This window comes from Triturus cristatus, chromosome 6 (assembly GCF_964204655.1).
Source record: "Triturus cristatus chromosome 6, aTriCri1.1, whole genome shotgun sequence".
Classification (NCBI taxonomy): domain Eukaryota; kingdom Metazoa; phylum Chordata; class Amphibia; order Caudata; family Salamandridae; genus Triturus; species Triturus cristatus.
The window spans coordinates 1,874,423,705-1,874,712,062 of record NC_140589.1 but is presented as its reverse complement, the minus strand read 5'-3'; the positions used below and the strand labels follow the sequence as shown (position 1 = coordinate 1,874,712,062).

At 45.3% G+C, this 288,358-nt stretch overlaps 2 protein-coding genes across 2 annotated transcripts; both read left to right on the top strand.

Moving 5' to 3' along the window:
* The first annotated feature begins 139,360 nt into the window (after positions 1-139,360).
* LOC146822256 (olfactory receptor 2D2-like) lies at positions 139,361-145,698 on the top strand. Its single transcript, XM_085609996.1, has 2 exons — positions 139,361-140,277; positions 145,599-145,698. The coding sequence occupies exons 1-2, from the start codon at positions 139,361-139,363 to the stop codon at positions 145,696-145,698; spliced, it is 1,017 nt and encodes a 338-aa protein (XP_085466122.1).
* Positions 145,699-264,719: 119,021 nt separating this feature from the next.
* LOC146822255 (olfactory receptor 2D3-like) lies at positions 264,720-265,709 on the top strand. Its single transcript, XM_085609995.1, has one exon. It carries the CDS (start codon positions 264,720-264,722, stop codon positions 265,707-265,709), a length of 990 nt encoding a protein of 329 aa, XP_085466121.1.
* Positions 265,710-288,358: the final 22,649 nt, after the last annotated feature.

The following is a 288,358-nucleotide window of genomic DNA, read 5'->3' as shown; positions in this document are numbered from 1 at the left end:
CTTCTATTGAGTATTACTGTTGTTGTCAACCTTTTTAAGTATTCGCCTGGCTGCCCATCTAGGATTCGACACCAGGTAAGTGTTCTGCTCATCCATTCCCATTCCCTATAATTCCATGGCAGTACTGCACAAATATAACCTCTCTATCTACCTCCTTTGGAAATGTAGTTAGGGTGATATATGTCTGCTGCATCTTGTCAACCTGCAGCCCAATCAGATCCCTCTCAAGCACAAATAATGCATTTCTTATAGTTCTCAGGAACCAGTCTGATTGGAAATACAAAGGCTGTAATATAGACCTTAAATTTTGACACTGAGTACTGCTCCAATGTGAAATTGAAAAACTCTTGAATCCCCTGTATAATTTCTTTCCAGAACAATTTATCAACCAGGGCCTCAGAGGGGAATATACAGCCTCCTTGTATATGCTGCTGGCAGGAGTGAGAGAGTGAAGATTACTGGAGAGTGGTCAGAGAGAGAGAACATAGGAGAATAACAAACTTACATGTATGTGACAATGACTCTGGTGGTCAACTAGTAATCTATTTGAAAATAGGCGTCATGAACATACATTCTCTTAGAGTAGGGTAAAGTAGAACTAACCCACATGTCGATCAAACTATTAGTTTCCATACTGTTTCTCTAGTCCTTTGCCACATGTAAAAGGTCTGTGTATACCAGGGGATTAAACCTTTTGTTAAAATCCCCTTCCACAATATTATGCTACATGTTACTACTAGATTATTTCTTTAGCAACACATTGTCAAAAACATAGTGGACTCAGTATTGACTCCATGTGTATTTTTAAGAACTATATCATACACCCCAACATCCCCTCAAATAGAAACGTTCCCATTAAATTAAGATGAACTGCTCAATTTGATGTGGTAAAACTGCATATCTGACCAGTACAAGGAATATCCATGTCAACCCCATAATCCTAATAAGCATGTCTTACCCCATCTTTGAAGCAAAATATAATGTGTACTTGGAACAGACCTTGTCTAAGGTCAGATGCATTACCCACACCACCTCTCCTGTCATTTGGTAGTAATCTGTAAGAGAGCAGTCAGCTCTATCAATTCCTGTGGAGAGATATCCCATACATTTATATTGAGTAGCATACCGAGGCATTAATTTGAGTTCATAAGTTATATTCTTCCTTATTCGTTGCCATCAATCACTTCAGGTTGCGTCATTGATGATCTGGGATTTCCCACTTCCTTCAACAACAATTGTTTATACTCATTTTGAAGAAAGTCTTTTTTGTTTTAGGGTTGGTAAAGAAGATAGGCTTGCTGTTATGAGGACCCTTTTTGCTGGCTACAATATTGCATATAACAAGCCACACTGTTTTTAGACTTTTTTTAACTCAAGTGAATGACATTTGGGCCTCCTGAACAGCAGTCGCAAAGTCAGGGTAGATTAATATTGAGGATCTCCCAACTTTCAGAACTCTTTTCTCACAGGATAACCTCAGACTTGTATCTTTGTCCCTGTAATTTAGAAGCTTTACAAATAGGTCTAGAAGGTGCCTCAAATGGTGGTCTAGGCTCCAAAGATGACTGTGCTTGTTCTACTATAAAGAGCAGTGTAAAGTTTGTATATCAATGTTATGCTAATATTCGTAAATGAGAAGGAGTCTATAAGGAACCACTTGCCTTTATTCAATGCTGACAAAATAGTTTTTTAGGAGTAGCCAGTGGGTTATGGGAGTACTGCCAACTCCTAAAACTCTTTGTGTACCTTTTCATTTCTATAAATGCAACACGTTTCCCTTTAAAAGAAATAATCTTCTTTATTTAAAAGCAGGCTCAGACATGGTGGCCTGCTGACCAGCTGCTGCCCGTGGAGGGGGTTCCGTGGGGCAGAAAGGCGGGGCGGGGGAGGGGCAGGGTAGGGGGTACTAAACACCGGAATATGGATAATTGGAGATTTTGCGATGCAGCGCGCGCTACGAAATTCATTTAATTTATTTAATTGTTCCATATTACGATGTTTAGTACCCCCCGCCCTACCTTTCTGCCCCACGGACCTCCCTCCAGGGACTGCGGCTGCTGCTGGCTCCAGCTGGCCATTCATGGTGGGTCACAATTTGTAACCTACCTCAAGAATATTAGTGAGGCAGGTTGAATTGAGAACCACTGTGATTCCATATTTTGATAATTTACCTATTAGTACACGGCATTAGTATAATGTCAGTGTGCTAACTGCAATCACGTTCACAAAATCCATTTTAATTCATTCTAAATGAAAAAATCTCACATTGCGAATCCATACTAGTCGCAATGTATGAATTCCTATTTTGAATCTTTGTACATGAGGCCTAGAGTTCTTAACATGTTTTTTTGTGACATAGTGTTCAATTCCTGATATCCGTCCCTCTGCGATATCAAGGCACTTGTGCTTATCTATTTTTTCTTTCAATTTTTCCATTTCCAATCTTCTAATTATTTTCAGGGGAACCTTACACCTAACGGGACACTTCTTTTGAAGTAGCTGTTTGTGATTTACATAAGGGGTCAATTATTTACTCAATCAATCAATCAAGCATTTGTTAGATCTGCTTCTTTTCCAGGAGGAGTATTTTGACATTGGTGTCATCCATATCTCGATCCCCAGCTCTGAGTCCACTGAGGATTTATCTATTCCCTAGAAGAGCTTTCTGGAAGCGTCTCCCCTCAAAGGATAACTTTGTTTTTGATCTCCTTTGTCCATTATGGAACCTGGGCCACTGAGCGAGGCCTTTCAAAATTCATGATTGTTTGAACACTCTGCTATACCTGCATGCAACTTAACTGAGTTAGTGGGGCCTGCTTGCTTGTGTTGAAATCATCTCTTGCTACATTGGTGACAAACTTTAAATAACATCTTGCTGGTGGGTAGCAATCAAGATTTCCATACGCTGTGTAGTGAGATAGGCAAAGGGGGTCCATGTCTGCTCCAGTCTCCCATTACCATGTGATAAATTGAGTGTTATGTGCTGCGTATTCTGATTCCCTGTTAGTATTAAATGCACCAATTCAGCACAGGGAATATTCGCTGGTCATCTCTGCTTCCTCCATGTTGGGACTATGTCACTTCTCCTGAACTCTTCCACTGCGACATGTAAGGGCCACAGAGCCCAGATGCGACACCACTGCACTGCCACACCACGTGTGCACCACAATAAAGTCAGGCCTTGCTTGTATCAGCATGTTCTGATGTCCAAGACACCCCCCATCCCTGTCATATCCTGTGATGCACACCTCAGGCACCTCTTGACTCAGCTGAACTCATTGAACTTGTGCAGCCCTGGTCTCTGTGTCAATGGGTGGTGATTGTGGTGCACCTGTGCAGCCTGGCTGAAGACTCTAAATGTGGCCTTTCACTCATAGGCCCAAAGCATTCCTACAGGCCTCAGCCCTCTGTAAAGTTGCTTGTTGGAGTGCCAAAAGCAGAATTCTCTCAGCCTGGATCCATATGTGAGTAGGGTCGCCTGATGATGTCTTTCACTCCCGCTTAGGGGTATAAAGCATATTTATTGTTGGACTGGTGCTCTTCTGGGTCAGAGCTACTATTTCAAGTGGCCCTCCTGGTTAACAGATCTGCCTCCCTCTATTTCAAACATGATTGTTCGGTGTAAGTACTATTTCTTGATGCCAGGTATTCACTCTAATACCAAGGAATGCATCTACAAACTGAAGTACTTGAAAATGAGGACAGAAGGGAAACACAGACAGATGGTGCTGTAGGTTCATTGTGCAGCAGAAAAAATCTAAGCTGTATATCTACCTTTTTCTGTATCCTCTCATACACTCAGCTCGAGGAAAGAAAACAGCGTAGAAAGAAGTGCAAGAATCTACTTGGAGAGGCAAAAGACCCTATATGCTTAGCAGGAAGAAAAGTTTGGTGGGCCTGGAGAACAGATTTTCAGAGGTAGGACTGCACACTAGAATGGAAGCGTGTAGAGAGAGGAGGGTGGGAGTCAAGTAAAGAGATGCATTGAGGTTTTGCCTGGTGTCATTAGCGTTATAGCACTAGAAAGCTTAGATATCCTCTGAAAACAATGAACCGGCTCCAGTACTGGCTGGTACAGGGCTTCCACTCCAGACTTACAATGTTTATATTATATAGCCCTAAGTCAGAAAGTAAAATATTTGAATACAATAAACCTGCCTAGTGTATTGAACACACACGCCATTGTGACAGGCCTGAAATCGCGAAACACAAACAGAAACCACTATTTGGAGCTTTATTTTTTCTTTGAGCCTTAGTTCATTAAAAAAGAATAGCTCCAGTTTGCCTTGTTGAATTTGTGTTGACTTGGGTCATTTTTTGACAGTTTTACTGGGATTTGAAACTGTGTTGTATTTTACAATTGTTAACTGTTTTGGTACTTCTATATGCTTTACACGTTTAACCTAATGGAAACCTAGCAGATCTGTGCTACCAGGGGTTGTGCTCATGTATACATTTATAAAACCTTTGTCTGGAGCTAACTGGTCAGTGACTAAGACCCTTATTGTGAGTATGGCGGTCCTGGGACCGCTGTACTCATGTTGGCGGACTGAAGCACCACCACCTTGGCGGTCCACCCCCTACAATATCAGTGTGACGGTGAGACTGACAGCCTCCACCAGGATCCAGGATCCCGCTGCAGCGGTGGTCTCACAAGGTGCTGAATATATTGCCAGTGCCGGCACTGCCAGGCATATTACGACCCGCATGTTAGCCGCGCTTTTCATGGTGGGGACCCCGCCATGAAAGGGGTGGCAGACTTGAAAGTTCAGCCTAATCTGGGCATGGGAGTGCCTCAGAAGATGCCACTCTATTCCAAAAGGCATACATCAAATGGGACCCAGATATCACTCCAATTTGGGAGTCGGTGGGTTGAAACTGGAATTACAAAGGCAAACCCTAATAGCTCTTCCAAATGACAGTTTTTAAACCCTGTTTTTGATTTGGAAAATTTGTTTTTGTATTGCAAAATTAGGTTAGTGCATATGTGAAAGGGTTTTTGTGGTCACAAATCCAGTCTTTCACCAAATCAGATGGTTTGTGACTACAAAACCTCTTTGTACATTTGGCCCTCAGGCTGCAAATTTCATGGAAAAGTCAGTGACAGTTCCCTTCAGTGGGCAAAATGACGGCCTAAGGTTTGCACTGCAGACTTCACTGGCTATTAAAAGAGCCGCAACTCTTACAGCAGCTCTTGCCTAGCATATTTTCTCATTTTCACTAGCAATTTGTTTTGTTGAACATTTATCAAGAAACACTTTAACATGTATGTTCCAATGTTTGGAATAATGTTATAAACCCAAGAGGGCTCATTGTAAAATATTTAGCACATACTGTTCTGAGCTACAGGCAGCCAGTTCTATCACACCCACAGCCCTCAAAAGAAAATCCCAAGAAATGTATTCCCTGCAGGCTTTCCTCAATGTATCACATACCCTGTATCTGAGCTTTATGCAGCCTACCTTCTATACAACATACACTAAACTGCTTGGACTCCACATATACTATACTAAGAGTATAATTCTCCCAGCACTGTCTAAGCATTTCGTGGTATTCCTTAAACATTCACAGATTGTATTATCACCTTACAGATTCCCTTAAGAGCAACACACATCCACTATCTGAGGTCTCTACAGGTTGGTGTTCTGAACATAAGAAAGCTTCTTCCTGACCATAAACTCTTTGCAAATTGCCCCATGGCCTCCTGCAATATGCATTCAGAGCATGACATGTAACAAGTGTCTGAGTTCTCTGTGCCTTCCACAATACCACCTCTGCCCACCTCCCTGGATAAGTAGCCTTACCCAACTCTTTATTTCATCCCAGTACTTCAGTCCAGGCAAACTCTTCCGTGCTCACCCTCGTCTCTCCTCCATTTCACTGCACTTCTGCCTTCCAAGGTTCTCACTTGCTTTCTCTACTGCCATTTGTATTTTGCTTAGGTCTGGAACTCATAGTGGTAAGCAGAAAGCCTGCTGCACACTCCAGTAATGGTGTACTCACTCACTCATCCACTCACTCACTCATTTACTTAGCATAGAGTGACAAGCTAAGAGCTGTGCATCTCATGAGGATGGATAACTTTGTCACATAGCTCAGTACTTTTTGAGCTGATGAATTGACAGGCTCCAGTGCTCAGCTTCCTTGCTGTTTGATCTCCTAATTTAACTATCACCCAACTCATTACAGGGTGGGGTGGAGCCAGTGAGGGTTGCTGACCCATTTTTGATGGCTCCAGTACCATTATTGATGCACAGAACCAGGCACTGCAGAGCTGGAGACAAAAAGACATGGGCTGCATTTGCTAGGGACACTGCTTGGGGAGGCCAGAGCTTTGCCAGGCTGATAACTTCACAGGCTTCAGGGCTTTCAGATCATGATCCCTGCAGATGTCGAGTCATGGCTTAGCTGGCTGTGAGTGCATCAGCTCATGAAAAATGACTGGATTCAGTCTGCTGCTGGAACCCTCATCCTTTAAAAAAGAACAACTCATGGCACAATCCTCCTCGTGTACCATAGCCAGAAATTGAAACTGATTAACTGCCAACTTTTAAAAAGGACCTGAAAGCCGTTTTTTCTCCAACTATATTTTGACTAAGACATTGCAATTAATCTTGGCCTAGACATCTACACTAACTTCTCATCAGGTGCTTATGCCCTTTACTCTACTCTATATATCTCTTGCACATGCTGTTGACTGCTGTAACATGTTTCTGTAGCATTTTGTTAGTTTAAAATCAGCTGAAATTTGCATGCAATTAAATATTTCTACAGTAAAGAGCTCCAGCACCTTTGGGTTCTCTCCATGCTATATAAATTGAAATAAATAATTAATTAAATAAACAAATATATCCTCTCAGCATGACACAGGCACAAGCAGCAAAGTAATCCAGGATTACACACCTTTCATTTATGTTGTTTTTTATTGGTTCCTGAAAAAAAGGAATATGTGGCAGAAAATATATGGAGGGTCGGGACCTTGTATCCACATTTATGAGTAGTTGAAATGAAAATGTCCTTCATATGGTAAAGATGTGTACCTTTGCCCAGAATGCCAAGCTTTACTGTTATCTCGACCCCTAAAGCTAATTTTTTTTGTCATTGGATTGCAGTTTTGTTGGAACAGGAGGGGTGCCGAAAAGGCTACCACTTTCACCGGGAGATAAGCAGCACACGTGTGGTGGTTGCAGCATACTGTGTCGTGACCAGTGATAGTGAACATGATCTGTTTACCCTTTGCCACTGGAGTGAGACCTACAGGCTCACTCAATGTTTTTAAAGTTCTGATGCTGCGTGCTTAGCTCACCCTTGGCCTACATAGGGGAAGTCGTAGAGTGCTGCATAGCGTGCAGGAGAAGTGACTCTACCTAGATATATGTGTGCCTGGTAAGGGTACAGTACAAGGATGGAACAGTGCAGTACAGTGCATTTCCGTTTAGTACATGTACTGTGTGTACGTATGCTGAGAAGAATATATTATATGACGATGTAGTGCTGTGCAGTAAATTCGTGAATAAAACATTTGCTAAGTGTATGTCTCCTATAGAGCCTACCTTAAGGGTGACTTATAAGCATTAAAAAAGAAGGTTTAGGCCGGGAAAAAGGTCAATTTTATCAGGATGAAATGGCGGTTTAAAACTATGCAACTGGTGCAGTGGCAGGCCTGAGACTTGTTTTCAAAGGCTACTAAAGCGGTTGTTACAAACTATCAGCATCTATGAATTTCAGGCCCTGGGCACACCTAGTACCATTTACATTGGACTTATAAGTACATTAAATATCTGTTAGGTATAGATCAATTTAACCATGCTTAATGTAAAAAGCACAGGTATTTTACCTCTGATTAGCAGGGTGAATGTATATGGATAACTATAAGGCAACAAAGATGAGCTCAGCAAAGGAAGTCAGAGGAAGGTTAGTATCTGGAGTGACCCTGCATAGAGGGCCAGATCCAACTGAAGATTAGGGTCTAGATGGCAATGGCAGAAAAAGATAAAGTTATTGGACCAGAGTCATATGAGTGAAAGGAGTTGGGGGTGGAGTTATGATATGATGTACCCATTGATGATGGAATTGTAGAAAACTAGAGCTGTATGGGTAAGGCAGTACACAGGGGCCAGAGTCAGAAGCGGGAGTGGAGAATTGACGGGATATGTGAAGGATAGTTTCTCAAACGTAGCTGGAAAATAACTCCATCTCTGAACATAAAAGCCTTTCAAGCTTGCGTACCTTTTCCAGCAAATGTCTCTAAATGCATGAGATGAACTTTCTCTCTATGAATTTTGCATTCTTGAAGCATCCTAGTTGAAGAGCCTCTCTCTTTTATGGACTCTCTTGTAGCACTCACACACGTGAACAAACTGAGAGACCCTGCCCTCTTTACTATGAGATTATCCTGTGTTTCTGCCCTATGTGCCAAAGTATCATTTTCTTAAAACAATCCTCATCCTCCATTATTCTGTATGAACATTCCTCCACTCGGCACTTCTTCAATCAGTTCTGGTAGCATCTCCCCTCCCTCTCCCCCATGCAGACCTCAACAACCCTCACTCCTATCAGATTCCCTCTCTACTAGCACTCTTCCACCCACAAATCTTACCATTCCTACACTGGGCTAAGGACCTGCACTCTTCATTAACTCCCCACACTTCTTCCACTAGGGGACTTCCATCTACATAATGGCAGTCTCTCTTCAGTTGAACTACGTGAAATGCATTTTCTCCTCCTAGTCTCACTTTCCTGGCTCATCTGCTACCAGCATTCAGCATACTGAGTCCATAATTATTAGAAGCAACATTACATGAGCCACCAATTATGATACCTCATTTCAAAGGGCTACAGGACATGCAGGGGTTGCAATGCACAACAGTGGTGGTTGAGGCCTTTTACTCCTGATGTCCTGGGGCCAGACCTAATATGGATTCCACTCCAATGGGCCAAGTACCCCTTTTGTACACAGTGGTGAAGCTGCCAAGTCTTCCTCAAGCAGGATGTAGATATATGTGGGTGAGCAAGACATAACTCAAGATACAAACAGTGCAAAAAATAAATCAGTGCTTAGAGAAATACTTGTTTTTACATGAAAATGTTGTATATTTTTTCTAATGCTACACATACCAAGAGATGCAACATTCAAATGCAACAACACAGTACCCCTAGAGGCTGGGCTGTATTAGCTGTCAAGCAAATCCCTGCCCCATCCCTTTGTTAATTGTTTTCATGGTTATTCCACATTCACTGATGGATTCATTATGAAATGCAAATTATTAGGTAGTACTTAAGAGTTCTCGTTTGACTCTTCAGGATTTCAGTCAAAAATGCTTATGATGTGGAATCATCTTTCCAGCCCCCCCCCACCCCCCCCACAAGGCTCTAGTTCATGTCCTACCCACTCCTGTAGCACAGAAGCATTCAGTGTTGCAGCAGGTGCCCTCAACATGGAAACTTGCGATGGCCAATCCTGCTTGGAGAAGTAAGGCTTCTAGCAGTACATGCGGCAGCATCGGGCAGTGGGAGGCTCACTCTCCAAAGTGGTGCAGATTCTCTCCTCAGAGATCAGAGCAGACTTGAGCACCCAATGATGTGGTAAGTGAAGTTCTCCCCAGCTGGAGAATTCAGTCCTTCAGCCTCTGGATAGAGTCCTGTTAGGACCTATCGTCCTATTAGGCATCCTCCATGAGGGTCAGCCAGAGCAGATCCTTCATTGGGACTCATCCTGCCAGTCACAGCCTCACTTTAGTCTTGGTTGCTAGCCCGAAGTCTTTGATGATTTTGTCCTGGCAACTAAGGGTGGGTGGCGAGTTCCACGCCTCCAGCGGAGTTTGTAGAGTTTTGCCAACTCTGCGCCCTGCTGGGAACAAAGAGTTCAGCACAAACTCTAATTCCGCATCATGGCGGAGTTTGCTCCTGTCGCCAACCCCTAGAAAGAGAAAATAAGGAGTCTTACCTGGATCCGGCATTCTCCATCCCCGTGCTGTCCTCCTCCTGGCTGTCTCCTTGTCCTCTGCGGTGCAAAACCCTTATGCTGCAGAACTTGTGAGGACTACTCATGCTCACATGCGCATGAGCAGTTCTCCCAAGGCGTGTAGCGTACAGGTTTTGCACCACAGAGGACGAGGAGACAGCCATGAGGACAGCCCGAGCATGGAGAACGGCAGATCCACGTAAGACATAAAGCAGGGGATAGTTTGTGGGTCACAAACCCTCCAGGTCTGTTACCTACATGCATAGTGGAATTCCACTGAGTTTTTAGGAAACTACATGGAATTTGGCGTAGGGTTACTCTGCCAACTTTGCCCACCCTTACTGGCAACCCCCCTCAGCATATGGTGTTACTGTGGTACTTTCTGGACTCAACATAGACTCTTCACTTGCCATCGCCCACCACACGCTAGCCTCTCCTGCCATCACTGCTCCTACTTTCACCAGGAGCAAGACCACTGACTCATTGTCAGTGAAATTGCTCTTCCTCCCCCGCAGCTCCACCAAGTGAGGCCTTCCCCCGAGCCCCTGCACTCTTGAGTGTTGGTGTTCGAGGCTCTCCTCCACCCGCATGTTTCACCTGCGCCTCATCCCTGGTGGTCCAGTGGACCTCTGTCTCCATTCTCTCACTCCGCTTTTTCTCTCCTTTTTCACTAGTTTTTGTCCCTCACTTCTATCTCCCCCCTTCACTCTCCTACTGGGTCTTTCCTCTGTTTTTCACTTGTGTTTTTACCCTCATCTGAATCTCCCCCTTTCACTCTCCTTCTATGTCCTCTGTGTCTTTCCTCCACTCTTTCTTGCACTTTTGCTGCCTTATTTGCACTTTTCTCTCTCTTTTTTCCTTTTTCCTTTTGCCTTTTTTAGCCCGTTTTTCCCTGGCGCTGCTGCCCCCGCAGCCCCTCCCCCCCAGCACAACCAGTGTGACCGGCCCAATCCAGCTCCCCTCCCCACTCCCATCTCCCAGCTGTCCAGCCCTCCCCGACCCCTACTTAATGGTGGCCACTGGCCAAAGGCAAGCCCATCTACACCCGTCCACGACCCGACTGCGACCAGCGCCAGGAACCCTGGATCTCCGCACCACCAACGATACGACCCAGTGGCTCTCAACCCAAGCCACAACAACAACTGCAAGCTAGCATCACCAGCCAACATCCACGGACCCTTCAGCTGTCAGCGCTGCCGCCACACCTGCAGCACCGCCAAGACCACAGACCCAGCGCAACCTGCCCGCAAGAACACAACTGAACCGAAGACCCTGCAATGCATCTTCCTCAACATACAATCCCTCCCCAAACATGCCTACGAAATCTGAGACCTCCTCAACAGCACCACCCAGGACGTAGCATTCTTTACCGAAACCTGGACCAACACCACCTCGGGACCGGACATCGCCATCACCATTCCCCAAGGATACAAGATCTCCAGGAATGACCGCCCCACCCTCCTGGGAGGAGGAATCGCCATCGTCCACAGATCCACCCTCTGTCAGGATCTGGGCTCAGAGCGCCTGCCAAGACTATAATTCCCAGAAAGCCAAGTGCCTGAGTGGGAGGTGCCACAGGCATAAAACGCCCTGAACGCATGCACGATGCTGTGCGTAATTGACGAATTTCAAACTCGACGAGCGGCGTCTTGTAACTTTGTTTCCGCATCGGCAATGAGAGGCGCGGGGAGTGCTGTAAGCTGCCGCCGAGATTATCGGCATTCGAGTCTCAAGGACTGAGACCAAGACTCATTGAGGACCGTTCCAGAGTCCTTGGTCCCCACGAGGAGGGACTCGGTGGTTGGAAGCAATCACTGTTTGTTTTGGTTCCGACTCCCGAACAGACCTCTGGAGGAGTCAGACGTACAAGATACGAGGATCATTTATGTAGAGTCCTGTTAAACCGGCAAAAACTGCAAGTATCTGACAAGGGGTGTGCGAAAATAAATGTTTTCCCTTTCCGGGTGGCCTCTTGCAATACCTTTCGTTCTTTAAACTCCCGTACTGGTCTGGGGTAAGACCGTGGTTAATAGGAGCTAGTATCGCGGTGAGAAAACCGCCAATAAAGGCAATTGAGAGATTGGTCACGTGCAGAGGCAGGTGGGGGGCAACGCTCTCTGTTGTATTGAATTCTGTATGGGAGCATCGACCGAGAGTCCGTATAACTCCACAGATACATACCCGAGCCACTCTGACTAACAACAACAGTAGTAACGAAGGCTGCCAATCCTCTCCAGTGCCTCCAGTAATATTCTATTGCTTGGTCAGCGTGTGCACGTTGTGTATGATTACAACATTGAGTGATGGTATGCTTGTTTATGAGGAAATAAGGAAGCTTATTATCAGAACTGTGCCAATTAGCGAGAATTACTGAGAGTAGGTACGCTGTCTTGCATAGTATATTGTTATTGTTTATATGTTATTGTTTGTGTGTTACCTTTTCTTTACAGGTTCTACTCCTCGCTGTTCCCATCCTTCCCTTCCCTCGCTCGATTGCTCCAGTCTTCCGTGCCTTTAGTGCAGGAAGTTGGTGATGTCGAGAGGTGGACCCCATATAGCGTCGCCCGAATCCTGAGGAGTATCGGACCTGGGACTGATTCTTGACACCCTCCGCCTGAGCACACTCCCCGATGAGCCTACAGACCTGATGGAACACCTTCACTTCAAGATACTGGCCAGCCCCACCTCCACCCTCTGAGGAACACTCATCTACCGACCCCCTGGACCCCGCAGACTTTTCGCCAACTCCATCACAGACATCATCTCCCCGCATGCCAACTACACCCTACTGGGAGACCACAACTTCCACCTCGACAATAAACTGGACCCCAGCACCACAACCCTCCTGGACAACCTCCACAACATTGGACTCTGCCAGATCGTGACCGAACCCACGCACTCAGCAGGACACACCCTCGACCCCCTCTTCACAACAGGAAACTCCATCATGTTCAGCCACACCACTAAACTCCCATGGACTGACCATCGATGTGTCCACTTCACCTTCAGAACACCCACCATCCACAGACACCAGCACTTGCTCCCACGAAGAAACTGGACCTGAATCACCGATGGCCAGCTAACCTCATCTCTCAGCAACTCCACCCCAACCATCGCTGAAAATGACAACCCCTACACACCAGCCTGAACCCTGCACAGATAGATCTCCGGCAGCATCAACACCATAGCCCCCTCAAGAAAAACAACAACACCCACGCCAAGAAAGCTAGATGGTTCCCCACCGAACTTCGAGAGTCCAGACGCACTTGCCACCGCCTCGAAAAGGCCTGGAGGAACACCAAATACACAGAAGCCCACAACAACTTCAGAGCTGCCACCAACGCCCACCACCAACTCATCGGAAAAACGAGGGAAAAACCGATTGAAGACAAAATCTCCACTCATGCACACAACAGCAAAGAACTTTTCAACATCATCAAGGAGTTCCCCCAACCCACCATCGAGTCCACCGACATCCCTCCCTCACACGACCTCTGCGACAAACTCAGCAACTTTTTCCACCACAAAATCAAGAGCATCTATGACAACTTCGACGAAGACAGCAAACACACTGAACCCTCGCCAACCACCCCGACACCCTGAAGCCAACGATCGACAACTGGACAGCCCTCACCACTGAAGACACACTGAAGACGATGAAGTCAATCCACTCCGGGGCCCCCACAGACCCATGCCCACCACATTTTCAACAGAGCCGCCGACACCATCGCACCCATGCTCTGCCACACCATCAACCGCTCCTGGCAACCGCCTCGTTCCCCGACGACTGGAAACACGTTGAGATCAACCCCTACTAAAGAAACCCTCAGCATACCCCACCGACCTCAAAAACTACAGACCCATCTCCCTGCTCCCATTCCCAGCTAAAGTCATCGAGAAAGCCATCAACAGCCAACTCGCCACATTCATCGAAGAGCACAACATCCTCGACTCTTCCCAATCTGGCTACAGAAAAAACTACAGTACGGAAACCGCCCTCCTCGCTGCAACAGACGACATCTGCACCTTACTGGACAAAGGAGAAACAGCAGCCCTCATCCTCCTTGACCTCTCAGCGGCGTTCGACACAGTCTCTCACCACACCCTAATGTGCAGACTCCACAACGCAGGGATCCAAGACAATGCGTCCCTCGACTGGATCCGCTCCTTCCTCTCTGGCAGAACGCAGTGGGTCAGACTCCCCCGTTTCCTCTCGGACCCTACACTTACCACCTGCGAAGTCCCCCAGGGGTCCTCCATCAGCCCTATGCTCTTCAACGTCTACAAGGCTCCGCTCACCCCCATTGTCAGAACCTACTGACTCAACATTGTCACACCCAACTCATCCTCTCCCTATCCAATGAACCTAACACCGCCAGACACAACTTTTGAGAAGGCATGACAGCCGTCGCCAAATGGATGAAAACCAGCTGCCTACAACTAACCATCAACAAAACAGAAGTACTCATCATGGGCCCAAACCCCGATGCCTGGAATGACACCTGGTAGCCCCCCCACCCTCGGAAGCCCGCCTACCCCCATGGACCACGCACGCAACCTGGGAATCATCCAGGACTCAGGGCTCAAAATGGACCGCCAGATCAACTCCGTCTCATCCTCCTGCTTTTGCACCTCCGCCTCCTACGTAAGACCTTCAAATGGATTTCCCTTGAACACAGAAAGACTGTCACTTACACCCTGGTCACCAGCAGGCTCGACTACGGCAATGCACTCCATGCCGGAATAAACAAAAACCTCACCCGCAAGCTGCAGAACATCCAAAACGCTGCCGCAAGACTGGTCCTCTACCTGCCAAGACACTGCCACATCTCCCAGCACCTGCGCACACTCCACTAGCTCCCCATCGAAGCTAGAGTCACCTTCAAGATGCTGACCCGCGGTCACTAGGCCCTCCACGACACCGGACCAGCATACCTGAACATCCCACTCAAAACCCCAAAGGACCCTATGATCTGCCCAGCTCTCCTACGCTGTGGTCCCCCGCACCAGAAAGCCCAGATCAGGCGGCCGCTCCTTTTCCTTCCTCGCGGCCAGAGCCTGGAACGCCCTCCCTCTCCACCTCAGACAGACAGTATCTCTCCCCATCTTCACAAGAAACCTCAAAACCTGGCTCTTCGACAGACCTCCTCCTTAATGGACTGGAACCTGCAAAACCCCCCTCCCCCAGCGCCCTGAGACCCTCACGGGTGAGTAGTCGCGCTTAACATAACATTCACCTGATTGATTGATTGATTGATTGATTGACGTGCTGGTTCCACAACCTCTTGACTGTTTGCCCCTTCTGGCATATGGGGTCCCAAGAGGGCGACAAGCAGGTCTTTTGTCACTGTCGTGGTCACAGGCAGCAGTCTTGCACAGCTTCCCCTTCTTACTCAGTCTGTCTGGCTGCTTGGCAGATGACCAATGTTTGAGGACTCAGTCTCCCCTTCTTATAGTCCTTTTCAAGACACCAAATGTGAATTAAGGTCTGGATCTGTCAAGTTCTATGTTAGGCCTCTTCTTCGTTTGAAGTGGGCACTCCTCCTTTTCATCGTCTTTTATGATAGATGTCAAAGCAGGAACAACTCTGAAGCTGATTGGCCACAACACAATTCATGGAAATGACCAGAGTTCACAACTGGATGTCAGCCCCAGTGATATGTTCATCAAAAGCTTCATCATAGACCCACAGTTCACCTCTTTGTGATTCTCATATCAGAACTATCTCCCTTCCTGAGATGTGTCCAGGCTGCTACCTTGGATCTATCACTGATTCAAAGAGCCGTCTTTTAAAATGTAAATTGAGTCTCTACCCTTTCCCTTATGTGTGTCCCTATCCAGCTCACAGGAATGCAGCAATGCACAAATCTGTCTGGGGGCATTCCTTCCCTCCTCATGTTTTTACCAGGCAGGGATGGGTTTCCCAAAATGCAACACAGTGCCCTCTATACAATGTACCATTGCAGGCATACTCACTCAGTGTACTTTCACAGCATACGTTCAGTGCAGCCATGTTCTTCCATGCATTGTACACGTATAAGTACCGAGTCATGCAGCACACACACTCAGTCTGCTCACATTGTTCAGCACTGAAGCTTTACTATATTTAACCAGGGTGTACTCTTTACAAACAGACACACTGCACTCCTAAATGATCATTAGGCAGGGTGTATTGTCACGAGTCACATCACTGAATGGCCCTGCTGTTGTAGTTGGGTATTGCTTCCAAATAGTAAGACCAATGTGTGAATGCAGTAAGTCTCCCTGACAGAGTGGCTGTATATGAGCTATCCCCTGGCATGATAACACTTCAGAGGGCCTTGCTTGCAGCACACAGAGGGGAACCTGACATCAGGCCTGGCATGCCTTTCCCCATCATAGGCGGATTGGAGCAACTGACCAGAATCAGTTTTGGGTACAGGTCAAGGAATTCCCCCACACTGGCACCAGGTATAGCAAGCATTTGCAATGCAATAGGCCTCGCATTTGCAAATTTGAGCTATTGGCATTGTAAATGATAATGCTTTTTATTTGTTTACAAAATCTGCACTTGGTGCGTAAACACAGCGTGCAGGTTTTATAAACACATAAATAAAAGGCTTTCTCATTTACAATGTCAATAGCTCAAATTGCTGTATATGAGAGACCTTTGTAACAATATCCGCCGCCTGATCCGCTTGTTAGGGGATCCGCTGGAGGGAGCCCACGCGCCGCTCGTGCTGTCGGTCGATATAGAAAAGGCCTTTGATAGCCTGGAGTGGGACTACCTGTACAGAGTCATGCGTGGCTTTGGTCTCGGGGAGGGATACATAGGATGGACGAAGATCCTTTATGCCTCGGCGAGGGCGAGAGTACGGATCGGCGCTCTTGTCTCTGACCAGTACCGGGTGGGCCGCGGCACCAGACAGGGGTGCGCGCTTTCCCCATTGCTGTTCGCGTTAGCAATAGAGCCCCTCGCGATAGAGGCCAGGACAGGCCGTTGCTACAGGGGGCTGGTCTACAGGGGGACTCCGCAATTCATTTCCCTCTATGCTGATGACCTGCTTATGTTCTTGGACGACGCGGCTGACGCACTGACTGGCGCGCGGGGGCTTCTATCGAAATTCGGCAAGTTCTCGGGACTGCAGGTCAACTGGTCCAAGACCTGCTTGTTCCCGTTGCGCCCTGGCGGCCCAAAGCCGGACGTCCACCCAGTGCTCAAGTGGGAGCCTCACTGCCTCAAATATTTAGGGGTCCATATATACCACTCCGCTCCCGATATACTGGAGGGTAATGTGGGTCGCTGTATACGAGCGCTGAAGGGCAGTATGGCCTTTTGGGCCACTCTCCCACTCTCGGTGACGGGACGCGTCTCGTTATTGAAAATGGTCGCCTTGCCGCGCCTATTATATTACTTTCGCACGCTTCCGGTGTGGATACCGAGTCCGGTTTTCAGGCAGCTGCGCTCCTTGTTGGTATCGTTCCTTTGGGGTTCGGGTCGACGCAGGATTGCGTTGGCAACTCTGATCAGGCCGAAAGACGAGGGAGGCCTGGCAGTCCCGGACTTCGAATTCTATTACCTGGCGGCGCAGCTTCAGATCTTTACGCAAGAGGTAGCCAGAGTATACCGGGGCCCGGAGCAGGACAGGGAGGGGGGCACTCCCCGCCATGTGCTGGCATATATTACACTGCAGCAGCGTTTGGTCCTTAGGGACTTGTCTATGGAGGAACAGACATTCCGACAATGCTGGAATCGATCGCAGCGTAGGGCGGGGGGGCGGCGTCCATATGCGCCGGAGATCCCGTTGGGTATGGTGACAGCGCTCCCGCACGGGGGAGATTGGTCGAGCCTACAAGTATGGGAGGAGGCGGGTCTCCAAATGCTGGGCGATTTATACGAGGAGGGAGAATTGCTCCCTTATCAAGCGCTGCGGGAGCGGTTCGATCTTCCGAGGGGAGACTACCTGCTGCACGCGGCGGTGACTGGGGCGATGCGAGAGTACTGGGGGAGGGGCTCCGCGAGCCTCCTACGTCTGCGGCGTGCCAATACGCTATGATGTCGGCGGGCACCCGCAAGGCTGTCACCTGTCTCTACTCCAGAATGCTGAGCGAAACATTACAACCGCTGACAGCCCTGAAAGACAAATGGGAAGAAGATCTACAAACAGAGATTCCCGATGCTACGTGGGCGGGCCTGGTTAGAAGGGCCAGAAAGAGTACGAGAAATGCACGCTTCCAACTGATCCACTTCTATGTCCTCCACAGGGCTTACCTTACTCCGGGCAAAATTCGGAAATATTTCGGGGTGGAGGAGGCGGCGTGCCCTAGGTGCGACACGATTGGAGCGGAGCTCGGCCATATGCTGTGGGATTGCCCCCGCCTGAGTGATTATTGGAAGGCTGTGTGCGAGACGCTGACTGAGGTAACAGACAGGGAGTTGCACTGTAGTAAAGCAGTCTGCATTCTGCACTGGTTCCCACACACTCCCAAGAACAAAACCACGAGTAAATTTATAGATATGGGCCTCCTCTTAGCAAAAAGGGAAGTGACGAGACTGTGGAAATCAAAGTTGGGTCGCACGCATAGGAGATGGCTTAAGGAGCTGCAGAGGTGGGCGGCGAGCGAAAGTACACTTAGGTACCAGCTAGCGAGCCGTAGGGAGGATGATAAGGCATTGGAGGCGGCCACAGCGTGGGAGGTGATGGTGCAGGCCCTGTGCAACAGTGAGACTGAAGACGGAGGGGTCCCATCGGACGGGGAGGGCAGCCCCCGGGCTACTCCGGTCGCACACACACAGTAGATAGGTAAACACGACACAAAAGTACCCAAATTCATTTATTCGAGCCTCCGCCAGGCGTCGATGAGAGCACTGTTGGGGTGGGGAGGGAGGGCGAGGGCACTCGGGGTTCGGATTAGGGGATGGGTTTTGTTGGGGAGGAGTAAGCCAACGTCATTAGCCGCTGAGATCGTTCGGGGACGCTGTCCATCCTGTTGACGCTGCCCGGCCTCCGGGATGTGGGCTAATAAGCTGTGTACGAAGATATCCTAGCCTGCCGGAGATCTGGCACAGGGGATTGAGGAGCAGACCCGTAATGTATGTACAGTGATGATCCTGTGATTCTGCAATAAAAACGGTTTTAAAAAAAAAAAAAAAAAAAAATGAGAGACCTTTGTAACACCTGCGCTGTAGCTTACAACATTGTAAACGAAAGTGCGAGCGCTGCGATTGCTTCAAAACTAAAGAAATAGAAACAACTTTTTTTCTGTCTCTTCACTTTTTAAGCAATCACATCACCCACACTTTAGCTTAAGATGTTGAAAGCTAAAGTGCGGGTGCTGCAATTGTAACAAAGGTAAGCAAATAGAAAAAATAATGGCGGCTGCATGCTTTGTTTTCTATGTATTCACTTTTGTTACAATGGTGGCACCCACACTTTAGCTTTGAACATTTAAAGCTAAAGCGCAGGTGCTGCAACTGCTTAAAGTAAACAAATAGGGGAAACATTTGTTTACTTTTAAAGCAATCGCAGGACCTGCACTTTAGCTTAAGAGGTTTAAAGCTAAAGGGCATGTGCCACCATTGTAAAACATTTTTTTTTTTAAAGAAACAGAAAAAGTAAGGCATGCGGGCGCGTTCGGCCAGCAAATACCAAAATCGTGGCTGCCATTATTCTTGCCAAGGCATGCCGCGCTGGATACATTTGAAAAAAGAATAAGCATAGAGGTAGAGCATGTCCTGCGTGCAATAGCAGGCAGGACTAAGCTATTTAACAAAATAGTGCGCTGAGGCTGTAATTAAAGCCTACCGAGTAACAACACATGTAACAGAGGGTGTCTTCAGAGGAGGTTACAAGAAGAGAAAAGGCATTATTAAGGAGAGACTACTAAGCCTATTGACCAAATAAAAGCCACTATTTTATGAATGGTAAGCAATGCACGTGTTGCAAACCCCGTATTGTACACACCAGCGTATCGCAAGGAATCTGACCACCTATGTGCCACAAGGCAAAGTTAGGCTCCTCCAGCGCGAGGAGTATATACAACTCCTCCTTTCATCCTCTCAGAGTTTAACGTCTTCAGCAAAGGATGTGTAATAACAAATGAAAGTATTTGGGGTCACGATTTTCCATCCTATGTAGGGATGTAGACTACCAACCACCAAATTAAATCCACTGTGGCTACCTAACTCTGCACTTGAACTGACAGAGACTCGTCTGCATACTTGAAGCCACATGCTTGTAGAAACCATTCTCCACCTTTCATGGTCAGCAATACCACCTGTGTCCCCGGGTCGCGGATTAGGTGGCACCGATTTTTACACATGTTCAGAAAGAACTCCTCTGTTCCCTCTTAACACGTTGCTTCCTCAAAGTTTTTTTACAACTGTCTGGCTCTGAGGTTGAATACACAGTACATTATTGGCCCAGCCAGCTGCAGTCCACATATTTATTATAGTGCTCCACTTTAAGGAGAAAGCCTGTGAATCCATCTTTGTGCTACACCACCACCAGCCAGGATTTTGAAAGCAAGAATGCTCACTGTTTGGAAGCGAGACGCATATCCAGCTCTTTAATAAAGAAATCCAGACTAGATTCCTGGGCTCAGCATGAGCAAGCTTTTGACAACTTTTGCCCAGTTTGAATTGTGTGCTAGTGCTCCCCTTTGGGTCGTTGCCCCTCCCATGCTGCACCAAGTTTATCAAAGGTGTGTCTCAGGTACTGCCTGCCTACTGGAGAGCCACCAGGACAGAAAGCACCTTCGAAGGAGGAGGAGCCAACCAGAATCCAGAACTGCCTACCTGCTGTGCCACAGTGACATAGAGACACCTTCAAGAACAATGGACACATTAACCAAGAAGGAGCCAATGACAGAACCTCTTTATTTAACATGTAATCAGGAAGGGGGGACAAGAGAGCTGGTTGTTTAAAGAGGTCCTGTTCTAATGCTCCCGGGGGTCTACGTAGGAAAAGACAGGTAAGAGCAGTTCCTCTAAATGGCCAATTTGGAAAATATCGTGATGATTAATCTGATCTGGGAAGGGAAAATTAAATTTCAGATCTTGTTGCCCTCACAAACCTGTTAGGGTGTCATGCTTCATAATTGGGCGTGCTCCTCGTCGGACCGGCGCTGCAATGTCCGACGGGCCTGGTGGCATCTTTAGCGGAGATCTTTTGATCTGAGAACGCCGTTTTGTGTGAAGACCATGTGAATGACTGTGGAGGGTAATAACTCCTAAGAATGTGGGGATTCGAAAAAACTAAAATAGACCCTGGCCCCTCAGTAATTTTAATTAGGTTAGGTAGGGCTGGGACTAGGTAAAACCAGGGAGGCTACTCAGGTGATTCTAGGTATCAGGGTAGCCTATAGTTGACAGGGGTCAACATGTTTCGTGTCATGGATGCTCAAATTCGTGCGACACTTCTTCAGGACCGTGGGACCAATTATAAGTACATATACCACAATTTCTTATAACGGGGTACTTAAGGTCAACCACATGTAAAGCTGAACCTAAGTATGGTACAGAATAGATGGCTCCGCCTAAACAGAGGGAGACAAAAAATAGAGGACAAGCAGAAGCCACCCATTAGCAGCTTAGTCAAAAGACAAGGGTCCAAACGTCATGTTGAGGTGTCAATTATCTCCTTCAAAGGACCAAGATTTCTACTCTCAATAACGAACTAGTTAGAGAGAGGACATTAAAAGTTAGAACTAGTACATATAAAACACAACTAAATTTGCTCAAGCAGTGATAAACGACTAAATTCCCCTTGAATATCACAAGAAAATTTCACAAGAAAATTTCAGGATATCGATCTTACCTCAGAGTGAGGGGGTCAGAGCTTCATAGGTGAGGGAGTAGCAACCGGACCACTGGAACGGTCCCACTGTGACAAAGATATAAGCATCTTTGTCACAGTGGGACCGTTCCAGTGGTCCGGTTGCTACTCCCTCACCTATGAAGCTCTGACCCCCTCACTCTGAGGTAAGATCGATATCCTGAAATTTTCTTGTGATATTCAAGGGGAATTTAGTCGTTTATCACTGCTTGAGCAAATTTAGTTGTGTTTTATATGTACTAGTTCAAACTTTTAATGTCCTCTCTCTAACTAGTTCATTATTGAGAGTAGAAATCTTGGTCCTTTGAAGGAGATAATTGACACCTCAACATGACGTTTGGACCCTTGTCTTTTGACTAAGCTGCTAATGGGTGGCTTCTGCTTGTCTTCTATTTTTTGTCTCCCTCTGTTTAGGCGGAGCCATCTATTCTGTACCATACTTAGGTTCAGCTTTACATGTGGTTGACCTTAAGTACCCCGTTATAAGAAATTGTGGTATATGTACTTATAATTGGTCCCACGGTCCTGAAGAAGTGTCGCTCGAATTTGAGCATCCATGACACGAAACATGTTGACCCCTGTCAACTATAGGCTACCCTGATACCTAGAATCACCTGAGTAGCCTCCCTGGTTTTACCTAGTCCCAGCCCTACCTAACCTAATTAAAATTACTGAGGGGCCAGGGTCTATTTTAGTTTTTTCGAATCCCCACATTCTTAGGAGTTATTACCCTCCACAGTCATTCACATGGTCTTCACACAAAACGGCGTTCTCAGATCAAAAGATCTCCGCTAAAGATGCCACCAGGCCCGTCGGACATTGCAGCGCCGGTCCGACGAGGAGCACGCCCAATGATGAAGCATGACACCCTAACAGGTGTGTGAGGGCAACAAGATCTGAAATTTAATTTTCCCTTCCCAGATCAGATTAATCATCACGATCTTTTCCAAATTGGCCATTTAGAGGAACTGCTCTTACCTGTCTTTTCCTACGTAGACCCCCGGGAGCATTAGAACAGGACCTCTTTAAACAACCAGCTCTCTTGTCCCCCCTTCCTGATTACATGTTTATGCACGGCATCATTGCCGAGGGACCTAACTATTCATACAATTGAATTAATACCACGTCTGACTCTGTACTATCATTCACTCTAAGTCTCAAGCAGAAACATATTCCCGATTCCCAACGTCCCGAAAAAAACCCTCAACACCTCACCATGGATAATCATGGGCTAAGTTTTTCTGACGACATGGTGTCGGAAATCCTACGGGCTCCTTCCCTACTACAAACTGACAGCAGCACGCCTTCTTGCAGCACTACTGAAGATTGGAATTCTATTACAAATCAGAAGAAATTACAGACTAAGATTGCACTTCATGGTGCAATGATGACAGAATACTTGAGGGCAAACATCGCCCCGAACGGCCTACTGGTCACTAACGCTCCTAGAATCTTCCTGGAAGACATTGGGTTCAGAAAAGAATGGTCCCTGGTGGCTTGGAAGTGCACCAGGGAATGGTTGATCCTGATCATTAATACTGCTAAACGTTTGGCTGACAAACTACTTATTGAAATCACCATCGCGGAAAACAACTTAAAAGCCTCCATTAACATCACCGCTTACAAAAGTAGACTATCAGAAATTAATGCTGAAATAGATGACCACAAGAATCATCTTATGCGACAGAAAATCACAAAACTGCAAAAAGATATAAAGAGATTCGACAAGGAGAAAGTGTACCCCTATATTAAGGAGGATTACCAAGCGCCAACTGGCGAAGACTCCTCAGATGGCAGCTCGGTAGAGAGCAGACCACGCTACAACTCCAATAGCAGTACATCAAGCAATGAAAGTCGTTCCAGCTTGAAGAAGAATTGGGGACAACCACCACCACCCATGTATGGATACCCAATGAATCCCTTCTATGGCCAACAACCACCATGGAACCCGATGTACCACATGCCTGCACCCACGTACCATTTCAACCAGAACCAACAGCCTTTTTTAGGAAGAGGCCGGGGCAGGGGAAGAGGCAGAAGACGAGACGGTCAATCGAAACAAGTCCAATGGCAGGACCAACCCATTCCCCAACAACAAGAACGAATGGAATTGAGGAGCAGGAAGAACAACAAAACCTAGTGGTTAATTTATCAGACAAAAATCTAACACCCACTGAAATAAAAGTTCTAAATAGGGGTCTAGGATTTGTACCTACTCCACGTGTGGACCACTTTCTCCAACATAAAGAACTCCACAACTTCTTTAGAAAGATACGCCTAAGGGCCTTCTTTCAAGACAAGACCCCCCAGGAATCCATGGATTCAGGCCTGCGTCCACCGTCAACATTTACACCACATGATGGGATGGTTCCTCCTGAGGTGTTAACCTTTGAACAAGCAGTTTTGAAAGAAATGAATAACATTCCCACAAGGTCACACTACGACAACTTTCCAAAAGCTGAGAGAGAGGCCATAAAGACCCTTAATGAAGACCCTACCATTACAATAAAACCGGCAGACAAGGGTGGTGCCATTGTCCCAATGAACACTACAGATTATGACAATGAGTGCCTACGCCAACTCTCACAAGAGAAGTATTACAAGAGAATAACGGCGGACCCTACAGGGAAGTTGATGACGAGGATAAAATCTATCGTGGAGTCTGCAGAAACTCAGGGCTGGATTTCCAAAAACGAGGCCGCCTTCCTGGTGAACTCACAACCACGCATACCAGCGTTCTACACGCTCCCCAAGATTCACAAAGGTCAAAATCCACCCCCTGGACGCCCTATAGTATCAGGGATCGGCTCAGTCTTAGAACCCCTCAGCAAATTTTGTGATCACTTTCTTCGTCCCCTGGTGAAACGTATACCATCGTACCTACAGGACACCAGGGATGTTTTGAATCTCATATCCGAGTTCAATACCAACAATCAAGTGAATCTCCTTATGACATTGGATGTGGAGGCACTCTATACAAATATTCCTCAAACTGAAACCCTTAGAGTGATTGAAGAACTTCTTCTTAAAGAAGACTGGACCTCTACTACACCAGTGTCGTTCATTATGGAGTGCGCAACAATAGCTATGTGTGAGAGTTACTTCCAATTCAAAGACCAGTTCTTCCACCAAACCCAAGGTACTTGTATGGGCAGTACCTTTGCTCCAAGCCTGGCCTGTCTCTATGTAGCTGATTTCGAACATCTTCACCTGACAGATAATATCTTTCGCGACAACATTGTATTGTGGAAACGCTACATTGACGACATCCTGATCCTATGGAAAGGTGATAGTGAGACGTGTGACAGATTCTTCACATGGGTCAACTCCCTGGACCCATACTTGAGGTTCACCCGTTCTGTTTCATCCACAGAGATCCACTTCCTAGACCTTACCATAACCTTACAAGATGGCGGGTTATCAACCAAGACTTTTAAAAAACCAACAGATCGGAATAGCTTATTACTATATGGAAGCTATCATCCAAAAGCCTTAAGGAATAACCTACCCTTTGGACAGTTCCTCCGTCTTCGAAGAAATTGCAAAAAAACCAGCGACTACAAAAAGGAAGCAGCCATTCTCAGTCACCAATTGAAGACTCGAGACTACCCCACATCTATTGTAAAAAGATCAAACAAACGAGCACTCAACAACAACCGAGAATCCCTGCTGGAACCAAAAACTAAACTCACCGATGAATCACTGACATGCGTGACAACGTTCACACCAGAATCTAACATGATCCAGAAGATCATAAAAAAGAACTGGAAGATCCTGACTACGGGAAAAGTGGCTTTACCCCCTCCAAGATTTGCGAACAAACGCACAAGCAACCTACGTGACATCATAGTACATACCCGTCCTAAGATTGGAAAACAAACAAAACAAAGGACCCTGTGGGATATGGATCCCGTACGTGGACATTATCCCTGCGGACAATGCGGAGTGTGTGACCTTACCAAGGCAACCAAAGAACTTACTCTTGAAACAGGCAAAGTCTGGACTCAGAAAAATCATACTAACTGCAATTCCAACAATTGCGTCTATTTAATTACTTGCCCCTGCAAATTAAGATACGTCGGCATGACAACTCGCCCAGTAAAGACAAGAATTATGGAACACCGCAGCAATATACGGTGTGGAAGATCCACGACAAAACTGAGTACACACTACCTCACTCACCCGCATGGACACAATGACTTACAATGGACCGTGATTGAAAGTAACCCCTCATGGTCTCAGGAGAAACTTTTTGAAACTGAACAGAGATGGATTTTTCGCTTATCCACGCAAGAAAGGGGTCTTAACGACGAAATTCCGTGGACAGAACTAACGTGATAATACACCTACTATACATGGCTCTGTCAGTACCACACCTCCACTAACATGACGGTGGTGTAAGGCCTCTAATGGTATCGTATTATTCCTTAAAAACTCCTGTCTCTATATATACATAGAATTAACGTGTATATAAACATGTTTATACTCCTTGGTTGTTATCACCGAACCATACCCTGTGTTTTTTACACATAAATTACATCTCCTCCCTGGGTAGTGATGTAACATTCTTTATTATACACCTTGCTACCTCTGTAAGGGAGAGCACCATCTGGATTCTACCTGGGTTTATTGATGGCTATACGGCTACTACTAACCCCTAGTAACCTTTATTATTATTGGGTTTGCAACATGCCATATTCAGTATCCAGATCTGTGGAAACCGATAGTTTCTATCCAAATATAACAGTCTATCATGATATAACGTTGTATTTCAACGTCTGTATCTTCCCCGTACCACACCAACCAGCTCGAAATAGGGTTTCGAAATCCAAGGTCAGGCACCACTCCTGGGACAAAATGTCGCCCTCCGTAGTCTCGCGAGACCTCGCAATCGACTTTAGGTTAAATACAGGAAGTGAACCCGGTACCGGTAATATTCAGGTGAGGAGCAGACACGTCCTGTTTTGGCCTGCCCCCCGCAACCTTTGGGTAAGTCTTTAACTACGCTCACTGTATGCGATGTGATCGCCACTGAGTCCCGACCGGAACTCTAGCCATGGGTGAATACGAGCACCACGTACTCTACTTATGGGTCTGTTCTGCCCGCACTTGTTTGGCCACAATACGCAACCCGTTAGGGGCTGGGCAACTACTGGTATTCACAGATTAGGACGTTTTTCCACCAAAAACTACTATGCACTTTATAGTCGGAGGAACACCACTATGTATACCACACCTTTAATTAACCTTGCGTATCGTGTCAGGTTTAATTGACGGAGATCGTACTTGTTGCGATCCAGACACATTTTTTCAACGAGTGTGTGCTACTACATCCCACCGCTGCGGACTCTGTTATATTGTGTTATTCTACACCCATGGATTTCCATGATTATCACCACTTTCTTTCTGGACACCAACCATCACCAGAGTGTACTAGACTACTTAGCCCGTACCACTTTACATTATTCCTGATGTGAGGAGAGAGCAGATTGGCACTAAGTAGCATATTGACCACCCCGAGCAACACATCTCACGCTCTTAATAGAGATAGAGTATTTCATTCACATGTTGTACAGCATGTTATTTTGCGATGCTTATATCTTTGTCACAGTGGGACCGTTCCAGTGGTCCGGTTGCTACTCCCTCACCTATGAAGCTCTGACCCCCTCACTCTGAGGTAAGATCGATATCCTGAAATTTTCTTGTGAAATTTTCTTGTGATATTCAAGGGGAATTTAGTCGTTTATCACTGCTTGAGCAAATTTAGTTGTGTTTTATATGTACTAGTTCAAACTTTTAATGTCCTCTCTCTAACTAGTTCGTTATTGAGAGTAGAAATCTTGGTCCTTTGAAGGAGATAATTGACACCTCAACATGACGTTTGGACCCTTGTCTTTTGACTAAGCTGCTAATGGGTGGCTTCTGCTTGTCCTCTATTTTTTGTCTCCCTCTGTTTAGGCGGAGCCATCTATTCTGTACCATACTTAGGTTCAGCTTTACATGTGGTTGACCTTAAGTACCCCGTTATAAGAAATTGTGGTATATGTACTTATAATTGGTCCCACGGTCCTGAAGAAGTGTCGCTCGAATTTGAGCATCCATGACACAAAACATGTTGACCCCTGTCAACTATAGGCTACCCTGATACCTAGAATCACCTGAGTAGCCTCCCTGGTTTTACCTAGTCCCAGCCCTACCTAACCTAATTAAAATTACTGAGGGGCCAGGGTCTATTTTAGTTTTTTCGAATCCCCACATTCTTAGGAGTTATTACCCTCCACAGTCATTCACATGGTCTTCACACAAAACGGCGTTCTCAGATCAAAAGATCTCCGCTAAAGATGCCACCAGGCCCGTCGGACATTGCAGCGCCGGTCCGACGAGGAGCACGCCCAATGATGAAGCATGACACCCTAACAGGTGTGTGAGGGCAACAAGATCTGAAATTTAATTTTCCCTTCCCAGATCAGATTAATCATCACGATCTTTTCCAAATTGGCCATTTAGAGGAACTGCTCTTACCTGTCTTTTCCTCTTTATTTAACCACAGGGAAGACAGTCCTGTCTTTGCCATAAGCGCCCTTCCTTCCCCTGTCCACTGACGGTTTCCTTAGTTTGAAAGAAGGCGAATGGAGAAATATAGAAATCTGGGTCTCATCTTCGGATTTGACATCTATTGTGATTGCAACAAGTTATTGTGCCTTTGAAGCCTTGAGATGTCCCAAAAGTAACCCACAGCCTGAAGAGTCCTAGAAGGGAAAGAATAATTCTACCGCAACCGATTGTTATGTTTTGTTTACATTGTTTATATATTAAGTTACACTTTAACTATATATTTTGTTACACACGATCTCGCGTGCCTTCTTGTTTTCCTTTGTAAACTCTGCTTCTTGCAATTGAGTGTTCTGCAGATTTCGGTCAGTTGGACTGGAAGGAAGGCCATGCAGGATCTGGCTTGCATTGGTGTTTCTTGAATGATATGCCTTGACGTCTTCACATTAGTCTGTGGGAACTGAAGGTACTCTGGTCTGTAAGCAGGAGTGAAGAAACATTCCAAACAAAGGACAGGAGCCAAGGTTACAAGACGGGGTAGGAAGGCCCGACCAGGGTCAGTAATATCAAAGAACAAGTCTGCACTACCTGTCTATTTTTAAAAAAGCGCAATTAAGTAGTAAAATATGCCACTCCAGCTATACCAGGTGCTCACGCCAAGGAAGAAAAGATGGTTGTTTAATCAAAACATTTTATTTTTGTTATGCTATTATCATCATAAAATATATACAACAAAATAGCATTAGCCCTCAATGATGAAAATTCCCATGGACTACCTTGCATACAATTCATTCATACACACTCGCACATACATAACCCGTTCAGACTGTGAAAACACATTTAACATTCATCAAACAAAATACCCAAAAGTGGTATCAATTCCCTATACAGATGCAACATAGCAAAAACTTTTTTTTATATCTATATATATCCTTTCATCAATCAATTAGATTCCTGGTACATGATCCACCATTAGTAAGAATTGACATCAAAGGTCACAAAATGGCTTGGATAAGTGGGTAAAGAAAAGGTGATCAAATCAATGTGGAATTATAATACTTGATTCAAACAATAAGATGCATAGGGAACAGGGGCTTTTTTTCCAGAGACACGCCGACGCGTGTTTCGGTGTTGCCACCCCCAAAATCGGGGTGTCACCTTCTTCAGGGAGTAACTGTGAAATCAGATCAGGAGTCCATGGGGGTCTATAAAATAGTGAAAAAATATGTTGAAAGGATTTTTTATTTTTCAGATAGGTAATTTTTTTAACAGATATCTCATATATAAGTTACACGTTAGTGTGTATTGACATGGCACATGGTCTAGGTAGTGAGGGAAGAATAATATAGAAACAATAAGGTCTATTAGGATAACTATGCACACATTACAAGAGCACAAAAATACAAAAGAGATACAGAATGTAAATAAAGGGTGAAATGAAAAGTTTTATCCACCACCAGTGCATAATAATAATTCAAATAAGTAGATTAAATAGGATCAACATAAAACAGCACAGATTTCAAAAGCAATCTAAATGGGGGAGAGAACTACAACTCGAATATTATTATCATCAGTTTCTCTTCATCAGAAAGTCTAGTAAAACAATAACTATATCAATTACTTGCCTGAGTATATTCGTCTACTGAAAGAATTCAAGCTGAGTAATAGGTTTGATGGAAAGATCTACAACAGATGGAAAAAGCCAATTTATGTGTTAGCCTGAATAGAAATGATGTCTGATAATGTACAGACGTGGGGCAATGGATGGCCTTTTAGTTGCTTACCTGGATAAAAGTGATTGTAGAGAGCAATCAAAGGCAAACATATTAAAAATAACAATAGCTGAATTAAGATTGGGGACTTATCCACCAGGTGGTGTCGTCAACCTAAGAAAGGAAACGAAAACATAAATAAAGCTCGAATATACTGAAGGCCTAAATAGGTAGTTTTTAATCAATGTTCCCATGGTGGAATAGACGGGAGAACTATTCGGAAGTAATTTCTATATTGTATGTGGGGTCACAACCATGGATTCACACCAGCGACGATTTGAGGAATCCTAGTTCTGGCTGAGCTATCTATAACAAGATTAAAAGCACACAGACGACGTAGCGCCAATACTATGGGCACTTGAAAAAGCTGAACCATGCATCAAAACTCAAAATGAAAAAACTGATTGCTGCATGGATGAAAATGAACAAATGGTGAAGTACTCGAATAGCTATTTAAGGATAGAAAAGAAACATTGCGATCTACCTGGAAATGGGCGAAGAACGGCCATCCAGATAAGGGATCGGCGTGAGTCAGGGCTGTTAGAGAAAAACGTCGAGCCTTCTGACACCTACAAGACATAAGGATCAAAGGCTAAACACTCAAAAAGCGAGCATGACATAGAGCAGCCCATCGGCAACGCTTTTTCCACGTACCAGTGACCGCCAAACTGGATGCCCAAAAGATCCCAGTCATCCGGGTGAACTGGAAGCAGCCGGAGAGCCGACTTTATGTCGCACTTTGCCATCATTGCTGTTGCGCCCGCGGTCACTACCAGTGACATGGCTACGTCAACACAGCGGCCTCCTGCTCATCAATGAAATCGTTCACTGAACCTCCTTCAGACCACGACAAATGTTGAATGAGCCGAAACTGACCTTGCTCTTTTTAGGCACCGCACCAATGGGTGACACAATCAAATTAGGTCAAGGCCAGTCGTGAAAGGGACCCGCCTTGCGGCCCTCACGCACTTCCTTATCAAGCTTGTCTTGCACTACCTGAGAGTGCTCTCTTGCCGATTTTAGATTGTCCGACCACCTCCTCACCCTTGGCCCCTCAAACCCCAGACTGAAAACCTCCTGAAACCCCAGTCGCAACCGCTCCGCAGCTTCCCTCTCCGGATACCCCTGCAAGGCTGCCAACAAATTCTCCACATTAACCGGAGTACGAGCCCTTGGGCCCAGGCCCCTTAGCCCCTCGCCCCCCTCCCATCTGCTGCTGCTGACCCCCTGCCTTAAAACCTCTCGACTGCCACTGCTGTGAGCCCTGCGCCTGCCCCTGGCCACCCCAACAGTTGACCAAAGCATGTCTTCCTCCACACCCGGAGCAATCGTGCCGGAAACGGCAATACTCCCTTGTGCACAACCCTTTGTTATAATCGAAGCAAGCCCCCTTTGCCCCCAGCTGTCCTCTGCCTGCTCCCCCCACAGCCCCACGGGTAGGGCCTCCTCGAAAGGGCCGATACACAAGCGGGAGCCCGCTAGCCGTAAAAATAGTTTTACCAGACCCCGCTAGCCCCATCGTATGTTGCCACAAATCCGAATCAAGCTCTCCCCATTTTGCCTCTGGGTCCCACGCCATGCGTGCCCGGAATTCCTCATCGTACTGCGGCCAGGCGTACCCACCACCCGTAATTTGAGCCTTCCTGATGACTTCCATGTATTTAAACATGGCCACCGACCGATCCGGGAATTTTTCGCAATAGACGCTAGCGTATATGAGAATCGCCGCCGTCCAATTTTCTATCGTCAACGGCACCTTTGGCCTCTTAGCCAACTCGAATTCCTCCTCCTTGGAACCCTCCTTTGCCCTCACCTCCCTATGAAGGAGTTTGAGCATCTCAACATATTCCCCTTTCCAAATCTTTTCTTTGGTGGACAACATCAGATGCGCACCCAAAGGTTTAATAACCCCCATGTATGGCAACCATTTTATTTTCACTTCCTTACTCTCCAACTTGGTTTCCCCATCCCCTGGCTGAATGTCCCCCCGTCACCTTCCTGTCCGTCATGCTCTCCACATCTCTGAACTTCTTACCTGACCCTTCAACCGCACCCTTACCTGCATCCTCGGTTCCTACCCTCACGTCCACCACGTAAGCACCTCTGTTCAACCTACCCCCCCTTCCCTTTCAGTCCCACCCACGCCCACGGACACCATCACAGGACGCCCGAGCAAAGATCGTTTACCTGGTGCCAAGGACTCCGTCCTCCGTTCCACCCTGCGTCCTGGCTGAGGGGCCGGGCCGTCTTCCCATCTCAATGTCCGACCCGTGGGCAGCGCCGGGCGTCGTGACACCTGCAGAATACTAGACACAACATTACTCTGCCCCCCTCTCCCTCCATGTGAACATCTCGCACCTCTCCCTCTTCCATACTATCCTCCTCATAATCTAACTCCTCCTGCCTCACACCCCCAGTGCTCCCCGCTGGTGGCGCAGAATGAACCCTTCGAGAAAAACAAAATTCCTCTCCAACGTTGCTTCGTCGTCCGCGTTTTCCCCCGGGGCGCTGTGACCCCGTGGGTGTTGGGGCTGGCGAGCCCGTTCCAAGCCTACTTATGCCTGCCATGCTGGGATCCCGCGCCGGTACTGGGTACGCCACCCGAAGCTCCACCCTCCCTTCTCCTTGGTGCCCTACCAAGTCTGGCACCCCGCGACGATCTGGGCATTGTTCCACCACCTGCAACAAAAAAGGATGGTCTGGTGTGCTGGGCCTACCTCTCTTCTCTTTCCCATCCCAACCCCTCTTACTTGCCGCCCCCAACGTGCATGCAACCCATGCCTGCCCCACCGTGCTCAAATCTACAACCTACTCTGCTTCGCCAGCATCACCCTCCCCCTCACTCTACTCCAACCCCCCCGCCCCAGACCCCCCCGAAAACTCAGCCCCATACCCCCCTCCTCCAATGCACCCCCACCCACTGCACCGGACAATCACCAACCCCCACTACAACCTCTGGGCGCACCCCAAGCCAGACCCGTCCTGCCACCCCATCCCATGAGCCCCAGCAACCCCCTCCGCCCAAGACGGAAAAATGTCCAAGCCCGCCCAGTCACGTGCGCTCCCCTCTGACTCGATAAGCAACGGGGAAACCCCTCTTACAGCCTCCCCATCCAACCCCCCAGAAGCCCTCACACCTCCCCCAGGCCTGACTGCTCCCCTACCCCCACAACACCCCCCCAGTGAGCCTGTCCCCCAAGACCATACCCCCTACTCTCTCCCCCTGCCGCTGAAAACACTTCCCCCTCCACCTGCTTCTCCCCCCCCAACCTGGCCTACTGCCCATCCTGTGGGTTCTAAAAATAACTGTGGGCTGATCTCACCAAACGGGACCGCTCTCCTAACACGTGAGCGGCCCCTCACGAGCCGGACTCCTCCTCGGATCCCCAAGCTTTGTCTCCTTCAATGGTGCGGAACCCTTTCCCCCTGCCCCGTCTCTCTAAAATCCCCCGGGCAGCGCGCGCCTTCCGCACACTGCCCCGCTATCCCTCTGCCTCTTCCATCAACGGGGCCGCTCCCCCAACCGAGCGGCCCGCTGCCAAGTCTGATCTCGCCTGAGTCCCCGCCGGGGACGCTCTTCTAGCATATGAGCGGCCCCCAGCAACCAGCCTGCCCGGCGGGGAGACGCGCTCCCCGGCCGAGTCACTTCACAGGCAGCCCTACCCATGGCATGAATCTCCTCCCCCGCGACTCCACCCACCACTGACCCCAAATTCGGGGCCGCGCTCCGACCCTAGGCGCGACCCCCACCGTTCACCTTCATTTTTTCGGCTATCTTAGGGGGCGAGCAGGCCGCGACGGCGGCTGCCACCCCAGCAGACGCGCGCCTCACCGGGCGTGGGGGCACGGCAGCAGCGGGGATCAGAAGATCCATCCACCCGCCTCCTGAAGTAACCGCATCGCCTCCCGAACTCGGACATCACCACCATCCATGACTATATGTCAAAATGCCAAGCCTCCAACAACCAAGAAAAATATGAACTAACTGACAAAAAACCTAAGCTATGCCAGCGCTCCCAGCCACCAGGTCACCAAACCTAAAATGTTGGCTGGGGAGGCGCGAAATTACACTATATACCCCTTGGGCTATGATTTCAAATATTGGGCTACAATTGGGCTATTCCCAAATGTAGCCCAAAAAACATACAAAATGGCCGCTCGCCAGCCACTCCCCCCTCCCAATCTGCCCGGGGGCAGACCTCGCCATGCTCGGCTGCCCCCCAAGCCCCCATTCCATCTAACATCACACAGCCGAGGGAGAGCAGGGAAGCATCCATATAGGTGCAGAAGGATGTCACAATACACCCAATGAACCAGAGCTGGGCCCATCACAGCTGGGCACCACCAAAGGCTGGCGTCACACCCCAATCTGTATGCCCCCCTCCCCGTCACAGACACTGCCACCTTCATAGCCGGCTTTATATGCTCCTATCTAAGCCAGATCCTATCAGAGTCCCGTGGTAACAGATCCGGCTAGAAAGTAATCTGTCAAGAGGTGACAGTAACTGCCAGAGAAGAACATTCTTGAGACGCCAGTTGCGACCTATAGCTAGGCTTGTGAAGGCACCTATATTCTAAATATAATGGATCATATAAACCGACATTACACACTGCAGTGTTATCAAAACTTGTTGGCATCACGCTGCACGCAACATGTCATTCAACAGATGCACACATGTGGCCGCTTTCATACAGCGCAATCATTCTACCTGTATATGATGACATATGCATCACAGATTACATTCCACCTGGGGCCTGGACACATTGCAATGCTCTCATCGCCAGCCACAGGCGTGCAGCCAGGCTCTTCTTCCATGTTCAGGCTCAAATTCAACTCTCTCCCCAGCCTGTCCTGGACAAAGGCTGGGAGGCGCGGAAATAGCCAGAGTCAAAGCAGAACCCCTGCAGCACAGCAAAACACATGGAGGAGGTGACTGGCAGCTCCAGGGGTGGGTATGAGCTTTTCGGAAGAAGCCAGAGTCACAGCAGAACCCCTGCAGCATGGCAACACACATGGAGGAGGTGACTGGCAGCTCGAGGGGTGGGTCTGAGCTTTTCGGAAGAAGCCAGAGTCACATTAGAACCCCTGCAGCACAGCAAAACACATGGAGGAGGTGACTGGCAGCTCGAGGGGTGGGTCTGAGCTTTTCGGAAGAAGCCAGAGTCACAGCAGAACCCCTGCAGCATGGCAACACACATGGAGGAGGTAACTGCAGCTCAAGGGATGGGTCTGAGCTTTTCGGAAGAAGCCAGAGTCACATTAGAACCCCTGCAGCACGGCAAAACACATGGAGGAGGTGACTGGCAGCTCGAGGGGTGGGTCTGAGCTTTTCGGAAGAAGCCAGAGTCACAGCAGAACCCCTGCAGCATGGCAACACACATGGAGGAGGTAACTGCAGCTCAAGGGATGGGTCTGAGCTTTTCGGAAGAAGCCAGAGTCACAGCAGAACCCCTGCAGCACGGCAACACACATGGAGGAGGTGACTGCAGCTCGAGGGGTGGGTCTGAGCTTTTCGGAAGAAGCCAGAGTCACAGCAGAACCCCTGCAGCACGGCAACACACATGGAGGAGGTGACTGCAGCTCGAGGGGTGGGTCTGAGCTTTTCGGAAGAAGCCAGAGTCACAGCAGAACCCCTGCAGCACAGCAACACACATGGAGGAGGTGACTGGCAGCGCGAGGGGTGGGTCTGAGCTGTACCGGCTGCACCAGACATGCAGAAAGGAACTGCTCTTAATATTTTGACAAGCCATGACAAATATTGAACCCTTGCCACACACACCCCAGCACTGCTCCGAAACATTACGGATTCATAGAAAGTGAGGTAAGGAAAATTGACCAGGCAGGCCCACACAGTCTGCTCTTTCCCCATTGGACGCCGAGAACACATGACCTCCGAACTTATCCTGGCAGCCGTCCAAGTCTATTATTTATTGCCGTTCTGTGGCCGCACCGGTTTCGATAGGCCTTTCTACAGGAGAAAGCATTCACAAGCAACACTTCCCTGTAAGTTGCGATATGGTTCGAGCGCACGTAGCATGTCAGCTGTGACAGAAGAGCAGCTGGCTCTGAACATAAGCTTTGTTAATTTTTTTATTTTTTTAATAAGTTTTATTGTTTATGAATATACATTAAAGGCCACCCAGTTTGTCGCAGCATTTTGTATCACTATGGAATTACATGGCACATTATAAATGCTACAATCAACCATTAACTTAGGGGTACCGGGTAAGGCATTCTGCAGAGTAGATTGGGGTATGTTGCACATTACATGAAAAGACAAAACACTAAGTAGATCAGCACAACTTGTTAAAAACAAAAGTGAAAGCACGCACGGAGCGTAGAAGCGGCCTCGCTTGTTGCTTTATATTTGCATAGAGAAGTGTACTGTGAAAGAAATAGACCGTACCAGCCTGCGCCCAGGTGAAGCGCTGCTGTTTTTGGGTCCACTGAGTCCACGCGTCCTGCGCCTGTGTGCTGCCGCCATTGCTCAAGGGCAGCATCCTGCGAGTGGTGTGGTGGCAGCGACAGTCATTGTTAAAAGAAAAGTGAAAGCATGCACAGCACGCAGAAGCGACTTCGCTTGTTGCTTTATGTTTGCATAGAGACACCGCGAGCAAAAGAGACGGGCGTGCACATCTCCTGTCCGGGCAGGCGATAGTCATTGTTAATAAGCTCTTAACTGGAGTCGAAGAGGAGCATTGTTCCCTGTAAGGTGAGCACGCACATATGCTACCCCAAGCGTGCAGTGTCTCGAGTGAAGCACAGACACACTTCACTGTACATCACATCCCGCAAGAGACCGATGCTGATGCCGTGAGCGTGCACATCTGCTGTCGGGGCGCAAGCTGAGATCACCAGAGAAGACACGCCGTGAGCGTGCACATCGGCTGTCCGGGCAAGTGCACATCTCCTGTGTCCCTTCGGATGCAAAACCCTCAACAATAGATCTCGCTAGGCGAGACCTAAAAATGGGACTTTCAGAGCCATCAGAGCCACTCTTCAGAACACTTATGGATCTGTGGAAGATTCTGAAGGACTGCCTGCTGCCAGAAGGACTGGCCTCTGCTTGACAGACGTCCTTACTATCTAAAGAGGAAAGGTTGGGCCTGTTTGCATTGATTCAGACTAACCAGAGTGACTCCAATGGTCATTTGGCTGACCTTCCTTTTGAGTTTCTTGGACACAACAAGCTTCAAAAGGCCTGCATTGCAACTGCCCATCTGACCAACACCAAATGGACCTCACTGGCCCTGCCTGAGCCTTGCTGCTGGCCTCTGCTGGAGTGATGCATGGTTGCCAAGAGGAGCCCCCTCCAAGTCCTGGACCCTTGGCTGGAATCAGAGAGCAATTTTCCTTGTCTAACTGAAGTTTCCATCAGATCCAGCACAGGGCCAGCAAAGCTGCAGAGCTCCAAACCAAACCTTTCATCAGATGTGACACAGAGCGACAAGAAGCCACACAGAGCCGTGCGGGGCAGAACATAACCAAAGTCTTCCCTAGACCCAAAAGAGCAGTGCAGCTCTTACTTGACTGCTTCTTCGGATCTGAAGCCAAGTGATGCAGAGCCCACTAAAGCCCTACCACCCTGTCAAAAGCCTCATTGAAACTGATGCTGAGTGCCACAAAAACTTTCCAAGAGAACTCTGGGCAGTCCTTGCATCAAGAACATAAAGTATCTCTCCTCGAGGGCTAACATTGGTCCTGTACCTGGCCTACTACCTCTGACTTTGACCAGATACACAGTTGGCACATTGGACCTTTTGGCGCATTCCACTGAAACCTTAAAAACTCAAATCTCTTGTTCAACTATTTTGATTTTGATTATTTTGATGTCATTTTATTTATTAATAATTTACTCTATTTGTCTAAATTGGTTTCAGATTTTGGAGGTGAATAGCTAATATGCAATGCAAAGAATAATTATTCCTCCATAATTCTTACATTTCTTCAGCTTTTGAACTCAAGACATGATCACTCTTTGTTTGGAACACAACCCTTACCCTTTTATTATCAACTAACTTGAGAGGCAACAAGGATAGCATTTTAGGGAATGTGTGTCATTCTTCCTCTGCCAAATTAGTGACCTCCGGCCTTCTTTTTTAGGTGTGAGTAGTGTGTTTTCATGGCACTGATGTCCATCTTCATAGCAAGGGGTAGGTAAGGAAACAATGGGGGCGTGAAAAGAAGGGAAGTTTACCAGCACAGACTTTATTAAACATCCAACTTTAATCCACTTTACATGAATCCCATCATTTACTCGCTGGATGTAAATGCCTCATTATTCAGTATGAGGAAGGTCTTCTGAGATTTCAGAGTTCCCTCGGGGCATCCTGCCTGGGCCATCAGACATGGATAACGAGGGCTGGAGCCTTTATAAAGGACACTGTTCTCTCTGTAAATTAACCACTAGATACATCTGCATGCTATTCAGTAAATGCTTGTAACGTCCAGGCACTTAGAGTGTAAATCATCCTAGAAAGGGTGTTAATCGAAAATTTGTGAAGAACAAGTGATTAGCCAGAGTGAAATATTTCAAAATAGGAAGCTTATTTTGTACTCTGATTTATCATCTGCTGTCAGTCGTCAAGGAGTCGGATGAAATGGACGTCTTACTGCAAGTAAGTCAACAAACGGTTCTGTGGGTTCTGAAAGTGTCAGAATAGTGTGTTTAGCACAAACAGAATAACTACTTCAAAACAGGATGCAACACAATGTTTTGTTACCTGCCCTTTCGGCTTCACATTGTTTCTGCTTAAAAGTTCACATGATGTATCCTAAACACACTGCTTTCAATGCTTCCATAAACCACCGTAACTTACTCGGTATCACACTTGTTGGTCACAGTCAGGGGAGGTGTTTCTACTGGTTGAGGGAGTCTGTGACTTGATTGTGATGTTTTGAACTGTTCACTTGTGATGGTACAGTTGACCTTTGTACTGGATTCCCCCAAAGGAAGAGGCAGAAGGGCTGCAGGGGTAGGTTATTACTGTGTGTGGGGTTAATTCTGAGTTAATTTCTAGAAGATTTGGTTTTAGATGCAGGTGCCTTCTATGTTTCTTATATGGTAAATATTTGAAAGAGCAGAAACCTAGCTCAAATGAGCAGCAGTTGCTGTTGTAGTCTGTTGTAAGGAAGGGAATCAGAGGCCACAAGAAGGGTAGCCCAGCCTTTCTGGAAAGGCGACTACAAACTCTGCTGACTTATGTCTCTCATCAATGGATTAAGATATGTAAGGGGGGGTTCTGATGATGTCAGAAGCCTCACACAATCTGCTCCTTAATTGGGGTGAGAGACAAAGGATGGGGCTGCTCTGGGGCAGAAATAGTAATGTAGGCTCCAGTATTGAATAGTGTTCAGCACAACTACCCTTTTTATTGGATATACTCCTTTTACAGATGTTAGTGCTGCTTACTACTTTATTGAATTGAATTGAATTTTAATGTCATGGTTTCAGGTAAAGTGTCTGGGGCATATTGAATCATTTTTTCACACAAAGCAGAGCAGTAAGAAAAGTTGCTGTGCTGCGTTATGTGAAGGGGAAACAACAGAAATGCATCCCATCTACTAAGATAGCACCTAGTGCAGGTGCACCCTTGTGCTGCATAGCACCAATGGAGGGACCTTTCACTATGGTGCAAGGGTGACTGCATTACAGCAGAATTGTTACTGTGCAGGTAGAAAGAGGAAGCACCGAGGAGAAATGCAAATATTCCCCTGGTTCAGAGAGCCATAGTTTTTGGCATATTCCCAGGTATACTTAGCTTAGTGACTATGGCAGTGCTATGTGCTTCATTGCGTTACATTATTTTCACTAGTCAACACAAAGCACCTTTGCTTGTCCTAATACATTTTTTAACTAATTCTGCATCGAGGCTGCACCAGAAAAGTGTTGCATCTCCCACACAAAGTCTTAGTAAATCTGCTTCTCTGCACTTGTCTTGTGCCTTTTCGTACTAATAAATTAAGTTGATTGGATTGACTTACTGATTGATTGATTCATTCATTTATTTATTGATTTATTGATTGATTGACTGATTAAAGCCAGGTTCCTTTGGAAGGTTGAGAAGCTCATCGTGGAGCAGCAGTACAGGGTGGGGAAGGAAAGTGGGTGCTGTGTGCTGATGGAAGGACGTGAAGGAGGCACATAAATGGCGGGCTAGCACTATGCTACAGTGGACCTCTTTGTGGGTTAGGTGGTAACTCAAAGAAGAAGGTGAGAGAGGGCAGAAGTGCTGAGGTGAACTAGAGCAGACAACCATTCTTGTATGCTGAGCAGAAGGACATGTGTGGAGTACAGAGGAATAAATGTGCAGTGTTAGGCTGGGTGAACCCATGCATTGATCTTGAAGTGTGTAGGGAGCGGGCTGTGGGCAGTGGGAGGAGTCAAGGAAACATGCTTGGTGGGTAACCGCAGAGAACTACTGGAAGTGGAATGGGACACATGAGGCTTGGCTTCTGCAGTTAGCATTATTGCCCTCAGGTGAGTGCAATAAAGTTTATTAATTGCCCACTTCCTGATTATGCTTTGTGGGCAATAATACAAGTCATTCCTATGGATGATTTGTTTGATGCCAGTGTGTGCTTGCATATTCCTTATAGTTCAAAAATCACAAATGTCACAAAATGGCACCCATAGGTACACATTGACCCAAGCTGAAACAGAAGCAATTAAATTGTTCTCTGCCCACCAAGGCACATTTGATATACACTGGTGTAGATTTACAGGTTTCAAGTTGGAATTATAGTTTGACTTTATTACTATAACACCATTTATACTAAGTCAATTTTTGGTTAAAAAAGATTAAAAGAGAAAATAGGATCCTGGGAATGCAAATGACACTGAGAATTCTTTAGTCACAGGTGGGATTCCTGACTGGCGTGTCGGGATATGGAATTAGTGCATCAACCTCAAATAATACAAAACAAGCCCTGTGCAGCTGAACTAGATTCTTCTATTCTTTCTAATCCTGATGTGTTTGCTTTACATGCTTCCCAAGTACGGCACCCACATGAAATAGTTTCTAATACGAGTGAAAAAGACACATGGCCAGACTTATCAAGCCTGTATTCTAGTGCACAAAAAGTGATGCTACTTGGGCAAAGTTTGACTTAGAATATAATTTCCATTATGAATCCTGCTTTGTTCTGGAATGTAGGCCTAAAGTAACACGAAGCTGGCTGTGCCAAAGGGTTATCTCTTGTGTAGTACATGGGTGTTCCCACACAACTACTCCCAGATCCTGAATTTTGGCCCATCGCTTTATCTGGTAAAAATGGTAAATAGCCATTTGCACCAAAATCCCCATGAGCTAGGCATAACACCAAGAAAAAAACATTTTCTCCAATCACTACCAACTTTGTGGTATAATGAACAGCACACATGTAAACTTTGAAAAGTTGTAAACTATGTTCAAGCATTGCATTGTCTTTTGAATGGAAGGGAGTTCTTCCAATACCACACCTATGCCAGAAATAAGATGCACACACTTAATGCACTGATTATGATATTTTAAGACTCAAATATGTTATATAAATTACATTGATTATGTATATATCTTAAAAGTTTGATCTCCGCAGATGTTTAAATCGATAACAAATTGTTGTTGTTGGTACTAAGACTCCTTTTTCACTGTGTCCAGATTCTAATGCCTGATAATTCCAAGACAATATATATTCTAAAGTTAAGACCCAAACTTGTTTGGTGCAATGCAGCTCAGAAAACAAAGTTGTTGCTGTGTGTTGAGTCAAGGGGAAAATCAAAAACTGCACCATACCTTCAAAGATATGGAGCTGTTTTTCTCTCCCTCAGAGCTGCGGAAATTGTGACTGTCATGCACCAAAGCATTCACCTGTGCACCATGGTTTAAGAGTGTTGTGTTCTGTCAAGAATAGGTTTTTTTCTGGAAAGGCAATTCCTGTAAAAAACTATGCTTGAATACCTTTCACACTTCCCCCTTCACATGTATGCTGTACTGTGTGGTACACATGCAAAGTTTGAAAAGTTTTGAGAAAAGAAAATGTTTCTCAAACCTTACGCCAGCCTCAAGGTGGAACACATTACCTACCAGTGTTAGTAGACAGGAATTTGCATCAAACCTGAAAATTCACGTGGAACACTCATTTGATGCAAAATAAGACTCCTTTGAATTAATGTAGGCAACTTCAATCCCAGCACATCAGTTTCCACTGGGTTTGCATCACTTTTATAGTGCAAATCTAGAGCGAACAGTTGATGAGTTGTCCGCGACATGTCTGTCTTCTTATCCATAAGCCGCTCAAGGGTTGGTGCTATGACTTATTGGTAAATTGGGTCCCATTTAACTCTTTCTCAATGAAACCCTTTCACCCATGCAATATTGTAAAACAGCTCATAATTCTGTTCTCTGGACACAACACAATGACTTATAAAGGCCACATCTTATTATATTCCCTTCACACTGAGATGAGCTGAAACATCTTCAAAGTCCTTTTCGGAAGTATTCATGTTTGCTAGAAAAGGCAAGACATTATGAGCAGCCTCTAGTGTAGGTGCTTCATAGAGGGTCAGTCTGAGTTCACTCAAACAATCTGTCCAAATCTGAGGTGTTGAGAAAGAGGTCATTTCATTATTCTTGCTTGGAAGCATAGGATGGGGTTACATTGCTCAGGGACAACATTTATGGTGTGACTATTGATCTACAATGCAAGCATTATTTTACAGGTTTTTTTGGTTTTAGGGGATATTTTTCTCTCATGTATCTATAAATATAATGAAAGCATTTGGTTTACCCTAGTGCTATATTCAATTGCAGTTGATCTGAGACAGGATTGTAGTTCTCTATTGAAGGAAGTGGAGCTCACACTGGTTTAAAAGCTCTGATTGTCTGCGGGCAGTAGATAGTGTTTGTTGATATGATGGTAACTTGTGTAAGGAGGAGTGGGTGTAGAGAAGTGCTAAGATTTCCCTAAAGGAAACAATGTCCTTGTGTGCTACACAGAAGGGCATGTGTGGTGGGACAAAAGACTATTTCATTTAGGCAGGGTGAAACCAGGCAAAAGACTGGAAAGGGGTAGGAACTGGACAGTGGCATTAAAGGAAATGTGCCACGTGGTATCGGGAAACATTGGAAGAGTATTTGGACACTGAAGATGTGTCCCTGTCCTACTAGCATTATTGTCCTTAGTTGCAGGGAATACAGTTGACTAAGTGTCCACCCTTCTAATTTACAACCTAGGCACTAACTTATTACCTTCACATTGACAACTTGTTCAGTGTCAGTGAGACATGAATAGGTTTATAGTACTTGTTCTGTTGCTTTGCCCAACATTTTGTATTTTGGGGAGCTAGGAACCACACCAAATTTAATTGTACTACTTTCTTATTTTAGTTAGAGGACTCTACAGTGAGTTATTGTTTTAGTTTGGTTTTATTTTTCAAGTTTGCTCTCCTGATTTTTTTTGTCTCTTTGTCCTTCTCTGTTGCTGTGGATTGAAGGGAATCCCCTGCTTATGGCAGGAATAGTGGTTCTGTTCTCTTTTCTTTGCATGCTTTTGATGGTGCCTAACACCACCACACACACTTTTGATGCTCCGCAGCCTACCATGGAGACCTATAAAAGAGGCACAACTGTGCATTTGTAAAATAGGTACACCAGTGTCATGTCAATGGCCAGCCTATCTGTTGCTGTCTGTGACCCAGAGGAGTCCTGCACCAGAACCCCTGTCCATCGTCAATGTTACACCTGGGAGGCACTCTTAAACCTACAAGCATCTCCTACTGTAAGCAATCTGAGTCACTCCTGTGACTCCAGAAACAGTTTTTGAAAGTAGATAAGTATTGCCACATACAGTGAAAACAACTGGGGAAATGTGCAATATCATAATTTGTAGTCCTTATCACCCCCACAGTTGTGTCTATGCTAGTTCAAGCAGGTGACACAATATTAAGCCTCTTTCTTGAGTTTCAGAGTTGGTGCGCATACTTGGGTCAACACAATTTGTTATCTAATTGAAATATCTTGCCAGCTATTTCGAGCATAAGGGCAAGAAGATTGTATCTGTGTGAAAACACAATCCTGGCACCAGTCAGTGAATAAAAATGCTTTGCAGAGTCTAGGAGAGTGTTGCTGGAGACTACTTCAAAATCTGGTGCTGTGCAATTCTGCATCTGGATCTGCTTCCTGGGTGAAGATTCTCTCTTCCATTTGATAGAGATTTCACTGAGATTTTATTGTGTTATCAGCCGATCTTATCTGTCTTGAAGAATGTCTTGACATAGTCGTACGGATCAGATTGATGTACAAATGAGGTACAAAAACATCAATACAGACTACATTGTTGGGTTATGGTTGTTATTTGACCTAGATAAACGTCACACAAGATGTTTTTATCTATGTCATTAATACATGTCTTCAAACTGAAATGAGGAGGTATCTCTGCCCTGGAAGACATGATATTTACAACTGAATACATATGACCTAGAAACGAAATAAAAATAAAAAATAGAAACATAGCCAGAGGAACAGATATCTTCATGATAACAAACATGAATATATTGTAGCCATCAAATGTTACACATACACTCTTAAAGAAGCCCACATTAGCCCCATTTCTCAATGTAGAAGACACACCACACACTCCTTCAAGAATATCCATTGTAATGTAATCCATGTTTGTAAAGCCCAAACATATCACCCTTTAGGGTTTCAAGGCGCTGGTGAGCTATTGCCCAGAGTCACATGGTGCTGAGCTGCCACTGGCACCAGGGATTGAACCACGAGCCCCATGCTCTGGAGTCAGCCACTTTAGCCACTGCGTCACACCTCGACTTCTCTGCCATCTAAAAGTCATATCAGATGAAGGATGGTTTGGTCCTAATCCAAACTGTCTTTTGTCAATATGTGTTTTTTTATTCACAATAGTAACAATTTGAGGCCCAGCATGCCATTCTTGCTTTACGACATCCCTAATAACATTGGCTAAATATGAAAATATATACAGGATAGGGGAGGCTTACAGCTCACTAATACATGAGTCTCCTACATAAGCGAACTCAGCCTGCAGAAAAAAATTGCTAAGTCTTAAACCATGATTTTAGGGAGCACTGTCTGGAAACCTAGAGCTCTTTGTATTAACTTGCCTGCGTCACAACTTTTAATTATCTGGGCATACATTTTGATCATAAAGGTTCCTGGTCTCACTTAATTAAAGTCAGGAATGTCTAGTTGAGGCAAACAACATAGGGCCTACTCTGGCTTGCTGGGTATTTCGGGTGCAAGCCAATGGAAGCCATTAAGAAAAATCTACATGGCTCGATGTTGCTCTGCTATGGTCTATGGGGCTGGGGTGTGGGATTACTGTAACACTGCCCTCCTTTAGATGAATGAATTTTTTTCTGTCAAAAGGCTTTTGTCTGTCCCTAATCCTTGCCCTCATTTGTTTGTCACATGGAACTTAACCTGTTAAACCTAGAAGACCAGATTAAGCTGGCACCACTTAAGCTCTGGCACTGGATGTGGGCAAAAGATGAAATATTCTTAAACCAAGATGTTATAAAAATATTGTCTAAGTTTAGATAATGCCCACTGTATTTCCTGGTTAAGATATGTGAAACAACAATTTCTTGATGTTTTATCTTTCTCTAAACAATAACTAAAGATACTTTTTTTTCTGGCATCAAAAGCAGGCCAGAATGTTGGGGGAGCAAAGAGTGTCTGACTATATCCCACTAGTGACTACGGAACACATGGAACCTTATCTATATTTTCCTTTACAGCCCTCCCAGCGATTTTATTTGGCATGGATCAGTTTTAATATAGTGCACTTCCTAGTCTGGTATCCTAGCAAAGCTTTCATGAATCTGAGCTCATGCCATGCCTTGTGACTCAAGCTCTGCCTAGAACACTTAATGTCTTTTTCAATAGCAAGCTATGTGTTATCGTCAGAGAAAGGTTTTCCACCCACTCTTAAAGTGCCCAATATGTTAGGTTATGTTGGCCCACTCTGCACCAAGTATAGCTGCTATCATTTCAATACACCTCTTTGATGGTTTATAAGATCACCTCTGCCGCATTAAACCGAGAAAAATGGTTTAGAAGTAACAGCATATCATATTTTGGTGTTATAAGTGTGTGAGGTGACGTTGATTGATTATCAGTGGCATTTTATTAAATTTATTAAACCTTTCTGTATATTTATTTTTGTTTTTTAACACTTTTATAAGCATGTTTTCATTAAAATTTCTTTTATGTGGTATATTGAATCATCTTTGGTATTTTAAGCTTGATATATGACTTTATATGTCTTAGATTTTATCCTTATATGGGTTTTATCACCCGGATAAAGATTGTTATGACTGACTGACACTTTCTTGGACACTGAAATTCAATGTAAAATACCAATTGTTACACTATTGTGTATTCCCACCCTTCTCTTAAAAATAACAATTTCCCCTTCGTAAAGTTCTGCCTAGCACCTGCAACACAAAAGTGGAGATTTCAACATTTCCTGTAAAATAAATGACCTCTTCTAGAAGTGGGGTATCTGCAGCATTTGGGGGCAGCTTTGGTTATCTTCCTATAAAACCTGGGAAAGTTAGACATCTAAGAAAATTAGACATGAAGGGGATTCTAGAGTGGTGTTCCTTGCAGGTTTTCACATTGTGTTCTTAAGTATGATGCCTTCTAACCCTGAGAACCTCAGAATATGACTAAAATTATACATTTTACTCACATTTATGTGATGGAAACTTCTGGAATCTGTGAGGATTCACATATTTCCTGTCACCTAGTGATCTCAAACTTCCCCTGATCACAACACCATCCATTTGGGACTCGGGTTAGCACGTGCAACACAATATGCCCATTACAAAATGTGGAGACATCAAAGTTTCCTCTAAAAAAAGTTACCTGTTTTGGTAATGGGCTTAACTGCTGTTTATGGACCCAGACCAAGCCAATGAAACTTTTACCCTTGGAAATCTACCAAACCAAGGCAATTTTTTAAAGTTGATATTTAGAACAGTCCAGTGTGGTAGGCGTCATGTTGATCAAACAAAGTGTTCTTTCCCCAAATCTTGCCTAAAAATCACAAATATTACTCAAATTTCTGTATCAGCATCTTCTGGCATCTGAGATGATTTACAAAATTATTACCACCCAGTGTTCCCACACTTCATAAACACAGGGGCATATCAGAAAGGGCCTGCCATAATTATGGCTCAGCGCTCTTAGCGTGAGGATAATTATCGCCGGCCAACTCTGAATTTTATCGCAGAGATAGCATGCTATTAGCAACGCTTATCTCCAAAGTGATAAAATTCAGAGCGCAAGCTGCCAAATGTGGGATTATCACTGGAAATCCAGCGATAATCACACAACTTTTGGCGATAGCTTGCTGATAAGGCCTCACATACTTAGCCATGATATCCACCTTCCATAGGATATCATGGTCAGTTTCAAAGCAGGCGTAAGGAAAGTAGCAATAACAGAGGTTATCGATACTTTTCTTGTCGCTATGCGGCTTTGCGTGAGGCTTGATAATAGGAGAAATGTCGCTTAGCGACATTTCTCCCGTTATCCTGGGTAGGAACGCCCACTTTGCATCTCATTAGAGATGCAAAGATGGGCGTTAAGGGAAATGGCGATAAGGCAAGGTTTCACGCGATAGCGTGGCCTTGCTAATCAGGCGATAAAATTATCGCCACTTTTCGTCCGAAAACGGACACAAAAGCAGCGATAATTTTTTATTGCCTGCTTGCTAATATGCCCCACAGTATCCCACTTGTGTGGAATCACTGCCTTCATTGGAGAGGTGCTGAATAAAGTAGTGAGGACAGCAATTCTGATGTGAAATATCTGTGCTGGGCAAATGTCGAGAAGGGTGCCAGATTCTATAGTTAAAGCAATTTTCTTCTACCAAGTAGGAATACGAGCAGCCATGAGCATTGCCTTACCAGAGAGGGTGATAATATTGGGGTTGAATGTTAAGCACAAAATGCAGTTTTCAGTATGTTTATAGTATTACAATAGAACAGCCAAAGTAGTCCAAAATGATATTCACAAAACTATGAAAATCACCATCTCTACGTCTCCTATCCTCGCATATGTAAGTTTAATACTTAATAGTGAATGTAAGAGGGACTAGGGAAAGAGACTGGAAAAAGGGACATATATATTGGTCAAAGGTAGAGGGTGTGGAGGAGTAAGGAGGGGTTTAGGGAGGATTAGCGAAGGAAATGCACCCACCAACAAAAGAGTATGCTCATCGCTATTCTGAAACTGCACTTGTGAAGTTACTGCAGCTAAAAATGGGTCAAACTATAGTCTGTTACTCCAGCTTAGACATGGAGTAGGCACAGCACCACTCTTGGCCAACCACTGGAACTACACCACCCCTGCATAGAAAATAATGGTGGTAGGGGCCTAAAATCGAATCCCTTTTGAAATAATGTTAAATTAAGTTAAATTCTTTAAAATAGTTATAAATATAAATACATATCATTTAATCTTAGAAAAAATTAAAATAAAACATATTTGTTATCTAATTATAAAATACTTAACGAGTGTTTTGGAATTTATAAATTAATGTAACACTACTAAAATATTAATTCTTAACTAATCATATATAACTACTTTATTTACGTTAGGTTGGAATTCTTTTTTTAGTTTAAACTTTAGAAACATATTTTTTGTATTTACTTTGGAATGATTGAATTAAGGATGTATTCAAAATATTTTTTTTAAAGTTAATAATTTAACTTAATATTCTCAAAAATTATATGTATTTAAACTGCTATATAATCAAGCCAGGAGAATGAGGCAGAACAAATCACCATGGATAATAAGCAGCTTAACAATAAAATAATTCATACAAAATCTGACACTGGTTCAGTCCTGTATGGCATGCTAAAGAGAGTTTAAATCTGATCCCATATGAGCTGTGCTCCTTCTGTACAATAAGTGTTTACCAGGAGCTTGCACTGCCGATACATGAAACTTTTTGACGCATTAGCAGCACTCTCAGTACTCCATATTTATAAAGTGACGCATCAAGGCTGATGTGTCACTTTTCACCCTGCCCTGTGCTTGAACCGGCTGCATCAATGAGTGTTGGGTGCCATGGATTGCACACATGTGCAACTTGTACCCCCAGCAGCAACATCTCACATCTACAGGAACCAGAAGCACACTTACTCCATTTATATGTAAGCCATTGTCAACCACCGGAGGGAGGTGGTCTTCACCAACGTGCTCGCTGTGAGAGTGTGCATGGCGCATACATATTTAGGCACTCCATCACAAACAAACACTTTCAGAATGGCCAACATGACAATGGCCTAGTTATAGGTAAGCAAAAAGCAAGTAACAGACACACTAACAGACACAAATGGCATCTGTAGGTTACCATGGCCATATGCCTTTGTCAGTAAAAGCCATGTTTGTCATGTCACAATCTACCTAGGAAGGATCAATTAGCCAAGTGTCTGATCTCTAATATGTAGTGGGATCACATAACATACAGTGGCCAGGACCATCCCCAAATAGCCAGCAAAGAAGACCACATGATCACCATGGAACTCGGGATGTAGAAGAGTACAATGTCACAGGCCCTGCTCAGGGTTTTCCATTACACAGAGCAATAGAGGAGACATGGGCGCACCGCTGACCAACTCTATAACAAACACAAATTGGGAAATACTCTATAAATGTGTATGCCCATTTTACATTACACACATCAACCAGAATGTTTTGGTAACAGTAAACAAAAGCATTGACAGTTGTCTTATCTTTCTGACTTCCCACTGGCCAAGGATATGGACCACAGCCATGAGTCATAACGCCTTATGCACGTCCACAGACTGAGCCAGAGAGGAACTTCAACAAGGCCCTTGACAAGACCAGCAATATTGTTGAGACAACTTCGGTCTGCTCAATGCCAGCTTCCAGTGTCTCGACATGTTAGAGGGGGGATCTTTCTGTACTTGCCACCAATGGTGTGCAAGATCATTCATGTGTGTGCCATACCGCAGAATATATGTGCACAAATGTCCTATAAAATGAGGAGCAGCAACTGCACGACCCAATGGATGAAGAGGATGAGGAAGACAAAGATGGTGACATACAAAACACTGCGGCTGGCAATAGGCGACGGACCACATCACTTCACAATTCTTCAACTGATTCACATGCACAGTGATGCATAACAAGCAGATACATTTTTTTATTTGATCATTGTATTGTATTGTATTGTATACAGTAGTTAGAGACCCAATGTTAATCAAGAAGGCAACAGAAGGATTAGACAATACTCAGAGGGTAAAATCAAATTCTAGGAAACAGCCATGTCTTAATTATTTTCCTAAACAGCAGCAGGGAATTACATTGTCTAATACCGAGTGGCAATTCATTCCACCGTCTTTGTTTTCATGTCACAGTCCCAGTAGAAATCTACTTACCCACATCGGGTCAACTAGATTTTTATTTTTATTTTAATTGAGTGTATATAGCACAAACAATAATCCTCCTTGCATCTTGGCACTGATAAGAAGAACCAGGGAAATTGGATCAATTTAAGCTTTAGAAAAGAGTCAAGTTTTTAATAACTTATGAAAGCATTAAAGAGAGAGAGCAGATTTAATCTTCAAGGGAAGACGATTCCAGTTGTTAGTCATGCAGCGCATTCAGCTCCTGCCTCCCCATGAGGACAGCTTGTGAGATGGTACAGTCAGATTCCTGGCTGAGCTGGACCTAAGCATTTTGTTGGGGACGTACCATCTGAATTCTTCTTTTAAAAAGTAGGACTATGTCCCAGTAACGCCTTATATGCAGACGTAGGTCTCAGGTGTTTGCAATCATGTCAACAGACCAGTTAAGCTACATGGAGCCATGCTGCACATCTATCAATTGCACTGACAGAAACGCACACTGCATCAGAGGGACAGGCCAGGCATGCCACAATTACCTGTCCAAGTTTAATGTCAGTTTTCTCTGGCACTTGAACAGTGTTGATCTGCACAGCTAGCAGCCCTACCTTATGGTGTAGCAGCAAACTGACCAACAGATGGCACCCTGTAACCTTCGAAACACAGAAATAATGATCAAGTATGACCATCATCATGTACGACTATCTGTATTATATTTCATTTGCATAGAAGTGCAATACCCATAGTAAAAATATGGCTACTACGCTGACACCCGCGTCAATACTACCATGAGACAAACTGAAAAACATATTGCTAATGTAATGGTATGTACATGGGCCAAACAGTCGATGTATTCAATCCCTAGCATATCTACATGTCTGCGACATGACCACAAGGAGTAACACATATGTACACTAAAATATACATGCAACACATTCCAAGTCTGTAAACATATCTGCCACGATAACTTGTGCATGAATCGTGAGCCCAAAGAGTGTTTCCTTGCATTGCACCTATCAACTCACTGTCCTACAGACATTAGGCTAATTGTGTCAAAAAAGCACACACATTAGGTAGGAACCCACACATGAAGGTCAAAGTTCCAAAAACGATGTCTAAATCATGCCTCGACATTTTCCTTAGCGATGCATCAGGAAAAACGACACTGGTGTTGTAAGAATGACGCTTTAGTTGAAAATGTCCTAAGCATCACCTGGAATTCACGCTTGAACAAGTGTCAAAATCAACTGTGTGTTGTTAGGTGTTGTCTGTAACTGAGGCATCAACACATGAAACGATGCAATGTCTCTGCCATGCTGCAAACAAGGAAGTGTGAAGTAACTTTCACTTTTCATTACAGTCTTCCTGTCTGTGCTGGCTTTTGGCGGTATTTTTGCCGTGCTTGGTAGTTGAATTGTGATTTTGTGGTCTTGGTACCGAGTCTATTTCTGTCTATTGTTTTGTGAGGTGTTTTTCCAGTTGTAGTTTAAGGCGTAGGGTAAAGGGTACGTTTAATTTAGGGAGCGTTTTAGGATTACTATTATATTTAGGGTATTTAGGGTCATGTCAGGGAGCCGCAGATCCCAGAATCTGACCAAGGTGGAGTTTGGTGAGCTGTTGTGGCTAATTGTCCACTACCTGCCAAACATGCTGGGTACTGGAGGTAAGGTAAGAAAGGGTTCATTGGGAGAAGGTGTAGCAGCATCTAAAGCACCTATTTGGAGTTGACCGTACTCTGCACCAACTGAATCCCAGGCGGGCAGAGGTCGAGATCTCATTGATCATCTGGGCCTTTAAGTCAGTGGGCCTGTCTGAAAGTCCTTATATTCAATGAGTCCATAGCTGTGTGCCTTTAGCAAACATGTTTAATTGTTTCTTCAACAGGAAGGGCAGGATGTGCATACCGGATAGGATGGCAAGATACAGTGTAACTCAGTTAAATGATCCAAACCTGCCACAGGAGCCTGGTTAGGTTTTCCTCTTGCCCCAGCTTTAGGCCTAACAGTAAATCTGGAGCTGCATCACAATTCATGGGAATTGCATGGAAACATTCTCTGACATGCACTGCTTTGCGTTACTCCGTATCTACGAGGCCATGGAAAGGCACACGAGTGGCTGTTTCCTGCCTCGTAGATGTGATCAGGGTGCCTGCACTGGCTAAGTGTCATTAAAAGTGAGGCACGGGTGGCGCAGGCCCAGTGTAAATGATGCTCTATGTTTGGTTTGGATAAATCCCATCCAGGTAACTGATAAGGCCGGATTCTTGTCTACCTGATTATCCACAAGAACCCTCTCAGGTCGCCAGGATCTTTTTATCTGCCAGATAGCGTAGAGGGAATAAACACAATTATCAAAATATATCTACCACAATTAGACATCATCTGGAAAGGACCAATGACTCCGAATCTAGAATTTATGAGATTTTATTATAAGCAAAAACATCTGAACATAAAGACACCTCAATTCAAGGCACAAAAGGTAAATAGGCACTAACACAAAAGCCAGCCTACGCAAAATTCTCATTCAGCTAAAAATGAAAAGAATTACAGATTCTAAAAGCATCAAAAAGAGGATTGTTATGCTTATCTCAATTTTGGGAATCATTAGTCTAAGGATAACATTTCTATCCCTACACTAACTCTGAGGTGACATCCCTACTTAGCATTCCCTCCCAGGCAAGAGGATCAAGAAAAAGGTGTCAGAAGTAAAGACCTCCTAAGAAGCTTGATCTAAGATACTCCTTCTAGCTTCCCATCTAAGCCTCAACTGCTCAACCCACGGGGCACTGTCCCTAATACAAAACCCCAATATCGAAGAACACGCCCTTCGGCACACCTTTTCAGCCAGGTCTTCCTTCAGTAAATTTCCATCAGGAGCTGTCTGTCATCCAACGTTCGTTAGCTTGACCTTGGGTCCCAGGCACCTCTCGCTCCGCAACTGTATCTGGTCCACATTCCAGTACACTCCCAGTTGGCTTCTCACAGCATCCTAACTCCTAAAACAGAGAAGAAACTCTTCGCATCTTAAGATTTTACATTTCTCTGCAACCCAAGCCTTTACCAAGAGAATCGTTTTCGGCCTACAACGTTAGCTAACACAAGGAACGGACAGGCCTTCTCTTTTAACATATATGCAGTTAGGCCTCTACAAAATAAACACACTATTAAATCACATTCTAAGCATTAGTTCATTATTCTCAATCAAGTAAATAGACAGCCTACGTATTTAATTCTAACATATCACATGTTTAACCTAATACAGTGCATTATACGGAAACTAATCATTGTACGTGCTACTAATACATTCACGCTAGCTTGCAACGTTGATCCTCACAAAACGTTATTACGTTCTAATCACTTCTATGTTAAACGATTTCAATAATACATTTCTATAGCACTTCTAAACATACATTGGTTAATATGTGGATGCAGACTAACGGTGAATATGATGCACCCCTACAAATCTCAGAACCTCATGACGCTCTATCAGTTCCCCCCTTTGATGACAAAAGTCATCACACCATCACAACCTTGTTCCCTTGGAGAAAGAACCGACCTAAACAGTGCTCGTTGCCATTCTATTCTGTCAGAACCTCTCCATTCGCTTAAGATTCTGGTATTGACTGTCCTGCAGTCTCGCCATTCGCCTCTCATTCGCTCTGAGAGCTCTTTCAACTCTATTTCCTCTGTACCACTTACAAGCTCTGATAAGTCCCCATAAACAAATCACGCAAACCACAACAATAATGAGTGGCTTCAATACAAATCCAAGAAACCCTTTCCCCAAACTCGCAAACAAACTTCCCACATGACCAAATCCTTTACCAATCTTCTCCCACTCACCCACTTCAGTCAGATCTGCAATCTCTTGATAAATCTTGGTAATGTTGTCTATATATTTCTCCAGATCCTTGCTGTTGTCTGGAATATACGTACAACATTCTTGAACTTTCAGCAATTTACAGATTCCGCCCTCTTTTACCAATAATACGTCTAAAGCAAGACGATTTTGCAAAACCATAGTCCTTATCGACAACATCTCTCCATCCACCAACAACAAAGACCTTGCAGTATTCATCGACAATTCATCAACCACAGTTGCCAGCTTTCTTATCTTCACATCATTCAAAACCACGCCCAAACTCGATATCATTGCTCCAAAGATATCACCAATCACTGCTCCTGCACTTGCAGCTCTCCGTACTTTAGAATGATGTCCTGTCTCCAAAAGATTCAAATCTTCCGCATGATAAATCTTCGGGAAAATGATAGCCAAGTAGGATGTACCATACCAATTTGCAGGCAACCTCACATATGCATTCCTTCTGCACACAAAATACGCAGTAGGAATCACTTGTACCGGACCTTGCAGAAAGTTCTTAGCAGAGTCTTTCATAGTAAAGGTATAGTCACACGTACTCTGTCCTACCGAAACCTTTTCATAATAGGTCTGAGGACGTCTCACACACAACTTTCCCTGATCTAGTGCTATGGGTCCATAACTCCCCTTAGATCTGTGTAATCTCTCCTCATCAGTCCAATCCACTGGACTCTCTCCTGTATTTCGTGTCTGTTTTAGTTTTCTATATCTATCCTCTATCTGACCAATAAACTTATTTTCCGTTTCCGACAATAAACACGTTAGATTATGTCTATGTCCGCTTTGTTCGCCATAAGTTGGCAGGGTATGCTCAGACGTGAGTCCCTTGCTCACTTTGCCATGGATTCAAGCAAGCCTGGCTGAAGACGGCTGAAATGCCAGAAACCGGTCCTAGGAAGCTTGTTTCCGGTCCAGGGAAGGCATGGCTTGGCAGTTCGGGCTGGACTGTTCCCATGAGGCACAGGGTCAGACTGATTTTCATATGGCCATGTCTGAACTGGGGTGGCAGAGTGGGCTAAAGAACGGTGATGGATCAAACCCAGATCTGTTGACTGGGTGTGAGTGTTTGATTGGTTCTGATGCTCCGTCCATCACCACCCCCTTTTGTACCGCTTTGTTCGCCATAAGTTGGCAGGGTATGCTCAGACGTGAGTCCCTTGCTCACTTTGCCACTGGATTCAAGCAAGCCTGGCTGAAGACAGCTGAAATGCCAGAAACCGGTCCTAGGAAGCTTGTTTCCGGTCCAGGGAAGGCATGGCTTGGCAGTTCGGGCTGGACTGTTCCCATGAGGCACAGGGTCAGACTGATTTGCATATGGCCATGTCTGAACTGGGGTGGCAGAGTGGGCTAAAGAACGGTGATGGATCAAACCCAGATCTGTTGACTGGGTGTGAGTGTTTGATTGGTTCTGATGCTCCGTCCATCACCACCCCCTTTTGTACCAGATTATGTCGGTGAGCATAAGCTGTATCCAAACTCAGAGTAGGTATGAAATCATTCCGAAGTCTGTCCTCTGACTTATAATAGTCGTACTTATTCAAATGCTTATAAGCCGGAACTTCAGGAAGTACTGCATCATAATTGGAAAAGAAATACTCAAACTGTATCCTCTCATAAAAGATGCTAAGCAATAAGCTGCAAGAAATCCCATAGGTTAAAGGAAGATGGTATCTAATACCCTCATCTACCGAAGAAGGTAGCTGCATGCACACATAATAATCTTTTGCATCTATTGCATCAGCGTACTCATACAACAGCTTTGCATAAGCATTAAGCTTAAAATCACTTCTAGACAGATCTATGTGAAATCTACAACTCTCTTCAAGTATCAAAGCTCTTTGAGCTCCTATAGTAACCCCTTTTTGGCCAGAAGTGGTAGGTGTAGGTGTCCCCTGTACCTTCTCCTCCTGCTCATGTGACACTATATATGAGGCTACAACTATCGCAACTATAGCAGCTATCACTACCCCTAAAAGTGTACCCATCACTAGTTTAGCCCTACGGTGAGTATTTCCAGCCTCTGCCATTTTCGTAAAGTTCTCAGAATTCAGTTCAACAGCAATGGATAAAAGTCTCTTTCTCATCCGAGTATTGCTTGTCAAACCCAGTTCAATGACCACCTTGAAGCTGGAAATCCCCTAGCAATTTCAGTTCCTTATTTACACAGTCCATAAAGACATCCCTAGCCCTCCTTCGTTGCCTCTAGCGGAAAGTCCCTAACTTTATTCTTCTTCCACTCGGGCCTAGGTTATCTTCTCTCGGACTTATGTACAACAAATGTTCACTTTCAGTCCAAAACAATATTCGGTCCCAAAAGTTCCAAAACTCCTTGCAAAATTTCAAGATGAAGGATCACCAACTCCTGAGGTGATGGTATAACAGCAAAAGTCGGGAAAACCAGCGTCTCCAGAATCAACTCACGAACTTCACTCAGAAGCGGTGGATTCTGAATATTGAGGGTCAATATTCCTTTGATTTCCAATCCTAGGACTCTCAATGGCACTTCTATCTTCAAGTTCGGAGAATTGCTGATCAATGTCAAGGATCTTAGCCTCCCCGTGCTCGGTATGCCAGGCATCAGTCATAGCGTATGTCCACTCTGGTGAGGCGTACCTTTGACACAGCACTCTTGCTCTCCTTGACCTTCTCAGATTCACTCGAGCTTGCTCTTCGTCACTCTGCTCAGATTCAGACGTTTCAGAAAGTGGGGCAAGATCTCTTCCAGGTGCCAGTCGCAAATTTACCCGTCTCTGATTCACGGGCCAAACTCTCTGCTTATGTGGCACTTCTGCTCTCCCTTCGACCACCCAGTGCACTACTCCCTTCTTCAGCAAAATTTGACTCTACTCCCCCCACAGCAACACTTTCTTCATTTGAGTCAAATTCGGGGCTTTGATTTGCACATCCCCTTTCAGCTTGATCTAGTGCACAACCAGCTGCATCAGCAACCCTCTCAGCTTGACTTGCCCTCTCAGATGGCTCTGCAACCTCAGCTGGATTTTCATTCACGAGAGGGGCTGTATCTTCCAAGGTGCTGGAACTCTGCGGGTTTGGGAGGCATGCACCCAGTTCGGCAATCCCCCATACTTCGATGCCGTGTTCGTAACCAGTATTACCTGGTACAGACCACGCCAACGAGCATCCAGGCAACTCTTCCTCACGTGTTTACGCACAAGCACCCAATCCCCTGGGCACAGGTCGTGGCACAGGTCACTTGCGGCTGGGACAGCTGCTGCTTGCACCTGCTAAGACACAGAACGGACTACATCAGCCAGACCCTTACAGTAGTCAAGAATCAAGTCATCAGTGATGTTAATCAAGGCAGTGGCAGGTATCGCTGGCAAACGCATTGCTTTCCCCATGAGTATCTCATGGGGCGATAACCCAGTCTTCCTATCGGGAACACTACAGAGGCTCATGAGAATTAAGGGTAGTGCGTCAGGCCATTTCAGAGATGTCGAAGAACACACTTTTGCCATTCTTGCTTTCAAAGTCCCATTGACTTGTTCCACAATCTCAGAAGCCTCTGGTCTGTAACTGCAATGCAATCTTTGATCCACATTTAAGGCAGCACAGAGTAATTTCATGATCTCGCTATGGAAGTGTGTCCCTCTATCTGACTCCAAAGAGGTCGGAAAACCGAACCTCGGGATAAGCTCTCTCAGTAAAAGTTTAGCTACAGTGAGTGTGTCACATCTACGTGTAGGGTAAGCCTCCACCCATCCTGAAAAAACACACCACAACTAAAATGTACCTCAACCCATTGCATTTTGGCATCTCAATGAAATCCAACTGCATTCTATTGAAAGGCCCACCTGACCTCCCAATGTGGCTCAAAGTCACAGCAGTTCTCTTTCCTGCATTCATTTGCTGACACGTAACACACCTCTGGCACACAGCTTCAGCTACTGTATGAAACTTTGGATTGTACCATGTCTGTCGAAACACTCGCATCATCGCGTCTCTGCCAAGGTGTACAGCACCATGTATCAATCTTGCCAGCGGGTTCAGCAGACCTTCTGGCAACACAGCTCGTCCGTCGTTCGAAATCCATACATCCACATCTCCCTTCTCACATCCAGCTCGTATCCAACTATCTTGTTCCTGATCAGAAACTTCATCCTGCAATCGTTTTAGTTCCTCCCATGTATCAGCCATGGTCAACATCATGCTGAGATCGGTTCTTTCTTGGCTCTTTTCTACATGTCATTCAGTAAATATGCATTCATATTCTGCACAAAACCGGGCAACTTCATCCACATAGCTATTGCCTCATGACACAAAATCATTCCCCTTGCTGTGCGCAGAACATTTGACAACTGCAATTTCCTCTGGAAATTGCAATGCTTCCAACAATTGTCTCACATACTCCCCATTTCTGATGGGTGAACCAGAAGATGTCATAAACCCCCCTCTGTGACCATAACTGTCCGAAGTCATGAACGGCACCAAACCCATACTGACTATTGGTATAGATTGTTATCCGAATCTTGTCAGCTGCCAAACAGGCACGGGTCAATGCAATGAGGTCAGCCACCTGTGCGGAGTATACTCCTTCTAAGCAAGCGGCTTCAACCACTCCTGTGATGGTACATACAGCAAACGCTGCTCTTAGTCAACCAGCACTGTCTCTTAAACAAGAACCGTCCACGAAGAAAATTTCATCAGAGTCGGGGAGTGGCTCATCAACAATGTCTGGTCTTGGTCTGGTGCACAATTCAGTCACATCGAAACAATCATACGAACAAAATACCCAAAAGTGGTATCAATTCCCTATACATATGCAACATAGCAAAAACTTTTTTTTTATATCTATATATATCCTTTCATCAATCAATTAGATTCCTGGTACATGATCCACCATTAGTAAGAATTGACATCAAAGGTCACAAAATGGCTTGGATAAGTGGGTAAAGAAAAGGTGATCAAATCAATGTGGAATTATAATACTTGATTCAAACAATAAGATGCATAGGGAACAGGGGCTTTTTTTCCAGAGACACGCCGACGCGTGTTTCGGTGTTGCCACCCCCAAAATCGGGGTGTCACCTTCTTCAGGGCGTAACTGTGAAATCAGATCAGGAGTCCATGGGGGTCTATAAAATAGTGAAAAAATATGTTGAAAGGATTTTTTATTTTTCAGATAGGTAATTTTTTAAACAGATATCTCACATATAAGTTACACGTTAGTGTGTATTGACATGGCACATGGTCTAGCTAGTGAGTGAAGAATAATATAGAAACAATAAGGTCTATTAAGATAACTATGCACACATTACAAGAGTACAAAAATACAAAAGAGATACAGAATGTAAATAAAGGGTGAAATGAAAAGTTTTATCCACCACCAGTGCATAATAATAATTCAAATAAGTAGATTAAATAGGATCAACATAAAACAGCAGAGATTTCAAAAGCAGTCTAAATGAGGGAGAGAACTACAACTCGAATATTATTATCATCAGTTTCTCTTCATCGGAAAGTCTAGTAAAACAATAACTATATCAATTACTTGCCTGAGTATATTCGTCTACTGAAAGAATTCAAGCTGAGTAATAGGTTTGATGGAAAGATCTACAGCAGATGGAAAAAAGCCAATCTATGTGTTAGCCTGAATAGAAATGATGTCTGATAATGTATAGACATGGGCAATGGGTGGCCTTTTAGTTGCTTACCTGTATAAAAGTGATTGTAGAGAGCAATCAAAGGCAAAAATATTAAAAATAACAATAGCTGAATTAAGATTGGGGACTCATCCACCAGGTGGTGTCGTCAACCTAAGAAAGGAAACGAAAACATAAATAAAGCTCGAATATACTGAAGGCCTAAATAGGTAGTTTTTAATCAATGTTCCCATGGTGGAATAGACGGGAGAAGTATTCGGAAGTAATTTCTATATCGTATGTGGGGTCACAACCATGAATTCACACCAGCGACGATTTGAGCAATCCTAGTTCTGGCTGAGCTATCTATAACAAGATTAAAAGCACACAGACGACGTAGCGCCGATACTATGGGCACTTGAAAAAGCTGAACCATGCATCAAAACTCAAAATGAAAAAACTGATTGCTGCATGGATGAAAATGAACAAATGGTGAAGTACTCGAATAGCTATTTAAGGATAGACAAGAAACATTGCGATCTACCTGGAAATGGGCGAAGAACGGCCATCCAGATAAGGGATCGGCGTGAGTCAGGGCTGTTAGAGAAAAACGTCGAGCCTTCTGACACCTACAAGACATAAGGATCAACGGCTAAACACTCAAAAAGCGAGCATGACATAGAGCAGCCCATCGGCAACGCTTTGTCCACGTACCAGTGACCGCCAAACTGGATGCCCAAAAGATCCCAGTCATCCGGGTGAACTGGAAGCAGCCGGAGAGCCGACTTTATGTCGCACTTTGCCATCATTGCTGTTGCGCCCGCGGTCACTACCAGTGAAATGGCTACGTCAACAGATGAATACAACACAGCGGCCTCCTGCTCGTCAATGAAATCGTTCACTGAACCTCCTTCAGACCACGACAAATGTTGAATGAGCCGAAACTGACCTTGCTCTTTTTAGGCACCGCACCAATGGGTGACACAATCAAATTAGGTAAAGGCCAGTCGTGAAAGGGACCCGCCATGCGGCCCTCACACACTTCCTTATCAAGCTTGTCTTGCGCTACCTGAGAGTGCTCTCTTGCCGATTTTAGATTGTCCGACCACCTCCTCACCCTTGGCCCCTCGTACCCCAGACTGAAACCTCCTGAAACCCCAGTCGCAACCGCTCCGCAGCTTCCCTCTCCGGATACCCCTGCAAGGCTTCCAACAAATTCTCCACATTAACCGGAGTGCGAGCCCTTGGGCCCAGGCCCCTTAGCCCCTCGCCCTCCTCCCATCTGCTGCTGCTGCTGCTGCTGCTGACCTCCTGCCTTAAAACCTCCCGACTGCCACTGCTGTGAGCCCTGCGCCTGCCCCTGGCCACCCCAACAGTTGACCAAAGCATGTCTTCGTCCACACCCGGAACAATCGTGCCGGAAACGGCAATACTCCCTTGTGCACAACCCTTTGTTATAATCCCAGCAAGTCCCCTTTGCCCCCAGCTGTCCTCTGCCTGCTCCCCCCACCCCCCCACGGGTGGGGCCTCCTCGAAAGGGCCGATACACAAGCGGGAGCCCGCTAGCCGTAAAAATAGTTTTACCAGACCCCGCTAGCCCCATCGTATGTTGCCACAAATCCGAATCAAGCTCTCCCCATTTTGCCTCTGGGTCCCACGCCATGCGGGCCCGGAATTCCTCATCGTACTGCGGCCAGGCGTACCCACCACCCGTAATTTGAGCCTTCCTGATGACTTCCATGTATTTAAACATGGCCACCGACCGATCCGGGAATTTTTCGCAATAGACGCTAGCGTATATGAGAATCGCCGCCGTCCAATTTTCTATCGTCAGCGGCACCTTTGGCCTCTTAGCCAGCTCGAATTCCTCCTCCTTGGAACCCTCCTTTGCCCTCACCTCCCTATGAAGGAGTTTGAGCATCTCAACATATTCCCCTTTCCAAATCTTTTCTTTGGTGGACAACATCAGATGCGCACCCAAAGGATTAGTAACCCCCATGTATGGCAACCATATTATTTTCACTTCCTTACTCTCCAACTTGGTTTCCCTATCCCCTGGCTGAATGTCCCCCGTCACCTTCCTGTCCGTCATGCTCTCCACATCTCTGACCTTCTTACCTGACCCTTCAACCGCACCCTTACCTGCATCCTCGGTTCCTACCCTCACGTCCACCACGTAAGCACCTCTGTTCAACCTACCCCCCCTTCCCTTTCAGTCCCACCCATGGCCACAGACACCATCACAGGACGCCCAAGCAAAGATCGTTTACCTGGTGCCAAGGACTCCGTCCTCCGTTCCACCCTGCGTCCTGGCTGAGGGGCCGAGCCGTCTTCCCATCTCGATGTCCGACCCGTGGGCAGCGCCGGGCGTCGTGACACCTGCAGAATACTAGACACAACATTACTCTGCCCCCCTCTCCCTCCATGTGAACATCTCGCACCTCTCCCTCTTCCATACTATCCTCCTCATAATCTAACTCCTCCTGCCTCACACCCCCAGCGCTCCCCGCTGGTGGTGCAGAATGAACCCTTCGAGAAAAACAAAATTCCTCTCCGACGTTGCTTCGTCGTCCGCGTTTTCCCCCGGGGCGCTGTGACCCCGTGGGTGTTGGGGCCGGCGAGCCCGTTCCAAGCCTACTTATGCCTGCCACGCCGGGATCCCGCGCCGGTACTGGGTATGCCACCCGAGGCTCCACCCTCCCTTCTCCTTGGTGCCCTACCAATTCTGGCACCCCGCGACGATCTGGGCATTGTTCCACCACCTGCAACAAAAAAGGATGGTCTGGTGTGCTGGGCCTACCTCTCTCCTCTTTCCCATCCCAACCCCTCTTACTTGCCGCCCCCAACGTGCACGCAACCCATGCCTGCCCCACCATGCTCAAATCTGCAACCTCCTCCGCTTCGCCAGCATCCCCCTCCCCCTCACTCTACTCCAACCCCCCCGCCCCAGACCCCCCCGAAAACTCAGCCCCGTACCCCCCTCCTCCAATGCACCCCCACCCACTGCACCGGACAATCACCAACCCCCCCTACAACCTCTGGGCGCACCCCAAGCCAGACCCGTCCTGCCACCCCATCCCATGAGCCCCAGCAACCCCCTCCGCCCAAGACGGAAAAATGTCCAAGCCCGCCTAGTCACGTTCGCGCCCCTCTGACTCGATAAGCAACGGGGAAACCCCTCTTACAGCCTCCCCATCCAACCCCCCAGAAGCCCTCACACCTCCCCCCAGGCCTGACTGCTCCCCTACCCCCACAACACCCCCCCAGTGAGCCTGTCCCCCAAGACCATACCCCCTACTCTCTCCCCCTGCCGCTGAAAACACTTCCCCCTCCACCTACTTCTCCCCCCCAACCTGGCCTACTGCCCATCCTGTGGGTTCTAAAAATAACTGTGGGCTGATCTCACCAAACGGGACCACTCTCCTAACATGTGAGCGGCCCCTCACCTGTCGTGTACGCGGAGGGGAGCCACGCGCCGGACTCCTCCTCGGATCCCCAAGCTTTGTGTCCTTCAATGGTGCGGAACCCTTTCCCCCCCGCCCCGTCTCTCTAAAATCCCCCGGGCAGCGCGCGCCTTCCGCACGCTGCCCCGCTATCCCTCTGCCTCTTCCATCAACGGGGCCGCTCCCCCAACCAAGCGGCCCGCTGCCAAGTCTGATCTCGCCTGAGTCCCCGCCGGGGACGCTCTTCTAGCATATGAGCGGCCCCCAGCAACCAGCCTGCCCGGTGGGGAGACGCGCTCCCCGGCCGAGTCACTTCACAGGCAGCCCTACCCATGGCATGAATCTCCTCCCCCGCGACTCCACCCACCACTGACCCCAAATTCGGGGCCGTGCTGCGACCCAAGGCGCAACCCCCACCATTCACCTTCATTTTTTCGGCTTTCTTAGGGGGCGAGCAGGCTGCGACGGCGGCTGCCACCCCAGCAGACGCGCGCCTCACCGGGCGTGGGGGCACGGCAGCAGCGGGGATCAGAAGATCCATCCACCCGCCTCCTGAAGTAACCGCATCGCCTCCCGAACTCGGACATCACCACCATCCATGACTATATGTCAAAATGCCAAGCCTCCACAACCAAGAAAAATATGAACTAACTGACTAAAAACCTAAGCTATGCCAGCGCTCCCAGCCACCAGGTCACCAAACCTAAAATGGTAGCTGGGGAGGCGCGAAATTACACTATATACCCCTTGGGCTATGATTTCAAATATTGGGCTACAATTGGGCTAGTCCCCAATGTAGCCCAAAAAACATACAAAATGGCCGCTCGCCAGCCACTCCCCCCCTCCCAATCTGCCCGGGGGCAGATCTCGCCATGCTCGGCTGCCCCCCAAGCCCCCATTCCATCTAACATCACACAGCCGAGGGAGAGCAGGGAAGCATCCACATAGGTGCAGAAGGATGTCACAATACACCCAATGAACCAGAGCTGGGCCCATCACAGCTAGGCACCACCAAAGGCTGGCGTCCCACCCCAATCTGTATGCCCCCCTCCCCGTCACTGACTCTGCCACCTTCATAGCCGGCTTTATCTGCTCCTATCTAAGCCAGATCCCATCAGAGTCCCGTGGTAACAGATCCGGCTAGAAAGTAATCTGTCAAGAGGTGACAGTAACTGCCAGAGAAGAACATTCTTGAGACGCCAGTTGCGACCTATAGCTAGGCTTGTGAAGGCACCTATATTCTAAATATAATGGATCATATAAACCGACATTACACACTGCAGTGTTATCAAAACTTGTTGGCATCACGCTGCTTGCAACATGTCATTCAACAGATGCACACATGTGGCTGCTTTCATACAGCGCAATCATTCTACCTGTATATGATGACATATGCATCACAGATTACATTCCACCTGGGGCCAGGACACATTGCAATGCTCTCATCGCCAGCCACAGGCGTGCAGCCAGGCTCTTCTTCCATGTTCAGGCTCGAATTCAACTCTCTCCCCAGCCTGTCCTGGACAAAGGCTGGGAGGCGCGGAAATAGCCAGAGTCAAAGCAGAACCCCTGCAGCACAGCAAAACACATGGAGGAGGTGACTGGCAGATCGAGGGGTGGGTATGAGCTTTTCGGAAGAAGCCAGAGTCACAGCAGAACCCCTGCAGCATGGCAACACACATGGAGGAGGTGACTGCAGCTCGAGGGATGGGTCTGAGCTTTTCGGAAGAAGCCAGAGTCACAGCAGAACCCCTGCAGCATGGCAACACACATGGAGGAGGTGACTGCAGCTCGAGGGGTGGGTCTGAGCTTTTCGGAAGAAGCCAGAGTCACAGCAGAACCCCTGCAGCACGGCAACACACATGGAGGAGGTGACTGCAGCTCGAGGGGTGGGTCTGAGCTTTTCGGAAGAAGCCAGAGTCACAGCAGAACCCCTGCAGCACAGCAACACACATGGAGGAGGTGACTGGCAGCGCGAGGGGTGGGTCTGAGCTGTACCGGCTGCACCAGACATGCAGAAAGGAACTGCTCTTAATATTTTGACAAGCCATGACAAATATTGAACCCTTGCCACACACACCCCAGCACTGCTCCGAAACATTACGGATTCATAGAAAGTGAGGTAAGGAATGTTGACCAGGCAGGCCCACACAGTCTGCTCTTTCCCCATTAGACGCCGAGAACACATGACCTCCGAACTTATCCTGGCAGCCGTCCAAGTCTATTATTTATTGCCGTTCTGTGGCCGCACCGGTTTCGATAGGCCTTTCTACAGGAGAAAGCATTCACAAGCAACACTTCCCTGTAAGTTGTGATATGGTTCGAGCGCACGTAGCATGTCAGCTGTGACAGAAGAGCAGCTGGCTCTGAACATAAGCTTTGTTAATTTTTTTATTTTTTTAATAAGTTTTATTGTTTATGAATATACATTAAAGGCCACCCAGTTTGTCGCAGCATTTTGTATCACTATGGAATTACATGGCACATTATACATGCTACAATCAACCATTAACTTAGGGGTACCGGGTAAGGCATTCTGCAGAGTAGATTGTGGTATGTTGCACATTACATGAAAAGACAAAACACTAAGTAGATCAGCACAACTTGTTAAAAACAAAAGTGAACGCACGCACGGAGCGTAGAAGCGGCTTCGCTTGTTGCTTTATATTTGCATAGAGAAGTGTACTGTGAAAGAAATAGACCATACCAGCCTGCGCCCAGGTGAAGCGCTGCTGTTTTTGGGTCCACTGAGTCCACGCGTCCTGCGCCTGTGTGCTGTCGCCATTGCTCAAGGGCAGCATCCTGCGAGTGGTGTGGTGGCAGCGACAGTCATTCTTAAAAGAAAAGTTAAATGATGCACAGCACGCAAAAGCGACTTCGCTTGTTACTTTATGTTTGCATAGAGACACCGCGAGCAAAAGAGACGGGCGTGCGTATCTCCTGTCCGGGCAGGCGACAGTCATTGTTAATAAGCTCTTAACTGGAGTAGAAGAGGAGCATTGTTCCCTGTAAGGTGAGCACGCACATATGCTACCCCAAGCGTGCAGTATCTCGAGTGAAGCACAGACACACTTCACTGTACATCACATCCCGCAAGAGACCGATGCTGATGCCGTGAGCGTGCACATCTGCTGTTGGGGCGCAAGCTGAGATCACCAGACCTCAGGACACCCCGCGCCGCACGGCCAACAGCTGTAGCGTGTGCGTCCCCTCGCTACTGTCCTCAGCCTCGCTGAGCCCGCCCCGTCGACCCCGCCCCCCGCCGTCATATTTTGCGTGTGTTTTCTTTATTCTGTGCTGCCTGTATCGTTTTGCCCTTCTGTTCTGTGCCCTTTATTTTTCCTTTTTTGTGCCTTGCATTGTTTAGCGCCGCTCTCTGTGCCTCCCCACCCGCTTCCCGCTCCCCGCTTCCCGCCGCCTGCGTGTGGCCACGCCCCCTTACCTTCTGTGCCCTCCCCGCTCCCACCTCCCAGCTGCTCCGCCCTCCCTCCCACTTGGCCATAAATGGCGACCGTGCATACGCGAAGCGTTGACGCGCAGCGTGCTCCGATTGAGCGCCGAAGGTGCGCCAAAGGTAAGCCTGTCTGCGCCCGTCCGCGCCTGGACCGCGCCCAGCGCCAGGACCCCAGGCCCCCGCAGTCCCCTGTCCACCCGCCGGACGTACGACGCCGCCACCCTCAACGCACTCAACACCAGCCGAGTCCCGGGCTGCTACCGAGCCACCCCGAGACGCACCCACGGACCCTTCTGCTGCACCGCCTGCAAGTTCACCTGCATCCGGACCTGCACCACTCCAGCAGCGCCCAAGACCTCGACGAGCAACAGCAGCAGCCACCTGAGATGCATCCTGCTCAACACCCGCTCCGTCCACAGGCACGCCATCGAGATCTGGAACCTGCTCGACTCCACAGCCCCAGACGTCGCCTTCTTCACGGAAACCTGGATGAACGCCTCCTCCGCACCTGACATCGCCATCGCCATCCCAGACGGCTACAAGATCATCCGAAGGGACCGCATCAACCACACCGGAGGAGGCATCGCCATCGTCCACAGGAACACCATCCGCATCACGACCAACACCGATGACACCCTCGCTAACGCCGAGCACCTGCACTTCCAAGTCCACATCAACCCCAAGACCACCCTCAGAGGCACCCTCATCTACAGACCCCCGAGACCACGCACACAATTCAGCGAAGACATCGCCGACTTCATCAGCCCGCACGCCCTCTGCTCCGCTGACTACATCCTCCTCGGGGACCTCAACTTCCACCTGGAGAACAACAACGACCGCAACACCACCACCCTGCTGGACAACCTCGCCAACCTGGGACTCAAGCAGCTGGTGACCTCCCCCACCCACTACGCCGGACACACACTCGACCCCGTCTTCTCATCCAGCAAGGACATCGCCTTCAGCCACGCCACCGGACTCCACTGGACGGACCACAGCTGCGTCCACTTCAGCTTCGCAAGGACCACGATCCACCACCACCAACAACAGGCTGCACGCAGGAACTGGAACAAGATCACAGCCGACCAGCTTGCTTCCTCCCTGAGCACGAACCCCCCCACCAGCACAACGAACCCTAGCCAGGCAGCCACCAACCTCACGAAGTGGATCAGCGACTGCGCAGACGAGCTCGCCCCCCTGAGGACCCCGCCCAGCAGACCCGGCAGCAAGAAAGCCCCATGGTTCACCGACGAACTCAAGAGCTCCAAGAAGAACCGCCGAGCCCACGAGAGAACCTGGCGCAGAGACCCAACGCCGGACAACATGACTGCCCTCAAGCTCGCCACCCGGAAACACCACCAACTCAACCGCGCCACCAAGAAAACTGCATTCAAGGAACGACTGGACAACAACGCACACAACAGCAAAGAACTCTTCAACATCGTCAAAGAGCTCTCCAACCCCAACGCCGGAAACAATGACATCACCCCTTCGCAAGACCTCTGCAACTCCCTCGCCTCCTACTTCCACAACAAGATCGCGGACATACACAACAGCTTCAGCACTCAACCGACGAGCACCACGACCGAACCACCGCCCCCCACCACCACCCTCCGCTCCTGGACTCCGATCAGCACCGAAGACACCGTTCGCACGATGAACTCCATCCACTCCGGATCTCCAACCGACCCCTGCCCTCACCACGTCTTCAACAAGGCCGACGCTATCATCGCACCCCACCTGCGGGACATCATCAACACCTCCTTCGACACCGCTACCTTCCCGGAGAGCTGGAAACACGCCGAACTCAGCGCTCTACTCAAGAAGCCATCGGCTGACCCCACCGACCTCAAGAACAACCGCCCCATCTCGCTGCTCCCGTTTCCTGCAAAAGTCATCGAGAAAACCGTCAACAAGCAGCTGGCCGCCTTCCTCGAGACGAACGGCTCCCTCGACCCCTCGCAGTCTGGCTTCTGGGCCAACCACAGCACCGAGACCGCCCTGATCGCAGTCACCGATGACATCCGAGCGCTGCTCGACAACGGAGAAACAGCGGCCCTCATCCTCCTCGACCTCTCCGCGGCCTTCAACACTGTCTGCCACCGCACCCTAGTACAACGCCTCAGCAATGTCGGAGTCCAGGAGAAGGCACTGGAGTGGATCATCTCCTTCCTCGCTGGAAGGACACCGAGAGTCCGCCTCCCCCCGTTCAGATCCGAAGCCACCAAAGTCATCTGCGGCGTCCCTCAAGGCTCCTCGCTCAGTCCAACCCTCTTCAACATCTACATGAGCCCCCTCGCAGACATGGCACGCCAGCACAACCTCAACATCATCTCCTACGCCGACGACACCCAGCTGATCCTCTCCCTTACCAACGACCCCGCCACCGCCAGAGCCAACCTTCACGAAGGGATGAAAGAGGTAGCCAAATGGATGAAGAACAGCCGCCTGAAACTGAACTCGGACAAGACGGAAGTCCTCATCCTGGGATCCTCACCCTCCGCCTGGGATGACTCCTGGTGGCCCCCCGCCCTAGGCAGCGCACCCAAACCAACAGACCACGCACGCAACCTGGGCTTCATCCTGGACTCCTCCCTCTCCATGACCAGACAAGTCAACGCCGTCTCCTCGTCGTGCTTCAATATCCTGCGCATGCTACGTAAGATCTTCCGGTGGATCCCCACCGAGACCAGGAAGACGGTCACCCAGGCCCTCGTCACCAGCCGTCTGGACTACGGCAACACCCTCTACGCCGGAACCACCGCCAAACTCCAGAAGAGACTCCAGCGGATCCAGAACGCCTCAGCACGACTCATCCTGGACATCCCCCGTCGCAGCCACATCTCCGGACACCTGAGAGATCTGCATTGGCTCCCGGTCAACAAGAGAATCACCTTCCGTCTCCTCACCCACGCACACAAAGCCCTACACAGCCAAGGCCCAGGATACCTCAACGGCTGCCTCAACTTCTACGCTCCCAAACGCCAGCTCCGTTCGACCAGCCACGCCCTCGCCGCCGTCCCCCGCATCCGCAGAGCCACCACAGGGGGGCGGTCCTTCTCCTACCTCGCCGCCAAGACATGGAACTCCCTCCCCACCCACCTCCGCCTGACCCAGGACCACCTCGCCTTCAGGAGGCAACTCAAGACCTGGCTTTTCGAGCAGTAGCGGATCCCGCCCCCCCAGCGCCTTGAGACCCTCTGGGTAAGTAGTGCGCTATATAAATACGATGATTGATTGATTGATTGACACGCCGTGAGCGTGCACATCGGCTGTCCGGGCAAGTGCACATCTCCTGTCCCCCTTCGGATGCAAAACCCACAACAATAGATCTCGCTAGGCGAGACCTAAAAATGGGACTTTCAGAGCCATCAGAGCCAATCTTCAGAACACTTATGGATCTGTGGAAGATTCTGAAGGACTGCCTGCTGCCAGGAGGACTGGCCTATGCTTGACAGACTTCCTTACTATCTAAAGAGGAAAGGTTGGGCCTGTTTGCATTGATTCAGACTAACCAGAGTGACTCCAATGGTCATTTGGCTGACCTTCCTTTTGAGTTTCTTGGACACAACAAGCTTCAAAAGGCCTGCATTGCAACTGCCCATCTGACCAACACCAAATGGACCTCACTGGCCCTGCCTGAGCCTTGCTGCTGGCCTCTGCTGGAGTGATGCATGATTGCCAAGAGGAGCCCCCTCCAAGTCCTGGATCCTTGGCTGGAATCAGAGAGCACCTCTCCTTGTCTAACTGAAGTTTCCATCAGATCCAGCACAGGGCCAGCAAAGCTGCAGAGATCCAAATTAAAGCTTTCATCTGATGTGACACAGAGCAACAAGAAGCCACACAGAGCCGTGCCGGGCAGAACATAACCAAAGTCTTCTCTAGACCCAAAAGAGCAGTGCAGCTCTCACCTGACTGCTTCATCGGATCTGATGCCAAGTGATGCAGAGCCCGCTAAAGCCCTACCACCCTGTCAAAAGCCTCATTGAAACTGATGCTGAGTGCCACAAAGACTTTCCAAGAAAACTCTGGGCAGTCCTTGCATCTCTCCTCGAGGGCTAACATTGGTCCTGCACCTGGCCTACGTACCTTTGACTTTGACCAGATACACAGTTGGCACATTGGACCTTTTGCCGCATTACACTGAAACCTTAAAAACTCAAATCTCTTGTTCAACTATTTTGATTTTGATTATTTTGATGTCATTTTATTTAATAATATTTTACTCTATTTGTCCAAATTGGTTTCAGATTTTGGAGGTGAATAGCTAATATGCAATGCAAAGAATAAGTATTCCTCCATAATTCTTACATTTCTTCAGCTTTTGAACTCAACACATGAATACTCTTTGTTTGGAACACAACCCTTACCCTTTTATTATCAACTAACTTGAGAGGCAACAAGGATAGCATTTTAGGGAATGTGTGTCAATCTTCCTCTGCCAAATTAGTGACTTCAGACATCCTTTTTAGGTGTGAGTAGTGTGTTTTCATGGCACTGATGTCCATCTTCATAGCAAGGGGTAGGTAAGGAAACAATGGGGGCGTGAAAAGAAGGGAAGTTTACCAGCACAGACTTTATTAAACATCCAACTTTAATCCAGTTTACATGAATCCCATCATTTACTCGCTGGATGTAAATGCCTCATTATTCAGTATGACGAAGATCTTCTGAGATTTCAGAGTTCCCTCGGGGCATCCTGCCTGGGCCATCAGACATGGATAACGAGGGCTGGAGCCTTTATAAAGAACACTGTTCTCTCTGTAAATTAACCACTAGATACATCTGCATGCTATTCAGTAAATGCTTGTAACGTCCAGGCACTTAGAGTGTAAATCATCCTAGAAAGGGTGTTAATAGAAAATTTGTGAAGAACAAGTGATTAGCCAGAGTGAAATATTTTAAAATAGGAAGCTTATTTTGTTCTCTGATTTATCATCTGCTGGCAGTCGTCAAGGAGTCGGATGAAATGGACGTCTTACTGCAAGTAAGTCAACAAACGGTTCTGTGGGTTCTGAAAGTGTCAGAATAGTGTGTTTAACACAAACAGAATAACTACTTCAAAACAGGATGCAACACAATGTTTTGTTACCTGCCCTTTCGGCTTCACATTGTTTCTGCTTAAAAGTTCACATGATGTATCCTAAACACACTGCTTTCAATGCTTCCATAAACCACCGTAACTTACTCGGTATCACACTTGTTGGTCACAGTCAGGGGAAGTTTATCTACTGGTTGGGGGTGTCTGTGACTTGATTGTGATGTTTTGAACTGTTCACTTGTGATGGTACAGTTGACCTTTGTACTGGATTCCCCCAAAGGAAGAGGCAGAAGGGCTGCAGGGGTAGGTTATTACTGTGTGTGGGGTTAATTCTGAGTTATTTTCTAGAAGATTTGGTTTTAGATGCAGATGCCTTCTATGTTTTTGATATGGTAAATATTTGAAAGAGCAGAAACCTAGCTCAAATGAGCAGCAGTTGCTGTTGTGGCCTGTTGTAAGTAAGGGAATCAGAGGCCACAAGAAGGGTAGCCCACCCTTTGTAGAGCGGCGACTACAAACTCTGCTGACTTCTGTCTCTCATCAATGGATTAAGATATGTAAGGGGGGATCTGATGATGTCAGAAGCCTCACACAATCTGCTCCTTAATTGGGGTGAGAGACAAAGGATGGGGCTGCTCTGGGGCAGAAATAGTAATGTAGGCTCCAGTATTGAATAGTGTTCAGCACAACTACCCTTTTTATTGGATATACTCCTTTTACAGATGTTAGTGCTGCTTACTACTTTATTGAATTGAATTGAATATTAATGTCATGGTTTCAGGTAAAGTGTCTGGGTCATATTGAATCATTTTTTCACACAACGCAGGGCAACTAGAAAAGTTGCTGTGCTGCGTTATGTGAAGGGGAAACAACAGAAATGCATCCCATCTACTAAGATAGCACCTAGTGCAGGTGCACCCTTGTGCTGCATAGCACCAATGGAGGGACCTTTCACTATGGTGCAAGGGTGACTGCATTACAGCAGAATTGTTACTGTGCAGGTAGAAAGAGGAAGCACCGAGGAGAAATGCAAATATTCCCCTGGTTCAGAGAGCCATAGTTTTTGGCATATTCCCAGGTATACTTAGCTTAGTGACGATGGCAGTGCTATGTGCTTCATTGCGTTACATTATTTTCACTAGTCAACACAAAGCACCTTTGCTTGGCCTAATACATTTTTTAACTAATTCTGTGTTGAGGCTGCACCAGAAAAGTGTAGCATCTCCCACACAAAGTCTTAGTAAATCTGCTTCTCTGCACTTGATTTTAAAACTGTCACCTTAATTGATTTCTGTGTTTTTAAAAATCGAACGAAGCTCACCTGCACTACAGCGCCGGCTTGTTAGCGCTAAGGCTGCCCTCCCAGACCCTCCTGACACAGCGAGCTCACCGCTGATACAGGGGAAACGCCCTCACCGCCAGCGCGGTCACCAGGCGGAGCCACGCCCACTGCGAGGCCACGCCCTTTATACCCACTACAAATGTGCCGGCCATACCAGCGCAGCGGACGAGCGCACGGCCAGGCCTAGGGCCAGAACCCCTGCTTGATAAATCCGCCACAAAGGTAAGATACTCGCGTCGGGACCTCCTCAGTCTCAGACCCCCTAGGGCTTCCTCCTGCAAATATGTTCACGCCCTAAACGGTACATTCAATAGCTGCACTCACTGCCACCCAGTCCAACTTAAACTCCCCATTCGACCCCAAAAACCCTCAGCCCTTAAACTCGCGACGCTGAATTGTCGTTCACTCCCTAAGCACGCAATACGGATTAACCACCTCATAGAAGACCATGATATAGACGTCCTGTTCCTGACGGAAACCTGGCTTTCGCCACACTCGGCGTCAGATTTGGTGCTGGCAACTCCACCTGGTTTCCTCATTCAATCCCTACCGCGTCCCTTAGGCAGGGGTGGTGGTGTCGCCATCATCCACCGGGATCATTTTCTCTGCAAAACCAATGATGCGCAGATTCCCAAGTCTGAAAGCCTGCATTTCACTATTAAGTTAGACCCTACCAACTCACTTACAGGGCTCCTAGTGTACCGCCCCCCGGGCCCCCCAGGCATTTTTGCTAGCGCTCTTCTGGATACGGTTGCCACACAGGCCCACGCCATTACCAACTTCATGATACTGGGAGACCTGAATATCCATTTTAATGACCCTTTAGACTCTGTGGCTGTCGACCTGATCACCGATCTAGAGGCCCTCGACATCCACCTCCTAAGCTCTGGGGCCACTCACAACAAAGGACACCTGTTGGACCCTGTCTTCACGAGCACCCACACTATGCACGCGAGTGAACCCCTCCCCCTCCCTTGGACGGACCACTTTCTAGTTTCCTTCCAACTACCGGGAATGTTTAAGAAACCCCAAAAACCACCTACTTACTCCAGAGACAGGGCATGGCCCAAACTCTCTACCGAAGAATGGGCCAGGACCTTAAAGTCAACCACACCTGCTTACGCAGAAGACCCGGCTATTGCCGATGGTAAATACAGAGAGTGGATTACCACCGCCCTGGACTCTGTCCTCCCACTTAGAAATCGGGAGAACAAAACTGGGAAACCAGGTTCTGCACCTTGGTATACCCCGGAACTCCGCTCACTACGCAAATATTGTAAGAAAGCCGAACGACTTTGGAGGAAAAACTGGCAGCTCTCCAACAAGGAAGCCTACCAAAATGCAGTTAGACTATACAAAACTGCCATTAGGCGCTCTAAAGCTGCACACTACGATACACGGATAAAGGAATCCACTAACTCAGCCAGGGAATCCTTCCTAATCGTAAAAGAGCTTCTGAAAGTCCCATCTACTCCTTCCACCAACTCCCCCCCTGTAGACCGGAGCAATGAATTAGCCACCTACTTCAATGATAAAATTGCCCGCATCCTAGCATCACTTCCACCTCCCCACCCCTCCAGCCACATGGACAATGACCCACCTCTTAGCCAGACTGATAGCAGCTCACGCCCCCAACTTGTCACATTTAGGCCAGTAACCTGCAACGAGGTAAAAGACACCCTAACCAAAATGAAAAGCGGATCTCCTTTGGACCCTGCACCCATCAGAGTCCTCAAAACTGTAGCATCCGTCATCATCCCTACTATCACGGAGCTTATAAATAGTTCACTTGCTCAGGGATCTGTTCCTGCTAGCTGGAAGAGTGCAGTGGTGAAGGCACTCCTCAAAAAACCCCAGCTAGACCCAGCGGATATGGCAAACTACCGGCCAATCTCACTCCTCCCAGGCATTAGTAAGATAGCCGAGAAACTGATCAACGGACAATTGTCTCAGTTTCTGGAGGATAACAACATCCTTCGACAATCCCAAACTGGGTTCCGCCCGGGCCACGGCACAGACACTGCCCTTCTTGCCGTCATCGAGGAGGCAAGGCGCATTCTAGATTCAGGAGGGTCAGTGGCAGTGATCCTCCTGGATCTTAGTGCTGCCTTTGACACAGTCAACCATCGTGTCCTTCTCCATCGGTTGGCGGCAGCAGGGCTCACCGGAACGGCTCTCAGATGGATAGAGTCCTTCCTTGCCGGGCGTACGTTCCAGGTGTGGGACGGCAATCATCGCTCATCTACCCTTCCCCTCACGAGCGGAGTCCCTCAGGGTTCGTCCCTGAGCCCGACGCTCTTTAATGCCTACATGGCCCCCCTTGAAGACGTGGTAATACCATACGGCATAAAAATTGTAAGCTACGCCGATGACACACAGCTGGTCGTCTCCCTATCACAACTAGACGACCACCCAGACAACCTGGCTAACTGCCTCACAGAGATCCACGGTTGGATGTGTGAGTCATCCCTAAAACTTAACGGGTCAAAGACCGAAGTGATGCTCTGGGGAAACAGTGGGCGACCATTCCCTCAACGGTCTGGCCAGAAGTGTTCGGAGAAATTCCCACCCCGAAACGAGAAATTAAGACCTTAGGAGTATGGATAGAACCCGAGCTCTCAATGAAAACACAAGCGGCCAAAACTGCAGGTACTTGCTTTGGGCTCATGCGCACCACACGCAGGATCCTCCCCCTACTCCCCCCTGCATCCAGGAAACTATTAGTCCAAGGGCTTATACTATCACGCCTGGACTATAGCAACATGGTCTACTTGGGGGCCCCCGAGTACACCCTGGCGAAACTGCAACGTACTCAGAATGCAGCAGCCCGTCTAATCATGAATCTCCCCGCCAGAGCATCAGCGAAACCTGCCATCAAGGCCCTGCACTGGCTCCCCGTTCGCCAAAGGGTGGAATTCAAAGCCATGTGCACGGCTTACAAACTGATTAACGGAAGCGGCCCCTCGATCCTCAGCGACCTGGTTACGCCCTATAAAGCTCCCAGATCCCTGCGGTCCGAGAATGAACATCTAGCCAACATCCCCAAATTTAAAAAGACTCGCACTGGAGGTCGACGATTCTCCGTGAAAGCCTCCACGGGTTGGAATTCTCTCCCACGTACCCTCAGACTGGAACCCAACTACTTAGGGTTCAGAAAAAAACTGAAAACACTCCTATTCCCTAAGTAATGCCACCCCCCTCTTTCCTCTCATTTGGATATACAAACCCTCATAGCGCGGGGATACCTTCGGGTCACCAGGCGCTTTATAAATCGCCAAATAAATAAATAAAATAAATAAACTTGTCTTGTGCCTTTTCGCACTAATAAATGAAGTTGATTGGATTGACTTACTGATTGATTGATTGATTCATTTATTTATTGATTTATTGATTGATTGACTGATTAGAGCCAGGTTCCTTTGTAAGGTTGAGAAGCTCATCGTGGAGCAGCAGTACAGGGTGGGGAAGGAAAGTGGGTGCTGTGTGCTGATGGAAGGACATGAAGGAGGCACATAAATGGCCGGCTAGCACTATGCTACAGTGGACCTCTTTGTGTGTTAGGTGGTAACTCAAAGAAGAAGGTGAGAGAGGGCAGAAGTGCTGAGGTGAACTAGAGCAGACAACCATTCTTGTATGCTGAGCAGAAGGACATGTGTGGAGTACAGAGGAATAAATGTGCAGTGTTACGCTGGGTGAACCCATGCATTGATCTTGAAGTGTGTAGGGAGCGGGCTGTGGGCAGTGGGAGGAGTCAAGGAAACATGCTTGGTGGGTAACCGCAGAGAACTACTGGAAGTGGAATGGGACACATGAGGCTTGGCTTCTGCAGTTAGCATTATTGCCCTCAGGTGAGTGCAATAAAGTTTATTAATTGCCCACTTCCTGATTATGCTTTGTGGGCAATAATACAAGTCCTTCCAATGGATGATTTGTTTGATGCCAGTGTGTGCTTGCATATTCCTTATAGTTCAAAAATCACAAATGTCACAAAATGGCACCCATAGGGGCAGTCTGTGTGAAGGTACACATTGACCCAAGCTGAAACAGAAGCAATTAAATTGTTCTCTGCCCACCAAGGCACATTTGATATACACTGGTGTAGATTTACAGGTTTCAAGTTGGAATTATAGTTTGACTTTATTACTATAACACCATTTATACTAAGTCAATTTTTGGTTAAAAAAGATTAAAAGAGAAAATAGGATCCTGGGAATGCAAATGACACTGAGACTTCTTTAGTCACAGGTTGGATTCCTGACTGGCGTGTCTGGATATGGAATAAGTGCATCAACCTCAAATAATACAAAACAAGCCCTGTGCAGCTGAACTAGATTCTTCTATTCTTTCTAATCCTGATGTGTTTGCTTTACATGCTTCCCAAGTACGGCACCCACATGAAATAGTTTCTAATACGAGTGAAAAAGACACATGGCCAGACTTATCAAGCCTGTGTTCTAGTGCACAAAAAGTGATGCTACTTGGGCAAAGTTTGACTTAGAATATAATTTCCAATATGAATCCTGCATTGTTCTGGAATGAAGGCCTAAAGTAACACGAAGCTGGCTGTGTCAAAGGGTTATCTCTTGTGTAGTACATGGGTGTTCCCACACAACTACTCCCAGATCCTGAATTTTGGCCCATCGCTTTATCTGGTAAAAATGGTAAATAGCCATTTGCACCAAAATCCCCATGAGCTAGGCATAACACCAAGAAAAAAATATTTTCTCCAAACACTACCAACTTTGAGGTATAATGAACAGCACACATGTAAACTTTGAAAAGTTGTAAACTATGTTCAAGCATTGTCTTTTGAATGGAAGGGAGTTCTTCCAATACCACACCTATGCCAGATATAAGATGCACACACTTAATGCACTGATTATGATATTTTAAGACTCAAATATTTTATATAAATTACATTGATTATGTATATATCTTAAAAGTTTGATGTCCGCAGATGTTTAAATCGATAACAAATTGTTGTTGTTGGTACTAAGACTCCTCTTTCACTGTGTCCAGATTCTAATGCCTGATAATTCCAAGACAATATATATTCTAAAGTTAAGATTCAAACTTGTTTGGTGCAATGCAGTTCAGAAAACAAAGTTGTTGCTGTGTGTTGAGTCAAGGGGAAAATCAAAAACTGCACCATACCTACAAAGATATGAAGCTATTTTTCTCTCCCTCAGAGCTGGGGAAATTGTGACTGTCATGCACCAAAGCATTCACCTGTGCACCATGGTTTAAGAGTGTTGTGTTCTGTCAAGAATAGGTTTTTTTCTGGAAAGGAAATTCCTGTAAAAAACTATGCTTGAATACCTTTCACACTTCCCCCTTCACATGTATGCTGTACTGTGTGGTACACATGCAAAGTTTGAAAAGTTTTGAGAAAAGAAAATGTTTCTCAAACCTTACGCCAGCCTCAAGGAGAAACACATTACCTACCAGTTTTAGTAGACAGGAATTTCCATCAAACCTGAAAATTCACGTGGAACACACATTTGATGCAAAATAAGACTCCTTTGAATTAATGTAGGCAACTTCAATCCCAGCACATGAGTTTCCACTGGGTTTGCATCACTTTTATAATGCAAATCTAGAGCAAACAGTTGATGAGTTGTCCGCGACATGTCTGTCTTCTTATCCATAAGCCGCTCAAGGGTTGGTGCTATGACTTATTGGTGAATTGGGTCCCATTTAACTCTTTCTCAATGAAACCCTTTCACCCATGGAATATTGTAAAACAGCTCATAATTCTGTTCTCTGGACACAACACAATGACTTATAAAGGCCACATCTTATTATATTCCCTTCACACTGAGATGAGCTGAAACATCTTCAAAGTCCTTTTCGGAAGTATTCATGTTTGCTAGAAAAGGCAAGACATTATGAGCATCCTCTAGTGTAGGTGCTTCATAGAGGGTCAGTCTGAGTTCACTCAAACAATCTGTCCAAATCTGAGGTGTTGAGAAAGAGGTCATTTCATTATTCTTGCTTGGAAGCATAGGATGGGGTTACATTGCTCAGGGGCAACATTTATGGTGTTACTATTGATCTACAATGCAAGCATTATTTTACAGTTTTTTTTGGTTTTAGGGGATATATTTCTCTCATGTTTCTATAAATATAATGAAAGCATTTGGTTTACCCTAGTGCTATATTCAATTGCAGTTGATTTGAGACAGGATTGTAGTTCTCTATTGAAGGAAGTGGAGCTCACAGTGGTTTAAAAGCTCTGATTGTCTGCGGGCAGTAGATAGTGTGCGTTGATATGATGGTAACTTGTGTAAGGAGGTGTGGGAGTAGAGAAGTGCTGAGATTTCCCTAAAGGAAACAATGTCCTTGTGTGCTACACAGAAGGGCATGTGTGGTGGGACAAAAGACTATTTCATTTAGGCAGGGTGAAACCAGGCAAAAGACTGGAAAGGGGTAGGAACTGGACAGTGGCATTAAAGGAAATGTGCCACGTGGTATCGGGAAACATTGGAAGAGTATTTGGACACTGAAGATGTGTCCCTGTCCTACTAGCATTATTGTCCTTAGTTGCAGGGAATACAGTTGACTAAGTGTCCACCCTCCTAATTTACAACCTAGGCACTAACTTATTACCTTGACATTGACAACTTGTTCAGTGTCAGTGAGACATGAATAGGTTTATAGTACTTGTTCTGTTGCTTTGCCCAACATTTTGTATTTTGGGGAGCTAGGAACCACACCAACTTTAATTGTACTACTTTCCTATTTTAGTTAGAGGACTCTACAGTGAGTTATTGTTTTAGTTTGGTTTTATTTTTCAAGTTTGCTCTCCTGATTTTTTTTGTCTCTTTGTCCTTCTCTGTTGCTGTGGATTGAAGGGAATCCCCCGCTCATGGCAGGAATAGTGGTTCTTCTGTTCTCTTTTCTTTGTATGCTTTTAATGTTGCTTAACACCACCACACACACTTTTGATGCTCCGCAGCCTACCATGGAGACCTATAAAAGAGGCACAACTGTGCATTTGTAAAATAGGTACACCAGTGTTATGTCAATGGCCAGCCTATCTGTTGCTGTCTGTGACCCAGAGGAGTCCTGCACCAGAACCCCTGTCCATCGTCAATGTTACACCTGGGAGGCACTCTTAAACCTACAAGCATCTCCTACTGTAAGCAATCTGAGTCACTCCTGTGACTCCAGAAACAGTTTTTGAAAGTAGATAAGTATTGCCACATACAGTGAAAACAACTGGGGAAATGTGCAATATCATAATTTGTAGTCCTTATCACCCCCACAGTTGTGTCTATGCTAGTTCAAGCAGGTGACACAATATTAAGCCTCTTTCTTGAGTTTCAGAGTTGGTGCGCATACTTGGGTCAACACAATTTGTTATCTATTTGAAATATCTTGCCAGCTATTTCGAGCATAAGGGCAAGAAGATTGTATCTGTGTGAAAACACAATCCTAGCACCAGTCAGTGAATGAAAATGCTTTGCAGAGTCTTGGACAGTGTTGCTGGAGACTACTTCAAAATCTGGTGCTGTGCAATTCTGCATCTGGATCTGCTTCCTGGGTGAAGATTCTCTCTTCCATTTGATAGAGATTTCACTGAGATTTTATTGTATTATCAGCCGATCTTATCTGTCTTGAAGAATGTCTTGACATAGTCGTATAGATCTGATAGATGTACAAATAAGGTACAAAAACATCAATACAGACTACATTGTTGGGTTATGGTTGTTATTTGACCTAGATAAACGTCACACAAGATGTTTTTATATATGTCATTAATACATGTCTTCAAACTGAAATGAGGAGGTATCTCTGCCCTGGAAGACATGATATTTACAACTGAATACATATGACCTAGAAACAAAATAAAAATAAAAAATAGAAACATAGCCAGAGGAACAGATATCTTCATGATAACAAACATGAATATATTGTAGCCATCAAATGTTACACATACACTCTTAAAGAAGCCCACATTAGCCCCATTTCTCAATGTAGAAGACACACCACACACTCCTTCAAGAATATCCATTGTAATGTAATCCATGTTTGTAAAGCCCAAACATATCACCCTTTAGGGTTTCAAGGCGCTGGTGAGCTATTGCCCATGGTCACATGGTGCTGAGCTGCCGCTGCCACCAGGGATTGAACCACGAGCCCCATGCTCTGGAGTCAGCCACTTTAGCCACTGCGTCACACCTCGACTTCTCTGCCATCTAAAAGTCATATCAGATGAAGGATGGTTTGGTCCTAATCCAAACTGTCTTTTGTCAATATGTGTTTTTTTTATTCACAATATTAACAATTTGAGGCCCAGCAAGCCATTCTTGCTTTACGACATCCCTAATAACATTGGCTAAATATGAAAATATATACAGGATAGGGGAGGCTTACAGCTCACTAATACATGAGTCTCCTACATAAGCGAACTCAGCCTGCAGAAAAAAATTGCTAAGTCTCACACCATGATTTTAGGGAGCACTGTCTGGAAACCTAGAGCTCTTTGTATTAACTTGCCTGCGTCACAACTTTTAATTATCTGGGCATACATTTTGATCATAAAGGTTCCTGGTCTCACTTAATTAAAGTCAGGAATGTCTAGTTGAGGCAAACAACATAGGGCCTACTCTGGCTTGCTGGGTATTTCGGCCATGTAGAAAAATCTACATGGCTCGATGTTGCTCTGCTATGGTCTATGGGGCTGGGGTGTGGGATTACTGTAACACTGCCCTCCTTTAGATGAATGATTTTTTTTTTGTCAAAAGGCTTTTGTCTGTCCCTAATCCTTGCCCTCATTTGTTTGTCACATGGAACTTAACCTGTTAAACCTAGAAGACCAGATTAAGCTGGCACCACTTAAGCTCTGGCACTGGATGTGGGCAAAAGATGAAATATTCTTAAACCAAGATGTTATAAAATATTGTCTAAGTTTAGATAATGCCCACTGTATTTCCTGGTTAAGATATGTGAAACAACAATTTCTTGATGTTTTATCTTTCTCTAAACAATAACTAAAGATACTTTTTTTTCTGGCATCAAAAGCAGGCCAGGATGTTGGGGGAGCAAAGAGTGTCTGACTATATCCCACTAGTGACTACGGAACACATGGAACCTTATCTATATTTTCCTTTACAGCCCTCCCAGCGATTTTATTTGGCATGGATCAGTTTTAATATAGTGCACTTCCTAGTCTGGTATCCTAGCAAAGCTTTCATGAATCTGAGCTCATGCCATGCCTTGTGACTCAAGCTCTGCCTAGAACTTTTTTTTTTTTTTTTTTTAATTTCTTTTTATTTGCATTTTTATCAACAAAACAACCACAATGAACTGCAGTGTACGTATGATACATTCTTGGCGACACATTTCCCCAACCCATCAAAGCTATCCATAGGTCCGACCGGTATCTACCCGTCAGCGCCCGGCAATAGTCATACAAGTACTTCATCTTAGCCCCCACCTCCACCTCAATCATCTCCCTCACCACCTGCATCGATCACAGCACCCCATGTTCCACTTGGCGGCCAGCTCCTCCCAACCATATGCAGTAGGGAGCATTGTGCTACAGTGTTTGAAGCGTTGTTTGAGCTAACCACTGTGTGAATGGTTCCCATATATCCCGCGGTCGTGAGCGTGCCGGCATAAGCTCCCAATACAAGGTGAGTTGTGTCTGGCAATACACCGCACTCTTGATCCATTCTCTAATGGTGGGTGATGTGGTAGCCCCCCAGTGCATCACGACTTGTCTTTTGGCAAGCAGAATGAGCATGGATGGCAATCTACGGTGTTTAGGCTTCACCATGTGCAAGATCCCCAATAGTGCAGTCTGCGGAGTGCGTGGAATCTGTAATCCAGTGATTGTGCACACCAGTTCCATTACCTTGGCCCAAAAGGAGGCCAGCATGGGACATTCCCAGGCCATATGCAAGAAAGTAGCTCCGCGTGCATTACATCTCCAGCAGTTGTCCGTGTCTCTCAAGCCAATACGATGGAGCCTGCTAGGGGTGTGATATGTCATGTGTATGTATTTGAAATGTATCAACCGGAGCCGATAGTTAGGGGACAGGGCCTCAAGCATTTTACAGCAAATGTCCCAGTGATCATCAGTGATTTCAGTACCCAGTTCAGTGATCCACATACTACGCGCCGCTGGGATCGCTATTGGATGGTCACTTTGCATGCGCCCATATAGTCCGGAAATTAGTTTGCGCCCCGATTCCACCTTCAGTACATTCTATAGGGCCAGTAAGCTCGGCGGCGGCGCCGGAAATGTAGGAAATTGTTTTTGACATGTATGTCGAAGCTGATAGTAAAGCAGGGTATCGAGCATCGTCGGGGCCTCTGTCGCGCACATTTGTTCCATCGTGATGAATATGTCGTCAGGGAAAATGTCCCCGGCCGTGTGAAGGCCGCGCAATGCCGCGCGTTCTCCAGTTTTCATGTGTTGCAGCGGGGGCCACATGGGGTTCCCGCGCAGAGGCACCGATTCAGCGTATAGGAGGTCCAGCTTGGCCCGGCGGCGCAGCCCGTCCCAGGCCCATTTAAGGGCATGCACTGTGTCAATTTCGTTGCACCTCCTCTTGTGCGGCGCATATAGGGCAGTGTTGAGCGGTAACGGGGCCACCCTATCCGCCTCCACCACCACATGCGGCTGAAACGGCGTGGGATGCGTCCAATAGTGCAGGAACTGCGCCTGTGCGCAATAAGCATACAGCGCAAAATCCGGCGCCGCCATACCACCCTGTCTCTGTGGTAGAGTTAGGGTCTCCCAGGCCACCCTCGGTTGCTTTCCCCCCCACGCCAGTTCGATCATCAGCGAGCGTATCTTGCTCAGAAACTGCGTAGTCGGGGGGAGTGGGACATTAACAAATAAATATAGCAGTTTGGGCAGGATGACCATTTTGGCCACAGCTATCCTACCCGCCAGTGACAGGGGCAAGTGCTTCCAGCGGCCGACCCGTTCCTCTATCCACCGCAGTGCCCGGCCATAGTTCTCTGTCCATAATGTTTGCATGTCCGTGCTGATCCATACCCCCAAGTAGCGCACCGGACCGGTTGCCCATTCCAGTGAGCAATCTGGAGCGAAGCGTGGCGTACCAGTTGTCAAGGGCAAAAGGATCGATTTCTCCCAATTTATGGTCACTCCCGACAGCAGGCCATACTTTATCAATTACCCCGTCATGGGGGACAGGTTATCCTGCGGGTCAATGACATAGAGTGTAATATCATCTGCGTACATCGAGACGGTCAACGCCCGGGATGAGAACCCGATGCCCCTGTCCGCATGGTGCTGTCTAATCCGGGCCGCCAAAGGCTCGGTGGCAATCGCGAATAATAAGGGAGATAGTGGGCACCCCTGCCGCGTGCCTCTGCCAATGGTAAAAGGTTCAGAGACAAGCCCATTAACCCGCATGCGGGCAGTGATGGCGGTGTAGAGCAGTCTAATGTATCTGATGAAGGCTTCACTTATCCCCATTCGCTGTAGCAAAGGGAATAGGAACCCCCACTCCAGGGAATCGAACGCTTTTGTGGCGTCCAGGAGCACCACCGCGGCCCGGACGTGAGGGGCCAAGTAGTGTAGTACCCCAAAGAGGGTTCGCAAATTGTGGGCCGTGGAGCGGCCAGGAACAAAGCCCGACTGATCCGGCCTGATCATGAGCGGCAACACCGGCTGTAGCCGCAGAGCGAGCATTTTAGCGAATATTTTCACATCAGTGTTAATTAAGGACAAAGGCCGGTAAGAATCGCACTTCTGGGCATCTTTATCCGGTTTTAGGAGGGCAATAATCAAAGCCTCTCTCATTGTCGCTGGGAGGATACCCGCCTCAACTGCCTCTGCATACACAACCAGTAGCCGGGGGGCCAGGAGGTCAGTGTATTCTTTGTAGAACTACGCCGGCAGGCCGTCCGGCCCCGGCGCTTTACCGGCTGCCAGGGACCCGATTGCCTCCCTGACGTCCTCCACTGTGAAGGGGCGGTCGAAGTATCCTTTTTGGTGCGCGTTGAACCAAATCAGCTGAATCGTGTCCAGGTACTCGGAGAGATCCTCCGCTGTGGGCACTCCCCGGGAACAGTACAGGTCCTTGTAAAAGGACCGGAAGGTCTCCAAGATCTCCGGAGGTGTGCACGCGTAATCTCCCCCCGATGTTTCGATTGAGGGGATGTAAGAGGAAGCTCTCTGTGATCGCAGCACATGGGCTAGCGTTTTGCCCGAGCGATCCCCCTCTCCATAACGGCGCGCCGCCGCATGTTTATGTAAAAATTTGAGTTCCCTGTCCGCCTCCGTTTGGTACTCCGTTAGGGTGGTGCGCGTGTCTGCCAGCACCGCCACCGAGGGGTCAGCGCAGTACTGTGTCTCTAGTGCGTGTAGGCGGTCCTCCAGCCTCCCAAGCGTGTTTCGAATGTCCTTCAGCACTCTGGCTTGCCCCGCTATGCAGTGGCCTCTGATAACCACCTTGAACGCCTCCCATAGGGTGCTCACAGACGCCACCGAATTCGTGTTTAGGTCGAAATAGTCAAGTATGTGTTGGTGTATCTCCTCTCAAAATACCTGATCCAGCAGGGCCTGCGCCGGCAATTTCCACGTGAATGGTGTGATATAGGGTTTGGGGACCTGGAACACCAGTTTAACCGGGGAGTGGTCAGATAGTGTGCGCGCTCTGTGGTGGACCTCGGATGTCCAAGCATGTATAAGCGGGGTCAGGAGCCAAAAATCTAGTCTGGACCATGCTTGTCTGTGTGGAGTGAAGCAGGTGCCCTCCCTCCCCTCGGGGTGCAGCACCCGCCACGAGTCTAGCAGGTTGCATTCCTCCATTAGGCCTTGGAGAAAATCCGCCGTATGTGGCTGATGTGTGCGTGCGGCCCCTTTCCGATCGTGCTCCAGTGAAAGCACCGCATTGAAATCTCCTCCCCATATGTACTCTCCCTCGCCCAGTGATTGTGCTTTAAGCCACACGGTCCTGAAAAAACTTGGGTCATCCGAGTTAGGGCCATAAGTGATGATGAGTATTAACTGCTTGTGAAATAGTTTCCCCAGTAATATTAGATACCGCCCCTCCGGATCAGAGCACACTTTAAAGGTTTGCCAGGGCAGGCCCCTACGAATCAATATGGCCACCCCCCGTGAGTAGTTGGAGTATCCGGAAGTGTGCACCTCACCCCATCGGGCATGGCGTAGCCTGTCCCCATTTTTCTGCAGTAGGTGGGTCTCCTGCAAGAGACATACATCTATGTGGTGCCTGGTTAAGTGCGCGTGGGTCAATCGGATCTTGCGATGGTCATTAAGACCACGAATGTTCCATGTCAGGCAGCGCAGCGCAGTCAGTGACATATGTGGTGATGGGTCGTACGCAGCGATGTATCGATCCGAGGTGTAAGGGGTGGGGCACAGGGCAAGGGACCTTGCGTGTACCGTCTCGTACTCAACAGCTGATTGTGTGTGGCTGGGGACAGTACCGTGTCGTCATGTAGTTGTGCATGAACATGCTGCAGTTCACTAACAAAAACCAAAACAAACCACACCCCCCCTCCTCCCACTCCAACCCCCCAATCAGGTTGAGATACATTCCCCCCCCAGAACTAACCCAAAAACAGTCCTTCTGTAACATTAGCATGGGAATCATCCCTTCGAGGGCGTAGGGTTACCGGCTCACTACCCCATCTAAAGTCGATAGGGTGGCCGAACTTTTCCCACCTCACATAGTCATGCGCAGACCAAACATAGCAAGCTGTTTCTGAAGCATCGCCCTGTGCAACAGTGGAGCATCTCCTCGGGTCAAGGCTGTCCCTGCCCCGCGCTTCCCTGTCCTCGTCGGCCGCCACCCCCATCCCCCGCCCATCTCAATGAACAGGATGTGGTCAACAAGGAGAGCAGTATAGGCTTATCAGCCAAGGCCCAGGGCATCTCATAGTAGTGCAGGAGTTCAAAATACCCAGAAATGTTCGGCGGTTCATTCAACATCACTGAGCTGGTCCGCCGGGGGGGCCACACGACCATCTCGCAGCTCCCCACGCGACCGTTCTGCTTTTTTTGCAAACTTCAACGCCTCCTTCGCCTCTGTGAAAATCAGTGCCTTCCCTTTGTGGTGGACTTTCAACTTTGCAGGGTACAGCATGGCGTATCTGGTCCCCACTTTTTGGAAGATTTTTTTCACCGGAATGAACTCTCGCCGTGCGGCCTGCACAGCTTGCGTAAAGTCAGGGTATAGGGAAATAGCCATGTTTTGAAAAGTGAGTTTGCCTTTTTCTCGGGATAGCCGCAGTATGGTGTCGCGGTCTCGGTAATTCAGAACTCAGGCAAGGATCGGTCGCGGCGGCGCCCCCGGCACAGGGCGTGGGCCCAGCGTTCGGTGCGCGCGCTCGACCAGGAACATCGTCGACAGCTCTGCCCCAAACAGTTCGCGGAACATACCCTCAACAAACTGTTCCATATTACCAATGTTCGTGGATTCCGCAATTACAATAGTACGGACGTTATTTCTGCGGGACCGAGCTTCCAAATCCTCGTTACGCCCACGTATCACCTCCAGGACCTTGTCCATACGGAGCAGTCTTTCCCGGGTGTCGCTGTGGCTCTCCTCGCATTCCGCAATCCGCGTCTCCGCTGCCGTTAATCTCTCCTCATGCTGGTCGACTGTGTGCGATATGCCCTCCATTCGCTGTGCCATGGAGTCTAATTTGCTGTCAATCTCCCTTAGGCAGCCCTTGAGCTCACGAAACATACTTTTTATATCATCCTCTTGCGTGGGTTCCATCTGTGTCTCAGGGACCACCGTTTGCGATGCCGGTTCCACTTCAACATTCCGGGTAGTTCTCCTTTCGAAATTCAGCCTTGGCTGTTTGGCATCTGGCTTCCCCATTGTTCTGCAGGGGAAGTCTCTCCCGGAGGGGTCTGGGGAAAGGGGGGGGGGGAGCCCCAGCGACTCACCCCGGGCAGTCCCCGCAGGTTCTGCAGCTTCGCCTCCACCGGCAGCTCCCGTCGCTGTTGCAGCGGCCGTCAACCCGCCAGGCCCAGCAGGCCAACCAGCGTAGCCCAGCCGCTAGTGCGTGTTGGCTCCCCCGCCAAAAAATCGTGCACCTGTTCCGCCGTGAATGCAGGCAGCTGCCCCAGGTAAGTCCGAGTTTTGTTCTCTACCCCCACCGGGCCTCCGTCCCTTCAATCCCAGCAACCAGCAGCGCACCTCTTCCAGGGGGGGTACGGCGGAGGGCGGCAGCCGAGTATTACCTCTCCCCACCGGCCAGTTAGTCTCCACCACCGCGGGCGCCGCCGTCCGATTTCCACGCTTCGGCGGGAGCGCCGGCAAAGACCACCGTCACGGGCGCAGCCTCGGCGCCCAGGTCCCTCCAGTGCGTCCCAGCAGGTTCTCCCCGTTTAGCGCCAACCACAGGGGAAAGTCCGCTCACCGCTGCACTGGTGTCTCGCAGCCGCGATCAGGCTGCCCAGGATGTCTCCGCTGCACCCCCAGAGGACTCCACCGCGGCCGCGACCCGCATACCAGGCCGCAGGCCCGCGACCGGGGACTCACGTAGCGGCAAAGGCCGTCAGGCCTGATGTGGGCGGGCCGCCGACGCAGCGCAGGGCCGGATCTCAGGAAGTACGCAGCCGATTTTAGCTGCGATTGCTTTCAGCGGGTCTTCGGATTGCCAGCTCCTCCCGCCGCCACTTTAGCTGCTCAGACTAGGAGGTGTGTACGGATGGGCCGTCGGATTCTTCATTCGGCCGGCAGAGCCCCATTACACGGCGGCCATCTTGCGGCTCGGCTCGGCCACACCCCCCCAAGCTCTGCCTAGAACTTAATGTCTTTTTCAATTGCAAGCTATGTGTTATCGTCAGAGAAAGGTTTTCCACCCACTCTTAAAGTGCCCAAAATGTTAGGTTATGTTGGCCCACTCTGCACCAAGTATAGCTTCTATCATTTCAATACACCTCTTTGATGGTTTATAAGATCACCTCTGCCGCATTAAACCGAGAAAAATGGTTTAGAAGTAACAGCATATCATATTTTGGTGTTATAAGTGTGTGAGGTGACGTTGATTGATTATCAGTGGCATTTTATTAAATTTATTAAACCTTTCTGTATATTTATTTTTGTTTTTTAACACTTTTATAAGCATGTTTTCATTGAAATTTCTTTTATGTGGTATATTGAATCATCTTTGGTATTTTAAGCTTGATATATGACTTTATATGTCTTAGATTTTATGCTTATATGGGTTTTATCACCCGGATAAAGATTGTTATGACTGACTGACACTTTCTTGGACACTGAAATTCAATGTAAAATACCAATTGTTACACTATTGTGTATTCCCACCCTTCTCTCAAAAATAACAATTTCCCCTTCGTAAAGTTCTGCCTAGCACCTGCAACACAAAAGTGGAGATTTCAACATTTCCTGTAAAATAAATGACCTCTTCTAGAAGTGGGGTATCTGCAGCATTTGGGGGCAGCTTTGGTTATCTTCCTATAAAACCTGGGAAAGTTAGACATCTAAGAAAATTAGACATGAAGGGGATTCTAGAGTGGTGTTCCTTGCGGGTTTTCACAATGTGTTCTTAAGTATGATGCCTTCTAACCCTGAGAACCTCAGAAAATGACTAAAATTATACATTTTACTCACATTTATGTGATGGAAACTTCTGGAATCTGTGAGGATTCACATATTTCCTGTCACCAAGTGATCTCAAACTTCCCCTGATCACAACACCACCCATTTTGGACTCGGGTTAGCACGTGCAACACAATATGCCCATTACAAAATGTGGAGACATCAAAGTTTCCTCTAAAAAAAGTTACCTGTTTTGGTAATGGGCTTAGCTGCTGTTTATGGACCCAGACCAAGCCAATGAAACTTTTACCCATGGAAATCTACCAAACCAAGGCAATTTTGTAAAGTTGATATTTAGAACAGTCCAGTGTGGTATGCGTCATGTTGATCAAACAAAGTGTTCTTTCCCCAAATCTTGCCTAAAAATCACAAATATGACTCAAATTTCTGTATCAGCATCTTCTGGCATCTGAGATGATTTACAAAATTATTACCACCCAGTGTTCCCACACTTCATAAACACAGGGGCATATCAGCAAGGGCCTGCCATAATTATCGCTCAGCGCTCTTAGCGTGAGGATAATTATCGCCGGCCAACTCTGAATTTTATCGCAGAGATAGCATGCTATTAGCAACGCTTATCTCCAAAGTGATAAAATTCAGAGCGCAAGCTGCCAAATGTGGGATTATCACTGGAAATCCAGCGATAATCACACAACTTTTGGCGATAGCTTGCTGATAAGGCCTCACATACTTAGCCATGATATCCACCTTCCATAGGATATCATGGCTAAGTCAGTTTCAAAGCAGGCGTAAGGAAAGTAGCAATAACTGAGGTTATCGATACTTTTCTTGTCGCTATGCTGCTTTGCGTGAGGCTTGATAATCGGAGAAATGTCGCTTAGCGACATTTCTCCGTTATCCTGGGTAGGAACGCCCACTTTGCATCTCATTAGAGATGCAAAGATGGGCGTTAAGGGAAATGGCGATAAGGCAAGGTTTCACGCGATAGCGTGGCCTTGCTAATCAGGCGATAAAATTATCGCCACTTTTCGTCCGAAAACGGACACAAAAGCAGCGATAATTTTTTATTGCCTGCTTGCTGATAAGCCCCACAGTATCCCACTTGTGTGGAATCACTGCCTTCATTGGAGAGGTGCTGAATAAAGTAGTGAGGACAGCAATTCTGATGTGAAATATCTGTGCTGGGCAAATGTCGAGAAGGGTGCCAGATTCTATAGTTAAAGCAATTTTCTTCTACCAAGTAGGAATACGAGCAGCCATGAGCATTGCCTTACCAGAGAGGGTGATAATATTGGGGTTGAATGTTAAGCACAAAATGCAGTTTTCAGTATGTTTATAGTATTACAATAGAACAGCCAAAGTAGTCCAAAATGATATTCACAAAACTATGAAAATCACCATCTCTACGTCTCCTATCCTCGCATATGTAAGTTTAATACTTAATAGTGAATGTAAGAGGGACTAGGGAAAGAGACTGGAAAAAGGGACATATATATTGGTCAAAGGTAGAGGGTGTGGAGGAGTAAGGAGGGGTTTAGGGATGATTAGCGAAGGAAATGCACCCACCAACAAAAGAGTATGCTCATTGCTATTCTGAAACTGCACTTGTGAAGTTACTGCAGCTAAGAATTGGGTCAAACTATAGTTTGTTACTCCAGCTTAGACATGGAGTAGGCACAGCACCACTCTTGGCCAACCACTGGAACTACACCACCCCTGCATAGAAAATAATGGTGGTAGGGGCCTAAAATCGAATCCCTTTTGAAATAATGTTAAATTAAGTTAAATTCTTTAAAATAGTTATAAATATAAATACATATCATTTAATCTTAGAAAAATCTAAAATAAAACATATTTGTTATCTAATTATAAAATACTTAACAAGTGTTTTGGAATTTATAAATTAATGTAACACTACTAAAATATTAATTCTTAACTAATCATATATAACTACTTTATTTACGTTAGGTTGGAATTCTTTTTTTAGTTTAAACTTTAGAAACATATTTTTTGTATTTACTTTGGAATGATTGAATTAAGGATGTATTCAAAATATTTTTTTAAAAGTTAATAATTTAACTTAATATTCTCAAAAATTATATGTATTTAAACTGCTATATAATCAAGCCAGGAGAATGAGGCAGAACAAATCACAATGGATAATAAGCAGCTTAACAATAAAATTATTCATACAAAATCTGACACTGGTTCAGTCCTGTATGGCATGCTAAAGAGAGTTTATATCTGATCCCATATGAGCTGTGCTCCTTCTGTACAATAAGTGTTTACCAGGAGCTTGCACTGCCGATACATGAAACTTTTTGACGCATTAGCAGCACTCTCAGTACTCCATATTTATAAAGTGACGTGTCAAGGCTGATGTGTCACTTTTCACCCTGCTCTGTTGGTCTCACCCTGTGCTTGAACCGTCTGCATCAATGAGATGCAAGATAGGTGTTTCCTTCTATTTTCCACCACAAAACTGATGCTGTGTTATTTACGAGTATATCAGAAAATTACGGATTATCGGCAAGCAGTATTTTGAGGCAGAAATGTGTCAAAATATGAGCACATTTGGAACCCATGCATAGGAAATGACTCATTGGGTGTAGTACACAAAGAAAAGCCAGGCAGTCCAGGTTGGCAAGCTCAAGTACGCCATGGAGTTTTTCATTTTGAAGCTCTGGAGCCTCTAGGAGATCACCACCAAAACCCCCTCCCCCTCACCACCACAAAGGCAGTGCAGAAGAAGGGAGCTCATATATGGTCAGCAGACTAACCTAATTGACCTCCGGGAGGATGATGTTAACACCTACTACCAGCACAGGAGGGAGTTCATTGTACAACTACTACACCAGATTGCACTAAGGCTCCAGGCACCAACTCTCAGGGCTACCAACTTCCCTCGACAGGTCAAGCTCGTGGCCAACCTCCACAAGCTGGCCTCTTGATCATTCCAGATTACGAAAGCCAGAGTGGAGGGAATCTCACAGCCATCTTACTGCACATTCCTACCCTCAGTCCTGAACGTTATCTTCCACCTTACACCCCAGCACCTCCCCTTCCCCAAAACACAACAACTGAAGCTGTACACCAAGCAAGGCGTCTACGCCATTGCCGGTTTCCCACATCTGTTGGGTGAAGTACTGGGTTTTTTAGGACCCCAGCGGTGCCAGGGGTAGAACCCTGTGACTTCGAGTTCTTCCTGTCTTGGACCACAGAAACACAGAGTGGAGTACTTTAAAATTCCAGCCTCACGGTAATATACAAAGAACTTGGCAAAAGAAGCTGAAATATGAAAAAGACATCTTTATTAAACTCAATTGAGTGAGACTACATCACACAGAAGCCTTAGCAACTGAATGAGGCAGTCTGCAGAACAAAAACCAGTCTTCTCTTTTATACCGAATATTACGCTTTGGGCAACACCGCCCCTGTTTTACAAGTGGTCATTCACATATTTTGGCTTCAAAGAAAAGGCAGAGTCATGATGACAATCCCACATTTCAGTTCGTTCAGCCCTCAATCATTTAACCCAGCAAGGCTCAGAACCCTCATCAGATATCAGCAGACCCCAATGAAACGGGCACCTCCTGCTCGTAAAACAAGCCATAAAGTAGGAAACAGAGTCAGATGTGAAAGAGATTAGTCAGGGTTCGTGTGGGAAGAAGGAATTTATGATGCCTCGGGCCCTGATGCTAATCCCATTTGGCCGCAGTAAAAGGAACCGGCCGGACAGGGCTGACTTTGGGCAGTGGAGTCAGTTTGCACAGGTCACAGAGAAGTCACAGAAGGTGTACGTGTCCTTTAGGCCTAGGCATGGCCTCAATCCGCAGCCTATGTGAGGGCAACCTTAAAATGGCTACTGTTCTAAAATGGAACCCAAGCATACAATATGTAGTATAATATACACGGTGAATTCATAAGTGAAACATGACGAAAACACTTGTACATACCGCATTTGTCATTTGCGGTTCGTGGATACCAAAATCGGCATGGTAGGGGTATGCCTCAGACGTGGCTCCAAATTTTCCAGTACCACAGACCCTCCTTTTGCCCTTACATAGGCAATAACTATACTCATACTAATCTGAGTTCAGGTCTATATTCATAAGGTCATGGAGATGTTGCTGTAGCATCATCCTATTACTTAGCTCGTCTTTTGATACATGTTTCCTTACACATGTAATAGCCCAAAGGCCACATATGGCGGGACAAAATAAGGAATACCTCTGTCTGTAGTAGGTGGCATAAGATCACACACCCAACAATTAGTGATGTTCACTACTAACTAGTGTTGATGCAGAAGCTGTTCAAAAGAATTGCTGACAAATTCTCTAACCTGCTCATGTTCAGGAAAAGGGTGGAATGAGTGCAAAGAAGCAGTAGTAGGAAAGGACATAGGTTGGGAAGCGGGTGCAGAAGTCAATTGAGTAGAGAAAAACAATCTCACCCATAAATGACAACGTCATGTTTAAAAAAACACTAGAAAACACGTTGTTAAGAACATATAGACAACGGGAGAAAGTAGCAACCACTATTACAAATGAAATAATAATTTTTACAACCCTAAGCAAAAAGCAAATCCTAAAATTATCTAGTAACATTTTAGGGCTCCTATACATTTTGCATGTTCAGGTGAAACAGTGGTGACCCTAATCAATGCTCTGAGGTGAAAAAAAAAAAGGGGGGTACTCTTCCACAGAAAATGGACTTTATTCTGCTTTTACTAAACAGAATAGTACTTGAAAACAATGCCACCAAAACAATCAGTCCCCTAACACCTAGTCTATACAATCACACGGAAACCTCTTGTGAAACCAACTATGCCCAGAGTCCGTTCAAAAAACCTCTCTGGCAGGCTTCTATTGTCCATCAAATCTTCTTCTGTTGTTTTCTTTCGCATGGGCCTCTCCATTCAAGCCTTTCATGAGGAAAGTACTGCTTAGTTGGAGTGCCCTCCTGGCAAACACCCACAGCTCACTTGAAAGTCTCAACGTCTCAAGGCAGTGCACCAGTATCTCTCCTTTGCGGTGTGGTACTACAGGTAGTGTGCTCTCCATTGATCAAGGGCACAGGTCATCTCGTGCAGACCCGGGACCATACTCAGGTTCCAACACTCATCATTCAGTGTCAGAGGACGCTCAGGCTGCTCTTTCATGGGCACCAGAATGTAGTGCCTTTTGTCAATCTTGGATCCGCCGGTGCACTGCACTTCCATTGGAGCAAAGGAAAAAGGGGGTGTGTGTGGCCAAAAACTCAGGCCAAGAGGCTCAAGGGACTGCACACTGTCAGAGGTTACCAGCACATGACAGGCGCTTTTTTTTTTTTGCACTGAAATTCTGGTTATGTGGCAAAAACCAGCTCCTCCTTCTTTTCTGATGTTGAACACCTTTTGATGAAGCAAGTGCGATGCTTTAAACAGTTTGTTGTATAACAAGGGGACTGCAAACAGGTGGCCTGTGATCTTCAAAGGAGTGGCCACACGCCATGGGACAATTTTGGTCTAGAATACACTGTCATTCTCAAAAAGCAATACAAATATAAAGGCAGTAGGCAAAACAGTGCCTCTAAGCTTTTCAATTGGGTTTCCGTGTGAGAGCCTCCATCATCTAAGGGTAGATAACTACACGAGAATTCTATTTAAATGGGTGTCTTCACATATGGTGGCATTGTCTAATGGGGCAAACACATTTTTTTCTCAATGATTACATCTAGGTGTTCCTAAATTCCTTATCTAGAACATCTCAATAGAGAAATCACATGGTACAGATTATCATGGGCATGTAGAAAACTTTCACATCAGGTGCAATATGCAATACACAGGCTAATAGTCAAATATGCAAACAAAAGACAAGAACTAGAGGGTCCTGATATTTGCATGAATAAAACACATCTGATCCCACCAAAAATTAAAGCAGCAGGAACAAAAGGGTAAAAACCACATTAAAAATAGACATTGAAAATTCGTCATGTTCAAAAGGGTAAACGTAAGATATCTCCTATTGATATGGAAAACTTGTCTTACTATAATATTGAGTCAGTTAACCAGTCTATCGCTACCCTGACAGTCAGGCTGGAAAACATTGAAGCAGGCCTAAGGAAAATTCTTGAAAACCAGTCTGGTCATACAAAAGGGAATTATACATAACATGGGGGTCCCTGGTACATCACTGCAGTCTGGAAGTGTGTACCTGAACAATACACCTACAATAATAAATGGGCTGACTGGTGAAAGGAATACGGAAAAAGGAATTGGAACTAGGACACAGCTAAAATCCCCAATAACTAAGCATGATGCGACATCGGTCAGGGGAGAAGCAACAAAAGAAAAAAAAATCTATAGGATGAACAAGAAGTTACTTGGGTGATAGTCAGGCATGTGACACAACACCAAGAGTACGGGTGATACACAAAAGGCCAAAGTTACACAAATTGTAATTCTACCGCTGGCGACTACACCATATACGGTAATCCTACGTAATGTTCCAGTTCCTTCTTCAGGGAAAAATGAAAACCTGGTTTTCTTTTAAGGAACAAAAGCCATATGCTGCTTAGGAAGCAAAACATCATTAACTAATGTAATATAGAAATTAGGCCACCTTGAGTCACAGATCTATATTTTCATCCTTAGGTCCAATCAAGGATTCATAAATGTAAGGCTGCCTGTTCCTTTAAGGGAAGGGGCAGTAACGTGACTACCTACAGGTGACACACTTTGATCCTGTATATCTCTTTTATTTTCCTTCAATACTATTATAGCCAAATAGACATGCACTGGTGAAGTGTTGTCTCTCATGTTCACAGCATGAAATATCATTAGCTGTGGAATTTAGTAACCAGAACAAGTTCAACCAACTGTTGCGTAGCGATGGGCATCGTCATGACCATCCCCTCACAACACAGGTAACCTTGCCTTGTAATAGTATCAAAAGCAGCAACAAAGAGAACAAAAACATGCATAAAAATAAAAAAAATAATAAAAACGCACAAAACGTCAAGCCATCAGATATACTTGCTGTATATCAAGCACAAAAAGCATAGACAAAACAATAGCATATGTGAATAAGCGGTGACACACAACACCATGTCATGCACTTTTATGCACTGTAAACCTGCAGCCCAAAACCCAATATTTGGGCCTGTTTAATTTGTCAGGTTTAAAATCCTTACCCTCCTTTTGACAGTAGATCACCAGGTAATGGAAATCTGCTGTCAAATATAACTTTACTGTCTCTCTTCTAACATACAGGACCAGCAAGAACAATTCATGATAGGACCAAATACACAAAAATAAATTTCCATTACTTAACTGTTACCCTCGTGTCAGTCCTTGCAACATCAAGCCACCGTAGTTTTACCTTTCTAAAAGTAAAAATCGTTACACTGACATTTCATATTAATTTAGCACCTACAATTTCCACTGTGAAAAAGAAGTCTTAATTGGCAATTCGTTCTCACTTAGGCATATAGCCTTCAAAATTTTAGAAAAGGGCTGCATCTTATTTTCTGTCTAAGACTTAATGCAACACTTCGTTTCCTGTCAAATAAAAGCAACTAGCAGGCATCATTTTTTTTTTTTTTAGAGCGAGACACAAATATATCAGTTCTGCAAAGCATTTAACATGATGTTTGGACTTTCAAAGAAACCCTTTTTCTATATTTTCCCTTTGGAATTAAGTTCTTTAGTTTTATTGATGTTGTTATGGAGAAACCAGAAACCCCACCTTTAGAGGCCCGTATAGCAAGGTCATTCTGCATTCCACAGAGGCAAGGCCCTAATTTAAAAGGTCATAAATGTGGCAGCCTACTCCATTGTTTACGGGAAAACTAAAGATAGCATCTCAGCAGCGTGACTTGAGCCAGCCTCTGCAGCTCTCCTAGCCCCAGCTTCTGCCACTCTGAATTTGTCAAAGCCAGAAGGCCTTCCTAATTCCTCCTAACTTGCAATAATTCACTCTATTTTGAAAAATAATTTCTCCTTTTTAGGCGCTAAAAAAAATTATCTCTATTCCCACATTATTAAACTACATTTACTGTGAATAATTCACAAAACTTAATAACACACATACCAGTTTTTAGATTAAATGCTTGTTGCAATCCTATGCAATGGTACACATTTCATCAACCTCAAATGAATGAACATCTCAGTAGGCCCAGCTGAAGTTAGAACCTTCAACCCTGATATTAAAACAAGCCTTTGTATTCGCACATTGACTCACTGAATCATAAGAAGGCACAACCTGTAAATATATATCAAACCTAAATGAATGCATTTACTGAAGCCTGAGACACTTTAAAAAGTACTCTGAATGAAAGAAAATGCAGTTTAAACAGTGTTTTTACCCAAATTCGACTTTGATATTTTAGGCATTAAAAAATGAATATCCTACAATTTTCTTGCATAATATGCATTACCAGAATGTCTATTACATAACCCATGAGTCAGGCATTGGAAATAATAACTTATACTTTATAAAAATGAGCTTGTTTGCGCCGGCGCCAAGGGAAAATTGTACACGCGAATGCTTGTCATTTTAGTGATGCAACACAACTTAAATCAAATTTTAATGCTAGGAGGTCATAGTATGAGTATTAAGCTTTATAAATATCAAAAAACGATTTTGAAAAGCACTTCTTTTTTTAAAATAATTTTTCCATGATTAATAATTTTCTTTAAAAAAAAAAATCCCAATTATTCGTTTTTGTGATAATTCCATGTATAAAAAGCAAGCTGCATCTCTTGCCTATCATTTTGGACACATTAACTCACAAGCCTAAGCGCATAAGCCCAACTTGAAACGCGTCACATTTTTGCGCCACTTTCATTTAAAAGGACGGTTATGCAAAATTCCACCCGTGTTTAACTGGGAAAGTGCTGGCTGAATGAACATTCCTATCAAATATACTGCAGCTGAAAAGTCTGCCTGTGAACATCTAATACAATGCATCTAAGGAAAATGCTGTAAATTTATTTACTTTTGCAAAAATAGATCATTTCGTTTTTGGGGCCTTATTTATATCTATTGAATGTGTTTCTAATTTTATCCTTTAAGCATTTAACGGCAGTTTTGTAGATGTGCACAACTGCTCATTCTATAAATTAAAGAGCAACATATAGCTATTTTAGCACATCACATTGTTCATTTCTGGATTTTTCCTAAGTTTCTACTTAACATTAATTAACCAACATTTTGCTTAACAGACTGAAAACATCAGAAGACTCACAAACACATATTGAGCTCATTTCAGACATAAACAGAAAGGGGTCAAACAGACAATACAGCGCACTTTAGCCATTTTTCATAAATAGCGTCGTCGCAATTTACTTACAGAAGTTGCACTAATGGGAAAACCACATAGACATTTAAACACACGTTTGACTTACAAATCAATACGCAGGACAGAAAGAAAGAACAGCTCACAGACTATACTTGAACCAAACCATTTGCAAATACTAGTTGTAAGTCATATTTACAAGAAACGCTTCTCAATAGTGTTCCAAAAGACTGCATAAACAGCCCAACAGACTGATGTATCTCCAAGTAGTGAAGGCGCTCAATTCACTAGTTTTGCCTAGCAGAACACCAAACAAAATGGTTCTGCATATCTGCATTCATAAAACTGCGCAGAACAAAGTATCCTTGTTTTGTATTATGTCATATTTTAATTCCCTGGGGGTACAAAATCACCAAGGAAGAAATATGTTTTTAAATCTAACCTATTTAGATATTTCCCACACTATGGTACCTTCCAAAAAAAAAAACACACATTGTTTCATGTGAGCTTACAAACAGGCATGCCAAAAATACTGCGGAAAACGCAAGTATTATAATCAAAATGGTGCTTAAGGTACTTTTCGTACGTGCACCGTTCAACTAAACCAAATGGAGAAATATCTCCTCATTACCTGCCTACACAAATTGCAATTCGCATATCCAAACCTATACAAACCAAAAGTTGGCCAACACAAATTTCAAAGTTCCAAAGCTACATTTCCAAATTTGCTAAGATCAGGCATCTTGTAGCTCACTAATCTAGCTTCAAACTTCAAGGGGTTATCTCTACCAAAACACTCGCAAATATACGAGACCCTTGGCTATGCTAATTGCAATGACCAAATCAAAAACCAAGAAACCAACCCCTCGGCTTTGGTAATTGCGATAACCAAATCAAAGACCCAAAGAACCAAGGGACTGGGAGCGACCCACTTATACTTAACTCTTACTTTTACTGATCCAAATTCTAACTGTCAAGTTCTACATGACCTAACGGTCTTTTATAATACGCACACCAAAAAGGTTCTCAGTCAGGAGTGACATCTTTTGGAGAGTTAAAGTCAGAAAGATCAGAGACATACTGGGCTGCAGAGACAAAGAATCCCCCAGAACCCTTGTGCACAGAGTACCTGCTTAGTGGATTTCTGTCCTGCTCTCCCCATCAGTTTTCTGTCCTCTGAAAAGATCATTCCTCCAGATAGCCACTTCTGATGAGGCCGCTCTGTTGGGCGCCAACTGAAGTACTGGGTTTTTTAGGACCCCAGCGGTGCCAGGGGTAGCACCCTATGACTTCGAGTTCTTCCTGTCTTGGACCACAGAAACACAGAGTGGAGTACTTTAAAATTCCAGCCTTAGGGTAATATAACAAAGAACTTGGCAAAAGAAGCTGAAATATGAAAAAGACATCTTTATTAAACTCAATTGAGTGAGACTACGTCACACAGAAGCCTTAGCAACTGAATGAGGCAGTCTGCAGAACAAAAACCAGTCTTCTCTTTTATACCGAATATTACGCTTTGGGCAACACCGCCCCTGTTTTACAAGTGGTCATTCACATATTTTGGCTTCAAAGAAAAGGCAGAGTCATGATGACAATCCCACATTTCAGTTCGTTCAGCCCTCAATCATTTAACCCAGCAAGGCTCAGAACCCTCATCAGATATCAGCAGACCCCAATGAAACGGGCACCTCCTGCTCGTAAAACAAGCCATAAAGTAGGAAACAGAGTCAGATGTGAAAAAGATTAGTCAGGGTTCGTGTGGGAAGAAGGAATTTATGATGCCTCAGGCCCTGATGCTAATCCCATTTGGCCGCAGTAAAAGGAACCGGCCGGACAGGGCTGACTTTGGGCAGTGGAGTCAGTTTGCACAGGTCACAGAGAAGTCACAGAAGGTGTACATGTCCTTTAGGCCTAGCCATGGCCTCAATCCGCAGCCTATGTGAGGGCAACCTTAAAATGGCTACTGTTCTAAAATGGAACCCAAGCATACAATATGTAGTATCATATACACGGTGAATTCATCAGTGAAACATGACGAAAACACTTGTACATACCGCATTTGTCATTTGCGGTTCGTGGATACCAAAATCGGCATGGTAGGGATATGCCTCAGACGTGGCTCCAAATTTTCAAGTACCACATGGGTGCCATGGATTGCACACATGCGCAACTTGTACCCCCAGCAGCAATTTCTCACATCTACAGGAACCAGAAGCACACTTACTCCATTTATATGTAAGCCATTGTCAACCACCGGAGGGAGGTGGTCTTCACCAACGTGCTCGCTGTGGGAGTGTGCATGACGCATACATATTTAGGCACTCCATCATAAACGAACACTTTCAGAATGGCCAACATGACAATGGCCTAGTTATAGGTAAGCAAAAAGCAAGTAACAGACACACTAACAGACACAAATGGCATCTGTAGGTTACCATGGGCATATGCCTTTGTCAGTAAAAACCATGTAAGTCATGTCACAATCTACCTAGGAAGGATCAATTAGCCAAGTGTCTGATCTCTAATATGTAGTGGGATCACATAACATACAGTGGCCAGGACCATCCCCAAATAGCCAGCAAATAAGACAACATGATCACCATGGAACTCCGGATGTAAAAGAGTACAATGTCACAGGCCCTGCTCAGGGTTTTCCATTACACAGAGTAATAGAGGAGACATGGGTGCACCGCTGACCAACTCTATTACAAACACAAATTGGGAAATACTCTTATAAATGTGTATGTGACTTCCCACTGGCCAAGGATATGGACCACAGCCATGAGTCATAACGCCTTATGCACGTCCACAGACTGAGCCAGAGAGGAACTTCAACAAGGCCCTTGACAAGACCAGCAATATTGTTAAGACAACTTCGGTCTGCTCAATGCCAGCTTCCAGTGTCTCGACATGTTAGAGGGGGGATCTTTCTGTACTTGCAACCAATGGTGTGCAAGATCATTCATGTGTGTGCCATACCGCAAAATATATGTGCACAAATGTCCTATAAAATGAGGAGCAGCAACTGCACGACCCAATGGATGAAGAGGATGAGGAAGACAAAGATGGTGACATACAAAACACTGCGGCTGGCAATAGGCGACGGACCACATCACTTCACAATTCTTCAACTGATTCACATGCACAGTGATGCATAACAAGCAGATACGTTTTTTTATTTGATCATTGTATTGTATTGTATTGTATACAGTAGTTATAGACCCAATGTTAATCAAGAAGGCAACAGAAGGATTAGACAATACTCAGAGGGTAAAATCAAATTCTAGGAAACAACCATGTCTTAATTCTTTTCCTAAACAGCAGCAGGGAATTACATTGTCTAATACCGAGTGGCAATTCATTCCACTATCTTTGTTTTCATGTCACAGTCCCAGTAGAAATCTACTTACCCACATCGGGTCAACTAGATTTTGTTTTTGATTTTAATTGAGTGTATATAGCACAAACAATAATCCTCCTTGCATCTTGGCACTGATAAGAAGAACCAGGGAAATTGGATCAATTTAAGCTTTAGAAAAGAGTCAAGTTTTTAATAACTTATGAAAGCATTAAAGAGAGAGAGCAGATTTAATCTTCAAGGGAAGACGATTCCAGTTGTTAGTCATGCAGCGCATTCAGCTCCTGCCTCCCCATGAGGACAGCTTGTGAGATGGTACAGTCAGATTCCTGGCTGAGCTGGACCTAAGCATTTTGTTGGGGACGTACCATCTGAATTCTTCTTTTAAAAAGTAGGACTATGTCCCAGTAACGCCTTATATGCAGACGTAGGTCTCAGGTGTTTGCAATCATGTCAACAGACCAGTTAAGCTACATGGAGCCATGCTGGACATCTATCAATTGCACTGACAGAAACGCACACTGCATCAGAGGGACAGGCCAGGCATGCCACAATTACCTGTCCAAGTTTAATGTCAGTTTTCTCTGGCACTTGAGCACTGTTGATCTGCACAGCCAGCAGCCCTACCTTATGGTGTAGCAGCAAACTGACCAACAGATGGCACCCTGTAACCTTCGAAACACAGAAATAATTATCAAGTATGACCATCATCATGTACGACTATCTGTATTATATTTCATTTGCATAGAAGTGCAATACCCATAGTAAAAATATGGCTACTACGCTGACACCCGCGTCAATACTACCATGAGACAAACTGAAAAACATATTGCTAATGTAATGGTATGTACATGGGCCAAACAGTCGATGTATTCAATCCCTAGCATATCTACATGTCTGCGACATGACCGCAAGGAGTAACACATATGTACACTAAAATATACATGCAACACATTCCAAGTCTGTAAACATATCTGCCACGATAACTTGTGCATGAATCGTGAGCCCAAAGAGTGTTTCCTTGCATTGCACCTATCAACTCACTGTCCTACAGACATTAGGCTAATTGTGTCAAAAAAGCACACACATTAGGTAGGAACCCACACATGAAGGTCAACGTTTCAAAAACGATGTCTAAATCATGCCTCGACATTTTCCTTAGCGATGCATCAGGAAAAACGACACTGGTGTTGTAAGAATGACGCTTTAGTTGAAAATGTCCTAAGCATCACCTGGAATTCACGCTTGAACAAGTGTCAAAATCAACTGTGTGTTGTTAGGTGTTGTCTGTAACTGAGGCATCAACACATGAAACGATAAAATGTCTCTGCCATGCTGCAAACAAGGAAGTGTGAAGTAACTTTCACTTTTCATTACAGTCTTCCTGTCTGTGCTGGCTTTTGGCGGTATTTTTGCCGTGCTTGGTAGTTGAATTGTGATTTTGTGGTCTTGGTACCGAGTCTATTTCTGTCTATTGTTTTGTGAGGTGTTTTTCCAGTTGTAGTTTAAGGCGTAGGGTAAAGGGTACGTTTAATTTAGGGAGCGTTTTAGGATTACTATTATATTTAGGGTATTTAGGGTCATGTCAGGGAGCCGCAGATCCCAGAATCTGACCAAGGTGGAGTTTGGTGAGCTGTTGTGGCTAATTGTCCACTACCTGCCAAACATGCTGGGTACTGGAGGTAAGGTAAGAAAGGGTTCATTGGGAGAAGGTGTAGCAGCATCTAAAGCACCTATTTGGAGTTGACCGTACTCTGCACCAACTGAATCCCAGGCGGGCAGAGGTCGAGATCTCATTGATCATCTGGGCCTTTAAGTCAGTGGGCCTGTCTGAAAGTCCTTATATTCAATGAGTCCATAGCTGTGTGCCTTTAGCAAACATGTTTAATTGTTTCTTCAACAGGAAGGGCAGGATGTGCATACCGGATAGGATGGCAAGATACAGTGTAACTCAGTTAAATGATCCAAACCTGCCACAGGAGCCTGGTTAGGTTTTCCTCTTGCCCCAGCTTTAGGCCCAACAGTAAATCTGGAGCTGCATCACAATTCATGGGAATTGCATGGAAACATTCTCTGACATGCACTGCTTTGCGTTACTCCGTATCTACGAGGCCATGGAAAGGCACACGAGTGGCTGTTTCCTGCCTCGTAGATGTGAACAGGGGCCTGCACTGGCTAAGTGTCATTAAAAGTGAGGCACGGGTGGCGCAGGCCCAGTGTAAATGATGCTCTATGTTTGGTTTGGATAAATCCCATCCAGGTAACTGATAAGGCCGGATTCTTGTCTACCTGATTATCCACAAGAACCCTCTCAGGTCGCCAGGATCTTTTTATCTGCCAGATAGCGTAGAGGGAATAAACACAATTATCAAAATATATCTACCACAATTAGACATCATCTGGAAAGGACCAATGACTCCGAATCTAGAATTTTCGAGATTTTATTATAATCAAAAACATCTGAACATAAAGACACCTCAATTTAAGGCACAAAAGGTAAATAGGCACTAACACAAAAGCCAGCCTACGCAAAATTCTCATTAAGCTGAAAATGAAAAGAATTACAGATTCTAAAAGCATCAAAAAGAGGATTGTTATGCTTATCTCAATTTTGGGAATCATTAGTCAAAGGATAACATTTCTATCCCTACACTAACTCTGAAGTGACATCCCTACTTAGTATTCCCTCCCAGGCAAGAAGATCAAGAAAAAGGTGTCAGAAGTGAAGACCTCCTAAGAAGTTTGTTCACTTAATGAGAGCTCGATCTAAGATACTCCTTCTAGCTTCCCATCTAAGCCTCAACTGCTCAACCCACGGGGCACTGTCCCTAATACAAAACCCCAATATCGAAGAACACGCCCTTCGGCACACCTCTTCAGCCAGGTCTTCCTTCGGTAAATTTCCATCAGGAGCTGTCTGTCATCCAACGTTCGTTAGCTTGACCTTGCGTCCCAGGCACCTCTCGCTCCGCAACTGTATCTGGTCCACATTCCAGTACACTCCCAGTTGGCTTCTCACAGCATCCTAACTCCTAAAACAGAGAAGAAACTCTTCGCATCTTAAGATTTTACATTTCTCTGCAACCCAAGCCTTTACCAAGAGAATCGTTTTCGGCCTACAATGTTAGCTAACATAAGGAACGGAGAGGCCTTCTCTTTTTACATATATGCAGTTAGGCCTCTACAAAATAAACACACTATTAAATCACATTCTAAGCATTAGTTCATTATTTTCAATCAAGTAAATAGACAGGCTACGTATTTAATTCTAACATATCACATGTTTAACCTAATACAGTGCATTATACGGAAACTAATCATTGTACGTGCTACTAATACATTCACGCTAGCTTGCAACGTTGATCCTCACAAAACGTTATTACGTTCTAATCACTTCTATGTTAAACGATTTCAATAATACATTTCTATAGCACTTCTAAACATACATTGGTTAATATGTGGATGCTGACTAACGGTGAATATGATGCACCCCTACAAATCTCAGAACCTAATGACGCTCTATCAGTTCCCCCCTTTGATGACAAAAGTCATCACACCATCACAACCTTGTTCCCTTGGAGAAAGAACCGACCTAAACAGTGCTCGTTGCCATTCTATTCTGTCAGAAACTCTCCATTCGCTTAAGATTCTGGTATTGACTGTCCTGCAGTCTCGCCATTCGCCTCTCATTCGCTCTGAGAGCTCTTTCAACTCTATTTCCTGTGTACCACTTACAAGCTCTGATAAGTCCCCATAAACAAATCACGCAAACCACAACAATAATGAGTGGCTTCAATTCAAATCCAAGAAACCCTTTCCCCAAACTCGCAAACCAACTTCCCACATGACCAAATCCTTTACCAATCTTCTCCCACTCACCCACTTCAGTCAGATCTGCAATCGCTTGATAAATCTTGGTAATGTTGTCTATATATTTCTCCAGATCCTTGCTGTTGTCTGGAATATAAGTACAACATTCTTGAACTTTCAGCAATTTACAGACTCCACCCTCTTTTACCAATAATACGTCAAAAGCAAGACGATTTTGCAAAACCATAGTCCTTATCGACAACATCTCTCCATCCACCAACAACAAAGACCTTGCAGTATTCATCGACAATTCATCAACCACAGTCGCCAGCTTTCTTATCTTCACATCATTCAAAACCACGCCCAAACTCGATATCATTGCTCCAAAGATATCACCAATCACTGCTCCTGCACTTGCAGCTCTCCGTACTTTAGAATGATGTCCTGTCTCCAAAAGATTCAAATCTTCCGCATGATAAATCTTCGGGAAAATGATAGCCAAGTAGCATGTACCATACCAATTTGCAGGCAACCTCACATATGCATTCCTTCCGCACACAAAATACACAGTAGGAATCACTTGTACCGGACCTTGCAGAAAGTTCTTAGCAGAGTCTTTCATAGTAAAGGTATGGTCACACGTACTCTGTCCTACCGAAACCTTTTCATAATAGGTCTGAGGACGTCTCACACACAACTTTCCCTGATCTAGTGCTATGGGTCCATAACTCCCCTTAGATCTGTGTAATCTCTCCTCATCAGTCCAATCCACTGGACTCTCTCCTGTATTTCGGGTCTGTGTTAGTTTTCTATATCTATCCTCTATCTGACCAATAAACTTCTTTACCGTTTCCGACAATAAACACGTTAGATTATGTCTATGTCCGCTTTGTTCGCCATAAGTTGGCAGGGTATGCTCAGACGTGAGTCCCTTGCTCACTTTGCCACTGGATTCAAGCAAGCCTGGCTGAAGACGGCTGAAATGCCAGAAACCGGTCCTAGGAAGCTTGTTTCCGGTCCAGGGAAGGCATGGCTTGGCAGTTCGGGCTGGACTGTTCCCATGAGGCACAGGGTCAGACTGATTTGCATATGGCCATGTCTGAACTGGGGTGGCAGAGTGGGCTAAAGAACGGTGATGGATCAAACCCAGATCTGTTGACTGGGTGTGAGTGTTTGATTGGTTCTGATGCTCCGTCCATCACCACCCCCTTTTGTACCGCTTTGTTCGCCATAAGTTGGCAGGGTATGCTCAGACGTGAGTCCCTTGATAACTTTGCCACTGGATTCAAGCAAGCCTGGCTGAAGACGGCTGAAATGCCAGAAACCGGTCCTAGGAAGCTTGTTTCCGGTCCAGGGAAGGCATGGCTTGGCAGTTCGGGCTGGACTGTTCCCATGAGGCACAGGGTCAGACTGATTTGCATATGGCCATGTCTGAACTGGGGTGGCAGAGTGGGCTAAAGAACGGTGATGGATCAAACCCAGATCTGTTGACTGGGTGTGAGTGTTTGATTGGTTCTGATGCTCTGTCCATCACCACCCCCTTTTGTACCGCTTTGTTCGCCATAAGTTGGCAGGGTATGCTGAGACGTGAGTCCCTTGCTCACTTTGCCACTGGATTCAAGCAAGCCTAGCTGAAGACGGCTGAAATGCCAGAAACCGGTCCTAGGAAGCTTGTTTCCGGTCCAGGGAAGGCATGGCTTGGCAGTTCGGACTGGACTGTTCCCATGAGGCACAGGGTCAGACTGATTTGCATATGGCCATGTCTGAACTGGGGTGGCAGAGTGGGCTAAAGAATGGTGATGGATCAAACCCAGATCTGTTGACTGGGTGTGAGTGTTTGATTGGTTCTGATGCTCCGTCCATCACCACCCCCTTTTGTACCAGATTATGTCGGTGAGCATAAGCTGTATCCAAACTCAGAGTAGGTATGAAATACTTCCGAAGTCTGTCCTCTGACTTATAATAGTCGTACTTATTCAAATGCTTATAAGCCGGAACTTCAGGAAGTACTGCATCATAATTGGAAAAGAAATACTCAAACTGTATCCTCTCATAAAAGATGCTAAGCAATAAGCTGCAAGAAATCCCATAGGTTAAAGGAAGATGATGGTATCTAATACCCTCATCTACCGAAGAAGGTAGCTGCATGCACACATAATAATCTTTTGCATCTATTGCATCAGCGTACTCATACAACAGCTTTGCATAAGCATTAAGCTTAAAATCACTTCTAGACAGATCTATGTGAAAATTACAACTCTCTTTAAGTATCAAAGCTCTTTGAGCTCCTATAGTAACCCCTTTTTGGCCAGAAGTGGTAGGTGTAGGTGTCCCCTGTACCTTCTCCTCCTGCTCATGTGACACTATATATGAGGCTACAACTATCGCAACTATAGCAGCTATCACTACCCCTAAAAGTGTACCCATCACTAGTTTAGCCCTACGGTGAGTATTTCCATCCTCTGCCATTTTCGTAAAGTTCTCAGAATTCAGTTCAACAGCAATGGATAAAAGTCTCTTTCTCATCCGAGTATTGCTTGTCAAACCCAGTTCAATGACCACCTTGAAGCTGGAAATCCCCTAGCAATTTCAGTTCCTTATTTACACAGTCCATAAAGACATCCCTAGCCCTCCTTCGTTGCCTCTAGCGGAAAGTCCCTAACTTTATTCTTCTTCTACTCGGGCCTAGGTTATCTTCTCTCGGACTTATGTACAACAAATGTTCACTTTCAGTCCAGAACAATATTCGGTCCCAAAAGTTCCAAAACTCCTTGCAAAATTTCAAGACGAAGGATCACCAACTCCTGAGGTGATGGTATAACAGCAAAAGTCGGGAAAACCAGCGTCTCCAGAATCAACTCACAAACTTAACTCAGAAGCGGTGGATTCGGAATATTGAGGGTCAATATTCCTTCGATTTCCAATCCTAGGACTCTCAATGGCACTTCTATCTTCAAGTTCGGAGAATTGCTGATCAATGTCAAGGATCTTAGCCTCCACGTGCTCGGTATGCCTGGCATCAGTTACAGCGTATGTCCACTCTGGTGAGGCGTACCTTTGACACAGCACTCTTGCTCTCCTTGACCTTCTCAGATTCACTCGAGCTTGCTCTTCGTCACTCTGCTCAGATTCAGACGTTTCAGAAAGTGGGGCAAGATCTCTTCCAGGTGCCAGTCGCAAATTTACCCGTCTCTGATTCACGGGCCAAACTCTCTGCTTCTGTGGCACTTCTGCTCTCCCTTCGAGCACCCAGTGCACTACTCCCTTCTTCAGCAGAATTTGACTCTACTCCCCCCACAGCAACACTTTCTTCATTTGAGTCAAATTCGGGGCTTCGATTTTCACATCCCCTTTCAGCTTGATCTAGTGCACAACCAGCTGCATCAGCAACCCTCTCAGCTTGACTTGCCCTCTCAGATGGCTCTGCCACCTCAGCTGGAATTTCATTCACGAGAGGGGCTGTATCTTCCAAGGGTGCTGGAACTCTGCGGGTTTGGGAGGCATGCACCCAGTTCGGCAATCCCCCATACTTCGATGCCGTGTTCGTAACCAGTATTACCTGGTACAGACCACGCCAACGAGCATCCAGGCAACTCTTCCTCACGTGTTTACGCACAAGCACCCAATCCCCTGGGCACAGGTCATGGCACAGGTCACTTGCGGCTGGGACAGCTGCTGCTTGCACCTGCTGAGACACAGAACGGACTACATTAGCCAGACCCTTACAGTAGTCAAGAATCAAGTCATCAGTGATGTTAATCAAGGCAGTGGCAGGTATCGCTGGCAAACGCATTGCTTTCCCCATGAGTATCTCATGGGGCGATAACCCAGTCTTCCTATCGGGAACACTACAGAGGCTCATGAGAATTAAGGGTAGTGCGTCAGGCCATTTCAGAGATGTCGAAGAACACACTTTTGCCATTCTTGCTTTCAAAGTCTCATTGACTTGTTCCACAATCTCAGAAGCCTTTGGTCTGTAACTGCAATGCAATCTTTGATCCACATTTAAGGCAGCACAGAGTAATTTCATGATCTTGCTATGGAAGTGTGTCCCTCTATCTGACTCCAAAGAGGTCGGAAAACCGAACCTCGAGATAAGCTCTCTCAGTAAAAGTTTAGCTACAGTGAGTGTGTCACATCTACGTGTAGGGTAAGCCTCCACCCATCCTGAAAAAACACCACAACTAAAATGTACCTCAACCCATTGCATTTTGGCATCTCAATGAAATCCAACTGCATTCTATTGAAAGGCCCACCTGACCTCCCAATGTGGCTCAAAGTCACAGCAGTTCTCTTTCCTGCATTCATTTGCTGACACGTAACACACCTCTGGCACACAGCTTCAGCTACTGCATGAAACTTTGGATTGTACCATGTCTGTCGAAACACTCGCATCATCGCGTCTCTGCCAAGGTGTACAGCACCATGTATCAATCTTGCCAGCGGGTTCAGCAGACCTTCTGGCAACACAGCTCGTCCGTCGTTTGAAATCCATACATCCACATCTCCCTTCTCACATCCAGCTCGTATCCAACTATCTTGTTCCTGATCAGAAACTTCATCCTGCAATCGTTTTAGTTCCTCCCATGTATCAGCCATGGTCAACATCATGCTGAGATCGGTTCTTTCTTGGCTTTTTTCTACATGTCATTCAGTAAATATGCATTCATATTCTGCACAAAACCGGGCAACTTTATCCACATAGCTATTGCCTCGTGACACAAAATCATTCCCCTTGCTGTGCGCAGAACATTTGACAACTGCAATTTCCTCTGGACATTGCAATGCTTCCAACAATTGTCTCACATACTCCCCATTTCTGATGGGTGAACCAGAAGATGTCATAAACCCCCCTCTGTGACCATAACTATCCGAAGTCATGAACGGCACCAAACCCATACTGACTATTGGTATAGATTGTTATCCGAATCTTATCAGCTGCCAAACAGGCACGGGTCAATGCAATGAGGTCAGCCACCTGTGCGGAGTATACTCCTTCTAATCAAGCGGCTTTAACCACTCCTGTGATGGTACATACAGCAAACGCTGCTCTTAGTCGACCAGCACTGTCTCTTAAACAAGAACCGTCCACAAAGAAAATTTCATCAGAGTCGGGGAGCGGCTCATCAACAATGTCTGGTCTTGGTCTGGTGCACAATTCAGTCACATCGAAACAATCATGGTCCTCACAATCTTCATCATCTACATTCGGAATCGGCAATAGGGTAGCAGGATTTAAAACAGAACACCTCTTCAAAGTCACATTTTCTGCAGCAAGGATAACTTGCTCATAACGCGTCAACCTATCATTCGTGAGGTGCTGTGTTTTGGTCCTAGTCATCAACAGTTCAACAGAGTGCGGTACATGAACGGTAAGCGGGTGACCCATTACAATGATCTCACATCTTTCGATACTGACACCTGTTGCAGCAACGGCTTTGAGACATCCGGGCAACGCAGAAGCTACTGGATCTAAAGTAGCTGAAAAGTAGGCAACTGGTTTTCGGACACCTCCATGATTCTGAGTCAAGACTGCCAATGCACAACCTTACCTTTCACAGCAGAATAGGGCGAATGCCTTATTATAATCAGGCATCCCCAAAGCTGGAGCGCAACACAAAGCTTCTCTCAGCCTCAAAAATGACCTTAGACAGTCTTCGTCCCATGGGACCGGATCACTCACATCCTTATGCGTCAGGCGCTGTAAAGGCTTCGCTTCAAAGGAAAAGTTTGGGATCCATTGGCGACAATAGCCAACCATTCCCAAGAACATTCAAACTTCTCTCTGAGTGGTAGGCACAGGCATATTCATGATAGCTTCAATACGATCTGGTGACACCTTCCTCCTGCCCTTCTCAATTCTGTGACCCAAATACTGTAGTTCACTCAAACAGTACTGCAATTTATTCGGAGACACCTTGTGTCCATTTTCTGCTAGATCATTCAGCAACGCAATGGTATCGATCCTGCAAGCGTCTTCAGTTTCTGACTCTACAAGCAGATCATCAATGTATTGCACCAGAACAGAGTTCTGTGGCAACACAAGACCTTCAAGGTTCTTTTTCAAGATCTGATTGAAGATAGACGGGCTTTCCGTATATCCCCGTGGGATATGACACCACGTTAACACACGATTCTCCAGCCGGAAAGCAAAAAGAAATTGTCTCTCCTCATGCAGAGGAATCGAGAAGAAAGCTTGACACAAGTCGATCACAGTGAACCATTCAGCTTCACATGGGATCTGAAACAAGATCATAGACGGATTCGGTACCACTGGACAACATGGGACAACTATCTCATTAATTTTTCGCAGATCTTGTACGATCCTGAACTTCCCACTTGGTTTCTGTAGTCCCATGATAGGTGAGTTGCATGGGCTACCCATGATCTCCTTCAAAATTCCCTGCTTGATCATAGACTCAATTACAGGCTTAATCCCAGCGATCGTTTTGGGTGACAAATTATACTGGGGCGTTCTAGGAAACTCTACATTTGGCTTAATCTGGATATTCACTGGGTCTACACCTTTGACCAATCCGATCTCCTCTCCACTGAGGTCCCACACATCAATTGACACAGAATCCCTCAGATCGAGTGGAAGTTCCTCCACTGTCAATGCTGGATACATCTCTTTGCACACACGCTGATTCGCAACCTTAAAGGTCGCATCATCATCCATCATCTGTACCTCTACTCCCTTCGGGGTACAATAAATGGTACAATTGAGCTTGCACAAAAGATCTCTACCTAACAGGCAAACTGGACTGGAATTGCACACCACAAACTGATGTCGATCTCTGAAATTACCTATCCTTACCGGAATTGGCTCTGTCAGCGGGCTAGTTAATTTCTTATTCGCTACCCCAACAACTTGGATTGATTGTTCCGAAAGGGGTAATCCAGGGACTACTGCAGATCGTACAGTAGACCGAGTAGTGCCAGTGTCAACCAAAAAGGTTGCAGGATGACCATCAATGTCTGCTTACACAAATGGTCCCCTCTGATCTACCTCTAAGACTGCTCCAAGCGCACAGTCTTCTTTTCCTCTCAAGCACGGACGTGCCAACGGGTCTGGACCATATTCCTCACTTCCTTCAAACATAGGCATCTGTAGGTAAGTTTGAGCTCCCTGTTGCATATTCTGTATTCTGGGTGGTTGAGGAACCTGCACCTGCAGAGCACCCGTCCCTCCCTTTGACCATCTTAGGTCGAGTCACTGTAGGGACCATGTCTGCCACAGGAACCTGAACTATCTCATCTTCCTGCTGTATCTGATTCAAAGGGTTCAAAGGACACTCGCGTTTCCAGTGTCCGACCTGGTGACAAAGATGACACGCTGTGGTCTTCTTCAATGTCGCCACATCCACTCCTGTCTCGGGATCAATTGACTTTGGTCTTCCCTGACCCTGAGCATTATGGTTTCCTCCTTGATTATTTCCCTGTTTTCTTCCTAAAGTCCCTCCATTAAACTGTCCCTGAGCTGTTCAACTTCGGGTGCTTCGATTCTATCTCATCACTACAGTACCTAGTGTATCGTAGAATCTCATCCACAGGCTTGTTCTGCCAACAAATCAAATGCTGCTGTATCATGAGACTAACCTCTGGCCTCATTCCCAGCACAAACTACGAAACAAACTGTCCCATGTCTTTTGTATCCAACACATCTAGGCCACTGTAATATTTAAAAGCCTGCAAAAGTCTTTCATAAAACTCATGCACTGTTTCCTTCGGCTCTTGCACCGTCCTGTCTATTTTCACCCAATCAATGTCCTGAGGCGAAATTTTCGACTTCAACCATGTAATCACCTGTTCGAACTTCTTCATCACTATGGGCGACGGACCATTCGAGATTGGATCCCTGTCAGGCTCTGAGGTTGGCCATTCAACCGCAATTTTACATGCCGACCACAAATCACTCGGAACCACAATGTCAAAGAACGTATTCAAATCAACCCACAATACTTTTGAAATTTTGACAAAGCGATCAACTTACTTGTACCACTCCACGGGCTTCTCCCTTAACCGGGGAAAATCATTAGTGAAGGCAGCCAAATCACCCCTACTGCACGGCACATGCACATAACCTCCATTCTGTACTTCTCGTAAAGGGCAATTCCCTATCTCCGTCATCCCCCCGCCGGGAGGTGGCGTCTCTCCCATTGTCCTCCTAGAGCTTTTCTTTTTGAACCATCGTTCTTCCCACTTATCAAGCATGATCCATGCATGCATTGCTATGATCAAATCTTTGATATGAGCTCTCAATCCCATAACCCTTTTCTCTTCCAATTCCTGATCGCTGTACTGCAATCTATGACTTCCTTGCAATGATTTCGTTTTAGACAAATCCACATCATACTTTTTGGCCAATTCTGACAACTTCTCATGTGCTGTTCATGCCTTAGGAGTCACATCCTTCGCTACAAAGAGTAACTCATCTTGTTCGTACATGTAGGTCCTCTCAAGCGGCGAATTCCCACTTATTAGCTCATCTACCTCTGCCTTCAATCTCACAACATCTAACATCTTCCCTTTCAGGGCTCCCTTCAGTGCTTCTCGACAAGCTACACTATCCCTTTCATCGTACTCACATTCCCTGTTCTGAGACCTGCTCTCTTCTGACATACTCATAGGAACAGAAGGATTCACTATTGTGCCTCGTTCGCTCTCTGCTGTCGTCCTCACACTCTGATTCTGATCCCTCACTTGCGGTGCCCACATCTGCAAATCTGATCTTGACTCTGCCAAAGACCTTTGTCTCACTGGTCTCGACCGTCCCTGTCCCCTAGAGGAGTCTGCTGTAGCTGGTAATGGCGTACTCCATTCTATAGGCTTTGGAGTCTGCTCCATTCCACTCACTGATCCATTTCCCTCGGCCACACTCCTTGCTCCTACGACTGACTGTACTGAGCTTCCAACCTTCTCTTGATCTGGGTCATAGACAGAAACAATAGGTCCAATGGTGACCGGTACCTTTAGAGCATCCGGTACCCTCACACCTCTCCCAACATTTGCGCTAGCCACAGGCTGATTTCTAGTACCCTCAGCTCCTGTCGAGATCTTCCCTTCTACTCTCACTTCTGGCTGTGTCGGTACTCCACTAGTCCCTTCCAACTGAGCCGATTTCCCTTCGCAAAGGTCAGGATTGTATGGGGGTGGTCTCTCGGACAACAACCTCTCTAGCAGGCTATCATCTGTGTCATTGTCATCATCGTCATCCACACTCTTTGTCTTCGAGCCATCAGTCTTTACCAATAAGGGATACAACCTGTCCCCCTCTATTGTCTGTACTTTCCATCTTTTCTCTTCAGCATCCCATCTCGCATTCTGAAATGCCTTGATTGACTTTTTCACCCGCTCCTGACTTCGATCCCTTTTCCTGTCATGTGCTGCTCTAATCCATGCATGCAATGCTTCAAACTTGGTCTTGGCAAAGGACGTAAAGCCGCCATCACAGATTTCAACTGATACAACACTTCCAACCTGAATGAGCCATATCGTGGGAAAGCTAATTCTCTTTCACCCTGGGTCATCTTGTGCCAATCTTCAAGCCAAATTATGGTATGCAACCCCACATTTCTTGCCATGTAATGTGCCGGAGTATCCTCGGGAGGGGCCTCTTCTCCCCCACGAGTAACCACATGTTTGTCGCCTCTACATAATTCTCGAAAAACTCTAAAACATTTCATGATGAACAAATTTCGATCGCACACAATGTTTTCGTCTACATCCTGATGTCAAATCCACCAATGGCAGCGCGACTCACACCAACCGGCCTATCGCAGCGTCACTTTTCCTCCGCTCGCAGGAGTTCCCCTCCTTCACAACGTCTCACCCTTGCATTCGTCCCATTCATACGCTGAAATAACCGTTTGTCCCAAACAAATTACTTCTCTGACTGTCCGTCCACAGTCTCTCGAAATTGTAGACCTCGTTTGGCAAATGTCTGCCCATGTCCGACCAGACAATCACCTCTGATAGTTTACAAATACTCAAATTCCATGTACAACAATCCACGACCAGCGTCGGTTCCTCACACACTCACACATTCGCACCCCCTATCTCGGTCCAGGTGATCGATGACGTCTCACGATCCCCTTTCAGTGGTCAACAAAATCTACCTCGGGTGTCTTCTACACCACAATCGCTTAAGCTACTCATCGAGCCGAAGACTTACCCGGGCTGCGCGTGCTCACAGCCTGATCTCACAATCACTCAACATTCACTCCAACTCCGCAAGACATCACACAACAAATCAACACCGCAATCTACAAACATCTCACCCTATTCATACACACTCCTCCTCGAACTGCTGCTTTCTGCCGCACTGCTACTCTCCGTCGATGTCCATCAGCCGCCGTCGTCTGCTGCTCGCCATCCGATGAATCACCATCACTTGACTTCTGTGGGCCTCAAGGATCACTTATCCTAATTTAGATCTTCCCTCGCTATCGGAAATAACCATCCTCTGCTACCAACTGATAAGGCCGGATTCTTGTCTACCTGATTATCCACAAGAACCCTCTCAGGTCGCCAGGATCTTTTTATGTGCCAGATAGCGTAGAGGGAATAAACACAATTATCAAAATATATCTACCACAATTAGACATCATCTGGAAAGGAACAATGACTCAGAATCTAGAAGATTTTATTATAAGCAAAAACATCTGAACATAAAGACACCTCAATACAAGGCACAAAAGGTAAATAGGCACTAACACAAAAGCCAGCCTACGCAAAATTCTCATTCGGCTAAAAATGAAAAGAATTACAGATTCTAAAAGCATCAAAAAGAGGATTGTTATGCTTATTTTAATTTTGGGAATCATCAGTCAAAGGATAACATTTCTATCCCTACACTAACTCTGAGGTGACATCCCTACTTAGCATTCCCTCCCAGGCAAGAGGATCAAGAAAAAGGTGTCAGAAGTGAAGACCTCCTAAGAAGTTCGTACACTTAATGAGAGCTCGATCTAAGATACTCTTTCTAGCTTCCCATCTAAGCCTCAACTACTCAACCCACGGGGCACTGTCCCTAATACAAAACCCCAATATCGAAGAACACGCCCTTCGGCACACCTCTTCAGCCAGGTCTTCCTTCGGTAAATTTCCATCAGGAGCTGTCTGTCATCCAACGTTTGTTAGCTTGACCTTGGGTCCCAGGCACCTCTCGTTCCACAACTGTAACTGGTCCACATTCCAGTACACTCCCAGTTGGCTTCTCACAGCATCCTAACTCCTAAAACAAAGACCTATTCTCACTAACGAGCTAAATGTCCTTGCACCTGCAACAGAAACATGGGAACAAGAGAAGAAACTCTTCGCATCTTAAGATTTTACATTTCTCTGCAACCCAAGCCTTTACCAAGGGAATCGTTTTCGGCCTACAACGTTACCTAACATAAGGAACGGACAGGCCTTCTCTTTTAACATATATGTAGTTAGGCCTCTACAAAATAAACCCACTATTAAATCACATTCTAAGCATTAGTTCATTATTCTCAATTAAGTAAATAGAGAGCCTACATGTTTAATTCTAACATGTCACATGTTTAACCTAATACAGTGCATTATACGGAAACTAATCATTGTACGTGCTACTAATACATTCACGCTAGCTTGCAACGTTGATCCTCACAAAACGTTATTACATTGTAATCCCTTCTATGTTAAACGATTTCAATAATACATTTCTATAGCACTTCTAAACATACAATGGTTAATATGTGGGTGCTGACTAACGGTGAATATGATGCATCCCTACAAATCTCAGAACCTCATGACGCTCTATCATAATTATAGGCCAATAAGCCTTATAGATTCACTGCAAAAGAGTATGGGCCGGTTAGTGCTGAACAAGGTCCAAGCCTGGATTGATGAGTATGACATTCTTACACCACTTCAGACAGGCTTTCGGACCCATATTAGCACTATTGACCAGGTGTTTTGATTTACTTTAATATATTGGCGGACAGTGGTTTTAGGTATGGGTTTCTTATACGCTGCATTTGTGGACCTTGAGTCAACATTCGATTTAGTTTCCCGCAGCAAGTTATGGGAAGTGCTACAGGAGTTAGGGATGGCACCCGAGCTGTTATCGCTTATCAATTGCATACATGGGGACAATTTCGGTCAAATAAGGTGGGGGCTACAAGGTAGTGTTACCAAACCGTTTCCCATTGATAGAGGGGTACGGCAAGGTTGCGTAATGGCTCCTACATTGTTCTCACTCTTTATCAATGGGATCGCAAAGTTTTTATCATTAATCCCCACGGATGCCCCCATATTGGCGGGAATTCATATTCCCATTTTAATGTTCATGGACGATACTCTGATTATCTCAAAAACTCAAAGTGGCCTTCAGCGTGCCAAGTTGTTATTTGAGGAGTTTTGCAATCTTAGGGGTCTGGAAATTAACGTACACAAAACAAAGTTCATGTCTTTTAACCAACACAAAACTTTTAAAGGTAGTGTATGTATGAATAATCGCCCCCTAGAACAAGTAAGGCATTCACTTATCTGGGGGTAATACTCCAAAAAGACATGAAGTGGAACTGCCAACTTGGTATGGCCATTCTAAAACACTGGCAACTATCTGGGGCACTATAAACCTCGGTCACAAAGCCAATTAGACCTGTACTTCAGATTTATGACATGAAAGTTGTGAGCTCTGCTCTATATGGGGCCGAGCTCTGGGGTTTTGGGAACCTATCTCAATTAGCCATTGCAGAAAACAGATTTTTACGTTGCAAGAACACGCCCACTACTCGATTGGTGAAGAATTTGGTGCTCGCCAGAACTAGCACCTTATGCTTCTGGCCTTAGCAATTTAATCCAGGCAGATTGCTACCATAAAATCAAATAGCTACAGGAGATAAGAACTGTATTAGTTAAGCTCGGTCAGGCCATGTTGTGGGAAGACCCCGCTAATGCGTCTTCCCCCCCAAAAGAGTATCTCAAAGAAAAGTACTGGGAATTGGTTTTCTCTGAGATTCATCGAAATAGCGCTACTTCAACGCTTACTGGAAGTTTTTTGGAAGTCAAGTTTCTCCCAAATTTAGAGCAATACTGGGATGTAATAAGCAAACCACTTGACCGGAAGCTGTACTTTCAATTCAGGGTGGGCACACTGCCAATAAGATCGCATACTGCAAAATGGATTCCATCTGGTAATAGTAAGTGCCCCTTGTGCTAGGACCAACAAGAGACCCTAGCACACTTATTTTTCGTGTTCCCAGCTTATGTGGCGCCCAGTCAAGTGTGGCTTAAGCCAATCTGTAGGTCTTTAGGCTTTAGAAGGTACATCGATGCATTGAGAATTTTACGCACTGAAACTTCTCAATGTATTAGCATCGCAATAGCTAAGTTCTTGAGTTGGACATGGACTATTAGATCACGACGAACCCTTGTAATCGGAAGTATGCACTGAAAAGAGCTATCCTGGCGACTGCAATAGGTTGCTGGTTTTCATTCATTTTGTACTGTATCTACGTCTGGTTCTATGGTTAAGTGTAAGTTCTCCGAAAAATCATATACAGTAGTGCAATATTTATTTTTATGTCCAGCGATAAAATTATTAATTTTGTTCTCTGATTTGTAGTTCATGGAAAATTGTAATATTCGCCTCAACAGTTAATGTGAATATCTAATAATGTTTTAAAATTATTCATTGATTGTCTAGAGTGTTATGTAGTATTTTGTGTATGTGCTTTTATGACTTAACTGTTGAATAAAGCTGTTTGGATTGGACTGGATTGCTCAGACACGTTAAAGAAAAATATTGTTAGCATTCTTCGAAACACCTGTACAGGTCTTGTGTGATCAATATACAATTACAGTATACTAATAACATGAGAAAAGCTAAGAGAATGACCCAAACAATAGCGCATACTCTATGATGTGTGCAGCATTGTCTAGAACATGTATTTACTTGCCAAGGCCCCAGCATATCCTTTTTTTTCTTGTATTTGTATTACATAAAGCTCAGCAGTACAATTAGTCAAACATCAATAATGTACAGTCAACATGGGAGTTTCAGGGATATTGTTCACATTCAACATCAGTTGCATTACGATGATACTTTAGCAAACTCAAATCTGGACACAGTTCCACTTTAGTTTTTGACCCTGAGAAGTGCCCCTCTCATTGATTCTTCTGTGGTCATACTGACCTCAAGGGCCTCTGTATGCCACCCAACGGCCCCAGATCTTGTCACACTTCCCTGGGCACCTCCTACTTTGGTACACCACATTTCTAGCTGCACAGCCCCAGTTTAGGTCTTCCCTCCACTCGATATTTGGTTTGCATCCTATGCCCATGCCACTATGTCTGCTATCGTGAGCCAGAGTTTTAGGTATTTGGGACATTTGTCTTCTCCTGTCATACATAATATGTGCCACCTGGCCTCCACTGGGACCTCTTGGTCCACTTTCTCAGCCATTACCCATATGATCTCTTTCCAATACTGTTGAATACAGGGAAAGGCCCATAGCATGTGGGGAAAAAGTGTCCTTTTCCCCAGAACCATGTGTACACATGTCACTATCGCTGTGGTTCATTTGGGGTAGAAGTACCCTTGAAGTGTAAGATCTATGAAGTATTCATAACTGCATAAGGTGTAATCGCACCTGTATTATCCCCTCCCTATGGCTCTGTATCACTTCTGCCCAATCATCATCTTCCAGCTTACCCAGCACGGCTTCCCATGACTCTCTGTTAGCTACTAGAGGGTCAGGTGCATTGTTCATTATTTTTTTACCTATTAGTGAAGTAGCCTTGTCATTCATGGAATCTAGTAATACCTTATCTTCGAGTGGCATGTATTCCTCTATGTGTTGGCCATCTGGGATGTGACACTGCAGTACGTGTTTCAGCTGTATGTATCTGTATTGTTCTTAATGAGGCATTTAATATCCCGCATGTAGGTCTTCAAAATGGATCACCTTTTGCCCACACCACAGGTCTCCCAAATAGTCACTCCCTAATAGTCCCCATTTACAGACACCCTTCAATCCACCAACCTCTCTTAGGAGGTCACTATCCCACAAAAGAGTCCTTCCTTTTAGCTTCCCTTCCAATTCAGGAATTTAGTTGTTTCCCTCCATATACGAAGTCAGGTTTGTGCCATCCCATGAACACCCATGCATTAATTGTGACAAACTGTGCCGCCCAGTAGTACTTTCAGATGTCCCTTCCATAGAAGCAGCCATATTTCAATGTCAACTTTTGGGAAAAAGTCTGCTGGCCCTCTACAAGACGAAGTCTGCAAAACTTATAGGAACCGTGGCAACGCTATCATTTTGAACAGTGCGGCCCATCCCATTAGAGACACTGATAGCTGTCTCAAGTGTATCACATCCCTTTGAAGCTTATTCAATTGAGGGAATAGATTGTCCTCCAGGAGTTCAGTGTCTGTCCTAGAAATCATCATTCCCAGATACAGAAACTTGTCTTTGACTACTAAAGTTCGAGCGCTAGATGGTAAAGCCGGTGGGGCTCCAGTGAGCACATAGAGAAGGGATTTGTCTAATTTTATCTGGTAAGCAGATTCTCCCCCAAAAATTGAAATGTATTGAGTATACAACCTATCAATGGCTGGCCCCAGCAATATCTAAATATGCATATATGGTCTGTCCAATAGATCGGTTCACATAAATATCTAAGCCAGGCACCCTTGCACCATGCTGCAGGTCAGGGTTGTATAGGCCTTTGTGTGCAATCTCTGCACCAGATACACGCTGTGCCTGGCATTTCCAGACAACCCTGCAACATAGCAGACATATGTCCATCATTATGACATTTCCACTTTTCCATTTGCAACATGTCCAAATTACAGAGTAGATCAGACATTAGTGAAGTCAATCTACTGTTTTTGAAATGTAGACAGTGTACATGTTTAACTTTCATTGAGCAATAGTCTGTGATTTTATCTTGTAGATGGACCTGACCCTGCACCTGTGATGAGGTTGACACCTTCAGGGATTGCAATGGCACGAGTGAGTTTCACTTTCTGTGCTGTGCTGGGATTGTGTGTGTTCTCTGATGTTGTTTGCATTGAGCTGTATTAGGGACATCATCTGTCAGCAGGAACAAGCATTACTCTAAATGTAAATGCAAATGCGAATCATTTGTCAATGTCTGTAGGCCCACATGATGGAAGGGACAGAGTTTGCTTTGCTAATGGTGGAACAGCTATGGTGTGGCTGTGTATGACACCTTTCTCATTATCTACACACAAACCAACATATGGTCATATGCTCATGTCTTTTATTTTTACTGAGGACTGAAAGAGGATTGATGTTGTCCCAATTATGTGACTGAAATGCTGTACGGGATAGTCTGTGATTTTACCCACATAGCATGTTTCCCCAATAATAAAAGTGAGCCAGTCCCAGGTGTGTTAGGGGTGCGAAACCTCATACCATGCCCATGCATGCCAGATACATCCCTCATCTCTATCAACCTTGGAACACTGTAAATGAATGAATGCAGGGTCAGGCATCCATGCCATTCAAACAGCAACATTTCTTGGGATCTATACATGTACCAGTAGGTCGGCGTCTTGCAAAAGTTCAGACTACAATGGACTTTTGTGAGCCTGTGTTCAGGCTCGGCATCCCACAACTAGTTTCCTCCCTAGTATAGATGCTGCCTCTGTATTTTAGAACGGACACAGTTCTAATCTATCATTCATTATTCAAATACCAGTGTTCAAGTTACAAATCCCCAATATAAGCTGCAAGTGTGTGAGTCCATCACCCATATCAATGACCTACTTAGTTTCAGGCATAACCCCACATTTATCATGATTTGTGTCAACTGATATCCTGCATCATGGGAACCTGCGTATTCCTCAGAGTGCTGCATATCAGTGACATGTGAGATGGGCTGATGGAGGCACTATTAACAAAATGCCATGGTGGTGTACAGAATGTTGTTCAAAGTCTGTCTGATGCCTATTTCTGGTGCTTTTGTGCACAAGGCAATGTAAGGACAGTTTTGAATGGCAGTTTCACAAAGCTGATTAACATTCCTACCTCAGTGCAGACAGATTAGGCATGAGTGGATATGACATATTCCAGCGTTTTCACATGCCAATGCAGTTACATGCCTGACTCATATGGCCTATAATCGACATCTGATCATCCCTCTGTCTAGTTGTTTGACCCAAAAGTGCAATGTGTAAGGTATGGCAGGCATGTATGCACTGTGTTATTGTCATCCAGGATATTTCACTGTCTGTATAGTGCTGCTGTTAGCCATGCCGCCTCTCTTAATTGGGCATGTTTTAGCTATTACATGCACACTACAGCTCAAGACAGTAATGCCAATGAAGTCCATAGCAGGCATGCACAAACTCATTTACATGGATAATGTATGACTACATGTGCATCTAGGTAACATTACGTTCTGAAATGTGCGGACAGAAACTAGGATATGTAAAGGGCCCCATGGTGTAGCGTAAATTTCATTAGATGTACTATGCACTAGGGTTCCATGGTTTTCCATGAGGCAATAGTGAAGCAGTGTATGTTGTTTTTATGGTAGATACCCACCACCTATGTCAGACATGCTTTAGGAATTCCAGGCTGTGTTTGTATACATTTGTAACAAGGTGCGATTCCTATGGAGTAGCTCCAGTTAGGTTTTGTATGGAGTAAGTGAAGTGAGCTTGGGACTTGAATCTGCAATGAGAGGGGCCCTTTTGCTGGCAATGGACTCCACTCAATACAGGTATTTACTGAATGTTGCACTGTGTGTAAGTGATGCAACATGTATTATATGGATGATTATGTCAAACCGTTGTAACTAATCAAGAATGTGTTGGTTCAGAGAAGGATGTCAGGTACTTGCACACAGTCTAGCTTAATTTAGTTGTCACATCACTGTTATTTGATTCATTATGTGCATAGAGATAGGGCCCACCTGGAAAGGCACTTTGTTGATACTTAGTACTGAAATAGTGCCACTTGTTGAGCTTCATGGATGTGACCCTGGGTAAGTATTTTCTATTTGAGATACAGATAGGGTTCACATTGACTATTGGGCCTGTCCTGTTTAGATTTTACAAAGGGTGTATGTGACACAGATCCCTTTAATTGTTAGTTTGCCTTATTGGTGTCCCAAGATCCAACATGGTTTATTTAATACAATCATCAACAGACAGACAATCCCTAGGTCGAAGTAAGTGCATGTATTTATATCTGTGTCAAAAGGAGGATCACAGTAGCAGATATTGAAGCAACAACCCCAACATTATCAGTGTGCCATTGGATGTCCAGACAGAGTCCATGGGGGATACATGACATGTCCCATATTGAGGAGAGGAGTGTTCTAGCGAAGAGGAGGTCCAAATTGCCATTAGAGATTGTAGGCCACATCAACACCCCTTAATTGGGTGAGATCAACAGGTGGAAAAACCAAATGAGGACAGTATCAGTTGACAAGTGGACTCATATACAAGTCCAATGAGAAACTGGCCAAGTTACACAGAGAAATGTTACAGGTCACTTCTCCTAAAATGGATGTCAGAGTCCATATCTTCTTCTTCCACAGCAGGGGGTGATGTTAGTGCAAGAGGTGACTGAGGCACATACACATCAGGGGAAGGAGATGTGTGTGCCTTGTCCTCACCAACAATTGCCTTTGATGACAATGAAGACAGCGCAGAGCTGAGAAGGGCCTGGTGGTTTGCCAGCACGGCAACACGTTGTAGTGGAGGGCATCCATTGTTGCTATATAGGAATCCTGCTTCTGCTCCTTGATTTAAGGATGTTGTGTATGGCCCGAGCTGGTTGGCAACCTCATTGGTGTCACTTCAGCAGGGCAGTAGTTCACGCATCTGCCTCATGACACCAGCAATGCCAGCAATGTCAGCCAGGGGTGGTAGGTGCCTCTTATTTTCTCCGATCTCTCCTTATTGGGACAGGTTTCCATCCCCGCTCACACCACATCTACCAGATGCCACTGCATGGTTTTGAAAATCTACTTGGGGGTCCTTGGAGTCCATGTCTGAGTTTGGGCTAGCAGACAGTGTCTGTACAGTGGTAGGTTTATTCTCCGGAGACCCTTCCAGCAACCGACGAAGGTGTTTCCAAAGAGAAGAGGATTTGTCGTAGGGTGTGTTGGTCCAGGTTTGGCAGGCTGTCACCCTCAATAGTTTCCTCATCCATAACTGGCAGTTGTCCAGGAGGTGTGGTTTCTCCCCCTGGAATGAAATCAATATATGTTATTGATGATTTATGTTTAAATGAATTATCAGGCTGACACACATATTTTCTTCAGATTAACCTTCAGTTCAAAATAGATGTGTGGGGCCTTTTAGTCATAGATATGGATACATTGCAATCCAGTAACACAGCCTGCTGGGCGTGTTATTTCAAGTAAGGTATTCAAGATTATCTTACTTTTTGATGATGGCTGTACTAATTGTACTTAGATGTGTTGACATTATTACTGTGCACATTGCACCTAGTTAACAGGGTGCCCACATTCCCTGTGACCAGTACTCAGCTGGCTGCCTCTGTGAGGGTGAAGTGTGTTTGGTCAGGTATTCACTTATGGTATTGCAGTCTGCCTTTCACCCAGCAGATCACAGCAATCTGCTTGTTGTCCTCTCTTACATGCACATTGTACACGCATGTGGCTCTGGGTTTAATTTTACAGCTCCATCCACACATCTATATACAGCTGGATAGCTTGCTACACTGCAGGAATGTGTGTGGTTGTATCAACCACAGGTTTCCTATTTATGTATTCTCATGTGCTTCCGTTGACACACAGCTGGCTCCATAGTTGTGGACATTCAGTACTGTGTTCCGACTCTGAGGGTATGGTTCAAGTCATACTAGGGACATTGCTATAACCCATAGTCCCCTCAATTTGATCATTGGCAGAGTTGTGTACCTGCTGAGGATCACACATCATTAGACTCAGGCCCACTCATTTGTCAGTGTTCATGGCTCCTCTGGAAATGCTCATTTGGGCAAGGTACTGATAATAATGCCACACCATGATGGCCACATCATACATTGACTCTCATGTGCCTGCAACAGTTTAATTTTGCATGTCCATGTACACTCGACTAAAAATGTGGTATTTGTAAAGCTCAAACTACTCACCGCTTAGGGTCTAAAGGCACTGGGGCCGTCTTGGAGATTAAGTGAGCTATTGGCCAGAGTCACAAGGTGTTGAGCTGAGATGCTGCCAGCGCTAGGCCTCGAACCGTGAGTCCTGTGCTCCAGAGTCAGCTGCCCTGGCCGTTGCACCACACCTCTCCTATGTCCCTTGACTGACATGGCTGCCTGTATTTGAGGGCTATGGGTAAAGCTGAACCCCACATGCTAGTGCTGCTCGAATGGGTGACATGGGTTAACACAGGTTTGACACACTACTGTGTCCATATACCTTCTCTCCAGTCCTCTATGATTCCTACCCTTCACCTTGTGACCAGCATAGTGTTGTTCAGAGACATGCATGGCTGCACTGCCTGACATGTCCATTTTTACCCACATGGCCCCTTGTTGTTACTTACCCTGTATGTCTGGCTGGACTTCAAAGGCTGCACTGTCCTGTCCAGGTAGTCCTGCAACCAACTGTGCTGGGATGAGAGCTGCCACCCTATCCTCCAATTCATCCAACTCCTCTTGGGGCACAGGTCCCCCTCCAGTTTCTCCTTGGTCCAGCGCTTGTATTCATGCCAGCGGTTCTTTTAGTCAGTGACTGTCCTCTTCCTTTGTCCCACACTGTTGATCTTGGCCACTATGGACTGCCAAATTAGCTCTTTCTTCCCAAATGGCAATTTGGAGCTGATGATGAGCTGATGTTTGTGCTTTGTCACCTCCGTGATCAAGATATCATTCTCTTCCACAATGAAATTGCAATTTCTCCTAGGAGTCTGTCTGGACATCCTGGCTGGTGCTGGGGTTGTTAGCATTTCTTGTCCTGGCTGCTCCCTCCTGCTCCATGGTTGACCTCTGTGAGGTGTCTCAATATTTGTTTGCTAGATGAGTGGGGGGAAATGAAAACATGAGATATGGTTCCCTAGTGCTATTGGAGGCAAGAGGGAGATATCTGGTTACCCTCTTCTAACCTATTTCTGTAACTTGCCGTTGGTGTGCACATACAGTTAGAAAATGTTGTTCAGACATGTTAGCCATTAACAATGAGTTATGATAGCAATCCACCCTCCCCAGGAAGGCAAGGTGCTCCTTCACGTATCTCAGACAGATAAATGTGTGCAATTTGTCCAAAGAATCACAGTAATTAAAGATAGCATGGTTAAGCAACAAAGGAATAAGGGGAGACTCTATGGCACTGAGCGGAGTCTTCTTAAAAATACATTTTCAGCGATCTGTAAGTGGGTAACATCACTGTAACCATCAAACCCCTTCTCCATGTGTTACCATAGAGAGGCATTGTGCAGAGTAGATATTAGCCATAACATCCAAGGGTTTCCTTCCCAGCTTCAGAGCAAATCTAGAAAGTGAAGCAGTTGTTTGCACGAACCCTAGCTTCCTAGTCTTAATCAAGTGTGTCCATGTAATATTTTGATCAAAGGGTAAGAGGGAAAGGAAACATTTTTCACAATTAATATAGTTTGATACAGCTGTACAGGGCTTCCCTATAACCATAATGTGGGATTTGATGATGTTCATTTTTAAACCCAAAGCATTCATTAAAAAGTAAAATCTATTCAATAATGTTTTCTAGCCTACCCTCATTTTTGAGATTAGGACACACTTGTCCATATACAATAAGGCAGATAATTTCCTAGACCCAACCTTCAATCTATCAGCCTCATCTAGATTAAGATGGTTCTATAGGTCGCTAATATATATATATAAAATAGGTATAGGGCCAATACGCAGCCCTGCCTAATGCTACATTTCATTTCAATTGGGTCGGTAGGCTCCCCATTTTTCCCGTACCTCAACCGCCTTATCACTCACTTGAGCATCTGGGCCAAAAAAGGGGCCAATGCCGAGTCACTACCCATATTGAGCATGTTTGACAACAACCTTCCTCTATACACCCAGTCAAAGGCTGATGTTAGGTCCATGAAACATAGGTGGATAGTGCCACTCTTGCCACTGTATATTTAGATATGAACAGATTGAGTTTAAGACACTGTTCCACAGTGCAGAGGTCTTGCCCAAACCCACACTGCACTTCCAAGAAGCACCTCTTATCCATAAGCTTGCTTGTGATGTCAATTAGAGAAACTGGGCGATAACAACAAGGGTCTGATATATTACTAAGTTTTTGTGGGGCCCTTTATTGCCACACTTCTTGTAATGTTTCCCAACAAAGGGGACAATAGGTCGGGGTTGTCTAAAAATAGATCAGCTGGTACCCTGTTAGGGCTAAGTGCCTTATTTCTCTGGGTACTTTTCAGTGCAGTCGACCTCCGTGTAAGTGGGTGGGTCTATCTTCATTCTGGATCCAGTCTTTGTGGGGATACCTAGTTTTGGGTAGCTATCAGTTCTATTGCAGTAACTGAATACCCTAGGGAAGTGCTCAAACCTGTCTTGCGGTGGAATGGTGACATCAATGTGTGTATTATGGTCATGTTTGAAATATGGGTAATTTACAGTCTTCCAAAACAGGTAGGGGTCCTTAATAGTGTTGTTACATGCAGTTTTTCCCAAGTTTCACATATAATGTATTTGTTTCTCTCAGTAATGACCTGTTTATATTTATATCTACAGAGTCTCGCCAACTCCTTATCCTGGGGATAGTGTTTGTTGTTTTTGGCAGTAGTAACTTACACTCATACATTTGGCTCCAAACCTTATTCCAGTTGGTGGATACCTGTAAGTCTATACTTTTGAGGAACTTTACAGTCAGATTTTGTGAATAGCCAAAAGAAGTAAAGTTGCTTGTGATAAATCAGGGCCTGTTTGCAGTGTTCCCCCACTTTTTGTCCCTATTTTGACTACCAGATGCTGTTTTTCTGACCCTGATGTTGCCCTGGGCTCGTCTAACCAGACCCATGGACTGTGCACTAATTAAAAGTACATGGTAAGTAGGTTAATTACAATTGGTACTGAAAGCCTAACTATACGTCCCTAGTATATTATAGGGCATATGGGTTTAGAGGCAAGTGTTCAGTATGGTGATACCTGCTGCCATTTTAAAAGTCAGCCTTTTAATTTGAAATTACATGCAAATTCGGCTTTGGAACTAAAGGTACTTCCAAAAGTCTTAAATGACTTTATTTTTACAAAGATGTCACCCTTAAGGTCCCTACTTGGTGCCCCAGGGGTGGTAGGGTGCCTTGTAACTATATGTAGGGACATTATAAAATATGTTTTATATGCCCTGGTGAGGGAAAACTACCAATTTCATTTTTCACCATTGTAGCACATTGTCTCAGTAGGCTAACATGGGAATTCTCTATTGAAGTAATACTATTGGCAGAAGAATATTTATGATAAGTCCAACAGATTGTTAGATTTGATATAACAATTACATAACATAAGTTATCATATTTTATTTTTGTGAGCCAAAATCCAGCCTTCCAGCTGCCCTCTCTTGTTTGGCCAGTCCTTGACAGGTTGAGCCAAGCTGTCTTAATGAGATGTGAAGTGGTCTGTCTCATGACATAGGATTTCCTATGAGCCTAGAACTGCAGCTGTAAAACTAAGCAGCAGGAGGAGGGGTAGCCAAACTGGTCTTCAAAGGAAGAATGACAGTTTAGACCAGGATGGGCCTTCCCCCACATACTGTACTCCCACCCACATGGGAACCCTAGTAATTAGATTAGTAAGGGGGTTGTTAGGGAAACTTAGCCACATCAGTGAGATGGCTAAGCAAGATCAAACCCTCTAAGAGAGAGATTGTCCATTTTGGATGTTAGAATGCATTGCCTTCTGGGATTAGATTTTGCCATACTTTGGAGGACGTGTTTAAACTTCTGGGTATCACCCTGTGCCCCATTGGTCAGGGGTGCCCCCATGCTTGTCACCCAAGGACTGTGAATACATATGGGAGAGTGCCAAGCAACGTAAATCCCTGCCTGAAACCACAAGGAGAAGAAGAACTGCCCTGCTGGAACCCTGATCTGCAACTAAAGAGTTGCACCCTGAAGGACTGCACCTGCTGCACAATCTGAAACTAGAACCCTAAGAAATGTGCCTGGCTTCCCAAGGATTAAGGGGTGGACTCCCTGATAGCACCAGGTTAACAGAACTCACCTGCATTATCTCCACCAAGAAATCCCCATCCTGGAGAGCGTCCAGTGGATTTTTAAGGATTTGGCCAGGTGCATTGTGGCAAACATAGTCCCAACATCCCAAGGACAATCTTCGACCTTCTAGATCCTTGAATTGGTGTTTTGGACACTATGAACTCACAAAAAGAACTTCGGGAAGAAGTTCTAGACATTTGGAGAAGTTTCGGAAATTTTGGGTAAAAAGCTCCATAAGGTGACTGTCCCATCAACAGGAGCCAAGCTTCAGCCATCAAACCGCGACCCCGCCTGAAATCCAGGTTTGTTGGGCTGAAGCTCTGGAGCTCATCCCCTTCGATGAGACTTCCAGCTCTGACAACCCAACTTCAATTTTATTTGGTTTTTACAAGGAATCAGCATTATATATTCTACTTGACTAGATCTCGATTGTCCTTGGTGCACTTTTTAGTAGCTTTCCTGCAGCAATGCAGTTGGTCTAATAACCTTACGTTGTGTCCTTGTAACAATATGACAAAACAACATACATTTTATTTTGTGCTGTCCTTTGTATAAGTCAGTGAAAGCCGCATTTTTGCTGCATAGATTGTAGTGTTGATTGTAGATACAAATTAATGCTTCCATTACTGTCGTTTTAAATGACACTTGGTTGAATTTTTTTTATGATGAACTATATTTATGTTCTAATTAATTTTTTTATTAATTCATATAAAGCTTTGTTCAATTTGATTCAACTGCCAGGAGTTGATCAGGGCTCCTGCCCAACGAAACCAACATCGCAAATCTGACCTGAATAAGTGTCTCGCTTGACAATGAAAGAAAAAGCTCAGAAAAAGTTTAATGGGTAAAATATTGACCAAGGCCTCTCGCTTAGTGTGGTCAGCCTCACACTTTGACTTTGTCCTGGTCACAGGCGACCAGATGTTCCAATTTGGAGCTATAGGAATTACGCCTGTATCTCTAGTTCCCTACATTTGATGTTTGTCATTTTAGTGTTTATTTGTTCCTAAAAGTTTACACTATATTTATAAATTGGTGTTATATTTTTATTGTGCATTGTGTCATAGTTATTTAATGTATTGGTGTTTCTAAATGCTTTACAAATGTCTCCTAAGCCTGCCTGCTGGCAGTCAGCCAACAAGTGCTGGCCAAGGGAATAATTTATTGAGACCATTACTGATCCCTTTGTTGTATTTGAGCCCTTTTTGCTAGTGGTAGGCCCCAACTTATAACTGCTACTCATAATAAGTGTAAGTTACCTTTGTGATTAGTCTTGCATGTGTGAATTTTCATAATAAAATAGTTTGGAAGCTATTGCAAAAGTCATAAGGTTGTGAAGTATCATAAATATTGCTTTTGTGATGAATGAACAAATTGGATGATTTAAAACATTGGCCAATGCTGAGGAGGGTTACAAAAGACATTTCTGCTGCCTGCCCTGCACGATTGCTTCTTAGAGGGGAAAGGTGGGGGCTGCAGCATAACCACATCTGCTTCGCCCCCTATCCCTCCCCAAGCCTTTTTGTGATGTCAGAGTGATGCCAGGCACCCTGACATCAGAAACAGCCCAGAACATCAAGGAAGGACCACGTGGGTGCTTTCTCAAAGACCTGTTGGGTTTTCAGGGTGCAGTATGCCCCCCCATATTTGAGGGAGACATTGCTGGAAAACAAAAAGTCTCCTTTTCCAATGATTCCTTTCTCAGGTTCCTGATCATGGATAATGGACATGCTGCGATCCATGACCAGGAATATTACTGGACACCAGTGATATCTAGAGTTTTTTGGGGGTAGGCCACTCTGGAATATGGGCTGACCCCCCTTGGTGGTACATCATTTTGCTGCAGCGTGGTTGTTTTCCCCAGGGGAAAACAAAATGCCAAGCATATTATTAAGGGGTCGGCACTTGTTGCATTTGGGAGCATTTTCTTTGCATGGTTGTTTTCCCTTGGGGGCACGATAACAACCACAAGGGGGGATGATCTACCCCCAAGGAAAAATTAATTATGGGCTATTGGTGTCGGCCCACAGGGCAAATGGCCTGATATCTGAGAGAACATAAACAGAGCGCTATACTTGTCCTATTACATTACATATTGTAGCAATCGTCAATGGTCGCTCCTATTGATCGTGCAATAGCAAAAACTTAAGATACCTGCATCTTGGTGGGGATTAAGCCAGCCATCCAGGAGTCATCTCAGGGCCAGCTCAAATACGCAAGGAATTAGTTTAGTACAATTCGTTAACCTCTTTCTTGAAAGTCAGGGTTGATGAGTTTGTCCAAATCTTTCCCAGAAGAAAGTTCCACATTTTCAGGGCAGCTCCAGAGAAGGTGTGGTCATAGGTCATGTCTTTTTCTGAATCTCAGAGTTTCCAATACTCCTTAGAAAATGTCTGCCTCCTGAGATAATAAGCTTTTGTGATAGATATGAGGGTGGATCATAGTAATGTGTTTTGAGCATCAGGCAAGATATCTTTAGATAGATCCTGGCTTTGAATGGGAGCCAGTGGAGGGAATTGAGAATTAGTGTGTGAGAAAATAGTTTGTTAGTTGACTGGGGTCAACTAACCCAAGGTAACTTGGCACAAAAAGCAGTCAGGCTTAACTTAGAGGCAACGTGTAAAGTATGTATGTAGCATACAAACAGTAATAAAGTGAAAAAGCAACTCAAGAAAATTCCTAAATCAATTTAGAAAAATAGAGTACATTTTAATAAATCACAATGACAAAAATCCAATCAGTAGAACCAGAATCATGAACTTTTTAAGCTTTACATGAAAAATGATGCTTAAAAGATCAAAGCGCCAACCATGGACGCGAGTTAAGACTGATCACAATAGATTGTAGTTTGGATACAGGAAGTAGATTGGCCCTTGTCAAAAAATGTCTGAGAAGGTAGAAGTTAAGTGGGGCAAGCCTGCAGGAGTGTCCGAGGAAGGAGAGCCGTCATCAGATGTCCATGAAGCAAAAGCTGTATCAGAAGAAAGTTCTACAAAGTCACATACACTTTTGGCGAAGGACCACTGAAACAGATTTGCTGCTGCGGAGAAGAAAGTAGCAGGAGAAGCAGCAAAGTCATTGCGACCAGCAATGTACCTCTGACAGATAGGTAAGCAGGTTAGTCTTGTTCTCCTCCTGGTTCTCAGAGCATTATTTGACAAATTTTGTCTATGTCCTCAGTTTTTGAAATTGGCCATCCGGACATTTAGCTCCACAACCAAGGGTCAAGGAGTGGATGGAGGCCTCTTGTGGGTTCAGGACTCACTCAGGCTGGCTCCAAGATTGTGGAAGCCTGTTATGTCCCTGTGGCTCTGAACAGAAGGCCAGAAAACTAGCCCTTGATGTAATTTCTGTTAGTCCTGGGTATGGATGTAGATGCAGGGTTGGCCTCCGAGGGTTCAAGGCAGCGTAGCAGTCCTTCCAAGTACAGCAGCAGTCTGGCATGGTGCACAGCAGGTCAAAATAGCAGACAGCCTCTGAGAGTCCTTCTGCAGGTCAAGTAGTGAACTGAAGAGTGGGTCTTGAAGGCCAGTTACCCCTCTACTGGAAGGTAGAAGAAGCCTCTAGAAAGGTTCTTTGAAGTGCATGGACTCTCTAACCCTGTCACCAAGCTGGCTGCACTGGCAACACAGGGTTGTTAAGCCTTTTGTGTGGAAATAGAACACAGCATATTCAGGTGTAAGTGAGGCTGTGCATACCTCCGCTCCCCCATCCTGCCAGTCATGGCCCCTGGAGTCACAGCTAATCCATCTATTATGTGACTGTCTGGGAGGAATTGAGATAGTCTAACTGTCAGCTAAACCCAGTCATGCGACCCAAGACAGGCTCCAGGTGTTAAGGGCAGAAAATGGCAACTTTCTAAAAGTGGCATTTTCAAAATTGTCATGAAAAATTTGACTTTATCATGAGGGTTTTTCATTACAATTCCATAAGTACCAAACATAATCGTACCACCTCCTCTCAATTAGGAATGACAACTTATTAAAGGTTATAAGGAATCCCCAATGTTATCCTACGGGAGGGGTAGGCCTCAAAGTAGTGAAAAAATGATTTGGGGAGTTTTTCACTACCAGGACATGTAAGACTTAAAAGTGCAAACTTTTAATTACACAACAAACAACCCTATGGGCTACCTAGGACCTAAAGTAGGGGTGATTTTTATGTAATAAAAGGGGAGCTTAGGGCTTGGCAAGGGGATTAAATGCCAAGTCAACATTGCAGTGCAGCACTGCATTCAGGCTGCATTGGCAGGCCTGGGACAGGTTTTAGAGTGCTACTTAGGTGGGTAGCACAATAACTGCTACAGGCCCACTGGTAGCATTTAATTTACAGGCCCAAGGGATATCATATATTACTCTACACGGGACTTACCAGTAGATTAAATATGCCAAATAGGTATATGCAAATCAAACCATATTTAGGGAATTTGCAACTCACTTTAGCACTTGTTAGCGGTGCACAGAGTCCTAAGGCAAGCAGAAGCAAAAATCCAGCATTAATTGGAAGCAAATAGGCAAAATGTTTGAGGGAAGATTACCCTAAGGCTGACAGATCTAACAGTGTGTTCTGGTTGAAGTGTATAGCACTTGATCCACCTACACAGGTGGGACACCATTTTTATCTACCTATATAGGTGGGGTGCCATGTGGGAGATGTGTAGGGACATATGGTAAGATATATTTGGATCCCCACAGATTCTGGAACGTTCCCTCTCAGAGTTGTTAGGACATTTGGATTGGTGTTTTAGCCAAAGTTTGAGGCCTGCAATTGGGGTTCAGGGTAAGAAAACCTCATGACATTCACACAATGTTTTACCGCCCTGGACTCCCCCAGTGTGTAGTTTTCAGAAATATGCAGGCTTGATAGCTTTCCCTGGATGCCTGTTGAGATAGGATTGGAAACTTTTAGGACAAACGGAGCGAGTTGCACTACAGAGTGCAGCGCGCTCACAGGAGCTCACACAAGGAATTTTTAAAATCGCTGATTATTAGTGTATTTGTTGTGTATTGTTGCCGCTTTTAGGCTTTTAACTAAGAATCCACTTACTTGCACCACATTTGTAAATTCACCGTGTTTGGAGCGGGTCCTTCTCCCGACAGACAGCACTGCGGCGGACATCTTGGCTTGGGGGGGGCGGCCTAGAGAAGCTGCGCACGGTCTAGTCGTCGCAAGGACGCAAGACCGGTATTTAAAACGGGCCATGCTGACGCGCAGCGGGCACGCGCTGCGGGCACGCCGGAGCATCGCCGGAGTCACGCCAGAGTCCAGCCCGTCTGCGCCCGTCCGCGCACAGGCGGGCGCAGGGGCTGGGACGGCTGGCCATCGTCGCACTTACTCCTCAGAAATGCTTAAATCTTTGAATAGAGGCGAGCCCATGTTGGACAAAGCAGTCCTGCTGTTGCTTAAAAAGTACAGTATCTCTCGGAATGTTGGGGTTACACCTGCCTTGAATAAATGTTCCACGTTAAAAATAGCGAGCCTTAATACCCGCTCGTTGCACTGCCATCATCTGGAGGTATATAATATGCTTCAGGATAGTGACATCGATGTCCTGACTCTTTCAGAGACCTGGACAGATGAGAACTCGTTACCGGATATCATCGCCGCTGTACCAAGCGGATATGATATAATGTGGCATAACCGCCCAGGGGGCTCACGGGGGGGTGGAGTAGCTATTTTGTATAGGAAGACCATGACGGTTGAAAAAATACTAACTGAGACGATTGACTTAGCCGATCTTCTTGGGGTAAAGGTCACAGTAAACAATATGTGTTGGGTGATCTTGTCTGTTTATCGTCCGCCGAAGGCAACCCCTACCTTCTTTGACTTATTCTGTCCTATTATATCTGACCTTAGGTCAAGATATATAAAAATCTTGGTTACAGGGGATTTTAATCTACATTGGGATAAGCCCACTTGGGATTCACCTATGCGCCAGTTAGACACATTAATGTCCGCATTGGACTTCACACAGATTGTGGATACCCCAACCCATGAAAAAGGGCACATTCTTGACCTTATGTGGACCACCGATGCCACTCTAACATTTAGTGAGGCAGCGCCCTGTGTCTGGTCGGATCACTGTTTGGTCTCGTGTGAGGTCCCCCTCAGCAATGGGGCGGTTCATAACTCACATAGCTTCAGGAAAACCCGGAAATGGATTGAAGTCAATCTGAGAGCCCTGACTGAGGCACATCTGGAACCCCCCCAGGTTTTAGAGCCAGATTGTAATTTGGACCGAGACCACTCTGATCTCACAAGATGTTTGATTCGGGCCATCGATCAGATAGCGCCAGTGAAAACACAGCAAATCAAGGGCTCTGGGAAAGCTCCCTGGTTTACTCCGCTCTTAAGGGAAACCAAAACCAAGTTAAGGAGATTAGAAAGGCTGTGGAGGAAATCCAAGCAGGATACTGATAGGGATACCTATAAGGCCTTTCTCCACCAATATAAAAAACTTATGATTCAAGCTAAAGCGGACTATCTTGAGTCGCGCCTAAGCAAGGCCACTAATATCCAGAAAGAAACCTTTAAAATCTTGGCTGAGCTGAGTAAGAAGCCGGATAATGTTAAGCCCCCTTTTGATTGTAATACCTTCCAGACCTATTTCCTGGAGAAGGTGAAGATCATTGTCCAGGAGATAGAGAATATGGCGGCAACAGGGACTGCAATTGCCTTAACATCTAATAAGGCGAGCGACTGTTCTCTTACAATGTTCCCACAGATGGATACATTAATCTTGGAACAACTGATGTCTAAAATTAAATCTGGCTCTCCAGCTGATCCTTGTCCACCTGAGATCTTTCGCATTGCGCGTCCCTTATTGGAGGAATACATCATCTCTCTCCTTAATAGATCGCTAGACATGGGATACCTGCCGAGTGAACTTAAGGAGGCGCGGGTAAGACCCTTATTGAAAAAGCTGGGGTCAGATCCCGCTGTGTTGAAGAACTACAGACCCATCTCCCAGCTGCCCTTTCTCTCAAAAATCCTTGAGCAACATGTTCTTCAGTCCCTGTCCTGCTATCTGGAATCTCACCATCTACTCCACGATAGACAGGCAGGTTTTCGAGCACATCACAGCACCGAGTTGGTGATGCTCTCGGTGCTGGACGAACTAAGAGGTAGGGCTGACTGTAAGAAAGCGAGCGCCCTGATTTTATTAGATCTATCAGCGGCGTTCGATACTGTCAGCCACACCCTGCTCTTGGACAGATTGAAGAGCTTTGGGATTAAGGGCTCGGCGCTGCAGTGGTTGGAATCCTTCCTTACAGGCAGGACTCAAAGGATACAACTGGGGGATGAAACATCTGAGGTCGGGGTTTTAGAGTGTGGAGTACCGCAGGGGTCGGCCCTGTCCCCTCTTCTATTCAACCTATACCTGCAACCCCTGATCGCTGCGCTGGCTGCGATGGACTGTAAAGTCTTCAACTATGCGGACGATACGCAGTTGCTGCTAAGTATAAATGACACCTCGGCCGCACAACTCCAATCCCAGAACATCCTGAGGTTCACGGTACGATGGATGACAGATAACCTTTTAAAAGTCAATCCTGACAAAACTGAGATCTTGGTTATACCATCCACCCTCTCACCTTGGAGTGACCTCTACTGGCCCATGGAGTTGGGCTCGGCCCCAAAACCAAGCCTGGCTGTAAAAAGCTTGGGGATTCGGTTGGACGCTGACCTATCGATGGCGCCTCAGATCGCGTCGGTGGTAGGCAGCTGTACTAATATCATCCGGCAACTGCGGAAGTTATCCCCTATCCTTTCAGATCCCATGATGCGCTCAATAGTAACTGCCACTATCATTTCCAGAATTGACTATGGGAATGCCCTCTATCTTGGCCTACCGAAAACCCTTACTAATAGGCTTCAGATTCTAATGAATGATGCTGCCCGACTGATTTTTAGACTCCCTAGGAGGTCTAGAGCCACTCCTCTACTACAAAACCTACATTGGCTTCCAATAAAAGAGAGAGTGGAATTCAAGAGTCTGTGTATAGCCCATAAGGTCATCTACGGTAAGGCTCCGGCCTATATCAAGGAGCGCCTACAACTGTACTGCCCGATGAGATCACTTCGGTCCTCGGACCTGCAGTTGTTGACTTGCTCTCGGTACAGGCTAGTGACGAAGGGAGGCAGAGCCTTCTCGGTATTGGTTCCCCAGCTGTGGAACAACTTGCCTGGAGGGCTACGTGAGGAAGGAAACCTCTTAAAATTTCGAAAGAGCCTGAAAACGCTACTGTTCAGGAGAAGCCTGAGCATGGCTTAATCCAATGCGATCTTTTGTTCTGACCTGTTGTGTTATTGTCCTATTCCATCTTTCCGGGCGCTTAGAGGCCTGCAGGTGATTAGGCGCGGTATAAAATTAAAATAACAATAACAATAACAATAACAATAACAATAACAATAGGGCCAACAATTTACAGCTGCCCAAATTGGAAAAGAGGGTTGGTTTTGAGTGAAAAATTGTGATGTGTCCATGTTGTGTTTTAGGCACTGTCCATTTATGGGCGTTAGTCCCAACCCACACAAGTGGTGTACCACTTTTATCAGGAGACATGTGGAACTGTTGGGTGGCTAGAAATGTGTGGATCCATGCAGATTCTGGAACTTAACATCTTGCATGATGTAACCTGTGTGACCAAGGATGAATAGGATGTTCAAGGACATTGGGATGATCCATGTTTCAATGATGAAAAGTGCATTGATGTTGCGGTAAGTGATGAGGTTTGTTATGTCTGGAGCATGAAGAATGTAGTACTGCAGTAAGTGCAAGTTAAAGAGTGTGTGGTGTGGGTGTTGACAAGATGTGTATCCACTGTTTGCATCTATCTGATCAAATACTACCGTTATGGACAATGTATTTAATACCGTTTTGTCTTCTTTTACTATAGCTGATATGAAAGTGGAGTCCTTGAAAATGGAAAATGGAAGCTTGATTACGGAGTTCCTACTCATTGGCCTATCCAAGGATCCGACAGTGAAGATTTTTCTCTTTGTGGTATTCTTGAATATATACATGTTGACTCTAATTGGAAATATGTGCCTTATCACAGCTTGCATTAGTGACATTCAACTTCATACTCCTATGTACTTCTTCCTAGGACAACTTTCCTTCGTGGACGTTTGCTTTGCAACTGTGATTATTCCAAACATGTTGGCTCAGCTTCTTGGTAGGACTAGAATCAGCTTCACTGGCTGTGCAGCTCAGATGTACACTGCAGCGTTCTTCGGGGTTACAGAATGTGTGCTCCTTGCAATCATGGCATATGATCGTTATGTAGCCATCACATTTCCCCTGCACTATACAGTCATCATGCGCTTATCTATTTGTTTGACATTAGTCTCCTGCTGCTGGTTATCTGGCAGTGTGATGTCATTCTTAGTCACATTTCTTACACTACGGCTGCCAGTATGTGAGTCTAAAATTAATCACTTTATTTGTGAGTCCCCTGCTCTTCTGAAGATGGCATGTGTGGACACCCACGACACAGAGATGATATTCTTCTGTTTAGGAATCTTTATACTTTTGATACCAAGCCTCTTCACTGCAATCTCCTACATCCGAATCATTATCACAGTTATGAGAATCCGCTCCTCCGAAGCCAGATTAAAAACGTTCTCCACATGCTCCTCCCATCTGATCGTTGTCACCATATTTTACAGCACCACCATCTACATGTATATGAGACCAGTGTCTAAAAACTCTGGAAATTTGGATAAAGTGATCTCTGTATTTTACACTGTGACTCCACCAATGCTCAACCCCGTTATCTACAGTCTACGAAATAAGGATGTGAAGATGGCTCTGAAGAATGTTTTCTTAGGGGCACATTTGGAATTCACATCATACTTTTGTTCAGCAGCCATTCAGAAGATGCGTGATTGAAAATAAGTAGTAGGATTGTGAAATAATCACTTAGGCTACATTATGAGTTGGTCAGGGATAAATCACTGATGACCGCAGATTATACAGGGTCAAAATAAAAAAGGTGAAACATAATTGCAAATTACATTTAACTTGCATCATCACTGAGTGTACATCATGGATTACTGTAGAATGTAATTAAACAATTAAAAAATTAATTGGTGGGTATATGTTTTGGTATCCTCCGGATGATCAGGAAAATTCTGAGCCAAATCCCAGAGAACTCAAGAAGGATGGTGGTACAAGCCTTGGTGGTCTCGAGACTCGATTATGGCAACTCGCTATACCTTGGGTCACCTAAATACATCACCAATAGGCTACAGTTTGTTAAGAATGCGGCAGCTAGACTGCTTCTCAAGATACCTAGGAACCACTCAGTCAGAGCGCCCTTGAGAGAGCTGCACTGGCTCCACGTGCAGACGGGATCAAATTAAAATTCCTCTGCCTGGCACACAGAGCCATGCATGGTAGAGGCCCAGTTTTGCTACGGAATGTGATCCCCCCCCCTATTCACCCCGCCGCTGTCTCAGATCAGGGTCGAATTTGTTGATGTGTACTACCAGAATTAAGAGATCAAGGTGGGATGGCAGATCATTGTCTCACATGGACTCTGGAACAACTTGGACCAAGAGTGGCAACTGATCAAAGCAGAGAGGGATAGTCTTATGATTTGGGCTTACACATATTCCTGGTGGGCTACTAGCAAGTAGACTACTATTAACAGTAATGGATTTATACCCAGTTCTATTTACTGTCATGGGCGGTTGCTATTAAAGGACGTGAGGGGTGGTGACCTCCCACCATGGGGGAAAGGAAAAAGATGAAAAGCAGACATCACCACTGTCACTCCTACTAGCGGGGTGTAGCGATCAGCTGCTTATGACCGCATCATTGCCTTATTCACCAGGGCACTGCTAGGTCAGTGTTGGAGGGAGACCAGCCTCCATACACTGTTATCGAGGCAGCAGGGATGCCTCAGGGGTGCACTGGTCTTCTACTGTGGCACTGGCGCTTTCTGAGGGACACAACGTGCGACACCACTAATGCCGGCTGTGGCTCAGCTGTGTCACGCCATCATGGCATAAAGAAGCTTCTCTGCTTCTGTACTGGGACAGCTTGTGGGGCAGCTTGTGGGCATCTCTGCAGGCTGGAACCTGGGCATGCACTGGACCATCCACATGTTATGGGGCCTAGGCGACCTTCTCTTTTCTGCCATGTCCCTACCTTGTTGCACTGCCCTGTTCTCGCCCTCAGGCACAGCTGTGGTCACTGTAACTGTTTCCCACCGGTGTATTCTTATCCAGGCGGTCTGATGTGCTTAACTGTATCTCTGTTGCTCAGACGTGAGTCCTGTGCTCTCCATGCCACTGGAATCAAGCTATCCTGGCTGAAGAGGGGTGAAACCCCGAAACTGGTCCTAGGATGCTTGGTTCCAGTCCAGGGAGGACCTGGATTGGCAGTTCGGGCTGGACTGTTCCCATGAGGCACAGGGTCAAGACTGATTTGCATGTGGCTGGGTTCAAACTGGAATGGCATGGTGAGCAAAAAAACGATGGATTTAGGCCCAGATCTCTGTACTCGGGTGAATGTATGACATTGTTCTGCATTCTGTCCATCAACTGTTGTTTTTGCATTTGTCACCCCGAGTGGGACGGGTATGCTCAGACGTGAGTCCTGTGCTCTCCATGCCACTGGAATCAAGCTATCCTGGCTGAAGAGGGGTGAAACCCCGAAACCGGTCCTAGGATGCTTGCTTTCAGTCCAGGGAGGACGTGGCTTGGCAGTTCGGGCTGGACTGTTCCCATGAGGCACAGAGTCAAGACTGATTTGCATATGGCTGGGTTCAAACTGGAATGGCATGGTGAGCAAAAAAATGATGGATTTAGGCCCAGATCTCTGTACTAGGGTGAATGTATGACATTGTTCTGCATTCTGTCCATCCACTGTTGTTTTTTCACTGTATCTCAGAGCAGCCCCACTTTGCTCCATTCATAGGGAGTTACAAGGAGCCTTGTCATGCTGTCTTCATATGCCTTCTGCCAACTTCCTCATCACTGCAGGCACCCTTCTCATGGACAGGGTTGGTCTTCTCCTCACCATGTATCAGCAGCTTACAAGCTGGCAGTAGGCTCAGGGGGTGAGCTTTGCACTCCGGCCAAACACCGATGCTGCTATCAATTTCCCGCTTGTCACTAATGTTGTATTGTGGGCCCTAGGCCTACATGCTGATAAATGATTGACATAGACACAGTCAAGAGGGTATTCAAACTGGCCCCCGAGCACGTGCACTCGGGCTCTTATATTGGCATGGTCCCCTGTCTGGTGATGCCTTTGTTGGACGGGTTGGGGGTGGGTCTATGAGTGAGCCCTCGGGGGAGAGGTTGGCAAAAACACTAGACTGTGTCCAGCAGGACACAACACCTGCCTCTAGAGCCATAAGCCAGACCTGTGACGACAAACTGGGGGGTGTGGTGGGTTTTCATTTTCAAGTGTTTTGTTTACATGGCCCAGTGTGGGAATAAAACACTGCCATTGAACTAATAACAAAGGAGATAATAACGAAGGAGATAATGAAGGAGTGGGTTGGTTTCTGATCTCTTTCTCCTCCTTTGCCTCCGAGCAAACAATGCCATTGGTCAGGACCGGAATGTGATTGTTGGACTGGGGAGAGGGCACAGTAAAGCTTCTTCCAGGTGAATTAAACAAGTTGAGGTGAAGTAATTTGTATTACTTTGTTTCCAGTGCATGTTGGGCTTTAAAGTGATTTAATAGTTTGCCCTTTTGTCAAACTAGTTGGCTGGATCTTCCTAACTTAATTAGAACTACAGAACTCTGCAATATCAATAGTGGGGGATTTCTGTGTGCTTTTGCTTAGGGAGACAGCGCAGATCGCAAACGACGCAGTCAATGGCCACACACAGAGAAACCAACAGAATGTATTACTCTGCCTGCCCAGCCCTGCACATCAAGTAAGTTTTGAAACTGCGGTGAAATGCTGGCCTGGCCAGGACTGCCTCCTCCGACTATTAGAAGGGTTCATATGACAGGAACATAAAACAGATAGGGACAGTCTGACCATTTGGGCATTCCTGGTGGGCATCAAGTGAGTAGACTACTATTAATGATTATGCAGCTCTGCAATGGCTTTCTGCCCAGTCCAACTTACAACCTCACACATCAAAACTGATAAGTACATAGGGCCTCCTTTATGGGGGTTTGATGTAGGGCAGTTCGGCAAGTCATCTTGCAGTGCTGCCCTACGTCAAAGCGAAAGGGCAGGAATGGACAGTCTTTATCCAATATGGTGCATTCCTGTCCCTTCCCTCTGCACTGGTACCATTTCATCAGACTAGTGCCAATAACAGCACCCTTGCACCATTGTGCAAGGGGGCCTGAGTTGTGGGCAGATAGATTTTGTGTGGGAAGGGGAACAAAAACAATCCTGGGAGACTTTTTCCTCATCTATGTGTGCTTCCAAATGCAGAACACATGGAAAGAAGAAAGAACTAGGAGAAATAAAGTTATATCTCCTTGTTGCACCTCCCTGGGGAGGCATAAGGTTTTTACACATCCCCACGTTTACATGTTTTTTTAAAATTTGGGGGAGCATCAAAATCTATGGATGCTGCAGGGGAACAGCAACTGTAACACCCATGGAACGCCAGCTTAGCTCTGCCTTGACTTACTCCATATCTATGAGGACCTCATAAATATGATTTTATAGTTTGCATCGCCGTAGCAATACAAAATGTGGCGCTCCAGCAGCACAAGGGGCTCATAAATATGGCCCATAGAGAGCAACAAGCGGCATGTTCTATTCATGGATGTTGCATGCTGAAAACTGGAGCAATAGGACTAAAACAGAAGCACCACAGAAGCAGGAGGCTGCATTGGAATCTGTCTATATCTGCAGTGCTCACTACTCAGAGCAGCTGGCACTATTTGGAGTCTAGGGTGACAGTCCTTTCAGAGCTAAGAGTGAGCTGGGGCATTCCCATTCCAGTTTACTCTTTCGGACACTGATCTATTGACATATGTCAATAATTCTGCTTTTGAAATCCTTGTAATATTTGTCCTCTATTTATTTCAATTGGTTTGCTCTCCAATTCCTTGTCCCTTGGTTACTCCTCACCCACAGGCAGGAAAAAGGGTACAATCTTAAATGTTGTGTGATGTCACATCTGCTACTTCTCGCAATTTGGTATAATAACACCTTGTAACAATGAATAGTAAAAGAAAACCTAGAAATGGAAAAAAATGTGATACAAAACGATAACTCCAACAGGTAAATGTAGAATCCTTTATTACTGCTCCTCTCTCCACCAGCATTTCTCAAGTTCCTCACTCAACATTCTAATCTCTCCTCCAGGGACTAGGGACCAACCAACATCTGGAGGGGTGACAGGTGGAACGTACCAAGTGTAATTGTAACACATCTTCCCCCTAATGCAAATGACAAACAGTGAAACACAAAACTTAACACGAAGTGATAATCATTACTTGTACTTAACAAAATCTTTGTGCCAACCTGGGGTTCTGCATGTTCTTCGTGTAACAGGTAGATCATTGGTGTCTTGGTTTGATGTTGCTGCTGCATGGTCATAAGACAGGCTGTGCGAGCTTTGATATCTAACTAGCCTGTCCATGCCCCACATTTGATCATTGTCTAAAATGGCTGTGTTGTTTCTTACAGCTGTGATGCGCAATGGTTCTGAAAACTTAGTTTCCGCACCACTACTTCTTGGCATCTTGATGCATATCCAGTCTCCCACTTTCCACTGTGGAACTTTGGTTCCATGTTTAGTGTCATACTGAGTTTTGTACTTAGCTTGGTGTGCATCAATTTTGGCCCTGAAGTCTTGCCTGTCCGTTGTGATGTGGGATCCCCCTCCTAACCAATTTGGGAACAATTTTGTGCTCGGTCTCCTTCCTCTCAAAGCTGAAAAAGGAGACACCCCAGTAACTGAATTAGGAGTGGTGTGATATGCCCACAACATTTCCTGCAACGCTTGTTCAGTGGGTATTCTGTTTATCACCGCCAATTGTATGCAACCTTTGACGATGCGGTTCATACTTTCCACTAACCCATTTGCCCTAGGACAGTATAGTGCCGTTCTAAAATGTGATATGTTAAGTCTACTTAGGAATTCTGTCATGGCGTGGGATGTAAATTGCACTCCATTATCAGTGATCATGGAGGATGGTTTGCCTTCCTGGGTAAATGTGTCTTTGAGAAATTGAATTACAGATGCGGTCGTTTCTTGGTAGACCATTCTGACTACGGTCCAGTGAGAGTGGAAGTCAACTAAGACTAGTGCGAACTGTTTCCCCACCCCTTTGAAATTGAGAGGACCTATGATGTCCAATGCGATCTTCTCCCAAGGTTTATCTGGTATCGCTACCGGGGATATAGGGGATTTCCTGGTTACTCTAGTTTTGTCACTGTTGGAACATGTAACACAATTTTTTACCTTTGTCTCCACCAAAGAGTCCATTTTGGGGAACCAATACCTCTCACGTAACCTTGCCTTCGTTAAGCTCCTACCCAAGTGGCCCTCGTGCACCAGGTCAATTATTTTACACCTAATAGACTCTGGTGGAACTATTTAATCAGATCTGAATAGAACGCCTTGATCTAAGTTAAGCTGAAAACGTATCTCCCAGAACCTTTTTAAATCCTCGCTCATTTGATCAGGAGAATCTGGCCAACCCTGTACCGTGTAAGAAATGACTTGTGTCATAATGTTGTCTGAGTCTACAGAATCTAGCCACTCTTGTGTAGTGATGGTATCTAGATTGAGTTGGAAGATTGGGTACTCAGGAGTGTCGAACTGTTCCTCCTTGTCAATAGGACTTCTGGACAAGAAATCTGCAGCTGAATTTTAAATACCAGGAACATATTTGATTGTGAAACAGAAACCCTCTAAGCCTAGTAACCACTTAGCTATGCGGGGAGTGTTGCACGAGTTATTCTTCGGGTTAAACATGAAGACCAAGGGTTTATGACCAGTATGTACACAAAATTGAATTCCCCACAGAAAGTATTTGAAATGTTTCACCCCCCAAAACAAGCCAACGCTTCTCTTTCCACCACTGAATAGTTCTTCTCTGCTTTGGTGAGGGACCGTGATGCAAACGCAACAATTCTTTCTTTGCCCTCAATAACTTGCGAGAGTGTAGCCCCTAATCCCTTCCCACTAGCATCTGTAGGAAGAAAGGTCCTGCAGTTGTGTTCAAAGTTGTACAAGTACGGAGCAGAGAGTATACCCTCCTTCACTTTAGCAAACATTTGATGTTCCTCTGCCCCTTTGAATTGAGTGTTGTTCTTTGTTAGATCTCTGAGGTTGGCAGTTAGGTCCGAGAAATGGTTTACATATTTCGCCATATATTCAGCCAACCCCAAAAACGATTTAAGCTCCTCTTTGTTTGTAGGTGCCGGAGCATCCCTTACCGCTTCAAAAAGACAAAGTTTGGTTTAAACCCTTCTTTAGAAATGCAATGTCCTAGATATTCCACAGACTCCACGCCAAACTGGCATTTCTCTTTTCTTGAGTGTGAGTCCAGCGTCTCTAAATTTAGATAGAACTTGTCTCAAAATATTGTCATGTTCTTCCACACTGGCACCATAAACTAGGATATCGTCTTGAAAGCAAAGCGTCTTTGGCACCCCTTTTAATATATGTTGCATAATTCTCTGAAATACCCCTGCTGCAGAGGCTAACCTGAAAGGCATGCGGCAGAACATGAAGGTGCCCATGGGTGTAGTGAAGGCAGTGAGTCTTCTAGAGTCTGGATGAAGCTCCACTTGATGGTACGCCGTGGAGAGATCCAGGACGCTGAAACAAACTGCTCCACCCATGGTGCTTAACATCTCGTGGATACGGGGTAAAGGATGTGTCTCCACTAGAATGTTATTATTTAGGTCGCGTAAGTCAATGCACATGTGAATGTCTTGACTATGACCTTTCTTAGCAATGACAATGGGGGCGACCCACTCAGAACAGTCCACAGGCTGAATGATGTTAAGTTTCTCCAACCTGTCTAGCTCTTTCCTCAGTGGTTCCCACATAAGGTGTGGAATAGGTCTTGTCTTGTGGATCACCAGTTTAGCATTTTGTTTCAACTGAATTTTGTGCTGAAAGTCTCTAAGCAACCCCAAGTCCTCTGAAAAGACTTCTGGAAACTCACTTGCACTTATTACTAATACTTGTTCCGGGTTGTTCGGGTCTAATTTGATTCCTAGCTCTCTTTGATGTTGCCATCCCAGTAGGATTGACCCATTCTCAAAGATGTGGTATAGGTCTAGTCTTGAGGATTACTGGTCTAGCATTTTGCTTCAACTGAATTTTGTGCTGGAATTCTTTAAGCAAACCTAAGTTTTCTGAAAAGACTTCTGGAAATTCACTTGCGATGTGTTCACTTGTACTTGAAGGACTTACCACCAAAACTTGTTCTGGGTTATTTGGATATAACTTAATTCCCAGCTCCCTTTGATGGTGCCACCCCAATAAATTTGATCCATTCTCTACCACATAAACTTTCCCTACCGTGCGACGGCCTTTGAAAGAAATGAGGGATTTAAACATACCTTTCATAGGTATGGGGTCTCTGTTATACCCACTGGGGGCTATGTCTGCTTTATCCAGTTTGTCCTGTCCTCTTCCTAAAACAGATTGAAAATCCGAGAAGTTCACCAGAGTGAAAGGCAAGCAGGAGTCTGCGAACATTTTGACATTCTTTCCATCAATAGAAACATCGCATTCAGGGTAACTTTGCTGCTCGCAACTTGCACTCTCATTGATTTGTAGAATAATCTTCTTAACTTGTGTTCTATCCTCAACGACTTGACTTCCCCCATCTTCTTCGGGAAACTCCCACAAACCCTTGCTAGATGCCCTTTCTTGTTACACTTCCTGCACCAAGCATATCTAGCTTGACAGGTAAGGTCATTTGCTAAATGATTGTTGCTTCCGCAACGATAGCATTTAAGTTTTGAACTCCCTGAGTCTGCTGTTTGTGCACTCCAATTGTCATCTCTTTTGGACGGCTCGTTTTTGATCTTGTACACATCTGATTCTTTATCTAGACTAGTTATTTCTGACACCCTATCACCTCATTCCGAAGAATTTATGTCTTTTATGCAAATTGCTGTATGTTCAATCGATTTTGCAATTTTAATTGCTTCTAGAGGATCTGGTTGTTTTTCCAACAGTTTCCTTTGGATTTCTTTGCTGTTGGTACAGCGCACTAACTGGTCTCTGATTAGGGAGTCACTCAGATCATTGAAAGCACAAAGCTTGCTGAGTCCTCTGAGAACAGCAATATAAGTGGACACATTCTCTTGCTTGCCCTGTCCACGACTAAAGAATTTGTGCCTCTCCAAGACTATATTAACTTTGTCCCCGAAATGATTCCTTAACTTAGTTAAGGTTGTTTCATAGGCATCCTCATCATCCTCTTCAACCTCTGATTCTGGTAGTGACTCAAATATTTTCCTTCCATTTGAACCCAAGTTGTGCAGTAATATGTGCTGTTTCCTGAAAGCACTGAATTTCTCCCCCCCTATGGCTACAAGATACGATTCAAATACTTTCTCCCAGTCTTCCCACGGGATGGTAGGTTCTCCACATTCATTTAAGAACAGAGCTGGTTGTAACATGCTTGCAGCTGCCATAATGAGATTGACAACGTACTATAGTCGTGAACTGTAAGGCACCAGAATGATGAAAAATACAAGTGCGTAGACCTACAGACTTAAACTTAACTTAAAATGAAACTCCCAAATGAGTGTACCCAATATTGCGTCTCAATGTTATATAAAAATGTAACACTACATAACATGCTACGCACCTGTTATATAGTTTTGCATAAATGACACACATACAGGCTTGAATAACAGCATGGAAAACGCAGCACAGAAGTATGTCGCTGTAACCTTTCTGAAACACTGCTCACAACATTACTACCAGCATGTCACTTATATATACTCGAGGAAGACGTGCCTTGATGACAGGACAAATGCCTAGATGAGAAATATCACTGTAATAGTTTATGTAATTAAAGTGTGCGTGTCACCGATAAGAACAGGTTGACACGCTATGGAGTGCGTATCTCCGCATGAAGCAATTTCACACAACAGAAGGAACAAGTTTATGTAATTAAGGTGTGCGTGTCACCGATAAGAGCAGGTTGACACGCTATGGAGTGCGTATCTCCGAATGAAATTAAAGACAAAGCTTTCCTCACCACAGAAGGTGCGTCGCAAGCGCTGCCAAGCTCAAAATTAATACATCGTGATACACGTGACGGTGTGCGTGTCACCGATGAACTCACTTGACACGCTATGGAGCGCTGGGGTACACGGAACACCTCATTTATTCTCTTTCCCTCCTTTCTCTTTAGGCTCCAGCAGCCGGTGACAGAAACGCTCGCTGAGGCAGAAATCAGCTGGGGAGCGCCGCCGGCACGTCGAGGCTCTTGTCGTGGAAGCGCTCCCTGAGGTGAAGGCTGGAGGGCGCCGAAGCAAGACGTGACACCGCCAGTACCACCGCGGCTGGTGCGCAGGAAGCCTCGCTGAGGTGAAAGCCGAAGAGCTCTGAGGCGTCGTGTACCACCGCGGCTGGTGCGCAGGAAGCACTCGCCGAGGTGGAAGTTGAAGAGTGCCGAGGCACAGCTGGTGTGCAGGAAGGAGGTGAAATCAAAGTGTAGATGTGTCGGAAGGGGTGACAATCTCGCTTACACTTACAAACCCCCAGCAACCAAGTCACCGTTCAAATGGACGCTTAGTCTCCACGTACTTCGTATGTCCTTTGAAAGACCAGCAATGCGTAACTCACACAGCTGAGAGAGCGGACTACGAAACGCCTCCTCACCACTCTAGGCACATGCAGGCATCACGGACCGATGAAGGTAGACGACGTATTGAACAGTTGGTGGAGTGGCATGTAGAAGGGGAGGAGCAGGATATATCTGTCCCCTTACACAGATCGTCACCAGTGATACAAAACGATAACTCCAACAGGTAAATGTAGAATCCTTTATTACTGCTCCTCTCTCCACCAGCATTTCTCAAGTTCCTCACTCAACATTCTAATGTCCCCTCCAGGGACTAGGGACCAACCAACATCTGGAGGGGTGACAGGTGGAACGTACCAAGTGTAATTGTAACAAAATGCCTGCCCACCCAGAAGATATCTGGTCACCTGAATAGTACATATCAGCAGAGGGGACAAATTGCCTGTTTGCTTCTGGTGTCCACGTGCAGCCACTTCCGGGTGAAGGCTGAATCTTTAGTTACCTGTTCCATATCACTTAGCATTTCAAGGACCCACAGATGAACCTCTGTAGGTGCATATTTCAGTGCTTTGGTCGTGTGGTGGAAGTGGCTTGCATCCACCACCCCACACTGATGCCTAATAAAGGAACATTACAGTTTCTCCAACAGTCTGATCATGTGCAGAGGGATTTAATTCTCATGACATACAGTGGTGAATTGCTGACATTCAAATAATTAGTTTTATAAGGACATTGGTATACCAATCAGTGAAACAATATATTTTTGGTGCCTGTGTTCCCTTTTGAAGACCTTTCGGATGAAAAAACACTGTTTATCGAAGTCCTACATGTGATGACAATTGCTGTATGAAACGTTAGGTGGGAAAGCCAAGCATGACTTGAGTCTAGCTTGGGATGCATGTCTGGTTGTGGCTCAGCCCTAACCCCATGAGACTGGGGAGATAAAATATAGCAAAGTCAAGCATCCAAAGTGCTACCATACAGTGGCGGTTGATCCCTTTTTAAATTAGTGGCGCAATCAGCCAGGCATGACAGAGTGCCCGCAGGTGTAACCCCAAAGCTCTCAACAATGGTCCGTCATAAACAGTGTTCATGAGGTGCCACAATAAAGGGCTCTGGACTTGAGGCTGAAGTCAGAGCGAGTTTCTCACACAGCCTGGCAGGGTGTAAATCAAATGAAACAGATTATGAAATGAAAAGTGAGAAAAATGTACTTATCTTTTCCAGTCCTCTCTGGTCGCAGTTCTGCAGCAAGGGGTCTCTGAACCAGCTCCTCCAACTCATCCGGACACTGCTCTAAAAATGCCAGGATTGTTTGGAGGGGGCTGTCTCCGCTTTCCTACAGGCACTGGATGCCTGCACCATCTCTCCAACCAGCTGTCTAAGACACCCCGGTGGAGAGGCATAAAGTGAGCCTGTCAGACTGGCCATCGCAAGACATCTGGCCAAAGTGACATGCGCACTTTAAACTTTAAGGGGCAGATTTACAAGCCCCTTGCGCCACTTTTGCATCACTTTTAACATGGGAAAAGTGACGCAAAAGTGTCGCAAGGGGCTTGTAAATCTGCCCCTATGTGTGCACCACTCCTCCTGCCCGTCTGCCAGTCAGCATTTTTCACCCGCCCCAACACATGGCACAGGCTGGCTGGCTGCACTGAAAAATAAAATGGTTATAAATTAATTTTATTACCATTCTATTATTCATTTGTGCGGTGTTGGCAGCAGGGTGGTCAACACTCCTGCGCCCTAATGGATACACCGCCTCTGTACCTTTTACTCTTCAACTACACTGTTGAAAGACAATAATACTAAATATACGACAGCTCTGTGCACAAAATCTAAAATAGTACTTCACGCCTCTGTGTTTGTAGAAGTGCGAAAACTTTGCAGGAAAGTAGGGTTCTGGTATGGCTAACCAATGTAATTTGTAATTTTGCAGTTGAGAGGCTAACTTCTCGCTTTACTGTTTTGAAAGTTAGGGGAAATACTTAGCTTTGTACATTTTTCACTAAACAAATTTAAAAATTTAAAAAATGCATTGTGTTAGACTGAATTAACCTGTGATAATTGCATTTATTGAACATATTGTGCTAATTAGGACATAAAATAATGTCAAGGAGACATTTGTCCAATGGCCTATTGCATAATATTTAACCAGGAGATCTGTGTTCATACCCCAGCTTTCCCACTTCACCAAATTGGATGATCCAACGCAACTCACTTCTCTTTACTAAGCCTCCATTCGACTGACAAATGAGATATCATCTCGAAGTAAAGTAGGGCCCGATATCCATTCACAAATAGGGTTGCAAAATTTGTCACCGACTTTTTGCCAATGGAAGTGGCTTTTGTGAGCCAACATGTGCTAATAGTTCAGTGCACAAAATTCTGAATTGTAGTGGGTCGCAATCTGAACTAGCAATCAATTTTCATGAGATAGGTCACAAATTGCAACTCAATACGATTGGATGCCATCACAGTGATAGTGGTCTGCTGGGGTCAGCAAACCACCAAGTCTGTGATCTTAATTTAATAGCCTGCTTTTCCAAAAAGAAGTGTATGTGCATTTAAGGAAGGAAATTTACTTTGTAATACAAATTCTTTGTGAAAGGGTTACCACCCCACCTCCATAAACGTGGCAAAACGTTGATACATTGCATAACCAACTGACGCTCTAAACATACCCCTTCCAAATAGAGATTTGTCATGGAGTTCTAAACCCATATTCAGATTCTGTAACCTCTCACAGAATCGCAGTATAGGTTTATAAGATAACAAGATGCCATTTTGCCGTCTCCAACCCATTGAATGTGAGACTCATAAATTTTGCAGGCACAAAGGTCTTTGTACAACAGGCCCTCAGGAACATATCAGCAACAACCGGCGATAATTATCGCTAAGCGCACTTAGCGCTTGGATAATTATCACCGGCTATCGCTTGTTTTTATTGTGGAGAGCGATTAAAACAACCGAGTTAGCTGCCAAATGTGCAATTATCGCTGGGATTCCAGCGATAATCGCATAACGTTTGGCGCTACGTTGCTGATAGGGCTACACATACTTAGCCATGATATCCACCTTCCATAGGATATCATGGCTAAGTCAGTTTAAAAGCAGGCGTAAGGAAAGTAGCGCTAACCGAGGTTTTGCGCTACTTTCCTTATCGCTCTGCAGGTTAGGGTGAGGCTTGATAATAGGAGAAATGTCGCTTCGCGACATTTCTCCCGTTATTCTGGGGAGGAACGCCCACTTTGCATCTCATTAGAGATGTAAAGGTTGGCATAGGAAAAAAGGGTGCTAGCATGCGAATATGCATGTTAGCACCCTCTTGCTGATAGGGCGATGGTTTTATCTCCACTTTTCTGGCTTTTAAAGCCAAAAAAGCAGAGATAAATCCCTTGCTGATATGCCCCCAAGTTCCCTTTTTGTGCTACATAAAAAAATCACCTATGTATAGAAAAATGTTGCTCCATATACAAAAATAATGATAACCATAAATACAGTGCTGCTGCCAAAGTGACATCTCTTAGTCACCTATTGGGTGGGAAAAAGTGCATATTTAAAAACTATTGCTTTTGGTAAATGCAAGTGAAGGAGTCAATACAGTGACATAATCTAATGCTCTTAAGTAAATAAAGCAGTCAAAAAATAACATAATTTTAATCAGAAAGAGAATCTTTCATTCAGTCACTTAATGTGTACTGTATCTTTTAAACTGCAACTACTTTGATAGCTCTGCTCATGTTTTAGATCTTGGAGCCAAGACAGACCTGAGGCCTGACTGTTGTTCAGTTCTGTCCATGAAATCACTGGCTTGTTGACTTTTTTCCTAATCCTGCCAATAAGTACACACCCAAGACTAAAACAAGATTGAAATCCAACCATTCCTTTAGCATCTAGCTGTGGTGCTAAAATCTTAAACACTAAAACTGAAAGCGAAACACTGACAGCTGGATTCATGAGATCAAAAGACACACAATTGATGGACGGAATGCAGAACAAATCAAAACATTCATCCACCAGTCAAGAGATCTGGGTTAAATCCATCATTCTGTTGCTCACCATGCAACCCCAGTTTAGACCTGGCTATATGCAAATCAGTCTTGACCCTCTGCCTCATGTAAAGCTATCCTGGCTGATGAGTCACCTTGCTGCACAGCAGCCCTGCGTTAAAATGAAAGGACAGGAATGCATTGTATTTATTCCTTTTCCTTTTCTCCTGTGCTGGTGCAGGTTCAGCTGCCTAGCTCCAACACAGGCACCCTTGCACCATAAGACAAGGGTGTCTCTGTTCTCGTCAGGATTGTCCTGCACAAAAACAATCCTGGGAGGCTTTTTTCTCTTTCTATGTGTGCTGCACAATGCATCACACAAAGAAAAAGAACTCTGAAAAGTGCAAAAAACCTCTGCCTCGCTTCGTGGAGTTCTATGAGCACTGTAGAGCAGTACATCACGCCCCTCGCACTGACCTTTAGTGCCAGGAATTTGTCCCAGAGTGTAAAATCAGTGCAAACGGCACTACAGTTCATACCACTGGGCGCTGCTTCTTTCTGCTGCTCGAGTAGATATTCTACTCAAGCTCCCGTTTCCTCAACACGAGCGGCAGATTTCTCAACACGAGAGGTCGTGGCCTGTTGCGACCTGCTGTGTTCGCCCGCGTTAAGAGATCTCAGCAGGAGGAGGTATAGCATGCGATTTTGCTAGCTCACGCTCACCAATTTGACTTTGGTGAGCTGCACATGTGAACTCTGCCAGTGGAGCAGAATTATCTGCCCTTCCCTGGAAAAAATGAAGAGAAATAAAGTTATTTCTTCTCATTGCGCATCCCCTGGGGAGGCATAAGGTTTTGGCGCAGCCCTAGGTTTATATGGTTTTGTAAATCTGCGGCAGCATCAAAATCCATGGATGGTTCATGGGAACACCCACCACAATCCACATGGAATGCCTCCCTTGCGCAGGCTACTTCAACGCAGAATTTGCACTACCTTGTCTTACTCAATATCTATGAGTCCATTCAAAGTGGCTTTACGTTCCCTCCTAAATTTTGTAGTTTGTGCCACTGTAGAGTCTCAAAAAGTGATATTCCCGCAGCTCATGGGGCTCATAAACATGCCTGTAGGTGTAAATAATATCTTGTATCAATGAATTTCCTAGAGAGAGTAGGTGGCGGATCAGGAGCTGGATGAGAGGTCCAGTGCCCGTGCTCCTTGGTTTATGTCACAAACAAAAATTAGGGCTAATGTTCCTAAAGAGAAAGAGGAGATATCAACAGGCTCTGCAGGACTCGGGCATATGCACAGTGGCAGTCACCAGAACTGTTTCATGTTGCGGGAGCCGGGGGTTCCTGTTTTAAAGGAGTACATCGGGCGGGCTTAAACCAGAATTCACATGAACCCGGAAGTGCATTATCAATGAAGATGAAAGATAGTGCATATCTTTTGGAAACCTCTTCATGTATGTCTGACAGCCCACATGTGAGGATCAGGGTTACCGATAGAATGAAAATCAGCTAACCACAGGGAATAATATCCAGCACGTAAAAGTCTGTTTTGTTCCATGAATCGATCTCTAGTGTCTAAGGACTTTCTAATAGGGTGTACAGAACTGTGATGCCCTGACAATGGATTTCTGCTAACATACGCAGACTTTCTGGATCTGATGCTAAACATCTTGGCAAGAACCGACTGGGTAGGTTTGAAAAAAAAAATGCAAAGAAACCTCACAAGTGATCCTTGAAATGTGGGTTGGTCACAACAACATTAACAATAAAGGGAATGTGGGGTAAAGCACTCAGGAGCTCCAAACAGTAAGACTGAAGCTCAACAGCTCTGGAATCAAGTCATCTAGGAAGCCCTGCAAGCAGTGCTAATTCAAGAACAGTTAATAGCTATAGCTCTGGAATCTAAGTTGCACTGGCAGGCAGTGCTAGTTCTGGAAACTGGACACAGGAAATAGCTACAGCTTAGGAAACAAGGAGTCTAGAGAATACTGCGAGCAGTGCAAGTCAGGAATAAGAAATAGCTACAGCTCAGAAACGGGAACAAAGAATAACTATAGCTCAGAAGCTCAGGAAACAAGGTAGCATTGCAGGTAGTGCTAATTCAGACACAAGGAATAGCTATAGCTCAGGAATTCTGGCAACAAGAATGACATAATTTCAGGAGACAAAGGCCGGTACACAGCTACAGTGACCAACACTGGAATGAAGGGAGCTGGAGCTTAAAAGAGCTTACAGTAATCACATGCATCAGGTGTGAGCAGGCTAGCAGCAGCCAGCAACAGGTGACCTGAATTCCTCCACTCATCCTTGGCCTACAGGGGTGGATACGAAGCAGTGAGCAGGGAATTCTAGGTAATGGAGTTTCAGGCATAAGCAGTCTGGCTTCCACAAAACCTGGCATGGACTCCGAATGGATGTCAATTCCCAAATAGTGTCCAAATGGCTGGAAGTCAATATATGCATGAAGGGGAAGGTCCAGAAACGTATTGTGACAGTGGATAGTTCCCCAATTCGCCCACCTGGTGGTGGGCACGAGAGAACAGAGAGCAAATTGTGACAATAACTACAGCTTAGATAACATCTGGTGGCGTAGAATGGGTGGCAGATCCTTCTCTTATCTGGGGCCGGTCACATGGTCCTCCAAATCTACCACTGTCTGGATAATGACAGGGGTAAAAGGGGTGCGTTGAGACAGAATGCCAAAATAGTTTTGTTGAAGTGCAAGAACCGCAAAAACAACAATTGATGGACAGAATGCAGAACAATGTCATACATTCACCCTAGTACAGAGATCTGGGCCTAAATCCATCGTTTTTTTGCTCACCATGCCATTCCAGTTTGAACCCAGCCATATGCAAATCAGTCTTGACCCTGTACCCCATGGGAACAGTCCAGCCCGAACTGCCAAGCCAGGTCCTCCCTGGACTGAAAACAAGCATCCTAGGACCGGTTTCGGGCTTTCAGCCCTCGTCAGTCAGGATAGCTTGATTCCAGTGGCATGGAGAGCAAGGGACTCACGTCTGAGCATACCCTTCCCACTCGGGGTGACAAATGCAAAAACAACAATTGATGGACAGAATGCAGAACAATGTCATACATTCACCCTAGTACAGAGATCTGGGCCTAAATCCATCGTTTTTTTGCTCACCATGCCATTCCAGTTTGAACCCAGCCATATGCAAATCAGTCTTGACCCTGTACCCCATGGGAACAGTCCAGCCCGAACTGCCAAGCCAGGTCCTCCCTGGACTGAAAACAAGCATCCTAGGACCGGTTTCAGGCTTTCAGCCCTCGTCAGCCAGGATAGCTTGATTCCAGTGGCATGGAGAGCAAGGGACTCACGTCTGAGCATACCCTTCCCACTCGGGGTGACAAATGCAAAAACAACAATTGATGGACAGAATGCAGAACAATGTCATACATTCACCCTAGTACAGAGATCTGGGCCTAAATCCATCGTTTTTTTGCTCACCATGCCATTCCAGTTTGAGCCCAGCCATATGCAAATCAGTCTTGACCCTGTACCCCATGGGAACAGTCCAGCCCGAACTGCCAAGCCAGGTCCTCCCTGGACTGAAAACAAGCATCCTAGGACCGGTTTCGGGCTTTCAGCCCTCGTCAGCCAGGATAGCTTGATTCCAGTGGCATGGAGAGCAAGGGACTCACGTCTGAGCATACCCTTCCCACTCGGGGTGACAAATGCAAAAACAACAATTGATGGACAGAATGCAGAACAATGTCATACATTCACCCTAGTACAGAGATCTGGGCCTAAATCCATCGTTTTTTTGCTCACCATGCCATTCCAGTTTGAACCCAGCCATATGCAAATCAGTCTTGACCCTGTACCCCATGGGAACAGTCCAGCCCGAACTGCCAAGCCAGGTCCTCCCTGGACTGAAAACAAGCATCCTAGGACCGGTTTCGGGCTTTCAGCCCTCGTCAGCCAGGATAGCTTGATTCCAGTGGCATGGAGAGCAAGGGACTCACGTCTGAGCATACCCTTGAAGTACTGGGTATTTTAGACCCAGCGGTGCAGGGGCACACACCCTATGACTTCTGGGTTCACCCTGTTCCGGACCTACAGAAACACAGAGTCTTCTGGGTGAAGTCAAAGATTCGTTTATTGGCTGCAGACCAATGACAGGTATCCTAGAAGTACAACAGCGTGTATGTTCTCAGGAGACTGCTGAAAATCATAGGAACGGACTTCTCCTTAAGTACAAAATATCATGCTCCAGGCACACATTCCTTGGTTTACGATATGGTCATATAAAGGTATACATTACAAACGAAAAAACAGAGTCATGATGACCATCCCACATTCCAGTTCGGCCAGCCCACAATGATTTACACAGTAAGGTTCAGATCCCATGTTTGATGTAAAGAGACCCCCCAATAAACATGAGCATCTCCTGTTTTGGGAAACAAGTCATAAAGCAGGAACAAGCAGGTGTGGAAGAGATTAGCCGGGGGATTGTGTAGAATGAAAGGGCTTTATGACGGGTCAAACCCTGATGCTAATCACAGGTGGACGGAGGAAGGGGAGCTCGTGAGACCGGTTTGACCCGGAGCAGCAGAGCCAACTGCCCAGGTCACAGAGAAGTCAGAGGGAAAGCCCATGTACTGTGAGGCCCGTATTTACTCCATTATAGCCTATGTGAGGGCAATGACAAGATGGCCACTGCTTCCAAAATGGAACCCGCGTAGTGAAGCAGAATAACGTGTACACAGTGCATTCATAGCTAGAACGATATATAAAGCACTCGTACATGCCGCATTTACCATTTGCGGTTCGCTAATACCAAGATAGACAGGGGTAGGGCCCTGTCCCCTACGCGGTCCCGAATATTAAAGTACGACAGACCCTCCTTTTGCCCTTACATAGGCAATCACTATACTCATCTTAATCCGAGTCTAGGTCAATGTTCACGAAGTCATGGAGATGTTGCTGTAGCATCATCCTATTACTTAGCTCGTCCCTCGATACAGGTTTCCTTACACATAAGGTAGTACAGAGACCACATATTGTAGGAGCACACTGTATGCACAAACAGAACAGGAAAAGAATGGCTAAGATCATTCCAATGACCATCAGAACTTTCCAACCCCAGGCAGATATCAATTCCCAGAACCACCCCACCAGTGACCAATCTCCCTTATCCACGTGTATGGCTTCAGATATTTTATGGAGTTTGGAGATGGCTTGATACACTGTTGGAGCATTATCTGGTATGAAAATGCAGCAACTGGATTGGATGACCTTGCATACCCCACCGCGGTCTGCAAGAATAACGTCTAGAACCATGCGGTTCTGCAGAGTCATAAGGCGATCCGCTTGGAGCTCAGCTGTCAGATTACTAAGGGCACCAGCCGTTACATTGACAGTGGATTCAACTACACGAGTCAGCTGTCTCAGGTTCCTACTATTGACCATAGGTCCCCAAAACGGCAGGAAACCCAAGAAGAAGTCTCCTGCTTCCTGACCGGCAGTATCTTCCTTACTAATCACACCTCTCACAACTCTGGTCTTGTGATAGTCAGAGGCAGCAGTAAATGTCGGCGGTAGCAAGTTCGCAATATAACATGTGCCCGAGAAATCAGGGGGCAGCCATGTATATGCTCGGTCATGACAGATGAAATATGTGCCCTTAGCAGCTAGAAACGCAGGGGAAAACTGTGACGGGAAGGTGTACGTTTCGGTACAGTCACTTCTTCCCAGTTGAGCTCTAGGATTCTGACCATTACCCTGTAAGCAGAACCGACCCATGTGGGGTACGACCCAGATTGGAGATGAGATTTTCCGCTGTCTTTCACCCAGACTAATACTATACCCCGTCGCGTTCCATCCTACATAAGGTCTCAACTCTTCTTTGGGAATAGATGAGTATGTATTGATATCCCTACTCATATCGGCAACTCCTTTCATCAAAGCCTTATTATTGGTGATAGGTCTGATGGAACGCAGTTGGCGAGGGGAGTATGTATCTAGAGCATAGAGAAACATGGTTTGGAATGCCCATGACGATCCATTGTAACTGTACGGTAGCACTAGGTAGGGAATACCTTTGTTAATGGTATGTGGCATTAACCCACACACCCAGCAATTGGTCGTATTCATTACTAGTTGGTGCTGGTGCAAGAGTTGGATAAACGAGTTATTTACAAACTCTGATCGTCTGGTCTGTTCGTGCTCGGGCAAAAGGTGAAAAGAGTGAGAGGAGGCAGTAGAAGGAGATATAGGCTGTTGAGTGGGTGCAATGGGCTTTTGAGCGGAGAAAAACACAAATCCTACAATAAACATTATTATACTACACAGTGTAAAAAGGCACAAAAAGACAAAACATTTACTTTTCACAATTCTACACATCCTTGCGTTAGAGTTCATTTCCTCAATCGGTCTCTCCATCTTAAAAAACTCCATCCTCTACTCGGGCCGCTCGCGGTGGATGAGTTTCTTCTGCTAAAGAGTACGCCTGTCAGTCCAGGGAAACGCCCTAGACCAACCAGAACCGTCGACCTAGTGTCTTCGGCCTGTACCCCAAAGTCTTGGCACCGCGACCCTGCGGCAGAACCCGGATGGTGGTTCGAAAAACAAAAATCAAGAAAGTCTTTCAGATGGGAGAGCAAAAATGTCAAAAGGGAAATAATGAGGAAATCTTTATTTGTCCATGGGCCTAGGTCTCAAATTATAGCGGAGACGGCCAGGTGCTGTTTGGTCTTGAAACAAAAGTTCAGGCTCAGTGGTGTCCAGTTGATTTGATGGTGGCACAGCTTCCTGCAGAATATTGTCACTCTCTTGGTCTGAAACTGTGCCTCTTAAGCGTGCGTCACTGAATGGTACAAAGCGAGGTACAATGTCTTTCTCTGAGTCGGCGATACCCTCCTTGACCCACTGGTCATATGGCAGAGGCAAGGGGACTACTTTGCAGTGGGTACCATGAATCCAGTGCTTCTTCCCTTTCACTCGCACTGCTGATCTTGTCGAAAGAAGAACAAGATGAGGGCCGATCCAGCGAGGCTCGTCGTTGCCCTTGCGCTGGAAGTTTCGGACTAGCACCCACGTACCAGGGTTGATAGGGTGTCCAGGAGGTTCAGAGGCTTGGGGAAGAGTATCATGTACCTGTTGGTGCAAAACACGCAGTTTAACAGTCAAATCATACAGGTAATCGAGCAGTACTGGATGTTCTATTTCACTGAATTTCGCCGGTCTTGGCACGCCCCATACATTAGCCGGGCGGCCAAAGACGACCTCGTAAGGGCTAAGTCCCACTCGTGAGTGTATGGTCATTCTAGTGGACAGGAGTGCTAAGGGCAGAGCGTCAGGCCATTTAAGACCGGTGCTCGCCTGAATTTTGGCCAGCTTGAGCTTTAAGGCTCCATTGTAGCGTTCTACTAGTCCAGCTGATTGGGGGTGATTTGCAGCGTGGAACTTCTGCTTTATCCCTAGCCCTTCACATACATTCTTCATTACTTTACCCACAAACTCACTTCCATTATCACACCACACCATTCTTGGCATCCCAAACCTAGGGAAAAACTCCTTCACAAGGGCTTTGGCTGTGGATAGGGCAGTGTTATCTTTCAGAGGATAAGCCTCTATCCATTTTGAGAAAGCACAAACAACCACCAATACATATTTCAGGTTGTTGCTTCTTTCCATGTGAATAAAGTCCAGCTGCAAAACTTCGAATGGACATGATGGGGGTGCAAAGTGACCAGCTGGAGTTGGGGTTCCCCTACCAGGGTTGTACTTCAAGCATACTATGCAATTCTTGACCACATTCTCTGCACACTTGGGAATCCCAGCATTCTGCCATACTGGAGCCAACAACTTGCATATACCTTTCGTACTGATATGTACCATTCCATGTGCCATAGTGACCACTGGAAGCACATATGCATCAGGCAACAACCATCGCCTATGTTCTGTCAGATCAATCCAACAACCATTCTCATCCAACTTACCCATACTTTCTCTCCACTTGCTTAACTCTTCCTCTGTGGCTTCAGCTTGAAGCGACTTCACACTCTCTATTGTGTTCTCACACATCCCAACATCATTAACCCATCTTGCGGGGCCTGCAACATACATTCTAGTCTTCACATTCTGTGCTGTTTCTATCGCGGTCTCATCAGCAAACGCATTCCCATGTCCAACATCATCTGTGACTTTCTTGTGCGCACTGCATTTCATGATCGCAACTTGCAACGGTAGGGTCAGTGACTCAAGGAGATCATTCACCAACTTGCCATTCTGAATTTTAGCTCCATGCGACGTCAGGAACCCACGCTCCTTCCACAAACGCCCAAAATTATGAGCCACGCCAAAGGCGTACTGGCTATCTGTGTATATGTTCACTCTCATTCCTTCAGACAACACACATGCTCTCGTGAGGGCGATTAATTCTGCTGCTTGGGCCGAATTATGTGGCACTCGTGCAGTTTCAACGACCGTGTGTAAAGTCGTGATAGCATAGGCAGCAGTCGTGTCACCATTAGGGAGCTTAAAACATGACCCATCTACCCATAAAGTGCCATCACACTCAGTCAGGGGAGTATCTTTGAGATCTACTCTCCCTTTCGTTTCTTCTTCTGTTCTGAACAGACAGTCATGTTGCTCAATCTCATCTGAGTCTGCTGGAATAGGCAACAATGTAGCTGGATTCAGCGTATTACATCTTTTTATGTGTATGTGATTAGCTAACAGTGTAAGTTCGTAGCCCGATAATCGTGCACTAGTCAAGTGTTGTGTCTTGGTCCTATTTAATAATGTGTCTACAGCATGTGGAACCATAACAATCAATGTATTGTCCATTACCAAACCAGCAGATTGTCGGATAGACATCGCTGCAGCAGCTGTCGCTCTCAGACAGCTTGGTAATGCCCTCGCTACAGGGTCCAAGGTGGATGAAAAATATGCGCATGGGCGCGGTCTGTCGCCAAAAGGCTGTGTTAACACTGACAACGCACATCCATCTTTCTCGTGAACATACAATGTAAAAGGCTTACTGTAGTCGGGAGTACCCAACACAGGTGCTGAACATAATGCATTACGCAATTCCACAAAACTTTTCTGGCACTCTTCAGACCATGGGATAGGATTCGGTGTGTCTTTGCATGTTAAGGCTAACAAAGGTTTTGCCAATAAGGAAAAACTAGGGATCCAATGCCTACAGTATGAAGTGATGCCCAAGAAAGCACGCACTTCTCTCTGTGTTTTCGGCACACTCAACTGTGCAATAGCTTGAATTCTTTCTGGGGTCAGTTTCCTTCCCTCCTTCGATAAGAGATGACCTAAGTAGGTCACTTCTTGTCGACAATATTGCAGCTTAGAGAGAGACACTTTGTGATGGAAAGCGGATAAATGGCGCAACAGTAACAATGTGGCTTCTTTACAAATCTTTTCAGTATCCGCAGCGATCAGTAAATCGTCCACGTACTGAATCAGGATAGCGCCACTAGGTAAAACAAGTGCATCAAGCTGCGCTTTCAAAGCCTGACTATATATGGATGGACTCTCACAGTAGCCCTGGGGAGCGCGTTTGAAGCGGAAGCTTCGGCCTCCCAGACTAAAACCAAAAATATCTCTGCTCTCTTCTGCAATTGGGATACTAAAAAAAGCATTCTTTAAATCGATCACTGAAAACCATGCAGCAGAGGCTGGAATCATCGTTAACAAGGCAGTTATATCAGGGACAACCGGAAACTGTGGCACAACAATCTTATTAACCTCTCTAAGATCAATCACAAATCTGTAAACAGGTGGCTGTGAAGGATCCGTTCGTTTTAAGACAGGTAAAATCGGACTATTGCAAACGTTGCCTCTTGTCTCTTCAATCACACCTTTATTAATCAGGTCGCTGACAATGTCTAACAATGCTTTCTGACCTTCATTAGAGATTTTGTACTGGGGAATACGTGGCAGTCTAATATTAGCCTTTAAAGTCACCACATATGGCGGTATCTCCAAGAGGCCCACATCATTGGGACCAGTAGCCCAAAGGGCATCCGGAAGGGACGACAATTCAGGTGGCATCGTGTTTTTAGACAAATACATTGGGGAAACCACTTTCTTGCCTAATGTAAGTTGTACTCCTGAAGGAGAACAATACAGTGTAGCGTGCAATCTTTTCAACAAATCTAATCCCAGCAAATTCTCACCACAACCCGTTGTCAGGATCAGGGGTGCTTTCAGCTCACAAGGTCCAACAGAAAGTGACATGGGACTGGAAATCGGGTTCCTAACCGGGGCGCCAGAACAACCTACTGAAACATTTATATCGCCAGACAAAGGTGCGCCAGGGAGTTTTGAATGCATGATTGAACTCTTTGCAGCACCAGTGTCTAGCAGAAAAGGCTCCGTTACATTTGCTGTCGTCACCTCAACATACGGTCCACTCTGATCCACTGGCACTGAAACAACTCCCTCTCTCTGTCTATGGCTGTCCTAGTAATCATTACTGTCTGCATCACCGTCCTCTGCATAATAATCATTATTATAATACTGGGCCGTATTACTGATCGCGTTAGCTTGCTGATCAAAGCTATTGATGGTATTTTGAGGCGGCAGAGGACGCGCGTTCTGGGGAGCATTTCCACGCCCTCTGCCTCTAGGAGCTTGCTGACCACCCCTACCTCTTGCGCCATACATATTACCGTTCCGCTGCATTAATTTAGGGCAACTGTATTTAAAATGACCTTCCTCTTTACAGTATGAACATTGGTTGGGACCTACAGGGACACGTGGTTGATAATACCCGTTCATTTGCTGGTTGTTCTGAAACTGTTGGGGTTGGTGATAGACACCTTGGGGTTGCCTATAATTATTCTGACCTCCACATGGCGGATAGGCCTGCTGTAAAAGGACCTTTGTCTTCAGTTCCTTCGTTTTCTTCTCCGTTCTATCTTTCTCGTCTTTATCTCTATTTTCATAATACTGTGCAGTAGCCAGTATTTGCGCTGAAGAAGAAACAGCCCAAGAACTCTCTGAATCTTTCAACTTTTTACACAGGTCAGGAAGTAAATTCTGCACAAACTTATCCACAAACAGCCGTTGGCCACCCTCAGTACTCATATCTTGCCCACTGTGGTCAATAAACGTTTCTTCAAACCTAGTGAAGAAGTCTGACACTGTCTCATCTTTCTTCTGCTTGCATGCAGATAACTTGTCCCAATTTACGCGCATCGCAGGCATTATTGTCTTCATATACGTGATGATTCTACCAGGCAATTCAGCTACTAAAGGTTCTGGTTTCGCACCACCAGTTTGTCTAGCATCAGCAGCAACGATGTTAGCCCATGTGTCCCCTAGTTCTGCATTGTGATCTATATTACGAATTGATCCCCATAGAGGCTGTGGAACAACATTACCAAACAACATGTCTATATCGGCCAGATTCATAATGCATGACCCTGCCGTCTGTGACAACTCTTTATAATAACCTGCTGGGTTTTTACGGGGATCAGGCAAGGACTGCTTAAGCGCTAACACCTCAGAGCGCTTCCATGGAACATGCACCCAAACACGCTGGAAATGTGCTGGAGCAGCAGCAATACCTCGAGCGGCATCAGCCGCAACTGCTTCCTTCCATACCGGGGGAACTTCTCTCATGGGGTATTGTCGCGCTTTTACCTTTTTCCCCACAAGGACATCCCGTTCAAACAATGACTGTTGACAATCATCATTCCTGAAGGACAATACAACTGCAACTGCTTTATCTATATCGCGGTCCACAATTATACCAGTTCCAAAATCGAACCTCACTCTACACAATTCCTGCGGGCTCGGATTTTTACCACTATCCTCCAATTCTTCACAGAGAATTTCGCACATTTTCTCAAACACATATCTCTGCTTTGGGGCATCCCACTGATGGAAAACGTTGACAACTGATTCCACATCATACAGTGAAGGGAAAACAATCCATCTACGCGCCATGCTATCTATTACCTTTTTCTCATCAGGGTTAGGCAACTGACTACGCAATTGCTTACGCTGCAAACCAGGAGTCGCACCAGATGACTCAAAGAGGGGCGACATTAATGTAGTAACCACATTAGCTAAGCGCTGTCGCGCTGAAGGAGAAGCGGAGGCGAAAACAGGGGGAAAAACAGAGGGAAGAAAAGAGGATGTAGAAACAGGTACTGGAGTGGTGCCAGGAAGAGTGTCAGGGGAGGCGGCTGCTGAATTAGGCAAAGTCGCAAGAAGTGCGGGGGCAGTTGGAAGCACAACTGGCGGCCCTTGAGAGGGTTGCGCTACAGGGATAAGAGCCGGCTGCAAAGCAACTGGCGGTTGCGGCCAGGCTTGCAGTATATTCACTGGAGGTGGCATATTTACAAGCTGGGGAGGCGCCGTGGCAGTTTGAGCATACGGGGGTGGCGAACTCAACAAATGTGACATCAGGGGATCTTTCTCCTTTTCTTCTAACTCATTCTGCTTAGAGTGTGGTAAAGCCGGGTAACATTTGTCAATCCCTAACTTGCGCTGCCTGTGCAATTGCTCACTCATCTGCTCCTCCTCATTGTCTTTAAATTGTACAGCTGCTTGCATTACTGTCATACCTTTCTCTCTCTTATTCTTTTTTGCTAACTTAATTTCCTTTTGTTTGGCTTCCTTTCGCCATAAGCGGAAAGAGTCAAACATCGCCGGCCGGGCTTTCTTCTTAAACAATTTAATTTCCAGATTATCTAAAATATCGGTATCAAAACTACAATTTTGGGGCCATTTTAAAACACCATCTTTCCTGGTGTAGTGGATCCACACTTCGTTATATGCAATGGGGCCTACGCCATGTTTCACATAGAGCTCATAAGTTGGAGTTCCAACCGGAGGAACCGGACATGATTCCTCTAGCTGGAAATCTTTTCCACAACCCAAACAGAATAATCTACCAAATAGTCCAGAACCAGGCATCTTCGCTCACTAGTCTAGATCCAAACGTCAAAGGATTATCGAATACGATATTCTCGTGAATACACGAGTCCTCTGGTTTTGGCGTTTGCAAACTCCAAAGTACCAATTCAAATGATCCTGAAGGATACCAAAACAAATGGGAGACGCTCCACTTATACTGAACTGAATATTGCTGATCGATGGCGTCACCAGAAGACTCTCTCGATTGTTTCGCTCTCTCAAACTCGTCAAGGGTCCAAAACAGGTCGATTAATCAGGGCAGCAGTCCTTCGTAGCCGTCGGGACGCGGAGAACCTCGCAGAAAAGACTTTCGGACCACGTCAACATGCAGGGGTCGATGAAGTGGCCGCCTTCCTCCGGAATTTCCACACGAAGCTCCTCACGAACCTCTGGCTTGGACTGGTACCGCTGAAATCGTCCCGAGTTGGGCGCCAAACTGAAGTACTGGGTATTTTAGACCCAGCGGTGCAGGGGCACACACCCTATGACTTCTGGGTTCACCCTGTTCCGGACCTACAGAAACACAGAGTCTTCTGGGTGAAGTCAAAGATTCGTTTATTGGCTGCAGACCAATGACAGGTATCCTAGAAGTACAACAGCGTGTATGTTCTCAGGAGACTGCTGAAAATCATAGGAACGGACTTCTCCTTAAGTACAAAATATCATGCTCCAGGCACACATTCCTTGGTTTACGATATGGTCATATAAAGGTATACATTACAAACGAAAAAACAGAGTCATGATGACCATCCCACATTCCAGTTCGGCCAGCCCACAATGATTTACACAGTAAGGTTCAGATCCCATGTTTGATGTAAAGAGACCCCCCAATAAACATGAGCATCTCCTGTTTTGGGAAACAAGTCATAAAGCAGGAACAAGCAGGTGTGGAAGAGATTAGCCGGGGGATTGTGTAGAATGAAAGGGCTTTATGACGGGTCAAACCCTGATGCTAATCACAGGTGGACGGAGGAAGGGGAGCTCGTGAGACCGGTTTGACCCGGAGCAGCAGAGCCAACTGCCCAGGTCACAGAGAAGTCAGAGGGAAAGCCCATGTACTGTGAGGCCCGTATTTACTCCATTATAGCCTATGTGAGGGCAATGACAAGATGGCCACTGCTTCCAAAATGGAACCCGCGTAGTGAAGCAGAATAACGTGTACACAGTGCATTCATAGCTAGAACGATATATAAAGCACTCGTACATGCCGCATTTACCATTTGCGGTTCGCTAATACCAAGATAGACAGGGGTAGGGCCCTGTCCCCTACGCGGTCCCGAATATTAAAGTACGACACCCTTCCCACTCGGGGTGACAAATGCAAAAACAACAATTGATGGACAGAATGCAGAACAATGTCATACATTCACCCAGTATGGAGACACAGAATCCTGAGCCCATGCAAACATACATATAGTACACGAGTTTAGATTTAGGACTACTAAATTGAGAAAAATCCTAATTTTAAGACTTTCGGTATTCACAGAAGGCATTTAGGAGTCCTAAAGTTAGGACTCCTAACTATACTACTACTAAACTGAGAAAAATCCTAATTTTAAGACTTTTGGTATTCACAGAAGGCATTTAGGAGTCCTAAAGTTAGGACTCCTAACTTCTGTGAATACCGAAATGAGTAAGTGCCTTCTGTGAATACCAAAATGAGTAAGTGCCTTCTGTGAATACCAAAATGGTAGTAAGTTTAGGATTTTGTCTTAAGTTAGTTCTGTGAATCGGGCCCAGGGGCTAGTGGTACAATTCAAAGTTACCACAATGGAGTCCCTCAGAAGCATGTTTTGAGACACTTTAAAAATCTCAGAGCAGTGTGTTATATTGCAATGAACTTCCTGCTGGATGCAAAATTCTTAACAGGAAGAATATATGCTGCGTACCATTCATGTTGAGATCATCTTTCCCATCATGGCTTGGGGTCAGTTAGCAGAAGTGTACATGCTTGTATGATTTGATTTGGAACACTTGCATATAAAACAAAAGGGGGACGTCCACGTCATCCAGTTGTCAACATACAATGCATTTGAAGTCTATCATCAGGCTCCCATGGAAAGGCTGATGTCCTTCAGTGACGTTGAGATAGTCTTACTCCTGTGGAAGAAGAAGACTTGACTTCATCTGTTGTGCAGGACAATGCAAGGCTGCAGGACGGGTACCTTTCAAACCACAGTCCAGCAATAGAGAAAATATGCTAACAGCAATGCAGATTTTGTACTCAGCAAGAAAAAAGGAAGCAGAGTTGTTGCTGCAGTCCCAAAAGACCATCTCAGCCAAGTTTTTGCTTTCCAACATACTACACTTTACATGACGCAAAATGGAAGTCCAGGGAAACTGACTAAAGTGGATCAGTCATATCAGAGTTAGTATGTGGGTTTTAATGGAAGTACGAGGATACCTACCTTACATAGCCTATGCACCATCAAATTAGTTATCTAATCTGGAAATTATTTTTTAACAGTTGCCATGAAAAGAAGTAATATAGTCAAAAACGGCTGCCCTTCGTATTTTAGATTATCACAATTTTTCTAAAGTAGGTATTCTCACTTTGTTGGAGTAATTGGTCAGAAGGTATCCCCATGCTATCACAGTCAAAGGAGTTAGATTTAGTGCAGCAAGTCCATTAAAGGTGTTTGAAAGACCAGCATTCCTCAGTCTAAGGAGTCTGCCTTGGGGAAGCATTAGCAAATGTTCACCGGGCACCGGCACAGTATTAATCATAACTCCAAGTGAGAGAGATAAATTAAGGTGTTGTCAAAACTTAGCCTAGACTTTGACTAACAATTTGTCAGTGGGGTCCATATATGTGATTTCTTTAGTGCTGCTAGTACATGAAGTCCATGGCCAGGATGATGGGAGGTGCCTACAGTCTTACAGCATGCATGCACTTTACAGGGATGTTGATGATCCAATGCAGGGATTTCTTTGGCACCTGACCCTGTTGCTTCCTGAAGAGGTCAATACTTATTGGCTGAACTGTGTCATTTGTTTCATGAAGGAGTACGGCATCTGTTAGAAAGAGTAAATAGGACCTTGTCTGGAAAATATCTTTTGGTCAAATTGTACTTCCACAATGATTGGTGGAGGTAGAGTTTGTCATGTGTACCTCAACGATGATTTGTTGTACAACCTTTAGACGTACCACACAACAACATGACATAGTGGATGTCTGTGATCACCACACTTTACAACAAGGGATGTGCCAGCATAAGTTTATTTTTAATAAATTGACCAATATATGTATTGTGATAAGACTGAATTCAAGTTTATAACTTCTACAACATGAAAATTCTATGCATACTTCGAATAGAGGGGTGGACATATTGGGGTGCAACATGATATTATATGCTTTTCTTGTGTTCTTGTATAGCTCATGGCTACCCAAAGGCCTCTCAACACTGCCATTGACACTGTAGATGGTCAAAATGGAACTGACGGGGAGTTGGAATGGCATAAAGCCAGGTCTTCAAAGCTGTGCAGAAGGGAAGTTCTAACAGGGTATAGGTAGAAATAACAGTGCCAAATAATACAGTTTGTCCTATAAGATTATATTATTGTTGACCAAGTAACACTCAAATTGATCACTGCATAGAACACTTATTGTCATGTATCATGTAAGTAGACAGCAGATGGTCAAGGTAGGAGAGACCCACAGATTACTCAACCCACTGCTACTCAGTTATGTCATACTTGTGGCCTGCTTGCTACTTTCATCCTCCATCAAACCATAGTGGAAGTTCTGTCCGCCTTATTTCAAATACATTGCAGCTAATGCACTGCACCACTGTTTGATGGAGTAGTCTGTCATTGCACTCATCACAACACACATAGGTCATGCAACAAACAGTCATCTTCCCTAACTTTGCATCCAGGTCCAACTGTAACCTCTGCATACTTGTGGCATTATACAAATGTGAGATGGCACAAAAGAAGTTACCCAGTGATAGATGGGAGGATACAATGAAAAATGGGGTCAAAATATGTGGGTTAGGTTCAAGCGTCAATCAGAATTTCTATCCATCAGTCATTATGCTAAAACATGCAACAGAGAAGAGTCCATAGTAGTTTTGTGTCTCTTAGGCACATGTTTCCCACTCAACATTCTCTGTGTTTTATCTATAGGAGAGCCCAGCCGAACAATGAGGGCATTATTTTAATCAGGCCTAGTATGGGAACACTGGGATATAGGAATTTTGTGGATTGTTGGAGCGGGCTCTCTCTGCAAGGTCACCTCCAAACCTTTTGCCTTTTACCCTCCACCTTTTGCTGAATTCCTTTTTGTTGGCCTTGGGACTCAGTGCACTTTAACAGTGCTAAGGTGCGTGTGCTCTCTCAATAAAACATGTTTAAGTTGGCTTAAACCCCATTCCCATATTTAATTTACATGTAAGTCCTCTGTAGAGTGGTTTACCATATTCCCAGGGCCCTCTTCATTAAATGCTAGCAGTGGGCCGCAGCACTTGTTGTGCCTCCCACTTAAGTAGCCTTTTAAAACATGCCTCGGACCTGCCATTGCAGCCTGATGTAGATTAAAACTGCCATGCTGACTTGGAATTTAAAGCCCCTTGCCAAGCCTAAATGTCACCCCTAAAGTGGGCTCTAGGTAGCCCATAGGGCAGGGTGCTGTGTAATTATAAGGTTGTCCGTGTACTTTTACTTTTTTACACGTCCTGGTAGCTAAAAGTGTTTTTCACTACTGTCATACATACCCTCTCCAAAGGCTAGCATTGGGTATTCCTTTGTACATTTAATAGGCTGTAAATCCTAATTGTGAGCAGGTGCATATATCATTTTTGATACCTATGAAATTATAATCATAGCCCCTCTTTAATTGTGTAAAGGAAGATTTTTTTCATTACAATTTTGAAAATGCCCCTTTTAGAAAGCCCTTTTTGGCTGCAGCCTATCTTGGGTCACATAACCAGGTGAAGCTGATAGTTAGACTATGTGAATTCCTCCGAGACAGCCACACAGTGAATACAACTGTCTGTTTTTGTTCGCTAAGCCATTCCATCCCTAGCGCTCCAACCAATACCGAAGATAAAATCTGTTTAATTTCCATTGTGGGATCTTCTTGCAGAGGTAAATATGTCAAATCATCCTTGAGGTGTTGCTCCAATTTCTGCACGTAAGAGCTCTAGTCCAAAATGATCAGGGCTCATCCTTTGTCATCTGTAGAAATGTCAAGAAGTTATTGGTGTTTAAAGACTTCAATGCATCTTGTTCACCTCTGGGATGTTGCTATACTTGGTCTTGAAACAGGTAATTCTCTGTAAATCCTTTTTTACTAATGTCTCAAAGGTGTCAATTGTTTTGTGTGAGATCAGGGATGCAAAGATGTTTTTGTTCTAATTTCCTGATATCTTGGTTCCTCATTGTCTGTGATTGTGGTTTCCAGGTTATCAAAAAAGTATCAGAGACATATTTTCCTAGGGAATTTGACTAAGGCAATTTCTGTATTGCGTGTATTGGTATGGTATGGTGTGTGGGAACAAAAGGCATCCCTTTGTTTAAGACCGAGGTTTGTAGTGAAGTTAAACAAAAGGATGAAATATTGATTACTAATGTTTCTTCTGGTTACTAGTGTTCATTCTGTTATTTGTTGTGTCTCCTCCCTCTCTGAGTCTTGTTCTGCTTTGCTTTGCTTTGCTAGTGGGGCCCATCTTGACTCATTGGGGGATTGTTGGCTGCTGGGTGATGGTATATGTTTCTTGGTTCATTGAATACTGGTTGCTGGTGTATGGTTCAGCTGGGTGGCACTCATAGATGCTTTGCTTTCTTCAGAGGATGTGGTAGTTTGTTTTCCGAATCACCCTCCTGTGTGCATAAACTTCACCACTAGTATAGACTTCATCCAGTTTGTAATCTACTGTGTACCTCTTGTATTTATGGACTTTGTGCTCATGTATCTCTTTAGCGTAAGAATCCAGTTTCGTGTTGATATTTGTTAATGTTGACTGCCAAATGTCCGGTTCCATGCATTGCTCTGAGAGGTTCTTCAAGTCGAGTATTTCTTTCTCTAATCCTTTTAGAACCTGAGATTGTTATTCTTGAATTAGGAGAATTAAGTCCAAAGAACATTTGATTAATATGGCATACCATTTGTCCATGAATCTTTTGTTTAATTTAAACAGCATTGGTTTGATAGCCAAACGTAAACCCGTTCATCAGAGTCACATAATATTTACAACTGCGTATGAGAAGTTAATACATTCAACTCATCGACAGGCTCAACCACTCAACATATCAGACAATTAGAATACTTGATGTGCTTAATTTGGACTTAATTCTCTGTATACCGAATCAGATTGCACTGATTAACGAGCACTGGCATCTTCGGAGCCATGTGGACCCACCGTTTATGATTTCTCGTACGGCAGCAATGTTAAACCACAAGCTTTCAGAAATAGGGAAGCAGACCAATGTTGGGGCACATATTAGCTTGGTCATTTTTATGAGACTCACTTGCATGAATCCAGGTTCCGACGGTCCGTACTGACCACAGGTTAAAGCAGCTGATTTAGAGGTTAGAAATTATAACAATTGAATATCATTAAGCATCTCTCACAATTTCATCACTCTTCACACAGCAGGTTCAAGCAGCATGTTGGGAAATGGAGGTCTTTAATAAACAATGGTTACAGTTGTAGTTACATTTGCATGAAAGGATTAGCAACTTTACCCTAGTAATTTATTCTACCACCAGGGTAGACCTATATAACCTATTTAACCTTTTCTCTCTATAGTACCACTTTTCTCTTCTTTTGCTTCTTTTTTCTCTGCTCACTCCCTTCCCACACTCCCTGTCACTGCCGTCCCTGTAGCCCCTCCCACCAGCGTGTCGTTCCTGCCTCCCAGCTGATCGCCCTCCCTCCTTGATTCCTGCTTAATACCGGCTGCTGTGCGGCCACGCTGCTGTTGTGCCAAAGGTGCACCAAAGGTAAGCCTGTCTGTGCTCATCTATGACCTGACTATGACCAGCTCCAGGCACCCTGGTCCCCCGTTCCCCCACTGCTACGACCCCATCACTCTCCATGCACTCAACCCTGGACGCAACCACAACTGTCATCTCTCGACACTGAGCAACACCCAAGGCCTGATCTCCTGCCAACACTGCTGCCGTACCTTTACCCACCTCTGGGCCTCCGGACCCCGACAGCTCCCCCCAACCCACCAGGCACCACTGCCACAAGCCACTGAGCTGCATCCTCCTCAACGTATGCTCCCTGCATAGACATGCCGTAGAAATCTGTGAACTCCTCACTCTCACAACCCGACGTCACCTTTCTCACAGAGACCTGGACCAATGCCAGCCCCGCACCCGACATTGCAACCCCCATCCCCGACGGATACAAGATCCTGAGAAAAGACTGCCCAGGAGGAAGCCTCACCATTGTCCACAAAAACTCCTTCCAACTGACAACCACCAATTTGGACGACGCTTCACCCTCCATAGGGGGCCTACAGACCTCCTGGGCCATGCACCCTCTTCATCAACGTCATCGCCAACCACATCGCAACCCATGCCCTCGCCTCTATGGACTACATACTACTTGGAGACCTGAACTTCCATCTGGACAACCACAGCAATCCCAAAACCACTGCCCTCCTGGAGAACCTCACCAGCATAGGACTGAAGCAACTTGTCGCCATCACCACTCGCACAGCAGGACACACACTCGACACCATCTTCACTGGAAGAAACACCATTCACTTTAGCCACACCATGGAACTGCTCTGGACAGACCACCACTGCATCCATTTCTTCTTTACGAAATCCACTTCACACAAGCACACACGCCGCCTCCCGTGCAAAAGCCGGAACAAAGTCTCCAAAGAACACCTCACCTCTGCCCTCACCTGCACTCCTCCTCCAACTATGACGGACACCAACACAGTGGCAAGCAATCAATGGATCGATAACTGTGCCAACACTCTTGCCCCCTCTAGAACACCATGAGGTGACACAACAAGAAAACCAACTGGTTCACCATGGATCCCTAAGAGTCTTAGCAGTCCTGCGACGACTGGAGAAGAGATAGAAAAACAGCAAAACCCCAGGAGCACAATCTGCTTATAAAACATCCAGCACAGCACAACACCAACTCATCAATGAAAAACAGAAAGATTCCTCTCCAAATCCCACAAGTTCAAGCAACTCTTCACCATCAAACAGGAATTCACCAAACCCAACAGCGAAACAATCAATGTCCCTCCCTCTCAAGACCTTTGCGACAAACTCAGCTTCTTCGTTCACCTCAAGATTAAGACGCTTTGCAACAGCTTTGACGACCAAGACTACGGCACTGCCTCAACTCTCACCCCCAATGACGCCACCCAACAGACACTTCTCAGCTGGACAACTCTCACCACAGAAGACACCTTAAATACAATGAAGAGAATCCACTCTGGAGCACCTTCTGACCCCTGGCCACCGCACATCTTCCACAGGGCTGCCACTGCCATCGCAAAGAGCTACGCCAAACTGTCAACTGCTCCCTCAAGACTGGCACATTCCTGAACAACTGGAAGTACACCGAAGTCAACCCCCTCCTAAAGAAGTGCCCATCTCACTGCTTCCTTTTGCCACCAAAGTCTTTAAAATGACTGTCAGCACCCAGCTAGCACACTTTGTAGTTACCAACAGCATCCTGGATACCTCTCAATCTGGATTCTGCAGCAACCACAGCACAGAGACCGCCCTCCTTGTCGCCACCGATGACATCCGAAACCTCCTCAACCAAGGCCACACGGCAGCCCTCATCCTCCTGGATCTATTGAAACCATCTTCCACGCACACTAGCCACTGACTCCATGACAGAATCCAAGGAAAAGCCTTAGACTGGATATGATATTTCCTCTCAGGCAGAACACAGAGAATAGCACTCCCGCCCTTCCTCTCAGAACCGACAGAGATCAGATATGGAGTATCCTGAGGATCCTCCCTCAGCCCCATACTCTTCAATGTTTACATGGCCCCCTCGCTACCATCATCGGAAACTATGCGCTCAACATAATCTTCTACGCCAATGACACCCAGCTCATCCTTCCCCTTACCAAGGAACCCAACATCACCAGGCACAACTTGAAAGAAGGGATGAAAGCTGTCGAGCCCTGGATGAACAACAGTTGCCTGAAGCTCAACTCGGAGAAAACAGAAGTCCTCATCCTCAGCTCCACCCTATCCACATGGGACAACACCTGGTGGCCCCCTGCCCTCGTAAACCCACCAACCCCATCGGACCATGCACGCAACCCCTGCATCATACTCAACTCTTCACTCACCATGAATTGCCAGATCAACACCATATCCTCCACATACACCAACACCCTCCGCATACTTTGCAAGACATTCAAGTGTCTCCCCCCTGACTCCAGGAACAAATTCACCCATGTACTCATCACCAGCAGAAGAGACCTTCTGGAATCAACAAAAAACTATTCTGCAAATTCCAGACCATACAGAACACTGCAGCCAGACTCATCCTTGACATCCCCCGACACAAAAACATCACCCAACACCTATGCAACCTCCACTGGCTCCATTGGCTCCCCAGCGAAAGAAAAATAACCTTGAAGCTGCTCACACAAGCCTACAAAGCCCTCCATAACACCTGACCCCAATACCTCAATGACCAAACTCCTTTCAGAGCCCCAAGAGAAACCTCTGCTGAGACGACTTTACCCTTGCCACTGTCCCTCAGTTCTACAGGGCCAGAGCAGGTGGAAGATCCTTCTCCTACCTCACAGCCAAGACCTGGAACGAACCCCCACTCCACCTCCGATGAAGCCCGACACTGCACCAATTCAGAAAAGACCTCAAGACCTGCCTCTTCGAATGGCCCCAGCGGAGCTGCTCAACCCCCCCCCCAGTCCCATGAGACCCTCACAGGTAAGTAGTGCGCTTTACAAAACCCTGATTGATTGCTTGATTGAGTCCTATGCCAAACTTCTAATGAGTCGCCATATACTACATAATTTTTGTTTGTAGTGACCCCTGATGAAGGTCTGAAATGCATTGGGTTTGTTTGACTGGCAAGTAACAAGAAAACAGTTGAATTTTCATGTTAGACGATACGAATGTGAAAACAACATTTGTGAAAATTTTCCATCTACAATTAACTGGATTAAGGAATTGAATTGTCTCTTTGTTATAATTTCACCTTGCATGATTTTGAGAGAAGTGTTAAAACAATTGCATTTTACTGGATTATATAGCAGCCTCAGGGCACAGTAGTGCACACAGTGTCTAGGCCATTCCTTCTAGGTTATTTTTCTATTCATTCAGCATTGGGCCAGGGTGGAGCCCTTTCCATGGTGTGCACACAAAGTGTATTTTAAAACATTTTAAGTGTTCTCATAATAGTTTCTTAGATTATTGTTTTTAATCTACAAAACATAGAGTGCATTACAACCAATTTTCATTATAATTGTGTCATTGACGCCATGCTTTTTTCAGTGACCATAGTGGGCTTTTTCTAGTGCTTTTTGGCGAGTGTCAATCATGAATCTAGTGACATGAATCTAGTGACGTTGAGGTGATGGTTACCTCCTATTGGTGAGGATGTGGCCTATTCGTAGTGCTCTGCACAATCCTACTTTGCCACACCTCCATTTGCAGAGGAAAGCTCCCCCTGAGAGTTTCTCCTGCTTTGCCACATCTCCATTTGCAGAGGAACGTTCCCCCTGAGAGTTTCTCCTGCTTTGCCACACCTACATTTGCAGAAGAACGTTCCCCCTGAGAATTTCTCCTGCTTTGCCATACCTCCATTTGCAGGAGAACGTTTCCCCTGAGAGTGTCTCCTGCTTTGCCACATCTCCATTTGCAGAAGAATGCTCCCCCTGAGAGTTTCTCCTGCTTTGCCACACCTCCATTTGCAGAGAGAATAATCCTCATAAAGAGTTCCTTGGCCCCTATATATTTTGCATGTCTAATTAATTCATTTTATTCAATAAGTCCTTCAGACACAGCACAGTGACATGGGCTGGCAGCCGTGGCACCCATCACACTCCAGGAATATAATGCACAGTGACAAGCCTGTGTGTCTGTCTCTCTGGCTAGCTGGTTTGCATACTCACACATTAGCTGTTGCGTAATCCATTTCTCATCCACTTTGTAAGCAATAGTGTTCTCTTTTGTAAACATTTGGGGTACAGGAAGGGGAACAAGGCTAGAGAAAGAGGTTGCCCTGCCTGTGTCATGTGCACCCCCCAATTTGTTCCTTCCATATCTGGTACTGGCAAACTGGCGGAAGCAAAATATAATTAGAGGGATGGGTGTTCTTTGGAATAAGGAAAATACAGATGGGATTGTTGACAATTTAAAGGTGAAATATTGCAATCTATTCACATTTCTTCATTTCTATTCAACAACAATGTGCGTGCTGGCCCTCAATTATGGAAGGTAAAACTACAGGTGCTACAATGGAAACTACTTTGCCCAGTAAAGAGACTGATATAGCTGAAGGAGTAACACATGACCATGGACCTTCTAGCTGGGTGGTGCATGGTTTGAGGTGATTAGAACAGTTCTCTGACTTTACACTTTTGAATTGAGCCTGTCACACATACCAAACGGCACAGCGGAGTAAAGCACTGACTTTGTGTGCAATTGTGTTTCACCCCATTGGAGATGTTTGTGCCTTGCAATTTGTTAGTGTTGTGAAAAGAGGATCGCACCCGAGAGAGGTGACTGCAAACAAAATCTTCGCCAATGTTTTTAATAAAATGTAAAGGAAATATTTATACTCATTGTTTAACTCTGATCTCTGCGTTCCCATTGGCTAACCAGACAGACAGGTATTTATTTTTGGTCTTGTGTGCTTCTGGGAATGCAGCAAGCTCTACCCCCATATGTCTTGTGATCAGGGTTTGCCATGGAGGCTGAGGCCACCACTCGACCTCCCCCAGCCATACATGCAGTTTGCAGAGCTGGGGCATTGGTGTTACACACACGGGCTCCATACTGAGAGGAGAAGTAAACAATGAGTGTGGGCAGTAGCTCTGACAGGATCCGCAAGATGGAGGACAGAAGGTGACCAAGAACAAAGGGCACTGAGGTCTGTTAATTTTCATCAGCTATACACCCCTTTGTGTGTTAAAAAATCACAACAGCACTAACAGCCATACAAACATTGCATCGCTTTTCAAGAATTCTTACAAGAATGATACATTGAAATTCAGCTTGTGCTGCGGCAAGGAAGAGCTCCAGCATTTTCGATAGACTGCAGTGAATGTGTTCTCCAACTCAGAGGACCCGATACATCAGCCTACCACCTTGAAGAGTGGCATATATGACCCAAAAGCTGGTCTGAGTGAAGGGTTGGCCATTCAAAACCTACTTCACAAGCACACTGTCCATCACCACCCAACTTGGCCACAGCACGAGGGTCAATGGACCCCATTGGCATTGACAATCCTATCACTTTCAGGGTTGCTTTCATGGGACAAATATAGAGTCAATTGTTACTAAAAGGCCTGGGAAAGCCTATAACTAGAAAGAGGGGTATACTCAATGCGCCCCATTCAGAACTCAGCAACTATGTCTCTCAATTTAACACAACAGATCCAAGCTTCTTTTGGATCTCACCTCACGTAGAATGGCTGAGCGTGGACCCTGTTAGACCCACAGCATTTCAGATGTCTCCAGGATACTCTTGCAGCAGTCACTGCTCTTCTTCCGCTCCGTGAGTCTCGTGCTGTTCACTGTGGCGTTGTTATCATTACTGGCAGACTGCGTTGATGGCGCATGTATTGGAATTAGGGGTGAGCACGGTGGTAGACTCCGTTCTGCCAGCAGTTGCAGAGTTTTTGCCGAACTTCGCACTCCAAGAAGAGATAGAAGAGGCAAAACTCTACCAGTGGATCAGAGTTCACTACCCACCCCCAGGTGTGAGTGGGTGTGTGACTGCTTTTGTGGATGATGTGGAAAATGTTGGCTCTGTAGGGTACAGAATTGATTCTAGGTTTACTGAATAATAAGAATAGAAAAAAGTACTCAAACTTTTCAGTAATAATCAATGAATCTGAAGTTGTGTTAAGTGATATTTCAATATATTCTTTTACTTTTTGTGATGTCAAGATAATATTAGAAGGCTGTCACAGTTCATGAACATAAGAGTTGTTCAAACGGCGCAAGTGATATTGTAAAAAAAGTGCAATGTGTGAATGAGATATATACTGTGCTGTACGGACGGTTAACAACTGGTCATTCAAAGAACATCCATCCCTAGGTACATGAATTCCCTCTTGGGATTTAAATTTCCATTTCATACAGGGTGGAGAGAGTAGGGTCAGGATTATGACAGGCAAGTCGACATTTCAACCCAGAGAAGTGCGTGATTGATTAGTAGGCACAGCGGGTCTTTCTCAGGACAAAGCGAACCAAGAGACAGCCCGATTTGAAGAAAGAAAGAAAGAAAAAAAAGTCTTCAGGGTATGGTCCACCTTAGGTAGGATTCACATAAATGATTGTAGTAAGGTCCTTGATGGTGATGAAGCACATCAATGGGGCAGCACAGTTCAGTAGCTCTCCTGGGCTGCTCGGGACTGAGAAGCTGATGATGTAAGCATTGATGTCCTTTGAGATGTCATCAGTGATATCATCAGGGATGTCACTGACCATGTCATGAGGGAAGTAATATGTGAGGTCATAAGCAGTGCATTGCGGGGGCATACGTTACGTTTAGCTCAGGTAACTATAACTGCTGAATTTCAGTGGTTTTGTACAAGTTAAATGTGAGCCTAACTATGACTTCCCTGTAACCTTTTTATTTCAAGTGAATTCCTAAGTTTTTTTGATTTTTGGTTCCTAACTGTAAACACTAACAGTCAGTGTGTGAGTGAGTGCAAATGTCGCTCAGTAGGTCTGTGAGTGGGTGAGAGAGTATCTGAGTGGGTCTTTCAGTGGGTGTATGAATGTCTGGGTAGGACTGCAAGTGGGTGCGTGATTCTCTGAGTGGGTCTATGAATTGGTGCAAGAGTGGGTCTGTCAGTGGAGACATGAGCCTGAGTGGGTCTTTGAGTGGCTGCATGAGTGTGTTAGTGGGTCTGTGAGTGGGCGCATTAGTCTCTGTGTAGGACAGTGACTGGATACATGAGTTTCCGAGTAGCACTATGAGTGGGGGTATGAGTGTCTGACTGTGCCTGTGAGTGGGTAAATGTGACTCTCAGTGGATCAGTGAGTAGGTGCATCAGTCTCAGAGTGGGTCTGTGAGTGGGTGCATGAGTCGAAGAGTGGGTCGGTGAGTAGATTGATAATTATATGTGTAGAGTCTGTGAGAGTGTATTTGTCTCTCAGTGAGTCTGAGAGTGGGTGTGTGAGTATCTGAGTGGATGTGTGAGTCTGTGAGTAGATATGGGAATGAGGCATGACAGTCTGAATGAGTCTGTAAGTGGGTATACAAGTGTGTTAGTGGGTGTGTTAGTCAGTGTGAGTGTGTGGTTGCATATCTGAGAGGGTGTTTGAGCAGGTGTGTGAGTCTCTGAGTGGTTCAGAGTATGTGTGTGGGTCTCTGAGTGGGACTGTGACTGAGTGCATGAGTCTCTGAGTAGGTCTGTGAGTAGGTGCATGAGTTTCTGAGTACATATGTGAGTGGTTGCATGAGTGTATCAATGTATCTATTAGTGGGTATGTGAGTGTCTGAGTGGATCTGTGAGTGGGTGCCTGAGCCTCAAATTGGGTCTGTCAATGGGTGTGAGAGTATCTCAGTGGGTATAAGAGTGAGAGCATGAGTCTCTGAGTAGATCTTTGAGTTGGTGTGTAAGTGCCTGAGTTGGTATTTGAGTGCATGAGAGTGTCTGACAGTGGGTTTATGAGTGCCTCAGTGGGTCACTGAGTGAGTGCATGGGTCTCTGAGTGGGTCAGTGAATGGGTATGTGAGTGTTTCAGTAGGTCTTTGAATTGGTGTGTGAGTGGGTCTGTGAGTGGGTTTATGAGTGTGTAAGTGGGTCTGTGAGTGGGTGCATGTGTCTGAGTGAGACTCTGAGTAAGTGTATGAGTCTTCCAGGTGGTCTGTGAGTGGGTGCATGACTGTCTAAAAGAAGTCTTTGAGTGGCTGCATGAGTGTGAGTGAGTCTATGACTGGATGCATGAGTGTCTGAGTGGGTGTGTGAGTGACTGTTTGAGTGTCTATGAGTGACTGCATTAGTGTATGAATGAGTCTGGGATTGTTTTTAATTTAAATGTTTACTGATATTCGTGAGCAGGGATTTTGCTGATGGGCACGGCGAATTCACAAATATTGTGCATGAAAAAAAAAACTTTTTGATAGATGGGCTTCTCCAATGGCCCTAAATGATAAACATAGGGTTAGGGTACCTTTACCCTGACCCGCTATACCACTTTTGTTTTTAACTTTCAGTCCCCGGGACCATGTCCCATTCCTTGTGGCCAGCCAATCACAGCATTCCTCTTGGCATGTGCATTCACGAATTAGCTGCGAAAATCACAAATTAGTTGTGAAAGATCCACGGCCCCAGAAAAACAAATGTGGATTTCAATACATTTCTTGATAACTACTGAATGGATTAACACCAAATAGCAGAAAGTATGAAATGAGTAACCTATCTGCCAAATTTGGTGTAAATCTGGCTGCAGGCATGTCTTAATAATCTATAGGAATTAACATGGATAACACACTTTTTCTGACCACCCTTTTTCTCAACCCATGCTTGAGGAATCACCGGCACACTATTTTGGGAACATTTTGTTAAGATTCATCAATTGAGGGCAAAGATATAGACAAGCCAAAATATACTTTTCCCTATTGGAAACTAGGTTCTATCTATAACTGCCTACTAAATACTAGATATATTACCAGCTGGCAGTCACCAGTAGGTAGTTATAGTTAGGGCCTAGTTTCCATAGGAAAAGCATTTTTCTTTTTGCCCATAACTTTGGCGCTGTATGAAAATAATACATACAATTTCCCACACATTTGACTCTCAATTTACCTGCTGTCTGGACTGAGACACTTACACATCCACTCACAGACCCCCTCAGACACTCACACAGCTACTTACAGAACCACTCAGACACTCACACACCCACTCACAGATTCACTCAAAGACCAATCCACTTAGTCATAGACCCACTAAGACATTCATGCACCCACTCCCAGATCCACCCACTGACTCATGCACCCACTTACAGACCCACATATACATTGACATGCTCATACACAGACCGAGTCAGAGACTTATGTACCCATTCACAGATATATTCCATCAGTGACGCACCCACTCACAGAGCCACTGAAAAGTTATGCACCCAGTCATATACTTACTCAGAGTCACAGACTCACTCACAGACCCTTCCAGACATTTATTTGTCTACTCTGAGAGCTATTAAGACACTCATGTACCTACTCACAGACCCACTCAAATATTGACACACCCACTCAGTCATGCACCCACTCAGACAGCTACTCAGAGAGTCACGCTCACTCACAGACCAACTGAGATACTCATGCACCCACTCACATACCTAGTCAGACACTAATACACACACTAAGAGACCCACTCAGACACCTATGTACCTACTAATAGACTCATATAGTGACTCATGCACCCACTCACAGACCCACTCAGACACTAACACACTGATAGATCCACTGAGAATCCTCGTCAAAAACACTTTTGATGTGCAGTTTTGCATTGAATGTGTGCTTTTGGTTTGCAGTTCCGCAATGGATTTGCAGGGTGAGTATTCAGAAAATAAAAAAGGTTTTTATAAAGAAAATAAGAAACTGTTTGGGGAATAGGGTGGCTGAAAAGAGCCTGTGTGTTTATTAAATGTATGTTATCACTAAACATAAACTTGGATGCAGTCTTTCAAATTGTTCAAGAGGGAAACAGTCAGAGCACTGTGTGTTCCATTATCACAAGGGTAACCACACTAGCCTTAAACACACATATGCCTTAACCACACATATGTGTGATTAAGGCATATGCGTGGTCTTGTTGCTGGCTGCAGCTCGGCAGAAGAGCAGGAATCAGGAAGAGGAAAGATCAGGGTGAGGCAGTGAGGTAAGTATGGTTTTAAGAGGGTGGGATGTAGTTTGTGGGGACTGGGCTAGTTTTCAGGGCTTGGAGCAGATTGGGAGTATTAGGGCTCAGGCAAGGGATATTGTGGGGGCAGTTTGTTTTTGTTGAGGGTAGTTTGGGGAGCTAGGGTGTCCTGGTAGTTTTCAGGGCTAGGGGGTTGGGAATTTTAGGGCACAGGGAAGGGGAAGGGGTTGGGAGGATAGTTTGAGTTGAGGTAGCTTTGGGGGCTGGAGGTTGGGGTAGTTTTCAGGGCTGGGGTAGGAAGTTTTGGTGCTCAGGGCATGGGACAGGAAAGAGGCAGTTGGACTGGGAGTAGGGGCTGGATTTAGTGCTCAGAGAGGGGGCTAGGGTTGAAGTAGTTTTTAGGGGGCTGAGTTCTAGGGCTCAGGGCTGGGGCAATTTTTAGGTCAAGAGGGCAGTTGAACTGGGGCAAGGGGAAGTGGTGGTAGGTTTAAAGGGGTGGGGCTGCTTTTAGTGCTCAGGGAGGGTATATGTGGTCAGAGTAGTATTGAGGTTCAGGCTAGGGGGTCAGTGATGTTTCTAGGATGAGGCACGTAAAATAGAGTGCAGGAGAACCACATTTTTGGGCTCAGGGCAGAGGGCCAGGAGTGTGGTCTTATCACACATGTCGCTTTACCAAACAAGTCTTTACCACGAAATGATGTGGTAAAGGCATGCGTGGTAAAGATGCAGTAGTGGTTAAGACTGTGTGGTTTAGGCATGCGTTGTTCCATCACACAACCTGTTCAGGAACACCCTGCTGCCTTTCTCTGTAAAATGCACTCCCTCAGCTCTGTAAATGCCAATCATATGGCCATGTCTGAACTGGGGTGGCGTAGTGGGCAAAAGAACGATGGATTTAACCCAGATCTCTTGACTGGGGGAGAATGTCTGCATTGTCAGCATTCCGTCCATCATTTGTTTGTTGTAACGCTTTTCGCCCTAACTGGGATGGGTATTCCCAGACGTGGGACCCGTGCTCACTACGCCACTGGAGTCAAGCTATCCTGGCTGATGACGGCTGATAGCCAGAAACCGGTCCTAGGATGCTTGATTCCGGTCCAGGGAAGACATGGCTTGGCAGTTCGGGCTGGACTGTTCCCATGAGGCATAGGGTCAAGACTGATTTGCATATGGCCATGTCTGAACTGGGGTGGCGTAGTGGGCAAAAGAACGATGGATTTAACCCAGATCTCTTGACTGGGGGAGAATGTCTGCATTGTCAGCATTCCGTCCATCATTTGTTTGTTGTAAATCTTTTCAAAGCGCAGGTTATGTTTGTAGTTAGGGCCCATGTTATGGCCCCTCAGAAATGCAGAAGCGGCTTCATTCAGATATATTTCCTAAGTTTGACCGTTTGTGGACAGAATTCAGATGATCACTTACATTTCTGCCTATGGCAAATGTTGGAAATCACCAAGAAAGCGTGAGGTAAAAGTGCCATTAGTTTTCCAAAGGTATCCTTCATTAGGATTTCAAATCCTACCCCAGTCAGTGTGCCCAGGTCATTGCCACTACAGTGTATAATCATGAGGTCTGGATGTGGCACCCCAAAATGCTTTTAACCTCTCCGGCCAATCCATGTAATATCCACATTTGGCAAACCCAGGTCCCTGTCAATTTTAGTCTTTCTGGCAGTCTCTCTGGTCCAATTCACATAGCTATGGCCGAGAAGGAAGCAGCAGGAGCACACGGGAGAAGGCTGCAGTAGAATGAGATAGATTTTAAAAAGAAGTCAGTTAAAAAGATTCCCACCTACTAATATTTAAAACAAGAAATTTGATTGGCTGATATAAATATGGTAGTGGTTAAATCTAGTTTGTGTTAATGAAAAAACATAAGGATATGTGTGATTGGCTTTTCTAATATTAATGAAAAGTAATGGAGTATTAGATATGGCACTATGGGTTCACTGACAATATCAATGTTAAAAATATAGATGAAAAAATATAGAATGCAAAAGTATAGACTCCCTATACTTAAACAGGTAAGTACAAACATATGGAATCAAAAATATCAAAGTAAAAAATATAGATGTAAAAAATATTGATTTAAAAATATATATAAAATACAATACAATATATTAAATATTAACTTATTTTTTAACAAAATACATTTTAACTAAATCTAACAAATAAACTTAATTAAAAACACACAAACATAATAATTGTATACATATATTTAACTATTATCTGTTATTAAATTTGTAAACGTTAAAATGATATTAAAAGTATATAAATATCAATAATTTAAAATAAAAAACACATTCTATATTAAAATAAAACATTAAATTATAAAACAAAACAAAACGTACATTTCGCAATACAATAAATGCAACAGTAGGGAAAATGTTGGTGAGCAAAATAATTAAATGTACTTTTCCAACTCCGGTGAGTGCAACAGTAGGGAACTTATTGGATAGCAGAGGGGTAAAAATTACTATTCTCACTCCAGTGAGTGCAACAGTAAGGAAAGTATTGGATAGCAGATGGGCAAAAAATACTATTCACACTCCAGTGAGTGCAACATTAGGGAAAGCATTAGGGAAAGCAGAGAAACAAAAATTACTAATAACATTTAAACAATAGAAATTATTTTAAAAAGCATAAAAATAAATAAACAGTATTAAAAAATATACGATTCAATATATTAAACATATAAAAATAACACATATTGTAATATAAATTACATATAACAAAAAGCTACAAATATTATACGGAAAAAACATAATAAATACATTTATAAACAATAGTTATTTCGAAGTCCAAACACTCAATCACCCCTGCTACAGTTGGTTTAGGAGTAAGCATGCTAGTCTACTTTGGGCCCGATTCTGGGCAAGGAAAGCCCTCCGTACGACTCGGATCCGGAGGGCTTTGCGTGCGAGACGAGCTCCGGGAGTCTGAACAAGTGAGTACGATGCTGCTGGATGCTTACGGACTCGGTATCCTCGGACTCCTATTGAGCTCTATAGGACCTAGGGCTACAAATCGGATCCGAGAAAAGCCAAATCCGTTTCGGAGGCCTTCCGAACGACATGGGAATCGGGACCAAAGTGTTGTAAACTTGTAACCTACTGGTAGCTGAGAATCTTAGAATATTGCTTACCATAACAACAGAGGTACAGGAGCGTGGGAGAAAAGTTGGTAAAATCCTGCAATGTAAAAGGTAAGTCACAGCAGAAGAAATTGGGAAGGAGGTATATTTGGCTCTAATTTTAGATATTAATACCAAGTGTGGTGTAAGTGAAACTGTTTAGCGGCATTTTAAAAATGATTTTGGTTCCCACATGGGTTCGTGGATCCACCTTGAGGTTACACGGGGGGCCGCACTGAGTGCTATGGTGGATCTGCTGAGCCATCCAAAACTCCTACCGAATTGGGCTTTTTTTAAAGAAGGGCAAGAAAGATTTAATAGTTGTGACCATTCATAAGAGCTGTAATATTTAATAAATATGAAAGCCATGTTACTATGTATGTAGTGTATGTAATCTTGGAAGTAAAGTTGAAAAGGATGTTAATAATGATTCCCTTGCATGAGAATGCTGTACGATTCTTGTGCTTGGTTTTTGTGAAGTTTTTGCATACAGAAAATCAAACTCATATTGAGTAAGAGAAAAAAGAAACAGAAATCAGATTTGACAGGTATGTGAATTAAACTGTTGCCAAAAAAACATTAGCGAGAGAGTGAATGAATACATATAAAAAGTTTGGAAGTGAGTAGGATGTTTAGAAAGACTGAAAGAGTATATAAAAATAGAGTTTATTAAGGATATATAGAGTAGCAAAGTGATTTGAATAATAGAATACAAATATGTAGAGATTAACAAAATGTAGGCACTGGAGCACTGAGTTAGGTATGAACTGGGAAACTCACACTAATAACTCATTCATTTAGGCAAATAGGCCTTTAAACATGTTTCAGGCCTGCAACAGTAGAGCATGTATATACAGTTGTGCTGGTAGGCTGAGTTCGAAGTCAGAACATGTTGCTATACCTTCAAGTCCTCTTCTAGTACATATAAGATAGTCCTGAGATTGGTGTTGGTACCCTATAAAGCAGGAAGCTATGACCTTAAAAGATAGATGCTTCCCCAATTATTTTCAGTTATATGCACACTACCAGGCCGATATCCCCAGACATAAATGTACTGTCCTACCTATACTGGAACTTAGACACGTGTAAAAGGATTCAGTGGCTAATACACCTTCCATGTACCTGCTTATATACAAATTTAGAAATCCATAGAGTAACTGAGAGAGGTAGGCATGTACTAAGATACTAACTTACATATCCAATAACACATTCTCATAGGTACTGAGACACTTAGATAGCTATACGCTGGGAACTCAACTATGCAGGCAACTAGGTCTTTAAACATGTTATACACCTGCTACTGTAGAGTGTGTATATGCATTTGTGCTGGTAGGATGTGACCAAAATCAGAACATGTTGCTATGTCTTGAAGTCCTCTTCTACTACAGAAAAGTGACTTGAAAGATAGGCTGTAGGCAGCCTATAAAACAAGGAGCTATGACCTTAAAATATAGATGCTTATAGGCTGCCAACAGCTTGTGGGTGTAGCCATTCGTGAGGCACGTACCATCACTAAATTGGGTCACTACAAGGGTAGTGTGAATCCCTGTTTGACCAACACCCTGGCCTTCCTCCAATATATACCGATTGTATACTAAAAACAACCTAGGCTGTACTTAAAAAAGAAAATGTTTTACATTTTCGAAAACTTCAGTAAAGCAGGCAATGGTACCCAGGTCATCTATTTACTCCCTCAGAAGAGAAGGGGATTAAAGGGAACCCAGTTACCACCCCAATGGGGAATTCAGTGATTTGCAACTGGAATTACAAAGTCAAACCCTAAATAACTCTTCCAAATTGCCATTTAGTAATGTTTTTTAAACACATTTTATTAAGTTTCGCTTTTTGAGTAGGTACAGCGTTTTGATACGTAGTATACTTCATATGAACAGAGAATTCTGATATTCTGCTCCACAAATGGGGTCAATCAACACACCATAGCCTTCTACTCTTGGCTTACCATATCAATAACCCAACTATGCGGTAATCAGGAACTGTGTTGTCCACTCAATTTGAGAACTGTCATATATCCATATGATTGAAACGTATCTCCTCTTAACTCAGATTACATTGAAGTTAAACTAAACCCCCTTAAACACTCTCCCCCCTCCCTCTAGTCCTATACAGATAAAGTGCATCTGTTTGCTTACAATGTCTTTTCTTGGCTCCGAGCAGCTACATACATTACTCACCCTACATTGGAGAGAAAAAAACACCATTGTACAAGACATATCTATCCCTCTCCTCATACGCAATCAGTTCGTTCAGGCTAGGTTCTTCTCTTATTACAAATGTGAGATACTCCAGGTGCTGTTTGGGTCTAGGTCCAGCGCTTTAAGAGTTTCTAGCATAGTGTCCCATTCTAGAGCTATTGGGATTTTTTGCAACCCTTTGGCTTCTTCCAGTCTTATCGCAGCACTTTCTGCACTACCCCATCGGGTTAGCTCGCTTTGCCAAGCCTACTCTGTGGGCGATTTTTTGGATTTCCATCGCATAGTGATGGCTCGTTTTGCTGGAATAAGTGCCAGGTTCACAAATTTGTACTGTACTTTGTGTTTGGGTGAGTTCCTATCTAGACCCAGTATACATTCCTCTACAGTGTCTCCTATCTCTTGTTATGTAACTGCCCGTGTATACCTCCTTACATTGTTCCTGAACCCCCGTAGATGTGGGCACGTCCATGTCATGTTTACCAGCCCGGCCCCCTCCAGTTGGCAGCGTGGGCAGTGTTGGTTTGTCTGAGGGAAGATTTGGTCTAGTCTGTGCGGGGTAAGATAGGTTCTGTGGAGCAACATGGTCTGTATAAATTTAAATTTCGCATTTCTAGATACCTTGTTAGGATGTTCCATAATTTTGCCCCATTCCTTGTCGTTCAGTGCCCGCCCTATGTCCTCTGTCCGAGTAGTGTGCAGTGTGGGGAGCTCAATCTCTGCATGTGCGCGTATCCCTACATAGAGCCATTTGATTAAGTGTCTACCTCTCCCCATATAGTATAACGTCTTAACTAATTCATGTGTGGGAGGTTCCTGTCGGCACGGAGCCCACTGTGTTTTTACATATTGGAGTAATGCTGCGTGCAGTAGATATAATTGGTCAGGCGCCCCTGTCTCCCTCACAAAATTGTCATGGTCCAATAGCGTCCTGGGATCGAAGTAGGTCCGAGCGCAAATTCCGCGGGGTATCTATTCTCTCCGAAAAAGAAGGCGTGCGACTTCCTCTGATTGATAGCAAGGCCCGAAATGTGTTAAAACTTTTGAAAAATATCAGAGATAGGATCCAGGGTGGCCTGGAGGTCACATTTAGTAATGTTTTTAAACCCTGTTTTTGATTTGGAAAATTTGGTTTTTAGTTGCAAAATTAGTTTAGTACATATGTAAAAGGTTTGTATTGTGTTGTGAATTCTGTCTTTTACCAAATCAGATGGTTTGTGGCTGCAATAACTCTGTACATTTGTCCCTCAGGCTGCAGACTTCATGGAAAAGTCATTGACAGTTCCCTTCAGTGGGAAAAACTGAAGGTTTGCACTGCAGACTCCACTGGCTCTTCAAAGTTGAAAGCCTAAGACAAACCCAAAGACCCCACTCTTACAGCAGCTCTAACCAGTTGTGCATCTATAGAGGCAGCCACTGTGCATACTTTCTCATTTTCAATACAAATTTGTTTGATAAAAATTTCTCACGAAACACTTTAACATGTGTGTACCCATGTTTAAAATAATGGTATCTCCGCATGCGGGCTCATTGTAAACTATTTCACACATAGTGTTGTGAGCTCTAGTAGCAGCCAGCTTTATCACAGCCACAACCTTAAAAGGAAAAACCTAAGAAATGTATTCCCTGCAGGCTTGCATCAATGTATCACATACCCTCTATCTGAGAGTTTTGCAGCCTACATTCTGCACAACACACTCTCCACTGCTTGGGCTCCATGTATAGTATACTGAGGGCACAATACTCCCAGCACTGTCAAAGCACTCTGTGGCCTTCCTGAAACAATCCCAGATTGTGTAATCACATTACAGACTTCCTTAAGAGCAACATAAACCCAGCCATCGGAGGTATCTACAGGTTGATGTTCTGAACATAGGGCAGCTTCTTTCTGACTCTTAGCTCTGTGCACATTGCCCCTTGAAATCCTGCAATCTGCATTTGGAGAATGACATGTAAGCGATGTCCGAATTATCTGTGCCTTCTGCAATACTAGCTCTCTCCACCTCCCATCACAAAAGGCATTATCCAACTCTTTATTTCCTCCTAATACTTCAGTCAAGGCAAAATCTCCCTTGCTCACCCTCCTCTCTCCTCCATTTTGCTGCACTGCTGCCTTCCAAGGTGTTCGCTTTCTTTCTCTCCTGCCATTTGCTTGCATTTTTCTTAAGTCTGGGGCTCATAGTGGTAAGCTGAAAGCCAGCTGCACACTCCAGTAATGGTGGACTCACTCACTCATTTAGCATAGATTGAGAAGCTGAGAGTGGGAGCTGGAGCAGTGCATCAAGATCTGTAACTTTTTGACATAGGTCAGCACATTTTGAGCTGATGGATTGACAGGCTCCAGCGCTCAGCTTCCTTGCTGTAGGATTTCCTGCGTTAACGATCACTCAACTCAGTACAGTTTGGGGTGGGGCCAGCAAGACTTGTTGACCCCTTGTCTGATGGCTCCAGTACTATAATTGATGCACAGCACCAGGCACTGCAGAGCTGAAGATAACAACACACGGGTTACATTTGCAGTGGACACTGCTTGGGGAGGCCAGAGCTTTGCCAGACTGATAACTGCATAGTCTCCAGGTCCTTCAGATCATGTTCCTGCAAATTTTGAGTCATGGCCTAGCTGGCTGTGTGTGTGCATCAACTTATGAAAAATGACTGGATTCAGTCTGCTGCTGGAACCCCCATTCTTAAAAAGGAACAACTCATGGCACAATCCTCCACAGCTACCAAAGCCAGAATTTGGAACTCATTACCTCATTATCTGGCGACTTTTAAAACGGACCTGAAAGCCCTTCTCCTCCAACGATATTTTGGCTAAGACATTGCAATTAATCTTAGCGCAGACATATACACTACCTTTGTCTCATCAGGTGCTTATGACCTTTCCAGCTCTGTATATTTCTCTTGTTAAGATTTGGTCATTTTAAACCAGCTGTAATTTCCATGCAATTAATTATTTCTTCTGTAAAGCACTCTGCACATTTGGGAAATGTCTGTGCTATATAAATATAAATAAATAAATAAATAAATCCTCTCAGCATGACACTGACAGAAGCAGCAAAGTAAACCCAGATGAGGCACCTTTCTTTTGTGTTTTTAACTGGGTACTGAAAAAAAGAATACGTGGCAGAACATATATATCTAGGTCCAGTGACCTTGTATCCAGATTTATGAACTATTGAACCTTGCAGTAGTGCCAAGCTTTAATGCTATCTACACCCCTAGAGCAGATTTTTTGTCATTATTAAATTGGGTTTTCTTGGACTGGGAGGGTGCCGAAAACCCTGCCTGCATAGTGGTGGAACACTACCACTTTCACCAGAATATAGGCTGCACAAGTGTGGGGTGTAGTGATCAGCAGTAGTAAACAGGAGCTTTTTATCCTGTGCCACTGGAGTGAGACCTACAGGATCACTCACCTTTTTAAAAGTTCTGTTGCTGTGTGCTTAACTCACCCTTGGCCTACTTCAGCGAAGTTGTGGAGTGCTGCGCTGCACAGGAGAAGTGACTCTGCATTAGATATGTGTGCCTGGGAGGGTACAGCACAAGGATGGAGCAGTAGAGTACAGTGTATTCGTGATTAGTACATGTTCTGTGTGTATGTATGCTTAGAGGAATATATTACATGAGAGATGTAGTGCAGTGCAGTAAATGAGTGGATAGAGCATGTACTAAGTGTATGTGTGTTTGCATGGAGTACACTATAAATGGTGAACCGTTGAGCACCATGCATAGAGTGAATGTGTGTGTTGGCGCTGTTTCTTTTTATAAAGAGCACACCCTGGTTAAACATAGAACAAGCTTCACTGCTGAACACTGTGAGCAGTGTTGTGGCCAATCAGCTACAGAGTTGTGCCTGCTGTGACAGACAACTGTCATGAAAAAAGATGAAAAGGAGAAGTGTCTACTTCAAAAAAAGCAGAACACCAACATAGAACTTCAAAGATCCAGCCCTTAATTCACATTTGGTGTCTGGTAAAGGACTATAAGAAGAGGAGGCTGAGTCCTCAAAAAATGGTCATCTGCAAAACAGCCAGATGGGTTGTGTAGGAAGGGGAAGCTCTGCAGGACTTCTGCCTGTGACCAGGACAGGGGACCAAAACCTGCTAGTCTCCTTGTTGGGACCCAGTATGCCAGAAGAACAGTGAAGAAGTTATTTAACCAGCATTCCACAAGCAGGTTCAGCCTTCACGAGTTTCCATGTTGAGCGCACCTGCTACGACACTGAATGCTTCTGTGCTGCAGAAGTGGGTAGGACTTGGACTAGGGCCTTTGGGGTCCCAGGCAATTCACTGCTGAAGGTGTTGTGCACCATCAGCACTTTTAAATGAAATCCTGATGAGTCAAAAGAGAACTCATGAGTACTACATAATCTTTTGCATTTCCTGAAGTATCCGTCAGAGAATTGGAAATAACCCTGAACACATTCAACAAAGAAGGATGTGACAGGGATTTGCCTAGCAACTACTACAGCCCCAGCCTCTAGTGGGACTGTGTTTTTGCATTTGAGTGTTGAATTTCTTAGCATGTGTAGAGTTAGAAATAAAATGCTACTCTTTCATATAAAAGCAAGCAAGTATATGTCTGGGCATTGATTTTTTGTTTATACAGTTTGTATTTTGAGTTATGAGTCGTGCTCACCCACCTCCATCTACATTCTGCTTGAGGAATACTTTACAGGTCCACCACAGCGTGCAGAAGGAGTACTTGGCCCTCTGGAGTGAGATCCATATTAGGTCGGGCCCCAGGACATGAGGAGTAAAAGGCCCCAAACATCACAATTCCGCTCTATACCCCCTGCATGTACCGTAGCCCTCTGAAAGGGGTTTGGAAATAAGCTATCATTATTGGCTCATGTAATGTTGCCTTCACTAATTATAGCCTCAGTATGCTGAATGCTGGTAGTTTATGAGCCAGGAAAGTCAGGCTAAGAGAAGATAATGCATCTAATGTAGTTCAACTAAAGAGAGATCATCACTGTGGAGATGGAAGTGCCGTAGAGGGAGAAGTGTGGGTAATTGATGAAGAGGGCAGAGCTTTATACCAGTGTAGGAATGGTTGGTATTGTGCGTTGAAGAGAGTTAGTAGAGAGGGCTTCTGATAGGGAGGGGGGTTGTTGGGGTCTGCATGAGGAAGAGTATCAGTAGGAAGGGGAGAGGTTATCAGGACTGTGTGAAGAAATGCAGAAGGAGAAGTGTTCATACAAGGTAATGGAGGATGAGGATTCTTTGAAAAGGGGATACTTTGGGACAGAGGGCAAAAACACAGAATACACTCATAGTGAAGTGGGCTGGGTCTGTAAATGTTAAGAAGTGAGTGAGTGCTACACGGAAAATCTGGATGAGTCAATAAAAGAGAAAAGCTCTTCGACTTGGAAAAATTTCAAATTCATACAGAGGAAGGGCAGCCTATGCGTTTAGAAGTGTTTGTTGGAAATAAATGCACACGCTTAAAAGGCTTTTTAAGTTCATAGATGGAGGTATTTTTCAGGCTACATTTGAGAAACCATCCTTCACATGTCCCGCTGATTCGCCACTCCCCCTTCTGCCTCTGGCCTCTGTGTTACTGCCTTTCTCATACTTCTCTAAGTTTGTACAATTCCATAATCAGTGTATACATCATAACTCCATCCCTAACTTCTTTCTCTCTCAATACTCTGGTCCCATAACTCCATATTTTTCTGCTATATCCTTCTAGATCATAATGTGCTATTGGACCTGGCTCTCTCTGCAGGGTCACCCCAGATGTGTCCTTCCCGTGACTCTTTGCTGAACTCTTTTTTGTTGGCCTATAGGAATTTGTGTACTTTTCCCCCAGCTAATCAGTGGTAAATAATTGTGCTTTCTTTCCAGAAAGCATGGTTAAATTGGTCTATACCTAACTGACAAATAGAACTTACTTCTAAGTCCTTAGTAATTGATGCTAGGTGTGTCCAGGACCTGTAAATCACAGATGTTGATAGTTCGTGGCAGCAGTCTTCTCAATGTGCCACCCACTTTAGCAGCCTTTGAAAATATGTCTCAGACCTGCAATGCACCCAGTCGCATGGTTTTAAACTGCCTTTTCGACTTGAAAAAATAGACTATTTGCCCATCCTAAACCTTCCTTTTTAATGCTTTTCAGTCACCCCTAACGTAGGCCCTAAAGGCTCATTAGTCGGGGTGTATATTATTTAAAACATCCTTACAGTGAACAACGCTAAAACGTATTTATAATTTAAAATTCTATTCAATGGTGAAGCCAGATGTTACTCTAATTTTAGAAGACTGTCATTTTTCTGCTCTAAGTCAATGTGCCTTTCTATCAGGGTCATAGGTCACATCACTGAATGGCTCTGTTGGTGTAGTTGGGTATTGGTTCTAGGTAGTAAGACACATTGATACTAGGTGTGGAGGTACCGTGTCTTCCTGACAGAGTGGCTGGAGAGGAGCTATCCCCTGTCTGCTTATATTTCAGAGGGCCTTGTCTGCAGCACACTCAGGGTAACCTGACACCAGGCCTAGCCTGCCTTTTGTCATCATAGACAGTTGGGAGCCAAACGCAGCGGAAGAACTAACCAAAACCAGTTGTTGGGGTAGATCAAAGAATTTCCCCACAAAATTGCTGGCACACGGTATAAAAATGGGACCTTCAGAGCCACTCTTCAGAACACTTCTGGATCTGTTGAAGATTTAAACAAAGGACTGCCTGCTGCAAGAAGGACTGCTTTGCTGCTTGAAGGACTTCAATGCTGTCTGAAGAAGGAAGGTTGGGCCTGCTTGTCTTGATCCAAGGATAACCAGAGTGACTACGAGGGACATTTGGCTGACCTTCCCCTTAGGTTTCTAGGATACAACAAGCTTCCAAAGGCCTGACTTGAAGCTGCTTACCAACACCAAATAGACCTCACAGGCCTTGCCTGAGCCTTGCTGCTTGCCTCTGCTGGAGTGACTCCTGATTGTAAAGTGGTGCCCCCCAGATCCTGGACCCTTGGCTGACATCAGAGAGCTCCCCTTGTTGTCTAACTGAAGATTCCATGAGATCCAGCACAGGGTCCCACAAAGCTGTGCAGCTCCAAACCAACACTTCGTCTGACTTATGGCACAGAGCAACATAAGTCATGAAGAGCCATGCCGAGCAGAACAAACCCAAAAGCTTCACCAGACCCAACGTAGACAATGACTGGTCCCCGCAGAGCATTGCAGCTCTTACCTGACTGCTTCATCAGATCTAATGCCAAGTGATGAAAAGACCAGCAAAGTCTCACCACCCAGCAGAAAGCTTCATTGAAACTGAGGTTGTGACGCAAAGTCTTACAAAGAACCTCTGTGCAGATCTTGCATCAAGGACATAAGGTGTCTCTCTTAGAGGGCTGAAATTGGTCCTGTTCCTGGCCTACGCTCCATTGACTTTGACCATATACCCAGCTTGCACATTGAACCTTTTGGTGCTTTAAACTAAATCCCTAAACACTCAAATCGCTGGTTCTACTGATTGGATTTTTATTATTTTTTGTGTCCTTTTATTTATTACAATTTACTCCATCTTTTTCAGATTGGTTTCTGATTTTTGAGGTGAATACCTAATATGCAATTCCAAGAATACTTATTACTCCATAATTCTAGGTAGCTAAGGAAACTGTGGGGCATGAAAAGAAGGGAAGTGCACCAGCACGGACTACATTGAACACTCAACTTTAATCCATTTTACATGAATCCCAGCATTTCCTTGCTAGATGTAAATATCTCATTATTCAGTATAAGGAAGATCCTCTGAGATTCCAAAGTTCCCTTGGGGTGTACTACCTGGGCCACCAGACATGGATAGCAAGTGCTGAAACCTTTATAAAGGACTCTGTTTTCTCTGTAAAATAACCAGTGGATACATCTGCATGGTATTCAGTAAATTGTTGCTGCAAAGTAGCATGGGGACAATAATTTTGAGAAGTCCAGGCACTTAGAATGCAAATCATCCTAACAGGGTGTTAATAGAAAAGATATGAAGAATAAGGGATGAGCCAGAGTGAATCTTTCAAAAGAGGAAACTTATTTTGCTCTCTGATTTGTCCTCTGTTGTCAGTCCTCATGAAGTCAGCTGGAATTGGCGCCTTACTTCACGTAAGTCAACAGAAGTTTCTGTGGGCTCTGAAAGTGTCAGAATAGCATGTTTAGCACAAGCAGAATAACTATTTCAAAACAGGATGCAGCACAATGTTCGGTTTTGTACCTGCCCTTTCGGCTTCACATTGTTTATGCTCCAAACATAAAAACGTACATGATGTATCTTAACCACACCGCTTTCAGTGCTTCCATGGACCCCAGTTACTTACTCTGTATCATACTTGTTGTTCACAGTCAGCGAAGGTTTTCCCACCAGTTGGTTGGATCTGTGACTTTATTGTGATGTTTTAAACTGTTCACTTGTGATAGCACAGGTTAGGGAGGTCTATGACTTGATTGTGATGTTGTGAACTGTTCACTTGTGATAGGACAGTTTTGTGGGTCTGTGACTTGATTGTGATGTTTTGAACTGTTCATTTGTGATCGCACAGGTTGGGAGGTCTGTGACTTGATTGTGATGTTTTGAACTGCTTACTTGTGATAGCCCAGGTTGGGGGTCTGTGACTTGATTGTGATTTTTTGAACTGTTCACTTGTGATAGCCCAGGTTGGTGGGATCTATACCTTTATTGTGATGTTTTGAACTGTTCACTTGTGATAACATTGGTTGGGGGGGCTGTGAATTGATTGAGATGTTTTGAACTGTTCACTTGTGATAGCCCAGGTTGGGGGTCTGTGACTTGATTGTGATGTTTTGAACTGTTCACTTGTGATAGCACAGGTTAGTGGGATCTATACCTTTATTGTGATGTTTTGAACTGTTCACTTTTGATAACATCGGTTGGGGGGGCTGTGACTTGATTGAGATGTTTTGAACTGTTCACTTGTGATAGCCCAGGTTGGGGGTCAGTGACTTGATTGTGATGTTTTGAACTATTCACTTGTGATAGCACAGGTTAGTGGGATCTATACCTTTATTGTGAGTTTTGAACTGTTCACTTGTGATAACATAGGTTGTGGGGTCTGTGACTTGATTGTGATGTTTTGAACTGCTCACTTGTGATAACCCAGGTTGGGGGGGCTATGACTTCATTTTTATGTTTTGAACTGTTCATTTGTGATAGGACAGTTTTGTGGGTCTGACTTAATTGTGATGTTTTGAACTGTTCACTTGTGATTGCACAGGTTGGGAGGTTTGTGACCTGATGTTTGATGTTTTGAACTGTTCTCTTGTGATAGCACAAGTTGGAGGGATCTATACCTTGATTGTGATGTTTTGAGCTGCTCACTTGTGATAGCACAGGTTGGTGGGATCTATACCTTTATTGTGAGTGTTGAACTGTTCACTTGTGATAAAATCGGTTGGGGGGCTGTGACTTGATTGTGATATTTTGAACTGTTCACTTGTGATACCAAAGGTTGGTGGGATCTATACCTTTATTGTGAGTTTTGAACTATTCACTTGTGATAACATCGGTTGTGGGGCTATGACTTGATTGTGATGTTTTGAACTGTTCACTTGTGATACCAAAGGTTGGGGGGCTATGACTTCATTTTGATGTTTTGAACTGTTCACTTGTGATAGGACAGTTTTGTGGGCTTGACTTGATTGTGATGTTTTGAACTGTTCACTTGTGATTGCACAGGTTGGGAGGTCTGTGATTTTTATTTTGTGATGTTTGAACTGTTCACTTGTGATAGCACAAGTTGGAGGGATCTATACCTTGATTGTGATGTTTTGAACTGTTCAATTGTGATAACATAGGTTGTGGGGTCTGTGACTTGATTGTGATGTTTTGAACTGTTCACTTGTGATACCACAGGTTGGTGGGGTCTATGATATCATTGAGATGTTTTGAACTGTTCACTTGCGATAGTACTTGTTGGGGGGCTCTGTGACTTGATTCTGATGTTTTAAACTGTTTACTTGTGATAGCACAGTTTAGGGGGTCCATGCCTTGATTGTGATGTTTTGAACTGTTTGCTTGTTATACTACAGGTTAGGGGGAGGTGTAACTTGATTGTGATGTTTTGAACTGTTCACTTGTGATAGCACAGGTTGGGGATTCTCCGACCTGACTATGATGTGTGAATTGTTCACTTGTTATAGCACATGTTGGGGGGATTTGTAACCTGAATGTAATGTTTTGATCTGTTCACTGGTGATAGCACAGTTCGGGGGTTCTGTGACATGATTGTGATGTTTTAAACTGTTTACTTGTGATAGTGCAGGTTGGGGTGTCTGTGGCTTGATTGTGATGTCTTAAAGTGTTCACTTGTGTTAGCACAGGTTTAGGGGGGTCTGTAACTTGATTGTGATGTTTTGAATTGTTCACTTGTGATAGCACAGTTTGCGGGGTCTGTGAGTTGATTGTGATGTTTTAAACTGTTCACTTTGTTGCAGGGATTCTGCTTATGCACAGAACTATGCGCAGGAACCCAGGCCCTCAGTCAATTGTGGTGTACCAAAAACTCACCTCAGAACACAGAACCCCTTATCCGGCCAGCATCAGTGTCCCATTCGTTATCCGAGGTTTAGCTCGGCGGTCCCAATGTATAGACAACCCAGAACAAGCGACTTAGTATATTTCTCAGGAATGGTGGGAATCAGAAATACCTTTTCGTAATTATTCTCATACTAGTCCACAACAGAATAAACAGAGACACGGTAAAAGTTTAAAGAGTTTATTTTATAAACCTCGTGTCCTAAGATGCAGCAGTTTGGCTAACATAAGCAGACAAACGATTAAAATCAAAACCATCAGCATAGTTACAATACCATAGAAAATGAAAGGAGTAATCATACTAAAATGACAGTGGATCTAAGCCACCTTCCTTTCTCTAGCAAACTAATAGTATTATTATTAGACTAGTAAAAGGTCTCTAGGCTTGAATGGGGAACCCCATACCGTAAAGATCAGCTCAGTGAGTTCACATCACAGGTTCAGCTATGCTCTGCTCTTGGGAAAGCTCTTCTTCCGAATGTAATGAAAACATGTAACACTGCAATATTAAAAGCACTCGACTTTCAGGTATTTGCAGCTGCGTGCGTGTTATGGCTAAACTAGTGGGCCGATCAACCTGAACTCAACAACATGCACCGTCTAGCGACCCAGACTGTTTCTTTACACTGTGTACAGACCAAGGTCGCAGCTCACTGTTTGGGATGTGAACAACAGACAGTTCTCATGTGAAGCAAAGTCGAGCAAGCATTTCTCAATTTAATAACATGTGACTACAGTGTCGTGTGCAAAAGCAGCAAAAGCGGCAAGATGGCTTTCTAACATCTAACGCGGTTGTGCTAACTTAGCATTGTACATATATAGATAACGATCTTCACTACAACTTGTGATAGCACAGGTTAGGGGGGTCTGTGACTGGATTGTGATGTTTTCAACTGTTCACTTGTAATAACACAGGTTGGGGGGTCTGTGACTTGATTGTGATGTTTTGAACTGTTCACTTGTGATAGCACAGGTTAGGGGGTCTGTGACTGGATTGTGATATTCTCAACTGTTCACTTGTGATAGCACAGGTTGGGGGGCCTGTGACTTGATTGTGATGTTTTGAACTGTTCACTCATGATAGCACAGGTTGGGGGGTCTGTGACTTGACTGTGATGCTTGTACTGTTCACTCATTATTGCACATGTTGGGTGGAGATCTGTGACCTGATTGTGATATTTTGAACTGTTTACTTGTGATAACAGAGATAGGGCGGGTCTATACCTTGATTGTGATGTTTTAAACTGTTCACTTGTGATAGCACATGTTGGGGAGGGCCTGTGACTTGATTATGATGTTTTGAACTGTTTACCTGTAATAGCACAGGCTGGGGGGTCTGTGACTTGATTGTGGTGTTGAGAACTGTTCACTTGAACAGCAGAGGTTGGGGGGTCTGTGACTCTACTGTGACATTTTGAACTGTTCACTTGTGATAGTACAGGTTGGGGCGGTATGTGGCTTGATTGTGATGTTTTGAACTGTTCACATGTGGTAGCACAGGTTGGGGTTGGGGGTCTGTGACTTGGTTGAGATGATTTGAACAGCTCACCTGTGATAGCTCAGGTTGGGGGGTGACTACGAGAGTAACTGCATTACAGGCAGGATAGTTTTTGTCCAGGTAGAAAGAAGCCGTGCCAAGGAGAAATAAAAATATTTTCCTTGTTGAGAGAGGTATAGTTTTGGAGCATTTCCAAGTATACTCTGTCAAAATCTGTGGGTGGAGGCATGTGAACTCCACCGATGGAACTCCTCCCTGTTTTTTTACTAAGCCAGTCAAGTGACTTTGCGAGTCTTAATAAAGCTCTAAAATGATTTTGCGCCACGGCGGCACCAGAAAAGTGACGCAACTCCAACGCAAAATCTTAGTTAATCTTCCCCTCTGAACATATCTTGGTACCATTTTGTACTAATACTTTGAAGTTGATTGGATTGATTGATTGATTCAAGCCAGGTTCCAGCTCTACTTTGGAAGATTGTGTAGCTCGGCCTGGTGCAGCAGCAAGAGTAGGGAAGGGAAGTGGGTACTGTGTGGTGATGGAAGTATGTGAGGGAAATGCATTGGGTGGATAGCAGTGTAATTATTTATTATGATCAGCGCATTCCATTTACCAATAAAATACACCTGGATAAGCATTCAAAGTTGGGAATTTGATTGTTTCATATTTCAAGAACAGATTCTGATGAAATAAAAAAATATGGACTATAAAATGGATTACCATTTTGAACTTGGATTAATGGGTGTTGACATTCAGCAATTATTGCATCACAGTGCAGCCTGAGTTTGGTACGCGACAACACACTAGTTATTTATAAAAATGCAGTTGTTCTAAAGGGGAAGAGCACACAGCAGGTCAGCACGCAAACTCTTGTCTTAGAGCATATCAAAATGTTGTCAAGATTGAGGAATTCCAGAGTGTTTTCGGTCCCCACTTTTGGCAGGACGTGAAGGAAACACATCAGTACCCGGCTAGCATTATGTCACAGTGGTCTATTTTGTGGATGAGGTGATCACTCAAGGAAGAATGTGAGAGAGGACAGAAGTGCTGAGGTCAACAAGGGCAGACAACCATTCGTGTGTGCTGGGCAGAAGGACATGTATGGAGACAGAGGAATAGATGTGCAGTGTTAGGCTGGGGGAACCCATGCATCAAGCTTGAGATGTGTAGGGAGCGGGCAGTGGGGGGGTCATGGAAACATGATTGGTGGGTAACAGCAGAAAACTAGTGGAAGTGGAATGAGACTGAGGGCTCACTTGTGTAGTTAGCAATATTGATATTAGTTGATGGCTCTAACACATAACACTTTACTCACTACACGGGTTGAAAGCAGTGGGATCTTATTTGTTTGATTTCCCCTCTCAATGTGGCACTATCGTGCGTCTCCATCTCCGTGACTTTTTTACTCTGATCCAGGGAACCTCCCAATAAATTGTCTAGGCCCCCTGGGTTATTTTATCTTGCACTCACTATCACTTCCCAACCCACACACCCTCATGCACAAATGCGGCAACTCCTAAAAGATCTCCGCCAGAGAGCCCTTGAATAGGGCCCATGAGGGACTGCAGCGCCACCCCCACGAGGAGCTTTTGCCCAATGATAATGCTATACACTCACAAGGGTGTGTGAGGGCACCACGAATTACATATAGGAGTACCCTTTCTCCTCTCTGCACACTCATATATCTTCTGGAGATATCCCATATTGCTTACAACGTACCTGGTTGCTGTAGAATTCCCCTTCCCCTTTGAGGAACTGATACCATCCACATTGGTTATGATCATTTATTTTTGCCATTTCTGCCCCCCATGGGGGCATACAGGCCTTGTGATTCTAGGCCCATCTGCCTGTAAGGGGGGCAGAAGCCATTAGACACCAGGGATTGTTTTAGTGTTGTTGGGAGCGGCCCCTTGGGCAAGGGTTAGTCCCCTATACGAGGGTGAATATTTTTGCCGTTTCTGCCCCCCTTGGGGGAGATCGGCCTTAGGTATTTTGGCCCATCTGCCCCTAATGGGAGCGGAACCCATTAGACACCAGGGATTGTGTTTGGGTTGTTGCGGAGGCCACTCCCCTTTATGGGGTGATTTTTGTGGCCGTTTCTCCCCCTTTATGAGGGTGAATTTTGGCTGTTTCTGTTCCCCGTGGGGGCAGATCAGCGGTATGTTTTTTGACCTATCCACCACCTTTGATTGGCTGGTGGATAGAGGGGGACTAGTGCATTGTTTGCATATGTGATTGCAATGTTTTATTTTAGTGCAAAGCTTTTGATTCTTGTTTGCGGTTTCGGCAGTGGTTGATCTACAGTTTTGAGTAGTTGCATTTTTTTGGTAAGGAAAACATTTCTGTTGTGTTTACTCCAAATGAGTATTATTGTCATGCATGAATGATTTTTTTGTAAGTGGTGTCATAATTCTTTGCAATGTGTTTTGCGTTGTTTTATGTGTAATTTTCTTTTTAGTAGGATATTGTTGGTCCTTACTGTGTCTGTGCAGAGTAGGTGGTGGTGAGTCTAGCTGCCTCTGGCAAGTGAGTGGTATAGTTTTGAAGTATAAAGGTCTTTGTGATAAAGCCACATTTTGTTTATTACTTATATTAATTTTGTTGTTGTTGACTTGTTTGACAAGTTACCTTTATTAGTAAGGATTATGGCTAGACATAGAATTATTGCTCAAGAGGTAGTTGGTATGCTTTTTGAATCTTCCTTTGAGAAAATTATGAGACTGACAGTGCGTCTGAGGGAGAGGAGGGAGTGCAAGATTCTGGCGGTGAATATTCTGTCCACGAGGAATCATCTGATGAGGAAGTTACTCTCTGTGCTGATGAAGCTACTCTCAGTGCAGATGAAGTACCTGTTTTAGAGGAGGATACTGATGTGTCAATGGTGCAGCAAGAGACATAGAGATTGCAGCCTGAGGCTGCAAGGCCTTCTACTGGAAGTGCTGGACTCTGGGTTGATCCAAACATGGTACAGCCAGTGTTGCCTGCCTTTAGTGGTGATGCAGGGTGTAGTATGGATTGTGAAAAACATTTGCCTATACAGTTTTTTCAGTTGTTTATAGATGATGTATTTTTGGCTGAGATTCTTGAGGAGACTAATCTATGTGCTGAACAGTTTTTGAGGGACAATAGTACCAGACTTAGGCCCCTCTCTAGAGCTATCCGGTGGACTCCCACAAATCTGGATGAGATGAAGAAGTTTTTGGGTTTGACTTTTTTGATGGGCTTGATAAGGAAGCCGTCCCTGGATTCATATTGATCTACCAATCCCTTGATGGCAATGGCCATATTTCCTGTAATTATGAATTGTGATCGGTATTTACTTTTGCTTCGGACGCTGCATTTTGTTGATAATGCTTTGGCATTGCCACAAGTTCACCCTGACTGTGACCGTCTCTTTAAGATTCTGCCCGTTCTTGAACACATTTTAGATTTTCAGCGATCTATACTCCAGGGAAAGAAATAGCTGTTGATGAGTCTTTGGTAATGTTCAAGGGCTGTTTGGTTTTAAGGCAGTACATTCCTAGCAAGAGGGCACATTATGGAACTAGTATGTATATGTTGTCTGAGAGCAGGACAGGATATGTCTTTAATTCCTTGTGTACACTGGTAGGGTATCTACTATTGACCCCCCTGGTTGTCCGTCCACTTTCGGAGTTTCAGAAAAAATTGTGTGGGAACTTGCTTGAGGACTGTTTAACAGAGGCCACCATTTGTAACTTGATAACTTCTACACTGCTGTGGAATTGTTTGAGGAATTGTTCAAAGTGGACACTTTTACGTGTGGCAGGCAAAAGTGTCCCAAAAGAGCTTGTTTGCAAAAAGCTTCAGAGGATACAGTGCAGTGCCTTGTGTAGTGAGTAACTGCTAGCTGTGAAATTTGTGTACAGGAGGGATGTGTACATGCTGACTTCTATCCAAGATGACAGTACTTCACCTGTGACTGTTTGGGGTCAGGTGGCTGAAGTGCCCAAACCTGTGTGCATTGTAGACTACAAAAAGCACATGGGTTGTGTCAATAGAGTAGATCAGAGGTTGGAACCTTACACTGCTGTTTGTAAGGCTTACATTTGGTATAAGAAGTTGGACATCCATCTCTTCAATTTAGCAACTGTTAAAGCTTTTGTGGTGTTAAAGGAGTGTTCACCTGAGTCAAAGATTACTTTGGTTCAGTTTTAGGAGTCTGTGATTGGCAGCCTTGTTGTAGTGGAACAGGCAAGTGTTCCTAGAGTTGGAGTAGTGGAGGATGTGGTTAGATTGAAAAATTGACACTTTCCTAAATTAATTCCTCCCACACCCAAAAAAACCAATTCCTGTAAGAGATGTAGAGTCTGTTTGCGAAGAGATATACGGAAGGAGAGCCCAATGTACCATGCTGATTGTCCTTCTAATCCTGGGATGTGTGTGCTCACATGTTTCAGATTGTATCATACTCAAAAGAGTTTTTAGGAGCAACCATGAATCTAATAGTGTACTGCCTGGTGTGTATGGTTTTATATAGTTGTTGTTGGCATTAGAAGGATGTCTTTAGTTACTTCTGTTGTTTTTGTAGCTATAGTTGTGTCTCTTGTTGCAATTGGTTTGTATTTTCTTTTTGTTAAAACACAAATTGATGACGGTGTGCATGGACTGGCGCTTAGCTGACTGTGTGCGAGGACTGGCACTTGGCTGACAGTGTACGTGGACTGACACTTGGCTGGTGGTGTGCCTGGACTGGGGCTTGGCTGGCAGTCTGGCTGGCTGGTGCCTGGCTGGCGGTATGCGTGGGCTGGTGGTGTGGGTGGGCTGGTGCTTGGCGGGTGGTGTGCATGGGGTGGCATTTGGCTGGCAGTGTGTGAGTAGTGACTTGCTGCTGGTCATTACACATTCTGCTAGTCATACGCCATTGCAGACACTATGTAAACCACCAGCTGGTGTATTTGCTGTGTCAGTCATGTGGGCGTATGAAGGTGATAGGCCCTTGAATGGTGCTGTCTTTGATGTGAATGTTGTAATGTGCTGGGCCCACGGCTGGTGGTGTGAATGGTCTTGTGAGTCAAGTAGGAGATGTGTGTGATTGCCCTGTAAAGAGGTTGGTGCCTTGTCGTTGCTTTACAGCTCGCGAGCTATGAGTCATTGATTCAGATTTTAAATTATTAACAGTGCATTTCCTTTTTGTGAAATCACTTGTTAATAAAATATACATTTTGAATCTTTCACTCAACCTTCTGCCAAATCCATCTAGTATGTGTGTACTTGAGGAACAGATGGACCAGGTTAGAGTGGTTATCACGCGTCAGTAAGTATTTAGAAGCAAGAAGATCAGCTTGCAATGACTGCGATATAGCTGAATGCTCTGGCAGCCAACAAGATTTGGAAAAAGTAGGTTGTACCAAGGCATAAAGCGGCTTGATACGCTGGGCATAATCCGGGATGTAAATTCGACCGAAATTCAGAAAACCCAGTAGAGATTGTAATTTCTTCAGTGACGTAGGAGCACGGAGACATGCGCACTTCTCTAGAAAGTGCGGAGCTAATCTTCGACCTTCATTGTTGAGTTTGTACCCCAAGAACAACACTGTATATTCCGCAATGTGAGACTTCGCAAAGTTGAATTTGTAACCGAAGTCTGTAAACAAAACAATAATGCGATCAACGCGACGGAGATGCAGGTCCAACTCGTCATCTGTGAGATAAATGTCATCCACATACGAGTACGCATCAGGGTCTACACCCTCTAAGAGAGAAACCACGCGAGCGGCAAAGACTCCAGGGCTGTTGTTATAGCCCATTGGTAATCTTTTGAATTGTTTTTGTTTGCCACCCGAGGTGAACGCCGTCCACTCACTACTAAGAGAGGACAGGTTATGGCTGTAAAAGCCATTGGAAATGTCATGTGTGGTTTTAAACCTTTTTCTCACGAGACTATCGATGAGAGCCGAACTGTGGGTGTTTTTTACTGCACATGTCCGGCAATGAGAGTTTAGGTGCCGGTAATCCAAAACTAGGCGGTACGACCCGTCAGGCTTAGTCACAGTGAACAAAGGATTATTCATAGGTGACACACATGTTTCGATTACTCCTTGATATTCCAATTGTTCAAGGATCGACGTGACATGAGGTCTATCTTCGCGACGCATGGAGTATTGGGGTTGAGGTTGGGGCGTAGTCCGCAACGGAATCTCATGGCCGGGAGACAATTTATCCCAGCCAACCTGATTTCGATATAACGCAGGTGTTAGCACCTGAGCCCATTCCTCGGCGTACTTTCTAGCTTGGACCTTCGGCACTGTGTGTGCAAAGGACGGGAGGAACACCTCCTCCCCTCTAGGAGCATCTAAAATGAAAGCCGGGGGCCAATCTGCCCCCGCCAACAGAATATCATAGGAAGTAGTCAGATTATCCCAAAAAAAAACTTGAATTGTACGTTGTATGTCACCTTCAATTTGAATGACTATATTATACAGTCTATCAGGGGGAGACACCCGAGTGTCAGCAGTTTCAATATTCACGAATATATCAGTTGCTGTCGCCACCAGATATGGACGCAGTGCTTGTCGCACTACTGTAACTTCCGCCGCGCTGTCTAGCAGCGTTAGCGCCCATGTCAGGTTCTGAAGCTGCGTCCGTACCATCTGAGGCATACCTCGCTGTCAGTGCAGCAACTTTCTTCTTCTGAAACGGGGGTCTTTGACGTGCAAATTCGTCCTGCTTGCCTTTGCCGTCTGACTGGCGGGGTTGCTCAAGACTCGGAGCACCCCTTCCTTTCCCACGGTCTCCGCCACCGGATTGTGAAGCCGATGTTTCTTGTGAAGAACGAGGAGAGCGTTGTTCAGAAACCTGAAATCTATCAGGCGACTTAATACGAGATCGATCGCGCAGATCATATATGCGTTCGGTAGACGACTGTACCGGTGAGGCAGGACGTGACCCCTGTTTCTGTTGCTGTTTCCCCTGTTTCTTAGCTCTCCAACTTTGTTAAGGAAAGTTGGGGCGTTCGTCTTTCGTAGACGAGCTCACCTTAGTTTGCTGTACTATATCAGGAATGAACACAGTCGGTTTTACACCCAAGGCACTACGACCCACGGTCCTATATGCCTTCGCAATTACTTTAGCGAACTCTTTGGGCTTGTCGAGGTCATCCACGCGGTCCATCATATTTGCAACTTGGAACTGCATGGCATCTCCTTTGAGGTTGCACATTACCATGGAGCATACCACATCGAAGCAGTCGACAAGCCTCATTCCCAATTCAATAGTAGCCTCCGCACCATGGTTCTCCTGAACCTTTTTGATGACGGATGGTAGCACAGACATAGACGGAGTGACATAGCACTTCGAATAGGTCGCGGCAAAGACCTTACCCCAGTTGTCACAATCGGCCATATCCGGGACCAGGTCTTTAGGCAAAGTAATGGTGAGGATCCTGTGTTTCTCCACAGGAGATGTATTTGGAAAAACCGCTTCCAATTGATCAAATTTCTCAGCAAGCCAATAAGGAAATTCATCCTTACTTTGGGGGCGCTTGCCGACCACCGAATTGACCATAACAGGACTAATAACCACCGCGTGGTGGTCCGTAGGTTGTCCCGCAACAGCAGGTGCCCCCACCTGCACGTTGCATGACACGTACTGCACCAAAGCCCTATGGACCGTAATCAAGGCTGTGTGTAGTACCCGCAAGTCAGCCACCGCCACCGTGAGATAGCGGGGATGAGGCGTAAAGCCAGCTAGCACCGGCCATGTGGCCCCTGCAATAGACAACGGGCCCATTCTCGCCGGTGCAACCGCATGGGGAAGGGCGCCATTAAACCAAATAGTATGCTGCCAGGCAGAGATTGGAATTTCTTGTGTCCTATATGGGGTATAGACCGCAGGCAGCTGTGTGGCAGTATAGGTATGGAACGTAGCATCGTCATCTACCGCCGGAAAAGTCACCCATGAGTAGAACAGCTCATACGGGTCAGCGCTTATCACAAAAATTACAGCCATCCCATCATCCGGCACCCCATACGTCGTCAAATGACGGCGCAGAGGTGCACGACTATGCGCGTCTATGTCAACTGCCATTAGGACACATTAAAGCGTATCAACGATATCAACAGTAGCACAGGGGTTCAGAAAAAATAACCTTTTTAATGATCAAGCTTGAATTAACCTATTAGTCGAAACACAGGTAGGTTAAACCGTCACTCCCGTTATCCGGAAACCAGAGTTAGGGTGTTGTGGACTAATACAAGCACTACTAAGGCATTTCAAATCAATAGACCAAACGTTAGGTGCGCCATGTTGCAAGGATTCTGCTTATGCACAGAACTATGCGCAGGAACCCAGGCCCTCAGTGAATTGTGGTGTACCAAAAACTCACCTCAGAACCCAGAACCCCTTATCCGGCCAGCATCAGTGTCCCATTCGTTATCCGAGGTTTAGCTCGGCGGTCCCAATGTATAGACAACCCAGAACAAGCAACTTAGTATATTTCTCAGGAATGGTGGGAATCAGAAATACCTTTTCGTAATACTAGTCCACAACAGAATAAACAGAGACACGGTAAAAGTTTAAAGAGTTTATTTTATAAACCTCGTGTCCTAAGATGCAGCAGTTTGGCTAACATAAGCAGACAAACGATTAAAATCAAAACCATCAGCATAGTTACAATTCCATAGAGAATGAAAGGAGTAATCATACTAAAATGACAGTGGATCTAAGCCACCTTCCTTTCTCTAGCAAATTAATAGTATTATTATTAGACTAGTAAAAGGTCTCTAGGCTTGAATGGGGAACCCCATACCGTAAAGATCAGCACAGTGAGTTCACATCACAGGATCAGCTATGCTCTGCTCCTGGGAAAGCTCTTCTTCCGAATGTAATGAAAACATGTAACACTGCAATATTAAAAGCACTCGACTTTCAGGTATTTGCAGCTGCGTGCGTGTTATGGCTAAACTAGTGGGCCGATCAACCTGAACTCAACAACATGCACCGTGTAGCGACCCAGACTGTTTCTTTACACTGTGTACAGACCAAGGTCGCAGCTCACTGTTTGGGATGTGAACAACAGACAGTTCTCATGTGAAGCAAAGTCGAGCAAGCATTTCTCAATTTAAAAACATGTGACTACAGTGTCATGTGCAAAAGCAGCAAAAGCGGCAAGATGGCTTTCTAACATCTAACGCGGTTGTGCTAACTTAGCATTGTACATATACAGATAACGATCTTCACTACAACTTGTGATAGCACAGGTTAAGGGGGTCTGTGACTGGATTGTGATGTTTTCAACTGTTCACTTGTAATAACACAGGTTGGGGGGTCTGTGACTTGATTGTGATGTTTTGAACTGTTCACTTGTGATAGCACAGGTTAGGGGGTCTGTGAATGGATTGTGATATTCTCAACTGTTCACTTGTGATAGCACAGGTTGGGGGGTCTGTGACTTGACTGTGATGCTTGTACTGTTCACTCATTATTGCACATGTTGGGTGGAGATCTGTGACCTGATTGTGATGTTTTGAACTGTTCACTTGTGATAACAGAGATAGGGCGGGTCTATACCTTGATTGTGATGTTTTAAACTGTTCACTTGTGATAGCACATGTTGGGGAGGGCCTGTGACTTGATTGTGATGTTTTGAACTGTTCACTTGTGATAGCACAGGCTGGGGGGTCTGTGACTTGACTGTGGTGTTGTGAACTGTTCACTTGAATAGCACAGGTTGGGGGGTCTGTGACTTTACTGTGACATTTTGAACTGTTCACTTGTGATAGTACAGGTTGGGGCGGTATGTGGCTTGATTGTGATGTTTTGAACAGCTCACCTGTGATAGCTCAGGTTGGGGGTGACTACGAGAGTAAGTGCATTACAGGCAGGATAGTTTTTGTCCAGGTAGAAAGAAGCCGTGCCAAGGAGAAATAAAAATATTTTCCTTGTTGAGAGAGGTATAGTTTTGGAGCATTTCCAAGTATACTCTTTCAAAATCTGTGGGTGGAGGCATGTGAACTCCACCGATGTAACTCCTCCCTGATGCAATGAATGGCCGGGCTATGTGCTTCAATGCATTATTTTTTTTACTAAGCCAGTCAAGTGACTTTGCGAGTCTTAATAAAGCGCTAAAATGATTTTGCGCCACGGCGGCACCAGAAAAGTGACGCAACTCCAACGCAAAATCTTAGTTAATCTTCCCCTCTGAACATATCTTGGTACCATTTTGTACTAATACTTTGAAGTTGATTGGATTGATTGATTGATTCAAGCCAGGTTCCAGCTCTACTTTGGAAGATTGTGTAGCTCGGCCTGGTGCAGCAGCAAGAGTAGGGAAGGGAAGTGGGTACTGTGTGGTGATGGAAGTATGTGAGGGAAATGCATTGGGTGGATAGCAGTGTAATTATTTATTATGATCAGCGCATTCCATTTACCAATAAAAGACACCTAGATAAGCATTCAAAGTTGGGAATTTGATTGTTTCATATTTCAAGAACAGATTCTGATGAAATAAAAAAATATGGACTATAAAATGGATTACCATTTTGAACTTGGATTAATGGGTGTTGACATTCAGCAATTATTGCATCACAGTGCAGCCTGAGTTTGGTACGCGACAACACACTAGTTATTTATAAAAATGCAGTTGTTCTAAAGGGGAAGAGCACACAGCAGGTCAGCACGCAAACTCTTGTCTTAGAGCATATCAAAATGTTGTCAAGATTGAGGAATTCCAGAGTGTTTTCGGTCACCAGTTTTGGCAGGACGTGAAGGAAACACATCAGTACCCGGCTAGCATTATGTCACAGTGGTCCTCTTTGTGGATGAGGTGATTACTCATGGAAGAATGTGAGAGGACAGAAGTGCTGAGGTCAACAAGGGCAGACAACCATTCTTGTGTGCTGGGCAGAAGGACATGTATGGAGACAGAGGAATAGATGTACAGTGTTAGGCTGGGGGAACCCATGCATCAAGCTTGTCAAGTGTAGGGAGCGGGCAGTGGGGGGTCATGGAAACATGATTGGTGGGTAACAGCAGAAAACTAGTGGAAGTGGAATGAGACTGAGGAGGGCTCACTTGTGTAATTAGCAATATTGATATTAGTTGATGGAATACATCTTATTAATTGCCCGCTCTCTGATTATTCTCTGTGGGCAAAAATCCAAGTCCTCCCTATGATGATTTGTTTGGTGCCAGTGTGTGCTTGTATACTCCTTATACTAGGCCAACAATATGTGTGAAGGAACACGTTGACCCAAACTAGAACAGCAGCAATTAAATTGCTCTCTGCCCACCCAGGAACATTTGATATACAATGGTGTAGAGTTTCAGGTTTCAATGTGGAATTATAGTTTTTATGTTTAACCTTAGTACGATAGCACCATTCCTACGAACCAGTTTTCAGCTAACCCTTTGAGTGCGTCGGATGGCTAGGAACCATCCAACGTCACAGTGGGCGTGTGCGTCGTAAGTCTCCCGGCGGTCCTAGCTCTCTCACTCATGGGGAAGCACTGGCGCTCTTCCCGTGGTCCACCCTTCAAGCTGCCCCCACCGGGAGAGGCCGGGGAAGCCCTTCCGCTGCCCCTGCACTCCCCTCCACGTCTTCTAATGACATCAGCACGCAAGGTGCTCTGATGTCATTAGAGGACGCGCTGGAAGCCATTTGCTTCCAGCATGTCTGCAGGATAAGAAGTAAGTTTCTCCTCAGGGAGGGTGGGGGGTGTTTAAAAATAGGCTTTTTAAGCATTCCTGCTGCATGATCGTGCAAAAATACCCTTTGTTTCGGGGAGCTGACCCTTTGGCAACGGTCTCTCCCCTTTGGGGATCATTTATTTTTAGACCAAAATGTAAGAGGGGGGACAAGGAGCTAGTTTGAAATAGGTCCTGAACCAATGCTCCTAAAGGTAATACATAACCAATGTGGATGCTATCAGTTCCTCAAAGGGGAAGGGGAATTCTACAGCAACCAGGTACGTTGTAAGCAATATGGGATGTCTCCAGAAGATATATGAGTGTGCAGAGAGGAGAAAGGGTACTCCTATATGTAATTCGTGGTGCCCTCACACAACCTTGTGAGTGTATAGCATCATCATTGGGCAAAAGCTCCTCGTGGGGGTGGCGCTGCAGTCCCTCACGGGCCCTATTCAAGGGCTCCCTGGCGGAGATCTTATAGGAGTTGCCGCATTTGTGCATGAGGGTGTGTGGGTTGGGAAGTGATAGTGAGTGCAAGATAAAATAACCCAGGGGCCCTAGACAATTTATTGGGAGGTTCCCTGGATCAGAGTAAAAAAGTCACTGGGATGGAGACGCACGATAGTGCCACATTGAGAGGGGAAATCAAACAAATAGGATCCCACTGCTCTCAACCCGTGTAGTGAGTATCTAAAGTGTTTTCAAGGGATTCTGGGTAACCGAACCTGGTGAGAGCCACACAAGTCTCCCCATCCTGGATTCCCCTGGGGCTCTAGTTTTTGAAAATGTATAGGTTTGCTAGGTTTCCCTAGGTACAGGCAGAGCTAGGGTTCAAAATCTACTGCTAGGCACTTTGCTAAAAAAGGGTCAGTTTTCACTGTAAAAATGTAGTGTGTTCACGTTCCATTTTGGGCCATTTCCTGTCACGGGTAGTAGGCCTGCACAAACAAGTGAGGTACCATTTTAATCGGGAGACTTTCGGGAATGGTTGGTGGGTGGAAGTTTGTTGATCTTTCAGATTCTAGAACTTTCCATCACAGAAATGTGAGGACAATGTGTTTTATTTTACAACGTTTGAGGATTGCAAGGGATTCTGCGTAAAAGAACTTATTGAGAGACACACAAATCACCACATACTGGATTCCCCTGGTTTCTAGTTTTCACAACGTATAGGTTTGCTAGGTTTCCTTAGGTGCCAGCAGCGCTAGGACCCACAAATGAACAGGTAGGCACATTCAGAAAAAAGTCAGTGTCTAGTGGGCTTTCTGCTGCCCTGTGAAGGGGGAATCATGGACTATAGCCCCGATATGCCACCAAGGGGGGCAGTAAGACTGTGGCTATTTTTCTGGTGGTTGGTGGCATTGGGATTCCCATTCTGGGTAGCCCCCACTCCTATGTATAAAAAATCCAGCATAATCGCTGGTGCCTAGCGGGCTCTCTGCCCCCTGGTGGCAGATATGGGGCTACTGCCTCATCTGCCTCCTCGTGGGGCAGAAAGACTGTGGAACTTATTTAGGGAGCTAGGGGCATTGGCATGCCGATTCCGGGCAGCCGCTACCCTGAACTTTGGAGAAAAAAATCCCTGGTGCATAGTAGGCTTTCACCCCTCCCAGGGGGCAGAAAGACTGTAGCATTTTTTTGGGGGTGGGGACAATGATATGCCCATTCTGGGCAGCCCCCACCACTACGTATGGAAAATAAAATCCCTGGTGCCTAATGGGCTTTCTGTCCCCCTGGGAGCAGGTATGGGGCTATTGCCCCCATCTGCCTCCCGGGGGGCAGAAAATCTTTTACCTTCTTTGGGGGTAGGGTGGGGACATTGGCAATCCCATTCTGGGCAGCCCCCACTCCTGGCCTATAAAAAATAATACCTGGCATCTAGGGTGCTTTCTGCCCCCCAAGGGGGCAAAAAGACTGTGTGTCAAAATGTAATGGGGGAGCAAAGGCTCTTGCCCAAGGGGCCGATCCCCCCCTTCGTGGTGGCTAGTGGGTGAATCTCCAAGCAGGAATCCATTAGAGAAGGGAGCCACTGGAAACGGGAGATTCTTCGATTTCCATCAATACCTCCCCCAAGTGTTTCGGTGCTCGTGGGCTGAGATAGCCCCAAGAGCATCGAAACATTGAAACCGAAACATTGAAACTGAAACTAAGTTTCATTTTGTTTTAAATGTAATGACGACAGTGCGTGATCATCATTACATTGAAAATAAGAAACAGGCCTTGGGAGTTTGGAGAAGCTCTTCTCCACCTCCTGAGCCCCCTCAAAAAAGGAAATCCCTCTGATGTTTGCAGCAGAGGAATTTAGTAGACCTGTGCACATGACGGAATGGTTCCGTCATGAGCACAGGAGCACTGGTGCTCATGACGGCACCATTCCGCCATGAGCACCGAAAGGGCTAATGCCAATGTCTGATTTTAGATTACAATTTCAAAATGCCACTATTAGAAAGTTGCCATTTTACTGCCCATAGTCATTTAGTGCCTATCCTGGGCCGTGCCTATTTGGCAGTTGTGACTTCCTGAACTCCTCCCAGACAGTCGCATAGTAGAAGGATTATGTGTGCCTAAATGGGTCATCTGCTTGCAAGATAGGGGAGGAGATGAGCACAGACCGATTTACAACTGAATAGGCTGTGTGCTACCTTCACACAAAGGGCTTGTCACCTGTCCATTGTCAATGCAGCCAGCTTGGAGCCAGGGCTGGGGAGTCAGGAAATTCCAAGCACTTCAAAGAGAAATCTCTAAAAAACATCTAACTTCAATGAAGGAACCAGGTGTAATAATAGGGCCCTTCAGACACACACTTAAGTACACTTTCTGGGCCTTTGTTGTCTGCTGTGTCATCCTGAACCTGAGAGGAATCCAAGAACCCAGAGCAGCTCTATCCTTCAAGAAATCATAAAAAAGCTTGCATGGAGTGAAGGTATAACTCCCCTGCACTTCACAGGCACCGATCGCTTGTACTCTGGTTTGTCGACTTGCTGCTCCCTAATGACCTCTCTGCAGCACCAAAGCAGGAAAAGATGCAACATCCCCAGAGGGGCATATCTGGCTCCTCTCCAAGTTTGGAGACAACAGGACCCTCTGGAGATGCAGCGTAGCAATACTTGGGGTACTCCACCCCAAAAGTACATTCCAAGAAGAAAAGTCTACACTAGACTCCCAAAGCACCAGAAGCAAGCACCCTTCTGAGGAACATCGAGACACCAGAGAGCCGCTTCCTGAGTGGCCTAGATGTAATGAGATCAATGTAAGCAAATGTTTGCTCTCCAAGTTACCAATTTCCTTTCCAGGCAAAATAAAGGATCTCTAAGGGCCAGTTGTATAAAAGTGTTTTACCCATTTTGTGTCTATGGGGAAATGTGTTTGTACATATGGCCCTAAGTTATCTAAGGACGCTAGCATGTTTGGATATCGTGATGCCTCTAACATAAACCTTGAAGGCCTCCCATACCTTTGGGAAGTTATTGACCATACCAATATTGTTATGAAAGTATTCCTGAATAGTTTGGGCTATCTCAGCCTTACAAACTGAGTCCACTAATGAGTAGGAGAGATGCACCAAGTGAATGCAGTGTGCCATCTTGTCTAAAGTACTCTTTCCATTATCACTGATGAATGATCTGAGTAGGTGCGTGGGAGCAGATCATACCTGTAAAATCCTAGGAGCTAAACTTTGTGATACTAATCAACATTCTGTATGTGTATGAATATCATGAATTGAGGAATAATATGTGAAGCCAGTATTAGTCTCTGACCAATGCTCCCAAATATATAAAAGAAATTCCCTATTCGTAAAGTCAAGAGAGCCGTGCCATGGATGACGGGCAGTGAAGGGATCCTCTCAAGTCAACACTCTCCAGATACAAAGCGCAATTAAAGTCGCCTCTCCAAATTTGATGCAAATCACTCCCCAGGCTCAAATGGGCACTAAGTGAGCATTAAAACTTTGGATCCTCATGATTAGGTCCTACACCCCAACGAGTAACAACAGCTAAATCCTCTCTGTAGCAATGGGCCACCACACACCTATCTTCTGGAGCCACACACACCTCTTGTACTCTAATCCCAGAGCCATGAGCCACCTATATAAGAACTCTCCAAGCATGAGAGGTGAAGATGGCTGCATAGCAAATACCCTGCATTCTCGGCTGTGCCAGACACCATTCCTAGGGGCTAGTTGGGTCTCCTGCAAGACCGCAAAAGTCGATCTTGTGTCTCTTAAGGTATGCCACTACCTTACGTATTTTCCTGCTATCATTTAAACCTCTATTTTTAAGTCAAAAGTGGTCCCTCACAGGAAGGATTAGGAAGAAGAAGAAATATAGAAATGCAATGAGATCTATATTACGTTGTCCCTCCGGACAAATATTAACATTTTATATATAAAGAACAAGAACAATAAAGTGTTAACAAATACACCATGTCAACTAGAAAGGACGTCTACTCAAATCACCACTCCTGATCAAGACCTAACAATTGTAGGAGTAATGCTCCATAGGCTCGGGAACGTAGGATACCCGTACCATACCAGGAGTTTAATTCGGGTGCCCGGCTCGAGTCCACCTACCCTCTACGTACATCTGCCTGCAGGCAGACGTACGGTCAATTGTTAGGTCTGGATCATTTAGTTGTACCCACACTGTAGGGTATACAGCAGCTGGCCCGCCCTGACGCCCATAGAGGATACCAATTGTGTATTCACCTTGTTTTCACATGCACTTCACCTTTGTCTTCTTGGTCCTGAAGAAGCGCCAGGGATCTTTGACCACATAGGCGCGAAACATGTCAATCTATTTAGCTTTTTATTTACCAGGGCACATTGAGCCTATTGGGGTTTTTTACTTGGTATGGGGAACCTTCACGTTAAACACTTTTTATGGTTACCCCTAGACAGTTTTAACCCACATTGCACTCACTTCCCCACCCTCCATATAGGACCCAACCCACACACCCGCATGCATCATACAGCATTTCTCTAAAAAGATCTCTGCTAAAGTGACCCTTCAGGTGACCCGTAGGGCATTGCAGCGCCGGCCCGACAGGGAGCACTGCCCGATGATGAAGCATGACATCCTTTGGGGTGTTTGAGGGCAACAAGAGGCAAGACTTACTATTCCCTCTGACTAGTGGGTCCTAGCACCTAGGACACCCTTGTCTTTTGTTTTTTCTCCCTCTCCCCTGTTTTTCCTTACATTTCTGTAGTGGGTGGGCAACCCATGACACTCCTCCTTTGGAACAGTGCCACTTTGTTTTGAGTAGACGTCTTACCATTAGGAGCACGAGCACTGTACCATACTTAGCTCCTGGCCCCCCCTTCTTTTTATTGATTCAATTAAAAAGGAAACAAGGCTCAGGCATTTCTGAGTGCTTGTAGAAACAAACACCATAGCAAAATAAATCAAATAATTCATATGGCAGTGTTAAGGTGCGAACAAGTCGACTAAGTTTTGATCCCATACACAGGGAACCGGGATCATCATAGGGACATAGACATGTAAGCCTGAGACTAATGTCTGTAGATACGAGGAAAGAAGGACAGGGGAGAGGAACAATAGGAAAAGGGGGCTATAATCAGGATGTTTGTAATTAAGAGATGCAGAGAGATTAGAATCATACAGACATCGATTGGCTGGTGATGAATTCTAGTAAGCAGATTACTGTTAGAGAGTCATGTAGCAGTGAAAAGCCGGTCAGGACAGTCAAGCATATGTGAAGTGAAGGTGATTAAAGTAAGGGAAATGGTCTAGAATAAAGACTTGATGTGGTACCGGACAGTGAAGTAAACTGACCAGGGGCAACCGCTACTGGTAGCTCTCAAGTGAAGAACGAACTGCTGCAGTGAAATCCATGTGGTAAAAAGACCAATCTGTATGATAAGAAGTTACCGGTGTAGGAAAACATGCCACTAAGATGTGTCCGATGCGGTGAAATTTGTCGGTTGTTAGTGTTTACCATTAAAACATTACTGTAGTCCTGTAGCGGACTTGTACGACTCAAGAGGCAACTGAGTCACAACCTCTAACATTCTATGTAATAAATCTAATCAAGGAGGGGGGTATGAGCCAGTGTCTTTATGATCTATATCAGCGATATCGTATGGTCACCTCGAAAGCGTTAATGATACCCAGCCTTACTGCAAATAACAAATGTTTTCACTAGTAACAAATACTGAATAAGTGCAATAACAATTCCACCCTTGCTATGCAATTCTACAACAACATAGTCTTTATGTATCCCTCCCCAACCCTCCCTAACAACCCTCCAAAAGAAACACTGACGTAATTATAGGTGGCACACACATGGGGTAGATGGTACCTGATCCAGTGCTCCTTGTTGGCCAACCCACACTATATTGCATGTAGAGGATAGGATGTGCCCATATTTAACTAATAATACATTATTTAACATAGTCTTCAGGATAACATTGCATTTTAGAAAGCAGACATACAGTCTTACCAATGTCCTGTTGCCAGTATCAGCAGGAGAGGAAGGATCCCCATTCCCCACCAGAGCCAGGCCACTCAGTAGCCAAGCCCACAAACTATTCCCAAAATCCCCAACAGGCCCACTGTGACTAGGGGCAAAGGGCTGCCCCAATACAGTACTGCTGGAGTTGTCTTAGGTAGTAGTTGACACAAAGGGTAGTCCCTCTAATATTTCAATGTTCCTCTGTATCTGACTGTAGTAACTGACTCCAGGCTGGTAGTAGTATTTCAGGAGTATTTATTGTATCTACTACAATAGATACTCCTGATATACTACTACCATCCTGGAGTCAGTTACTACAATTTTATGCCGACGAGTTGACTCAAGAACCTGCGTCTGCTAACTCTCACGTTCAACTGGGAGTAGCTGGTAACCTCCTGTCAAGCTGAAGCAACTCCTGTAACTACAGCTGCGCTTACTCAACTAACTGGCACCCCTCAGCCCCACCAGTGACCTTGCCATCGGTCGCCCTCTACGCAACAGTGCCAGCTCCTGTCTCAACTGCAGCTCAAGTCTCTGCTTGCTGTCCCTACAGCATCTGTTTCAATTGCAGCTCAAGCCTGTTCCTGCTGTGCCTACAGCGTCTCAACAAGCAAGGTAATTGGACTGTCTTGAGGTATTCCTGTCTTCAGTGTCACACACTATGGGACAATTTTTAATCCCCTCAGAGTGCGTGTCACATCTACATGTTACCTGTTACCTGCCAACCAACCTCACGTCAGCTTTCTATCCAGTGCTTTTACGTTTGGGATTACTCTCATCTCCTCTGGTGAAGCTGGAGCGCTTCAACCCTATCAAGAGCTCTCCGTGTGAGTAGAGCTACTATTTCCCTGTGAAGAACTTCAACTCGGGTGAGAGAAAACCCTCTGTTCCTGTGTTTCTGCCTGACATGCAGAGGAGCAACTTTCAAGCGCTAAGGAAGAGTGTCATTACTTTTGTCTTCCCCGTGTTTTACTCAGCGCTGCCTATGGAAATGCTTCATTTTTGGGAGGAGAGCCACGTTTTTTTATTTGTATCGATGGGCCTCTGGTAAGTCTACATTTAGCAGTTTAACATTATAAAAAAAAAAAAGAAAGAGCGCATGTTCGTTCATGTGCACGCGATCTTACCTGCTTGTCTTCAGACCTCTTCCTATGTCATTACTGACAGCTGATGAGGGACGCTCTTCAGTAAGGCCATGCGGTGAGCCACCCGGCTCCGCGTTGACTATGTGCCGCCATTTTGGGATTTGCACGAACTTCCTACTTCTGGACATCATTGTTCCGAGGTACTTTAAGCCTCAGGGTCTGCATTTGGGATGCGGAGTGGAGCCTCTACACCAACAGCGTGTTTCAGATGTTCAGTTTTTCCGGTGCATTTGGAGTGTCGTTTCTGGCTCGGAACCTGTGGAAAATACAGCAGCAATACAACAATGCCATCTAGAGGCCATCTAGCACCACTGCAGATCTTCTAGCTGTGAATTTCCAGCTGAATACTTTTTTCAATTCAAGGTACTTTTGGTCATCTGCATTCTTTAATTTTTAGGGCAACCACAAAGGCAATTTACTTTTTCCAGACTGTCTGCTCTTTTCTTTTGCCATTATGTCCGCCCTGTGCCTAGTGACTGTTTGGCACTCTGGAAGTTTCTCAGCTGCGTTTACACTCAATCCTCGTAATCTTTGACTCTTTTGTAGTGTCGCGGTCTAGTTGACGCGCACTACGTAAGGACGGCGAAGCGCGTAGTGGCCATCTTGGACGCTACTGCGCATGCGCGAACAGTAGCGTGTTGCGAGAGACGGCGATCGGAGCGTGTTGCGAGAGACGGCGATCGGAGCGTGTTGCCCGGCGCTCTCTCGGAGTAGCGACATAATTGATAATAAAGGCATCTACTTACCTCACAAGGCCTCCTGCAAGTTATTGGGGAACAGCAGCAAGCAGACACAGCACCTAGCATCATTACAGTGGCGACGAGGCTGGGCTGGTGAGAACCCTGCGTGGAACAGGAGGAAGGTGCCCCCAACTTGCTTCAGAGAGGAGTGCCCACAAGGAGGGACGTCACCCCACGCGGTAAGAGGACCGAGGGGGTCGAGGACAGACGCCTACGCACCGGGAGAGCACGGCAGTGGCAGACAGACGCCAGAGAGTGGCACTTGGGCAGTAAAGGAGCTGGCCACGAGGTGGAGGAACATTGCAGGCGGACCGCAGAACGGCAGAGGAGACCCTGGCGGAATCGGGTGACGACGGCGCAGGCAGCTCGAACGCAGTCCCAGGCACCCGAAGAAGGGGAGCGGGGACAGACGCGCCAGGTAGCCCAAGGAAACAGGCGGAAGCCAAAATGAGTGCACAGCCATCAACTTTAACGACACCGATCCCGTTCCTTCCACGTCCGGGAGAACACCAAATGAAGTGGGAAGACTGGAGGGAGTACTTCAAAAACTACCTAGAAGCGCTGGAAGATGAGAACGAGGAGGCGTTCTCCAGTGCCAGGAGGAAGAGGATACTCTTACACAACCTGGGACCAGAAGGAATACGGGTGTTTCAAAACCTCACACCGGTCGCCAGACAGGTAGGGGACACAGATGTGTTCTCACACGCCATAGAAGACTTGGACAACCACTATCGGCCTGCAGTGTGCACCTCTATCGACCGCTATAATTTCCAGCAGAGGAAGCAAGAAGCGGGGGAATCTATAGACGACTACGTGGCGGCGCTGCGTAAACTTGCGATAACGTGCAAGTATGGAGGGTTACAGGAAGAATTCATCAAGGACCAGATCGTAATGCACACGACAAGCAAGACGGTGCAAGATAAACTGTGGGCGAGTGGGGATGCGACGCTGAAAGACGTGATCGCCATAGTAAAAAGGGCGGAACTGACCAAGCGCTGCGCGGAGGCGGCAAAGAGAGACCCAGCCCCCAGACTCACGGTCAATAAGGTGGATGATGCGGACCAGCACGGACGAGGTAAAACAGCGCCGGGGGAGTACAGAGGAGCGCCCAAAGGGAAGGCCAAACCAGGACAGGCATGGAAGCAAGAAAAGGGTGAAGTGATGAGGTGCTACAGATGCGGAAGCTCGAGCCACGCAGCGCACGACAAACGATGCCCCGCCTTCAGAGCCAAGTGTGCGTTTTGCGGCCTAGTAGGTCATTACGAGAAAGTATGCCGAAGGAAAGGGAGACAGCATGCGGTGAAATTTGTGGCGCAAGACGCAGGGGAAGAAGCAGAAGGTCTGGAGGAAGATGATGAAGTCCTGTGTGTAGAGGACCAGGTGCTGGGCATCGATGGGAGGAGAACACGCAAGCCCCAGTGTGACATGATCATTGGAGGAGTAAGCATCACCATCGTGGCGGATTCAGGGTCTCCCTACACGATCGTCCAAAGATCGGTGTGGAACGAGAGATTCAGACCCACATGGGGCGCTCAGCTAGAACCCCCCGATATTCGACCGGTCACCTACACAGGGGAACCCATCCCGATGGTGGGGTTCAAGAAGCTGTTGTTCCAGTTCAAAGAGCGGAGTGCCCACTGCAAACTGTACGTCGCAGAGAAGGGGCCGTCAGTCCTGGGCTGGATGGACCAAGGAGAGTTGGGCGTACAGCTGAACCCAGGAGGGGACACCCAGGTGATGGTGACCCTGGACGGAGAGGAGTCGACGGCGGAGAAATGGCGGAGTGGACACCCGAAGGTCTTTGGCGGGAAGATCGGGAAACTAGAGAAGTTCTCCCACAAGATCGTCCTTAAAGAAAACGCCCGTCCGGTGGCACACAAAGTAAGGAACATACCGGTTGCGGTGAGAGAGGCGGTACAACAGGAACTCCACCCACTGGAAGACGGGGGAATCATCGAACCCATCGACAGCGTGGAGTGGTTGGCGCCTCTGGTAGTGGCCATGAAACCGTCAGGCAAGGTGCGTCTATGTGTGGACCTCAGAGAGTTAAACAAGTGCATCGTGGTAGAAAAATTCCCCTTACCACGCATAGAGGAAATGTTGGCCCGCACGAAAGGCGTGAAATGGTTCTCCACCATCGACCTGCAATCGGCATACCACCAGGTATTGCTGCATTCGACAAGCAAAAAACTGACATCGTTCATCACGCCGTTTGGCTGCTACCAATTCTGCCGCATGCCCTTCGGTCTTGCCTCGGCAGCTGCGGTGTTCCAGAAGCTGATGGCCCCCCTATTCAAGGACATCGAGGGAGTGCAGTACTTCCAGGATGACATCCTAGTAATGGGGGCCGAGCTGGAAGACCATGACAAGAAACTGTCGGCGGTATTGAAGATCCTGGAGGAGAACGGCCTGACGGCAGAGTGGGAGAAATGTCACTTCGGGATGACATCAGTCACATACCTGGGGCATGAGATAGGAGTGAAGGGGATAACACCGAAGAAAGGGAACGTGAAGGCCATCTGCGACGCACCTCCGCCCACCTCCAAGGAAGAAGTTCGGTCATTTTTAGAGATGGCGGAGTACTATAGCAAGTTCGTCCACCACTTCGCCACGAAAACTCACCACATGAGGCAACTCACGAGGGACAAGACGGCGTTTGTATGGACTGAGGAGACGCAGGAGGAGTTTGACATGGTGAAACAGGAAATTAGCCAAGCGATCCCGCTGCAGGGGTACGATCCCCAGGTGTGGTCCATATTGATGACGGACGCGAGTGACAAAGGGCTAGGAGCGGTGCTCATGCAAGAACGACCAGAAGGAGGGACGGAGACAATCAGCTTCGCGTCCAGGACGTTGACGGCGTCGGAACAAAAGTTCAGTGTGATCGAGAAAGAGATGCTGGCGGTGGTATGGGCCATGGCGAAGTACCGTCAGTTCCTGTGGGGCACCAGATTTCAAGTGAAGACGGATCACAAGCCCCTAGTGAAGGTTTTGACATCGGATGGTCATGCCAGCGCCACACCCCGGATTGCGAAAATGACGCTGAAACTCCTGGAGTATCGGTACGACGTGGAGTACATCCCGGGCTCAAGAAACAAGATAGCGGACTACCTCAGCAGGGCGTCAGCGATGGACAGTGCCTCCAATGGCATGGAAGAAGAAGACGAGATGGTAGCCCTGACAGACGACCCGGAAAAAGCCATCAGCAGGCAGGAGTGGAAAAACGCGTATGCGGCGGATGAAGATATGGAGGACATCAAGTTGTACATTGTACGAGGGTGGCCAGAACGGAGAAGACAAAGACCCAAAGTCCGGCAGTTCTACGAGGTCAGAGAAGAGCTGTCGGTGGGGAACGACGGGGTGTTCGTCTACAGAGGCCACAGAGTAGTACCACCGGAGAACATAGTACCGGCCCTGCTATCCATACTACATGAAGGTCACCTGGGAATCGTGAAGACAAAGGCCAGGACTAAACAAACGTACTGGTGGCCAGGAATGGACATGCAAGTAGAGAGGCACGTGAGAGACTGCGTGCAGTGCCAAGGTGCGGACAAGATACTGAAGCCAATGAGACCACCCTTAGGGAAGTTCACGAACCCCAGTAACCCATGGGAAGAGGTCGCAGTGGACATATTAGGGCCTATACTAGACGATCAGGGGATCCCCAAATACCTCTGTGCGTTAGTAGACAAGTACTCGAAATGGCCAGAAGTGCACATCAACGAGATCATGGACACGGACGAAATACTGCGCTTCCTCAAGGCAGTGTTCCTCAGGGAAGGCATACCCAGGACCATAATCAGTGACAATGGCCCCCAATTCACCTCGGACAAGTAGGTCACGTTTGCAAACAGGAATGGCATACTACTTCGGCACACCTCGATATATCATCCTGCCAGCAATGGACAAGTAGAAAGGTTCAACAGGGTGCTTATGGGCTCCATACAAGCGGCCATCACGAGGGGCAAAGACTGGGAGAAAGAAGTGCAAAGCACGATATGGGCGTACCGTATCACCCCCACCGGTACGGGGTACAGTCCCTTCCAGATCTTACGAGGAAGGCAACCCTTCACCAGAGACAATGTTGCGTGGCAGGAGAAGACCATCACCAGCAAATGGTCCCCGGCGGTGGTGCAACACAACCTGGAGAAGGCACAACGCATTTATACGGAACACTACAACCGCAACAAGAGGGTGAAGGAGACGGCGTTGGAAAAAGGGGAGTGGGTCAGAGTGAAGCTGGCAGTCCTGAAGCGGAAGGGAGAAAGCAAGTACTCCCCACCCCTAAGAGTAGAAGAGGTGTACGACCGGGCAGCGTTGCTCAGCGACGGAAACGTGTGGTCTCACGATCGCATGGCCAAGTGTAACAAAATCATACAATGGCCCCGTGAGGACACGGAAGCGGAAACCCCGACGGAAGGGCCGACAAGGGACGCAGGTACGTCCAAAAGAGAGCGCGGAGAGAACATGAGCGAAGAGCTGGAGAGAGACACACCAGGTGGATGGTCCCCGGGGGAAACGGCCCGGGAAGACGGTGAGAAAGAAGAGAGAGAGGGCCAGGGCACTCCGGAAGGAACCGACGGAGGCCTGGTCGCAGAAGGAGGCCGAGAAGGACATTCCACACCGGTAAGACACACCCGGGTGGGGAGAGCTGTGGCGAGACCATCCAAGTTTAGAGACTATGAAATGGACTGACCACATGGTCGGGGTAATTATGTTGGGTGGTATGAAAAGGGGGAGATATGTAGTGTCGCGGTCTAGTTGACGCGCACTACGTAAGGACGGGGAAGCGCGTAGCGGCCATCTTGGACGCTACTGCGCATGCGCGAACAGTAGCGTGTTGCGAGAGACGGCGATCGGAGCGTGTTGCCCGGCGCTCTCTCGGAGTAGCAACATAATTGATAATAAAGGCATCTACTTACCTCACAAGGCCTCCTGCAAGTTATTGGGGAACAGCAGCAAGCAGACACAGCACCTAGCATCATTACATCTTTGCCCTTGAAAGCATCTTTTGGCAGCTGTTTGGTATTTCGGGTGAGGAGTCGCTCATCAGAGGTTCCCATGTGTACTTGCTCAGAGAAATTGCATATTTTCTATGTTCTATTGCTGTATTTTACTGTAGAGCCTGTGTTCTCTGTTCTCTAATGCACGATCCTTTATGGTTCAATGTGTTTATTGACACTATTTACAAGTGTGTTTTATTGCATTCTCAGCTACAGAAACAATTAGGTTCCGTTTTTATATTTGTGCAGAGTTTATTGGGCATGATTAGCTAGTACAGCACATTTTTATAGCATTCTCTAGTGTACTTTACCCCACACGGGGTGTACAATACATTCAGTCTCTATGTTATGATGCAGACCAAGAGACCTTTACTCAAGTTCGCTTCTACACTATTTCTCATACTTTTACTGTACATAGGGTGTCGTGAGTGTTTCAGTCACATCACGGAGTACACAACGTATTACACGGAGCTGGGTCACGTCAGGAACTTTGACGGGTGGACACACGTTACTGCCGGCAGAGCACCCAACAGGAAGGGAACCATAAATCCCCACGCAGTAAACCGTAAAAGTTGGAGTCTGCGAAGAAAGAAAATAGAAATAAGTACACAATACAAAGACAAGCTAAAGAGACGTGTGAAGACCATCTAGGCATACAAAGATTATTTGAAGGTTGATTTCTATTGTGCTCCTCTGAGACAAGATCCGGAATACTAACCACGCGACGATTTATCGTCTCCGAACCTAAATACTGAGACCCAGACCGACTAAGCATTGGCCAAATCAGGAATACAGAAGGGAATTACATGAAAAATTAACGAAGAAAACGAGCACTGCCATCCCAATATCAACATAGAACAGAAAAACAGTTTCCCCATCCTTGCCCGTGATAAAAAATACGTAGCAACAGGTCCTGAGGAAGGTGGCAACAAAAGAAGATTGAGCCACCGAAACGTGCGTCGACCAGTTTGAGTGATACACCCCAGTGTCCCGCATTACATCAGAGGGCTGAGTAACTCGTCCCTGCCTGGCTAACTTTGTACACACTGGTGCTTTTCTGGGGTGTAGTGTGAATGTTTTGTATGAAAGTGACATGTATGCAGTATGGTTAGAGGTGCGATCGATGTGGGGATATTTCTCAAATCAATGTTGAGATTTAGTTGATTTGTAAAAACAACCTATACATGTGTGTACTGTGGAAATAGAGTTGTGTACACACAAAGTAGCAATGATTAATTCTGTATAGTTTGTTCTTTAGCAATAAGAGGAGAATTTTATGTATATAAGAGAAGAATGTACAACAGAAAGTAAAAAACGAAAAACAAATATAAAAATAAACATAATAGACGAAATAAATAGATACAGTCGTTGTTTTTTCTTCATGTGAACCCACAAAAAGTAAAAGTAATATAGGTCTAGAGGGATACTATACATTATAGTTCACAACGTTATTACCGCCAGGTGTGGCGCCGCGGCCAGGGCGACTGACTCCGGAATCTGGGGATCACGGTCCTATCTCCTGCTCCGAGGGCAGATTAGCCGAGCACCATTTGACTCTGGGCAATAGCTTGCTTTATCTTCTCGATGGCCCCCAGCGCCTAGAGACGCTTACAGGTGATTGTTCGCGCTTTACAAATGTGGGTTATTATTATGAGAGGTGTCTTTAATCTAAGTGTTTAGCTACCCAACCGAGGTATGTTCCATGAGGTGTCGTCCCTTTTGTACAGTGCACAATATTTTTACCCTCACGCATTGCACAACGTTGTTACCTCCATGTAGGTGTGTTTCATAAGTTTTATTCCTATTGTCACTTTGCACAGTCTTCTTACCTCTACACGAGGTGCGTTCTTTGGGTTGTTTCCCCATTGTTCGGTACACATTGTTTTCACCTCCACATGGGGTGTATAGCGTGGGTTTCAGTCCCATTGCTACAGTATACAATATTTTTGTCCCTTCACCAGGTGTCTCACGTGGGTCTTTGTCCCACTACACAGTGCACAACACTGGACCTTTCAAGGTGTGTCTCACATTGTCTCTTACTTTCATTACATAGTGCATGTTTTACAGTCTGGGTGTTTCTTTATTGCAACAGTGCACAACGTCTTACCTCCACTCGAGGTTACCCCTGCACAAGCGAGTTGTTACCCTTAATGGTGTCTGGTTTGGGTTCGCGTCCCATTGCCATAGTGCATGGTTCACGTTACACTGGGCGTTTATTATTTTACTCTCAAGGTTACACTTTGTTTCATTGTCAACACTGCAGCCCAGAGCTGTTCTCTATTTTGATTTAGTCTTCATTATGTGATGGAGAAGTATGTGTAATCATTTGTATTTCTCTGCTTCTCTATCTTCTGTTTTCCTCCTGCTCTGACTTACCTCCTCGCATGCCTGTCTGGCCAGTAGGTGTGCAGGTGGTAGTCATTGATTGCTTCTCTTCCTACTCTAATATAGTTTTTCTTTCTGTCTTTTTCTTTTCTTTGGTTATATAACCCCTTCGATGCTCATGACGGAATGGTTCCGTCATGAGCATCGGTGCCCCTGTGCTCATGACGGAACCATTCCGTCATGAGGCCAGGGGCACGAAATCCCTCTGCTGCGGACAGCAGAGGATTTCTATTTAAACCCTTTGACCTTGGGAGCTGGGGAAGAGCTTCCCCAGCTCCCGAGGCCCCCCCCCCCTGGTTTCTGTGCAATGAAGATCAGCGCGTACGTCGCGCTGTCTTCATTGCACAGAAACCGAAACTGAAATGAGCCTTTAGGCTCATTTCAGTTTCACTTTGTGCCCCTGGGCACGTAGAAAGACGGGAGAGGTATCATTGGAAAGGGGAGAATCTCGCCTTCCCAATGGTACCCCTCCCCAGTGGATCCCTGCTTGGGGATCGCCCCAGGAGGGCGATCCCCAAGCAGGGATCCACCCACTAGACACCAGGGAGGGGGGAGCGGCCCCTTAGGCAAGGGCTTTTGCTCCCCCCAAATATTTTTAGTGTCATTTAGACTTTTTGCCCCCCCTGGGGGGCAGATGGGGGCAGTAGCCCCCAATCTGCCCCCCGGGGGGGAAAAGCCCACTAGACACCAGGGATATTTACTTTGCGCACAACATTTATTAGGGTGCCCCCACCCCGCATAATGTACAGCCTTTCTGCCCCCCCTGGGGGCAGTTGGGGGCAGTAGCCCCTAATCTGCCGCCCCGGGGGGCAGAAAGGCCACTATCCGCCAGGGATTAATTTTTTCTTATAATTTGTGGTGGGGGCTGCCCAACATGCTCATGCCCCCACCCCCTCCTCCCCAAAAATAACAGCCTTCCTACCCCCTGGGGGGCAGATGGGGCAGTAGCCCCCAATCTGCCCCCCCCCGGGGGGGCAAAAAGCCCACTAGTGGCCATGGATTTTTTTGGAAAATTTTACTTAGGGTGGGGGCATTGGCATGCCTGTTTTTGGCAGCCCCTAACCTAATTAAAATTTTCCCAAAAACTCCTTGGCATCTAGTGTACTTTCTGCCCCCCTGGGGGCAGATGGGGGCATTAGCCCCCAATCTGCCATGCCAGGGGGGCAAAAAGCCCAATAGACGCCAGGGAGTTTTTTTGGGGCAAATTTGAATTAGGGTGGGGGGTCCCAAAACGGGCATGCCCATGCCCCCACCCACCTCGCCCGCAAAAATAACAGCCTTCCTGCTCCCCTGTGGGGCAGATGGGGCAGTAGCCCCCAATATGCGCCCCCCAGGGGGGCACAAAGCCCACTAGACGCTAGGGATTTTTTAGGCAAATATTAATTAGGGTGGGGACATTGGCATGCCCGTTTTGGGCAGCCCCCAACCTAATCAAAATTTCCCAAAAACCTCCCTAGCATCTAATGAACTTTCTGCCCCCCCCGGGGGCAGATGGGGGCTTTAGCCGCCAATCTGCCCGACCGGGGGGACAAAAAGCCCACTAGACGCCATGGATTTTTGGGGGCACATTTGTATTACGGTGGGGGGTCCCAAAAAGGGCATGTCCATGCCCCCACCCCCACAAAAATTACAGCCTTCCTGCCCCCCTGGGGGGCAGATGGGACAGTAGCCCCCAGTCTGCCACCCCGGGGGGCAAAATGCCCACTAGACGCCAGAGATTTTTTGGGGCAAATTTTAATTAGGTTGGGGGTTGGCCAAAACTGACATGCCCATGCCCCCACCCCCTCCCTGCAAATGTTACAGCCTTCCTGCCCCTCGTGGGTGACAGATGGGGCAATAGCCCCTAATCTTCCCCCCGGGGGGCAAAAAGCCTACTAGACAGCAGAGATTTTTCGGGGGACATTTTAATTAGGGTGGGGGCATTGGCATGCCCATTTTGGCCAACCCCCACCCTAATTAAAACTTACCACAAAAACTCTCTGGCGCCTAGTGGACTTTCGGCCTCCCTTGGGGGGCAGATGGGGGCATTAGCCCCCAATCTGCCCCACCGGGGGGGCAAAAAGCCCACTACACACCAGGGAGTTTTTTGGGGAAAATTTTAATTAGGGTGGGGGTTGCCCAAAACAGCCATGCCCCCACTCCCTCCCCGCAAAAATTACAGCCTTCCTGCCCCCCCCCCCGGGGGACAGATGGGGCAGTAGTCCCCAATCTGCCGCTCCGGGGGTCAAAAAGCCCACTAGACGCCAGAGATGTTTTTTACGCAAATTTTAATTAGGGTGGGGGCATTGGCATACCCGTTTTGGGCAGCCCCCACCCTAATTAAAATTTGCCCCAAAAACTCCCTGGCGTCTAGTGGACTTTCTGCCTCCTCTGGGGGGCAGATGGGGGCATCAGCCCCCAATCTGCCCTGTTGGAGGGGTAAAAAGCCCACTAGACGCCAGGGATTATTTTGGGGCAAATTTTAATTAGGTTGGGGGTTGGCCAAAACTGACATGCCCATGCCCCCACCCCCTCCCTGCAAAAGTTACAGCCTTCCTGCCCCCCGTGGGGGACAGATGGGGCATTAGCCCCCAATATGCCCCCCCGGGGGGGCAAAAAGCCTACTAGACGCCAGAGATTTTTCGGGGCAAATTTTAATTAGGGTGGGGGCATTGGCATGCCCGTTTTGGGCAACCCCCACCCTAATTAAAATTTACCCAAAAAACTCCGTGCTCGGAGGCCATCTAGGTAAACCTACCAAACCCACACATTTCTGAAAACTAGACACCCGGGGACTTCCAGAGAATGTATGGCTTGCATTGATCCCCCAACGTTTCCTTACCCAGACTCCCCTGCAAACCTCAATTTTAGCTGAAAAAATCACTTTTTTCACACATTTTTGTGTGGGAGAGTTGTGGCATCACCGGGCTCACACAGATTTCCCACCACCCAGCGTTCCCCCAGGTCTCCCGATAAAAATGGTGCCTCACTTGTGTGGGAGGCCCTAGTAACCGCGACAGGCAAGGGCCCAAAACGTAGTGAGGTGACATCAAAATTGCCTCTCACAAAACCACCTGGTTTTGCAAGGGGGGTCACCTGGGTTTTTGGCCCGTGCTCGGCGGCTATCTAGGGAAACCTACCACACCCACACATTTCTGAACACTAGACACCCGGGGGTTTCCAGGGAGGTATGGCTTGCATGGATCCCCCAACGTTTCCTTACCCAGACTCCCCTGCAAACCTCAATTTTAGCTGAAAAAATCACTTTTTTCACACATTTTTGTGTGGGAAAGTTGTGGCATCACCGGGCTCACACAAATTTCACACCACCCAGCGTTCCCCTAGGTCTCCCGGTAAAAATGGTGCCTCACTTGTGTGGGAGGCCCAAGTACCCACGACAGGCAAGGGCCCAAAATTTAGTGAGGCGACATCAAAATTGCCTATCTCAAAACCACCTGATTTTGCAAGGGGGTCACCTGGGTTTTTGGCCCCGTGCTCGGCGGTCATCTAGGGAAACCTACCAAGCCCATACATTTATGAAAACTACACACCCTGGGGCTTTCAGGGAGGTATGGCTTGCGTGGATCCCCCAGCGTTTCCTTACCCAGAATTCCCTGCAAACCTAAATTTTAGCTGAAAAAAACTTTTTTCACACATTTTGGTGTGGGAAAGTTGTGGCAGAGCTAGGGTTCAAAAACTACAGCTAGTCACTTTGCCAAAAAAGGGTCATTTTTCATTGCAAAATTGAGGTGTGACCACGTTGCGTTTTGCGCCGTTTCCTGTCGCGGGCACTAGGCTGACCTGCACAAGTGAGGTACCATTTTTCTCGTAGGACTTTGGGGAACGCGGGGCGGGTGGACATTTTTGGATCCACGCAGATTCCAGAACTTTCCATCATAGAAATGTGGGGAAAATGTGGGTTTTTTGACAATTTTTTAGGTTTGCAATGGATTCTGGGTAACAGACCCTGGTAGGAGGCACTCAAGTCACCCCATCCTGGATTCCCCTGGGTGTTTAGTTTTCAAAAATATATAGGTTTGCTAGGTTTCCCTAGGTGCCGGCAGAGCTAGGGTTAAAAAACTACAGCTAGTCACTTTGCCAAAAAAGGGTAATTTTTCACTGCAAAAATGAGGTGTGACCACGTTGCGTTTTGCGCCGTTTCCTCTCGCGGGCACTGGACCGACCCGCACAAGTGAGGTAAATTTTTTCTTGTAGGACTTTGGGGAACGCGGGGTGGGTGGAAATTTGTGGATCCACGCAGATTCCAGAAGTTTCCATCACAGAAATGTGGGGAAAATGTGGTTTTTTTGACACTTTTTTAGGTTTGCAAGGGATTCTGGGTAACAGACCCTGGGAGGAGGCACTCAAGTCACCCCATCCTGGATTCCCCTGGGTGTTTAGTTTTCAAAAATATATAGGTTTGCTAGGTTTCCCTAGGTGCCGGCAGAGCTAGGGTTAAAAAACTACAGCTAGGCAATTTGCCAAAAAAGGGTAATTTTTCACTGCAAAAGTGAGGTGTGAACACGTTGCGTTTTGCGCCGTTTCCTGTCACGGGCACTAGGCCGACCCACACAAGTGAGGTAACATTTTTCTCGTAGGACTTTGGGGAACGCGGGGTGGGTGGAAATTTGTGGATCCACGCAAATTCCAGAACTTTCCACCACAGAAATGTGGGGAAAATGTGTTTTTTTTGACAAATTTGTAGGTTTGCAAGGAATTCTGGGTAACAGATCATGGTGGGAGGCAGTCAAGTCACCCCATCCTGGATTCCCCTGTGTGTCTAGTTTTCAGAAATGTATAGGTTTGCTAGGTTTCCCTATGTGCCGGCAGAGCTAGGGTTAAAAAACTACAGCTAGACTCTTCGGAAAAAATGTGTACATTTTCATTGTGAAAATGTGGTGTGTTCACGTTAGGTTTTGAGCCACTTCCTGTCGTGGGCACTATGCCTACCCACACAAGTGAGGTACCATTTTTATCGACAGACTTAGGGTAGTTCAGATTTGTGAAGCAACTGTTATTATGTATTGATTTTTGATGCATTTCTCCCTTCCAAATGAAACACATTGTGTAAAAAAAAGTCATTTTGAAAAATGACCAATAATTCTCATGCTAGTATGAGTATTCCCAATTTCGAAAATGTGCAAATATGCACTGTTTCTAAACTCTGTAATTTCTTCCCATTTCAGAAATACATAGGTGTCTTTCATACCGATTTTTCCATGTATACATTTTCCCAAAATAATTGCTATATACCCGGAACATAATAAAAAACCATTACAAAATGCTGCTCAGTTTTTTACTCTAGGTTCGTTGGGCTCTTGGTGAACCTACAAGTCCTATATATCCCCACAACCAGGAAGGTCCAGCGGATGTAACAGTACATTGCTTTCAAAGAGATGTCATAATTAGAAGAAGTTACAGGTGAAAACGTTGACTCAAAAGGCTGCTTTTTTCAACGAATTTTTAATTTTTCCTATATTTAACTGGTAGTTTCTATAAAGAAACCTTGATGGATCTACACAAATGACCCCTTGCTGAATTTAGAATTTTGTCTACTTTTCAAAAATGTATAGCTTTCCAGGATCCATTATTGCTTTTGTACCCATTTCTACCATTAACTGGAAGGAAGTTGAAAGCACAAAAAATAGCAAAAATAGGGTATGTCCCAGAAAAATGCCAAAACTGTGTGAAAAATGTTGGTTTTCTGACAAAATTCTGTCATTCCCTAAAAGCTGGAGAAATTGTGATTTCAGCCCCACAAACCCTTTTTTGATACCATTTGCAGAGAAAAACCCAGACGCTTTCATTTGCAGCCCGTTTTTCGCATTTTTCACAAAAAAAACAAAATGTTGCTGTATTTTGACTAATTCCTGGGAACCCTCTAGGAGAATCCACATTCCCTGTGTACCTTTAGAATCCCCATGATGTTGGAAGAAAAGTACGCTAATTTGGCGTGGATACCTAATGTGGTCAAAAAGTTACAAGGGCCTAAGCGCGTACTACCCCAAATAGCCCAAAAATGGCTTAGCACAGGAGAGGAAAAGGCCTAGCAGCAAAGGGGATAAGTAAGGGTGTATGGGTAATGGTTTAAGTATATTTGTTTGCTCTAATTTCTATTGTTGTTTCCTTTCATTCCCCCACTGCTCTTTTTGTCTCTCTCTGGGTCTCTCTACTCTCTTTCATTCATATAGCTTCTGCATCTAGCTTCTGCTTTCTATGTTTATCTGCTATGCTGTTCTTTTCTGTTTTACTTTTGGAAGAAAGGAGGATATGTTGTATCCTGGTTTCAAAGTGTTCATGCTCTGCCAGTGAGTTCTTCTTAGAATGATGTAATATGGAATATTGGGGGTCAGAGACTTCAGCTGGAGAAGGGCTGAGCAGCATGCTGGCTGCTCCTGGTGGGGCTGAAGATAGAAGAACAAGGAGGAGAGAAGCAAAGAAGAGAGGCAAACCAAGACATAAGAACCATCCTCCCTTCTGTACACAAAAGCAAACAAACAAAATAACATTGTCAGAACACTGAGAAAACAAGATAGAAGAACAAGGATGAGAGAAGCAAAGAAGAGGGCAAACCAAGACATAAGAACCATCTTCCCTTCTGTACACAAAACCAATGGAACAAAATAACATTGTCAGAGAAAAAGAGAAAAAGAACCACGAACAACTGCCCCAAAACATACCCACTGGCCAGAACAGGAATGTAAGAAGGCAGGAGAGGAAAGAACCAACAAAACTCCAGACTACAGGATGTGGAAAACACAGAAAAAGAAAACACGGCAGAAAAGCAGAGGAAAACTCAGAATCCACATGAGGCACCAGGAGAAAACATCACAAAAAGAACAGAAACGAATGAAGAAAACAAGAAAGATGAGGAAAAGTAAAAGGATTATCCTCACCCAAGTCAAACACCATCGTCAATACACAATGATAAATGTAATATAAAGACAACAGTGTAAATTGACAGTAGAGCGTTCAATATAAAGTTCAATATAATAAGTACATACCTAAAAGTGAAGTTTGAGAGGACTATAACCCAAAGCAAACCTCTACAGAGATAAGGGATTAAAGCAGTAACAGATGGGACTAAGAACCATAGAAACAATAGTCCTTGTAATATTGACATTGTTGAGGTTGAGTGATGTCTACAAACAGATATGGATAGGGACCCATATAATAATGCGAAAAGGACTAAATCCCTCGCATAGCTCCCAGGAGGAAGACAGAATAAAGTTGTGCACATGTGAGATGTGTACGAATGTACAATGAGCAGATGGGACAATGACCCACTGCGATTCCCATGTAGAGAAATTTAATGCATGCATGTACTCTTGACGGTGACTACCGTGATAGCGTGTTTAACCTGGGTCCATAAACCAATAGGAAACCAAAAGAAAACGTGTAAGGCCAACCCTTGTGTAAGGGATAGATTGAATTGAAGATTGAGACCTGCCCCAAAATGTAAGGAAGGTTAGACACAGTAAAGAGTCGTAACTAATATACAAAAAGTAATGCATGACTGAATGTGACTAGTAACTAATATACTAAAAGTAATGCATGACTGAATGTGACCACTTGCACGTAGGCAGCACTGGAACAATCTTAACAGAAACAATGAGTATTACAAAGATTTCAAAACTAGAAAATTGAAAGATTAATTGACTTCCATGTTCCATATTCTATGTGCAATTTGATCACGTGTATCTTCCTTGCAAAGTGTCCGATCAATGTCACAGCAGAGAATTGGAAAAAAAAAGTGAAAGCTGGTGACATTAATTGCAATTTCTAACTGGAAGAAAGAAGAAACTGATAGTCTCCCCAACAGAATCCCTGGACAACGACGGTTCCTCTTGAACATCCAGAAGGAAATACTGCGTTGTGGATAGTCACCGGAGTCACTCGAGATTAGATAAAACTTTATTGAGGCAAAAGTGAGGCAGCATCAATAGTAGAATGAGGAAAACATCAAGAAACATAAAGTGCCAGAGCCAACCCCAAAATGGCGGCACGCTGTCAGTGTTGCCCCGGGTGGCTCCCGGCACGTAGAAGCTCCAAAAACGTCCCTTGTTAAACCGACGTAACAGAGGATCCACGAACAAAGGAGAGTCAGGAGAGATCCATAGATGCAGTGAAGGTACGACTGCGCGCGCTGCCTGTAGCTCGCGCTAGGGACATTTGAACTTTTGAACCACAACGCGGCGGTTGGCAAATATCCACTGTCTTGATACCTCAAAGGAGCCCAGCAATCACAGACAAAAAAAAGGCTCACCTCACAAGTCTTCCCCAGAGAGACATCTCACACATCATCAGATATCTTCCACAGAGTTGTATATTATTGAATTTCACACCGCATCAGATATCCAATTGTTGATGAAAGTTTGACCAATAGAGGGAACCAAAAGTGGAAATTGTTGATGAAAGTTTAAATGTCTCTGCACAACTGGTGGGAGAAACAGTGTGCAAAAAAAAATGCAGGTGAAGACTGGGATCTTCAGTAACCAGGAACAGAGGTTGTGGCTCACGTGAATGCTAGGGAAAAGACTCCCAAGCAAAGGCACTAGTGATACACACAGTGGATGCCTTTGTAGAACTGGTCACTACTCTGTGAAACTGCCCTAAAGCAGCAGGAGAGGTGGAAACAAACCCTCGCAGGAACTGGCAGAACACTTTGAGTGGAACAGACTTCCAGATAGTAGGGACACTTAGGGTGGCGTACACATCCAAAAGCACACTTCTTCTTCAGACAGTGCAGTTGTAGATATGTGGCAGTTGAACACAATATATCAGGCTTACCCTCACTGAAGGCGCAACAGCTATAGAAAGTGCAGAATTGTAGAACAGTGCCGGAAACTTTGAGTGGGACCGGCATAGAGATAGTCTCCTTCAGAGCTTGGCTGGCACACGGATGTATGACGTTACAACGCATGCTTTTACAACGCATGCTGTTACAACGAAAGTTTTACAACGCATGCGATGTTACAACGCATGCGTTTACAACGCAAGTCTTTTACATCGACATACACTAGATGGCGTGCTGACATTAGAAATGTGTAATTTACTATTCTAACTCCAGTCCACGTTGCAGTAGGGAAGGTGTTTGGATAGTAAACGACACTATTTCTAATGTTAGCACGCCATCTAGTGCAAGTCGATGTAAAGACTTGCGTTGTAAAAGCATGCGTTGTAACATCGCATGCGTTGTAAAAGTTTCGTTGTAATGGTAGTGCGGTGTAAAAGTTGCGTTGTAAAGGTTGTTCCCCCTGGCACACACATGAAAAAGCACACTTCTTCACCAGACAGTAGACGTTGATATGTTTCACTGTAGACAGTAATTCAGGTTTACCCTGACTGAAGGCAGAGCGCAAAACACGTAGACTCTGGAGAGTAGAAGCCCAAGATTAGATGGCAGCTCCTGAAGTAGTGCTTCTCCAGATGCACAAGAACAACTGGCAGACTGCTGAGGGCAACCGATGTAGAGGTCACTGGTGGGGTCAAGGATGCCAGTTGATTTAGCTAAATTTGAGTTGCTCTGTACCTTAATGTTGATTGAGATTTGATGAGGTGACATAGGCAGGTTCGCTTCAGGATCGTCGCCAAAAATTGTAGTGATCAAGTCCACGCAGGTTGAGGTGGTTCAGAGGGGTTTATTCACGATAGTTACAAGTCTCAATCAGGACCAGATTAAGACCATATCAAGACCCCACCAGGAGCAGCTAGCATGCTGCTCAGCCCAGTAAACTGTATCTATTGGACTCCCAACATTCCATTGTATGTCATTACAGCAATATTCCATTGGCAGTGCAAGAATAACATTAGAGTCAAGACACAACACTGACATATCATCTCTGTCATCAGAGATCATCTTTGGGGAGTTCTGCCAACTGCCTGCACCCTCCTTCCGTTTGATGAACTATAAGAGCTGTTTAGGATCAGTAAAGAAGAGCGCTTTACCATCTGACATCACTCACACTCTTGCATGCTATATTCTATTCGTAGTTCTCGCAATTTACTTTGGCATGTAGAATGAGGCGTCTAGCCTCCTGTACATGCTGGGTAAAATCAGGATAGATATAGCCTTCATGGCGCAGACTTTCAGCTCGCAGCCGGGCACGATGCAGCATTTCGATCTCTGTAATTCAAGAGTCTCGCAATTATGGGACAGGGAGTAGCTCTCAGTGCTGGACAAGGTGCAAGGGAGAGATGAGCCCCTCCACTGTGAACATGTCTGAAAAGACGTGTCTGCCCAAAATGAAGATACTCCACATGGAGCTCCATGTACTCTATGTTGTTTGATTGAGCAATTCCCACCAGTCTTATATTATTTCTTCTTGAATGAGCTTCTAAATCTTCCGTTCTGGCTTGCAGTGTGGAAATCAGCTTATTTATTTTCTTGTGTTCCATTGATTCTGCTGTCAGCGTGTCCTCTGAATCAGACACCCTTCTCTCAACAGTATCTAACTGCTCTGCATGTTTATCAAGCCTCTCCGTCATCCTGTCCATTCTGAGAGTTTGTCAATCTTCCCATCTATCTTAGCCAGGCTGTGTTGCATGTTTGTTCGTATTTGTTTTAAATCCGCGTCTAGAGATATCTCAGATGTTTGAGTTATGGCTCCATTGTCTGACATATCGGCATTGCAGGGCCTTGGTGTCCTATGGGATTTAAATGAGAGCTTAGACTATGATCTGTCTGTTTTACCCATTCTGGCTTCCTGCACTGCAATGGCTTCCAAAGTGTATCGCCAGCACAAAGTGCCCCTGCAAAGTGCCCCAAAAGTGCACTTTGTTGTCTGTGAGTAGCAATATCAACTGTGCTTCGGGAATATATGATGCATTCCACACTTTCTCTATCAATGGCAGAGGAGTTCAAAGAGAATCTCTATGCCGTAGGTATGTTGGGCCCAGGTGATGTACTGCAAATGATGAGTGAGGCGAACCACTTCTAGACCAAATCTCCCTCAGCGTAGAGGTGGTACTCCGCTCGCCACAACCTCCGCTTTCTTTATACACCGAGGGGGGATCACTCAGTCTTAAGCAGCCCTGAGGGTTGAAATATACAGTTAGTAGGAAAAGGGTCCGCAGTTCAGGCTTGACACATGGATTTAATGGCACATTTAGCTTGTTCTTTCGTAGCAGGTGATCACCGGTCTTTTTGTCTTTTATAGGCAACCACTCCCCGTACCCGACCAGGCCCCTGGAGCAAGATCGCTGGCTCACGCCGCAGAGACATGCTACTGCCCACCGCTGGCCACAAGTCATCCCTCGGATCCAATGGCCCGGGACAGTCAAGTGCAGCCCGAGCTCCCGCCCCCCACAATTCTCTGGGGAAAAAGCTCTGGCTCTAAATCCATCAGATGGGAGGCTCAAGCACACCCATGCCGCAGCCAGTCAGCCACCTGCAAGTGTGGGCCATGCACTGCATCTTCTCTTTTGCTGCATGCGTAGATCGGGAAATAGGCCGTAAGAGTCTCCTCTGCCCCGCAAGCACCCTGAGGGCGTTCTTCTGCCGATACAGGCAGCCCCTCCGCAAACAGAGTTCAGGAGGAGCACAAACCCATTAATTTGGTAGAGATGGGCACTAGGATTGTTGTGGATTACCTTCACAGCCGATAGAGCTCTTTTAGGCTGCAGCCATCTTAGAATCAGGCAAGCACCACCCCATGTAAGTTTATAACTTAATAGTAAATGCAAGAGGGACCTCGGAAATAGGCTGGAAAAAAGGGCATATGGATTGGTAAACAGGAGAGGTGAGGGATGAGTAAGGAGGTGTGTAGGAGGATTAGCAAAGGACATGCACCCGTAAACAAAAGAGTAAGCCCATTGCTATATAGAAACTGCACTTTCAAAGTTACTACAGCCAAAAAGGGGCCAAGCAGTAGTATGTTACTCCAGTTCAGAGGTGGTGTAAGTACACCCCTGCCCTTGGCCACCCACTGGAACTACAACAACCTTGCATAGAATATACTGGTGCTAGGGACATGAAATACAATTCTATCATCTTTAAAATGATTAAAAAAATAAATGCATATAATTTGATATTAAAAAAGGCTAACATTAAAACATATCAGTTATTTAATTATAAAATATTTAACAAGTGTTCTTGAAATTATGAATGATAGTAACATTCTACTGAAATTATAATTTTTAGTTGCTCATGCATATTTTAAAAACTGCTGATTTACTTTCGGTTGCAATATATTTTTAAATCTAAACTTCAGAAACATAATTTTTACTTACTTTGGAAAGTTTGACTCATTCAAAATTATAAATTAAGTTATTGATTTAAAAATTACATGATTTGAAATTGCAATATAATCAAGACAGGAGGATGAAGCAGAACAACTTACCATTGATAATTGGAAACGTAACAATAAAATAAATCATACAAAATCTGATACCAGTCCAGTTCTGAATGGCGTGCTAAACAGACTGTTTAAGTCTGATCCCATATGCTGTTCAAAAACTGCGCTCCCTCGGTACAGAAGTGTTTATTACTAAATGAGATACCAGACTCTTGGAGAGGAAGGGTTTTTCATTCGATTCGATTTACAAAAATGGAGCTGATGCTCCATAATTTGTGAGTCAGTGCTCTATATTTACAAAGAGACGCATCAAGGCTGATTTGTCACTTTTCGCCACGCTGCTTTGGCTTCCCCCGTGCCTGAACCAGCTTTGTCCACCACAAAACTGACGCTGCATCATGTATGACTATGTCCGAAAATGACTCATCATTGGCTAGCGGTACTCTGACACAGTAATTCACTAGAATTCCTGCGCATCCATAACCACAAAGATGGTACACAAAGAAAAGCCAGAGGGAACAGGTTGGCAAGCTTAACTAAGCCATGGGGCTCCTCATTTTGCAGCTGGGAGTCGCGAGAAAACTACCACCACCTCTCTCCCTCTCCACCACGAAGACAGCACAGAAGAAGGGAGCACGTATTTCAGTAGTGGACTACCCTAATTAACCTCTGGGTGGATGAAATAATTAGCTAATAATGGCTCAGGAGGGGGGCTCATTGTCTAAATGCTACACCAGATGGCATCAAGGCTCGAGGCTCCACGCACCAAGTCCCAGGGCCACCAACATACCACCGCAGGTGAAGCTCATGGCCACTGTTAATAAAGTGTGATACAATTGTACACGGCTTCCCTATAACCAGAACATGAGATTTGGTTATTTTCATTTTAAATCTATTCAATAATTTTATCAAGGCTACCCCCATTTATGGGATTAGGACACAATCGTCCACGTACAATTAGGCTGGTTGTGCCCTCGACCCAACCCGACATTCAGTCCATCAGCCCCATCTAGATTAAGATGGTTCTCTAGGTTGGTAATAAATAGGCAAAATAGGTATAGGGCCAAAACGCAGCCCTGCCTCATGCCACATTTCATTCCAATTGGGTCAGTAAGCTCTTCATGTTTCCTGTACCTTAACCGCCTTGTCACTCCATTGTGCATCTGGGCCAGTGCAGAGTCAATACCCATACTGAGCATGTTTGATCACCACCTCCCACTATCTACCCAGTTAAAACCTGATGTTAGATCCATGAAACCTAGGTGGATAGTGCAACTCTTGCCGCTGTATATTTAGATATGACCAGATGGAGATTAAGACTCTGTTCCACAGTGCAGAGGCTTTGTCTAAACATATACTGCACTTCCAAGAATCACTACTTATCCGTCACCCACGTTTCCAAATGTTCAATTTTGATATATTACCATTTAAAAAAAAAAAAAGTATTATGTTTGAACATAATTTTGGGGGGCCCTCTAATGCCACACTTCTGGTAATATTTGTCATCAAAGGGGCCCAGAGGTCGGGGTTGTCTAAACAGAGATCAGCTGGTACCCTGTTAAGGCCCGGGGCCATATTTCTCTCTTATTTCTCTGGGTACTTTTCAATGCACATCCAGCCTCCTTATAAGTGATCAGGTCTATCTTCATACTGGATTCTGTCTTTGTGGGGATACCTAGTTCCGGGTGGCTATCAGTTCCATGGCAGTAACTGAATACCCTAGAGCAGTGCTCAACTCATTTTGCGGTGGAATGGTGACATCAATGTGTGTATTATGGTTATCTTTGAAATATGGGTCATTCACAGTCTTCCAAGACAGGTAGAGATCCTTTATAGCATTTTGTGTTGCTACATACAGTTTTTCCAAAGTTTTTTTTCTCTCAGTAATGGCCGGTTTATATTTGTACCTACAGAGTCTCACCAAATTGCAATCCCAGGGAGAGTGGTTTTTTTTTGGGCAGTAGTAGCTTACACTCATACATTTGGCACCAACCCCTTTTTAGGTGGGCTTATACCTGTAAGCCTATACTTTTGAGGAACTTTACAGTCATATTTTGTGAATAGCCAAAAGAGGTAAAGTCATGTGTGAGAAATCAGGACATGTTTGCAGTGTCTCCCCACTTGTTGTTCTCATTTTGACTACCAGATGCGGGTTTCTTTACTGTGATGGTGCCCTGGACTCTGATAACCAGACCCAGAGCCTGTGCTCTGATTTAAAGTACATGGTAATTAGGTTAAATACAATTGGTACTAACAGCCTAGCTATACTTCCCTGGCATATAATAGGGCATGTGGGTTTAGCGGCAAGTGTGCACTCGTGTGATACCTGCTGTCATTTTAAAAGTCAGCCCTGCCTTAGATTTACAAATTTGACTTTGGAATTAAAGGTACTTCACAAGGAATAAGGAGTGGACTACCTAATGGAACCACGCTAACCAAGCTCACCTGCATCATCTCTACCAAGAAATCCTCATCCTGGAGTGCGTCACATGGAGTTTTAAGGATTTGGCCATTTGCATTGCGGAAACATAGTCCAAACATCCCAAGGACCATCTCAGAGTTTCCAGACCCCTTGGATTGGTGTTCTTAACACTTTGAACCAACAAAAGGAACTTTAAGAAGAAGTTCCAGATGTTCCAGAGGTGACCGTTCTGTTGACGAGAGCCAAGCTGTCTACATCAAGCTGCATCCTGGCCTGATATCCATGTTTGTTGTGCTGAAGCACTCAAGCACATCCTCTTCAATGAGACTTCAAGGAGCTGACCAGGGGCTTCCACTTGACAAAGTGGACAATGCAAATCGAGCCTGAAAGAGTGGCTCGCTCGACGATGAGAGAAAAAGCTCTGAAAATGTTTGAGAGTAAAGTTTTGACTGAGGCCACCCACTTAGGGCCCGATTCGGATGCGGGTTGGAAAGCTTCCAGAAGGAATTGGCTTGGAAATGGTTTCCGACCCACTCGGATCGGGAGAGTCCGACCGACGAAGTACGATGCATCCGGATGCTTCCCGTTAAGATTTGGTTGGACTCCCATTGACTTCAATGGGAGCCTATGTTCCTAACCACATCATAATTGCCGCCAGTTACTAAGGGTTGAGCAAGGGGATTGTAAACGGGACATCCCGATTCAGGGTGATGTGAGGGATCAACAGGACTGGTGGATGCCCGTACCTCCACTACCTTGTTCTTTTACACCCCAGCAGGAGGATTGGTGTGACTTCGTGGCTGCAGAGGCTTTCCCCGGGGGTGAGCCGGGTCCCTTTAACCAGGATTGTCTGTTTGCGGTCGCCACGCCCCCTGCATCACGAGGACACACTAGATTGGATATAGAGCCGGAAGATCCGAAAGCAGTGTGTGACGTCACCAAGGAGTGGAACCCCGGAGGTGAGGAGCAGAGAGCGAGCGCGGAAGCCGAGGAAGAAGCACCTGAGGAGTATCGGAGGAACGACCCGAAGACGGACGCAGGGAGAAAGCCAGGAGGCCAACGATTCCACGCACTGCCGAGCCACACTCCCGGAGGAGTGTGGCTACCTCAGCTACGGGAGCGGTTCATGGGTTGGATGGGGTGGCGGAAAAGCCGCTAGTGATGCAGATTGGGGTGTACAAAATCTCCCTACTTCCACGGATAGAGTAATTTCACAGTTACACGCACATACACTCACCATACACTAGGGCCCATTTCACTAACATACACTCAAATACTCCACCAGCATTGAACCTGTGGAAAGAAAACTCCTAAACCCCACATCTACACCGAGGTCGATAAGACCTAGCTATTGCAATTGTCATAATCTAAACAAACTATACAACAATAATCAAATAGAGTACTCAATAATTGACAAGAAATAATCACCAACACCGTATTTAAAATTATGATTCTTTATCTAAAATTAGTCAAAAGAAATTAATCAGAATAAATCATTTTTCTCATAATTACCTATTCTAGCTAAATGTCAGAATGGGTAATCAGGACAAGTCTCTCAGTAGAAATCTCCCAAGTCACCGTCCTCTCAGCATCGATCCTCACCAACGCAGGTTTGGGCCTCAAAATCCCGAATGCAATGACACGGACCCTCTCTAGTCTAGTATATTTATAATGAAACTTGCAATATTAAAGAAACATTAAATGTTTTACACGTCCGCCGAACCGCTGAGCAGAGCGAGCAGGAAAGGATGTAGCATCGCTACATTTGGAAAATCGCCGCTCAGGAAATCACAAAAATAAAAAGACAGAACAGGAACCAAAAATAAAAAAGTATCTTTTAGCGTCCACATTTCCTCAGCGATGACACAATGCTCAGAGTTCTTTCTTAACAGCTCCTTTGTCCTCTAAGGCTGTCCAATACATCTGGAAACCTGCCCAGAACTGCTGCTGTCCTCACGGAAAGTTTTAACCAGGCAAGGAATGTGATCAAATGTCTCGTGATCATATTCAGCAAGGCCCTCTCATCACAAATTTCTCACTCGAGGCCAGGCTGCACACGGCGGACATTTTTGGTTAGGCCAAAATGGACCATCTTAATTAAAAGAGACAAAACAACGTTACCACAGCATAGTGATTAAACAGTGTTAACCCCACTAATACCCTTATGTGTATGTAATTATCTAGCTTTAGCAACACAGAAAAGCATTAATTCAAAAGCGTTTCGTGCTTAAAATAAACAGCACTCAGCAACATTTATTTAATAAAACATGCACATTGTCAATAGGCAACACATACGCGTTCCCACATGTAGTTCTCTCTTGTTAAAACGTACATGTTGATAAGTAAAAACACTTACACAAAACAAATAATTAATAATTAATAATTAATAATGTTAACTTATGACAAATAGACAAACCAGAGCTTCAAAACCCAATAGATTTTTATTAGAAAATCCTGCTCCAGCAATCCCCCCTTTGGTGATTTTATCACCAAATAACCCCAAAAAAAATTTTTTGTGAAATTTAGTCCCATTTTAGGAGAAATTGGAAATGTCTTTTTCCTCCTTACACAACACTACACACCAGACACTCTTTCATCATCCCTCTTTGTTTCTAAGTAGACACTCTCCCTTAATTCTTCTAATTCAATTTCTTGTGGTTCTCTTTTCAACCTTTTATTTCTCTTTTCATTATTTCTTTTAATTAATTTCTTTTTCCCTCCCCTGTTTTTACAACACAAACACACCAATCTCAATATCAATAAAGCAACAATTATACAAGTTAAAGGAAACAATATCTTACCTATAATAGTACTACCTATTTTTGCAATAAAACTCTTAACAGCTATCACCTTATTAGCTAATTTAGTCCAGATACTTTCAGCTTCAAGTGGTACTAATTCTTCATGTAAATCAGTAATATTTTTGATATAGACCTTCAGGTCTTTGCTTTCGTCTGGAATGTAAGTGCAACAATGTTGAACTTTCAGCATTCCACAAACTCCACCCTCCTTAGCCAATAGAATATCAAGAGCAAGTCTATTTTGCATAGACATGGCACGCACGGCAATTAATTCCGTATTCATCAAAAGAAACCCTCCAGCGGTATTTGTCGATAAGCGATCCACCACTGTTGACAATTTCCGAATCCCATAAGCATTTAAAGAAATTCCCACTGCTGGCATTAAAGCTCCAAAAATGTCACCCACAATTTCAGACCAAGTTTCCCTCTTGAAGCGCATTAGTAAATTGATATGTTCTACATCTTCTATTCTATCTATATGAAAAATCTTTGGAAAAACCATGCCCACATAACACGTGCCATGCCAATGGTCAGGCAACTTGTAATAAGCCTTGTTCCCACAAACATAATACACTCCTGGAAAAATTGTATCTTCTCCACCTCTGAAACCCCATCCTGTTGCAATGAAGTATGTATCATGACATTCACTAGTCCCAACAAAATATGTATCATATTGGGATTTCCCTCTTGTAATGCACAGCTTACCCTTCTGTGGTGCATCTAAAGCTAAAGTTGGACTAGCTCCATTTCTCAATTCTTTTCCCATCTCAATGTCCCAAATTGTCTCACTCACTTTATATTTCCCTGCCTTTTCATGCATACTCAATCTCCTTTCCTCCACCATGTTCAGGAAAGCTTTCTCCTCTTCTTCCAAACTACAAGTTAAATTATTCTTAAAAATGTAATCTAATGTTAATTCTTCTTTCTCAATAAAAATCTCACCAAAAATGTTAGCTTCTTTAGCTGGATTCAACTGTTTGTTCATTGGCAAGTGCCCAAAAATACTATCTTTGTTAGACATCTTATAATCTATTTTCCCTAACAGATAAAAAACACTACTTAATACACTACAAGAAATTCCATACGTAGCTGGTAAATGGTGATAAGTAACACCCTCTGAAACGGATGCAGGTAATTGCATACAAACGTAGCAATCCCTTACTTCCATTGTTTTCACATATTCGTATAACAACTTTGAAAAAACATTACTAGAAAAATCATTAATTGACCTATCTTTATGCATGTAAGTATTACTAATTCTAGTTGGAACTACTTTTTGCGAATTCCTTTCTACATTTGTCTCATTCTCAGTATGTATCTCAAATGTACCTATTGAAACTCTAAATGTAACTAATAAAGCTAAAATACCCCATAGTAGCATTAATAATCCAGTACAGCAGCAGCACATTCTACACCATCTTCTTAAGAAGGCACATCTACTTTGATTATTCTCTATGTTAGCCATTTTACTACTTTGACCTTGTCTTTTGACTTAGCCTCTACTACTCCACTACTGTGATTTCTCAAACTTTGGATTACTTCAGACAGCTGAATTTCAGACTTTCTCCTTTTCACTTTCTCCCAGTGATTTCTTCAGTTCACTCAATTTGGATATTCATCACTTTTCACTCCTTCTTCTTCAGCAACATCAAATTGTATCAGATCATCAACAACATCCTGTGCATCTGACTCTTCTCCAATGTCAGTCAGGATAACTTTTAAGATTCCAACAGATTCTTCCTTTTCCTCAACCACTTTTCTCATGATCCCCTCCGGATTATCTCGAGCCACTGTTTCTTCTTCTCCTTCTTCAGACAGTGCCACATAAGACCATTCCGGTGATCTGTACTTTTGGTTGGGTCTTCTAATTCTCTTTATTTCCTCAGGTTCTCTTGATTCCTTTTGCTCCTTTCTTTTTACTTCGTTTTGACTCGACACTTCATTCACTTGTTCAGCTTTCGATGTATTTCCTCTTATCAGTCTGTATCTCAGCCTCTTTACTCTGTTGTTAGGCCAAAAATCTCCTCTTACGACCTTTTTCGGTCTTGTTTCTGTATTATTTCTTTCTCCAATCCAAGTTCTCTTTCTCAGAACTCGACCCTCTGATTTTCCATTCTCACTTTCATCCGATTCTGTTTCAAATGCCTCTTGTTCTTCAGCAGTTTTCTTTCGCTCTTGTTCTTCAGCAGTTTTCTTTCGCTCCACAGTCTTTTTCACCACTATTTGAGACTTCCCTACTTCTTTCCCTCCTCGGGTCTCCGACACGCAATCTTCTTGCTGTCTACTTGTCCCTTCACCTAGCTTATTAGAAGTGTTCCCTACACCTCCTTGGGGGTCTTCCGCAATCTGTCCCTCTCTATCTTCTTCTGACCCTACTTCTTCAGATATAATCTCAAGTGGTTCTTCAATCTCCTCCTCTTCTGATTCAGGAGTAATTTCTGTGGAACTGCTCTTTTCTTTTCTTTTTCCTCCACTGCTTTTTGGAACTTCAGGCTCTCTTTCAGAATCAGATCTCCTTTCTGAGATTCTCAATGGTTCTCTTGAACTTGAAGCCTTTTCTGCTTCTTTTTCTCACTGGTTCTGGGTCTTCATCATCACTGGAATCTGATTCTTCAAAATACTCTCTACCAGTCCCATCCTTTGGGTTTGGAACTCTCAGAGTATGACTCGCATGCACCCAGTTTTTCACACCAGCACACTTCACTGCAGTCGTCGTAGTTAGAATGACCGGTCTTGGTCTTCCCCACCTCGGAACCAAGCAATTTCTTCTTCTGTGAACTTTAATCCTCACCCAGTCTCCTGGACTCTGATCATGAGCTTGCTTCTTCTCAAGTGTAGTAGCTTCTTCTCTAATCTGGTGAAACACAGAATGAACTGCGTCAGCCAGGCCTTTACAGTAATCCAAAATCATGTCATCAGTTATTGTCATCAACTTATTGACAGGTACATATGCATGTCGCATTGCACGTCCCATTATTATTTCGTGCGGACTTAAACCAGTAGTTCTATCTGGAGTAGATCTAATAGTCATTAGCACTAGAGGCAAGACATCCGGCCATTTCATGCCAGTGGCTAAACACATCTTACCAATCCTGTTCTTGATTGTGCCGTTTATCTGCTCAACAACACCAGAAGCCTCTGGTCTGTATGCACAATGTAGCTTCTGCTGTATGCTTAATGCTTCACAAATCAAACTCATGAGTTCATTATAGAAGTGTCCACCTCTATCAGACTCAATCGTTACCGGAAATCCGTACCTAGGAATCAACTCTCTTAACAGTAACTTTGCCACTGTTACTCCATCATTTCTCCTAGTCGGATAGGCCTCAACCCATCTTGAAAACAAACAGACTACCACTAGTACATATCTCAGTCTGTTCACTTGGGGCATTTCAATGAAATCAATCTGCATTCTTGTAAAAGGACCTCCTTCTCTGCCTATTGTTCCCAGACTCACCACTGTCTTTTTCCCAGTGTTAAATTGCTGGCAAATCAAACATCTTTGACAGATACTTTCTGCAATTGTCCTGAACTTTGCATTGTACCAGGTTTGCTTAAAAGACCTAATCATTGAATCCCTTCCCAAATGTCCCTGGCCATGATACATCCTTGCCATTGCTGACAGCATGGAGTTCGGCATTACTGGTCTGCCATCTCTATAGACCCAAACATGGTCTGTCTCTCTCGGGGCACAACCTGCCTTAATCCAATCTTTCTTTTCTTCCTCCTCTGCCTCATCCTGCAACTGTTTCACTTCATCCCATGTCTCTAAGACATTAGTAAACATCACAGAACAAAAAGACATTTCTCCTTCTCGTTCCCGATTAATAGACTGGTTATTCTTGGCGCAATATTGAGCAATGTCATTTGCATAACGGTTGCCCACTGTCACAAAATCATCTCCTTGTCCATGAGCAGCACATTTTACAACTGCTAATTCTTTAGGCAGCTGTATCGCCTCAAGTAATTTCCCTATCACTTCAGCATTCTCTATTGGAGTCCCACTCGACGTCAAGAAACCTCTTTGTAGCCAAAGTTGGCCAAAGTCATGCACAACTCCAAATCCATACTGACTATCAGTCATCACAGTCGTTCTCAAATCTTTCCCAATTTCACAAGCTTTTGTCAATGCCACTAATTCAGCAACTTGCGCAGATTTCACTCCTTTCAATGATGACGCTTCCATTACTTCTGAAACCTTACACACTGCATATGCTGCACATAGCACACCCTCATCATTCCTCAAGCATGATCCATCCACAACCAACACATGATCACTCTCATGCAAGGGAAGATCCCTTATGTCTGGTCTCGGTTTTGTACAGTAATCAAGCACATCCAAACAATTGTGATCATCTTCTGTTTTCACACCCACATTTTCAATATCCGGCAACAATGTCGATGGATTCACATTCACACATCTCTCAAGAGTCACATTTGATGCTCCCAGAATGACTTTCTCATATTTAGTCAACCGACTATGTGACATGTACTGAGTTCTGCTTCTCGTCAAAAGAATTGCCACATTATGAGGTACGAATACCCTTACAGGATATCCCATTATGATTACCTCACTCTGTTCTAGGCTTCTGCATGTTGCAGCCACAGATTTCAGACAACCTGGTAAACCCACAGCTACAGGGTCAAGTGTCGATGAGAAGTACGCAATAGGCCTTCTCAGTAATCCATGCTTCTGAATTAACACTGAAAGTGCACATCCATTTCTCTCACTGCAGTACAATTCAAATTCTTTTTCATAATCTGGCATACCCAAAGCAGGGGCTTCACACATTCTACTTTTTAACTCTTCAAATGCTGCCATTTGTTCTCCATCTAATTCCAATGGGTCTGTCATCTCACTTTTTGTCAGCTTAATCAGTGGCTTTGCTATCAGCGAAAAATTAATTATCCACTGACGACAATAACCCACCATTCCCAGGAACATTCTCACTTCCCTCTGGGTCTTTGGGGCCTTCATTTCCCTGATAATTTTGATCCTGTCATCAGTCACTTTTCTCAGACCTTTCTCAATATTGTGTCCAAGATAATGCACCTCTTTCTTGCAGAATTGCAATTTGGCTGGAGATACTTTTAACCCTCCATCTGCCAGATGATTCAGTAAAGCTATAGTATCTACTTCACAAGCTTCACGTGTCTTTGATGCCACAAGTAGGTCATCAATATACTGCACTAATACTGAGTTTTCAGGCATGATCAAACTCTCCAATGACTTTTTCAATAACTGATTGAATATTGAAGGACTCTCCGTATACCCCTGTGGGATACGACACCATGCTAAAATACGCTGGCCAAATCTAAATGCAAAAATCGGCTGGCTGTCATGATGCAATGGAATTGAAAAGAAAGCATGACACAAATCAATCACTGTATACCACTCAGCATCATGTGGAATCTGATACAAAATCACTGATGGATTTAGCACAATAGGACAACATGCCACCACAATTTGATTAACTTTTCTCAAATCCTGTACAATCCTGAACTTCCCATTAGGCTTCTTTAGCCCCATTATCGGTGAATTACACGGACTACTCAGTAGTTCTCTCAGAACTCCCTGCTGAATCATTTTCTCAATTATAGGAGTTATTCCCTCAATTATTTCTGGTGTCATTTTGTACTGAGGAATGTTAGGATAAGTAATTCCCACTCCCCCTCCCACTCAGTCCTCTAAGTGGGCTAAGAACCTGGGGGTTAAAATTGACAACGAGCTCTCGCTCAAATCCCAGGTTTCCACTCTTACGGGAACATGCTTTGGGATACTCAGAATGTTGCGCAAGTTCTTTCCCCTTCTCTCGGAGGAACATCGGAGGATCACTGTTCAGGCACTCATAGGGTCCAGATTGGACTATGCAAATGTCCTATATCTGGGTCTGCCTGAATACCTCCTCCAGCGTTTGCAGGTTACTCAGAACGCTGCTGCTCGTGCAATTTTTGGCCTGCACCGCCGCACCAGTGCCTCCAATCTCCTCGTATCCCTTCACTGGCTTCCGGTGCGGAAGAGGATACTTTTCAAGGCCATGACTCTCGCCCATAAGGCCTTGCATGGCAATGGTGCCAAATATCTTCAGAGGAGGCTGGACTTCTATCGACCTGTACGATCCCTCAGGTCAGAAGCTTTGGCTTTGGCTCGGGTGCCACGCATCAAAAGGGCTCGGCTAGGCGGCCGGTCCTCTAGCTTTCTTGCTCCGCAGCTATGGAATTCCTTACCGGTGTCCTTGCGAAACACCGCTAACCTGCTTGCATTCAGAAAAGACTTAAAAACCTGGCTGTTCACTGGATAATCTGCCCCCTCTTTAGGCCCCTGCTCTTTTTACTGTTATGTTTTCCAGCTCTTTCTTTGGTCTGGAGCACAAAAGCGCCGGGACACTCCTTTGGAGTAGCCGTTGCGCTATAAAAGTCCCATTTAACATAACATAACATAACATAACAATTCCCTCTTTCACTGAAATGTTCACAGGATCTACATTATTCATCAATCCCACATCCTCTCCAGTAAAATCCCAAACTGTCCTTTTCACTGTGTCTCTCAACTCTTGAGGCAAATCCTCTGGATCAAACACAGCATATGCACCAATTAACTCACTCTCTCTATTTTCTAGAGTCATTCGGTACAAAACATCCTCATCTGGTGTTTCAAAAGCTATTCCATCTGGTGTACAAAAAATTGTACAATTCATTTTACAGAGTAGATCCCTACCTAACAGGTTCACTGGACTGGTGTCACAGACGATAAATCTGTGCATGTCTGAAAATTTCCCTATTTGTACTCTTACTGGTTCAGTAAGACGTGTTCTGATTTGTGTATTAGCTACACCAACTACTTGGATTGCTTCATCCGAGAGAGGAAGATTTCTAATATCTGTTGACCTGACAGTTGATCTTGTCGCACCTGTGTCTACTAAAAAGTAACACCTTCTTCATTTATTTTTCCATCCACAAATGGTCCTGCCTGGTCTATTTCTAGAGTTGCACCAAGTATGCACTCTTCCTCCTCTCTTCGGCACCGTCAATAATCACCCTCAGATTCACTCCCTTCATTCTTTAACAAGTACTGTTGTACCTGGTTAGAACGCCTTGGTTTGTTTACCTGCTCATCATTGTAGAATCCCGAATCCGGATTATACTTTTGTGCTCCTCTATTCTGCGGCAAGGGCGGTTTTGGCTCTTGACTCTGCTGTCTCACAACTTTCTGCTGTTGCTGCTGTTGATTATTCCCCTCGTTCTGCACCTGTTGATTTAAGGATTTTCCCTCATTATTCACTAATGGTGGATTGGTACACTCAGATCTCCAATGTCCCAGTTGGCCACAGTTGTGACATGGGAACTTTTTTTTAGCTTCCTCAAGATTCCCCTTTCCTTTCCCTGCATACCTAGGTCTATTCCCTGCATTATTTCCTGCATTATTCGCCTGTTCCACCAACTGTGCTTCCTGTCTTTCCGCAACTTTCACTTGTGCCCACATTGCTTTCTCTTTCAGCTTTCTCTGTTTTGCTTCAATCTCATCACTGAAATATTTTGCATGTCTCAGAATCTCATCTATTTTCTTACTTTGCCAATCCACAGTATGCTCACGAATTCTTTCACTAATCTCAGGTCTCAGGCCAAATACAAATCTGTATACAAAATGACTCAAATCCTTGTCACCCAGGTGTTCATCTCCACTGAATTGTTTAAATGCCAATATCAGCCTCTCGTAAAAAGCATGAACTGATTCTTTTGCTTCCTGATGTGTTCGATCTATTTTAACCCAGTCTGTTTCTTTTGGAGGTACTTTATTTTTGAGGTATACAATCACCTGATCATATTTTCTCATCACTTCTGGATCTGGTGCTCCTGTTCTCTGATCTCTTGGATATTCCTCAGTAGGCCAACTCACAACTATTTTACACTCAGCCCACAAGTCTGCTGGAACAATTATATCAAACAGACTATTCAGGTCAATCCACAGCACTTTTGACAATTTCACAAACCTGTCTACCTGCCTATACCACTCGACGGGCTTTTCTCTCAATCGAGGGAAATCATTCGTAAATGATAAAATATCCTGTCTGGTCCATGGAACATGTACATATCCTCCTCCAGCTATTTCTCTCATAGGATAAGTATCCACTGGTTTTTCCTTTTCTCTCACAGGAAATGCTGAATAAGTCCTATCCCCTGATTCTTCTCTCTTTTTGTACCATCTATCCTTCCACTTCTCAACATCACCCCATTTTCGCAATAAAGCGATCATCTCTTTAATCTGTCCTGTTCTACCAGTACCATTCAAATTCTCAATATCTTTGTCTGTGAAATCCATCCTGTAAGACTTCTGCAAAACTTTCACTTTATCAATGTCAACTCCATAGTCATTTGCTATTGCTCTTAATCTGTCGTGTGTATTTCTCGCTCTCCAGGTGATGTTCTTACACATAAACAATAATTCACCATCATGATGATTTTTTAGAATTTCTGTTGGAACTGTCCCTGCAACAAGCTCTTCTAATTCTACACGTAATCTAGCAACATCAATTGCTTGTGAATCTTTATCCCTCTTTTGAAGAACTTTCATCCATTCATTCAAATCTTCAGCTGTTATTTCAGTAGATTTTCTCACTGGAACCACTTTCTTCTGCGGTTCTAAAATTGGCATCCCTGAACAACTAGCTTCACCAGCATCCAGTCCTGAATTAGACTCCTCTAATCCTTCACTACATGTGTCATGTCTGAATTTTCCTGCCCTTTTTCCTGAATATCCTGAAGGACCAGCCAAACTTGTCAATCTATTCCCAACATATGGAATAACCAAACCATTCTCAACCGTCCTCTGCTTATCAAAAACAGGCATAACCGGACCTATGGTTACGGGTACCGTAACAGCGTCTAAATTCTTTGTCAGTTCTTTGATCTTTTCAGTCAACTCCGATGTAGTTCTGGCTAATTCTCTCGTATTTTTGCCACTGCTTCTATTCTCTCTTTCCCTGAAAGGATTACAACTTCTTAACTCAGGTGTCACATTTTCTGTCTCAATGATACGCACTGTATCTCTTATCGGAGAAACAACTGGTGTACTCTCTTCTGGTTCCGGTCTATATGGAGGTGGTCTTTTGTAAATCATGTCATTCAAAACCTCATCCTCATATTCATTAACTCCATATCTTCTCACTTCTGCCTCAGGAACCCTTTCTGCTCCCTCTTCAACTGTTCTCACAGGATATAGTCCCTCTGACATACTAGCATCTCGCCATCTCGTCATTCGATCATGATGAGTTTCACGACCATGTCTCCTCCCGAACATATACCTATAGTTGCCTCCAGACCTCTGTTTCTCTCGCTCATGCACTTCCTCTTCCCATTCCACTAAAGCCTCGAACTGTGTCGGCCTTGGTCTTGGGTCAAGACATAACATCTTTTCCCGTAAATTTTTCAACACGGCCAGATTAAATGAACCATGTTCTGGAAATGCCAAAACTCCATCTTCCTTGGTATACCTAACCCAATTTTCCAACCATATACAGGTATGATACCCATATCTCGCAGCCATGAAGGATGCAGGCGTTTTCGATGGAGGTAACAATTCACCCTCTCTCGTTTTAACATCTTTATCCTTGTCGAACCAATTTTTAATCTTTCTGAACAAAGATTTTTTCTTTTTCTCTTCTTGGTAATACATTTTAACGCTTACCAAAACTTTCTAATCCCTTCCGTAATACAACTGCACAATATGATTTTTCTAACCAATAACAGCGCGACTCACACTAACGCACCAATCCTGGAACGTTACGTCACTAGAATAGCTCCACCAATCCTTGCGCGGCTCACACCAACGCACCAATCTCAGCGCGAACACTATTCTGATCTAATATCCAATCAGAGCGCGGTCTGTTTGACGTCAGCAGTCGCTGCAGTCGCTTCTGTCTCCTGTCTCTTGTCACTCGTCTACCCCTCCTTTACAAAATTTCTCAGTAGACTCCGTGTCAAATTTCTACAAAATCTATTAGTTACAACATATAAACATCTCCATTGTCTGCCTCGCTAACCACAGAATAGTAAAGAAAATCTATTTCACAAGAATCAACGGGATTCTTTCATACATTCCTTAACTGTTTCCTCTAGGACTTGTCCAAAGAGTCTTACAATCAACTAAATATACAAACATTCACGCACATTCATACAAGAAAATATAGTACATACACACAGAATCCTGCTTTTCCCGAGAACAGCGAACAATCTGCTCTACTACAGAATTATAACACACATTAACCAAGCAGCTTACTTCTACCCAGTTTCTCAAACAAGCTCAGAGAATACCTATTACTTCTCCCGCAATAAGCTTTAACGGCGAACCTTACGGATCCCTGGGACTTAAAACCAGAGTTTCACAGATAACCTTCACTACCATACGCACTCCTTATATACCAGAAATATTTCTAATAGTAACAAACAACAATGTCACTGATTCCGAATCCAGACAATGTGACGCGCAACTTCGATTGTCACACGTTTTCTTTTTCCTGCTTACATACAGGACCAACAATCCCGTCTTTCCCGAGAGCAGCATATACTTCCCTCTGCCCTACTACGGAACTGCTACTAGCTCCCAAGTTCCAGAAGCACTACATATAACTCAACATGATGACTCCAACATATAGTATTAGTACATATACCAACATCAATCAATAATCAATAATCAATAAGCTAATGTACAAGCAATCTAATCAGATCAAGACAATCATCAATAACCATCCTCTGCTACCAGGAACTTGATGCAGATTGGGGTGTACAAAATCTCCCTACTTCCACGGATAGAGTAATTTCACAGTTACACGCACATACACTCACCATACACTAGGGCCCATTTCACTAACATACACTCAAATACTCCACCAGCATTGAACCTGTGGAAAGAAAACTCCTAAACCCCACATCTACACCGAGGTCGATAAGACCTAGCTATTGCAATTCTCATAATCTAAACAAACTATACAACAATAATCAAATAGAGTACTCAATAATTGACAAGAAATAATCACCAACACCGTATTTAAAATTATGATTCTTTATCTAAAATTAGTCAAAAGAAATTAATCAGAATAAATCATTTTTCTCATAATTACCTATTCTAGCTAAATGTCAGAATGGGTCATCAGGACAAGTCTCTCAGTAGAAATCTCCCAAGTCACCGTCCTCTCAGCATCGATCCCCACCAACGCAGGTTTGGGCCTCAAAATCCCGAATGCAATGACACGGACCCTCTCTAGTCTAGTATATTTATAATGAAACTTGCAATATTAAAGAAACATTAAATGTTTTACACGTCCGCCGAACCGCTGAGCAGAGCGAGCAGGAAAGGATGTAGCATCGCTACATTTGGAAAATCTCCGCTCATGAAATCACAAAAATAAAAAGACAGAACAGGAACCAAAAATAAAAAAGTATCTTTTAGCGTCCACATTTCCTCAGCGATGACACAATGCTCAGAGTTCTTTCTTAACAGCTCCTTTGTCCTCCAAGGCTGTCCAATACATCTGGAAACCTGCCCAGAACTGCTGCTGTCCTCACGGAAAGTTTTAACCAGGCAAGGACTGTGATCAAATGTCTCGTGATCATATTCAGCAAGGCCCTCTCATCACAAATTTCTCACTCGAGGCCAGGCTGCAAACGGCGGACATTTTTGGTTAGGCCAAAATGGACCATCTTAATTAAAAGAGACAAAACAACGTTACCACAGCATAATGATTAAACAGTGTTAACCCCACTAATACCCTTATGTGTATGTAATTATCTAGCTTTAGCAACACAGAAAAGCATTAATTCAAAAGCGTTTCGTGCTTAAAATAAACAGCACTCAGCAACATTTATTTAATAAAACATGCACATTGTCAATAGGCAACACATATGCGTTCCCACATGTAGTTCTCTCTTGTTAAAACGTACATGTTGATAAGTAAAAACACTTACACAAAACAAATAATTAATAATTAATAATTAATAATGTTAACTTATGACAAATAGACAAACCAGAGCTTCAAAACCCAATAGATTTTTATTAGAAAATCCTGCTCCAGCACTAGCACTCTGATTACCTCCTTTTACCTCTGCCCCTTCACAAAAACCACATCCCTCACTCATAGCCCGGAAGGGCAGTAGAAACGGGCACTAAGTTGGATACACAAGAGGAGGTGTTCACCCACCCCCGGTCCCGGTCATAGGTTCGATACAGTTCGTGAACTGTATTCCTAACGTTCCCCTTTCTCCTTCTCTTACACGCCTGCCCTGTGGGTCCTGGAGCATCACGGAATATCGGAAGAGGACGCCCAGGAGTTGGGAAAGAGGTCAAAGGCCCCGCTGTATTCACGGAGTCAGCCAAGAAAGAAGAGAGACTTTCTAGCAAACACAGACGTATATTTTCCTCAATAAAACCCTATGTAAAAAGACCTGGTCTACGTGCCGTCCATCACACCCCTCCACAGGGATATTTTATTCTATTACTAGCAATAGATCCCAACTTATAACTAATAATTATAATAAGTGTAATCTACCTTTGTCATAAGACCCGCATGTGTAAATTTTCATCATAAAGTAGTTTGGTAGATTGTTGCAAAAGTCATGAGCATGTGAAGTATCATAAATATTGCTTCTGTGACAAGCAAACAAATTGACTGCTTTAATACATTTAGTGCTGCCGTCGGCTAGTGGCCAAAGCTTACACTACCTGCTCAGTGTGGCCATGAGCTGAAGGCCGATGCTGAGGAAAATAAGCGTTTGTTGCCTGCACTGGGGGATTACTTGTTACAGGGACAAGAACGCGGCTTAAGCAGAATACCATCTGCTTCCGTGTCAGGGACTGTCCGGGACTGTCTGGGACACAGTCAGGGACTTGGGCAAGGACTGGGAAATGGGTAGAAAAGTACACAGAAAGAGGAGTACAGCGCTGCCCAGGATCATACAGGAAGTCAGAGGAGAAAAGAGATCCAAAGGGTAAGCCTGCACGAGGGAACAAGATGGCTAAGACTCAGAAAGGATTGGCACTCATGAGGCAATTTAGCTTTCAAAGAAACTACACCCAGGACAAATGTGCAAGACATATATATGAACAACAGTAACAGTAAAGGGAAGTGTGGTGTAAAGCACTCAGGAGCGCCACACGGTAAGACTGAAGCTCAGTACGATTTCCACCCACAATTGCTGTTACAAATACTGACTGTAAATACCCACATATAGGATATGCATGCAAAGGCAGTGTCTGTGGAGCTTATACCTATGGTGATGTTATAAATGTAACTCAAAGACAATACTCACAGTCAACAAGAAACACCACCAAGGTAATCAGCTGTGCCCACGGATCCTGGCGATCAAACAGGAACACGCAAGGCAGGAACAGCAAAGGGGTAGAACTAAACACAAGCACAATAGACAAGGAGCTAGCAAGGAGGAGAGCTTAACAGGAAAGGAAGGAAATCACGGGGCAAACTTGGCAGAAAGAAGGTAACAAATATAAAAGGTAACAGAAGCAAGGCAGCAGAATAGAAAGAAAGCAAACTAGAACTGGAACCAAGGAAATGGGAAGAAAGGTAGGGAATGGAAAAGGATCTACAGAAGTGGAGGCTACAAGGTATACTAGAATAGTGCAGTTTGAGGAATCAAGAAACCAAAGTAGCATAGAAAGCAGTGCTTGGCCACGGACAAGAATTGAGCTAAGGCTCAAGAGTCAAGGTAGCACTGCAGGCAGTGCTGGTTCAGGAACAGGGAATTACTAAAGCTTCAGGAGTCAAGGTAGCACTGCAGGCAGTGCTATAGTTCAGGAATATGGAATTACTAAAGCTTCAGGAGTCAAGGTAGCACTGCAGGCAGTGCTGGTTCAGGAACAGGGAATTACTAAAGCTTCAGGAGTCAAGGTAGCACTGCAGGCAGTGCTATAGTTCAGGAATATGGAATTACTAAAGCTTCAGGAGTCAAGGTAGCACTGCAGGCAGTGCTGGTTCAGGAACAGGGAATTACTAAAGCTTCAGGAGTCAAGGTAGCACTGCAGGCAGTGCTATAGTTCAGGAATATGGAATTACTAAAGCTTCAGGAGTCAAGGTAGCACTGCAGGCAGTGCTGGTTCAGGAACAGGGAATTACTAAAGCTTCAGGAGTCAAGGTAGCACTGCAGACAGTGCTAGTTCAGGATTATGAAATTACTAAAGCTTCAGGAGTCAAGGTAGCACTGCAGGCAGTGCTGGTTCAGGAACAGGGAATTATTAAAGCTTCAGGAGTCAAGGTAGCACTGCAGGGCAGTACTGGTTCAAGGAAACAAGAAATAACTACAGCTCAGGAGTCAAGGTAGCACTGCAGGCAGTGCTGGTTCAGGAACAGGGAATTACTAAAGCTTCAGGAGTCAAGGTAGCACTGCAGGCAGTGCTAGTTCAGGAACAGGGGATTACTAAAGCTTCAGGAGTCAAGGTAGCACTGCAGGCAGTGCTATAGTTCAGGAATATGGAATTACTAAAGCTTCAGGAGTCAAGGTAGCACTGCAGGCAGTACTGGTTCAAGGAAACATGAAATAACTACAGCTCAGGAAACAAGGAGTCAATAGAGCACTGCTAGCTGTGCAAATCAGGAGCAAGAAATAGCTAAAGCCTAGGAACAAAGAATAACTATAGCTCTGGAAGTCAGGAAACAAGGTAGCACTGCAGCCAGTGCCAAATCAGGCACAATTAATACCTATAGCTCAGAAATCAAGGAACAAGGATTCATTATAGCTCAGGAATCCAGGAATATCAAAAGCTCAGGGAGCACTGGAAACAAGGATCGGTCTCACCTGTACACGACTACAATGACCAACCCTGGGCTGAAGGGAGCTGGGGCTTAAAAGAGCTCACAGTACTCATGCGCATCAGGTGTGAGCAGGATAGGAGCAGCCAGTCACAGGTGAGCTGAATTCCTCCACCCATCTTTAGCCTGTAGGGGTGGAGACAAAGCAGATAGCAGGGGATTATAGGTAATGGAGTTTCCAGCATGAGCAGACTGGCTTCCACAAAACCCGGCATGGATTGGGAATGGATGTCAATTCCTAAATGATGTCCAAATGCCTGGACGTCAGGATATGAATACAGGGGAGTGTCCGGAAGCATATTGGATATGGGGATTATTTTGTTCATGGTTGTTTTACCCCAGGGGTGCGATAACACCCACAATGAGAGCATGATCTACCCCGAGGAAGAACAAATTAGGGGCCAAATGCTATTGGTGTCGGTCCATAAGACAAATGGCCTTCAAACCGGGAGAACATAAACAGAGCGATGAACTTGTCAAGTTACATTATATATTGCATTAGTCACCCACGGTCACCCTTATTGATGGTGCAACAGCCAAAGCATAAGATACCTGCATCTTGGTGGAGATTAAGCCAGATATCCAGGAGTAATCTCTGTACCAGATCAATTATGCTAGTAATTCTTTTAACCTCTTTCTTGAAAGTCATGGTTGATGAGTTTGTCCAAATCTATGCAAAAGAAAGTTTCACATTATTACGGCAGCTCCAGAGAAGGCATGGTTAGGTCCTGTCTTTTTTATCTCATAGTTTCCAACACTCCTTAAAAAGCATCTGCCACTAGAAATAATATGCTTTTGTGATAGGTACATGTGTGAATCATAATGCAGGGCTTTGAGTATCAGACAAGCTATCTTCACACGGATCCGTACTTTGAACGGAAACCAGAGGAGAGAATTGAGAGATAGTGTTTGTGAAATTGGCTTGTTGGTTGACAGGGGTGTGAACCCTGGTCAACTAACAGCCACAATTCCTTGCAAGATGAAACACTCACTAAATTAACCCTAGATATCTCGGCTCAATTAGCATTCAGGCTCAACTAAAATATAATGTGTGAAGTGTTTATGCAGCACAGAAACAGTAATAAAGTGAAAACACAACTCAAGAAAATTCCCAACTGTGGACATCTGGTCGCATGAGTTAAGGCTGATCACAATGGTGCGCGGTTCAGATACAGGAAGTGAACTGGGCCTGGTCAACACTTACCTTTGGACTTAGACACATGTTGAGAGAAAAATGTCTGAGAAGGTAGAAGTTCAGCGGGGCAAGACTGCAGGAGTGCAGGAGGAGGAGCGCTGTCATCAGATGGCCGTGGAGTGAAGCTACAGAGAATAATTAGTCACTGAAATGGAAGCCAAAAATCTCCATCAGGACGAAGCAGAAGGCTGTATCCAGAGAGAGTTCTACAAGGCCAGATACCCTTTTAGCTAAGGAACGCTGAAACAGATTTGCTGCTGTGGAGAAGAACGTAGCATAGAAGCAGCGAAGGCAATCCAAAAAGCAATGTACCTCGGACGGATAGGCAAGTAGGTTGGTCCTAGTCTCCTGCTTGTTCTCAGACCACTTTTTGGCCAAAATACTTTTCCTTTTTTCCCCTCAGTTTTAGAAATTGGCCATCTGGATATTTAGCTCCACAACTAAAGGTCAGCTAGTGGATGGAGGCCTCTTGTGGGTGCAGGACTCACTCAGGCTGAATCCAGGTGTGGGTTCAAGCTGGTGGGAGCTGGCTAAATTCCAGTGGCTCAAAACAGCAGGCCAGCAAACTTGACCTTGGAGTCAATTCTGGTAGTCTTGGGTACACATGTAGATGCAGGACTGGCCTCTGAGGGTTCCAGGCAGGCTCCAGGCAGCAAAGTAGTCCTTCCAGGTACAGTAGCAGTCTAGCATCCTGCCAGTTTTGAACCATTGAGGCACACCTAATCCCTCTAGAGTGTGACTGTCTTGGAGGAATTGACAAAGTCAAACTGTCAGCTAAACCCAGTCATGTGACCCAAGAAGGCTGCAGGCGCTAAGAGCAGGAACATATCAACTTTCTAAAAGGAGCATTTTAAAAAATGTGATGAGAAATCTGACTTCACCATTAACAAGTGTTTATCATTAAAATTCCATAGGTACCAAACATAATAGTTCTACCTCCTCTCAATTAGGAATTACAGCTTATTGAAGGTTATAAGGGACCCCAAATGTTATCCTATGGGAGGGGTAGGCTTCATAGTAGTGAAAAAACACATTTGTGAATTTTTCACTACCAGAACATGTAAAACTATAAAGTGCAACCTTTTAGTTACACAACACTGCACGTTGTGGCTACCTAGGACCTAACTTAGGGGTGACTTATATGTAATAAAAGGGGCGCATGGCGCTAGGCAATGGCTTTTAATAGCAAGTCGATATGCACAGCAGTCAGGCTGCTTTGGCAGGCATACAACAAGCTTTAGAGTGTTACTAAGGTGGGTAGTACAATAACTATTGCAGGCCCACTGTTAGAATTTATCAGGCCCTGGAGATATGATACACCACTCTATGAGGGACTTACCATTAAATTAAATATGCCAATTAGGTATATGCAAATACAAAATATTAGAGGAGAGAGCACAAACACTTTAGTATTTGTTAGGAGTGCAGAGTCCTAACACAAGCAAAATCAAAAATCTAGCATAAATTGGAGGCAAGAAGGCAAAAGGTTTGGGGGAAGACTACCCTAAGGTGGTCGAAATGTCTAGCGCTAGAACCACCCACCATTTGTATTGTGAGATATGTAGGAATGCTGGATGGTAGGATATATTTGGATCCCCACAGATTCTGGAACATTCCCTATAAAAAATGTAAGGACATTTGGATTGGTGTTTTTAACCAAATTTTGGGGCTTGCAAGGGGTTCCGGGTATGAAAACCTCATGACATTCACGCAAAGTTGTACCAACATGAGATTCCCAGGGTGTAGTTTTCAGAAATATGCAGGCTTGATAGCTTTCCCTGGATGCTTGTTGAACTAGGGCCCACAATTTACAGCTACCCAAATTGCAAAAGAGGGTTGGTTTTGAGAGGACAAATGTGATGTGACCATGTTGTGTTTTAAGCTCTGTCATGTTATGGGCACTGGTCCCACCAACACAAGTAGGTAACCACTTTTATCAGGAGACGTGTGAGACTTCAGGGTGATTAGAGATTTGTGGATTCATTCAGATTTTAGAACTTTACCTCTCATAAATATGAGGAAAATGTGAGTTTTATCCAAAGTTTGAGGTTTGTGAGGACCACCTCCTTTCCTATGACTACGGTCCACATGTTGCATGATGTAACCTGTGGGAACAAGGATGAATAGGATGTACAAGGACATTGGGATGATTCATGTTTTAATGATAAAAAGTGCTGAGTGCAAGTTGTAGGGTGTGCGGTGTGAATGTTAACAAAATGTGAATCCACTGTATCCATTCTCTCTGATCAAATATCACCTTTATGCACAAGGTATGTATTATGGGTTTGTCTTCTTTTTCTACAGCTGATATGAAAGTGGAGTCAATGAAAATTAAAAATGGGAGTTCAAATACAGAATTCCTACTCACTGGCCTATCTCAGGATCCGACTGTAAGGATTATTCTCTTTGTGTTATTTTTGATGATCTACATGTTGACTCTCATTGGAAATATAAGCCTTATCACAGCCTGCATCAGTGACCTTCGGCTTCACACTCCTATGTACTTCTTCCTGGGAAACCTTTCCTTTGTGGACATTTGTTATGCATCTGTGATTGTTCCAAACATGTTGGCCCAACTTCTGGTTAGAAGTAGGATCAGCTTTACTGGCTGTGCAGCTCAGATGTACACTGCGTTGTTATTCGGGATTACAGAATGTGTGCTCCTTGCAATCATGGCATATGATCGTTATGTAGCCATCACATTTCCCCTGCACTATACAGTCATCATGCGCTTATCTATTTGTATTACATTAGCATCCTGCTGTTGGGTAGTTGGCAGTATGATGGCATTCACAGGCACATTTGTTACATTACGGTTGCCACTATGTGGGTCTGAAATTAATCATTTTTTTTGTGAGTCCCCTGCTCTTCTGAAGATTGCATGTGAGGACACCTACGACACAGAGATGATAATCTTATGTTTAGGAACCTTTATACTTTTGATACCGAGCCTCTTCACTGCAATCTCCTACATCCGAATCATTATCACAGTTGTGAGAATCCGCTCCTCCGAAGCCAGAATAAAAGTGTTCTCCACATGCTCCTCTCATCTGATCGTTGTCACCATATTCTACAGCACCACCATCTACATGTACATGAAACCAGTGTCTAAAAGCTCTGGAGATTGGGATAAAATGATCTCTGTGTTTTACACTGTGACCCCACCAATGCTGAACCCCATTATCTACAGTCTACGAAATAAGGATGTGAAGATGTCTCTGAAGAATCTTTTCCTAAAGGCGCATTTTGCATACACATCTTACTTTTGTTCAGCTGCCATTCAGAAGATGAGTATTCAAGTAATAGCAATGTGAAATAAAACCCTTGAGATACATTATTTAGTTAAATATGGAATGCAAGCCAAGGTTACATTATGAGTTGGTCACAAGAAAATCACTGATTACTATAGATTATACTGGGTCAAGGAAATGAAGGTGGAACATAAATGCAAATTACAATTCTCTTGTATCAATATTGGCTGTACATCATGGATTAATGTAGGATGTAATTAAACATAATATCAGCGCTGGAGAACCTGGATCCATACTGAATGTTAATTATTGAAAGTTGAATGTGATTGATAATGAAACAGCACGGTATTAAGAAGGATAACTCATCGTATGACATGGAAACAAAGCAGATAGGGCCGCAAGTGAGTAGACTGCTATTAACAATAATGCAGCCATGCAATCAATGTATGCCCAGTTCTATTTACAGAACTGAGAACAACAAAACACATAGCAACACACAGCATGTTCTATCCATGGACGTTGCATGCTAAACCTGGAACACCACCTAAGAAGGCAACATTGGAAGCTGTCTATGTGTGCAGGGCTTACTGAACAAAGCAGCTGGGACAATTTGGAGTCTTGGGTGGCAGTCCCTTTAGAGTTAAGTGTGAGCTGGGACATTGCCATACTGACAGCACAGTCTACTCCTTCAGGCACTGATGTGTTGCAATATGTCAATAATTCTGCTTTAGAACTGCCTGTAATAGTGTGTATTTATTTCAATGTGTTTGTTTTCACTGCCTTCCCCTCAGTTCCCCCTCACTAGCAGGCAGGATAAAGGACACAATCTGAAATGTTGTGTGATGTTACATCTGCTACTTCTAGTATTTTGGTATAATAAAGGTCCAGGAATAGGCCTTGTAAGAATGAATAGTAAAAGGAAATCTGTAACTGAAAAAAAGTGCCTGGCCACCAAGAAGCGAGCTGGTCGTCCGAATAGTACGTATCAGCACAAGGTACAAAGTGCCTGTTTGGTGTCCGTTTGCATCCACTTCCGGGTGAAAGCTGAGTCTTTAGTTGTCTGTTCCACATCACTCAACATTTCAAGGAGCTATAGCTGAACTAATGCTCACATGGTGGAATTGGCTTGCATCCATCACCCTAAACTGCTGCTTAATAAAGTAACAGTACAGCTCCTCCAACATGGCAATCATGTGCTGAGGGATTTAAGTTCTATGTTATACAGTGATGTACTGTGGACATCTGAATAGTTAGGTTTATAAGTACTTTGGCATACCATTGACAGGAACAATTAATTTTGGGTGCCTGTGTTAAAGAATTGTGTGATGAAACAACAATGCTGTACTAAACTTTGGGTGGCCAAGCTTTGGATGAATGTCTAGTTCTGGCCCAACCCTTGCCCAATGATCACAGGTGGCATAAAATATAGCAAAGTCAAGCCTCCAAAGCGCTATATTTTACACTTCAACTGCTGTGCCAAAAGGCAATATTAATACTGAATGTACGACAACTCTGCCCATGCAATCTAAAATAGTACTTTACTCCTCTGGTTGTAGGAGCAAGAATACTTTGCAGAAAGTAGGGTTCTGGTCTGGATAACCAATGTAATGTTGCCCCTGAAAGGCTGAACTTCTCTCCCTTTTCTGTTTTTAAAGGGGAAATTGACAGAAAATAATTTGCTGCCTTTCCTTATGCTTAGCGTTGTACATTTTACAAGTAACACATTGTGACATTTTAAACATGTATTGTGTTAGAATGAATTACCATGGCATATTTGTATTTATTGAACATATTGTACTAAATGGGACATACAATTATCCCACAGAAAGCAAGAGGGAGATATTCGTCTAGTAGCTTCTGCATAATGTGTAACCAGGAAATCCGTGTTCCTACCCCAGCTTCCCACTTCACCAAATTGTGTGATCCTGCGCAAATCACTTCTCTTCACTATGCCTCATTTCGATTGTCAAATGAGATATCACCTTGAAGGAAATTAGGGTCTGATTTCGATTCACAAATAGTGGCTGAAAATTCATCACCTACTTTTTTGCGAATGGAAAGAAATTTTGTGAACAGACATGTACTAATAGTTCAGTTCACAAAACTCCAAATTGTAGGGGGCTGCAACTGAACTGAACTACTAAATCAATATTCATGAGGTAGGTCACAAATTGCGACTCAATATGATTGGATGCCATTGCAGCAATAGTGGTCTGCGGGATCAGCAAACCACAAGCCTGTGATCGTATTTCATTAGTCTATTTCTCCAGAAGGAATCAAGTGTGTATTTAAGAAAAGAAACGGACATTTTTAGGACATTTTTTGTGAACGAGTTACCACCCCATCTCACGAGTCTTTAACTATTCAATGTTTTGCGACTTGATTTTAGTGGTAAAACATGATACATTTCATTACAAATTGATGCTCTAAACATACCCCTGACAAATAGCAATTTTCCATGGATTTCTAAACCCATTTTGAGATTATGTTAACTTCTTACTGAAGCAGCATTAATTTATTATAACCGCGGGATGGAGCCACATTGAGCTAGAGACTTTCAAAGGGCACTACCAAGTGACCTCGTCCTATCCACCTGTTCTTGAGGTTTATGAGGCATTGCTTTCTCATATATATAAACACTGGTTAAGACATACCATTAGGTATTGTATATAAATGCTTTATTTACTGCATTTTCATTCTTAAGAATCTCAACATTACCAGTCTCTATTTAGAGTCCTGACGAAGATGCCTTCTCACATCGAAACATGTTGACTCATTAGGAGTATCCGCACATTACGCAGGACATCTCCGCACCACCTTTTTCATAGCACCAGCCTCCCTTGACCTATTAAAGTTTGTATGTCTAAGAGGCCAGGTTCTTTTTTCAAATTCACCCACCTACATTCACCCCAGACCCTCCCTCTTGCATCACACATAGCACTACATCATCAGTGCTCCCGCGTGGTCGCAGGTCGTAGCATGCCCCGTCCCGCAGCGGGGCGGGAAGACCCCTATGATGAAGCATGACACCAAGGGCCATTTTGGTGTGTGAGGGGTATTTAAACAAACACAGTGTGCGTCCAACCATTGTAGGATACACACTTTTCACTACCCATGATATCTGACCCCAGCTAATAACCCCCCTCTCCCTCCCCCCTGAGGTGGATTCCTTTGTTTTGTAACTGATTCTATGTGGAGGATGTATCCACCTCCAATGCCCGTGTAGGGCGCTACCTCTTCACTCCCCAATCTTGTTATTTGTAGTTAATTTATTATATAACAAGATGCCATTTTGCAGTCTCAAATGCAATCATATTGAGAATTGCAGACATTGCAAGCACAAATGACTTTGTACTTCAGTTCAGTATGTGTGCTAAATTTACACATCACTTATGTAGAGAAATAATGTTGCTCCACATACAAAAATAATATAAGCCATACATTCAGTGCTGCTGCCAAAGTGTCATCTCTAAGCGTGGGAAAAAGTGCCTGTTTAAAAACTCTTCATTTTAATAGATGCCCATGCAGGCATCAATGCAGTGACATAATCTAATGCTTTAAAGTACCTATAGCATTCAAGAAATAACATTTAACTTCAAATCCTTTGATGACTTGGCTCATGTTTTAGCTCTTAGAGCTAAGACAGACCTGTGGGCTGACTGTTGTTCAGCTCTGTTTATGAAATCACTGGTATACACCCAAGAATGAGACCAGATTAAACGCCAGCCAAGCCTTCAGCATCTAGCTGCCAAGCTAAGAGGCATATCATCAAGGACCGGCGATAATTATCGCTAAGCGCACTTAGCACTAGGATAATTATCGCCGGGTAACGTGGAATATTATCGCTGAGATAGCGTGCTATTAGCAACGCTTATCTCAAAAGCTATAAAATTCCAAGCGCTAACTGCCAAATGTGAGATTATCGCTGGAAATCCAGCGATAATCTCACAAAGTTTGGTTATAGCTTGTTGATAGGGCAGGGCAGACTTAGCCATGATACCCCCATTACACAGGATATCATGGCTAAATCAGTTTTGAAGCAAGCGTAAGGAAAGTAGCGATAACAGAGGTTATCGCTACTTTGCTTGTCGCTCTGCAGGTTAGCGTGCCCATTGATAATAGGAGAAATGTCCCTTAGCGACATTTCTCCAATTATGTCAGGGCAGGAACGCCCACTTTGCATCTCATTAGAGATGCAAAGATGGGCGTTGGGAGAAAGGGCGTGACCTTGCTGATTAGGCGATAAAATTATCGCCGCTTTTCGTCCAAAAACAGACGCAAAAGCGGCGATAATTTTATATCGCCTCCTTGATGATATGCCCCTAAGATCTTAAACACTGAAAATGAGAGGTAAACACAGACAACCGGATTCATGAGATGAGCTCAAGTGAATTAATCTTGAGTTACCAGAAAAATGGTCTAAAAACATACTGTACTTTTCTGAACTACCTACTTAATCATTAGAGGCCTCATTTATGGATATTTGGTGTAGGGCAACGTAGCAAGTCGTCCTGCTGCACTGCCATATGTTAAAGTGAAAGGAATCCACTGTATTTATCAAAAAGGTGTATTGCTATACGTTCCCCCTGCGCTGGCACCATTTTGGCAGCGTAGCGCCAATGTAGGCACCCTAGCACTATGGTGCAAGGGTGCTTGTGTTGTTGGCAGGATTGTTTTTGTGCAGTTAGGGGCACCTTCCGGCTCAAAAACAATGCTGGGGGGCTTTTTCCTCTGTCCATGTGTGCTGCAGAATGCAGCACACATGGACAGAGAAAACATTAAGGCCTGGGAGGAGTTTGCAGAGTTTAGATAGGCGGAACTCCGCAAATCCTTACATGGAGTACAGCTAGCAGTGGAGTGGGTTATATTGCGCTGCTCGGGCAGATTTTCGCACTGGGAGTTTGTCCTGTTCAGTAAAATCAGCACAAGCGGCACTATGCATCATGCCAGAGGGCGCACTTCATTCTTCTGCTCAAGTAGATATTATCACAAGCGGTAGGTTCCTCAACCCAAGCTGCAGATTTATCAACAAGAAATCGCAATGGGAGGAGGTCTAGCATGCAATTTTTCACCCTGCATGAGAGAAATAAATCCACTCAGCATCACGGAGTTCTTTAGAACTCTGCATTGAGTGGGCAAATCTCCACGAACCCAACCCGCGGAGTGGAATTCTTGACCCACCCACCCCTCAACAAAGTCTCTTCTGATATTCTACTTAGCACCCCTGAGGAACTATCTTCCAAGCCATTGACAAATGTACATCCCTACAGAAAGATAGCTACAAACAACAGCTCAAACTATAAGCAAAGCCTTTGTCAGCTAGAAACTTCTTGGTGCAAGTGCCTCAACTCCTTCACTAATGCGATACTCAACACTGCCTGGTACCACAATCTATCCTCAGCTAAACAAGATTACCACTCTAGCAAAAAGGTTGAGGGCATAAGTAATACTTGTGAAAATGGTTATGATTTCTGCTGCAACCTAAAATTGTAACAACCAAAAATGCTTGTACTGTGCAGACAGCTGTGCCAACTTATGCCTTTTGTTTGTTTTTTACTTTTCTGGTTGTGCATTCTCAGTGGCTAAAAAATATTCAGGATCTATTGGAGGTAATCAAGAACCACTGAAGGGATGCACATTTGTTTTAACTGCTGGAACAAACTTTTGCACCAAACATGTACTCCCATCCACAAAGTAAGGTGCCTATGCCAAGCCATGTCCTATAGGAAGACTGACGGGTTGTCCTTGTGGTCCATGATACTCGATGTGGTGTATCACGAACAGAATTAACCCGGTCCGTGCTCCCGTCGGCCAACAGTCGACGCAAGCACTACCTGCCCAGTGCTGCGCACGACCGTTGGCTGACGTGTCCCCGCCCACTCTTTAGAACTCCCACACTGCGGCGAAATTTGTGCCACGGTAAAGGAGTTAAGGCCTGCACAGCTTCTCTAACCTTAAACTATCAACAAGCATTTGTCCACTGGAGATAGTATAATAATGGTAGAAGTACAGCGGGGCATATCATCAAGGAGGCGTTATAAAATTATTGCCGCTTTTGCGTCCGTTTTCGGACAAAAAGCGGCGATAATTTAATCGCCTTATCAGCAAGGTCACGCTATCGCGTGAATCCTTGCATTAGCTCCCTTTCCCGTAACGCACAACTTTGCATCTCTAATGAGATGCAAAGTGGGCGTTCCGTCCCAAAATAACTGGAGAAATTTCTCTAACCAACATTTCTCCAATTATCAATGGGCACGCTAACAGGCATAGTGATAAGAAAAGTGGCGCTAACCTTGGTTATCGCTACTTTCCTTACGCCTGCTTTTAGTTTGACTTAGCCATTATATTCAATGTTAGGTGGATATCATGGCTAAGTCTGCCCTGCCCTGTCACCAAGCTATCGCCAAACTGTTAGAGATTATCGCTGGATTTCCAGCGGTAATCTCACATTTGGCAGTTAGCGCTTGGAATTTTATCGCTTTTGAGATAAGCGTTGCTGATCGCACGCTATCCCAGCGATGAAATTCCACGTTACCCGGCGATAATTTTCCTAGCACTAAGTGCGCTTAGCGATAATTATCGCCGGTCCTTGATGATATGCCCCAGGGTTCTTCATTAAAACCGGGGAAACTCAGGGGCATATTATGAAGGGCCTATCGCAGCACTTTTTTGCCGCTAAAGCAGCGATAATTTTATCTCACTATTAGCAAGCTGCAGTAAACTGGCCTTAGCGTGAGTTTTTGTGTGACAGCGGCCCGTTTTTTATCTCAAAGCATATTAGCGATATTTATCACTAATTACATGCAAAGTAGGTGTTCCCATGCAAAAAGGCACGCAAACACCACTACTCCATATTATCAAGGGACTCCTAGAAATTCTGAAGAGCCAAAAAACTGGATCTCACAGCAGTTAGAGCCAGTTACTTCAGACCAGAAAGTAGCTAGTCTTAAAAATGGTGATAAATCTTGGACCCAAGGGCCATATTAGCAAGGACTTGCAATAATCATCACAAAGCGTGCTTAGAGCTCTATTTTTTAGCGCCGGCTATCGCTGGATTAGATCGCAGAGATAACATGTTATTATCAACGTTTATCTCCAATAATAAACCAGCGATAGCGACGATTCTCCATCAATAACGTGGGAATACCAGCGATGAATTCCAATCACTAAGGAAAAGGTCGCTAATAGGCAGGTGAGGATTCAGCCGTAGAATCCACCTCCCATAGAAAACAATGGCTAAGTCAGGATTTTAGCAGGTGTTAAAATCCAGCGATAATCACGGAATGCCCACTTTGCATGTCATTAGCGATATATATCGCTGACATGTAAAGCGGTAAAAAAACGTCCGCTATCGGCATTAAGCTGTAGCTAACAGTTGTTAGCGACAGCTTGCTGATAGATCGATGAAAATATTGCCGCTTTATCGGCAAAAAGTGCTGCTAAAGCCGCGATACTGCCCTTGCTAATATGGCCCCATATCTCTGCAGGTTTTGGTGCTGACCAGCACTGCAAGCAATGTCGCAGCACTGCCCTGCGACAAAACTACAGTGCAGGAATGCACACAATCAATAAGATACCTGTGCCCCAGTCATGAAAAGTTTTGCTGCGCTGCGACAAGACAGCGTTGCAACACTTCTCACTACGCCCTTGTTGCGACAGCATGGATGTGGTGTAATCACTGGACAGCGCTCCATGATGCAAGTAATGACAGGTACGTCAGGAATCCTAACGTATCTTCTGGTGCTTAAGTCATGCAACCATGACGCAACTCCAGCAATACATGGGCCAGCCTATCCCTGTGGCACTGCCTCACCCTCACACCTGCCATTAGGCAGGCAGACGGTACTGATGCTGTGCTGTTCAGGAGGGGTGCCCTAATGTCGGCACTGTTGGAGATCCATCGGTGGTGGTTGCGCGCTGCGGTGTCATCGTTTGTAAGCATTGGTGGAGTGTTGGTATGGAGGGAGTTGACAAGATGTTCTTCGCTGGCCTTGATCCAGCTGCGAGGGGGTGTGATGAATGCGGTGGCGTCCGGTGGGCAAGGTGAAGACATGATGTTACCAATGGTGGTCGGTCAAGGAGAGTCTGGTGTTGTGCCTGTAGTTGAAGTACTTGCTGGGGTGCAGTGATGTCTACTATGGCATTGGAGAATGGGGGGGTCATGGCCCAGGGGGCCTTCACATGAGGGTGCCGCAGAGGATGTTCTTGGGCTTGGTCCGGATCTGGTAGTTGACGTGGTCTAGTGTCACCCTTAGCACAATAGAGTGCATTTTCAGTCGGAGTGTGCCTCTGTAGGTGACGGCAATGCCTCCTCCTTGATATTCAGGGTGCTCCTTGCGGATGATACTGCAGCTGTCAGTGATGGTGAAGGCAATATCCGGCATGGAGCAGAGGTTGTTCCTGGCAGGCAAGGTGGCGTCCAGTGTTGATGGTGAGAAGGGTGCTGGTGTTGTAGCGGTAGAGTGTTCAAGAGGAATGCTCCTTGGTGCTGAGTGTGGTCCAGGGGCAGACGGATGCAAACGGCATAGCCTACGGGTTGCCTTTGGTACGGGAGACGACCATAACAATGCAGGCAGTACATCGTTAACAACGCAACTCCTACAACACAGGTGCCTTAACACCGCATTTGATCACAACGCATTGTGAGGTCCGTAAAGGGGTCAATTAAAGATTCTCATTTGTGTATGAGTTTTGGGGTAAAATTTGAAAATGTACGTTTTTTGGAGGTAAAATATTAAAAATGGGGTGAATGTTGGGGTAAAATATGAAAATGTAGGTGAATTTTGAGGTAAAATATGAAAAATGGGGTGAATTTTGGGCTAAAACATGAAAAATGGTGTGTGCATTTGTCTCAAATGTGATGTTTGTGTTTGTTTTGGGGACTCAAAAAAAGAATTCCAGGGTTCATGGTTGGGTTTGTTCTGCAAATGTCAGTTTTGGGTTGCACTCACTGAAGTGGGAACAGTGATCTTTATGTCTACGCCATGCAACACCCACTCTGCTGTTGCAATGTGCCTAGTATCAGTATGCATTGGAATGAAATGCGAGGTGATGGCATGCGCCGCAACAACGTATGTGCCTTTGGCACACGAGTGGTACTCCCGCTGTGCATGGGCGCACAGCGGTCAACATTGGACAGCTGTGAGGTGGGAAAACACAGGAAATAACACAATGGTGCGTGGACACGGGGATGGATGTGTGTGTGAGCGCATGTTGTTAAAAATGTATTGAGGGAAGTCTTACCTCGAAGCCGTGTTCCGTGTCTTTGGAGCTCCTGCTCTCCTGCGTCTGCATCCAGGAAAAGGAAGTAGGCATCCAGGGTCCTTCCCCTGAGACAATCACAACACTGCGATGCAGCGGTGGGATTAGTAATCGGCAACGGGACAAGTCATGCAGCCAGGGGCCGCAGGGGTTGCCATATTCTCCATGAAGGGCAAACAGGGAAGTGCGCATAACTGCTTTGGCTGTCCTGAGTGGGCTGTCCAAACAGCCATTGCACACTTGAGTGGGCATGCCAATCCGCCCATTCCCTGCTCTGTGTTTGCAGCAGCCCTAACCTGAGGATTCATAGCATGATTACGTCAGTTACTTAGCCCTTGTTTTTAACTTTTGATATTTTTGGGGGGATTTTCGGACCCCACACTTCCCACTTCCCCCCCCTGTGGCCCACACCCCTGTCCTCGGACATTGCCGCCTCCCAGCTTATCGTTCCTCCCCTCTCCCCTACTAAATGGTGGATGTTTCACAGTTGCGCAGAGGATGGGTGCCGCTGTCGTTCAGAAGGCACGCCTAAGTCAAGCCCGTCTATGCCCGTCTGTGACCCGACCACAACCAGCACCAGGAACCCTGGATCTCAGGCGCCCCACTGCTACGGCACAGCCACCATCCACGCACTCAACCCCAGAAAAGTCAGAGACTGCCACCAGGCCTCACCAAACATGACCCACGGCCATTTCTCCTGCCTCCATTGCCGCCAGACCTTAACCACCACCCCGAACTCCAACACAGCCGATGTCAGCACCGGCGACACCCTAAGATGCATCCTCCTCAACATGTGCTCCGTGCAAAAACATGCAGTGGAAATCTGTAACCTACTTAACTCATTCTTGCCCGACAACGGCTTCCTCACAGAGACCTGGACTAACGCCCCCTCATCCCCCAACATCAACACCGTCATCCCAGACGCGTACAAGATCCAGAGAAAGGACCGCCCCAATCACCCGGTAGGGGGTCTTGCCAACACTCATAAGAGTACCCCCTGCCTCAACACCTCCAGTGAAACCTTCCCCTCTGCCGAACACCTGTACTTCCAGATCCAGAACAGCCAAAACTTCACACTCCGAGGAACCCTCATCTACAGAACCCCCGGCCCATGGACACCCTTCGCCACTACCATCACCGACTTCATTGCACCCGATGCCATTGCCTCAATGAACGACATATTCATTGGAGACCTGATCTTCCACCTCGACAACCCCAGCGACCCCAACTCCAGCATCCTTCGACCGTGGACCTGGGGGAACTGGGTTTGAGTCTCGGTAACGACGCTAAACGTCCTGTGATTCTGGGCAAATCACTTAATCTCCCTGTGCCTAACAAAAAAATGAATGTGTGTCCTCATGTAACGTAAGCGCTCTGATACCTGATTAGATTTGGGTCAAGTTCGCCTATATAAAACTCACCACACAGACCCACAGAGCAGGCAACACCCTCGACCCCATCTTTGCGGCAGGAAACAGCATTCACTTCAGCCACACAACACAAATGCCATAGACCGACCTCCACTGCGTACACTTCGCCGTTGACAAACACAAGGCACCCAAACCAGCCCCACACACACCACAGAGGAACTGGAGCAAGATTACCGACGAGCAATTCAACTCCACCCTCAACTGGGAAAACCACACTTGGGCACCCAACACCAATGTCACAGCCACACTTGGATCTCCACCTGCGCATGCAAGCTCGCCCCGCTATGCAACCCCAACAAACAGCACCCCAGGAAAGCCACCTGGTTTACCACCGATCTCCAAGAAGCAAGATGCACCTGTAGACACCTGGAGAAGAACTGGAGAAACACCAAGACTCCCTAAATCTACACAACCTACAAGGACGCCATGATGGACTACCACAACCAAATCAGGGCCACCAAGAGGGACTTCATCCACAGCACACTCCTCGAAAACTCCACCAACTCCAAGCAACTCTTCAGTGTCATTCATGAATTCAACAAACCACGCAGTAAAGCCACAGATATTACCCCGTCCCAAGACCTCTGCAATAAGTATGGAACCTACTTCCTCCTCAAGATCAAAGTACTCTACCACAACTTCGCAGAACATCCAGCAGATGCCACAGCCGGCTCACTGCCCTCAGACACACCAGCCAGCCCACCATCTCTACCTGGATGCCGGTCACAGCCAAAGACACTGCCTCGACCATGGAAAGGCATCCACTCAGGGATCCCCACCGACCCCTACCCTCCTCACATCTACCACAGAGCCGCGTCCGCCATCACACACAAACTACAACGCACCATCAACACCACCTTCAAAACAAGCACTTACCCATATGACTGGAAGCGTGCAGAAGTAAAGTCCCTGCTCCAAAAGTCCACAGCTGACCCCACCGACCTCAAGAACTACCGGCCCATCTCGCTCCTCTCCTTCACAGCCAAAGTTACAGAGTAAACAGTCAACAGGGAACTGACATGAATCATTGAAGACAACGCCATCCTCGACCCGTCCCAATCCAGATAACAATGCAATCAGAGCAACGAGGTCACCCTACTCGCTGTCACAGACGACATCCGCAACCTCCTGGACCAAGGCCACTCCGCAGCCCTCGACCTGCTAGCAGCCTTCAACACTGTCGCCAAACGCACTTTAGTCACCAGACTACATGACGCCGGCATACAAAGAACAGCCCTAGACTGGAAACGATCATTCCTCACCGGAAGAAACCGGAGGATCAGACTGACACTCTTCCTCTCCGATCCCATGTAAATCACTAGCGGAGTCCCACAGGGGTTATCTCTGAGCTCAATCCTCTTCAACATCTACATGGCCCCCTCACCACCACATGGCCTCAACATCGTATCTTATGCTGATGACACCCAGCTCATCCTCTCCCTCACCAAAGACCCCACCACCGCCAGACTCAACTTCCAGAAAGGAATGCATGACGTCAAAGTTTGGATGAGCAACAGCTGCCTGAAGCTCAACGCCGAGACAACAGAAGTCCTCGTCCTTGGAACCACCCCTTCAGTGTGGTGACCGCTGCCCTTGGAAGTCCACCTACCCCCTCGGACCATGCCAAAAACCTTGGCATCGTACTCGACTCATCCCTCACCATGAACCGATAAGTCTACGCCGTCACCTCCAGCTGCTTCAACATCCTCCGTATCCTCCACAAGACCTTCAAATGGATCCCCCAGGATTCAAGGAAGACAGTCACCCATGCAGTCATCACCAGCAGACCTGCGCGCTAACTGCGGTTAGCGATAGTCATCACCAGACATTGATGTTATGCCCCTTAATCTTTCTCCCTGCGCTGCTCCCTTTCACTATACCCCAGGTAACATTAGTGCTGGCTGTGATGCTCCAAAAGAGCCCAGCCACTCTCAGTGGCCTCTCTATCAGGGTGAGAGACTCTGGACAGGAGGAGACCTACCAAAGTGCTGTGCCTGCTCAGTTTGGCTCATTGTTCCACTGCACAAGACAATGAGCCAACATTATCTGTACTTAGCTATAATGAGCTCTGATCTTTGCTCTAAGGCTACAGCAGCCTTTAAGATCAAGCGCCAGCAGCCAAGCCAGTCCAGGACAGTGTGATTTTATCTGCGCCTGAGAAAACCGGCCCACCTGCTGGCATTTTCCCCATGCCAGCCCTGCCCATCCGAAGCTGTGTATCAGACAGAAGACTGCACATCACCTTGCATGGATATACCTGGATAGGGAGTGGTGGGTAGATGTGCACCAGCCCATTTTCTTGTCCATACAGTTTGATGTGTTCAGTAGTCAATGGTCAGCTGATTAGTGGATCACAAAGTGTGCTGTGGTAGGTAAGGTAACAGATGCTTTTCAAGGCTGGAAATAGAAGAAGGAAATATAATTGCTCAAATCTTACACTCCCACCTATTTACCTAAATGTGTTATACAAATACAATTTAGTTGTTGCTGTTTGCATGCATCCATCCCTAGGACCTAGTAATTGGTAAACGTGTATATATATAGGATGCTACAGAAATTCAAGGGACCAAATCACTTAGGTGTGTCAGATTTTTATTATTTTTAATGGTGGCAGATTTTTTTTAAAGGAAACATGAGGGATTCTTGCACTTTTTAATTTAACTGCTTAATTCCGAAGTTCGACTTTGTTCTTTAAGTTGACAGCCAACACATGCTTAACTTGATTTAGTGCACAGGCCCGGGGCCTTTTCATGGCTGCAATCAATAATTCAGAGTGCAGAAAAGGTTGTATGGCCGCCAGCAGATTGTATGGCCCATTATCGACGCTTTAGCGGGAATTTTCCTGCCGCTAATGCGATATCGCCTAAATGACTATTGCCATTGTTAACAAGTTAGCAGGAGTTTTCTACGCCGTTCCATGTAACTATCGCCTGTTACTGACATGTTGATAATATGTCGATAAGGCAATAAATGTCAGGGAAAAAAGGCGATAAAGAAAATTCCGATAACCAAGGTTGGAGATAGTTATCTCCAGTCCTTGGTAATATCCCCTCAGTTTCTAAATTGGAATGTTTGGTCTGTGTAGTCTCAATACAGATACCCTGGCTTTTTGTCTCGCAATCAATGCTTCCCTCAGTGAAAAAAGTCTGTTAATATTAATGCTAAGGTGCTCCATGGGATTGTTAGCTGGCACTGACATTGTGATGGTAAATTGCTGTGCTATGATTACACAAATGTGTTCTAGATTTGTATTTGAGCCAGGAACCAGGATTTTTGCAATGGACGCATGATAGCAGATTCCGGAGTTGAGTTGCTGTTTATATGTAGTGAGCACTGACCCTTGTGCCAGAGGAGTAGGCCCTCCAGCTGTGCCCTTTCTAGCGTGTAGATGGAATACCCTGATTAAGGTCACTATGAAGAATAATTCAGTAAGAGAATCTTCCCTGGACAAACTGTAGCCCATCAGGCCTGGAGCACACCTGGCACCAGATCAACATCTGCATCACAAAAGAACAAAGGATGCACCATTACCTCCACAGCACCCTGGACTCTTGACCTATAGTCCGATAGTAATGACCGCGCCCAGCGCCAGAACCCCTGGACCCCAGAGACGCCAGGACACCCGACTGCACTACGACGCCAGCACCCTCCACGCACTCAACCCAGGACGAGAACACACCTGCTACCGGGCCACCCCGAAGCGCACCCAAGGGCCCTACACCTGCCAGAACTGCAGCTTCACCAGCATCCAGCCCGCCAAACCGTCGACCAAAGAACCCAACCAACTCCAATGCATCCTCCTCAACACCTGCTCCGCTCGCTAACATGCCATCGAACTCTGTGACCTCCCCGACGTCGCCTTCCTGACGGAGACCTGGCTGAACACCACCTCAGCACCAGATATCACCATAGCCATCCCAGAAGGCTATAAGATCTCTAGCAGTGACCCTACCAATGGAGGGGGAGATGGAATCGCCATCGTCCACAAGAACACCATCAGAGTCTCGACCAACACCGACGACACCCTCAAAACCGCCGAGCACCTGCACTTTCAGATCCACGTCGACCCCAACACCACCCTCAGAGGAACCCTCGTCTACAGACCGCCCGGACCCCGACCACAGTTCAGCGACCCCATCGCCGACTTCATCAGCACCCACATCCTCGCCTCCATGGACTACATCCTCCTCGGGGACCTGAACTTGCACCTCGAGAACAACAATGATGCCAACTCCACCGCCCTGATCGACAGCCTTGCCAAACTCGGACTCAGACAGCTCGTGACAACACCCACCCACGCCGCTGGACACACGCTTGACCCCATCTTCTCCACAAGTCCCCACGTCTCCTTCTACCACACCACCGAACCCCACTGGACCGACCACAGATGCGTCCACTTCACCTTCAGGAAACCCACCACGCACCACCGCACCCAACAGATGCCACGCCGCTGCTGGGGCAAGGTCACCAAAGACCAGCTGACCACCACCCTCGCCCTGAGACCACCCACCGACCCCACCAACCCCGATACCACCACCCTCCACCTCAAACAGTGGATCAACGACTGCGCCGACACCCTCGCTCCACTCAGGACCCCCGCCACCAACCACTCCAGCAAGAAAGCCACATGGTTCACCAAAGACCTCCAGGCCTCCAAGCGGAAACTGGAGAAGAACTGGCTCCGCGAACGATCACCAGACAGCTACACAGCCCATAAGAACGCCACCCGCAGACACCACCAACTCATCAGGACCGCCAAGAGAACCGCATTCAAGGACCGCCTGGATAACAATGCACACAACAGCAAAGAGCTCTTCAGCATCGTGAAAGAACTCTCCAACCCCAGCTCCAACACCAACGCCATTCCCCCATCTCAAGACCTGTGCGATTTGCTGGCCACCTTCTTCCACAGCAAGATCGCCAACATCCATGACAGCTTCAACACCACGACCCCCATGTCCACCGCCGAGCTCACCACTCCTGCGACCACCATCCGCACCATCCGCTTGATCTCCTGATCCAACGCCAGTGACGAAGACACCATCAAAACAATGAACTCCATCCACTCCGGATCCCCGTCTGACCCATGCCCACACCACGTCTTCAACAAAGCCAGCACAGTCATCGTCCCCCATCTCCGGAAAGCGATCAATATCTCCTTCGAGACAGCAACCTTCCCAGAGAGCTGGAAGCACGCCGAGATCAACGCCTTTCTCAAGAAACCCAAGGCGGACCCCAAGGACCTCAAGAACTTCAGTCCTATCTCCCTGCTCCCGTACCTCAAAGACAACAACATCCTGGACCCATCCCAGTCCAGCTTCTGCAGCAACCACAGCACCGAAACCGCCCTCATCGCCGCCACCGACGACATCAGGACCCTGATGGACAAAGGAGAAAAAGCTGCCCTGATCCTTCTGGACCTATCAGCCGCCTTCGATATGGTCTGCCATCACACCCTAAGAGCACGCCTCCATGACGTCGGAATCCTAGAGAAGGCTCTGGTCTGGACCACATCCTTCCTCTCTGGCAGAACCCAGAGCATCTGCCTCCCACCCTTCCGCAACAAGACCACTGAGATCATCTGCAGCGTACCACAAGGATCCTCACTCAGCCCGACGTTGTTCAATATCTACATGGCACCACTCGCCCATGTCGCCCGACAGCACAGACTCAACATCATCTTCTACGTCGATGACACCTAGCTGATCATCTCCCTCACCAAAGACCCTCTCACCGCCAAAGCCAACCTCCACAGGGGAATGAAGGCCGTCGCCCAATGGATGAAGGACAGCAGGCTGAAGCTTAACTCTGACAAGACGGAGGTCCTCATCCTCGGCTCCAACCCCTCAGCCTGGGATGACTCCTGGTGGCCTACCTCCCTGGGAACAGCTCCACCACCCACCGACCACGCACACAACCTGGGGGTCATCCTCGACTCCACCCTCTCCATGACCAAGCAGGTCAACGCCGCCTCCGCATCCTGCTTCAACACCCTCCGAATGCTCTGCAGGATCTTCAAGTGGATCCCCTCCAAAACGAGAAAAAACGTCACCCAAGCCCTCGTCACCAGCAGGCTGGACTACGGAAATGCCCTCTACGCAGGAACAACAACCAAGCTCCTGAGACGGCTGCAATGCATCCAGAACGCCTCGGCACAACTGATCCTCGACATCCCCCAATGCAGCCATATCACCCCCCACCTGAGAGACCTACACTGGCTCCCCGTCAACAGGAGGAAAACCTTCATACTCCTCACACACGCACACAAAGCCCTACACAACGCTGGACCAGCATACCTCAACAGATGACTCAGCTTCTACACCCCCACCCGCAGCCTCCGCTCAGCCAGCCTCGCCCTCGCCACAGTCCCCTGCATCCGTAAAACGACCACCGGCGGCAGATCCTTCTCCCACCTCGCAGCCAAGACCTGGAACACCCTCCCCACCAACCTACGACAGACCCAAGACCTACTGGCCTTCAGAAGACTTCTCAAGACCTGGCTCCTCGATCAGTAGCAGCTCCCCCCCCAGCACCTTGAGACCCTCACAGGTATGTAGTGCGCTTTACAAATTCCTTGATTTATTGATTGATTGACATATTTGAGAGACCATCTGGGCATATGAAATAGTCGAGGACAGGGACTTTGGGCTGAAAAAAGTTGGAGAAAGTTGCAGAGTCTGAGGTCCCAATGACATTGTGACAGTCTGAGTTCAAGTATAACTCTAGGCCATCCCCTTTATTCAAATAACAGGATGGGCCTCATTATGATGGTGGGCCCCTCGGTCCAATTGCCAGATTATCAAAACAGTTGTCAGACACACAGCGGTCACGGGGAAGACCATCGCCTCTACCAGGATCAGTGATCCCAACAGGGCGGCGGCCAGATTTCTAGTCCCAAATGTTGGCAGTGCCGAGGCAGGCTTCAGTGCTCCTTTTCCTGGGCCTCAGCACAAGCCGCAGTGAAAAGCAGCACTTTGCGCCCACCAGCCTAGAGGTCGCATCGTAATGCGGCAGCCTGACCATGCCTGCTTCTAAGGACCGCCGAGTTAGGGGAAGGCAATCCGGCTTCCCACTTATCGTAATCAGGCCCTATGTCTTTTTATTTGGTTAAGACAGGCTGGAATTAAGTTGACACTTTTGGTACCATCATGATTTGACTTGGAGTTATATTGATACTTTGGTTAATTTTTCATCCAAAGTGGATGCTGATCAGTCCTGTTGGAGGCTTTGGACCTGTGGATGCCCCCACCAATGGTAAGACCTGACCCTAAACACTCATTATTGAAACACAGTAGCTTTGTGTATTGATTCCTCACATTGTACGTTCTACTTGTCTCCTGGATTGCATCCAATAACCCGTTTTTCCACAACCAAATCCGTTATCCCTTTAATCAATCCTGATTTATAAAGCACGGCTTGTCACCCGATAGGCTATCTAGGTGCTTCCAGATCCCAGAGGCTTATTCGAACAGCCAGGTCTTGACGGCCATTCAAAATTATGGCATTGAGGTGATGATCCAGGGGTGCCTGGGGGGGCTGTTCCAAGTCTTTGCTGCGATGTGGGAAAAGGAGCGTCCTCCACTTCTGGTTCGGTGGGAGCAGACTTCATCCATTACTATATGTAGATAAAGACAATTTATGAGCTTTTGGCACAGGGCAGTGCAGGAACCCACTTTACTCTGTCGCCATGCATCAAAAAGAAAGGGAGGAATACACAGTATTTATGATACATGGCATATTCCTGTCCTTTCTCACTGTGCTTTGGCTGCTGTGAACCAACACAGGCACCCACACACCATGATGCAAGGGTGTCTGCATTTTAGGCAGGATTATTTTTGTGCATTAAGGTACACCTTCCTGCATGAAAACAATCCATTGACGTGTTCTCCTCCTTCTATGTGTGCGAAGAATGCAGCACACATAGAAAGAGGAAGAAATGAGGAGAAATAAAGATATTCCCCCTTGTTACACCTGCCCTGGGGAGGCATAGGTTTTTGGTGCATGCCCAAGTTTACAGGTCCTTATTAATCTGGGAATGGGTCAAAATCCATGTGCATTGTGTGAGAACGCCCACCGCAATGGAACCCATAGAATGCTTCTTTGACGCAGAATAAGGCATCACAGTGACTTGCATTGATTTGTCTTACTTCATATCTACAAGGCCATGCAAAGCCACGTAAAGTGGCTCTGCGTGGCCTTGTAGAAGTGCTTAAGAGGCTTGCCCTGTCAAGAAACGTGACGCACGGGCAGCGTAAGCCCCTTCTAAATGAAGCCCCCATTTTTTATGCTTAAAAGCCTGAAATTACCTTAACACATTAACATGCTACAATTCAATTCTTCATCTTACAAAACACAGACAACCCACTTATTTTAGATGATGATGAATGCAGGAGTGATCCTTCTGCACCTCTCTGAAGTATTTGTCACAGTTTATCCCAGTGCCTTTCTTGAGACCTTAGAAGATATAATATTTGAGTTGTTTAAATCCTTTTGGGCTAATCACTATCAGGCCTTGTCTTTCCAGCCTTATAGGAAATTAATTGTGGTGATTGTAAGTAAGTAATAATTTATTGTTTGGTAAGTTGAAACCTTTGTAATTTCCATATAAAAAGCGGCATACCAGCAGAGTTCGTATTCTAAAACAGATTAAAATATATATATATATATATATATATCAAAACTTTCATGAATTGTATTAACATGAGTAAAGCAGTTGTCAGTAATTGTTGTCTCGGACCGTTAGTTAAAAAACAGGGCTCAGTTCTCAATGGTGGAGAGTCTGTTCCATGATCGGTTGATTTGTAACAGCAACAATGGTAAATTGCAGTTGACTGTCCTGCTTGAGCGTGTATCGTCCGGGTGAGGAGATACAAGAAAATGTGATTTTCGCTTTAATGTGATACTTTAAGAGGCATTGGGATGCAGAGATGAAGCGTTCTGTTCGCTTGATGACAGAGCTTTTGCCCCTGCCGTTTCCATGAATTGAACAAAGCGACACACTAGCTGAGCGTCTCCCCCTCCGAAACATGCCTTCACAGCTTGTCTGCAGGTTTTTATCCCCTTACTTACACCTAGCGGCTTCAGTAACTGTTGCCGTACACCCTGTAGATCCCTGCAGATACACAATAGGTGTAATACACTTTCATTGGCATCCTCACATAAGCAGCATATTGTCTGACCCGGGGGACGTTTCCAAGGGGGAAGATGCGGTAATGATGGTAAAATACCCAATGGGGAGTGAAGGTATTTTTTTTTCTTCCTCCAATTGAAACCCACACCTAAGTATGGTTGTGGAGAGGACTTATCGTAGCTGTGGACAACAAACCCTCCGTGGGCTCTTTCTGTGAGTATCGCCTTATCTTCTACTAGCCATAGCCTTTTCACTGTTTTGTTTACAATTTGTTTGAAACAATGGTAGGTCCCTGAGACCCCCCAAAGTTCCTCGAGTTCCAGACGATCTATTGATGCTGTCAAATAGGTCCTTGCTGCACACTCCCTCTTCAGGTGTATTTTGTTCCATAAATGGGAGTTCAATGTACCCACTTCAGCTGTTTTTTTTATCCTATACCAGCTCTTGGCATAGGCTCCTTTGCAGGCTATTTCTTGACTTTGAATGCCGAAGTCTAGCCTCATTTGGGCTGGCGAGACATACTTTGGTAAACTGAATATCATCCTGGCCCCTCTTGAGACAGTGCTGTCTAAAGTAACTGCGTCTCTTCCCCTCAGACACTAGCTCCCATAAGTAATTGCCGGGATGAGTTTTGCTTGCCAGACTTGTAGCAGTGGCATAAGGCTAGGGCCGGCAGTTTTCTGTTTGATCGATTTTATAGCTACCGCACTGGAGTTGCCTCTTCTTTTGATTGCCTCTTTTTGTAAGTTGATAGTCCCTTTTTTATCCATCATCACTCCTAAGTACTTGTATTGGTTAACTACTTCCATTGATGAATCTGCCTTATACCAGCAGTATTTAGAGGTTTCCTTCTTTGGATGTATCGTCATAACGTTTATTTTGTTGTGGTTAGATGCCGAATATCGACTAGTTGTGTCCAGTACGTGTTGGAGGCCGATGGGGGTCCGGCTAACCAATATGAGATCATCTGCGTACAGGAGGTTGGAAAGTAATAGCCCTCCCAGCTTTGGCACGTGAGAATTGCAGATGTCCAGTTCTGATGAAAGGTCAGACATAAACAAGTTAAAGAGCATCGGTCGGTACCAGGACGCACCCCTGTTTAAGCCCCATGGTTGTGGGGATTTTCCTGGACAGGTACTTTCCATCCCCTTGCTTGACTTGGACCCATGTGTTTGTATGAAGCAATATTAACTGGTTTAGGAGAGCAGATGGTATTTTCATTTCCTTGCGTTTATGCCAGAGTTTGCTTCTATCGATTTTATCAAAAGCTGATGAATAGTCGATAAAACACATGAACAGAGGAAGTTTTTCTGATTTGGCCCTGTCTATCAGTAAGGACAATGCAAGTATATTAGTAGTGGTCCCCGTGCCCTTGCAGAAGCCTGTTTGGTTGATGGGTATGATTGATTGTTCTTCAGCCCAAGCAATAAGGTCATCCAGAAGGAGGCCAGCGTAATATTTCTCCTTGATGTCAATTAAAGCCACAAGCCTATAACCTTTTGCTAAGTACTTGTCCCCTTTCTTGTATATTGGTGATATAATTGACCCCCTCCAGGAGTCCAGGATGATGTCGACTCCTGCAATTTGGCCATACATCGGTAATAGTATGGAAGCCCAGTATTCAGTATTCTGGGTGTAGGATTGGTGGAATCCTGTTCTTGATCTGGAGAGTTGTGAATGAAAAATGATTGTTTCCAGGTAGAACATTTAAATGCAGAGGGATTGCCTCGAGTATATTTCTAGAGGTCCGCTTCCATAGAGCATTAAAGTGTAGGTGCAGATGCGAGGCCAAGGCTTCTTCTGACACCTGAGAATGTATTCTTTGAACATTCTGGTTGGCTAATCTGTTTATTGTTCGCCAAAATCTTGCGCTATTGTTTGACTTTGAGTTGTGCAATAGCCTCGCCCACAGGTTTTCATCCTTTTTCCTTTTGTGCCTGCCAAATTACTTTTTTCTTTTTTGCTTTTAGCTGTGATAGCTCCCTTTTTAAAATAGGATTCTGGCCTGTTTGTCGAAGAATGTGTATTATTTTGCTAATTGCCTTCTTGAGCTTGCGGAGATTTGGAGTTGTAAAATTGGAAATATGGCACTCCTGACAGACTAGTGAACCGGTTGTTGTTGAAGCTGGGCGAGCGCTTACCATATTCACTGCTCCTAACGTTTTGGTTAGGTGTTCCCAGTGTGCTATCAAATTTACATGTACGTCTGTCTGTTCCTGTTGCTCAGATATTGCCTTTGCTGAGGCTAGTAGTTCCTCTGGGTGATTAGTTTTAATTTTTATTCTCCTGAAATTGTCTGTATGAATGGACTATGGGTCCTCGACTAGCATATCTGGTAATAGTCTGCATATTCTTGTAGAGATTTCTTGTGGCAGATGATCGCTTTTATCTTGGGCCCCTACGTGAAAGCCTGTGATCCTGCTGAAGAATGATATAGATACAAAAGTGTAATCTATCAGCGTACTTGAGGTTGCGATGTGAAATGTTGGCACCAGTAGCTGGTCTCCCGGAAAGCGCCCGTTTAGTGCCACAAAGCTTAGGTGTTCCAGATCCTTGACAAAGTTCTTAGCGTGTACTGGTTCTCACTTTTTGGCACTCGTCTCCTGACAAGGAATGTTCCAGGTGATAAATTGTTCCTTACGTAGCTTGTCCCTCTTCTGTGGCCCCATCAGATGCATATTGAAGTCCCCAGACAGTAGTAGGTTAGTTGTGGATTCTTCAGTCAATAATCTAGTTATCTCTGCCCCCGCTATTTTTGCTCCATTGATTTTATCGCGAGGGTGTATGTAGATGTTTAGAAGTAATAGCTGTTGTTTAAGGACAAAAAATGGAAGGTGCACTCTAATGGAAGTCAAAAATAGAAAGTACACTGGAAATCTAAAACGATTCTT

Bases quoted from the DNA above. Each gene is read 5' to 3' on its own strand.
- LOC146822255 (XM_085609995.1), top strand. From the start codon at position 264,720: ATGAAAATTAAAAATGGGAGTTCAAATACAGAATTCCTACTCACTGGC.
- LOC146822256 (XM_085609996.1), top strand. From the start codon at position 139,361: ATGAAAGTGGAGTCCTTGAAAATGGAAAATGGAAGCTTGATTACGGAG. The intron at 140,278-145,598 runs TGTTTTCTTAGG...AGGATGGTTTGC, and splicing joins GTGAAGATGGCTCTGAAGAA to CTTCCTGGGTAAATGTGTCT.